The 273,881-nt window shown below is 55.9% G+C and overlaps 13 protein-coding genes and 1 long non-coding RNA gene across 50 annotated transcripts in view; 8 read left to right on the top strand and 6 right to left on the bottom strand.

The window, feature by feature from the left end:
- LOC147828729 (uncharacterized) overlaps positions 1-1,849 on the top strand; it is a 2,074-nt gene extending 225 nt beyond the window's left edge. The window contains exons 2-3 of the long non-coding RNA XR_015450166.1: positions 111-232; positions 1,371-1,849. This is a non-coding gene — a long non-coding RNA (uncharacterized LOC147828729). The remainder of the gene's footprint in view (positions 1-110; positions 233-1,370) is intronic.
- Positions 1,850-14,193: 12,344 nt separating this feature from the next.
- On the top strand, positions 14,194-71,932 carry Bahcc1 (BAH domain and coiled-coil containing 1). 5 transcript variants are annotated; one of them, XM_087208313.1, is made up of 28 exons: positions 14,194-14,399; positions 18,071-18,461; positions 39,466-39,645; positions 48,290-48,412; positions 51,644-52,867; positions 53,598-53,706; positions 53,995-54,185; positions 54,306-54,464; positions 54,695-54,951; positions 55,101-55,431; positions 56,362-57,171; positions 60,031-60,233; positions 60,355-60,491; positions 60,940-61,071; positions 63,006-63,123; positions 63,783-64,075; positions 64,725-64,903; positions 64,982-65,280; positions 65,479-65,586; positions 65,674-65,836; positions 65,927-66,041; positions 66,132-66,207; positions 66,294-66,402; positions 66,867-66,986; positions 67,146-67,322; positions 67,449-68,629; positions 68,995-69,231; positions 69,779-71,932. In XM_087208313.1, the coding sequence occupies exons 2-28, from the start codon at positions 18,287-18,289 to the stop codon at positions 69,983-69,985; spliced, it is 7,413 nt and encodes a 2,470-aa protein (XP_087064439.1). In that variant the 5' UTR covers positions 14,194-14,399; positions 18,071-18,286; the 3' UTR covers positions 69,986-71,932. The 5 variants fall into 5 exon arrangements, with proteins under 5 accessions (XP_087064439.1, XP_087064437.1, XP_087064438.1 ...); XM_087208311.1 differs by having other exon boundaries at positions 51,644-53,386; positions 60,034-60,233; XM_087208312.1 differs by having other exon boundaries at positions 51,644-53,386; positions 64,982-65,271.
- Positions 71,933-106,776: 34,844 nt separating this feature from the next.
- Positions 106,777-109,524, bottom strand: Actg1 (actin gamma 1). Of its 3 annotated transcripts, none has more exons than XM_021241118.2 (6): positions 109,393-109,524; positions 109,003-109,131; positions 108,678-108,917; positions 107,977-108,415; positions 107,716-107,897; positions 106,777-107,606 (listed from the first exon to the last, which is right to left on the bottom strand). In XM_021241118.2, exons 2-6 carry the CDS (start codon positions 109,123-109,125, stop codon positions 107,463-107,465), a joined length of 1,128 nt encoding a protein of 375 aa, XP_021096777.1. In that variant the 5' UTR covers positions 109,126-109,131; positions 109,393-109,524; the 3' UTR covers positions 106,777-107,462. The 3 variants fall into 3 exon arrangements, with proteins under 3 accessions (XP_021096777.1, XP_087064433.1, XP_012933617.1); XM_087208307.1 differs by having other exon boundaries at positions 109,003-109,226; positions 109,458-109,524; XM_013078163.3 differs by having other exon boundaries at positions 109,458-109,524.
- A 118-nt stretch (positions 109,525-109,642) lies between these two features.
- On the top strand, positions 109,643-127,440 carry Fscn2 (fascin actin-bundling protein 2, retinal). Its single transcript, XM_004860928.3, has 5 exons — positions 109,643-122,264; positions 125,933-126,089; positions 126,412-126,533; positions 126,917-127,084; positions 127,170-127,440. The coding sequence occupies exons 1-5, from the start codon at positions 121,439-121,441 to the stop codon at positions 127,373-127,375; spliced, it is 1,479 nt and encodes a 492-aa protein (XP_004860985.1). The 5' UTR covers positions 109,643-121,438; the 3' UTR covers positions 127,376-127,440.
- Positions 127,441-128,681: 1,241 nt separating this feature from the next.
- On the bottom strand, positions 128,682-138,312 carry Faap100 (FA core complex associated protein 100). Of its 10 annotated transcripts, none has more exons than XM_004860930.3 (10): positions 138,087-138,311; positions 137,863-137,981; positions 136,254-137,215; positions 134,920-135,076; positions 133,868-134,640; positions 132,886-133,022; positions 131,802-131,918; positions 129,793-129,936; positions 129,397-129,532; positions 128,682-129,184 (listed from the first exon to the last, which is right to left on the bottom strand). In XM_004860930.3, the coding sequence occupies exons 1-9, from the start codon at positions 138,249-138,251 to the stop codon at positions 129,401-129,403; spliced, it is 2,706 nt and encodes a 901-aa protein (XP_004860987.2). In that variant the 5' UTR covers positions 138,252-138,311; the 3' UTR covers positions 128,682-129,184; positions 129,397-129,400. The 10 variants fall into 10 exon arrangements, with proteins under 10 accessions (XP_004860987.2, XP_012933673.2, XP_012933674.2 ...); XM_013078219.3 differs by having other exon boundaries at positions 129,793-129,879; positions 138,087-138,310; XM_013078220.3 differs by having other exon boundaries at positions 129,793-129,879; positions 136,254-137,212; positions 138,087-138,310.
- Positions 138,313-140,881: 2,569 nt separating this feature from the next.
- Positions 140,882-198,717, bottom strand: Nploc4 (NPL4 homolog, ubiquitin recognition factor). 3 transcript variants are annotated; one of them, XM_004860934.3, is made up of 17 exons: positions 198,495-198,708; positions 192,964-193,044; positions 189,870-189,982; positions 182,757-182,933; positions 180,279-180,327; positions 179,342-179,436; positions 177,167-177,290; positions 176,201-176,380; positions 172,118-172,204; positions 169,983-170,054; positions 169,471-169,597; positions 164,224-164,384; positions 152,422-152,493; positions 149,508-149,603; positions 148,135-148,251; positions 146,231-146,333; positions 140,882-143,225 (listed from the first exon to the last, which is right to left on the bottom strand). In XM_004860934.3, exons 1-17 carry the CDS (start codon positions 198,507-198,509, stop codon positions 143,068-143,070), a joined length of 1,827 nt encoding a protein of 608 aa, XP_004860991.1. In that variant the 5' UTR covers positions 198,510-198,708; the 3' UTR covers positions 140,882-143,067. The 3 variants fall into 3 exon arrangements, with proteins under 3 accessions (XP_004860991.1, XP_021096991.1, XP_087064432.1); XM_021241332.2 differs by lacking the exon at positions 148,135-148,251 and having other exon boundaries at positions 198,495-198,717; XM_087208306.1 differs by lacking the exon at positions 169,983-170,054 and having other exon boundaries at positions 198,495-198,715.
- A 2,676-nt stretch (positions 198,718-201,393) lies between these two features.
- On the top strand, positions 201,394-207,277 carry Tspan10 (tetraspanin 10). Its single transcript, XM_004861078.3, has 3 exons — positions 201,394-201,561; positions 202,902-203,530; positions 205,717-207,277. Exons 1-3 carry the CDS (start codon positions 201,526-201,528, stop codon positions 206,042-206,044), a joined length of 993 nt encoding a protein of 330 aa, XP_004861135.1. The 5' UTR covers positions 201,394-201,525; the 3' UTR covers positions 206,045-207,277.
- Pde6g (phosphodiesterase 6G) lies at positions 207,267-213,102 on the bottom strand. 2 transcript variants are annotated; one of them, XM_021241254.2, is made up of 4 exons: positions 209,618-213,102; positions 209,093-209,304; positions 208,122-208,162; positions 207,267-207,778 (listed from the first exon to the last, which is right to left on the bottom strand). In XM_021241254.2, the coding sequence occupies exons 2-4, from the start codon at positions 209,236-209,238 to the stop codon at positions 207,702-207,704; spliced, it is 264 nt and encodes an 87-aa protein (XP_021096913.1). In that variant the 5' UTR covers positions 209,239-209,304; positions 209,618-213,102; the 3' UTR covers positions 207,267-207,701. The 2 variants fall into 2 exon arrangements, with proteins under 2 accessions (XP_021096913.1, XP_004860993.1); XM_004860936.4 differs by having other exon boundaries at positions 211,119-213,102.
- Positions 213,103-213,768: 666 nt separating this feature from the next.
- Oxld1 (oxidoreductase like domain containing 1) lies at positions 213,769-215,198 on the bottom strand. The gene is made up of 2 exons (XM_004860938.4): positions 215,044-215,198; positions 213,769-214,363 (listed from the first exon to the last, which is right to left on the bottom strand). The coding sequence occupies exons 1-2, from the start codon at positions 215,101-215,103 to the stop codon at positions 213,944-213,946; spliced, it is 480 nt and encodes a 159-aa protein (XP_004860995.2). The 5' UTR covers positions 215,104-215,198; the 3' UTR covers positions 213,769-213,943.
- Positions 215,199-215,220: 22 nt separating this feature from the next.
- On the top strand, positions 215,221-222,216 carry Ccdc137 (coiled-coil domain containing 137). Its single transcript, XM_004861079.4, is given in 7 exon segments — positions 215,221-215,419; positions 215,804-215,937; positions 218,106-218,328; positions 220,461-220,543; positions 220,768-220,847; positions 221,044-221,190; positions 221,192-222,216. Coding segments are annotated over 7 exon segments (930 nt in total). The 5' UTR covers positions 215,221-215,228; the 3' UTR covers positions 221,264-222,216.
- A 4,421-nt stretch (positions 222,217-226,637) lies between these two features.
- Arl16 (ARF like GTPase 16) lies at positions 226,638-229,962 on the bottom strand. Of its 6 annotated transcripts, none has more exons than XM_021241251.2 (5): positions 229,712-229,959; positions 229,533-229,591; positions 228,964-229,077; positions 228,108-228,253; positions 226,638-227,935 (listed from the first exon to the last, which is right to left on the bottom strand). In XM_021241251.2, the coding sequence occupies exons 1-5, from the start codon at positions 229,836-229,838 to the stop codon at positions 227,764-227,766; spliced, it is 618 nt and encodes a 205-aa protein (XP_021096910.1). In that variant the 5' UTR covers positions 229,839-229,959; the 3' UTR covers positions 226,638-227,763. The 6 variants fall into 6 exon arrangements, with proteins under 6 accessions (XP_021096910.1, XP_004861001.1, XP_087064423.1 ...); XM_004860944.4 differs by having other exon boundaries at positions 228,108-228,223; positions 229,712-229,949; XM_087208297.1 differs by lacking the exon at positions 228,964-229,077 and having other exon boundaries at positions 228,108-228,223; positions 229,712-229,962.
- Positions 229,949-243,920, top strand: Hgs (hepatocyte growth factor-regulated tyrosine kinase substrate). Of its 13 annotated transcripts, none has more exons than XM_087208291.1 (23): positions 229,949-230,128; positions 231,510-231,594; positions 231,903-231,978; positions 232,417-232,509; positions 234,001-234,124; positions 234,911-234,963; positions 235,533-235,601; positions 235,698-235,822; positions 237,295-237,373; positions 237,446-237,544; positions 237,677-237,772; positions 238,317-238,355; positions 238,431-238,574; positions 238,660-238,719; positions 239,134-239,347; positions 239,659-239,831; positions 239,909-240,049; positions 240,397-240,571; positions 242,692-242,825; positions 242,896-242,997; positions 243,062-243,167; positions 243,243-243,299; positions 243,395-243,920. In XM_087208291.1, exons 1-23 carry the CDS (start codon positions 230,092-230,094, stop codon positions 243,766-243,768), a joined length of 2,655 nt encoding a protein of 884 aa, XP_087064417.1. In that variant the 5' UTR covers positions 229,949-230,091; the 3' UTR covers positions 243,769-243,920. The 13 variants fall into 13 exon arrangements, with proteins under 13 accessions (XP_087064417.1, XP_087064420.1, XP_004860999.2 ...); XM_087208294.1 differs by having other exon boundaries at positions 243,081-243,167; positions 243,395-243,525; XM_087208295.1 differs by having other exon boundaries at positions 230,015-230,128; positions 239,137-239,347.
- Positions 243,921-244,861: 941 nt separating this feature from the next.
- On the top strand, positions 244,862-249,245 carry Mrpl12 (mitochondrial ribosomal protein L12). Its single transcript, XM_004860945.4, has 5 exons — positions 244,862-245,125; positions 245,603-245,789; positions 245,941-246,024; positions 248,566-248,703; positions 248,832-249,245. Exons 1-5 carry the CDS (start codon positions 244,947-244,949, stop codon positions 248,946-248,948), a joined length of 705 nt encoding a protein of 234 aa, XP_004861002.1. The 5' UTR covers positions 244,862-244,946; the 3' UTR covers positions 248,949-249,245.
- A 3,210-nt stretch (positions 249,246-252,455) lies between these two features.
- Positions 252,456-258,912, top strand: Slc25a10 (solute carrier family 25 member 10). 2 transcript variants are annotated; one of them, XM_021241145.2, is made up of 11 exons: positions 252,456-252,716; positions 254,726-254,845; positions 255,274-255,388; positions 255,469-255,517; positions 255,686-255,727; positions 256,301-256,344; positions 256,422-256,492; positions 256,741-256,833; positions 257,097-257,174; positions 257,805-257,955; positions 258,044-258,912. In XM_021241145.2, exons 1-11 carry the CDS (start codon positions 252,624-252,626, stop codon positions 258,160-258,162), a joined length of 975 nt encoding a protein of 324 aa, XP_021096804.1. In that variant the 5' UTR covers positions 252,456-252,623; the 3' UTR covers positions 258,163-258,912. The 2 variants fall into 2 exon arrangements, with proteins under 2 accessions (XP_021096804.1, XP_004861004.1); XM_004860947.3 differs by having other exon boundaries at positions 252,461-252,716; positions 257,899-257,955.
- Positions 258,913-273,881: the final 14,969 nt, after the last annotated feature.

Below are 273,881 nucleotides of genomic sequence, written 5' to 3'. Positions count from 1 at the left end.
GCTCTGCCTCCATCTTCATGTCTTCCTCCCTCCAAATCTCCCTCTGCGGGGCTGTGCCTCTGCTCCGAGTGCACGTCTACCCGGGTGTCTCGCTCCTTCTCATCTTGCAGGAGCCGAGAACCTCCAGGTTCCTCTGGAGACCGGTTGTGGCTCCTCCCAGACCCTGGCCATGAAGACAAAGGTGCTGGCGACAGGATGAGGGGTCTGCATGTGGAGAGAGGTCCCTGCCAAGGTCAGTTACCACTGTCGCCCAGCCCTGCTCCTGCCTGGGGGCCCTCTGGGTTCCCAAGGCTGGGGCTGGGGGGAGAGGAGAGGGGAGATGCGGAGAGGAAATCCAGAAGATGGGGCTGGGTCTCTGGAGGTGGAACCCTTGGTCAGACTCGGTCAGAAATTAAAAGGCTCTGGGGGATCTTTGGGCAACATCAGGGAGCCAGAAGGAACAAGAGGGGTTGAAGGATCCAGAGTGGGTCCTGGTGCAGGTGGGACAGGCCTCATATCCTGTTGGCAGAGGACTTCTTGGTGGAGACAGAAGGAAGGCAGGAGTTTGCACCCCCATTCACACCCAACAGTTGCCTGCCCACGTGACAGGCGAGCTCCCAGTGGGGGTGACATCCTGGGTCCCTTCTGCATGCAGCAGTGAGCCTGGTTGTTCCAGAAGGAGCAGAGGGCACTGCCTCCCCTCCTGGCTCCATTCAGCTGGGCACTGGTGCTGCTCAGGAGGGTGTGGATGAGTGGGAGGCAGGGTGGGAGAGATGAGCTCGGCGGGAGGAGAGACCTGGTGGCCAGGTCAGAAATGCCCCTTGTGGCACTTGGGTAGGGCGAAGAGGCTGGGACTCGGTCCTGGAGCCCAGTATGTGCAGCTGGCTGTGCCCTCACCCAGGTGACTGACAGCTGGATTTGAAAAAAGGAGGCAGAACAGTTAGGACAACGAAACCTGGTTGTCCTGTAGGGTTGTGGGAGGAGGGAAAAGTCACTCTACCCGTTTGGGCCCCAGGGAGGAGAGGCAATTACTCTACATCCCAATCTCTAGGCCAGCTGACAGCCCTGGGGAAGCTCTTAAGTGCACAGAAATGTTTTCGGGTGCAAGGGGAACCCCTGAATCCCTGGTTTTCCTCTGTTGAAGGAGGTGGCTCTGGGCTTTCCAGCCAGAGTGGCCCTAGAAGCGGTCATTCTGATTTCTGTCCTCTAAGAGCAAACTCTAGAGAGAACAAAGGAAAGATGCAGTCATGCCATCGCCGTTCAGCTAGGGAGGCAGCCAGGAAAGAGAGAAGTTGGTGATTTAGGGGCAAGGGAGGCTCAGGCGGCAGGCCAGGGTGAATTTGGCCAGTTCCTCATCCCTCTGAGCCTCAACACCCTTCTTTGTAACCCAGCAGGAGGGAAAGGGGCGCTTGGGAGAGCCCCCAGCCATCCCCCAGCCACCATGTTCACCCAGCCACAAGCCACCTGTGGGCTCAAGCGACGTGGCCTGTGGTGGCAGACCTGGCTGGCTCTCTGAGTCCCGGTGAGGCTCCCTGTGGGCCAGCTTCCTGTCCGCTCCAGATAAGAGAACAAATGTCTGCCTGAAGTCGGTTTGAACTGCTCCGGACAATCTCCTAATTCTCCTAGGGTTCAAGTCCTTCCTCCTCACCTTTCCGAGCAGGTCTTGGGGTCCTCATCTTTCCCTGACAGGTTGGTGGCGGTGCCCTCTGCAGAGTGAGGCTTTCCCTCTACCCCCCATCCTGTCCCCCTGGATCTTTTGGGGACATACACCCACACTTTCCACCTAAGGGAGGTCAGTGGCCTGGGGCTGTTGTAAGAAAGAACTACAAACTGGATGCTTAAAACAATAAAGTTTATTTTGTCAGAGTTCTGGAGAGCAGAATCTCAAGCCAAGCGGTCAGCACGACTGGGCCCACCCTAAATCCCGAGCGAACTCATCCTGCTTACCTCGGTATATCTGCAGAGACCCTTTGCCCTAATTAGCCACGTTCTCCTGTTCTAGCTGGACACCTCTTTTGGGTGGGTCACCGTTCAACCCACTATGGTGGGATTCCCAAATTGGGATGGTGCTGCTTGCAGCCGTGGAGTTCAGCTTGGGGTGTGAGGTCTTCGAGCCCAGGACAAGACATTGATGGCCTGGGAAGGAACCGGGGACCAGGTGACAGGGTGGGGGCTGGGCCAGGGCTCTGGGTAAAGAGGATGACTGTTCCTATCAAAAAAGGAAGTGCTGGGCCGGGATGTAGCTCAGTGGTGCTGTGCCTGCCACACAAACACAAGGTCCTGAGCTTGATTCCCAGTACCAAAAAAAAAAAAAGAAAAAGGGCCGGGGAGTTAGCTCAGTGGCACTGCGCCTGCCTTGCAAGCGTGAGGTCCTGAGTTCTATCCCTGGTAACACACACACAAAAAGAAAGGAAGTGCCAGGCAGAGAATGTCATGGGTGAGCCCAGGCCCCAGCCCAGGGCTTCTCTGTGCTGCCTGGGGCTGCCCCATCACCCCCGGATTGTCTGGAATGAGGGTGAGATGAGCTGATAGGCTGGACCACCTGCAGTGTTCCTGCCCCTGTGCAGAAGGACAGGAGGCAGCGATGGTACCTCTGCAGGTAAGGAGGGGATGGAGTGGCCCCCTGGAAGTGGGCTGCTCTGGAGAGGGCCTGGGAGTGGCCGCAGGCCTCATGGGGTGTGTGTGTGGGGGGGCTCTGGCTGTGGCCTGGACAGTGTGTGATAAGGGTCAGGGTCACAGGTACAGGGTGCCGTGTTTATGGGGCGACTTCCTCTCCACTCGGTGGCAGGCAGGTTTAGTGGAGGCCTAACCTGCCTGCCTCCTTGACCCAGCTGAGGGAGGAACCTTTGAACTTTGGATCTGTGGTTTTATTAATAACGAAAATTACTCAGTAGGAAGAAAGTGCAGGAATGGGGCCCAGCAGCACCCACCAGGAAGGTTCCCTGCCTGCCCCACCTGACCCCCACTTGTGCGGATGGACCCCACCGCCACCCCGTCCTTGTCAGGCACCGTCTCCTCCAGCTCAGCCCCTTCCCATGGGGCCCTTTCACCTCCACCTCCTGCTAGACAAGGTGAGCAGACCAGGAGCCCACGTCGATGGGCTACGAGGAGCCCCTTGGGCTCCCATTTTCATTTTGGGGGCGCTTCACGGCATGGGGGAACACATGGGCTCAGCCCAGGACTGGTCCCCAACACTGGGCAAAGTCCCCTCCTGGCTGCTCATATTTGGGTCAGTGCTGACCGCCCCGAACCAGTGACCACTGGGGCCTCTCTGAGGCATGACTCTCAACCCAAACCCCAAATTTCTCAGGGCTCTCAGCTGGGGCTGGAGCTGAATGGCCTGGCTTCATGCCTGGAGACCTTGCCAGTACAGAGGACTGCCTGGTGGCCAGTCCTTGCTCCCTCGTGTGCCCTGGGCCCACAATGGTCTCTTGCTCAGGCAGCTGCTCAAGAGCCATGCATGGCCACATCCTTCCCTTTGGCCAGCTGAGGGTAAGGCGCCCTCTGGGGTTGGCAAGGGGCCCCTGTGCCCCAAGTCTCTTGTCCTCCCCAGTGCTGGTTACCTCTTGGACTCTGGGCTGTCCTCCTCAGGGGCCAAGAACCCCATCTGGTTGAAGCACCTCCCTATGGGTGATCAGGAAACAACCACTTTGTCACTGGCTGCACTCCAGTTTCAAGGAGCAGGAAGGGCTTCTCCTTTGGGCCCCAACCTATAGCAGGCACCTGGAAGGCAGCTGATGCTTTCCCTGAGGGCCTGGGGGAGGAGGAGGGCAAGCTGAGGCATCCTAGTGCCTACAGTCACTCAAGGGGCCTCTGATGCAGGGATGGGCTGGGGGAGCAGGGTACCCCAAGTGCTTCCCAACATTGTGGCTGTGGCCCAGGACCCACCTTGGAGTCAGCTACTGACCCCTGGGCTTGCGGGTTTGTTTGGGATAGCGTTCATTGGTAGCTTTCTTTTGTTGCTGATTATAAAATGAATACATTTCAAAGGGGAAATCTGAGAAATATAGGATTATAAAGACAATAAAGCCTATCCATGACGCCATTCCCCAAGTGTACTTCCTCAGCCTCTGGATGCTGGCCTAGGAGGCGGAGTGGGCAGCACCAACTACTGAATTCTGAGTTCTCTAGCCACCCCCCACCGTTCTCCTCACCCCACTGCCACCCCTAACACCACGAAAGACCCCACTTCCTAGCCCAGACTCACTGCAGACATTCAAATCAAGGGGCCTACAGACATTCGTCCTGCCCCTTTCTGCCTCCAGGAAGCCTTCCGGGATTGAGCCACAGCACATCTTGCTCTGGAGTCGCTCCAAGGTCCTCCAGCTACAGCCTCACGCGTCCTCAGCCTAGGGTCACCAGGTTCCCTCTGTCTCCTGTCTGGGCAGAGACCTAGCAGGGCTGACAGATGGAGGCCCAGGGTAGGCTCCTCCTCTTCTGGATGACCATGAACTTCCAGGAAGGTCAGTCCATGTCCAAGCCAGACCAGGACTGGGGAGGTGCTCGGCTCCTATTGCAGCGGGGCCTGGGGTAGAGGCAGGAATCTAGGGGGAGGTAGGATAGAGGTCAGAACTACCGCCAGTATCTTGATCCCCTCACCTGGCCACCTCAATGCCTCCAATGGCTACAGGTATTTTAATACAAAAAAAGTTGAGTTTAACAAAGTTGTGTCAAACCTTAGACTTGAAACTGATTTTTACTTTCCCTTGAATGTCCCCCACCCCCGCCTCCCGGGTGGCAGGCACATGGCTGGGGAGACTGTGTATGCAACACCCTTTTAAGGGTTAACCAAGGCCCAAAAGCCAAAAAGCACACAGCTCTTGTTCTGAGGCCCGCTGATCCTCTGGTCCCGTGGTCACCACGGGGTGTGGGTGCGGACAAAGCCGTGTTCATGGAAGCCCTGGGCCTGATAACAGTGGCACAAGGACCCCTTTCTCTGCTGTCCCCAGCTGTGTCCCCTCCCCCAGCAGGCCTGACATCAGAGGTTCTGGGTCAGACATCCTGGGAGCACCCCCTGCCCAGGCTCAGCTGCTAAGGCTCTGGGAATTCACAAGGGGGCCTGCACTGGGGGAGGGTCCTGCCTGAATGGTCCGCACAGCTGCTGCTGGCTCATCCTGTCCCCAGTGGGAAGCTGGTTGCATTTTTACAACTGATTTTTGAACTTAAAAGTGGAGGTTCACATCCAGCCTGTTAAGTGTAATCTTGTTGGTTTAGGGCCAACCTGACCTTTTGGAATCTGGCTTCCAGATTCTTGCCATATCTGAGCAGTTCCTCCCAGCCGCAGTCAGAGTTCCTGGGACAGAGAAGTAGGCTGGCCGAGTAGGACCTCTGTGTGTGTGTATGGGGGGGGGGGGTGCACCAGGAGAACAGGGCCCTGGCCCATCCTTCTGTGAGTGCTGTGGTTCAAAACGCTTCTGGTCTTCAGGTGGAACCCTTGACTTACCCATGAGTCTTGGGCCATTCAGGAGTGGAAGGCCAGTTGTTCCTTATTTGAGTTTTGTAGAAGAACCCAAGGCCAAGTGCCTAGCCCCTGGGTGAGGACAGGCATTCACTCGGTATTAGTTCGCTGTAAAGTGGGCACCATCATCACCTGGGAGTGTCTAGGGGAGGACCTGGCATCCAGTTGCCCAGGCTAGAGAGGTGGAGGAATGAGCTGGCAAAGCTTCGCCTCTTGGAACCTCAGCTGCATAACCAAAGCTTTGTGGAGCCCCTGTGGCTGCCCTCTCAGGCCAGGTCACAGGGCAAACCAGGCCCCCTGCCTCTCTTACTTTTTGAGCACGTGGGGTCTGGAGATGGCCACTTCTTTTCTCCTAGCAGCCCTCAGGGGCTCCCTCCATCCCTCTCTGAGAAGCACATCCCCTGGTCCCCACTTAGTGAAAGCCCAGTCTTTGGCCAGCTGTGCACCCCAGCACAACACGTGTGAAAAGACTCAAGCCCTGAAGAGTCCAGGTAGCGCGTGGCTGGAGGCAGCTGAGGTGGTGGAGGTGGAGGGGTCTGGGTGGGGCAAGCGCCTGGTGCGGGAGGGGGGGGCGGGGGGCGGGGCAGTGTCCCTGCCCCCGCAGCGCGACCTTCCCTGTCGTGCGGACAAAGGCGGGCGGTGGCGGCCGGTGGTGTTTGGTTCCCGGATGTGGCGGGGCTGGTTCGGTGCCCGGAGGCGCCGGGCGCGCCCCCGGGGGAGCCGCCGGCGGTCTTCTCCCTTCTCCCGGTCTTCTCCCACTCGCGGCCGCGAGGCGATGCAGGGAAGCTGGCGGCCGAGGCCTTCCCCTCCCCCACGCCGGCGGAGGAGGTTCCGCGGGGCGGGGCGGGGCGGGGCGGGGCGGGGCGGGAGCCCCACCTGGGCCTGAAGCTGTGCAGCGGGGCTACTCGGCTGCCGTCCGAAACGCGGCCGAGTGGGCGGGCCGTGGAGGCCCCCAGGCGAGGGTCGCGGCCCCCACCTCACTCGCGGGTCTGGAGCTGGAATCCGGAGAAAGTGGCCTCCGGCGCGGGGCCCCGAGGCGCGTGGTTCGAGACAGCGACCAGTTTCTTCCTCGGGCCCCCAGCCCCCTCCCAGAAGGAACAGAAGAGCCAGCGTGCAGGGGAAAGATTAGATTTCGCTCCTCTCATCAATTTTCTGTTGAATGTCACCGGGCCCCATTGTGGGAGAGGGAAACACGTCACCTAGGCCATAAATTTACGATTATGGCGCCTCCGGCCGCCTTCTCGCTCCGCTCCCGGGGACAGGGCCGACTTGGCGAGCAGGTGGGGACCCGAGCCCAGGCCGCCCGACACCGCAGCCGCGGCTTCTCCCGACGCGGGTCCCCCACAATCAGCCCGCTCCCCGAGGCAGTATTTCCAAAGCCCTTTTGTTTCCGGCTCGGATGTGGGGGCTTTGATTTCTTACCACCTGTCTCAGGAGGGTTTTTGCATAGAAAAGTTCTGCCATTAAAAAAAGAAGAGCCAAGCGAATAATTCCGGTGGGAAGAAAATCGCCCATTCGTATGCACTGTTCCACCACCCAGGAGCAGGCCGCTGCCAGCCCTGAGAAAGGCAGCACAGGCCCCAGGTCAGGGTCCTCGGGCTAGAGCTGTTGACAGAGCTTCTGGGGAGTGTTCCTTTGGGGCCCTTGCTGGACCCCTCCCCCAAGAATTCATCCCCTGCGGGATTACTGATGCATCATGAATTGGGGTGGAATATGTATTTGTGCATGTCAAAAAATGGATCTCCTGAATGATTTTTAATTTAATGGATCAACTGTCCTGTTAACAAGAGGTGGTGGTTGTGCTACAGGCCAGACAGCAGTTGGAGGGGTGGGGTGGGGGGCAGGTGGTCCCGTGGCCAGGCCCCTACTGCTGTTCTTCAGATAGGGAAGACAGCGCTTTGCAGCGCATTCTGGCTGCTCTGTGGGAACTTTCTGGGAAAAATTTATTTTTGGTCTGTAAGTGCTAAAGGTAACCAGGCCAAGGACTCAGATCACCCCCCAGAAACAAGGGGAAGTGCGGGGAGTGTCTGTCTCCCAGGGAGGGAGCCCAGCAGGCACTGGGAGGAAAGTCTCAGCACCTAGCGAATTCCGTGTGGCCCATACCTGACAGCTGGGTCTGGGATGGACATGGGGAGCTCTGGAGACAGGACAGGAGGAGCTGTCCAGATGGACAGACAGCACCCTGTACAGTGGCCCTCTCTGGGGCAGAGGTGCTTGGGGAGTTGTCTGGCCTGGGCTGGGGTTTTCAAAGTGGGGAATCCTGGGGACCCAAAGAAATTCAAATGCAAGCTGGCTTCGGACGCCTGCCATCCGGGGTGACAGCGGAGGGGCAGGGTGCTGTTTGGCTAGCTGTGTGGGCTGTCAGTGATGCGAGAGAAACTGGGAGGGGCTGTAGCCCCCACAGCTCAGCTCTACCTGGTCCTATAATTCTGCTGCTGGCCCTGCTGATCAAACCTCGCACTCAGCCGCTCCCTGAGGCAGCTGAGGCCCGATTTAAACCAGCTGGGCATCATCTGAAGAGCCCTTGATACCTGGCCTGGATCCTCCTCCTGGGGCCCAGGTAGAGGCTGGGGCCTCTCCTAGCCCATCCACGGGTGTGAGGCCAGAATGGGCAGGTCTGGGTCCCAAGGCCCTGACTAGCTACCTTACACAGCTGGGACCCAGTGGGCCTGCAGCCATTGAGTCCTCAGCGCTTCTTCGGCATCTGGGTCCAATAAAGCAGATAGTCAAGGGGGGTGTCCTCCAGCCTCACTCTTCTTTGGAGGATGTGCTGGAAGGACCATATAGAAGGCCTTCTGGTCAGGCTCTGCTCAGGCACTTATCCCCAGCAGGGCAGCTTTAGCTATTCAGCCCTCACACCTAGTCCTGTCGGTCTGAGGTCTGATCACCTGGCTTCCCCTTCCGGCCAGGGGTCCAATCATGGGGTCCTTCCTCACTGCCAAGATGGCTTGGGTCAGCCTCCTGCCAGAAAAATTGATCACTCCTTATTCAGGGAGACCGAGAAAGGTTTCTCCCCCATACCCAGAGAACCTGTTTCTACCCCTAGGCCACCCCTAGACTTAGCCACAGGAGCCTGTGCAGAAGGAGCTGGCCTGGGTAGGTGGGTGGCCAGCACTGCACTACTGACACTGAGACTTCCAGGGGGCTCCTCACCGGAGGAGGGGACTGTGGGCAGGAGGCTGGAGGGGGGCAGGCCCGCAAGGGGTGGAGGATGGGGGAGCTGGGATCTTCCTCCTTAGCCCGGGGTCCTGCATCTTCCTGTCTCCCTGATCCTTGTGGTACCAGTAACAATCATACTGTCACTAATAAAAAGTCAGGGAGAAGCCGGGCCATGGATGCTTCTGGCCTTTATGAAAATCACTTTAATTTAACCCAGATGGGTCTCCTCGCTGATAACTTCATACAACGAGCACCCTGAATTATACTTTCTGTGTGAACACACTGGGTTATATTTAGCCACAAATTACCACTGTGTTTAACAAGCACTTTCCCCGCATGGGGAGGGGGATGGGCAGCTTCCCGACCTGGTTGAAGGAAACCAGGAACAACAGAAGTTAAACCTCCCTCTGAGGAGGCTGTCTGGGAAGCTGTTTATCTGACTTCAGAGTCCCCAGCTGCTCTTCTTGCTTTTTAAAACTTACAGCCAGGTCCTGCAGTCTTGGAGACTATGACCTGCAGTTACAACCTGTGCCTCAACCTGAGGTCCCTAGGCTCCAAGCAGGTATAGGCCTGGCCGGGCTTCTTGTTTAAGTCTGGAGCTGGGACTGTCCCGGGAATGAGCAGCCTCCGGAGTGAGACCCAGGAATCTCTTCCAGGGTTAGCTTCCTGCAACCCTTCCTCCTCCGGCAACCCTCCCTCCTGTCCTGCTTTTTGCCCTTTACCTTGGGACTCAGCTGGAAGGGAGCAGGCACCGAGGATGGAGGCTGTGACACACACTCCTACACAGCAGCCCCTTCCTGTCTCTGGGCTCACCCCAAGTAATAGAGGCTGTGACGGGAGGCTTCTCTTTGGGACTGGGGCACTCACTCTCCTCTCTCAAAGAGGCCTGGCCAAAACGGCTTAAGGCCCAAAGACAGATGACTGGCAAAGAAGTTGCCACTCCTGGTGCCCCACACTGCATGCGGCACCTCTGGACAACCCAAGGGCTTCCCAGTCTTGCCCAGGGGGCTCCCAGGAGTTAAATGCAAGAAAGGGGAGCTGGGCTTTCCTGCCACACTCTGACCTTCCCCCTACCCAGCAAAGACGAGAACCTCTTAGAGCTTTCAATAACAAAGAGCTGGCTGCTGCACGAGTGCCACAGGCTCAGATGAAAAGACTCCCCTCCGTGGTGGTGGAGGACCTCCTTCAGGGGAGGCAATGGGGGTGCTCAGGGTCTGCTTCCCCAATCAGGGAAGTCCCTTGGAATGGCCTGGTTTATCCCCCACCCCCTTATTGGAGAGAAAGAATGAAAATTCCTAATCCCCTGAGCTGAGCTGTTCTTTGAAACACTGATTGAGGGTGGGGTGGGGTTGGCCTACCTTGAAGGGAGGGTTCAGGGTGCTGTGGACCTTGCTAGGCCCCACCCCACCCTGGCCCTCTCCTCCAGTCCTGTCCAGCCCCCTGGGTCCAGTCGGCATCTGTCCTATTTGCATGCTGACCAAGTGCAAACCAGGATCCAGGGGCCCCCAGGGCACCCTCTCTCCCCCGCTTCTGCTCCAGATGCACGCTTCAGGCCTGGCCACTGGACCTGTCTCTGGGGGCTCTGGTGGGAAGAATTAAGAGTTAATTTTTGTCGTCAAGAAATTGTTTCTAATTTGCCCTTTGACTAATGGCCCAGGGAACAATGGAGAGACACCCAACACACAATTACCCAGCAGTGCTGCTCACTTGCTCTCTGGCCTGAGCAGGCATTTATTTGGAGCAGGGACTAATTCACAATTTGATGTAATTGGCCTGACACCCCCCCCTTGTATTAAAAAATGATTATTTATTTGATGATTTGAAACAGTGGGACCTCATGTAATCTGCTCCCAGTCTCAGGGAGTATGTTTGGGGGGCAGCTGGAGGATGGCAGCACCAGAATGGCAGGTCTTGGGGTTTTTTGGGGTGATAATGGCCACCATGCTGCGGCCAGGAAAGCAGATCTGGGGAATGCTTCTGCATAGGGCCCAGGTGTTAGTGTGTGCTTCTGAAGTGTCTTGTACACGTGTGTGATGTGTCATGTGAGTCACATGTGTGTGGGTATGATACGAGTTTATGTTTGTACACACCGGTAATGTCTGAGCACATGTGAATGTATACATGTAAATGGAGCACACACAACTGCATAGAAATGTTCACATATGTGCAACTGAGTGTGCAATGAAGGCATGTGTGAGTGGCCATGTTCAGGTGTCAAGGCACAGCTATGTGGGGTGGCCACTTATCTTCACCCAGGCTGAAAGGAACCCTGAAGAGTACCTGCCAGGCCTGCAGAAGTTGCCAGTGGCCCTGCTGGGGAGAAATGGGGCCGGGGCTCAAGGATGCTCCTTCAAGAGCTTCAAGCTGCTGAATGTGTGAGGCCCAGGCCCACTGAGAACCCACGCACTTCATCTGACTACAGAGACTGGACATTCCAGGGTCAAGGCTGACCTTGGGTTCATTATGCTTTCTCTTCTCTTTCTGTCCTTGAATCTGCAGATCCCCATACCATGTTCCTCTAAAATTAAAAACATTTGTTAGCTCGGGACAGTAGAAAGAATCAAGAAGGGAGCTAGGGAAGTTGCCTCTTCCTGAATGCTAAGCCCAGCCAAAGTGCTTGGGCCCTCCAGGCTAGGAGGCAGAATCTCGTGAGGGGAACTCGGGAGCTTATTTTGGTCCTGTGGAGGACAAGTGCGGGCACTGGGTGGCTGCCAGGGCCAGTGGGCAGCTATTTGCTGTAACAACTGTTTTGAAACAGTGCTGAGAGAGAAAGGGGTGGGGGAACCCACTAGATTTGTTTTAAGTGAAGGAGAAGAGGGCACCAGAGGCTGTGTGTAGGGGGCAGGGCGCTGCTGTCTGTGGCCAGCAGGGCACAGAGGTGTCCAGGTCTGCCCACGAGTACATGCCAGAGATGAGGACAGCACTCAGAGGGTTCTGAAACCAGTTCTCACTACTTAAAGTAGGAATGCAAGCTGCCAGAGGAGCTAAAGGCAGCTTGGAGAGAAGGGAGGAAGCAGCAATCCTGCATCTGCCCAACTGGAGCTAGAGTGGATATGTCCTTCAGCCAGGCTCTGGGACCCCCAGACCATCTCCTGCCCATGGGGGCTGGGGGGTTTGGGAGGCCTAGAGGTCTTTTCTGCTGGACTCCCAGGGTCTTCTGGGGGACTTGGGGGTTCAGAGGGCTCTAGAGACAAGCCTGGTTGCTAAAATATTCTCTGTTGGATCCGTGACTTTCTACATATGTGTGTATTTTCTCATTCATATACATATATGCACATATACACTCAGATATTAAATATATATTTCACACACATCAAGTATATATATTTTTTTACTTCAAATGGGACTCTACAAAATAACTCTAAAAGAGGAAAGAAAGGTTTCTGGATCCAAAAACAAGTTCAGTGGAGAAAGCCATGGGGAATTCGGCTTCCAAAAAAGCACAGGAAACGCGCCCTCTGCAAGGGGCGCCCTGTGCAGGCCGAGATTCTGGGGCGGGAGCTTCCAACCCACGGCTAACCCTCCGGCCGGTTTGCACGCGGATTCTCACCGGTTTCTCCAGAGCCAAGGTGGTCTCCTCCGTGTGCGCGGGAAGCGGGAGGCCTCCACGTGCGCCCGCCAGGCTGGAGCTAGAGCGACCCGGTTCCCCCGACACTTGCTAGGGCCACGGCTCGCCGTCTTGTCCTCCTGATGCCACCACGAACCGGTGGCCCGCGCCCCCCATCCGGTGCCTGAGCCCAGCCCGCGCTGCCCCCCGGCCCGCACCCAAGGTCCTAACTCAATTGTCCCGGCCTAATGAATAGGCGCACGCTAATCGGATCTCCAGCGCTCCACGGGGTTTACGCATCGCGCCCGGGGCCGAACGTTCGCCGAGCGGTGCTGCCGAGGGCGGCCCGGGACCGGCCGGGAGCCCGGGCTGCTGGCGTCCCGCAGAGCTGGAAGGCCGACCCGGCCAAGGCGGGCCCGCGCCTCGTCCTGAGTGAGCCCCTGGCCTGGCCCACGGAGCCCGACTTACCTGGCGCTCCTCCCCGCCGCGCTGCCCGAAGCGGGCGCGGAACGTGGCCTGGTCGCTGACGGGCGGGAAATCCCGGCATCCCGCCCGCGGCCCTTACCTCAGGTCAGCGCAGCCCGCGGGGGGCGAGGCCGGCCAGGATGTCCGCCCGCTTTCCTTTTCTCTGTGGATTCCTTTGATCCTCGGGCTCTCCGCTGCACCTCGGCTCCCGGGCTGTCCGGGTCGGCCCGCGGGGATCCTGGAAACGGTCCCCAGCTTATCTCCTTTCATCAAGCGGCCTTGGGCCGCCTTGAAACCGCGGAGGCAGTAATTGCTTTTTTCAGGAGGCCCAATGCGGACTGGACAACAGCCAATCAGCGCCTTGTTTACACTCAGTGATTGACAGCCTGCTGGCAGAGTGCCAACCAATCCCAGCGGTCCCGCGGAAGGGGGCAGGGGGGCGGAGACAGAATGGAAACAACAGACCTGAGGTTAACCCCTTCGCGTCCTCGCCGGAAGCGGGCGACAAAAAAATTCTAATGCCTGTGAATGTGTCGGTTGGCATCTAGTTTAAATATATCCTTTTTTCCACACAGAGAAAGAGTAAAAAATGATGTATTCCTCGTCACTAAGACATCACCTCGGATCCTCTAGAATCAATACCATTTGGATAGGAAACCAGATTCTAATCAAGATATTTGCTTGCAGAATATTTTTTAAAAGTGGTTTGATTCTGATTACGGTAAAGAGAATTGTTCCGCGGCTGTTTTCCACTGTAACGTGAACTCAGCAGACATGCAGGAGGGCGGCTCTGAGAAATGCAGCGCCCCTCCTCACACGGGGACAACTTGTCCCAAAATTATCAAATGAGAAAGTATTTTTAAAACCTAGGAGCCGATAGAGTCATCTTTGTCTTAGCAACAAACCCTCGATTTTCCTTTTGATTGTTGTGCTGTTGCAAAGTCCCGGGGCGGGAGATAAAAGTTGAGGGCCTGAAGCTGAAGGCGGGAGAGGACTCATCTCCCGGGTCTTGGGGCAGGAGGAGGTCAGAGCCAGAATCCCCGTCCTAAAGCTCGTGTGCCAACCGCGAGAGGTCACGCATTCCTGGGCTCGGGCCAGGGCGAGCGGGGCAGCCCGGCGAGGTCTCGGGCTCAGAGGTTGGGCTACAGGAGCCCAGGTTCCGCCGCCTACCAGACAGATACCAGGTATGCAAAAAGCACCTGCTTTGATGGGTGTTGTTTCTTCTCCTGGCATTCTGCGGACCGGAAGCCAAACGTTAGACCTGCTGGATTTAAAAAAAAAAAAAAAAAGCCTTTCCTGGGCTTGGACTCGTTCTCTCTCTCGCCCCTGCTCCTCCCGCCCAGCGCCAACAGATTCCCATTCAGCCGCGATGATCTGCGCAAAGGAGGTGCGCAGTCGCACGGCTTGAATTAGGCGCCATCGGGCTTGGTAGTAGCCCTGCTGCTCCCTGATTGGCAGCTCCCTGGCCCGGCGCCAGCCTATTGGGAGGCCTGTTTACGCGGAATGAGTGGCACGAGCTCCCGTCCGTAGAGAGCCGCGCGGCCAATCAGCGCGCGGGCTGCTCGGGGGTGAGTGGCACGAGCTTATTAGTATGCAGGGCCCGTGGCTGGCCGCGCCGGGCTGCAGGCTTGAGAGCCGCTCTGGATGGGCTCGCTAGAGTCGTTGTTGTGGAAGCGGTGCATTTACAGTGCAACAGTCAGCACATTGAAAATACCAATAGGAATACAAAACAAAGTCACATTTACTGATTTAATTGTATTGCATTCAATTGTATCCAGGAAACAGCCTCCAGTAAGTAACTGAAATTACTTTTATTTTTTGTATTTTTATTTTATTTTGGCTTTGGGGATTTACATTTTTTTTTTAAGCAAGAGAAATTCAAGATTGTGGTAAGAAATAATATATTTTCCCTTTTAAAAATCCGTTATAATGTTGAGAAGGCTTTTTTTTTTTTAAAGGATGGACTATATATGAGTGATTTTTTTTCCTCTCTGAAAAATCTTATCGATCGGTTTAAAATTCCCCCCGTAATACGTCCTTGCTTTGCTCTGAGCGCTTGTTGTCTCGATCGACATCCAGCATTAAAAGTAATCGAGACAGGACGGGGGCTACCGGGCAGCGTCCGGAGGGAACCCCGCGGTGGCTCCGGCTGGCCAGTGCGCGCCCAGCTCTGGAAGAACCACGAGGGAACCCCGATTTTTGCTCCCCCATCCTAGTCCCCCCCCCCCCCCGCAGTCCTGGATGGGCCCCGCCCGGTCGCTCCGCGGCTCGGGGAGCTGGCCGGTTCGCGGCGGCCACGGCCGCTGCCCAAAGGGGCTTTTCTGGTCGCGGCGAGGGGCCGAAGAGGGGAGGGAAAGGTTAAAACAAGGTTTTTGGGTTTCCCCTCCCAGAGCCTCGTTCATTTCTGAACATTTCAGAGAAAATCCTTTTCTGGAGGAGTAGGGTGGAGATGGGGGCCGAGGCACAGGGCGTCTTCACCGCGCGCGTTCGGGGAAGCTTGCGTGGATGTGGATGGGGTCCACGGGCGGCTGCGTCCCAGGGCGCAGAGCTCCGGCGCCACCCCAATTCCCGTTCCTCTCCGGCGGGGGTGGGGGGGGGGGCGGGCGCGGCCGTTTCGCAGGGAGCGGGTTCTGCAGCGGCGCCAGAGCCACCCGCGCCCGCTGTGCGCCTGGCCTGCGGGCCTCATGCCGACCTCGCACTCCGCAACCGGGGCCGGAGGGAAGCGGACGGGCGGGCAGGGGTCCGGGTCCCCAGCAGGACGCAAAAGCGAAGGAGTGGCTTTAGACGTAAAAGTTGAAAACAATGCAAACCTGTGGAACCCCGGGATCCCGGAGCGCGGGAACGGGAACGGCGGCTCCGGGGGGGTCACTTCTTACCGAAAGGCCCTTGTCGGCGATTCTCTGGCCTTCTCTGCCCGCCGCCACTTTCCCTGCGCTTGCTCCTCCGTTCAGCCCTGTTTTGGGGGCCTCCTCGGCGGCCTGTCCCAGGGTTGGGGAGAGGGTGGGCTCGGAGCCCCGGGACGCGGTGGGTGGCGGCGCCACAGCTCCAGGCCTCGGGACTGATTTGTAGCCTCGGCCGCGGTGGCCGCTCGCTTTCTGGCGGCTTGGGGTCCCGCGGCTGGCGGCACTTGAGGCTTGGCGGCTCCGCAGCAGCGGAGAGCACAAAGAAAAGCCCTTCCTAGTCCAGTAAGAATCGCGGAGGCACACATCGGCGACATAATCCACCTCCTGTTGGTGTAGAAAGTCTAGCGGGTGGGTCGGAAGGGGCAATTGAGCCTGCCATCCGCCCTCAGCGGGTGGAAGCGTAAAAGTTGCTGGCCGGTCGCAGAGCCCGCGTCCCGAGAATCTCGAGCAGCTCGCGCTTTCTCGGCAACTTTGGAATTTCTTAACGGAAAGAAGAGAGGGCAACCCCCCCCCAACAAAACAAAAGCCGAGCACATACGACTCCCCCGGGGCCGCTGAGAGCCTGGCACCCCCGCGCGCAGCCCCGACCCCTCTCCAGCCCTCGGCGCCTTTGAAGCCGCAGGCTCCTGACCTCCCTCCCCTTCCTGCTTTCCCTTTGTCTGGCCGGCGCCCTCCAGGACTCTGGAGGCGCCGGCCAGGGCCCGGGCGCGCGAGCCCCTCGCCCAGCCCCGCAGGCCCTCCTCTGACCCCGGCGCGAGCAGCCCCTTGGCCTGGTGCTCCCGGGCCCTTGCGGCCTGGCGCTGGCTCACAGGCCTGCGCGGCGGTAAGCCGAGTTATTTGTTGGACCGGGGGAAGAGTGTGGATCCCTTGAGGAAAGAGAGCCCCAAACCTCTTTGTATGCAGTTTTGAGACAAAGAGAACTCTTTGTGTAGTCCCGTTTATTTACAATGCAAAAGCTCCCCGAATAAATATTAAAAAAGCTTTATCAGCTGAACAAATATGTATTCACTTAATACATTATGTTTTCGGTTATAGATTAAATCAGACACAAAATAGTCTGCAAATAAGATGTTGTAGAGCTCGGAGCATAAAATATAGCAATTTAAAATGGTATTTACGAAATGGAAAACATCTTAATCGCTTTGTTGTCACGGTGGGTCGGCATAAGAAAAACACCACGAGGCCTCTCTGCAAACTTCACAATTAAGAATATCGAGCCTATCCATCTCCCTTATGTTGGAGGTGATACCAAATGTTAACACAATGCATGTTTAGGAAATAAGCAGAAATATGTAGAATGACAAGGGGCAAGAACCTTTGGTGGCACGTGCATGGTGGTGCAGTTTATAGCTCTTGATTGAGTCCACTCTGAAATTGTCCACAGTTTCGCCTGGGAGTGGGCTCCGGGGCGGGTGGGGGTGGCAGAGAAGGGGGGTGAGGGTCATTTTTGGGCAGCCCTGCCAGAGGTGGGGCAGTGGAGGTCCCAGATCTGCTGGGACCGGTGCACGAGTCAAGACTTCACTGGGCCGGGCCCACTCTCCTGGGCTGCAGGGCCGAGGGCTAGCGGCAGACCCCACATCCCTGGCCACCTGGCCACGCGGAACCCGGTCTTGGCTGTGCAGTCTCAGGCAGGCGCTGAATGGAGAGATGTCGAGGGCGATTTAGGAGGCTGAGAGAACAATTTCTGACTCTCAAAGCACCCCCTCAAAGCCCCCAGTCTGCAGAGGAAGATCCTGGGCGAATCTGATTGGGGGGCGGGGTGATTGTTCCGTCTCTTCAGGAAGCTCCAAGCTTGGGGACAGCAGGCTGGGCACTGCGGCGTGGCGGCCCAGGTGATGCCAGTGGCGGTCGCGGGGCACCCCGGAGCCGGCTGGGGGCCCTGGCACACTGCTAGCGGGCGGAGGCCGGTCCCATTGGGACTTGGGGGGGGGCGGCAGATTCAAAAGAATGGACTGAAAAGACGCATGGGGGGATGGGAGAGGGGAGAAAAGGAAGGTTATAAAAAAACTCTTGAGTTACAATCAATAAAATTACTCGCTTAATTAGCATGGTTATTCGGTTAAGCGGAATGCAGTAAAAGCTGGACCTCGGAATGACGGGCGAGAAAAAAAAAGCGTGGACCCTAGGCCTTTTCCTCCGAGACACCTTTGGGCAGCGGGGGAGGGGAGAGGGTGTGCATGAGTGTGTGTGTGTGTGTGTGTGCGCGTGCGAGTGTGCGTGATGGCTTCGCAGATTTGGGTTTTTATCACCCAGCGGAGCCAGCAGCCACTTCGACACAGTGCCCTCACTGTAGGGACCCGCGGGGACGCAAAGGGAAAGCGGCGCGCTACGTGGCTGGGTTACCCCCGGCTCCAGGCCGAGCGTAGCCGGGACGGTGCGTGTGCACGCGGAGACCAGGGCGCAGGGCGGCCCGGGTGGCCCAGCGCGCGCGTGTGCGGCAAGGAGACACCGACCACTCCCGGCCCTGGCCGCGGCTCCGACCCGCAGGGATGTGAGGGGGGGCGCTCCCCGGGACAGCCGAGCCCCCAGTCAACGAGTGTTTTCTGCTTGCTTCCGCAGACCATGGACCTGCACGGCGGCCACCGGCTTGGCGCTCGGCCGCCCGCGGAGAAGCCCTGTCCGCCGGCGTGCTGACTGGCACGCCGCCCCTGCCGCCAGTGACCCCGGACACCGCCTCCTCCGTGCCACTCGCGCGCCGCCCGCGCGCCCAGCCGCCCCCGGGCCCCGGCCACGCTGCTCCCGGGAGGTGGCGGCTGGCCGGGGCCGGGGCCGGGCATGGATGGCCGCGACTTTGCACCGCCGCCGCATCTGCTGTCGGAGCGCGGGAGCCTGGGCCATCGCGGCGCCGCGGCCGCGCGCCTCGCCCCGTCTGGTCCCGCCACGCAGCCGTCAGCGCACTTCCAGCCGGGGAAATACTTCCCATCGCCTCTGCCCATGGCTTCGCACACAGGTCAGTGCCCAGCGTGGGCGAGCGGGACAGGAGGCCCAGCCTGCAGTGGGGACATTTGGTGGGGATGTTTGATAATGGGACCGCCGCCCGCCCCTCCGCTCCCGGGAGCAGTTCTCAAGCTTTGGTTTCATTTCCCTGCCCTGCACTTACGGGCTTCGCTCCCTGACTGCGCGGGAGCTTAGTCCTAGTAGTGGTTTACAGCGGCTTTTCCTGGGGGCCCCCGGGGGTCTCGGGGACAGTTCGGCAGCCGGCTAAAAATAAAACCTTCCGTTCCTGGCCACCCACCCCCACCTATTCCGGCAGAACTGAATACCAAGGGAACCTCGTTTTTGCATCCTGCACTCACCTCCTTAGGATGCTCCGGGGCTAGGACTTCGAAGAGCTGTCCTCCGCGGGAACCAAAAGGCTGTGTGGCTGGGGGAGGGGGTCCGGGCGCCCGGCAGGCTCGGCGGATTAGGGCAGCGTGCACAGGGCGAGCGCTAATGGGGACTGCTGGTGTAAGACGAGAAAATCCTGTTTCTATATAAAGCCTTGAAGTGTCAGGGCGAGAATGGGTTTGCAGGGGATGCGTTTGCTTTAACAAGTGCCTCTGGTATCTTGCTAAAGCCGGACAAAGCGTGGCCAGAGTAAGGCCAGCAAGCAGCCCGCGCCTAGGGAGGGCAGCGCCGTGCCGCCTCGCTCCAGATTTCGGTGCAGGCGAGTGCGTGGTGAGTGTGCGCCCGAGAGGAGACAGTCTGGGGCAGCCCGCGGGCGCCCGACTTGCCGGCTCTGTGGGCCCGAAAGGTCTGCCCTTGGCAGAGCCCACCCAGGCCTACGGAGTAGCTCATTTGGGGCGTTGATCCTGGCGTTGGGGGAGGTCCGGGAGAAGGGCCACCTCTACACTCGTCTCCCCGGGAGGACTTCGGGGAAGCGCAAGAGTCTATGCGGGGACCTACTGGTCACCCCGCAGGTCGGGTTGCTTTTGTTTACTGTTTGTTATAAAGATCAGAAATGTGGTTTGCAGCTTTTCTTCTTTATATTTGCCAGTAACAGTTATTATTGGTAGCTTGATGAACTGTGAATACTAATAAAATTATATCTGCTTTAATGGGATTACAATTAGTGTGTGGATTAAAACGGATGGCAGAGACAGGGTTAGAAGGGAAAACGTAGGAAGGGAAGGCAGTCAAAAAAAAAAGCGTACATTTCCTTTTTTAAAAAATTCAAAATTGCTTAATTACTAAGGGGCTACCAGCATGTACGGCTCAAGGGGCTTTTGCACACTCACGCGGCTCGTGCTCCCTGCCGGGTCAGCTCCGCGCTGCCCATTCCTTTTCCAGCTGGAGCCTCTGGCCAGACTGCCCTGTTCTCTCCATATCTCTTCCTTTCTTCTTTTTCTCCCTTTCTCTTTTCCTCTAGATTTATAACTGGAAAGAGAAAAAGTACTTGCCTGAGCAATCTGTGACTTAAAAATATCCCTTCCCCTGTCTCTGCCTGCGGTTATTAAGTGTCTCTTTTCACCCTTGGGCTGAGATGCTGCCCACCAGAACAGGCCCCACTGGGCTGTGAGGGAGAGGGTCAGAGTGGCTACAGGGCGCAGTCCCCCAGCCCCTGCTTCTGGCTGCAGTCTTGTGGCCCCCTCTGGGGGCAGGGAGACCGAGCCTTCAGGGGCAGGGGGATGAGGAGAGAGCTGTCCTCCCCCTCCAGCATGCAGTGGCCTCTAACCTGGCAGGTCACAGTGCCAAGAGGGGAGGCCCCTGACATCAGTGCTTTCATGGAGGTGCCCAGGCGGGCTGGGGCCATCCCTGCTGGGGAGGGCAGGCCAGGCTGGACTCCCCATCCGCTCAGGGCACTGCCGACTCCAGACCCCATTCACTAACCCATGGCCGGGCCAGCTCCTGGTCAGTGGCCATTTCCCCTTTCCACCCTTGTTTCCAGAGCTAGGTAACACCCAGCCAGGTGGGAGCGTGGTGGGGTGGCCTGGACCTTTGTCTTGCTCATTCTAAGTTTGACCACGTGGTTCTTGGAGTGCAGACCATGGAGGGGTGTGAGGAATTACGCCGGGCTCTGGACTGGCCTGTGTGTGTCCTTCCTCCCTGTTACTTGACCCCAGACCCTCCCCACTACCTCCCCCTGCACTGAGGGCTCTAGAGGGCACTGGAGGCCCCCCCCTGGAGCCACTTGTTCCCTACTTCTGGAGGCCCAGTTTCCACCCCCCTGGGGACTGGAGAGACCTATTGTGCTTGGAGATGTCCCATCCTTCTGTGATGGGAAACCTTCCGAGGCCTGCAGGGGAGGCGGCTGCAGCTGGAAGCCTTTTGCAACTGCTGAGAGCCAGGATATCATATTAGTCTTTAAGATTTTACTACATGTATTTTTTAAAAGGAGTTACACCCTGGATCCCTTTCCCTTAGCCTGTGTCTATATAGGATGTAGTTTAGACAGAAATACGTGTAATGAAGCTAAACAATTTTTGTGTCTCACGAGTGGATTTCCGAATGGCCAGTTTGGACTTTCTTCCCCTTTCCGTGGATGCATTCGGTTGCAGGCCATCGTCACCGCAGCCCAGCCAGCCTTTCTAAGACAATTGCCCCAGTTTCTTGCCCATGTTGGGGTCCCGCTGGGGTGAAGGACCCAGCCTCCAGGCTGTACTGGCATCCCAGGAGCTGCCTCTCCTAGCCACTGTACCTGCCCGCTGGGTCTGGCGCCACTACCCAGGCAGGGCCGAGGGTCTCCCTGCCAGCTGCCTTCTCTGTTACCACCCAGCAGTTGCACAGCATTAGCCTGCAGGAGAGGAGGGTGAGGCCCCAAGGGGCCACGGGGGACTCCAGGCTTCTTCTCCCATTGTTTTTCCAGAAATGAAAGTGCTTTATGTTCGGCTGTAGGGTTTTAGGGTAAAGTGTTGTTCCAGTAACCTTGTCACCAAGAGGTGCAATTAAAATGTTTGGAACTATTATTTTTAGTGCAGTGTTAGATTTTGTCTCTAATACAGATGGTCTGGAGGCAAAGCTGTGAAATTGGGGGGGGCAAAAAAAAAAAAGGGAAAATCAACTAGAACCAGCTCAAGATTTCTCATCAGCGTTACTGCCTGGAGCGATTGGGGATCTTGCCTGTTGGAGAGGAGCCTTAATCAGGAGGGGCGGCCGCGGAGAAGCCTGAGTCGCGCCGTCCAGCCCCTCCCCCTTCTGCTGGGTCAGCTCTTGTCCTGTCCTCTGAATGCCCCCCTCAGGGCAGGGGCTCCACCGAGGGGCTATTTCATGGCTTGGTTTGAATAACCTCAGAGTCCCTTCCCCACCCCTTCCCTTGTCTTTGGGGTCTGAATTGTCCCTGCCTGGGTAGCTAGGTGCCTTGCACTGGGGTTGTTGTGGGACCCAAACCCCTCTGGCAGGGAATTGCAAACTTCCTTCCTCCTGAAAGTACTCAGCCGATCTGGAAAAGAAAATAAAAAGTAAAATAGCCCCCCAAAACCTCACCCAGCTCCGTAGGAAAAAAAAAAAAATTTCCCGGTGTGGAAAGACCCCATCCAGTTTCCCCCTCCCTCATCATGTGGGGGTGGTTTTTCTTGTAAAGGAAAAAAAAATACATTTTCGTAAATACCTCATTAACTCTATGACAGGATGGAGTGTCTCTGCAGCAGTTACCAACATTAAGTAGGTGTGAAAAGAGTTACTTTCCGAAGACTCTACCCATCCTGCTGCCGAAGTGACAGAGCTAGACATCAAAGCTGCCGCCGCCGTGCCCAGCCGAGCTGCGGGAATCCGGGAATCTGGCAGCCGCTTGCTCGCTCTTTCAGGGACTGGGCCGGCTGTAGCCGCACCCGCCCCACCAAAGCCGTTTTTGGAATGTGGGTTTTTTCCCTGTGGGGCTTGTGCTGCCACCGTGTCTGGTTATTCCTTTAAGGAGACACCGGATTTTCTATAGGAATATCCAGATCACGTGAGCAATAGGCAAATTAGCGATCGAGGCAGGGAACGGCATTGTGTGGATAGCACATCTCCCCTGGAAAACACGCGCACCCCCAAACACTCCCTGGTTATTCTTAGAAATCTCCCTCTTCTCCCCGCGAGACAGGGTTCAACAGCCACACAGACAGGACAGAACGCATAGGAGGTTGTTAGAATAACATGGATGAGGCTAAAAATACCCCTCAGAAACACACATAAAAAAGCCAAATCCAACAACAGAACGAGCTAAAAATATTTCAAGCTTTGGCAAAGAGCACAGAGTTAAATAAATTATACAAGAGCCATTCATGGGAGCAAGTTGACTTTCTCTCTTACGGGAACTTGGTTCAAGCTAATAAAAATAATAATTTACTGGCCACTGAGCTTTGCATGAGTTTAAATTTAATTGGTGGGGCTTCTGGCGTTTGTCACTTCTTGGCGATTAGTGGGCTTGCCCTGGCCTGGGGAGGCTTGGGGAGGAGTGCGGGGGGCCAGGGTCCTCAAGAGGCAGGGCCCAGCACTAGGCCCAGGTACCCAGGAGGCCAGGGGAGCAGGAGCAAGGCTGCCTGGGGTCCAGGAAGACAGAGAAGGAACAACCAAGGCACGACTATTTTAATTTGATAAATGATCGTACACCTTTAAGAGTGTGTTTTAACAATCAAGATACACTCCAGCAAGTTGATAGGATGTTCGCTGTCAACTTACATATGTCATCAGAGCGGGCTGTGAGCATAAATAATGTGCACTCGAGCACTCGGTGTGCCTGCAGCCTCTCCTGGAGGCCGAGGCCAGCAGGTAGCACCTGGTCCCCTCTTTCGTTGTCTGAAGACTGTAGCCAGAAGAGGACAGGAGTGAGGGGCACTGAATGCTTTTCTCAACTCTGGAGATTTTTGGTCTGGGTCGCTCATTCTGGGGAGTTCCTAGGTCTCCCCACCAAAATATGAGCACCAGGACTCCTTGCCCAGAGAAAAACACTTGTGGATATAATCTGAGGCTGGAGGCAGGCAGCAGATGTTGAAATAAAACTATTTCCCAGGAACCCTAAACCTCCACTCTGAGACTGAGGTCAGGATAGGCCCCTTTGCTCTCTGTTCTTCCTTGGCTGTTCCCTAACTAAACACTCATCCCAAACCTTCCCCCTGCTGGCCCTAACTCCCCAAGGACTACGTTTCCCAGAATGCCTTGGTCTAGCTCCAGGGTCCAGCCAGGGACCTTGCCTGTCCCAGCTCTGGGAATTCCCAGGCACAAATAGAGTAAAGCCAGTGCCACTGGGAATCGGTGCTTTCTGGCCAGCGGAAGGAGCTGTGGTCCTCACCCCATGTCCCGTTGCCCTTTCTCCTCAGAGGCCTCTGGCTGCCTGGCTTCCTTCCTACCCTAAATATCTGAGTACAGACCCCTGGAAAAGTGCAGCTGCCCCTCAGCACTGTCCCCTCCACCCTGTGTCATGGCCAGAGCCCCCAAGCCCAGCCTGTGGCACATGCCTTCTTTGGAAAAGCCTTGAAGGGGCGTGAAGGAGATGAAGAGGCCCAGTCTGCCTAGGGAGTCCCACTTTGGGGTGGCGACCCCCCACCTTGTCCTCCACATCCTCAGCTCACAGCAACACCCAGATTTAGAGACTTCCAGAGGGGAACCATCTCTGGGACAGAGCTGCCGCAGGCCCCTTTGGAAGAAGGCTGGCTGTCCTCACCTGCTGAGGAGGCGCTGAAGCTCCTGGAGGGGAGCTGGCCTGGCCTAAGCACTCCTTGGAAAGGCTCCAGGAAGTCTCCTTGGGTGTGTTGTCTCTTGTTGCTCTGCAGACACGCTGCAGGCGGCCTTCAGGATGCAAAGCACGTGCCCTGTCTGTTTGGCAAATAGGTCACTTGTTCTGCCCAGTGCCCACCCCCTCCCCGCCAGGGACCATTCCCCTGGGGTTCCCCTGGCCCCATTAACCTCTGGGACCTCATTTTTCCCCATCACAGACAGGTTGTAACAAGCAAAAAACAAAATCACAACCGGTAGGCAATATCCGAAAATCGCCCGAGGCGGCGGGTGCTGAGGAGCAGGGGCCCTCGAAGGCCTCCAGCTTGGGACGGAGCTGGGCTTTGGCTCCAACGCCCTGCCCGCTGACGTTTTTATGGGATAATATACCGTTTAGATCACGCAGGCCTATTTGTCAGTGGGCTGCCCCTGTTTGTCGTAATATATAATATCACTGCCTCCTGTGGCCTGGCAAGCAGCTGCCCCCGTAGATTCTGGGGACTGGTGGGTGCTGGGCAGGGGGCGCTCAGACCCTGCTTACAGGGTCCATGCTGGGTTTGCAGCCTCAGGCCTGGCAGGCCACACACTGCCCGAAGCTGGGAGGCAGCGGCTGGCATCCGTGGTTGCCGCTACAGCTGTCCTGCGATTAGGTTCCAGATTGGTCCGGCCAGGAAGCGTTTCCTTCATGCTGACTGGGGGGAGGAACAGGTGGGTTTGGCTTTTGCCTCCTCTTCCTTCCCCCTCCTCCCCCTCCCTGCAACAAAGAGACCTGTGTCTTGGGACACAGAGACTTTGAGGCTGGCTGGGGTGCTCCCTTCTCCCATGTTGGTGCAGGACCCACTGTGTGCCAGGGACCGGAAACGTGAAGCAGCCTCTGCCCCCCACCTTGGTGCAGGGACTTAGTTTTCCAGGCAAAAATTCCAGAAATTTGGGAGGGCACTGAGCATGGTGTGTCTCTGTTTGGGACCTCTGAGCAGTGGCCTGGGGTCCCTGAGAGGGTGATATGGGGGAGTGCTTTTCTGGGGCACCTTGCCCTCCAAATCCTTAAGCATATTAGATAAAAAGTACACCAGCCCACTGTTGCTTTCATGGACCAATCTGGAACCTAATCACGGGACAGCTGTAGCAGCAACCAGCAGATGCCAGCCTGCTGCCTCCCACTGGCTCCCTTTCCCTCCCCTGCCTGTCCTTCCATGGTGTCTAAGGGCTTTCTTTCCCTGTCCTGGGAGGTACCGTGGAGCCTCTACCCCAGAGCCAGGCTAGCAGGGCCCTCAGGGCCTGCATGCTGAGCAGAGCTGGAATGGGTGAATGGATTCAGGAGGGAGAGGCCAGCTAGGGTGAGCAGGTTGGGCACAGCTAGACAGGGAGTCTGCAGAACCCAAGCCCGGGGTGGGGATGCCGTGGTGGGCCGGGGAAGGAGCTGTACTTCTAGGCGGGTATCCCTCTGGGGCTGGCAGGGGTTTCCTGGTCCTGCAGAGAGCCCAGTTGTGTCTCCTTCCCAAGGCCTGCGCTGTAGATCCTGACAATGTCCCACTGGGCCCAACCACCACAGCCCTTGGTGGAGCCAGCAGTGGGCTAGTAGCTGACGTGTCCACTGCACACAGATGTGGCTGCTCACATCTGCCTTTCTCCAAGCTCACACTTACTAGGACTTCTGATGTTCCTCTCACAGTGGCCTTCGGGGAGCCGTATTCTAGCAGCCTGGCAGGAGCCAGCTGCCCAGTGATGGGACACGGCCTGTTCGTTCAGCATGTCCTCCTTGCCTGCTCTGTCCTTTGGCTCCTGGCAGCTGCTGGGCCACAGGTCCCCATTGACCTTCTGCTCCCCACGGGCACAGCCCCTCAATCCCTCATTATTTCCCCTCTGTATGTGCTGAGGATCCCCCCGCCGCCCCGCCCAGTCTTGAATTTTGCCTGCCTCCTTCCTGAGCTGCTTTGCGTGGAGATGTTCTCATGTTGGTTCCCCCAGAAGCTCTGAGCCAGCCTGCCCCCTGCTCCCTGCCCTGTCCCTGTGCCCACCCCAGACCCAGCCATTGGGTGTGGCTGTGCTTGTCCTGTCCCACAGGGTTCTTGACCCCTGTCCCCGGGTGAGCTCTGCTGTAGCTGCTGGCACCAGCCACCTCCTCACATCTCCTGCCCTTTTTAGCTTGCTGACCTGAGGGTGGTCTACTTTCAGTCGCCACGCACCCTGCCACCTGGGGCTGCCCCCTGCTGGCGCTTCACCTGGGCCCTACCCAGAGGTTCTGACCTGCAGGGGACCAGGGTTCTGATAGCCCTGATCATCCTTTCAGGGCCCAGGGGAGATTCTGATGCGTGTCCAGGCCTCCTGAGTCCAGACACGCCCGCAGCTGTCCACAGGGCCACCTCCCTCAGCCCCCGAGGCTCATATCCAGCCAGAGCTTTCCTGGGCAGTGGGACCTTCTGGGCCAGCCCCGTGTGCCTGCCCTGTGACCCTGAGGAGCATCTTCACTTGTCTGCGGAGGTTCTGAGGCTGCGTGCTCGGCACTTTCAAAGGTGTCAGCCGAGCAGGTTGGCACACTGACCTGTTGCCTCCTTACTAGAGCCTCTTGTTGAAGCTGAGATACGGGGTGTCCCCTCTGGGGAAGTTATCTCACCCTGCTGCTGTGAAGGAAGGACCTGGGGCACCAGGGCTGGTGGGGAAGTCAGTTCCTGTCTTGTGCTGGGACTCCCTAACCACCCCTGAGGGGTCTGCATGGTGGGGAACACGCCTGCGTCTGGAAGCAAAAGCCATTGACTTTGTTTTTTGGTTTTTTTGGTACCGGGGATCGAACTCGGGTCCTTGCGCTTGCACAGCAGGCGGCAAAACCACTGAGCTAAATCCCCAGCCCAAAAGCCATTGACATTGTTGGGGTCACAGGCCAGGGTACAAGGAGCAGGTGAGGAGGCCATGTGTGTGGCTACATACGGCAGGGGTGGGCACACGCGTGTCAGGAAGGAAGGGGAACCCTGTGTACATCTGTGGCCATCGCCCTGCAGGGGGACCGTCGGACCTGGGAGAGGAGGGATGCTGGACAGGGGCTGTGATCCTTCCCTGCCCCCATGTCTCCAGGCGCTGGGCCAGTGAAGGCGAATACCCGTGGCACATCAGGTCACAGTGCCACCACCTTGAGCCCCAAGAGCTCTCTCTCTCCTGGGCCTCAGGTGCCTGTGGGCCGGGTTTACTCGGTGCATCCTGGGCCCTGACGGTTGGGCTACCAGACCTTTGAGTCTCAGTCTTCTGCCTCTTGAGATGGGCTGCAGCTGTACCCCACTGGAGGGTTCTGAGGGCCTTGGGGCACAGTCCTGGCTTGGGTGCCCTCTCCCTGGTGGGCTCGCTTGCCTTCCCCGTCACCCGGGAGCTGGTCCCAGGAGCCCGCAGAGCTGGCCAGACCGACACAAGCAGCCTGTAACCTCTAAGCCCTGCAACCCAAAGGCCTGTGGTCGTGGGGCAGGTGGAGACTGGGAGCCCTTTGGCCAGCCCCTTCCTCGGAGTCCAGCTCCGGCTCTGCAGCCCTGAGGCCTCAGTCTAGCCTCGCAACCAGGACCCTCGGGCCCTTGGCGCGAGTACCCTGTACAAGTCTAGCCCTGTCACCACCCATCCTGCCCACACTGTGTCATGGCGAGTTTGATGTGGCTGGAGTAGGCCCACATGGCCCAGCCCTGGGACTCTGGGCCTGAGCAGGGGTGGCCTTCGGGCCCTGGAGCCCCAGGGAGTGCAGTGAGGAACCCCTGATCCACTAGGTGGAACGCGGGCCGTGGAGGAGCCCCTCATGGACCACCTGATCTGCTGTGCTCTGGGACGTCAGGGACCCCAGTCCCCCCACGGCAGCAAAGACAGGTGAGACCCCAGCAGGGCACCCAGACCAGGAAGCTGGGAGCCTCGGCACCCTTCTCCTCCACACTAGCTCTCAGGGTGGCTGACCCGGGCCCTTCCTTCAACCCCTCCTGATGGTGCAGACAGGCAGCAGTGGAGCCAGACCTTGTGTGTTGCTGGACTCCCACCCATGTCTGCAGAGGGTGACGAGACTGCTGCCCCGGCCTGTGAGGTGGCCCCCGGAATGCATGGCTCCTTGTCCTGCCTGGAAAGAGAAGCAGGTTGACTCCTCCGCGGCCCCTCTGCCCCATCCAGCCGGCTCCCCACGTCCCATGGTCACTACAGGGCACGAGGTCACCATGTGGGCAGTTTTCCTGGAAGCCGCTCCCTTTCCTGAGACATTTTGCATCCCTTTGGGTATCCTAAAAATAAGCTTTTAATTTGTTTTAAATTAATGTTAAAATTAAATCTGAATTAAATTATAATGCATCTTTAGGCTAACCCTGAAAAAACCCTTAATGCACGTGAATACAGATACAAATCAGAGAAAAGGAGGAAACCACCCAGAAGGCCACCCTCATCCTTTAGGACATGGTACACACTTGGTGGCAAATATTTAGTAAAAAACCCAAAATACCAAGTCCAAGGGCCTAAGGTGGAGAGGGCCAGGAAATGCTCAAGTGCCAGAGAGCAGGTGTGGTGGCCACACGTGCCCTGCACAGCCAGGGACTGCTTTTCCATCAAGGCCCTCAGGACCTGCTGGCCGGGCACCATTTCCCCGCAGAAGCAGGACTGTCCCCGGTGTTGCCCACGCCCTCCTGGGCCTTCCCTCACCTCCCCTGGAGGTTCCTTGTCTGTTCTGGAGGGCCCCCGCATTGTCCGGTCTCCGGGTATTAGGTTAGCTATTGCTGCGTATCAGTCTATCCCCGAATCCAGCAGCTGCGGTTGGCAGCTGCACACTCAGCTCACAGTGTACGTGTCAGGAATCAGAGGCACAGTGTTAGGCGGGCTGTGGGCATCTCAAAGTGTGACAGTAGGGTCACCCTTCCACGCTTGCCCTCTGGCTTCTCTAGCCTCTGGTCCGTGCTGGCTGCTGGCTGGAGATAGCTCCTTCTCACAGGCCACTTCACCAGGAAGCGCTTGCTGTGGCGGCCAGCTCCGCTTAGCAGGAGCGAGTGGAGCCAGTGCTCTTTCTGTAGCAGCCTCACCTCGGAGTGATGGGCCTTTGCTTTTGCCGTGTTCTATTTGTAGAAGCAAGTCTGAGTCCTGTGCTCACTCAGGAAGAAGGATGACACGAGCAAGTGGGTGGTGGGGGTCGCCCCACTCCTCCCGTGTCTGGGACTGCCCAGGCTGGATCTCCGAGGTCCTGACCTTACATGTCCCTCTGCCACTTTTCTCATCCTCCCTTCCCAAGTCCCACCAGTGCTGCAGGCCCTTGACCCCCAGCCAGAGCACTGCTCCGTACCACACCCGATGACGTCTGACCGTGCGGGCAGCCTGCTCCTAGTTGGACCACCAGCAGGTGGAGAGAGCTGGCCCTACAAGAGCCCAGAGGTCTGTGGAGGGCCAGCGTCACAGGACAGCGTAGGGTCACAGGACAGGCCAGGGTCACAGGTCACAGCTGCCTGCGGTGTCCTCAGATTCCAGGTTGGGCTGGGTGAGGGTGGGTGACTCTGGCATGGGGCAGCAGGCACTCGACCCATCTAATGAATGAGCCTGAGTCAGATTTCATTCTCTGGATGCTACCCAGAGCCTGCTCGGTGGCTTGGACAGTGAGGGTTTGTGCCCTCCGCTCTGGGGCAGCACTTTCTCCAGCCGTTCCTGGTCCTGCCGCCTGCCCCAGCAGAGCCAGTGGGTGCTCAGGCCCACTGTAGTGCTCCCCCAGCCCACCTTGGGCCAGACACTAGGCAGCCCCACCCTGCCCCGTCCCCACTTCCCTGGGGCAGCAAGCTGGGCCTGAGCCTGGTTGGCTGGACCAGGAGGTCTGAGAGTCATGTGGATTTGGGGGTCCGTCGTGGTCCCCAGGCCCTCTGAAGCTTGGGGGACCTCTCTGAGGACCTCCTGCCCCGGCAGCCCTAGTCCCGAGACTCTGGCCCCTCCCCACGATCAGCCTGTGCTCTCACTGCCCATGGGGCCAGGGAGCAGTCACTTGCCACTCCAGCCCCTGGAGCAGGTCCCACCTGGGTGGCACAGGCTACGTGAGGCCTTTTGCTTACCTGGTGGTGGTCACGACACCTGTACTGAAGAGGGAGCTCCTCCCACGCTGCCCCAGACTGTTGTGGCCGCTGCCGACCTGCCCTGCACTGCACTGGTGGGCCGAGGAGGAGACTAGATACCTGGGGCCTGGGTGTGCTGTTTGCTTCCCTGCTGGGTCTTCTCTCTGCCGGGTCTCCCGCTGGGGTCCAGGCTGCCCTCCTTAGCTGGCTGGCTCTGGCCCGGCCTGTATCCCCTCCTCCCTCCCTCCTGGGGGCCCCATTCAGTGGGAGTGGCATCCCTGCCCCAGGGACTCCCTTTGCCCTGCTCCCACAGCAAATTTCTACCTCAGGACATCGGGCGTTCCTTCTACTCCATTCCATTGCAACATTGTCCTTGGAGACAGAAGCCCCCTGGCTCTGTCCTTGGAGTTGACAGCATCCCTGGCCTCTGGTAGTAGAGAACAGCATAGAGCCAGAGAGCAGGGCACCTGGGGAGGACCCCTTCTCTTGGGGTGGGCAGGATTGAAGTTACCATGCTTCGGCTTCAGCCTTGCTGTGTGGCCTCACCCGCCCCAGCCTCTGTGCCTCTGTGTCCCCACTCAGAAGTCATGAAGGACACACTAGGGGCTCTGGGAGGGGATGTGGGCTTGTGTCATTCCAGGGGCCAAGTGGTCCCCACCTCTGCCTGACTCTCCAGCAGGGTGATGCGATCTTGCTGAGAAATAAGCAGCATTTCACACTACTGGGATCCTGTATTTTTCCTGCTTGCCTTGTCCCTACCCACCAGGCCCCGGGAGGTGCTTCAGGATCCCCATGTTCCCTCTACACACGCTCTCTGTGCACTCTCAGGAGTGCTGTGTCCTCCCTCAGGGTGGGCCCCATAACAGGCACCCAGGTGTGCACTCCCAGGAGGCTGGAGGCTGTCCCCAGGGAGGCAGCCTACACTGTCACAAGCTTCTCCCTCTTTCTCCTCCCTGCCCTGTGCATCTAGGGACTGACTCCCCCTCCCCCCAGGTTATCCTGGGCCCTGTACCTGGCACCAAGGCGTGGCAGGCGACAGATGTCTGGCTCTTGGACCCATGCTGCATGCTGAGCAGATGGGTCTCTCGGTGGTGAGGAATTCCAAGGAGGGAGACCTTCACTGTAGAGTGGGCTAGGTAGGGCTTTTTAGAGGAGGCCGGGCTAGGTGTGGTTGAAGAAGGACACAGTGAGTATCAGCGAAAGGGCGACACTGAAGTGCGAGTCTCAGAGTGGCTGGAGCCAGCAGTGCCTGAAGCAGTTGCTTGGGAAATGAGGACCAAAGGCTGTAGCGGCAGCACGCATCTGAAGAGACCCCTTGCCCCTGCAGGATTCTAGACCTCAGAGCTCCTCTTGACCACTCGCTCCGGGGTGCCGCACCCTAAACCACCCCATTCTGGGAGTCAGGATATTGGCGCCTGAACCGTTTTGGGAGCAAGACCTGGCCCGAGTCCTCGGAGTGGCCAGCAGAGCTCTCCCAGCCCCATGCAGCAGGTGGCTTCACAGCCGGAGGTGAGGACGACCCATGTGTGTGCCTGCCCCGCCCCCTTAAGCTGCCCATGTAGGCCAGTGCGCACCCTGCCTGGGCACGGGTGCCATGGGGGCCTGAGACCTGCTAGGTGGCATCCAAGGGGCCTCAGATCCCCAGGCCTGCCTACCTCTCAGCCTGTGGCTTGACTTGGGGACTCTGTGAGGTTGTCATCTGGGGGACACGGCTGGCAGCTTCCCCACCTCTGCTAGACACGGTGCTCTCTGCCTGCAGTCGCTGGGCCAAATACCTGCACATAGTTACTACGGCCCGGCCGTGACCAGGCGGCCGTGGTCGTACCAGCTCTGAGTGCCTGAAAGTGACCCCTGTGCCATGGCCTGGCACCCATGTGGGCAGCCTCCAGGTGGGGATGGGATGAGTGGCTGGAGAAGAGCTAACTGCGCCCTGGGTCTGGGGCCCCTGGTTACCCACAGAGCCATCACGGATGCCCAGGCTGGCCGGGAGCCTGGGGGCCAGGCCTGTGACCGCTCCGAAATCATGAGCCTCATGCCTGCGGGCAGGCCAGGAGAGGAATATGTCGGGGGGGGGACCCACGGGGACCCACGCTCAGGTGGCCCCTGACCTGCACCTGCCCCTGCCTTGCCTCCATGGAGGTGGGGGGCATCACAGGTCACACCAAGCAGCAGCTGGGCTGGTCCGCTGGGCTGGTAGGGAAGGCCTGCCCAGTGCAGGAGAGCTTTGTGCTGCCTACACCAGACCAGAGCCACCTGCCCTGTCTGTGGGGTCACCTTGCCCAGAATGTGGCGTGTGTGTACATGTGTGTGCATATTCACGGTTAGGGTCTGCGTGTGTGTGTGTGTGTGTGTGTGTGTGTGTGTGTGTGCGCGTTCTTGTATGTGAGTGCTCCTGACAGTGTGAGACCTGATGTCTTTACTGCCACCAGCCCTGAAGCTTATTTCAGGGTGGTGGAAGGAGAAGGGAAAGTCTGTGCTTTGGAGGAGATGCTCCTGCGTGCGAGGTGCTGGCCTGCCCAGTCACCTTCCCAGATCCTGGCCTCCAGTTCACTGTCCTGTGTGGCTTGCGGAAGACCTGGCCGCTTGCCTACCCGGAGCAGGAGTGGGGACACAGGGTACGTGTAGAGAGCGAGGAAGGAGGACAGGCGGCCCCCATCCCTGCCTGACTGCCCTTGGGACGCTTGAGTCACTCCTGGAGGAAGAGAGTCTAGGGCCAACCCAGTGGTGAGCCTCAGCCGCCCCGCCCCTCTGCCCTAGCCAAAGGGCTAAATTTACCCTTTTAATAAGAACCAGACTTATATCCGATTTTCCTTTTCTTTTATTAGTTCTGGGCTGTTGGTGGTTGGGCCTGTCCCTGTCATGGGTGTCTTTATCCGTCTCCTGTCTCCTGGATTGCCAGGCCGGGTGGCGTAGTAGTCACAGAGCTTTCCTATTATGCCCCAAGAGGGGCTTCCTTGGGGCTAGCAGGGACTTCCGGAAGGCTGAGGGGCTTCCCCGGTAACATGCTCATTCCAGGCCCACCCCGTGTCCCGGAGATGGGCTGAGCCCTCCGCCCACTGCTCTGCATTCTTGGCCTCCCCTCTGCCCCCTGTGGTCCCAGGCCGGGGTCCCAGGCCCTGCCTGCCTCCTCTCTCTTCCGGTGTTCCTCTCTCTCTGGGCCTGTGTCTACCACCTCTTCTCTGCCCACCGTGGAGCTGCAGATAGGGGCTGGGGTGGCATGGTGGCCCCCAGGGCTGTGCTGACCACAGAGGTGGCTTACAGCAGTCTGTTGTGGAGTGAGTAGGCTACACACGCTGACACCTGTTGCAGCAGCTCAGGTGGACGGGAGCTGCCCCAGATCTGGGCAGTTCCTAGGCTGGCAAAGGGTGGTCCTGCAGGAGCATCTGAGATTGGAGGGAGGAAGGCTGCATCCTGCTTCTTCATGGCCAAGTGGAGGTGGCCTGCCCATGTGGCTGCCTCCAGAATCCATGTCTGCTGGGGCAGGACTGGGGCCTTAGAGCTGCAGCCTGGTACAGACTAAAGCGGGAGACTGGAGTTCTGCTACTGGCAGGCCTTGATGTGCCCCCACCGGGGTGGAGGCGGTGTGGCACACCAGAGCAGGAGCCTTGCCAGGGTTCACTCAGGCAAGTGAAGGGTTGTATCCGATGGAGACCTGAGCTCTGGGAAGCAGCTCCTTGGAGAACTGGCCCAGCCTGTGTCCCCTTGTTCCTGAGAATGGAGTCTGGCTGTACACCCGCAGCCGTGGGGGCACGCCCATAGCCACAGACACACACCCAGAGGCATATGCACTGGTGGAGACACCCCGTGAGTGCGCATGGGCAGTCTCCCAGCCGCTCTGCCCACGCGCACAGCAGGCACTTCCCACATGGGCTGGTGCTGGGGCCCTTGCGGATTCCAGGGTCAGGAGAGCCTCCCTGGCTCTCAGAGGCGCGTACATAGTCACTGGGTAGCCTGTGGCCTGGCTCCAAGGCCCCTGCCCCAGAGCATCCAGTTTCCTAGTGGGCCTGGGTCCCCATCCCTGGCCCCTCCTCGTCCTCCTGGGCAGCCAGAGAGTCAGATGCCACCCCTGCCTCCAAGCCCACAGGACAGAGCTTTTCCCTAGGCACCCACAGCATCGCCTCCGCAGGAAGCCGGGTGGAAGTTCTCTGTCCTCTGTTTCCTGGAATGAGCGGAATGCAGGCGCGGCCAGGCTGTCCTTCCTTCCTCTTCTCCCCTGCTCCCTCTGGGGTGTGGCTTTGCGTGGGAGGAGCGCTTTGGCTCCCCCAGCCCGGCCACCCTGCGCTCCGGTCTCAGCCTCCCAGTGTCCCCTGTGGAGACAAGGGTTGGTTGCCCTGGGCCAGGCCTCCCCAGCATCTGGGCAGCCCTGTGAGGGGCTGGGGGAGGCAGAGCAGGAAGCCCGTGCTAAGGGGAGAGAGGAGCCTGAGTGGGTGTGAGCAGGAGGTGGGAGCTGGCCCGGGTGGCGGTTGCAGCCGCCAGACACAGAGCCAGAGAGGTCCATGCCAGCAGCCCGTCAGCTGGGCTTCCGGAAGCAGCAGGAGCACCGAGAGCCTGGGAAGGAACTTGCTTCTCAGGGGCTGCCGCCATCAGTGAGCCATGGTGGTTTTTTTTTTTTTTTTTTTTTTACAGCCCATTTCACAGTTTCCAGAAAAGAAAGAGGCTGTCTCAGTGGCTCACTTAACTCAAAACAAATGCTTCTCCCCTGGAGCTCTGTCCCCTCCTATTCTGCACCACTCAGGCTGCTGTCACGGGGCAGAGCTGGGATGGCCAGGCAGGAGAGCCCAACCGGTGGGGAGTGCAGCCAGCATCAGGCTGTCGGCCAGGCCCAGCCTCTGAGGTGCCAGGTCCTTGGGGGCCCTGGGATGGAGCATGCTCCGCCCACCCCACTTCTGTTGCCACCTTGCCCACAGCAGGTGGGCCTGGTCGCAGGTGGGCAAGAGGAAGGCCAAGCTGTGCAGGTCTGGCCTGGTCAGAGGGCTGCTCTGGGGGATGGACTCAGTTCGTGGGACAGCACTCCACATGGCTGGGGTGAGGCCGGGTGTGCTCAGAAGTCCTCGGGGTGCCTAGCTGGCCTCCCAGCCCTCCTGTGGCCGGCGGCCCTGGAGCAGCCCAGGTCCAGGTGTGCCCTGTCTCCCATGCAAGTCAGCTGGTCTTGGGGCATGGGTACAACCTGCCTCCCAGGGAGCAGGGGGCTGTGCCTGAGGCGCCAGGCAGCCCTCCCGGCGGCGTGCTGGCTTCCGGAGCGGTTTTCTCAGCCAGCCTGGGGCCCGGGGCTAGGCCTTCATGGTGTCCTCTGCAGAGCCGAGGTAGCCCTGGAGCTGGGACTACAGCCGGGCAGTGGGGTGGCCAGTGGGGGTAGATGTGCAGCTTGGACTTGCCTCTGTTCGTGGCCAGTGACACAGCTTTCAGATCCCTTTCCAGGGAAGAGCCCCAGTGTGCCCTGGCTCTGTGACAAGGCAGGGAGAACAGGCAGTGGCCCTGGGCAGGCTTTGCAGCAGGGTTGGGCCACCTTGACCATGCCCAGGGGCTGGCTAAGCAGCTTTGGAGCCAACAGATCCACTTCACTTGGCACACGAGGCAGTGTCGATTGCACCCTGTTCTTTCAGCAGTCTAGTGGTGAATGCAGGACCTGGGATCTAGGGTGTCATGTTGTGTGCCCCCCGTCAGGGTAGGTGCCAGTGTAGTCAATGCCAGGCAGGATCCAGATGCCTGGCCAGCATAGGCCTGGGTCAAGTGCCCTCCAGTGCTCTTCACTGTCCCCTTCTGGGCTGCTAACTGTAGTACCCAGTAGGCAAGGCCTTTGCCAAGAGGAAAGAACTTTAGCCCAGTTCCCGGCCGAACTTGGCCCATGGCTACGGCGCTGGCTGGGGCCCAGGCTACACCGGGATCCCAGGCAGCCACTGTGCTGACTTTGTCTGAGGTTGACTACTGGTTGGCAGCAGGGGGCTGGGGAGGTGGCAGCCAGGTCTCCCCATGGCTCTGCTGGCTGGGCACTGTGCCATTGCCCAAGTCTTCAGAGGTAGGGGGGACAGGAGTGCAGATGCTCTGTCCTGGGGTTTCCTAAGCTGTTCAGGAACCAGGTGGGCCGGGAAAGATCTCAAGGAGCCGGCAACCCACCCCCAGCCCTGGGACTCGCTGCCCACCTGGCAGGTCCTGCAGGTTCTACACCAGCTGTCCAGCCAGGCCTGAGATGGTGGGGGACAGAGTGGGGGCGCTGGTAGGGAGGGCCACAAGGCATGGGGTGCCCACCCAGGCCATCCTAGTGCTGCCTGCTGGCCAGAGAGTAAGCCCTGCAGCATCTGTGTTGTGGGCTGGACTTCCAGGAGGCATAGGCAGCATTGACTGACGTCAGGGTTCTCAGTCCCGAGGTGACCTTGCTGGAGTTGGGGTGCAGTGTTTGATCCTCTGTGACTCTGGAGAAGGGTGTACGCACCTGTGCCCAGAAGGGGCCCCCTGGAAGCCTCATGGCAATGATCCCAGGGGAGTTGGACCTTCTGCTTGTTCTCCTTTGCTTTACTGCATGGCCTCACCTTAGTGTGCAAGGACACAGAGCTCCAACCCTTGTTTTTAGCATGAAGGGAAGGGAGGACTGCAGGCCCCAGGGAATGGCTTAGCCAGCCACAGGAGGGACACTGGGGCCATGGGCAGCTGCCAGGGAAGCTGGCGGGTCAGAGGATGAGGGCGTGCAGGGCTGCCCAGTCTCACCCCCTCATTTCTCGGGTCTCTGCCTCAGTGGGCTCAGAGAAGCCTGCTGAAGAAGCATCTGAGGGATAGGCGATGTGGGGCCAGGAAGGCTGGAGCAGCTGGGCACAGGGCTCAGCCACAGCAGGGAGAGCAGCCTGTCCTCTGTGTTCGCTGCATGCAGAGCCAGGCTTGGGGGTGGCCAGGCTGGGGGTCTGCAGCGCTGCCCTAAGCAGTGGGCCCTCCTGGAATAGCATCAGAACAGTGGCAGCGGAGCCCCTCCCAGGGCCAGGATGGGTCTCCTGGGTGGGAACGTGGTAGCCTGAGAGCCCACTCTGGACTCCGGCCTGGGTCCACCTTGAGGGGATCTGAGGGGTTGATTAGCCAAGATTTTCTGCTGCCCTTAGGGAATTCTGTGGGGCCTGTTTGCCTGGAACCACAGGCTCTGTGGGATGCTGGCTGTGGGTTCTATCGCCCTGCCTGCCCTGTGTGGGAGAGCTCCAGGTGAAGGGTTCCCAGGCTGAGATGGAGAAAGTTTTTCTCCAGACCTGACTTTTGGACTCAGTTGTTTCCCACTGTCCTGGGGAGAAGGGGTGGGTGGGGCTTCCCTGGGAGGCAGGGAGGGTAGGATGGGAAGGCCTGGGGGACCTGGGGCTGGGCAGAAAGCTTACAGCTGGGGCAGCCACACTCATCCCACAGTCATGCCCCTCCGGAGTCCCCGGAGTGGGGGCGGGGAGGCTAACTTCCCTTCCTAGCCCAGAGTCCCCCGTCCCCGTCCCCCCAGCTGGATAAGCCTGTGGTCTGGCAGGGGCCCCTGGCAGCCTCAGCCCTGCGGTTCGGGAAGTCCCTGGCTCCCGGGCACCTTTGGCCTACTCTTCTCCCTGCAGATGGGCCCCTCGTAGACCCTTCCTCTCTGGCCATGCCTGGGAAAGACTCCCTCTGGCGGCACATGCCCCATCCTGTCTTCCCAGTAGGGGAAGGAGCTGCTTTCTGGTGCCCAGCCTGGGCTGGGAGCTGGCAGAACATAGCTTGGTTGCCAGGGTCTCAAGGGGGTGGCCCCTCTCCCCTGGCCTGGCCGCCTCTCTGCTGAGTCACCCCTTGTCTGGGAAGCTCCCAGAGCCCAGCCAGGCAGGATGAGGCATCACAAATTCATCCGTTCCCTTGCCTTCTGGTCGGGAAGCAGCTGCCCTGACTCACCTTGGGCTGCCTGCCACCTCCCAGGACCCAGAGCCCATGGAACCCCACCAGGCCCGACCCTGCACCCCATACCACACAGCCCTCAGATGGCCCCAAGCCAGGCTCACTGCCCAGGGATGGAGATGACAATGCACAAAGACACCTTGCCAGGGTGGGGGCCAGCAGTGCCGTCTACACCACCCAGAGTGACCCCATATGCGGAGAGCTTGTGGGCATATATGTCATGCGTGTGCAAGCACTGGTAGTCATGGCAACCAGGGAGACTCATTCAGCCTGGCCTTGGCCACTCACTCAGCAGGGAAAGGGCACGAGTGCCTGGAGCTAGGAGTGGAGGACGTGTGGGCTGGGGGCAGGAAGAGTGGGTGGGCAGGTTACAGAGCTGGCTCGGGGCCAGCAGCAGGTCACTGTCTCCCGGACTCCGCGGCCACCAGGGGAAATGCCAAGTGTGTACCAGGCTGAGGAAGCCTCTGGCCGCTGCTGCCTGAGCCCCGGATAAGTGGCTGCCTGCTCCTTGATGCCAGCCCCGTCAGCCTGACCCTGAGCAGTGTCCAGGGGACCTCAGCAGTTCATCGAGGATGTTCCTTCCTTTCTCTTTCTCTCCCGTTTCCATTTCCCTCTGACTGAGTTTCTCCCCTTGCTCACCTGGGACTGAGCACCCCTTTCTGTCCAGTCAGTTATCTGGGAATTGGACTGGGGACAGGGGAGAGTGGTAAAGACCTCACTTTGGAGAAGGGCCCATTCCACACTGCGCAGGCTGGGTCAGAGACCTTGGGACTCTGGCTGGGGCCCTGCAGACTGGCACATTTCAGGGAGGCATAGGCAGAACATTTGCCCAGGACCACCTGTCTCTGTGAGGCCTTGAGGTAACCACTGCAGCCCAAGAAGGCCCACGAGGTAGCTTGTTCCCCATGGACCCTCAGTGCTCCCTTGGCACCGTACCCAGCACCTGGCAGATGGTGCCGGTGCAGTTGTTGCTGGTGGCGGCCGGTCGGGGACTGTGGGGGGCAGAGGTGATGAGGTTGGTGGTGACGTCGACCGTAGTGATTATGGTTATTGTGGGCAGGCTGAGGCAGGGGCAGTGCGGCCGGTGCTGGTGCATTTGGTGGAGGTGTGGTCGGTTGTGATGGTGGCGACAGAGCAGGGAAGAAGTTTTTTGTGGTGGTTTTTTTTTTTTTTTACATACAGGTGTCTTTCTTGGTTTTGTAGTAACGGGATGGTGTCATCCTAAGGCACCTGAGGCACACAGAGGCCCCGGACACTGCCGCCATTGTCACACGTGCCTATGAGAGCAGATTTTCCTGGTGTGGGCTGCTTGGATCTTTAAAGACAAGGGCCCCTGGGGGCTTAGGGCCTGAGAGACATTCCTAGGGAGGTCCTGGGCGGTGGGTGTCGCCCCTAACCCAAGCTGTACCCTGACTCACGCTTGCCCTGCGTCCACAGCCAGCAGCCGCCTGATGGGAAATTCTCCAGCCTCCTCTTTTATGGGCAGCTTCCTCACCGGCAGCCTGGGCTCGGCAGCTTCCACGCACCCCAGCGGCCCCACCTCTGCCCCCTCTGAGCAGGCCTACCGAGGCTCCCACCCTGGCACCTCCCAGATCTGGTTCTCCCACTCCCATGAAGGTAAGCCAAGGTCCTAGGCTCCTCAGTGGCACTGTGGTGGCCACATGGCTGACCATGGTGAGCGCTGCCAAGCACGCTGGGGTGGGGGCCGCTCCCTGCTGAGGAAGCCCCTTGGGGGGGGGTAATTGATTGCAAACAGAGGATGGCCCTGCTAAGCACTGGTCCTGGCCAGATGTGTGCTCCAGATGGGCAGAGAGGGAGGAGGGGCGTTGGGCAGGGAGGTCTCTGGGGAGCTGAGGAAATGTGGAGCGCAGCTGGGTCAGCCAGGCTGGGCTGCACCCACCTCCCCAGACATGAGGAGGCGTGGGCTCCAGATGTGCCAGCTGAGGGGGAGAGACAGGGAGGGGAGCACTGTCACCAGGCACAGGCTGCCTCCCTGATGCCCTGTCCAGGACAGAGCCTCTAGGCCTGGCACCCAGTCAGTACCTAGTGAACGCCCATCACTCTCGGGTGTCATGGCCCCAGGAGTCCCCTGAGGCTCCGTTGGGACCCCAGGGTGTGGTGTGCCCTGCTCAGCTCTCTGGTGCTGCTACTTGAGCGCTGGCCCAAGGCCCCAGTGTCCCTGACCCCATAGCTATTGGCATCCGTGTGGCTGTGCCATCCCCGTGGTGTGGGAAGGGTTAAGCCCCCTGCTGGCTGGCACAAGGGAGGTAATTGCAGTTGGCAGCAGCCACACAGGGCGCTTACTCCTGGCACCGGCACCACCGTAACTCAATGACTGCTGCACTCACGTCGTGTTTACAGAGCTGTGGACCCACACACCGTGCCGCCGCCCGCCCATGTTCCAGGCAGGGAGATTAGCGCCCAGCACTTCTGGAAGCCAGAGAAACCTCTCTTTGTGCAACAAGAAAGGGGCTGTTTTCCAAACGGGACAGGTGACGAGTGAGGGACAGTTGTTAAAATAATCTGGGCTTTAGGCGCCGCTTGAAAAGCGCATGTTCGGCCGGCGATAAGGAGCAGCATTCTTCCCGGGTGGAGCCCAGGCCAGTAGGTGCTGAGCACCAAGTGGCCAGAGCGGGATCCTCGGCCTACTTCCCTGTGCCCCACGCCCTGCAGGCACTGCTCCTCCCTACTCTCCTTCGAGCCTTTAAATGGGTATCTGGCTGGCCAGGGCCTCTGGCCCTCCAGACGTCTGCAGGAGGAAGGAGGGTGCCAAGCAGGGAACCAGGCAGGGAAGGGACCTCAGCCCAAGCCAGAGTCCCTGCCCTTCCTGGCCTGGCAGAGGCACCCTAGCACACCTGGGCGGCTGACTTGGTTTCCCTTCCTTGCAGCTAACCAGGAACCCTCCTCAGGGCTCAGAAATGGGACAGCCCACCCTCAAGTTCTGCATCAGAGGCTCAAATTCCCACTTCCTCTCCATCCCACCCTGGGGACCCACCAGCAAGGAGGACGGTTTGCGGGTAGCACCACCTGCCCCAGAGTCCCATTCTGCCCTGGGTCTGCTCAGAGTGTGGGTGGGCGGTGGCCTGCAGACAGTGCCCACAACGGCCTTGCGAAGCTCACTTCCTCTTGTGCCAACGGCTGCCTGGTGGAGCTGCTCATAGACCCCCAGGCACCCATAACTCAGACCCACCATGAGGTGCAGCCCCGGCGGTTCCATCTTCCTCCAGGCCCTGGCAGCATCCATTTGGCTAGAGATGGTGCCCTGGGGAGGGTGGACCAGCCCCTGTGTTTGGCTGACACCCAGCCTTCCCCGTCCCCTGGTGGGCCTGATCTGGGAAGGCAGGAAGAGGGGCTGGCACCCACAGAGGCCTGTTTTCGAGACCAGCCTATGGCCAGTGGCCACCCTCTGCTCTGGGCACCCCAGCCCAGGTGTAAGGAGCCATTCCCATCATCAGTGTGCCTACAGCCTGATCAGGGAGGTGCACCCAGGTGGATGCAGGGGGTGGGACACGCCTCAGCCACTTCCAGCTCTAGAATACAGGGTGCTGCACAGGGTCCACTAGGGGATGGGCATGGGACCAGTGGTCCTGGGTGGGGGAGCCCATCCCCAACCTGCCAGGTCCCACCCGAGGGTGGCAGTGAGTCTACATCTGTCTGGGTGTCATTCGACTACATCCAACTTCTTGGTCTGTGCCTCAGTTTCCACTCAGTGTCCTGGTAAACTTCCCTCTTACTCGCTCAGGATCTCCTCCCTTCAGGGCATCCCCTGCCCTCTGCGCCTGCGGCTTCACTCCAGCGAGAGCCACATGGTGCCGGCCGGCTGTGAGCTCCCCGTGCCGGCAGAGGCCAGGGCGGGCGGGGCCGCAGCGAGTGGCAGGCTGGCTGGCTGCCCTGGCAGCGTGCCTGGCTGCTAGTTTGACTGGGTGCCAGCTGGCTCCCGCGTGCCAGGGCCTGTTCCTCAGCCGTGTGTATTCAGGAGGGTGGGGGGCAAGGCGGGGGGGCATGCGACATGGCCAGAGAGAGGGCTGGGCTTCACGGGGGGCTGCCTAGGCGGTCTCCTCTGAGGCCTGGCCTCATCCTTGTCCTGATTGCCTTCGTTGCCCCTGGGTCAGCAGAGAGGCAGGTGTCTCTCAGCTAGAGGCAAAGCTAGCTTGCCACCCTGGCCCTGGCCCTGAGAGCTGCTGTGTCAAGGGCGAGGAGGCCAGGGTGAGCTGGGCAGACCAGATCCCAGGTGGGAGTAAGCCCTGGATCCCCCACCCTGAGCGGGGCCTCCTAGCTGGCCGGAAGACCCCCCCACCTCACCATCTGCAAGGCAGCTGCTAGAGCGGGGCCAGGGCTTCCTCTGTCCCTGAACAGCTGGGGGTACAGGGAGGCACCCCGGAGCTGGAGGAGCCGCCCCAGAACATCTGGCCTGGGGCACGGCCTGTTTGTTCCACCCCGGGCCTCCTGACCAATGGGCTTCACCAGCAGTGGTGGCTTCAGGGCCCAGGGTGGGCTGGGCGGCGGAACTGGGGGAGCAGCAGGGAGCCACTGTCCAGCCAGCCTGTCCTGGGTGGGTCAGCGCGGGTGTGGGCGCAGCACAGCTGGGCCTATTGTCAGTGAGCCTGGCCCTCTCCCACCCCACCCCCAGCTGCCTGGCTGGGACCACCCACGGGGCCATGAAAGGGGTTCTGTTTCTGGGGGGCTTGGCTAGGGGGACTGGAGTTATGGAGCTCCCGCAGCCAGGCTCCTTGTGGTCTCTTGTGCCACCTGGAGGGGGAACCACGGGCACATGTGCCAGCACTGGCTGTCCGCCTGGCTGGCCTCTTTGTCAGAGCAGCCCTACCCCAGGGGCCACTTCTCCATGGGGCCTGGCCGGGATCCAGTGGGGGCAGGGCCGCCCACAGCAGCCACCACATGTACCCACGGCCTCCTGCCTACTGCCAGCTGCCCCCTCTGGTCCCTCCAAGGCCTGAGGACTTGCAAGGAATTCAGGAACCTGTCTGAGAGAGGGACAGAGGTCCTACTAGGTGCCCACTGCCTCGAAGGGTCAGAGGCTCTGGTGGCCCTCCAGCGCCGTCCCCTGTAACTGCCAGCTCTGCCAGCTGCCCTTGCTCCTGCCCCTTTCTGCAGACCCCAGAAGCTATCACCCTCTCTTGCACCTGTTTCCTAGGTGACAGAGATGCTCCCTCAACCTGCCCCCTGGGGCCCTGGCCTCCTGTCCCTCGCTCCCTCCCTTACCTCTACCTCGATGCAGGCCCGTGGCCCCTGTATGCTGTGGTCCTGGAGCCAGGGCCTTGGCCGGGCTCTGATCGGAGGCTGCTGTGGGCTCAGAAGGCTTGCACATGGCCCTGGCCACCCCCCGGGGAGCTGTGGATCCCAGGGCTGCAGTGGACAAGGCTGTGGGCTCTGCCCCTCCCAGAGCAGATCCAAGGGAAGTCTTCACAGCCCCAGCGCTGCATTGGCCTCCAGTCCACATGCCCAGCTGCCAGGCTCTGAGCCTCAGTTTCCCCATCCATAGACCACACTTAGCAGAACAGCTGTTGGGATGCAGGGGAAACCGGATGAGTACTGCAGGCTGGGCTGAGACCTGCCCCTTCTCCTCCGTGTTCTGCGCCACTGTAGGTGCTGGGGTGGCCCCTGGGATGGTGTCCTGGGGGGAGCAGAGCACATAGCTCCTCGGTGAGTAGGGTCCCAGGCACGATGCCCTCATGTGCCCGAGGTGTGCCTGCAGAGGGAGAGGAGGAAAGTGGAGTGGAGAGCTGCCGTCCAGATGTGCGTGAAGAGTTTAGAGGTCATGCCCAGGGTGCTTCTGGGCACAAGCTTAGAGGATTCTCAGTTGCCTTCTCCAGCCTGAAGCCTGCAGCAGGCCAGACTCCAGGCCACCCCAGCCCACCTGCCTGCAGCCAGCCTGGGGCTGGGGACTGTCCAGGGCTCGCCCAGGTCCTCTTATTCCAGAGGTGCCTGTGGGAGCCTGGCTCCTTCCATCTGTTCTTAGCTGCTCCTCTCACCGTGGGGATGGGTGGGGCCTGCCAGGCCCTAACCCTGGGGCAGCTGTGCATTAGCGTGTGAACACAGCGCCCCAGATCCGGCACCCCACGTTTCTGCGGAGGCCGCACTGGGCACACCAGGTTTTCCCACCACCAGAACCCAGGAGTTGGTGTCAGTCCCGGGGGCAGCACTTAGAAGTCATAGCCTAGAGATCCAGGTGACGGACTGCCTGGGTGGAGGGGGCTTATGAACAGAAACAGAGGTATCTGGCAGGGAAAACTTGGTGAGAGGGCTGTGGCGAGGTTGCTCCCTTCAGGCACTAAAGCAAGGGATGGCAGGTGTCCTCCAAACACACCGCCATGGCCCTGCGTGTACCCAGAGCCAGCCTCGCTGGTCAGGAGTGCTGCCTGTGAACACAGCCGCAGACCCTCCTTAACCAGCACCCCGGGTGCAGGCTGTCACCTGGGAAATGGCCAGCGCTGAGTTGGTGTTGAAGGTCAGCACGGGTAGCAGATGCCACATGGCAGGAACGTGCCAGGTCGCACAAAAAGCGGGGCCCATTCCCCGGCCTGTGTCTCCTAGAAGGTCTCCGTGGAGAGCTGAGCAGCAGCTGCCATGCCCACCTCCTCCTCCCGGATGGGCAGGAGGAGTCCCCACGCCGCCTGCCCGGTCCTCCCTCGGGCCTTTGCCTTCCCTGGTCCCCTCCCCTACATGATGCCCACAGAGGGCTGAGCCCTGAGCCGCTCCTCCTCTCCTCTGGGCCGCTCAAGTCCCAGGATTGGGCTCAGCTCTCCGGGCACCGGGGTCAGTAGTCAGGGCAGGAAGGGCAGGATGTCCTCAGTGAGACCTTCACAGCCCTCTCCAAGGCCTGTCCCCAAGTCAGCTGGGGGCTTCGCAGCAGTGGGCAGCCCCAAGTTTGCCGCCTGTCCTTTGGGGTGATTGTAGTGGCCCAAACTCAAGGTGCGAGGCTCCGGGGTAGGGTGGTGCCCCCGGCAGGGATGTGGGTTTGAGTCCCCCAGCCTGAGGGACTACAGCCACCCCCAGCCCTGACCCCAGCCGTGACCCTGTCCAGTGGGCCCTCTCTCCGCTGTCCTGGGGTTCCCCCCAGGGTTCACCACCCCCAGTCTCCTTGGCAGTGGCTTCCTCAAGGGACCCACGGCTCCCCTGACCGGCCACACCAGCCCCGGCTTCTGGTTCTGGTCTCACGGCAGCTGCTTTGATTCATATTTTATCTTCTTCTTCAGTTCAGAGAGTGCAGTTTTGGGAAAAAGAAAGGGGCTTTTCTGTTGCTGGGTGGGGAGGACGCCCTCCCCACTCCCAGCCCCCACCCCTGCTTTTCCCTCTTCCTGCTCTGCACCCCTTCCTCCACCCCTAGTTCCCCATCTGGGGCCTCAGAGGCGGGGGCCTGGAGCAGGATGGAGAGGAGCTGGCTGGGCCTTTGGGCTGGGCCCCCGGGGGGTTTCTGCCGCCGCTTCCTGGGCTGGACACCACCAGTCCAGGCTCAGAAGTGGAGGGACACCAAGGCCGTACACCCTCACACTGCCCCAGAGGGCAGCAGGCAGGAAGGGGCTGGCTCCTCAGCTGGCTACGCGCCTGCTGCCCCTGAGCGTGGGGGAGGCCCTGACCTCTTGAGAGACACAGAGGTGTGGGGGTCCACACTGCTCATCCTGGGAAACGCTGGAAAACGGAGTCTGGGAAGGAGGAATTTACAGACTTCTGTTTACGAAAATGAGGCCCGTAAAATATTTAACAGCAGCCAATTACAGGGGGACAGCTGTGGTGGTTTAACCAGCCCCCCTAGGCCTTGCCTGGTTTCCTAGGCCTTTGTCAAGTCTTCCAGGAGCTGAGTTTAATCTGGCCGACATCTGCTGCCGATGTGCCCCACACGCCAGGCCAGTTGGCCGAGCGCTCCAGCCTCAGCCCGTTCGTCAGCAGGAAGGGTCTGGGGGGACAGGGTCGGCGCAGCACGCTCCCCAGGGTGAGCCCTCCCCAGAGGGCAGGGTCAGCTCCCAAAGCAGGTTCTCCAGCCGCTTGGCAGCCCCTTCCAGACTCGGCTGGGGGCCAGGGCTCTGCAGGGGACAGTCCATGGCCTCATTTGCATGCGTTGAGCCAAAGAAGGTTCAGTGGTGGCATCAGAGCCTGAGCGGCGGCCTGCCGCTGCCACGTGTCCACTGGGATCGAGGTACCATGGATGTCACGGTCTGGCTGTGGGGTCCTGGAGTGTCCCCGTAGGCCACCCGAAGCACTTTCTCTTGTGCCCTCATCCTTTGGCTCCAAGCCAGGCCCAGGGACTATCCCTCAGTCACCCACTGACCCCGCTGCCCTGGCCTCGGCCTGCAGAGGGCTGCCTGCACCCCCAGTGCTCAGGGTAGGCACCAGGGCTACAGGCCTCATGCACCCACAGGGACCCTGGCCCTGAGCTGGAAGGAACACTGAGGTGATCATCCTCATCCCCGGGCCTGAGACAGATCATGGAGACGGAGATGGGCCTGGGGATCTATCCTGTTGCTCTGGATCTACTTCTTCAGCATTTGACTTCCAAAAAGGTGTTCTTCAGAGTAGATCCCTTGGAACACTTGGCCCATGCATTGTTAATAAGAGTCCCACACAAAAAAAGACACAGGGGTCCCATGAGAAAAGAAGTTTGGGAAACAATGTAAACCAAGGTAGCATGAACCTGTCAGCTGTGAGACCTGTCTGTGACTTCACTGAGACACTCGAGAGAGAGTCCTGGTACCTGGTTTCCTGGCGTGTGGCTCAGGACACCTTTTTATCAGGTGACAGCTCTGACAGGTGCCCAGACAGGCCCTTGGGAGGCCTCCCTGCCTGACCTGCTGTCCCCAGGGCCCTCTTCCCTCCCTTCCCTGTCCCTAGAGAAACCTGGCTGCTAGTTACCACCCAGAGCAGCCTGAGAAGTGAGACAGAGTCAGGAAGCTCTCAGGACAGTAGTAGAGTCCCCAAGAAAGACTCCTCTGGGGCCTAACCATTGTAGAGTGAGGCAGAGAGCCTGCCCTGCCCAGCCCAGCTGGTTCTGGTTTATTCTGTAGAATGAGAAAGGGCATCCTACAGGGGTATCACCAAGTGGGTGCTCCAGGCATCCTGCCTCAAACATTTGTCCCTTAGGGACAGAAGGGCAGAAGGCGGCCTCCTGGGCCCCAGGCTTTGAGGACATGCAGTCCACTGGCTGGACAGACCTCAGCTCAGCCCAGCTCCCCCTCAGGAAGCCACCTGCCCATCTAACAGATGGCATCCGAGTCTGACCATAAAGGACAGGTCTCAACTCCAAGTGACTGGGCTGCGGCTGGGGAGCTGAGTGGACACGAGTCTGGCAGTGCCAGTGGTCTAGGTCCCCATCTCCTGTCGGACCTTGTGAAGAAGGACCAGCCCCAAGAAGCCACGTTTCTGGTGGCTGATGGCGACCCGGCACCCAGACTGGTACTCAGTCCTGCCTGCCCTGCAAGCTAGGACTTCATAGGGGGTCCCAGGTGCCCAGGGCCAACAGTGGGACCAACTCAGGGCCACGGCTAGCATCCGTGCACTGGGCAAGTGACCACTCAGAACCTTGGCTGCCTTACGGGGACGAACACTTTCAGCTCTGAGAGGGGGCCCTCCTGGCATGAGCCGAAATCGCTAGGTAAAGGCTAGAGGCTATGGGCTTACACAGTGGCTTCTGGGGACAATGCTGCCACTGCTGGGACCGGCTCAGGACCAGCCGTGCTGCAGATGTCAGAGCATGAAGAGGCCAGGCCTCTGGCCTAGGTGGAGCGCTCCACCAGCAGTGACACCTGTGGCTTCCGGCTGACAGGAGCCTGCGGCACCCCAGAGGCATAGCCTGGTGTGGGTCACCCAGACCAGCTCACCACAGCACAGCTGGCCCGGGACCTCCTCCCTCCTGGTGGACGGTGGTACAGGTGGGAGTCAGGCTCTGGCCCTGGCAGGATGCCTGCCTGCCTGCGCCCCTCCTCCCAGAACCCCTCTCTAAGCTCCTTTGTGTCCACCTGGCAGCGTTCGAAACACCCAGCGCCGGGAGGGAATCAGGCGCCCCCTCCAGCCTCCCCTCTCTCCCAGCCCATAAGCAATTCAATTTGTGCTGCACCAGAGGGATGGTATTAGTCGAGTCAGAGTTAATATGATGTATTGATGGGCTGATTTCCCACCGGCGGGCTGCCTGCTGGGCTCCGCAGGGCGCCGCTCCTGGACCGCCTGCCAGCTTCTTGTCTTCCTGGGATCGGGGCGGTTTGGGCCAAGGACCCGGGACCTAATGCCACAGCCAGTCCCTTTGCTTCTCTAGCTCCGGCGTACCCCAGATTTTCGGGGAGTCTGGCATCCACTTTCCTACCCGTGAGCCACTTGGATCACCATGGAAACAGTAATGTTCTCTGCGGGCAGCATCGTTTCTATGGAACCCAAAAAGGCAAGTGCCACATGGGGGCTGGTGTGGGGTGCAGGGGTTGGCAGGGCAGGGAGCCCCTAGGGCACAGGTGAAGGCAGCCAGCCTGGTGGGCCTTGTCCACTAGGTCTCAACCCCAGCTGCACCCCTAAAACACAGCCTCACTGTCTCCAGCTCTTGGGGTTGGAGTCCATGTCCTCCTCCTGCCCTTGCCTTGTACCCCACAGTTCAGGGTCCCGGAGATGGGGTTCGGAAGGAATGTGGCAGGAGAGAGTCTCATAGGCCTGCACTCCTAGGCTTGGGCCTGGGAGAGACCCCCGGGCTCCAGGAACCCAGCTCCCTCCTGAGGTCTGGCAGTGGGGGTGGGGCAGAGCAGTGTCCTATGGACAGAGGAGGGGGCCGCTCATTCCACTAGCACCAGGGTCCCCAGAGAAGGGGCAGAGACTTTGGGTCTTTCCTGAGAAATAGCCGGTGGAGCCCTAGCAGGGGCTCCTGCGTGGGAACAGCCTGGGCATCAGGAGGCTACAGGAGGTGGCCTGAGGGGCTCAGAAGCCTTGGTCTCTGTTACAAGTTAAACTTTTTCCTGGGGTTGAGGGGATGGCTCATTTGAGTTTTAGAAATCCCTCCCTAGGGTGGTGCCCGGAGGCTGGGGAGGCATTGAAGTGTAGTGATCGTGTTTCGGGTGAACCCAGACATCATGTCCTAGGGGCTGGAATCAACACCTGTAATCCTAGTATTCTGGGAGACCAGGAGAGGAGGATGGCAAGTTGAACCCAGCCTGGGTTCAAACACAATACTGAAAAAAAAAAAAAAAGAATTTCACAAATTAAATTTTTTTTTGGTACCAGGGATCAAACTTGGGACCTTGTGCTTGCAAGACAGGTGGTGGAACCACTGAGCTAATTTCCCAGCCCAAAAAATTAAGTATGTTTTAAAAAATGCATCTTGGGGGGCCAGGGATGTAGCTCAGTGGTTCCGCCCCCTCCCTCGCAAGCTTAGGACCCAAGTTCAATCCCCGGTACCAAAAAAAAATGCATCTTGGGCCAGGCATGGTGGCAGACACCTGTCATCTCAGCACTGGGGAGGCTGAGACAAGAGGATCGCCGTGAGTTTGAGGCCAGCCTGGGCTACGTAGTGAGATCCTGTCTCAAAAAACAAACAGAATGCAGCTTGGGTCGGGGAAGGCGGGGGATCCCAGATGACCAGTCTGCTCTGGGCTGTGGGAGGGAGCACTTAGGTGAAGTCCCGAGGGGAGGGGTGAGTTCAGCTAGGTTGCAGAGGCTGGGGGCATCACCAAGAGGTGCAGGGTTGACCGGGCCACAAGTCCATGTGCAGAGGGTCACCCAGTGTGCAGCCGGTGAAGACTGGTTTCTTCACAACAGTCCTGGAGCCCCCGTGGGTTATGAGGACAGGCTCACAGGCAGACAGCAGGGCCTGGAGGTGGACAGGACACCCAGAGGTGCAGAGGAACCTGTGGCCAGTCCTCCTGCTGTCTCAGGCCAGGGACCTTGGTGTGTCCAGCATCTTTGGTCCTTTGAGCCCAAAAGAGCCCTGAGCTATTAAAGGAGGGCTTTGGCCTGGCTGGGACTGGCCAGCTGTGATGGGCGCAGGTCTTTGTGGGAGGGCCAGGGAGCTCGAGAGCCCACTCGGGATTTCCCACTGGTCCTGTACCAAACTGGATGCTCCCAGCAAACGCAGCCTGCTCCCCAAGTTCTGCTGCCTGGGGAAGAGCCTCCCTCGGGCCCCAGGGGATCCCCCCCAATCTACCAGTCAGCATGTCAGGCAAGTGCAGCTGTTTTGACATTTGTCAGGGGTGGGCAGGTGGCTGGTCCCGGCCCCAGAAACCTGACCGCGGAACGGAACTGGGGCCCAGGACTCCCTCCCTGGCAGTGGGCTGTGGGCCGTGGGCCGTGGGCCTGCTGGTGTCTGGGCTGTGCTGGCTGGGCCTCTCTGGCTGGGCCTCTGGGCTTTCACAATATTGTGGTGGAGCCTCATCCAAGAACATTATTTGGTTTTGGAAGTTGAGCTAATTAGGTTTCTCCTGGGCTACCCCTTTCAGCCCCTCTCCCCTCCTTTTTAATTAGCAGGAAATTGACAAGAAATTTACATGACTGAGGACAGTTTTACAAGTTCCCAACGTCTCTTTTGCCTTCCCCCTCTGCTCTCTCTGGGCCTCACCCTGCTGCCTGCCCACGAAGCTGGGTGAAAGGAGGAGAAGCCCCCAGGGTCCCAGAGAGGCATCGACCTGGCCCAGTAGTGGCCTTGGTATCCACCAGGGCCAGCCTAGACAGCAGGGAGCAGAGTCCTCTGAGGGCAGAAGGTTTGCCCAGTGGAGCCCTGGCTGCAGGCAGTCCTTGCAGATGGGTGCCCCGAGGGTGCCCAGGTTGGACAGTCCCACCGCTGTCCTCCCGGGAACATCTGCCTTCCTTTTATAACCCATCCCTGTCCCCGATCTGAGACACCTAGTTAGGATGTTGAGGGACTGGGCCTCCTCGGGTGTCCCAGATATGGGCCCCCCCAGGCCTCCACACCCAGCCCCTGACCATCCATAGCACAACCCCGGTGGTCCCCAGGCTGCAGGGCTGTCTGCAGTCCCCGAGCGCCTGGCCAGCAAGCTTTGAGGTGGTGCATGTGGGCAGCGCCCTGCCTTTGTAGTTCTCATGTGCATTCCTAAAGACCCCACTGAGATGTGCTCCCCCAAAGAGGAGCTCCCCAGAGGGAGCAAGGAAGGTGCTCCTGTCCCACGCCTCATGCTCTGAAAATATTTAGGGAACCTGGGCTGCCAAGACCTAGTGAGAGGCCATTGTCGCCTTGGAGTTCTGAGGCTATAGCTTGGTGTGTGGGGATAGTGTTTCATGGGAAGGAAGCTTCAGTTTAGGGAGTAGAAGAGTTCCAGTGGTGATGGTCATGCCTCATTGTGAATGTGGCTTAATTCCATCAAACCGTGTGTACATCTTGTACATCTTGTTATATATATTTTATTTAATAGTTTAAAAATGAACCAAAACCCTATAGTGCCAGCACTAGGGAAGTTGGGGCAAGAGGATCTCAGGTTTGAGGCCTGGGCTACAGTAGTGAGTTCAAAGCTATCCTGGACTACATAGCAAGGCCTTGTCTCCAGAAAACCCAGAAGCAAACACCTTCCCTAGACAGCTGGTGCCAGCTGGGGTTGGGGCAGGCACCTGGGCCCGGTGTTCTAGGGAGTCTGAGCCCCGCCCCAGGCTTCTTGTTGACCTTGGCTCTTTGGGCCCACAGATAACTTCTACCTGCGCAACCTGCCCCCGCAGCCCACGCTCCTGCCTGCCAACCACAACTTCCCTGGTGTGGCCCGGACTGCGCCTGCTCACCCCATCGGCTCCTGCAGCCGTGACCGGGCTGAGGCTGGGCCCTCTCAGAAAGGCCCCAAGGAGTTTGACGGCTTCCTCATGGGCAAAGAAATGGGCAAAGAGAAGGCCAGCAAGGTGGCAGAAGGCAGGGAGCGACCGGCAGCAGAGGAGGACAGCAGCAAGGAGCGGCCCAAGCTGGTGCCCATGCCAGCTGATGGGCCCTGCAAAGAGGGTGGCCCAGTGCCCCGGGGCTCCTGTGAGGGCCGCCCCAAACACCCCGCCTCCTGCCTCCTCAACGCCAAGGTGCTCAATGACGACCTGGGCAAGGCCCCACTGGCCAGCTGCACAGGGGCTGTGCTGGGCCGGCCTGGCGTCAGCGTGGCAGCCTCTGGACGCTGCGCCAAGGAGCCAGTGGGCCACACAGAGCCCGGGCCAGCCTTCAGCGAGTGCCTGGAGCGGCGACAGATGCTGCACCACACGGTCCCCTACACGGTGCCCTCTGGCCTGCCCACCGGGCCACCCCCGCCCCTCAGCACGGCCTCTGGCTCCTTCCCCTGCCTGCAGCTGCACGCGGGCCCAGATGGGCTCTGTCCACTGCAAGACAAGGTCCCCCGAGACCTCAAGGCCAGCAGGCCCACCTTTGTGCCTTCTGTGGGACACCTGGCCGATAAGAGCCGCCCCTTCCAGGCAGCTGAGGCCTGTGCTGTGGCAGGGGAGGGCAAGGACCGACACCTAGACGGGGCGATGGCCCCTGACCACGTTGTGCCCTATGGGGTCTCCTATGCCCACCTGAAGGCCGAGGGCAAGGTCGAGCGGCGACCTGGAGGCTTTGAGGCAGCCCTGAACCCCCGACTGAAGGGCCTGGAGTATCTCAGCACTGGCCCCGAGGCCCCCTTTCCTGGACTCCCCAAAGCCAGTCTGGATAAAAGTGGCTACTTCGAGTTGCCTGCCCCTTCCCAGGACTGTGCTCGGCCCCCTCACCAGGACCCACTGGGCGGGAAAGCCACCCAGGCCTGCTGCACTTTAGACAAAGCCGTCAACAAGGAGGCTCCCGCCGGTGCCCCCGGGGGCCAGAAGGTGGCCCGGATCCGGCATCAGCAGCACTTGGTGGCCCCTGAAGTTGAGCCAGGAGGCAGCGGGGCTGAGGCCAAGCGTAAGTCCCTGGAGCTGGCGTCTCTGGGCTATGGCGGGCCTCACTTGCCCCCCTGGAGCATCCAGGCGGGTCAGGCCACCACCATGGCCATCAGTGAGGAGCGCAAGGGCAGTGCCTACCTGGACCCCTTCGGCAGTGGCCTGCAGCAGGCAGCCCTCCTGCCCCAGGAGCTGCCTACCCCACCGGACGAGGTCTCCGCCATGAAGAACCTGCTTAAATATAGCAACCAGGCCCTCGTGGTGGGCCAGAAGGCTCCCTTCGTGGGTCTGGGTGGCCTCAAAGCCAGCTGTGTCCAGCAGGAATTGAAGTTCCCGGCCTCCAAGGGCCCAGGCTCGGTAGAGAGGCCTGACTGTGCCCGCAGCCGGGAGCACGACACCCCACACGGAGATGGGGAGGTGCGGCAGCCCCCTGTGGGCATCGCAGTGGCCTTGGCCCGGCAGAAAGACACAGCGAGCCGGCCCGAGACGGGCTATGGCACTAACAGTGGGCGGCAGGGCCGGGCAGCCACCGCCTTCAAAGGTACAGCCCCTCGCGGGCAGGAGCATGGGGTGATGTCCAGGGGACCCAGGGCCCGCTTTGTCCTACCCCGGGAGCTCGGTCAGCTCCCCTCACCTGCCCCTGAAGACGCTCCCGCGGCCCCAGGGCAGGGAGCCCTCTTCCATGCACAGCCCCCAGCTCGGGGGGCTCTGGCTGGCCCCAGAGTCACAATCTGTCCTCTTGGCCTGCGCAGCTGGTGGGGGCCCCCGAGCCACACATGCGCTGGACCTGGAGAGTGAGGAGGAGAAGACGAGGCTGTGTGATGAGCGCCTGGGCCTGGCCGGCCGTGAGCTGCTGCTACAGTAAGGAAGAGCCAGGCTTTGGCCCTGACGGGGCCGCACCCACTCCTAGCTCTCCTGGGAGAAGCGGAGGGTGGCCCTGGCTGGGACACCGGGCTCCGTGGCCTGTCGCGGGCAGGTTGCTTGCACATCCACCCTGGCACCTTCTCGGGAGCCCTCTGCTCACACACCCTCTGCCGTAGGCCCACGGTGGGGCCCTGCGCCTCTTTTCCCCTCCAGGTTGATGGGCCCGGGCTTGGGGGAGCAGGGCAGGGTCATCGGGTAGCAGGACTGACTCCAGTGATCTTACAGGGACAACAAAGACCTCGTGGAATTTGCCCGGATCCATCCCTCAAGCAGCTGCCCCGGAGACCTGGCCCCCCACCTCATGATGCAGGGGGGCCAGCTGGGCGGGGACCCAGCCTCCCACCCCCATCCTGCCCACCCCCCCTGGCTGCCACGAACCCGCAGCCCCTCCCTGTGGATGGGGGGACATTCCTATGGTCAGTCTCCCAGGACAGGCGGGTGGACCGGGCTGACGGGATCCTCGGGTCCTCTCCTGGCTGGGAGCCCCAGGAGCAGGGGGCCTGGATGACTGATGCTGCTGTGCCTGTGCTCCCCAGGCCTGGGGCACCCCGCCCTGCACCAGAACCTGCCCCCTGGCTTCCCTGCCTCTGTGCCCGGCTCCATGCCCTCTGTCTTCCCGCTCCCCCAAGACACCCCCACACAGCTCGTGATCTTGCCCTCGGAGCCCACACCCCACGCAGCCCCCCATGCGCTTGGTAAGGGCCTCTCAGGCCTCCTGGACCTCCCTCTTTGCACACGGGCCTCTGGCCAGGGGAGGGGACAGTCTGGGGAGTGGGAGGGTGGCGCAGGAGGCTGGCTAGGGGCTCGCAGTGTGAGGTGGTTCTGCTGGGACAGGACCGGGGAGGAGGGGCCTGGGGGACAGGGTGTGCAGCCTGGATAGGTCCTCTGTCCCTAGCTGAGCTGGCGCCCCTGGTCTGGCCTGCAGCTGATGTCATGGACCAGGCCTCGCTGTGGCCCCCGATGTACGGGGCCCGGGCGCCGGCCTCCCACATGCAGCACCCTGGCCAGCTCCCTGTTTACGCACGCTCTCAGCTGCTGCGACAGCAAGAGCTGTACGCCCTGCAGCAGCAACAGCAGCAGCAGCAGCACCAGCAGCAGCACCAGCACCAGCTGCAGCAGCAGCAGCAGCAGCAGCATCGGGCCGCCCAGGCCCTGGAGATGCACCGGGCCGCCCAGCTCCAGGTACCCTAGCCACACCCCGCTGGAGCCAGGGCACTTCTGTCCCGCCAGGCTCCAGCCCAGCCGGCCCCAGGTCCATCTGCATGCCTTCCTCCAGACCATGGGGCTCGGGCAGAGGGCCTGCGGGCTGAGCTTCTCCCCCCACCCCACAGCGGAAGTCCGAGGACAGCCACCTGGAGCTGGAGGAGCCCACCCGGGAAAAGGCCCTGACGTCCAGCCACAAGCCAGTTGCCTTAGCCCCCATGGCCAAGGGCGCCCCCTCGCCCATGGCTGCAGGCCCGGTCAAGCTCTCCCCCTGTTGCCACTCACCCGCCCTGAAGCCCCCGGCCAGCTGCCCCACACCACCTCCTCATCCCAGTGCCCCCTGCACTTTATCCATCTGCCCCGCCAGCAGCCCCGGGCCCAGCTCTAAGGTGCCCAGTGCTGAGGACGAGAATGGGCAGTGCCGGCAGGCCGGGGCCGACCTCACCACATTGGAACCAGGTGAGAGCGGGCGGCTGCCCTGCACACCCCGCCCCACCAGAGCCAGGCCGCTAACCAGCAGGGGCTGCCTCTCCGGCCTGGGCCCTCTGCTGGGGGCAGGGCCTTTCCACCCCCTCCTCTTCTGTCTTCAACCACCTGGGTGATCCATGGAGAAGCACGCGGTGTCCCAATGCAGGTGGCCACAGGCTAGGCCCTGTTGGCCACCACGGGGCGCCTGTGAAGGATGAGGTGCAGGTCTGTCTGGGATGGTGGCAAGGCTCCATGGGCACCAGACACAGGATCTTTCCTTGGCCACGAGCCTGGGCTCAGCAGAGCTGGGGACGGGGTATCGGGGCGTACCAGGGGCCCCGGCCCTGAGAAGGGGAGGGTTGGCCTGTGGGGGTCTTGGACGTGCTGCCCGCCAGCTCGCAGCAGCCCATGTGATTCTCACTGAATCCGAGCTTACTCTGGAAACCTGTGAGGCGAACATAAAACCCACCCCGGTTCCACAGTTAGGAGACTGAGCCAACAGAGGTTTCATGTGTATGTGTGTTTTAGTTTTTCTTTTCTTTTTTTTTTTTACTATTATTATTATTACAGTCAATGAGGCGTAATGCCTCTGACACACTGCTGACTTGTTCCGGTTCAGGGAAAACCCTGATTCAGGCATCACGTTTTAGAATCCCCTGTTTTGGTTAAGCCACACCGCACTGCGCCTGGGATGGCCCCTGAGGCTCCCAGCTGCCTGGAGACTGGCTCTAAGGTCTGGCCTCCTGCTGCCCCTTAATGTAATGTGTCCCCTGTCCCTACCTCTTTGTTCTGCCGTCAGAGGGTGGCCAGGGCCCCCCCGGTTATGAGTCTGAGGATTTGCAATGCTACCCCCCAAATACAGTAGGGGCTCACTTCCTCCTGCTGCTCCCAGCCCTCTCCTGACAGTCCTCTCCTTTGCAGACCTGCCTCCTGGACACCTGCACCCTATGGCGGGCATGGGCTTCTCCTCCCTGCCCTCATCTGAACTCTCGGGCCCCAAAACTATGCAAACCGCTGCCACAGGGCCCCAGCCTGAGCCTGCAAGGACGTTCCTGCCTGGGGAGCTGCCCCCACATAGCCCTGGGAGCCTGGAGGCACCTGGGCTTCTCTCAGGGGCCAGGGAGGCCACACCAGACCTTGCTGCCACTCCCCACCCTGCCAAGCAGGGACCCCAGGAGAAGGCAGAGAACCCCAGCCCACTTGAGGGGCTGCAAGAACTGAGATTTGGGGCCCTCCTCGAGGGAGGGGCCCCCAAGGCCACTGGCCAGGCTCATTCTACTCAGGGAGGGGCACAAGAGGAAAGCACCAGGGCGGAGGGGACACAGGGGTCCCCATTGGGGGTCTCCCCCCAAGCTCCAGAGCAGCAAGCAGGGAGCCTGGATGCCCTGGATGAGGACAAGGAAGATGTGCTGCAGGCCCCAGAGGAGGCCTCACTGCAGGAGGAGCCCCAGCTGGAGGAGGAGAACATGGGGGACTCGGAGGATGACTGGGGGGCTCCCAGCAGCAGCCACCCACTCAGGGCACTGCCAGGCCTGGATGCCTTGGTGGCTGCCACTGTGCACCTAGGGGACCTGCCTAGCGTCAACGTGCCGGATCCTCAGCCCTCGATGGCCTCTGGGCCCCGCAGCGAGGCCCCTCGGCCCCCCAGCTCAGGGATTCACGGGATTGCCCTGCTCAGCGAGCTGGCCGACCTGGAGATCCAGCGGCAGAGGAGTGAGCTGGCCACACAAGGTAAGCCCTGGGGGCCTTCCTCCCCGAGACCCTGGAGCTGACCCTCCCGCTGATTCAGGATCTCCCAGCCTGACCAGGGGCCTTTGGCCTCGCTCAGCTGTCCCTGAAATTAGGGGGATTCCAGGAAGAGTGTCCTCCATGCATGGCCCTGCTCCGTAGAAATAAGACACCAGTGCCCTGTGAGAGGATGCAGTCTAGCCCCAGCCATGCTGACTGGTCCTGAGCAGGACCTCAAGACCAGGGCTGCCTCTCCGTGGTGGTTTCAGGGGAGGGGCCTCGAGGCAGCACCCATGTGCTCTGTCTCCATTTCACAGAGATGTCACGGTGTGAAGAAGGGGCAAGAACTCCGGTGTCCTGTGCCTGGCCTTTAGCACTAGGCTCCGTGGCTCCTGGGCCTGGTGGAGCCAGCTCCAGAAACATCTGCCTCACCTTCCAGCCCAGGGAGGTGGCTCCCAGCCTGAGGTCTGGGGCCGGGGCCAGAGAAAGAGAGACCCAGGGCCCACCTCCCAGGCTGTAGCCACCCATAGGCCTGTCTCCACATGGCCAGCCCCACACAGTGGGGGACCCCAGAGGAGGCACCTTGCTGGGCAAGGACCATCTCCAGCTGGGCACTATGTGCCTGGATATTTAAGGAAAGAACCTAACGGAGTCCTCAGGGCTCAGCCCCTTGTTTTCCCGGTGCCCAGACCTTCCTGTGCCTGTGGTGCTGTGTGGAGCCAAAAGTGCAGATTCTTACGAAGTTAACTTCCCTCTTCGCCTCTGTTGCTCCTCCGCTAGGGGCTGCAGCGTGGCCTCAGGCTTTCCCTGGCAGGACATAGGTAGTCATTGCTGGGCAGGATACGCAGTGCCAAGGAGGGCCTTCCCTGGGACATACCCAGCAGCCTCCCAGAGCCCCCTGCTTCTGGGAGGGGCCGTGCAGAGGTGAGCAAGCCTGGGAGCCTCCATGGAGTGGCTCCCAGCCAGACCCCTGGGCAGGCCTTGCTTGGGCCTCCTGGCCACGTGTCAGGGTAAGGTGGGGTTGTCCAGCAACCCCATGTGGAGATGCCAGGTGCTGTAAGGGGACTGGCTCGGGTGTGGAGGTGCCAGGCGCCTATGGTATGGATGCGGCGGGACCCGATCCTGTTCATCGAATCCATCTGTGCAGATGGTGAAGGATGGGCGGCTGCATAAGCCAGCACGGGGCTGAACCGTCAGACCAGGCTGGGGTGTGTGGGAGAGGCAGCGAGCCTCACCCACCGTCCCCTGGGCACTGTCCCCACTTTGTGGCCACCTCGGCTGAAAGGGATGGATTGGCTTTATTCTGTACCAAGTCAGGATTCATAGGGCAGGCAGGTGGAGAAGCGCTGATTCGGAGGCCTGTGGGGTCCGAGGGACAGGATGCCCCCAGTCCTATTAGAGTGTCTGCGAGGCCACGTAGGGGCAACTCATCTGTGCTCTTGAGGAACTGGCAGATCACCGCGAGCTCAAAACTTGGGAGACGGCCTGGTGGCTGAAATGGGCCCGCAGATAGCGCTGCCCTGCGCAGATGAGAGGAGACGCCCAGCTCCCCTCTTCCTCTCAGGATCCGTGGAGCAGCTACTGGTCTCTAGGCTAGGGGTTCCCCATGTGGACGGCCTGGCCGTGGCCCAGAACTTGTGCCCAGAGGTTTGAGCATCCAGCAGCTGCCCCCTGGGCATTTGTCCGCGGGGTCTCAAGCCTCTCTGCATCCTGCCCTGCACTGGGCGCCCCTCATGCCGAGGCCAAGTGCTCCCCAGGCACCCATCAGTCCCTGGGAGGCTGTGACCTGCCCATCCCCTCCATGTTCACACTGTGCTGCCCTCTCTGGCTGCCGCTTGATGGCTGGAGGGCCCGGTGGGACCGCAGGGCACCCCTGTCTCCATGCTCACAGCCATGTGACACACGCATTGAGTCTTTCCAGCTGACCGTGGTCCCTTACTGTCCTGTCTGTTCTGGTGCCCGAGTTGCCCCGAGTTGGCTGCGGAGCCCTGCAGCAGCCTGTGTGTGCGCGAGATGTCCTGTCATTCTTGGAGTGCCGCCTCGCTTCCTTGTGCTGTCACATCATCCCCATACCCTGCACCCCTGGCTGGAGTCAGTCACATCTCCAGGAGCCCCGGTTCCTCTCAGTGGACACGTGTTAGGAGTTAGGGTTAGGGCGTGGGGTGCTCACTGTCGTTAGGGCACTGCTGTCCCAGGCCACCTTCTCTGTGACCCCACAGGCTCCCCACTTGCCACATCCCTCCTGGACGTCCATCTCTGGGGTTTCCACTGCTCTGGGCCTCTTGCCCCCTCCATTCGACACCACCCTCTGCCAGGTCACAGTCTGATCCCACCCCACCTCACCACAGGGCTCTGGTTCCTGCCGTTACTGTGAGGGTAGCTTGTGGCCCCTGCCCTGCCTCCAACTCTGAGGCCCAAGACCCTCCCTACACGTTCCTTCCCTGAGGTCAGCCGTGCCCTGCACTGCCCACCCCATAGCCAGGGCATGCTGGAATCGTCTCTGCCTGGCTGTGCGGTGGGCAGGGCCAGGAGCAGCCCAGCACCACCTGAGGCCCTGGAGGGGGTGCAGGGAAATGGGGCCGACAAGGAAGCTGGGGGACCTGGGTGGCCCTGTATGAAGATGGGTGACCAGAGGCAGTGCCTGGACCAAGGCAGTGACAGCAAGTTGCCTGTCCCAGCTTCCAGCAGCCAAAGCCAGGGAGGTCCTGCCCTGAGACCTGTGCCGTGTCCTGCTTCCTCTGCTGGGCAGAGCCTACCCACCTGCAGCAGGCCAGGGTCTGGGGCCGCACACACACATACACACTTGGCACCCTTGGATCTTTGTGTCCTGTGTGACCCTGCTCACCCTCCTGTCCCCCACAGCAGAAGACGAGGACGTGCTGGCCTTCAACCTGCAGCACCTAGCCACGCTGGCCACAGCCTGGTCCCTGGTGGAGGCCGCCAGCCTGGACAGCACAGTGGCTTCTACCCAGCCCCCAGCTGCCGACCTTCATGGTGGCCCCAGGCTCACACCCCGCATGCAGATCCTACAGCGCAAGGACACCTGGACCCCCAAGACCAAGCCCGTGAGTGGGTCCTGTTCCACATCCCTAGCACCATGACAGTGCAGGGTGACCCTGCACACCCAGGCTGCCATCCACCAGCCCGTCCTGGCTCTCAGACCCCTGCACCCCATCCCGCACGCAGGTCTGCCCCCTGAAGGCCGCCATCGACCGTCTGGACACCCAGGAGGTGGAGATGCGCGTACGGCTGGCAGAGCTGCAGCGGCGCTACAAGGAGAAGCAGCGGGAGCTGGGTCGCCTGCAGCGTAGACATGACCATGAGTACGTGGGGGGGCAGACCCGCGGCTGTCGCCCTGCCCCCCATGGCCACTGCTGGAGGCACTGCCCACTCCCTCGCGGGCAGAGGCCATTCCAGAATGGCTCGGAAGCTGGGATCGGGAAGCCTCTCAGAGGTGGGGTACTCAGGAGACCTGGAAGTGCGGCTTTTGGCTGGCCAGGAAACCAAGTAGAGGGGGCCAGGGAGTCAAGGGTAGAACCAGTCACCCCGAAGAGGCCAGGTCAGGAAGATGCTGCTCCACAGGTCGGGTGGGCTTAGCACCCAGAAAGGGTCTGCAGGCAGGGCTGCAGGGGACGGGCAGCAGGCTCCCGGCTGAGCTTTGAGAGTGCCTGTCTGCCCCCAGCGGCTTTCTGGGCAGTGTCTAGTCGTGGACGTGTCAGGGTGATGGGACGGGGGGCACTAAGCCTCTGACAGCACCCCTGGGATCCCCAGGAGAGAAGAAGGTTCCCGCAGCAGCCCGGCAAGGCGGGGTCCTGGCCGGCCGAGGAAGCGCAAACACTCCAGCTCGCTGCCTGCCTTGCGGCCTGGGGGCCAGCTCTCCAGGAGTGATGGCAAGAAAGCCAAGTGAGTCCTGCATGCAGGGGACGGCTGGACAGGGCCGGCCTAGGTGCGCTCCAGCTCCTCTCGGGCTTTTCCTGCTCCCTGGGCTGTGGCCCCTCCACAGCTGCTGAGGCAGTGTCCAGTGCAGAGCCCTGCTCGGGGGAGGCACCCCCAAGTGCAGACACCCCTGCTTGTGCCTAGCCCTCACACCGGTACCAGTCTTCAGGAAAGCCACAGCACCAGGTCTCGACCACGCCAGCTCTGAACCAGGCTGCGGCCAAGGCCTGGCCCCCTCACGTGCGAGGCGGCGTTGCGTAAAAGGCTCTTTATCTGCACTGTATAAAGTCGTTGGTCACGCTGTGCTGCCGCTCACGGCTGCCGCGAGATGTTATTATCCATTACCCGCCCGGCGCGGTCGTTGGCGCACTCCCGGGCCGGGTATAATTGTCCTTCTCGGCTACAAATTGCCTCTCCCGGCAGGCCCATTTGCATAAATCCTCCGAGCTCCTCCAAACACGATTGGCGCGCGTGCACACTGCATCAATCCTGATGATTTGGTAATAATAGTTAAATCGGCACTAAATGGTTCCTTCAATTAAGACAGAGGCAAAAAATTAATCTCAGGGCTTTATGTCACAAAACATTAGCAAATGCAGAGAAGGTTACAGGGCAGGGGAGTTTGTGTGGGCTGCAGGAAGGGATTCACCATATGGCTGGAGTGCCTCAGAGCTGTCCCTCCACCCAGGCCAGGTGTCACCCAAAGGGGGGCTCCAGGGATATCCCTTTGAGAACCCGCCAGTAGCGTGAGGGCTGGTGGGCAGAACAACACCACTGGAGGCCGGGGTCTTGGCCGGGGGCCTCGTGGGGGGTGCTCTGCACAGAGTTGGGGTGGGCCCTGGAGCAGCTGCCCTGTTGCTCTGGAGCCTCCATTCCCAAACCCCAGCCTGGAGGCTTGAACATAAGCCACTTTCCTGTGTGACCAGAGAAGCCAGGCCCTGGCTAGAGAACAGCGGCTTCAGGGTAGGGAAGGAAACCGAGTCCAGAGCCCTCCTTTCCTGCCGCCTCCCCCACCTTCAGCCCCTGTCCCTGCTCTCCACGTTGCTGGGCCCCGTGGCAGTAGGAGGCAGTTGGACCCAGGGGATAGGCTTTTTGCTGTGCAGGAAGTGGGAGGGTCATGTGGGGTGGCAGGAAGCTGGGGTCTAGGAGGCCCCCTGAGCTGCAGGGCTTCCTGCCTGGCCTCCTCAGCCAGAGGCCCAGCCTCCTTGCTGGCCAGGAAGGTGAAAAGGGGCATCCGGCCACACAAGGCTAAGGCCCCACTGGGCTCCCAGTGCCTGTGTGAAGCTCATTCTCATGAGTGCCCAGGCTCCCAGCCCCATTGGAAGTGGACCCTGTCCCTGGGAAGCTGTCCCTCCCTCCGTGCTCTTGGTTCCTGACTCTGGTAGGGTTGAGCCTTGGACACTTAACCAAGAGCCAGGCCTGGGCCTGTTCCCCACCCCAACCTCACCAACAGGGACCCATGCTACTGTGCCATTTACCAGATGAAAAGGCTGGGGCCACAGTTTCAGGCATACGGGCCAGGCGGTTACAGGGCCTGAACACTGGGCTGCCTCTCGAGGCCCAGGGCCCCTGCCAGTCCCCAGCCTCTCTCACTGGACACCACCCAAAAGGTATCCCTCCTAGGCAGGCGGGATAAACACAGTGTGGGAAAAGAGATACCCACTTCCAGCAGGGTCTAGCAGGAGACAGGCAGATACGGGGCCAGAACCACTGAGGGCTGGTGATTGGTGGGCAGAGAGGGCTAGCAGGTCCCCATGCTGGGCCAGTGCTGCCTCAGCTCCCCAGAACCCCAGAGTGCCAAGGCCTGCCCTGGCCACACAGCTTGGAGAGAACAAGGCTTGGGCACCCAGGCAGGCTCCCGGACCTGCGCTCACCTGTGCCCATGGCACTCTTGCCCCTAGGACAGTGCGGGCCAACTTGAGCCTGCTGTGTGCAGAGCTTCAAGGCAGCGAAGAGCCCATGAAGAAGCGGAGCAAGCTGGAGAAGAGCGTCTACTTGGGCCTGCAGACGGCCTCTGCGGTGAGCCACGGCTGCATCACCCCAGGGGGATGTCGGGATGGGGAGCAGGTGGCACACGTTCACCCAGCCCGGTACTAACACCTGGCAGGGATGCCCCTAGCTCAGACGAGCCAGCCCAGCCTCTGCAAGCTTTGGGTATCTCGGCAGTGGAGGTGGGGCTTCGGTGGGCTAGGGTGAGGGAGCCAGTCACTGCCTGTACACCCCACTGACCTTTTCCCACCTCGCCTCCTGTCATCCGAAGGGGACCTGCCCAGGGAGCAAGCATTCTGCCAATCGGAGGGCGGCCCTGACCCTTCTAGGCGTGGCTCTGAACCCCCTGTCCAGGGGCCTGCAGCCCACCCTTCTCTCCAGGGTCAGGAGCCAGACCTGTCCCTCTCAGATCAGGAGCTAATGACCAAACCCATGGCGCCCTGGTCCCTGGCCTCCCCTTGCCCAAAGGTTACCTGTGTGGGTGGGTAGAGTGGGCATTGTGGGGTAGGTGACAGTCATGAGCATCAGCCCCAGGGGCAGCCTGGTGACCCCAGGCCAGATGTCCTCTCAGCCTTTTGAGGGCAAGGCTTCAGGGCTCCTGTCTTCCGAGCCCTAAACTGATAGGGGGAGCCCCGGGACCTGTGGCTGGGGCAGGGGGAGGAGTGCAGCCGCGGCCTTCCTGTTCACAGGAGAAGATTCGGTGTAAGAAAAGCAGCAGCCAGGGCGAGCTGGCATCCTCGGTGGCCCACAGGGTGGCTCAGCTGAAGCCGAAAGTCAAGAGCAAGGGGCTGCCTACTGCCCTCAGCCCCTTCCCTCGGAAGGAAGCCGCCCCAGGTGGGCGCATCCGGAAGAAGCTGTCCCGAACCAAGAATGCCAAGGTGTCTGGGGCAGCCCAGCACGCGCAGCCTGATGGTGATGGTGTCAGGGAGATGCCCAGGTTCCCAGCCCAGCCAGCGGGAACTGTGGCACATGAGCCAGGCAAGTTGGTGTGAGCAGCTGCAGCCAGGACCTGCAGGCTCGGTCACCCGATGGCTGGGGATAGGTACACAGGGTGGAGGCCGCCACTAGAGGCAGCTTGGGGCACCTGTCACAGACAGGCGAGGAAGAAGCCCTGCCTCAGGACAGCTCAGTGTTCTCTGAGTGGGGAGGAAAGAAGCCCCTGGATGCATCCTGGAGAGCAGCAGGGTTAAAAATAGCCAATCAGCCCTCCAACTGCCCCTGCCGCCTCCTGCAGCATCCGCCATGCTGACCAGAGGTTATCTCTGCCCCCAGCAGACGTGTCCAGAAACAGGAGCCTGGAAAAACAGTCTTTTCCTCCCTTGGCCTTCCCCTGGGGTCAGAGGCCTGAGAAGGAACAAAGGCAGGCTGCTGAGGGGTGGCAGGGGCATTCCCGGCCAGTGGGTGGCAGGAGAGGAAGGAACTGCCCTGGGGAGAAGCCAGCCCTGCGAGGTGACGCTGTAAGAAGACCACTCCCATCCTCACTCCAGCTGCCCCCGCCAAAACCAGCCCCAAGGACGTGGCGGGGGGCTCCCCCTACAGTCCCCCCCGTGGACCTGGACGATAGGCCCTAGCCCCTTCCTGAATGGCCATGGTCAATGCCAAACCCAGCCCTCTCCGCTCCGTGCAGGCAGTGGCTCTGACAGCGAGGACTGCCAGGCGCTCCTGGGGACAGAGGCAGCCCCCAAGGACCCCAGGCTGGTGCTGCACCCTGGGGCTGGCGTGGCCGTCCTGGGACCCTCGCCCTCCTCTGTGGTCAAGATGGAAGCCAACCAGAAGGCCAAAAAGAAGAAAGAGAGGCAGGGCCTGCTAGGTAACCAGGAGCACGGGGCAGGCTGGGGCACAGGGCGCCAGCAGCAGGGGCCTCGCAACAGCCTGCCTCCTCCCCCAGGGGCCTGCCGCCTGTCCAGCCCCGAGAGCGAGGTCAAGATCAAGAGGCGGGCAGTGAAGGCCAAGGTGGGCGCCAAACTAGAGCGGGCCCCGGGGCGGCGGCCCCCAGGTGCACCGGGCAAGAAGAAAGCCAAGGGCAAGGCCAAAGGCGGCCTGAGGGCAGAGCCGGGGACTGGCGCCAGCAGGGACCCTCTCTTCAGCCCCACCCGGGCCTTCGCCTGCCGAGACGAAGGCAAATTGGCCAGTGAGCGCCTCAAGAGAGCCACACGGAAGAGCACCATGCTGCAGCCGGTACTTCGGGTGAGGCCAGCAGGGCAGTGGGCACTGAGACGGCCATGGGCATCCCAGGGGCCGAGCCCCAGGGAGGAGGGCGCAGGCAGGGACAGGCTTCCCAAGGCCCCCCATCTCCCGCCAGTGCTCCGAGCCTGGGCTGAGTCTGAGTCACAGCCTGGCCACTGCCACGCTCACCTCTGTCCTCTGCATCCACTCCGTGCACAGCGGAAGAACGGGGCTCTGTCCATCACGCTGTCAGCCCGCAACGCCAAGGCCATCCTGGGGAAGGGCAGGAAGCTGGGCAAGGTGAAGAGCAAGACCGTCAGCAAGCAGGTACCAGCGCCCCCAGCCTGGGAGCCCAGCCTCGGCCAGCCCTCCCACCTTGCCCTGGCCCCCTGCTGACCCCTGTGCCCCGCCTAGGGCCAAGGTCGTGCCGTGAGCCAACTGCTAGAGAGCTTTGCTGTGGAGGATGACTTCACCTTCGACCACGACAGCAGCTTCTCAGAGGAGGATGAGGAGCAAGAAGGGGAGGAGGAAGAGGCATCCAGGGGCTTGCTGAGCGTTGAGCAGAGCGCTGCTCTGGGTGAGCAGTCCAGGAGATGGGTGGCGTGGGCACAGGGTGGGAGTGGGGTGCATGCCCGGGCTCCAGTGACCCACCACCTCCACTCCACAGCACGCTCCTGCACCATCCACAAAGAAGACCTGCAGGATGGGCTGCCCGTGCTCATCCCCAAGGAGGACAGCCTGCTGTATGCCGGCAGCGTCAGGACCCTGCAGCCCCCTGACATGTATGTGAGCCCCGGCCTGGCAGGAAGGTGGGGGCTGTGCCTGGTGGGCACTGAGTCTCCACCGGCCCCTCACTGCCCCACTGCCTGTAGTTACAGCATTGTCATCGAGGGTGAGAGAGGCAACCGGCCCCGTATCTACTCACTGGAGCAGCTCCTGCAGGAGGCGGTGAGTGCATGGCTGGGGACTGCAGGTGGGTTTGCCTGGACCCTGGCCCTACCTACTCATGGGCCACCACTCCCTGCACCCTGCAGGTTCTTGATGTCCGGCCACAGTCCAGCCGGTACCTGCCACCGGGCACCCGAGTCTGCGCCTACTGGAGCCAGAAGTCTCGTTGCCTCTACCCAGGCAACGTGGTCCGAGGTGAGCATGACCCCCAGAGTGGCTGTGGAGACCCTTGGCCCACAGTGTCGCCAGCCCTGCAGACTAGAGTGTGCCAGATCTGAGACAGATGATCTAATCAGCTCCCCGGTGGCCACAGAAAAGCAAGCAAGCGGGTATGGGGACCAAGGGGGAGCCTCACATGTCCAGCTAGGCAGACGAGGTTGGCAAAGGACCCAGAGTGCCATGCCAGCATCACTGAGCTCATCACAGGCACCCAGCTGCCCCAGCGGAACTCCTGACCCCGTGGCGGGGCAGCTGGGAAGGCTTCTGGTGTTCTGGTGGGACAGGCGCGGGCTGCTCTTGGGGCTGCCGGGCAGCTCCAAGGCCAGGTGGGGTCAGGGAGCAGATGCAGGCCAGCTCAGCGCCCAGCGTCCTCCCACTTGCCCATCTCAGCACAGGCCCAGCAGGGCCAGCCACATGCTCAGGCCGCACCCCATCCACAGGTGCCTCCGGTGATGAGGAGGAAGACCTGGACTCCGTGCTGGTGGAGTTCGATGATGGAGACACGGGCCACATTGCCGTCTCTAACATCAGACTGCTTCCTCCAGACTTCAAGATCCAGTGTGAGCCCCGGAGAGCGCGGGTGGGGCCCCCTCCTGCCCCGTCGGTCCCTGTGTCCCACACCGAGGCCTCCACCGGCTCTGGACAGGCCTCCAAAGGGTGGGATGAGGGGTGAAGGTCACCCCTTGGACCTCCACTGAGCCCCTCTTCTTGCTGTGCAGGTACAGAGCCCTCTCCAGCCCTGCTGGTGTCCAGCAGCTGCCGGAGAACCAAGAAAGCATCCAGCGAAGGCCCCCCACCTAGTGAAGCCCCCACCCCCAGCCTGTCCCCCAAAGCGCAGGATAGTTCCGAAGCATCAAAGACTTCCGGGAAGAAATCTGTCGGCAAGGACAAAGCTGGTATTTGCAGGACTGAGGAGACCCTGGGGCAGGGGAGGGCCCCTCTGGGTGAGGGACTGGGCGGAGTGGGCGGAGGCAGCCTCTGGGCCCAGCCAGTCCCTCTGATTCTGCCCGGCTTCCCCCCAGGCAAAACTGACCTCCTCACCTCAGGTGCCAAATCCCCCTCGGGGGCCTCAGACCACTTCCTAGGCCGCCGGGGCAGCCCCCTGCTCAGCTGGTCAGCAGTGGCACAGACCAAGCGGAAGGCAGTGGCTGCAGCGGCCATGAGCGCCAAAGGCCCAGGGGTGCTGCAGAACCTCTTCCAGCTCAACGGCAGCACCAAGAAGCTGCGGGCCCGCGAGGCCCTGTTCCCTGTGCACAGCATGGCCGCACCTGTGTTCGGCAACGGTTTCCGGGCCGACTCCTTCAGCAGCCTGGCCAGGTCCTATGCACCCTTTGTTGGTGGGACTGGGTCAGGCCTGCCTGGGGGCAGCCACAAGCTTCTACGGGCCAAGAAGGCTGAGCGAGCGGAGGCTGAGAAGGCCGGGCGACGCCGGGTGGGCAGCGAGTTTCTAGTCAAACTGGACCACGAGGGAGTGACCTCCCCCAAGAACAAGAGCTGCAAGGCACTGCTTGTGGGCGACAAGGACTTCGGCCCCAAGCTGGGGCGGCCCTTGCCTAGCCCCAGTTACGCACATCCAGCCCTCGTGGGCAAGGACAAGAAAGGGCGGCCGCCCGTCCACCCGCTGCCCATGGGGCTGGCGCTGCGCAAGTACGCAGGCCAGGCCGAGTACCCCCTGGCCTGTGATAGTGACTGCCCCAGCTCCTACTCAGAGGAGGACGAGGATGGGCCGGAGCTGGCTGCCGGCGTGCCCTCCCGCTTCCTCACCCGGCTCTCCATGTCCTCCTCCTCCTCGGGCTCGTCCACTTCCTCCTCCTCGGGCTCTGTGTCCACCTCCAGCCTCTGCTCCTCAGACAACGAGGACTCCTCTGACAGCTCAGACGATGAGGACCCGGCCCTGCTGCTGCAGACCTGTCTCACCCACCCCGTGCCTGCCCTCCTGGCCCAGCCCGAGACCTTGCGCTCCAAGGGCGGCAGCCCCCATGCCCATGCCCAGCGCTGCTTCCTGTCCAGGGCCGCAGTGGCCAGTGCGGGCGCCGGCCCAAGTGTTGGCAAGTCCAAGCTCAAGCGCAAGGAGGCCCTGAGCTTCTCCAAAGCCAAAGAGCTTTCCCGGAGGCAGCGGCTGCCCTCCGTGGAGAACCGGCCAAAGATCTCGGCCTTCCTGCCTGCCCGGCAGCTGTGGAAGTGGTCCGGGAACCCCACACAGGTAGGTGGGCTGCCAGAGGCTCCCTGGCAGACCCACAGATGCCGCCTTGAGGTCTGCTATGTTCCCTGGGTAGACTTGGGTAGATGGGATTTTTACCCTGGTGAAAGGCACTGTGGTGGACAGCTCTGTACGTGTCTCTGCCCCCAGAGCCACGGTGCCTTTTGAGTCCACTGTAGTCCTTCTGTCCTGCCCCGGTGTGGGGGACAAATCCGGGCATGGCCTGCCTTGTCTTGGGTGGTGTTTGGGTGGCTTCCTCCAGTGGCTGTGTGGCTGCTCCCCACCCTTGCAGTGCCCTCTGCACACACACACTCATACACCCCACACACCCCTGGCCCTCAGCCGCTCTCCCCATGTCTCCCCTGCAGAGGCGGGGCATGAAGGGCAAGGCCAGGAAGCTGTTCTACAAGGCCATTGTCCGGGGCAAGGAGACACTGCGCGTCGGGGACTGTGCAGTGTTCCTGTCGGCTGGGCGGCCCAACCTTCCCTACATCGGCCGCATCGAGAGCATGTGGGAGTCCTGGGGCAGCAACATGGTAGTGAAGGTCAAGTGGTTCTACCACCCTGAGGAGACCAAGCTGGGGAAGCGGCAGAGTGATGGGAAGGTGAGGGCAGGGCAGGTTCAGCAGGGTCCAGCCCCTCCGTCGGGCCCTTCGGAGGCCGGCACCCACAGCCATTGCCACCCGCCATGCCAAGGGGAGTGGTCAGCTGGAGCCCTGCCCTCCCCACCTGGCCGGCCAGTACAGAGGCCCGGCTGCAGTGGGCTTCAGGCTTGGCGCGGGGGCTGTCACCCGCACACCCCAGCTGTGCTTCTGAGGCTCCCAGCAAGATCTAAAGCAATCACATCCCCTGGGGATCTGTTACTGAGCAGCCTTGGCTCTAAGCAGGTCTCGTTCACACCTAGGATTCAGAGCAGCCCCCCAAGGTGGGCTCTCTGCTCCCCGAGATAGAAAATGCCCCCACCCTGCCCTTCCCAGAGGAGAGCCAAGTTTCCTCCAAAGAAAGGAGTTTCCAGCTCTACTTTCTGAGGGTTCCCCCGCACAGACTCCTGGGTCTTCATCAGAGCCGCGCTGAGGTGCCCCCTTCTGAGCACTCAGTCTTCCTGGGTGTTGGGGGCACAGACCAAGGCCCTCCCTGACTCCTGCCCTGCAGAACGCGCTGTACCAGTCCTGCCACGAGGACGAGAACGACGTGCAGACCATCTCCCACAAGTGCCAGGTGGTGGGCCGCGAGCAGTATGAGCAGATGACCCGGGGCCGCAAGCACCAGGACCGGCAGGACCTCTACTACCTGGCAGGCACCTACGACCCCACCACTGGGCGCCTGGTGACGGCCGAAGGTGTGCCTGTGCTGTGCTGAGCCCACTGAGGCCTCCCGCCCTCCCCAGGCCCGCATGTGGAGGTCAGGCTGAGCCAGGGGTAAGTCTGAAAAAATATGCAACCCCACTGAGGCGACACCAGGCTTTTCCACGACTGTCCCTGGAAAGAGCACCCTTGGCGTGGACTCGGGTCCCATCCTGTCTGCCATGGAGGGTCAGGCCGGCCCTCGAGGCCCTGCTGCTCTGTTTTCCCACGTCACAGTTCTCAAGAGATTAGAACCCAAGCCATATACCCCTAGTACCTCCGACTGTCTCCCACCAGGGAAAGCAGAAATCAGGTGTGTTGTCTATTTATTTCTCTATGTAAATATTGTATTTCCATGGGGAAGTTTTATGGAAAAAAAGTGGAAAGGCTTTTTCCCCACCCGCGTGACATGGGTGTGCGTGTGTGTGTGTGTGTGTGTGTGTGTTTGCGTGCGCACGGCGGTTTTGTTCTGGAGTTACCTTTGGAAATGCACTGTTCTCCTCAGCCTAGCTGAGTCCCCCGGGGCTTAGGGGGCCTAGGCCATAGGATGGCTGGAGGGACCCTTGCTGCCCGGCAGCCTCTGGGGCCTGACTGTAAAGCGAAAGGCACGCTCGCCTTTGCTTCAGTACATCCTGTGTTGGGCTCGGGGATGGTGATCCGGGAGAAGGGATTCTGACAACAAGAAAAAAACCAGGATCAGCCTGTCCCCCACTCTGGGAAGGACTGCAGCCATGTGTATCTTACCTCTACTTAAGACAAAAACGAACAAATATTTTATTTATCAATAAGAAAAAGTGATGTTTTGGATTTATTTCCTAAGTATTCCAATTATTTCTGATTTCTGTTTCCTTGGCCAGTTTTCCCCAAGCAGAGCAATTGGGCCCCAGCCCCTGTGCCCCGTGCCCTGTGGCCCCGCCGGATTGCCCTTCACCCCCTTCCCTTTCCAGGGAGCAGCAGGGCTGCAGTGGTGGGGTGGCTGGACCAGGCCTTCTGGGCTGGGGCTGGACCGCAGTCCCCCACTCCTTCCACACCACAGGGCGGGCAGTGGCTGTGAAAGACACCCTTTCCCGCCTGACCCCTTCCCCTGCCTCGCTCTCACTGATGACCACGCTGGCCCTGGGAGGGGGCTGGCACCCTCAGACCCCCCTGCCCACCCCCTGGTGCTTTCTGGGCCTTCTCTGCAGCCACTTGCCAGCCCTGTCCCCAAGAGCCCAGGAGAGGCCGGCACCCTCCCGTCCCCCACAGAGAGCAGGCCAGTCCCACCACCTGGAGACCCCACCCACCCCACAAGGCCTCTGCCCTGCGGGAGCTGCAGGGAAGCCCCCGGGAGGCGAGAGGTGTGCAGGCACCCACTGGAGCCCCGGCCTCTATTCCCTGCTCTGGCCAGTCAGGAGCACCCCACCCTGGGGCCTTGTTTTCCCCAAAGCGCCACTCCTGGCGGCTCCACTGGAACCCAAGGGTGGGGAGGGGGACCCTACACCCACCCCAAGTCTGCCCTGTGTCCCGCTCGAGTGCAATATTTCATTCCTGGTGGTGCCTGGGGAGATGGCCCTCAGTGCCCCTCACAGCTGAGGAACCAGAAAGTCGTCACGTGGAGGCAAAGGCCCAGCTGCCAGCCTGGGATCTGCGCTGGTCTGGCCTGAGTGCAGGGACAGAGGCTGCTTTCCTGGCCACCTCTTTGCCTTCAGCCAGGCTTTCCCCTTCGTTTGTATTTTTCTTTTCTCTTTTCCCTCCCTGTCTGTGTGCGTGCGGGCAGTGTGACCCCCCCTTCTCCGTGGTTAAACGTGGCGGAAGCACGATTCTTGTACATGTGTAAACTAAGAGGATGGTTGGATTTTTTTTCAATGTAAACACTAAAAACACAAAGGTTTTATGAACAGCAAACTCTATGTAAAGGCATTTTAGTATTAAATTTTTTATTGATAACTTGCTTAAGAATAAATATATGGACTATTGTACAGGTTTTCGGTGGTCCGGATGGTGCCTCTGCCTGGCGTCCTGTGTGCCGGGTCCGCCGTGACTCCCTGAGAGCTGGGGCACAGCTCCTGGGCCTGGCCTGGGCCTCCCCTCCTGCCCCTGGTGGCAGACTGGAAAGGGAGAGGGCTGGCCTCCGCTTTGGAGACTCCCAGAGTGGGGTCCTCTTGAGCCCAGAAGCTCTCCCCTGTGGCAGGTCTGTCACCAGTCCAGTCCAGTCTGAACCCATCCACATGACCAGAAGAGGTTCTTTCAGAAGGGGGGCAAGGTGGGATCGAAGCGCACAGAGGCAGCTGGGCATGGTACCAGACACCCATGATCCCAGAACTCTAGGAGGCTGAGGCAGGAGGATCATAGGTTCAAGTCCATCTGGGCAACTTGGCAACTTAGCAAGACCCTGTCTCAAAATAAATGAAGAGGCTGGAGACCTAACAGTGTGAAGGGCATGGGTTCAATCCCCAGTGCCTCAAAAAAAAAAAAAAAAAAAGCATAACTGAAGGGGAAGGATGGCCTCCAAGGCCCACTCTGAGCACTATGCATGCCAGAAATGAATGCTCCGAACAGCAGATGCCCTCCCGGGAAGGGTAGGAATTGATTCATTCAACAAACATTTTCTCTGCTGACAACTGTGCAGGAGACAATAAATAAACGACAGTCCTGATTGTTAGATGGAAGATTGCATAGCCCTGAGAGGCGGCCTGAGGTCAGAGTATGTGTCAGGAATGGGGGTACAGTGCACCTCCTACCTGGACAGAGCCCACCCATGTGCTGCAGACCAGGAAGACCCTCACCAGCGAGGGGATGCTCCTTGCTCTCATCTCTAGCCTGCCCCTGTGTGTAAGGGGTTGCAGGACCGTATGCACACATGTGCACACTGGTGCAACTCCCCACCCCCGTGTTCCTCCAAGGGACAGACCGGTCCAACCCCACCCCAGGAGGCAGAAGGCCCGAGTGCCGCTGGCCCAGCCAGGACCTGTGACGTGCGGCCTGGGGACACTAGTCTCCACAAACTTCCTCAGCACTGCAGGGCCTGCCCAGTGGGGATCGGGATCACTTCCAGGGGTTCCTGACCCAAACGGTACAGACACTGCCCTCAGACCCTGAGGCCATGGCCTGGCGGCCCCTCCTGGTGCAGTGACTCGGGTCCGCCCCACTGGCGCCCAGAGCTGGCAACTTGGGGAGCCATGCCCAGGCCCACAGCTGCAGGGCAATACAGGGTGCCTGTGGCCGGGGCTTCTGACCTCGAGGCCCCTGGGGCAGAGGAGAGAGGGGTAGGGTAGGGCCAGACGCCTGTGGTCTTGGGAAACCCAGCTTTGGTAGCTCTGGCACTTGCTGTGTGGAATCCAGCCTGGGACAGAGCCAGGGTAGGAAGGAGGTCTGGTCACTACCTGAGATCCTGGGGTCCTGAGCAAGGAATTTAACATAGCCCCCTCCTCCTGCCCAGCTAGATCACCCAAGGAGGTCAGCGGCGAGGCAGGAGCTCTGCAGGAGAGCAGTGGGGCCAGGGTGGGAATGACAAGGCACAGGAAGGTGGACGACAGGCCTGGACACCAGCATTGGGCCTCCCGAGCTACCAGAGACAGCAAAGCAGACAAAACTGACTGTCCCTGGGGTGGTCCTAGCAGGCTTCCTGGAGGAGGTGCTGCCCAAGCTGAGTCTTGCAGGAACCCAGGGCAAGCAGAGGATGGACAAGGACCTCGCTGGTGGCCAAGAGGTGAGCTAGAATGTGGCAGAGGCCCGGTGACTGTGCCTCCCTCAGAACAGGAGGGGACCAGCGCCCTCCGCTGAGCAAGGGAACTCAGGCTGAAACTGTCCACGGTCAGGGCCACTCTCTCCATGGCCCGAGGGTCAGGAATGGAAGGGCCAGGCTGACCCAGGCTCTGGCCCCAAGAGAAGGGCTGGGATAGGGTATAGGAGCGCCGCACTGAGACCTGGAAACGGGGCTGGGGTGCTGACTGAAGTGTCACCAACTGGCCCAGGTTGTAGCCCCGGGACAGACATCCCCAGGGACAGGCCCCTAGGGCATAGCAGGCTTAGGTTAGCCCCCATGGAGGTCTAGCTTCCCTGAGGAGTTGTGCAGGGAGCAGAACACAGCCCAGCGCACCTTGACCCCTGCTCCCCAGGGGCATCCTTACCCCAGACAAGGTGGGCCCAGCCCTTCCTTGCTGCCCCAAGGAACAGGTTGGGGGCCAAGGGCAGGGTGTGGAGGGAAGGACACAGCCAGGTCGCCCCGGGGCTTAAACATGCAAGACTACACTTTGACCAAGACAAACGAGCCATTATGTGAAATGCTGGAGCAAGATAAATGATGGCACTGGGTGAGCAAGATCAATAAAAGTGATGTTTTATCAGGTAGAAATGACAACCCAGCTGATCGCAATTCGTTTTTAATACCACAAACGAATTGGGGATGAGGGGCCTTTAATTGCTGGTCCCCAGCCCAGGCAAGGTGGCCAGGGCTGGCCGGGCAGTGAGGCTCAGGCCAGGCCAGGCGTGGGGAGGCCACTCCAGCACTCAGCTGTCCAGGGCTTGCCCTGGCACTGGCCTAGCGAGAGGACATGGGCTCAGGCCCCTGGATGTTCTCCTGAGTCTGCAAGGGTGCAAGGACCAGGGAGGGAGCTGCCAGAGCCACCAGGTGCTGGCTAAAGGAAGGAGCAGGAGTGGTGTTCCAGGAGAACAGCCCAGAGCAGTTGCACATCCCCAGGAACGCAGAGGCCCTGTCCCCCGCCCCTGGCCACCCCATACCGTCCCCAGGGGCTCTGGTGAGCCAGCACCTTCCTGCTGTAGGAGCCGGAAGCCACGTGCTTTGTATCCTCAGTCCCCTGCCCAGACTTGGCCCCACACAGGACCCCCGCACCGAGTGGAGCCAGCAAGGAAGCCAAGAGGCTAAAGGGACCCAGGCCTACCGCTGCCACTGCTCCCAGGCAGAAGGAGGGGCAGTGTGAGGCAGGATCCTGCCTCCAAACCAGGCCTCCGAGGGCTGCCTGACTCTTCCCTAGTTCCTGTGTCCTCACCAGCAAATTCATACATACCTTGACTCTCTTGCCACTGTGCCCCCTGCCATGAAGCCAGGATTTCCAAGCCAACATGTGGGCAGGGCCCACCCAGTTCACAGCAGAGGGCTTCAGCCACACCCCCACCTCATTCGGCCGGCTCAGTACCCTCCTGGCTGCAGCAGCTGCGACTCCAAGGCCAGAGGACATACCAAGGCCTTGCCCCACATGGGAAGCTGGAGTCACCCTGCTGTTGGGTCAGGGGTCCCAGCTGTCCCACCCAGCAGCTCCTTGGGGCCCAGGTGACAGACAGTGGTGTGTCTGGCCGTGGCCCTGGGGTGGACTGTGGCCTTACATGGGGGCTGCACTCACTGCCATGGGAAGTGCCCTGCCTGTAGAGAGCATCTGGGACCTGCCTACTCCCTGGAACCCAGGACAGGGCAGCCCAAGCGGGGGGAGGGTGCCCGGAGGCTCTGAACTGCAGAGGAGCAGGAACTTGGAAAGCAGTGGGCTTCCAGCCAGGTGCACAGGCCAGCAGGGGGAGGTGACAGCAGAGCCCCCAGGGCACTGCCATTGCTGCTCCTGTGGCTATCCACGTCCCCAGCACCCAGCCCCTCCCAGGGGACAGTGCTCCCAACCTACGTGAGGCGCAGGGGTGGGGCGTGCTTGGGCCCTCATGAACCGCACTGGGACGCTCCTGTTCCACTCTCCTCACCAGAGCCCCAGACTAGCTCCTGTGGCAACAGAAACCCAGGTTGGTGACTTGGGACACAGAGCCCCACGCCTAAGCGGCCTGGACCCATCCTACTGTAACCCATCCCAGCACGCCATGCTGCTCAGATGCCTGACTCCACTTCCTGCTGCCTCGCACCTGCCCCAGGGGTCCTCTGATCCACACCCACACCCTGGGCATCCTTAGAGGGCTCAGCTCTCGCAGAAAGGGGGCAAGGCTGCCCTCCACACTGCCCTTCTGCATTTAGTCCAGCGTCACGGGCTCATGTCCATAGCCAGCCCTCTGGGGCACTGTGTCAGTTCTGAAGTCCATGCACATGTTCTGACTTCCGTCCAGGAGGAAGGGCAGGCAGGGCAGACAGACAGCTGCCACCACACAGACGGGGCTCTTAGTGAGCTGCACGAGCCTGTGCCACTTCGGGTCTGGGGAAAGCGTTTGTCACCTTAGGCTCCACGTTCCTCTGGCCACATCTGTCTCCTTCCCTCGCTTAGACTGGGGTCTCGGTCATGCTCTACCCCATGCCTCCTCAGCTGTGGAGTCCATGGCAACCAGACAGGTGCTAAGGCAGACAGACAGCACCTGTCTCATGGAAGAAAAGTTCCAGGACCAACACCAAACCTGAGCCTGCAGAACAGCACCTGCTGGCCAGGGCAAACATTTGCGAGTCCTGTCTCCCTGCCTCCCTCAAGAGAGTCCAGCAGGGCCCCCCGATGACACTCAGGCTGGTGCCTCCAGCCTATTCCAACATCCCAGAATTGGCCTGTGATCCCCCTGTACCGTCAGAGCAGGGGTCCGGGCACAGCAAGGCTCCTCAACCCCCCAGCGGGTGGGCATAACCTGTCCCCTCTCAGCCCTCCCCCTCCGTGCTCCAGGGCTAATCTAGAGGCCTCCCAAGCCCCAGCCCCCCCAGCAGCCCTCCCACAGCCATGGGATAGTCTAGAGGCCTCCCTACAATTTGGTTTACTGAAAGGGGAAAGTTAAAACCACCCTTTTTATCTGGGAACCTCTGAACAAGTTTATGATCTTGCCCTTACTCTGGTAATCTGCTTCCACTTACAAGAAGCAGGCTCGTGGCTATACTGAGCAGGGAGAGAGAAGGCTCCACACTGGCTCCTCATTATATTTCCTCCACAAGGCCCTTCAGTCAGCCCCTGCCCTGGATCCCCGAGAGCCCCGCAACGGCTCCCCTTTGGAAGTTGTGCCCACAGATGAGGACAGATTAGCACCACTCATGCCTGGGGCCCAAGATCTGTGGGGTGGACAGGGAATTCTAGGGAGACTGGTATGGAAACCACAGCACCTCCAGAGAGCCAAAGCCCTTAAAGGCCCCGCAAGGCCACTGCGCCAGGCCCCAGGAGCCTTCTGGCTTGGGAAGAGCTGCTTCTGCAGCTGCATCAACCTGCTGAGGAGACTCTACCTCCACATGGCTCTGAGGGCCACTCTGGTCACGTGACCTGGCTGGGCCAATCAGAGTCTCCACCCCATCCGCCAAAGCTGGGTAGTGCCAAGTGGAGCTGAGTAGGGTGTGCTCCTGGGACCCCGGGGAACACACACCTGTTGTGGGGAGCCAGGAAAGACGCCACAAACCTGGACCCCTAGAGGTCCCTCTTGCAGTACTTCCTCAAGCCTTCTGATTCCGCTGACTTGGTACTAGACCCTGGCAATGACCAAACCCCAGACTCCTGGGTAGGGTTGCGGAACAAAATATAGGACTTCCAGTTCATTTGAATTTCAAGGAAAGAACAAATCATTTGTACCATGAGGGTGTTCCATGCAATATTTGGGACACACTTAGATTAAAAGTTACTCATTCTTTCAGGCTGAGGATTTAGCTCAGTGGCACTGGGCCTGCCTCACAACTGCAAGGTGCTGAGTTCGATCCCTGGCACACACACACAAAAATTACTCATTCTTTCCCTGAAATTTCAATTTCACCTGACATCTTGTGTTTTATTTCAAGCTGTCCAACACAAAGTATTCCCCAGTTCAGCCGTCCACTGTGGGCCAGAAAGGCTATGTGCAGAAGAGACCGAGTAGGCGCTGAAGACAGGAGGCTGCTGGAGCCACAGTGCCACACTGACCACCCTCAGCACGAGCTCCTGGCCCCCGGGAGCTCCCATAACCTACTGACGGGGCGGCCACCAGGTTTGCAGACCGCTGCCTACGGGTGCAGCCCTGCCTCCCAGCACAGTCCTGCCAGGACCTGCAACAGTGAGCAGCCGCTTCAGTGTCCAAACCTAGCATCAACAGAGGCCCAGGCAGTGCCTGGCTATCAGCACCAGCAACCTGGAAAAAGCAGATGCCAGACAGGGAGGTGCTCGGGAGAAGAAGGGGAGACACCGTGGGCTGCACACACCCGTGCTGTCACCAGAGACATCGCATGGAGAGTTCTTGATGTCAGGGGGTCACGGGACCCTCCACAGCCAGCCTGAGGCCTCCTGGACAGGCAGGCAGGAAAGTCACACAGAGGACCCTGAGTGCAAGGGCCAGGAGCGACCAAGACCCGACCTCGAAGGCCAGCTTCGGCGCTGTGTAGCTGACAATGGCACGTGATCGCTCTCATCTTGGCACGGGCAGCCACTTGTCCTCACCGGAGTGGACGCCACCGGGATACCTAAGAACTAAATCTGGTCAGGGAAGTGTCCCCATCCAGCCCAGCTCCCGAGAAGCTCAATTCCGAGCCCAGTTACAGCAGGAATTTGTGGGAACCCCTCTTCCATCCCACCCCACCCCATCCCACGACCCAGCATCTGGGCTCAGCCTGGCACCCACAAATCAGCACAAACGGGGAGCCAGGAGGCGGGAGCCGGGAGGGGCTGGAGCCTCTCACTGTTGCGCCGGTGGCCGGGACTCTGCCTCCTGTCCTGCATCCAGCCGCACTGATCTGCAGTGTGAGACCCCAGGAAGTGGGCTGCCGTGCTGGCCTGCAGTGCACAAGGGACGTGGGTGGAACTGGGGACCTCAGGACCATTGCTCTGAGATGGGCTGGTGTGGTAATGGCAGACCTTGGCCACCCCAAGAGCACAAGGACCACAGGGGCCCTCGGGAATCAAGGTTGTGTCTCCCACCTAGGGAAAGACCCCCGCATTCAAGGCTCGGCTTAGGCCAGGGACAACATAACAAAGCAGGTCCTGGAGGGGCCGTGAATGCCCATGTTGGCTTCTGGAACAATGATGGTGCCCAGTGTACAGTCTCTGGCCTGGGACTGTGCTTATTTTTTTTTCAGTACTAGGAATTGAACCCAGGGCCTTCACACGGCTACATCCCCAGCCCTCAAACTTGCAATCTTCCCTCCCCAGCCTCCCGCAGTGCTGGGACTATAGGTGTGTCCATGTGCTTTTTATTTCCTCCTTTCCCTACTTCCCTCCCAGGGTATCAGCAAGCTTGGCAGTGGTGGTGGGTAGTTCCAGCATCTACATCCACTGATGCAGGTTCCCATAACCCCCTGGAGGTCGGGGAGACGGGAGTGCCCTGGAGTGTGGGCAGACATTACCCCCCATGCCGCAGCCGGGTGGCCTGGGTACACACCTGCAGCATTGTGCAGGAGCTGTGGGCGTGAGGTGAGGGTGAACATGTGGGCACCCTGCTCTGGCAGGAGTGGTCCTCCCCGGGCCACGTGGTTCCCAGGCCCAGACAGTCTTGTCCCCTCAGCCCAGGAAGCAAGGCCTTTCCTGGATGTGGGTGAGCAAGCCAGGATGAGGTGGCCTGGCCCCTCTGGGGGGAAACCCAGCCACAGCCGCGAAGAGGCAACATGCAGCAGGAGAGCAGGCCCTAGACAAACAGAGCTGGACACACAACCAGCCACAGGATGCTGACACAGATCCTTGGGGGTCTGGAGGCCAGTGACACCAAGGCCCCTCCAGTGGTGGCTTCCTTTCCAGCTGGGCATCCATCTAGATCAGGCGGTGCAGTGCACAGCCCTTGGCGGTCATGAGTTCCCGACACCTCCATTTCAAAGAGCAGCGACAGTTGCTCCAGCCATTGGTGATAGTCAGTACCCTGAATGTCTCTGGGCTCCAGGGTCCTGCAGATAACTCTGACATCAGGTAGGGCAGGTAGAGGAGGTGTGACCCAGTGTTCAATCAGACACTAGTGATAGCTCAGCTGCTGGAACCAGGGACAGGCAGACCGTGGCTGGGAACAAGGCAAGATGCTGAGCAAAATGTGAACCCAGACCCCTGCTTCGGGGGATGTGTGTGCACACATTACTTCTGGTGGACAGAAAACACCCAACCAGGTGTGGTGGTACATGCTGTAATCCCAGCTACTTGGGAGGCTGAGGCAGGAGGATCACAAGTTCGAGGCCAGCCTGGGCAACTTAGTAAGACCCTGTATCAAAACAATAAATAAAAAAAAAACTGGCTGCAGTGGTGCACACCTGTAATCCCAGCACTCGGGAGGCTGAAACAGGAGGATTGCTGGGAGTTTGAGGCCAGCTTGGGTTACATAGTGAGTTCAGGGCTGGGGATTTAGCTCAGTGGTTCTGCTGGCTGCCTCAAAAGCACAAGGTCCTGAGTTTGATCTCCAGTACCAAAAAAGAAAGAAAGAAAGAAAGAAAGAAAGAAAGAAAGAAAGAAAGAAAGAAAGAAAAAAAGAAAGAAAGAAAAAAAGAAAGAGAGAGAAAAACATAGTTCAGGGCCAGCCTGAACTAAAGGGAGACCCTGGCTCAAAAAATGAAAAAAACCAATAAATAAATTAATTAATTAATTAAAAATCTAAAAACTAAAACAAAGAGCTGGGGATGTAGCTCAGTGGAAGCAGCTGCCCACAGCCAGCCCGGGTCCTGTTGGCGTGGTGTTGGCAGGGCTCGGGAGCAGGACTTCACATTTCGGTTTGTTTTTCTGGTCTTGAACGTCTTGAACGCAAGCGATTCCCCTCCCTCAGCTTCCAGAGTAGCTGGACAGCAGCCCTGCACCATGCCCGCCAGGATTCACGTGTGACCTTACTGTTCTCCACAGAAGTGTCTGCTTCCGTTTTCACAAGTGTGTGCCCTTTGTAAATTTTGATGCGAATGGAAAGGCAGGGAGCCCGGAAAGAGTGAGGGCACCTCAGAGTGGGAGATGCAGGCTAGGGACCCAGTTCCTGTGCTGGGGAGCCCTGGGGCGAGAAGGGGAGAGGTCTGGAGCTGCACCTGCTCCCCGCTGAAGAAGTGGTAGCGGCGGCAGCTCTGATCACCAGAAGGATCACACTGGGGGAACTGAGGAGTGACGGTGGTGGCCGAGAGCCTGGGCTGGGAGCTGGGGGTGTTCTCAGCCTGCTCCCGGGAGGCGTGGCTTCCTTGTCTATGAAAATGAGGTGAAAAGCGACACGGGCAGGATGGGTCACTGGCGGAGACGTGGCTGAGCCCTGGTGGTGACACTGGAAGGACAGAGGCCTCCTGGCCATCTCTTGCTTGGGAGGGGTCCCCAGTACCCAGCCTCCCTCCCTCCTCGGTAGCGGATGCCCGGCACGTACCAGCCACCTGGCCATCCCGAGCGAACCTCGCCTTTCTCAGCTTCTTCACAGCTGTGTGTAGGCCCAGGACCAAGTTCTGGCCGAGAGGTGAACTGCGACGCCGCAGACAAGGGGAAGAGCCCCCCCCCAGGCTGTGCTCGCGGTCCCTTTCCGCTGGCTGGAATGCACAGGCACCGGCAGAGGTCAGGCGTGGTGGCACTTGCCTGTAGTCCCAGAACTCTAGGAGGCTGAGGAAGGAGGACCTAAAGTCTAAGCCCAGTCTGGGTAACTCAGTGACTTAGCAAGACCCTGTCTCAGCCTAAAAGAGAGTGGGGATGTAGCTCAGTGCAAAGCCCCTGGTTCAATTCCCAGTACTGGAAAAAAACCACAAAGCAATGGCTGGAGCACTAGCAGCCTTCTCAGGTCATGAGAAGGAAGCCTCACCTGGGGAGAGCAGGGGCAGGACAGGAGCTGGGCTCCTGGGGGAACCCTCGCCTGATCCCGATCGATGCGCTATGCGGCAGGGCAGTCCCTCCCCTCTCACCAGCCTGCCAGCCCACTGCTCCCACCCACGCCACCCTCATTCTGCCTCGCCCTTTGAGAGTCCCTGAGGCACTGTGGCCTTGGAGGCCATGGTTCCCTCCTAGCATAGTGCGCCTGCCGCTGCCCCAGGATTGTCATTAACACGAGGGCAGGGCCCCGTCTGAGTGTTTGCTGCGGTGGCCCCGGCAACCAGCTCATGGTCTGGGTAAGAGCAGGCGCCCAGTGATTTGGGAGAGTGAGGGTGGGTCTGGGCTGGTGCTGACCGAGATGCTCCCCGGCCCCTGCCCCAGCCCCTTTTGGCTCCACCCCATCCCTGCCTTGACACTGCCACTCCAAGCTGGGGTGACCCCAGGCCTTCTGCCTTGCCCCATGGGCTGACATAAAGACGCTGGAACTTCAATGTCTGCTGTGGGGAGGTGGGAAAGTCAGCTAATAGGCCCTCAGCGGGGCTCCCCATCCTCAGGGGCACTGGGAAAAGTCAAGGACTGAAGAGTACTGTCCTTCCGCCTGCCCTGGGTCCCCCATGGCCAATAGGAAGGGCCAGATAATCCCTAGTGCTGGGGCCAATGTGGGGCACCAGAAACACCACCCTACCCTGCTGGTGGGCTGGCAGTAGGACAACCACCTCGAGAGCCAGCAGCAGCACGCCCTCCAGCTGGAGGGCCCCAGCAATCCCACTACCCCCTGAGCCTAGAAGACGAGGAGATAACTGCGTCCACTAACAGGAGGGCAGTCACGGAATGGGACTCAGCATGGAGATAGACGCAGGATGCTGAGAGGGAGAGGTAACCTCAGGAGGTGGCCATGCGGGTCATCCACGGGGTCAGGTACAGTGCAATCCTGGACTGGAGGGTTCCTGGAGGTGGTGGTGTGTGCGTGGATGTAAAAGTCCATCTCTCTGTAAATTTAAGATTAGTGTGAGTACCATTTTCCCCCGTGGTACCAGGGATTGAACCCAGCCAGGGCCCTACATAAGCTAGACAAGCACTGTACCTCTGAGCTATACCCCAGAATTTTTGAAAATTTATTTATTTTTTGGGACAGGGTCTCACTAAATTGCCCAGGCTGGCCTCAAAATTTTGATCCTCCTCCCTCAGCCTCCTGAGCAGCTAGGAGAGTGATGGCAAAACTTTTAGAGCTTTCAATGATAACACACAGCCGGCTTGGGCACGTGTAACATAGGTTCCGCCACCACTGACAAGATAACAGGCATCGGCCACCGTGTCCAGCCCAAACTTTTAAGACTTTTTTATTTTGGTACTGGGGATCAAACTTGAGTCCTTGCGCTACTTTTAAGACTTTTTAAAATGAAGAGGCGGGTCTGTGGATGTAGTTCAGTTCAGTGGTGGGGCATTCGTCTGGCAGGAGCAAGGACCTGGGTTCAACTCTCAGCACTGAAAAAGAATAAAACAAAACAAACCAGGGCATCCTGGGAGGATGCAATCAGACCAGCACAGACAGACCTGGCTCCTTCCTGTCCCCTCCTTTTTCTCCTCTCCTTTTTTTTTTTTTTTCCACATCGGTATTGAACACAGGGCCTTTGTAATGAGCTGCATCCCACAGCCTTTTCTTGCTTTATTTTATTTTTCTTTTAAGACAAGTTCTAGCTCAGTTGTTCAAGCTGGATTCAAACAGGTGATCCTCTTGACTCAGCCTCCCAGAATGCTGGGATTACAGGTGTGTCCCACTGTGCTCACCGTCAAGGCTCAGTGCTCTGTCCCAGGGCCAAGCTCTTGTGCTCCTCTGGGCCATCTTCTGGCTGGGACCTTGACCAGGTTGCCCGTCTGCCCTCCCTGGCATGGCCGGGCTGCTCCAACAGCACAGGGCTCCTTCACAGCCTGAACCCCTGAGCCCGAGGCTGCTTCTCCTGCGCACCGGCTTCTGAGCCTCCCAGCTCCTCCCCAGGGCCACCCTCGTGGCAGAGCTGCCTGGGGAGCGTGCTGGGCACACGGGTGCTGCGGGACGTGGCTGGTGATGCTGGCCACATGTGACAGGGAAATGAGAGAAACTTCACTGTCCCCGAGGGGCATCCTGGCTCAGAACCCCATCCCCACAGGCAGCTCACGCCCTGCAAACCTCCCCAACCCAGGATGCTCATCCTAATGGTCAGGCTCATGTGTAGTCCTGCAGCCTGTAATTACCCAGGGCAAGATGAAGTGCGAAGCCCTCTCCTCCCTCCCTTCTCCAGCCTGCCAGGAGGGGAATCAAAGCAGGTGTGTGTGTGTGTGTGCCAGGGTCCTCGGACCTCTCCCGGAAGAGGCCAGCTGTGCACACAGCCTCCGAGCCCCTAATGTCACCTGCTCACCCCTGGCCTTTCCCCACTTTGTTCACCTCCTAATTCTGCCTGCCCCTTCAAAGCTACCTCAGGTGCCACCTCCTTCGCTTGTTCCCGTTCTGCAGTCTCCCCTTTGACCACCTCGTCTTGGACTTGGCATGGCCACTCTGCTGGACCATAAACTTCTCCAAGCCCAGACAGGATCCTGCCCTCCCTGAGCCCCCAGGTGCGGGAAGGCCTCCCCCACAGCCGTGGGGAGTGAATAATGCCCCCAACTGGAAGAAGCCCTTAGTTCAGACTTATGCAGAGAAACTCATTGTGCTGAGACAGAAAGCACCTAAGGAAAGTGGGGATATCCAGGAGGGCCCCAGGAAGAGGGTGCAGCATCCCGCTTTGCGATCCCACACTCAGCCGTATCTTCCCGTTGCAGAACTCTCCTGGGAAACCCTCTCGGTGCTGGGGGTGGGGTCTGCAGTCCTGCAGGAGGAAGGGGCTCAGCCTGGCTCCACCCACCCATAGGGAGCCCCCTTTACATAGGGTGCAGGTTGGCTCCACCTACACTGCATGTCACCAACCAGGAAACAGAAAACCAGCTCGCTTCCCCAGATGCTTCTGTTCACACTTCAGAACAGGTGCTGCACCCGCCCTGCCCGCTCCTTTGGGCCCAGAGGCTGACTGCAGGGAGGGCATCGCGGGCTTCCTTGGCCCCTGTCATCTGCCTAGATTCAGCCGCAGGGGAGTCCCAGAAGGCAAGAGAGAAGTGAGGCCCGTGGACGTCACCAGGCTTCTCCCTGCCAGGTCACAGCATCCCCTCTCCAAGGTCACAGTTCCCAAAGGGGCCTCTTCCTCGGCTGCAGCTGCCCTTCAGATCTGGGGTGGTGGCAGTGTCCCTCTGTCGCTGGCCCTGGGTACTGCACATCTCTCCTCTAATTCATATATTTTCCATTTATTTCACTCGCCTCAAATGCCCCGTCTGAGGGTGCCATAAAAATGTAAGCTCGTGTCAACTGCCCATATCAAAAACATTCTTGTATGTTCCACTTGGAGTCGTTGGGAGGGGAGACTAATGAAAACGAGGGGAGCCGGCCCTCCAGCCTCCGCAGGGGCCACTGCTGTTGGCGTCCCCAGGGCACCAGAGGAGGAGGTGGCAAAGACGGGCTACATCCATGAATAACCCGATGCCTCCAAGCCCAACACCCGGACGCCTCTTCCTTCCACCCTGCCGCTTCAGCCTCCCGGCCAAAACCAGGAGGCTCCGCTTGCTTCGTCGGGGACAGCAGCCACGCCGACCCGCCGTCTCCAGGCCAGGGGCACGGAGCTCCCGGGCGCTTGCGCTCGGAAGCCTCGGCGCCGCCCTCGGGGCCCTGGGGCTGCAGGGACGCGGACGGCGGCGCGAAGGTCCGGGCAGCGAGTCCCGAGAGTCCCGGTTCGTCCCCGCGCGCGCGCTGCCGCAGCCGAGGGCCGCGCCCCGCCCCTGCGCTAGCAGCGGTGCCGCCCCACGTGGGGCCTCAGGGCTCGCGGCCCGGGTGAGTGATTGGTCGCCATGGAGCCAATCAGAGGGTTCGGTTCGTGGCGGCAGCGGCGATTGGCCAGAGCTCGCCGGCGGGGCGGGGGCGGGGTGCCCTTTTGTTCTCGGCGCTCTCGCCCTGCGCCCACCCGGGCCGGGGTCCACCTGTTCGCCCCTCCTGGACCGCAGGCCTGGTCACACACTCGAGCCAGGGCCAGCGGCTCGCAGGGGTGACCTTGGACGAACCCTTGCATTCTCTGTCCCCAGTTCCCTTGCCCTGGTTTCTCCCTGTCTCCCGGAAACTGGGGCGAGGAGGAGCTAGCGAACGGTCTGGGGGTCTTTCTAGCACCTAGTATTCAGCAAGAGCAGGGTTCTGGGTTTTCCCCTGAGAGGGGCACGTGGGAGATTACCCAGCAGGAGAGACCCCGATCCCAGGCTTCAGGGTGAGCTCGTTCACCGCCTGAGGCTTCTTCCCCTGATGAGACGGGTGGGAATGGGCCAGAGCCCTCCTGCCTGACCAGCTGTGCAAACGCTCCCTGAATCATCCCTCTTCAATCGCTCTTTCAGTCAGTGGCAGTGGCCTCCCTCTGGGTGGCAAGTGGTGGCCCCACGAGCCAGGGGCCCTCCCAAGGAGAGGGCTTTGGGCTGGACTGGGAGTCAGGGGTTAGGTCTGAGGCTCCTGACCTCAGAGCTCACCATCTTCCCTGCAAGCTTCCTGAGAGCCCTTCCCAGCTGGACTGAGGCCCTCCTGGCGCCTGCTGCAGAGAGCCCAGTGCTGGTGGGTATGGATACAGGCACCGGGTTCCCCATCAGGTTCCTGCAGGCCCTGGGAATCCTTGCTCCCTCTCCGAAACATGGACTGACCTGAGAAAGCCCCCAAGCCCAGGGTGGTGAAGAGGCAGCCTGATCAGCAGCCCAGGGCCTGGGATGGCAGCTTGGCCAAAATGAAGGTCATATCCAAGTCACCTTCCAGACCCGGGAGCCTAAAAGAAGCTCATCCCCAGAGCAAGCCAGGTTTGGAGCTCATCTGCAACCTGGAGGCCTCTCTGAGCCTCCACCCTGGTGCTCAGCAACCCACTCCAGCTCCTTGAAAACAGTAGGGGTCCAGGCCTCCCCCACACCCTGGCACTGTGGCCCCTGGAAAGACTCCCAGCCCCAGGGCCTCAGCAGATGTTTTGGGGACCCCAGGGATGAGTGCCGGGAGGCTGGCATCTGCAGTGTTTTTACTGTTGAACAAACTGAACCAATTATATAGGCCCCGTTGGGGTGTCTGGGACAGGGAGGAAGAGGAGGCAGAGCTGGGGGCAGCATAGCCTGGTCCCTGAGCCTGTTGCCTGTTCCATGAGGACTCAGACACACTCCTTTCCTCCGCTCTGGGGCAGGAGACCCTCTGTGCTGACAAGAAGGAAGGCTAGTGACTGGAGGTGGCTGGCATGGGCGAAAACGGAGGAGGAGGCTGATGTCTGCCACCCCGACACACACTCTGGTCAGTTCCGTCCAAGGGGCAAGCACCTCTGGGTTTCTCAGCCTCCTGCCCTTTAACCCCTTGGGGCACTAGAACTCCCAAAACACCAGAGCCTCCTTCCAAAGGCATCTTATGGCTGTCGCAAGGAGGCCTCCGGAAGCTGGGAGGATCTGTCCCATGAGAGGAGGCGACCTGGGGAGTCTAGAGGAGGCAGTGGAGGAACAGGAAGTAGATTACAGGGATGATAGCCAGGGCCCAGGTCACCCACCTGGAGGGGAAGTCTCGCCATCGGGCAGACAAGAATGATTTAGCTGCTGACTGCTCTGTGACCCAGCTGGCTGGGGATGGCCATTGTCTGGGAGCCCAAGCAGCTGCACTATGTCCCTCCTCCCCCAGGCGCCACAGACGGCAAGGCCACTTTCTCAAACATCTTCCAAAGATTGGGCCAGGGCGTCTCCCCACACTCAGGGAGAGCAGAGCTTGTGAGGAGCAGGGGGAGCTGCCCACACACTGCCACTGAGAGTTGGCCACCAGAGTGCCTTCGCTCAGTAACATGCCAGGGTGTGCTCAGCCTTACCCAGAACAGCCAGACCACGTCTGTAACCATTCCTGGGGGCACCCGTGGGCAAGTTCCCAAAGACAGAGTGACCAGCAGGAACCTTCGCCGTCAGTCCTCAGGAGCCCTACCCAGGAGGCAGAATGGCCACTGGCCTTGATTGAGGTCAGGGCTGGCTCGGGGTCTGGGAACAAGCTGGGGCTGGAGAGCACAGCAGTCTGCCACTGGGAATGGGCATGGAAGAGCAGCTGCAGGTGCCCTACTGGTGGCCTCAGCCCTTAGTGGGTGCTGACCTCTTTCCCAGCCCCCAGGGATCTCCTGCAGAAGTGCAAAGAGGCCTGGAGAGAGTGACAGTGACCACGAGGACCCACCAGCCCCGCCTTTGGATAGAGTGTTAAGGTGAACAGGGTGGGGACGGAACACTGGAGGGGTGCTGTGTGCCCGGGCTGCCCCTAGACACCTGCAGGATGCAATCAGTCCATCTTGCCCATGGCTCCGGCTGCCCACAGAGAAGCTGGTCACCAAAACGGTCCACAGGTAGGCACGGAGGACTAGGACAAATGAACGGTGCTTATTTAGTCCACTGGACCTGCTCCATTTTCACTTCTACAGCCTTCCGCCCTGTCCCTCGGCTTAAAATGCTAGTGTGAACCAGAAGATCAACCTCAGTGCCCACCAAGGGGGTCCTCCCCCGGGAGCGGTGTCGGGTAGGAGCGGTGCAGCGGCGCCCTCCAGCGGCCATGTCTGGGACGGCGGCCTCTCAGGGCCCTGAGCTGGGGCAGAGGATGACGAAGGGAGGTCGGATGGTCTTGCAGGCCGGCCTTGGGACGCCCTGTGCTCCGGGTTGCATCGCAAGCAACTCGGGAACGAAAAAGGGCGCTACTCTGGTCTCCACTATAGTTCCGAAATGGTGGGACGGGCCAGGGTTACCTGGGCAGTTTGGAAGGCGCGGGGGCAGTGTCGCGTTAGGAGCAGCAGACAGGAGTGGGTCTGGTTCTGTCCTCATCGCCGGCAGATGTGTGTCCCAACTTCCAAGGGAGGCCTCCAGCCTGCAGCCTGCCTGTGCAACGGGCACACACCTCCGAGGCCCTGCTGCCCTTTCTCTTGGAGGCAAGCAGCCCCTGGCCCACCCAGAAGTACTCAAGGCTTCCGGGAACTGGTTTTTCCCACACCGGACGAGCTTCCTGCACGATGGCTGGAGTTTGTAACAGCTGTGTTGAGTTGTAACACACACCATGAAATGCACTCATTTAAAGCGGACGATTCAGTGGTCTGGGGATATTGGCTTCTTTTTTTTTTTTTGTACCGGGGATCGAACTCGGGTCTTTACGCTTGTGTAGCAGGCAGCGAAACCACTGAGCTAAAGCCCCAGCCCTATATTTATTGCCTTCTTTTTAAAATTGTGGCGATGGGGCCCGGGGCTTTAGCTCAGTGGTTTTGCCACCTGCTGCACAAGCGCAAGGACCCGAGTTCGATCCCCGGTACAAATAAAGAAAGAAAGAAATAATAAAATTGTGGTGCAATACATGTATAGAAATTTGCCATTTTAACCACTTTGAAGTGCATAATCCAGGGGCATCGAGTGCATGTGTGGTGCCGTGTAGTCCTCACCCCCACCCATCCGCAGGACTCTGCCTCACCTCAGGGCCTCTGCTCTGGGGCAACGACTTCCCATTCCTTCTCCCCCCAGCTGCCAGCAACCTCTAATCCACTTTTTTGTACTGGGTTTTGAACCCAGGGCCTTCATACTGAACTACATCCCCGGCAGTTTATGTTTTTCACTTCGCAGCAAGGGCTCTCTAAATTGCTAGGTCCCCCAGGCCCCTGGCGCCCGGGGCCGCTCTGCCTCAGGGGTAACCAGTGTGCACCGCCATGCCTAGCTTCGATCCGCTTCTGTGACATCTCCTATCCCAGGAGCTTCGCGGAAGCGGAATTAGGCAGTGCTTGTCCTTTGTGCCTGGCTTTACTCAGTATGGCGTCTCCAAAGCCCTCGTGTTCCACGTGTGTCAGAACGTCCCTGCATGCTAAAGCGGTCTCACGGTATGCACATTCTGTGTTTGTTTATTTCTCTGCGGCAGACGAGTGGGTCGCTCCCCCCTGTTTGCTGCTAGGAGTAATGCTGCTGTCAGCACTGGGAAAACCAGGCTCCATGGCGCTGATGGAGACTATGGATTAAAACTGCTGTCGTGCTGCTGGACACTTCCACTTTCGTTGTCACACAGCTTTAACTTTTTTTTTCCGGTACCGGGGATCGAACTGAAGATCATCATGCACCTACACGGCAGGCATGGCGCCACTGAACCAAATCCTCAGTCATACAGCTTTAATTTTAAACCAGTAATGTTTTCATTACCAACAACATATTCACTGAAGTAACATGAATTAGAAAATATGGAGAAGTGACCACTAATTTTGGTAACCTGGAAGGTGGGAGGGTACTGGAGATTGAACCCAGGGCCTTTGCACTGAGCTACATCCCCAGCCCTTTTTTATATTTTATTTTGAGACGGGTCTCGCTAAGTCGCCCAGGCTGGGATCGAATTGTCCATCCTCCCGCCTCAGCCTCCCGCAGTGCTGGAATGGCAGCCGTGCGTCATCGCATCTCTCGAGCCACATTGTTTTTTCCAAGCGTGAACTGGCTTGCTTTTCGGACCAGCAGTGGGGTGAGGGGAGAACTGAGAAGCCAGGGATGTCAGGGGATGCCGCGAGGCGCTCAGGGCAGGCCGAGACCAGGGGCGGAGGGGACCCACGTGGGCGCGGCGGTCCTCGTCAGGGCCTGTCTCGGCGACCGCGGGCTCACGAGACCCGCTCACCCTGAGGGTCCGGCCCTTTTCAGAGTGGCCGCGAGGACCCGGCGCGCGCCGCCTGCCCGCCCTCAGAACTCGCGCCAGCAGCCGTGCGCCTATTGGCCGAGAGCAGGCCGTTCGGGCCAATCACGGGGCGGCGGCGGACCGCCCAATGAGACCGCGGCAGGCGGGGGAGGGGCGTGCCCGCTGGGCCCGGAAACGCCCCACTCGCCCCGGTCGAGGTCCGAGCTACCGGTGCTGTCCCAGCCCCGGGTCCCCGGTTCCGCCCGCCGCCCGTCCCGGTCAGCTCCTGCACCTGACGCCGGGGGAGGCCCCGTCGCGCTCCCCAAGGTCCCGCAGCCCTGACCAGCTGGACCGCTTTGTTGGCCGCAGTGTGGCTTCAGTGCAGACGGCGCGCAGACTACGAGGCCCCGCCGGCAGGGTGCGCGACGGCGACGCCTCCGACCGCCCCTCCGCCGGGACGACGACCACACGCCTCCGAAGGCCCTGGGACCGCCGGGCCCCACGCCAGGATTTCGCCCCCGTCTCTGAGGGGTGCTCAGGCTCCTCGGCCGTCTCGCGGGGTGGCTAAGGACCTCCTGGCCGCCCCCGATGTCCGGGGCGGGCTCTGCGTGTGACCTGAGTCCCCTAGGCAGCTGCGCTCAGGCCTCTGGGAAGGAGGGCGCCACCCTGCGGCCCCTGCGGCCCCTGCTCCTCACCCGTGTGCTGCCCCTCCTGTGACCAGAGGACAGCAGGGACCCGGCCCGGCAGGGCCGCTGCTCCTATCAGCCGAAGGAGAGGCCGCCCCTGTGGTCCACCACCCTCTGCCCATTCCGGCTGGGGCCTCACGGGGCTGTTACACCGTCACTGGCCTGAACCTTGTCTGAGAGCCTGTGGACAGGTGGGTCAGAAACTCCCAGGCCTAGGGCCCAGGATGTAGCTCAGCAGCACCGCACCTGCCTGGCAAGCTCATGGTCCTGAGTTCGATTCCCGGTACCAAAAAAATGAAACCCCCAGCCCTGGAAGGGGGCCAGAGGCAGGCAGACCATGAGCCTGAGCCTGTGGACCCAGTGCTGGGCTGCAGCTTGTAGCTCTCCAGAGACAGCAGGCCTGCTCACCTCTGGGCACTGCTGTGCTGGAGAATGACAGCCTGCCCACCCAGCACCTGGACAGGACACCTGGGAACCCACGACCCCCACCCGAGCTGACCTCCTCCCTGGGCTGTACTCACCCCATTGTCCTCGAGGGTGGCTCGTGGATATGCCTTGCTCCACTCACCCCAGGGCTTTTGCACTGCCTGTGCTCCCATCTCTAAATCTTTGCTCAAGTATTGTCTTCACAGAGAACCTTCCCCTTTCCCTAGCACACTTTCGAACCCCCCCATCCTGCTGTCCTCTCTCTGGACCAGTCCCCCTCTTTGGTCTCCCAACTAGGTGCCTCTTCCTCAGTACACAGGTGACTTGTATACAACAGTCTGTTTCCTTTAGCTAGGTTCTTAATCCTTTCTCCCTTTTGTCTTCCCTGGTGTGTCACACGTGGCTCTGATAAGGCTCTCCAGATATTTGCTGACAGTGCCAGGCACGATGGCCCATAACTGTAATCCCAGCACTCTAGGAGGCTGAGACAGGAGGATTGCAATTTCAAGCCCAGCCTGAGCAGTAAGTGACTTAGCAAGAGCCTGTCTCAAAGGAGAAAATAAAGAGGGGTGAGGATGCAGCTCACTGTGAAGGCCCTTGGTTCAGTCCCTAGTGCTGAAAAATAAATGCTGACAACACAGCAGTAGATACAAATCAATTTTAAGATTTGACCTGAACATGTAGGTGACCTCTCAGGCCAGGGTCACTGCCAGCCCACACTAGGGCAGACCCGTGGGTGGCACTTCCATCGCTGACAGCACAGGGTCCTCATTCTTCAGCAGGGCCACCAGAGCCTCAGTTCCAAACAGACAAGGACACACATTTCATGGTCCCCCCCAAAGAAAATACTGCACCAGCCCTCCAAGACCAGAGCAGTGAACATTCCAGTGGCCTCAAGGTGTCATTTTTCACCTGCCGAACCAAGGAACATTCAACAGGGTGCCGATGCCAGTTGTTGGTGGGGGTGCTAAGAAGGTGCCCGAGGAGAGGGCACCATCCCCCTCTGGGCCGCCCTGAACTTCTGCTACAGGAGTAGTGAGAACATGGCCAGCGCCCTGCTCACCCTCCCAGGCCGGGCTAGGACTCAGACTGCGGCTCAGGCCAGGTGCTCTGGCCAGGGCTGGCCCCGTGAGATGCCAGGGCCGGAGTGGCCACCGGCTCCTGCCTGCTGTGCCTTCTTGCCCGTCTGCCCTGCCCACTGCAGTTAGTACCTGATGTTCTGAGACACAGCTGGGAGGAGCCTGGCTGGCAGGGGTGCCAAGTTGGGGCGGGCACCTGGACTCCAGCCTCTGAGGAGGGGCCCGCAGGCACCGTGCGCTCAGAAGCAGGCAGAAGCCAAGGGAGCCAGGGATGCATAGTAACCATCCCAGACATCTCAGCTCCATCTGCTGCTGGCCCCAGCCCTCCGTGTTGCTGCCTGGTGGTTTTCATATTGATGCATTTCATTTATCTCTAAAAATGAGCAAGATTATTTATTTGATTTCCTTGGAGGCTGTGTGAGGCAGGGAACTGACAAATGATCCCCTAATCTCTAAATGTCACAGGGGCCCCAAGCCGAGCTGCAGGCTGACGTCCCTGGCCCCAGGCAGTCTTGCACTGGCTCACTTGCTGCGGTCCTGTCGGTTCGGGAGGCCCCTTGTGTCCACTTCCATGCCATGACTTATGTTGACAGTGCTGGCCCTGCTCATTCCTTTGTCTCACGAAGACAGGCAAGATCTGAGAGCATCACAGAAAAAGATTTCTTTGCAGCAAATATGAGTATTCTGAGCAAAAGGAAATTGGGGGAAAGCATTCAATTCTTTATCTACACTGGAAGCCATCTGAGTTCATGGGGCCCAACAGGAAGGGGTCCCAAAGAGCCACATTCTGTTTCCTGAGTATGACCCTCACTCTGCTTGAGTAGGACTGAGGCATCTGGGTAACGAAACTGGCTAATAAGAGGTTAAAGCAAGCTACCCAGGCAGGCAGCCTGCAGAGAAATAGACTGGCTACCACGTAGGGTGCACAGCCTCTTGTGCCCATGCCCTGGGGCATTCCCTCCTGATGGCCAGGGCAGGCCTGTGGGGCTGGCAGAGCAGGGCAGAGGTGGTGTCTCTTCTAAGATTAGGTTCTAGAAGATACTGGAGCTTCTGTTTGAAAGTCTCTCTTGTTTCCCTTCCCCCTGTCTGTGGCCTTGGGAAAGCTTGGCAGTGGATCCTCCAGCCCTGATCTCTGCAGATGCTGCAGTCCCAGTGCCAACCTAACCACAGCCTCATGGGAGGCCCAGGTGTATTGGTCAGCTTTCCCTTCCCTGGACAACCAACACCTGATCCCACAACATAAAGGAGAAGTTTACTTTGGCTCAGGGATTCTGGAAGTTCAGACCATGGTCAGCTGGCTCCCTGGCAGGACCATCATGGGGAAGGGCGTGGTGGAACAAAGCTACCTAGTCCATGGTGGCAGTGAAGCAGAGCATGGAAACAATGCCGGAGAGGAAGGGGTGAGGGACCAGATACATCCCAAGGTCGCATCTCCAGGACCCTCCCAGACACACCCCAGATGTGCTCCCCCCGAACCCTGGGGTTTTCTAATCCAATCAAGGTGACACATCACAGCTGATAGCTGCACCAGCTAAGCCACTTGCCTACCCCAGGCACCGTGTGTGAGATGACAAGTGTTTGTTTTAACCCACCAAGGTGTGGGGTCATTTGCTGCAAGCAGTGAAGAGCCAAAAGGCTGTTGGTATTAGTCTGTCGTGACCACAGTGCAATACCTGAGGCAGGCTCATTTTATAAAGAAAATTTCAACTTAGCTCACGGTTCTGGAGGTGCAAGGGTGGGGCACTGGCAAATGCTCAGCTCCGGCGCGGTCCTCGTGTCACATCATAGCAGGAGTGTCAGGGAGAGGTCACGTGGCCCAGCAGGAGCCAGGGAGGCCCGGGTCTCAGAATTCCTTCATAGCACCCACTTCCACTAGGCGAGCCTCCTCCCACCCCACATGGAGGACCACAGCCCACCTAAGGACAGCTGGATGCAGCCGTGCACCCGACAGGAGCTGGTTATAAAAACCAGGCAGAGGGTGGAAGAGGAAACTCCACAGCTACAGGGCTTTCTTTTGCTGTGCGGGGTCAGGCCGTGGGGTGGACCCCCCACATCTCCCCAGCCCCAGCCTCGGCAGGTTCTCGACCCCAAGGGCTGCTGACTGGCACTGTCGCCGGCTCGCGCAGAGGTCCGCCGCCCTGTCTTCTCGCGGTCCACCGCATGGCGTGCTTGTTCCTCCTGCTGTCCGGAGAACTCGGGGCCTCCTGGGCACCCCAGGATGGTTCCGCCCGCGTGGGCACTTCCTCCAACACGCAGCAGGCGGTAACCAGGGCTCAGGGATCTGCCCACCCCCTGGGGCTACCCACAGACCCAGCACCGCCTGGCGCACCGTGGAGCTCCGCGCGTAACACGCTCCCCTCCCCGCTGAGGGCACCCAGGCCTCTGTGGTCTCAGCTCCCGAGCAGAAAGTGGGGGCGTGACAAAGGCTGTCTCACTGCCCCTGGGATGAGAGCCCCACCGCACAGACCGGGAAAACCTGGCCCAGCCAGGACGAGGCGGAGCCAGGATTCACAGCCTCGCGTTTGATGCTCCCCGAAAGTAAGCACCTGCCTGCTGGGGCTCCACGCCCGCCACCGCCCACCTTAGCTCAGAAGCCCCAGCCTGAGAAGCCAATCGCATCCGTGCTGCCGCCCTTGCAGCGTGGTTCGCCAGGCAAGCCAGGCTTTAGCCAATGAGAACACAGTTCTCCTGACCGCAGCTCTGCCGGGTGCTCAGGGCCTCGGGTTGCTCTGAGCAGCGGGGGAAAGGTGCTGTTCGGGGCCGTGGCCGTTGCGAGGGGAGCCAGCGCGAGCCCAGAGCGGATGGCTGGGGAGGGCAGAGGTGAGGAAACTGGAGAGAAACCCACCTTGAGCCCTGGACTGGAGACGTGGCTCAGTGGTAGACAGAGAGTGTGCACTGGGCCCTGGGTTCTCCAGCACTAGAACAAAATCAAAGTGGAGCCCAGATCAAACCGCGTCCCAGCCCGCTGCGTGTTAGCAAGACCAGGCCCCCCCACGTGACTCGCGGCGGTGACCGGAAAGGTCCAGCGACCTTAGGACCAGGAGCTGTTGTAGTGAGGGCTTCGGCCGCAGACAGCCCTGGTGGAGTGCCAGGGCAACGCCCCGCTGGGTACCCGGGGTGCAGGGTTCCCACTTCTTGGGCTCCTGCCTGCCTTGAGAAGGGCTCTCAGGGTCCCCGGGGCCTCAGTGGGCTGCTGACCTGTCCCCGAAACTGCCTTCCCTCCCCGCCCCCGGGGTTGGGTGCTGAACCCCGTGTGATGTAAGAGTGGAAACAGCTGAGCCTGCTCAGTCACTGCATGGCTCGTTCTTGGCCTCACCTGCAGAGGCGTGTCCAGTGCACCCAATGCAAATGGCACAAAACCCCAGTACCAGGAGATTCTAGTCCTGGGACCTATTGTTTTCAGAGAACCAGATCTCCCGAGGTGGGGACTGTCCCAGTCAAGGGCCTAGGTGCTTTCATCTTTCTGCTGCGACATCCCTAGCCCTAGAGGGCTTCTGTCCTCCTGGTTTGCAGGGTGGCTGCTGGAACTCCGGACATCACATACACCTCCACAGTCACAGCACACAGGACAAAGAGGCTGCTCCTGTCTCAAACCACTTGATGCCCTTGACCCTGGGACTTGGCCAGCAAGAAGGTATCACCAGAAGTGGCCCCAAGGCCTTGGACCAGAACTATGAAGCAAAATAAACCTGTTTACTACTACTACAGAGAGAGAGAGAGAGGGAGAGAGAGAGAGGTGAGGAGAGGGAGAAGAAACAAAGGAACATGGCTGGGCACATCTGCCTCCCTTTATGGGGAAAGAAAGACCCAGAAGCCAGGGAGGAAGATCCCCCAGCCCAACTGCCCACCCATGCTATGAGGAGTCTGGTAGCTTTAGCCAGCCTCAGTCTGTTCCTTTCAGCATGGAAGACCCAGCAAAAGTAGAGTCCTGAGGCCGGCACAGTGGCACACACAGCACTCCGGAGGCTGAGGCAGGAGGATCACTGTGAGTTTGAGGCCAGCCTGGGCTTCACAGTCAGACCCTGTCTCAAAAAAAAAGTTGGGAGACTCGACGTTGATTGGATATCAGTTATCTCATATTGAGTTGTAGATTTAATGTAATCCTAATCAAAATCCCAGGACACTTTCATTTTTAGAAAATGACAAGCCTTATATGGGACATGGAGTACTTAGAACAACTGCAAGAAGGTCCAGAAGTCTCAAACTGGGTGGCAGCGAGGCTCAATGGGAACACAGTGTGGTCTCAGTATAAGGATAAGAATTCAAGAAATGAGAAGAACAAAGAAGCCAGAAACAGACAGACCGGCAAGTACTTGGCTTTTTTTTTTTTTTTTGGTACCAGGGATTGAACTCGGGTCCTTGCGCTTGCGAGGCAGGCGGCAGAACCACTGAGCTAAATCCCCAGCCCTAGGGAAAGATTTTGAATGGATTCAGGACATGGTCGAGGTAGCCACAGAGGCACAACTAAAGACGCAAGAGAGGACTTGCAGAATTTGCTCAGAAAGTGGCAGCAATGAGGGGCTAAGTGTGTTCGAAGCGAGGGGGAGGATCTTGAGGGAGGATTCATGGTGATGTGTCTTTTTCTGTTGTACATTTTTAAAAACTGAAACATTCGCTGCATTTTGGATCACACCTCATACATGAGAGATTTATTATGGGAAGCAGCTCATGCATTATGGAGGCTGAAGGTCTCACCATCTGCCACCTGCAGCTGGGGTCCTGGAGCACGCGCAGGCGCCACAGCTCAGCAGTCAGAAGAGCTGAGTAGGAGCTGTATGAGTCTCGGACCCTGAAGTCCAAGGGAAGAAAGGACGGACCCCCAAGTTTACCCTCTCCCCTTCAGCAGACTGGGCAAGTACCGCCCACAGTGGCAAGGGCAAGCCTTCACTTGGTCTCCCCAGAAACACACAGGCACACCCAGAGACGACACCTCCCCAGCCAGCTGGGCCTCCCCAGCCCAGTCACAGTGACATGAAACTAACTATCACAGTGGCAAAAAACTGGGACAAATACCTCCCAAATGAAGATATCAAATAAGCCAATACACCCATAGAAGATACTCATTACCTTGTTTTTTTTGAGACAGGATCTTGCTTTGTAGCCCAGGCTGGCCTTGAACTCACAGTGATCTTCCTGCCTCGGACTCCTGAGTGCTGCATTACAGGCATGTGCCTCCACACCCGGCAATAACTTACATTTAAATAGACTGGGAGTATCAGGTGTTGGAAAGGATGTGGAGCTGCTGGAGGCCTCACACTCCTCAAGGTGAGTTAAAATAGTAGAACCACTTTGGAAAACCATCGGACAGCTAGGTACACTATTGTGCCCTTTTAATCCCAGTTGTTCCAAAGGCTGAGGCAGGAGGATCGCAAGTTTGAGCCCAGCCTGGGCAACTTAGTGAGACTCTGTCTCAAAATGAACTAAAAGGGCTGAGTGTGTAGCTCAGTGGCAGACCACTTACCTAGAGTGTGTGAGGCCCTGGGTTGAATTGCAAGTACTGCAAGAAATATAAGTAAAATAAGCCAGAAGGGATAGTGCACCCTTGTAAACCCAGCACAATGGGAGGCTGAGGCAGAAGGATCTCAGTTCAAGCCCAGCCTGGGTAACTTAGCAACTTAGTGAGACTTTGTTTCAAAATAAAAATTTACAAAAGGCTGGGGATGTGACTCAGTGGGAAGGCCTTGGACTCAATCCACAGCACATGGGGGGAGAAGAATCTGATTAGAAAGTACCCACTTAGCATGTGACCCAGCAATTCCACTCCTAAGTATTTACCCAGGTCAATACAATAAAGTGTACCTTCAAAGGTTATACATGAGGGGCCGGGGATTTAGCTCAGTGGTGCCGCCTGCCTTGCAGGCAAAAGGTCCTGAGTTCCATCACTGATACCAAAATGAAACAAAAAAGGGGACAGTCCTTGCAACACAACCTGGAAACGTTGGAAATACAAATTTAAAAAAACCAAACCCAGATGCAGAGCATATATCACACACAAAAAAACAGCTGAAATGGACTACAGGCTTAAATATAAAATGCAAAACTGAAACAAGCAGAGGAAAACAGGAAATCTATGTGGCCTTGGATTAGATTAAGAGTTTTTAGTTGCAACACTAAAATCATGATCCGTGAAAGGGAAAATTGAGTTGGACTTTAATAAAATTTAAAACTTTTGCTGGGGTCAAGAGGGCTGGGGATTTAGCTCAATGGCACTGTGCCTGCCTCACAAGCGCAAGGTCCTGAGTTCGATCCCTGGTACCACAAAAAAAAAAAAAAAACAACGCAGGAATCAGTCATAAACTTGGAGGAAAAAAATTTCTGAGACAGGGTCTTGCTATGCTGCCCAGCCTGGTCTCCAATTTCGGGGTTCAAGCAATTCTCCTGCCTCTGCCTCCCAAGTATCTGGGACTACTGGTACATGAAACCACCCCTAGCTTGGAGAAAATATTTAAATCAAATATCTGATAAAGAGTTTGTATCCCAAGCCAGGCGTAGTGACTCACACCTGTAATCCCAGCCTGCTGGGAGGCTGAGGCAGGACAATTGAAAGTTCGAGCTCACCGTGGGCATCTTAATAAGACTATGTGTCGAAATAAAATAAATAAAAATAATAAAATGGCTTGGGATACAGCTCAGAGGTAAGGCTCTGGGTTATTCCCAGTACTGCAAAACAAACAAATAAACAAACAAAACTTTCTTTTAGAAAGCAAGCATAAGGAGCCAGGGATGTAGCTCAGTGGTTCCGCTGCCTGCCTTGCAAGCGTTAAGGACCCAAGTTCAATCCCCAGTACCAAAAAAAAAAAAAAAAAGAAAGAAAGAAAGCAAAAGATCTAAACAGACCTTCATCAAAGAAAATATACAGATAATAAGAAAATAATACAGATAATAAGAAAACATATGGAAATGTGCTCAACGTACTTAGTCATTAGGACTTGCAAACTGAAGTGAAGTGACAACAAAATATAGCCAACTAGTATTAGAATAGCTGCATGTTTCAAAAAGTTGAAAATGACCCAGGTTTGGTGGCGCATGCCTGTGATCCCAACACTCAGGAGACTGAGGCAGGAGGATCACCATGATTTCAAGGCCAGCCTGGGCTACATTGTGTGTTCAAGGCCAGCCTGAACTACACAGAGAGACCCTGTCTCAAAAGAACTAAATAAATAAGTTGAAAATCGCTTTTACCAAATGATTCAGCTGTTCAAGAGGACTACAAATTCAAGCCTGGGCTGGGCAACTTAGTGAGACCCTGTCTCAAAAATAAATGAAATGCAGCTCGGTGGCAGACGCCTTGCCTAGCATTTGTGAGTCCCTGAGCCCAGCCCCAGCACCACAATCACACACACACACACACACACACACACACACACACACACACACACACGAAAGGGCAAATCCTGTCTGAGTCTATTGATATGAGGAACACAGAGTGGTCAGATTGACAGGAAGGAGGAGGAGCTGGCAACTGGTTGTCTGGTGGGCACAGCGTTTCAGTTCTGCAAAAGAGCTCTGGAGATGGTTGCACAACTGTGCCCTTAGCAGGCCTGAAGACAGCAAACGGAGGCTGAGGCAGGAGGATCACTGTGAGTTTGAGGCCAGCCTGGGCTACACAGTGAAAGACAGCAGATGTTTTGGTAAGTGTCTTCTACCACAGATTTTCAAAAGCCTGTGGGCCCCAATTGCTAGCAAATGGGTGAAGCCCCAGGAGCTCCCAGTCATTGCTGGCGGGCCCGGGAGCCAGCCTGGAACAAAATCTTACAAGACAAACACTTCTTTTTTTTTTTTTTTTTTGGTACCGGGGATCGAACTTGGGTCCTTCCACTTTCAAGGCAAACAGCAGAATCACTGAAGACAAACATCTTACCAGACAACCTGGAAGCCAGGCTCCTAAATGTCTTACGCAAGTGATTTGCAAACTTATGTCCACACAAAAGCCTCAGTGACAATGTTCATGCACCTCGAGACCGTAATGTTAAGTGAAATAAGTCACACGTGCTTCAATGTCACCTGGTTTCTCTTATGAAAAACCCAAATTCCAAGTAAAGAGCAAAATAAAAGACAGCGATAGAAAGTAGAAAGATAGATCTTTCTCAAATGGGAAGGGGGTCAAGAGATGAAGGAAGAGGGCTGGGGATTTAGCTCAGTGGTTCCGCTGCCTGCCTCACAAGCGCAAGGTCCCAAGTTCGATCCCCGGTACCAAAAAAAAAAAAGAGAGAGAGAGAGATGGAGGAAGAAAGGGGATGAAAAAGGAATGAAGGGGTCTTATGAACCAACTCCACACAAGGAAGTAGATATGGACTGCAAATGTGGACTGATTTAAAAAATGGAAGGTTGAAAACACAAAGCCATGCTCTTTTGTGTTTTTATGAAGTGTGATAAAAAATGAGGTGAGTGCTTTGAAAAAACCCGACACTGCGTCCTCATCCACCCTATTCACCGATCCACCTTGTGACTTCTGGCTCTTTCTGAAAGTGAAAATGACCTCGAAAGGTAAACGCTTTGAGTCAGCCTAGGATAGCAAGGCAGCCACAACAGTGCAACTAAAGATACTCACGAGGGGCCTGGGGTTTAGCTCAGTGGTTTCACCGCCTGCTGCGCAAGCACAAAGACCTGAGTTGGATCCCCGGTACCCCCTCAAAAATAAAATAAATAAAGACACTCATGAAAGAGGATGCCAGAGCTGCTTCAGAAAGTGGCAAGGATGATGAGTAATTGTGTTCAAAGCAAGGGGGAGTATTTTGAGGAGGATTAATGGCAATGTGTCTGTTACTGAATTTTTTTTTTTTTCAGTACCAGGGATCGAACTCAGGACCTTGCACTTGCGAGGCAGGCGGTGGAACCACTGAGCTAAATCCCTGGACCTTATGGTAATAATTTTCAAAAATTTAAACATTCACCAAGTTCTTTTTTTAAATTTTTATTTCTTTTGGCTTTTTTGAGACAAGGTCTTGCTGTGTAGTCCAGGCTGGCCTTGAACTCAAGGCAATCCTCCTGCTTCAGCCTCCCGATGCTGGGATCACAGACATGTACCATCATGCCCGCCTTATTCACTGTATTTCTCAATCCCATTTCATATGCACACAAGGCACATTAAGGTACACAGATGTGTCTCCTTCATGTCGCCTGAAAAGAACCACAGCTGGGACACGTGTGACCACACCATGTCCCCTGGCATGGTTGTTCCTGCCCAGAGCCTCCTCCACACCAGCCCCTGGCCATGGGCCCAGACAGCCTGAGTCCCTCCTCATTTGGGTTCTGAGTGTGGCTCCCTGGGGGGCTTTGTGGTGCTTCTGTGACATCAGGAAGAACTTCAGGTGTCTTCTGGGAGCTGCTGATTGAGGCCAGGAGCCCCGCCCTCAGTGGCTTGCTGCAGACCTCAGGAGGGCCAGTATTTAAAAAAAAGCAAATGGTGGCACTTGCCCACAATTCCAGCACTTGGGAGGCTGAGGCAGGAGGGTCCCAAGTTTGAGCACAGCCTGGACAATTTAGCAACTTAGCAAAACCCTGTCTCAAAATAAAAAATACAGAAAGGGCTGATATACAGCGCCCCCACAAGGACTGAGAGCGGGGACGGGCAGAAATTCTTGCACACATCGCTCACAGCCACTAAAGCTGGAAACACCAAAAGCATCTATCTGCACAAGTGGGTAAAAATGTGCAGTAAACAAATGCACTGCAAGCCTACAATCACGTTTTTGGGGTTTTTTGGTACCAGGGTTCGAACTCAGAACCTCAAGCTTGCCAGGCAGGCGGTGTGCCACTGAGCAAGATCCCTGGCCCTACGATCACGTATTTATGCTGTTTAACACAGAAGGAATTTCAGTTTGGGGAGATGGAGAGTTCTGAGAATGAACAGTGGTGAGAATGTAGCCAGTGCTGCTAGCTGTATACTTAAAATTGGTTAGAAAGGTAAATTTTATGTTATGTGTATTTCACCATGAATAAGAAGTGCACAGCAGCACAGGCATGGAAGTGGGGATGGGGCGCCCAGCGAGCGGCTGGGCTGCACAGGTAGTGCACTGCACAAGCCCAGGGGATGATAGGCAGGAGAGGCTCGGTTATGCTGCATAACAAGTGAGCCCACAACCTCTGATCCACAGCAGCTAGGGTCTCTTTCTCTCTCAAGCTAAATGAGTATCCTTGTTGGCTCTGGTAGCTTCTCTCTGGCCTTGGAGCTGATCCAGAAGATGCTTTCTGAACGCTGCAGTCCCAGGACTGAGGGAGGAGACAGCAGGACACTCCTACCCACACTTGCCCTGCGCCCCTTCCCTCTCGCTGGGCAGTTTGGAGCCAGCACACAGCCCAGCCTACTGCCAATGGGATGACAGGAAGTGTGGCCACCTCAAGAGGGCCAGAAAATATGTGGGATTCCAGGACCAGGCGTGGGCCCAAAGAGACCAGGGCCACCGTGGGTGGGGGCAGGGCTGCTGGCTCCACACAGCCCAGGGGTGGCCCCTCCACCCCAGGGGAGCTCCCTCTGGGCCCAGGTTTTGGGGTGTCAACTGCTACCCAGGTGGGGTCCGGAGCCATCCTCTCTCCTGGGGGCAGCACAGGCCAAGGGCCTTGCACTTTATGCTTCATCAAACGCACACTGTTCAACTCCTGAGGGGATGTGGGTTTCTGGGGTGGAGGCCCCTGGGTCCTTGGTGCAAACCCCATACCTCTGACCCCCACCAGGACCTGAGGAGCCTGGGGAAGGGGTGCTTTCGGGAATGTCCTGAATTGTCCAGCACAGGCAACACTGCGAGAGCTGCCACTGCCAAGCTGCACAGTGTCCCTGATATGGACTCCACTGGGAAGCCGACATCCGGTTGGGGCAGGAAGTGAACGAACTCAGAGCATCTTGGACCCATGGAGCAGACCTTCCGGTCCCTCCACACAGACTTTGGCCAGTGGACCAACAGGAGGACAGCAAGAGCCAGGAAAGACAAGGCACAGGGGCAGTGCTACAGAACCATCTTTTGGAAGATGTAAAGGAACTAGTTCATTCACCTAAAAACTGACAAACAGGGTTGGGAATGGTGGTGCTGTAATCCCAGCACTCTAGGAGGCTGAGGCAAGGGGATCACTAGTTTGAGCCCAGCCTAGGCAATTTAACGAGACTCTGTCTCAAAAATACATAAATAAAAGTAAAAAAGGGTCTGGGGATGTAGCTCAGTGTGAAAGCCCTGGGTTCAATCTCCAGTACTAGAAAAAGAAAAATAATGGAGAAGATTGAAGTATTAGTCCTGCCTGTGCCACAGGGTAACTGACTGGTAGAAGAGCGAGTCCTCTTCCAGGAAGTATCCAACTAACAAATGAAGAAGGAAGACGAGAAAAATCAAAGATTGCCATTTGCAGCCTAATGGGAGAGAGGTAGAGGTGGTTACCAGGGATGGCGGAGTGGGGAGGAGGAGGGAAGGGGGAGAGGGAGAGAGAGAGGGGGAGGAGAAGCTGTTCCCCAAAGCTTTAGGAACGCAGCAGCTCATAGATGCAGGAGAGCCGCAAGGCGGCCCACATCCTGGGTTCCGGAAGCTTCTACCCGGCCCTCGTCCGGGAGCGCAGGCTGGCTGTGATGCGCGACTCTCCCGCCGGCCGGGCTGGTGGCCGAGTATGCAGTGGGTGGCAGCAGATCCAGGAGTCTCTGTCCCTGTGGCGACACGTGTCCTTCCTCAGTGCACATACGACTCTGGAAAAGCAAAACTGAGCAGACACCTCTACGTGGTTGTTTCCTGTCGCCCGCAAACACACATGCAGGAGACTGGCAGGTCCCGCGACCCCGGCCGGCTCTGGGGGTCTCTGGCTGCCGCGGGCCTCAGGACGCTGACCACAGGGCGGCGGCGAGGCAGGTTGAGGGCCAGGCCAACATGGGCCGCCCGAGGGAGGACAGGAGGCGGGAGTGCTCCTCCCAGTGTGGGTGCGGTCTTCCATGGGAGTGGAACCCCCACCCCCGTCCTAGGGTAACTCCGTGTTTACCTTAGAGACCCCTGAATTGTTTTCCACCGAAACGCACAGGCGCCCTTGCTGGGCTGGGACTGCACCGGCCTCACTTCTCAGCACGTTCACTCTTCCCTAATGGTTAGTAGGTCCAGCCTCTTTCCATTTCCTCCTTGGCCATCTATAAATCCTCTGGGAAGAAATGGCAATTCAGGTACTTTGCCCCATTTTTACTTGGGTCTCTTTTTGCTTGTTTGTTTTGTTTTGTGCAGGGAATCGAACTCAGGACCTTGCGCTTGTGAGGCAGGCTGTGGAATCACTGAGCTAAATCCCCTGCCCTAGTTTGGTTTTTTTGACACAGGGTCTCACTTTGTAGTACAGGCTGACCTTGAATTTCCAACAATGCTCCTGCCTCAGCCTCCTGAGTGCTTGGATTACAGGTGTGTGCCACCATGCCTGGTATTAAGGGGTTTGGGGGCTGGGGATTTAGCTCAGTGGTTCCGGTGCCTGCCTCACAAGCGAGTTTGATCCCTGGTACCAAAATTTTAAAAAGGGGTTTGGTTTTTTGATACCAGGGATCGAACTCGGGAACTTGCACTTGCACAGCAGGCACCAGAACCACTGGGCTACATCCCTGCCCTAGGGGTTCTTTTTTAGATGAGGGTCTTGCTTCAAACTCCTGGGCTCATGCAATCTCCTGCCTGACTCTCCCAAGTGGGTACAGGTGTGCACCACCATGCCAGGTTCAGAGGTTCACGTGCTTGCCCTTTATTCCCAGAGCTCACCGTTCCCCACTTTGTTTAGCTCCACAGTGATGCCAAGGTGGGCTGTGCTCAGCCAGCCCTTGCTCACGGTTCCTGTCCACGTGTCACTCGGACAAGGCCTGTGCACCAGGGGAGGACTGGGCAGCTCCAGGATGGACTCAGTGTTTCCCTGGGAACTGGCACACGGGGCTCCGAGCTTACTGCAGGCTGGAGAGCTTGGGGTTGTCCCTGTGCCTGTCCCCACACCTCTGCCAACACTTAGCACTATCCCTCTTGTGTCTGCCAATCTGACAGGCACACTGGTGTCTAACATGCGTTTTGGATGACTGGGACTAGCACCATCTTACACCGTTAGCCCTCAAGCCTTCCAGCTTCTGTGGGTGGCCAGTGAATATGGTTTTCTCATTGTTCTATGTAATTTCCTGACTTCCTGTGGTTTTCGAGTCCTTGTGAGTCGCGTCGTTCCCTTGTTTCACGGTTTGAACATACTGCATCCCACCCCGGGCTGCTAATCCTGTGGAGATCCACTCCTGTTAGGTCACAGGTGGAAACCAGCCACCTCTTGCTGGAGCTGTCACTTGCAGCTTTGATGGAGCCCTTCCCCTTCCTCACTGAGCTCACAGAGCCACAGGGGTGGCCTCTCCCCTGCAGCCTGGGGGGACTCCCTAGATCTTCAGGGGGTCCCGTGGGCAGGGTCACTACCACAGGTCTCCTACTTGGCCTCCCTTTGACTGGTGCAGTCCTCTTTGGTTGAGAATAAATGAGATGTAGCTGGCCAGGGCCTTGGGCCAGGTCCCATGTGGTGGTGCATGCCTGTGATCCGGGCACCTGGGAGGCTGAGGCAGGAGGATCCCAAGTTGAAGTCCAACCTGGGTAACAGTGAAACTGCCTCCCCACCCCCCAAAAATCTTTTCACATATTCTGCTCTATTATCCACCAGTGATTGGATTTGACATTACTGTCCCCAGAGCTCCACATACAAAAAAGGGCAGTTGTGCAACATTTTGCTTCCCCTATTCCCCGAGGGGAACAGGAGGCAGGAGGGGGCAGCAGTGCAGAGGGGAGAGGCTTTGCTCACTGGGCCCAGTGCCAGAAGAGGGACTGGGAAGCCCTGAGCCACCTCTCCTTGCTCCATGCCCCAGCAGCAGACTGCCCACCCCCAATCTACTTGGCGCTGGTATCAGCAGGTGTTGATGGCTGTGCACATGGGAGGCAACAGAAGCAGAGGTGGGGGGGCCCACTCATCCTAGGAACCCACCACCCCAACTCCTGACCCAACTGGCAGGCCTCCCTACTACCACAATCATGGGGGAACAGCCACACCTCAGGTGTAATCTGCTTCCAGAGAAATCTCTCACCTTACCTTTTCCCCTTTCCAAATCCTCCAATTTGCTCCAACCAGAGCTGAGCTCCACACCCAGGAGCAGACTCAAAATCGTAAACTGCAGAAGGCCCATCACCTTCCCCAACCCCCAGTCCTTGGGGCTCAAGGGCAGGCTGGCACCCAGGAGCCTCAGACCAGTTCTGGGGACCTCCCACCCGTCTTAGTACTGGAGGCCTGAGCCCAGCTGGGCACACCAAGCTCAGGATAAACCCCAACACCAACTGCCACCAGGCCCACCCCAGATCTTCCCCAAATCAAGACCAGCCTTTGGTGTACTGCAGCACTTTTTATTTTTCCTTACACAATGACGTGTTGCTGGGGCCTAACGTTCTCACAGTAGAAAATCAAAATTTTGCCATCTTTAAGAGGTGAGTACAAAAAACCTTACATAAATTAAAAGGATGAATAAATTTACAGGTGTAAATGCAAGCTGTTTCCAACTCAAGGCAAGTAAACCACCCACTGTGTTCAGGCGGGAAAACATCAATGATGATGGAAACAGGGTCCTAAGGCTTGGACTTTCCCACCCTGTTAGACCAGCAAGGGAACAGAAGCGACAACTGGTGCACCAACTCCTGCCAGCCCGAGAAAACCTGGAACAGGCAGCTCTGACTCAATACCCCGCACAGATGGCTGTGCTTCGGCCACCCGGGTCGCCGAGCTGAGGGTTTCTCCACAAGTGACCGAGCCACACGGACTAGGGGATGAATCAAAGATATGCACAGGGTATTAAACATAGACCAAAGTAACAGTTAACTTGAATACAAGGTCAAAATCAGCAACAAATTCTACAATCCAGTGCTGATATCAGATACAAGCTTCAAGGACAAATTTCTTTCAAAGGCTTATTCCAGTTTCGTGAGGCTAGCATGAGGTGTTGTACATTTGCCAGGGCAAATTATACTTCGGGAATCAGCTCATGCAGCAGGTGCCTGGCACCTGCTCAGTCCATCTAGAAGCATTTGCGGTGCACAATGGAGGGGCCTGACTCGTCGTACTCCTGCTTACTGATCCACATCTGCTGGAAGGTGGACAGTGAGGCCAGGATGGAGCCACCGATCCACACAGAATACTTTCGCTCAGGGGGGGCGATGATCTGCAGAGGGAAAGGGCGCACCATCGTGAGAAGCCCAGGTGCCAGACCCCCCCCCACTGTGGGTCCTAGCCCCATGGGACCAGGCCTGCTCATGGTGGCAGCCACTCACCTTGATCTTCATGGTGCTGGGCGCCAGGGCTGTGATCTCCTTCTGCATCCTGTCGGCAATGCCTGGGTACATGGTGGTACCACCGGACAGCACTGTGTTGGCATACAGGTCCTTGCGGATGTCCACATCACACTTCATGATGGAGTTGAAGGTGGTCTCGTGGATGCCACAGGATTCCATGCCTAGGGAACAAAGCTCTTTTAGCAGCCAGATTCTGAATGACTCGTTCCTGCTGAGGGGAAGGCCCGTCGGGACACCTACCAAGGAAAGAAGGCTGGAAGAGCGCCTCTGGACAACGGAAGCGCTCGTTGCCGATAGTGATCACCTGGCCATCGGGCAGCTCGTAGCTCTTCTCCAGAGAAGAGGAGGATGCGGCAGTGGCCATCTCCTGCTCGAAGTCCAGGGCGACGTAGCACAGCTTCTCCTTGATGTCACGAACAATCTCCCTCTCGGCTGTGGTGGTGAAGCTGTAACCCCGCTCTGTCAGGATCTTCATGAGGTAGTCTGTCAGGTCCCGGCCAGCCAGGTCCAGACGAAGGATGGCGTGGGGGAGGGCGTAGCCCTCATAGATGGGCACCGTGTGGGTGACCCCATCGCCAGAGTCCATGACAATGCCGGTGGTGCGCCCAGAGGCGTACAGGGACAGCACAGCCTGGATAGCCACGTACATGGCTGGGGTGTTGAAGGTCTCAAACATAATCTGGAGAACAACGAGGACTCAGTCAGTGGAAGGAACTCAGAGCCACCCATGCCCAACACGCTACATGCTGCATGCCACAAATGTGATGTGTGAAGAAAAGAACAGAACACAGGCAGAAACGCAAACTAGAAACCTGGAGGCTTCAGGGAGGAAATGCCAGAAGAGGAACAGAACCCTGAAAATATCAAAGAAACACTTGAATGTCAGAAAAGGGAGCGTAGCAAAAATGACCTGTAAAACAGGGAGGCCAGGCACACCCTACCTGAGTCATCTTCTCTCGGTTGGCCTTGGGGTTCAGGGGGGCCTCTGTCAGCAGCACTGGGTGCTCCTCGGGGGCCACACGCAACTCGTTGTAGAAGGTGTGGTGCCAGATCTTCTCCATGTCGTCCCAGTTGGTGACAATGCCATGCTCGATAGGGTACTTCAGGGTCAGGATGCCTCGCTTGCTCTGGGCTTCATCGCCCACGTAGGAGTCCTTCTGGCCCATACCCACCATCACGCCCTGCAAAAGCAAACCATCAAGTTCCTGGCCCGACGCTCGACTGGAGACCGGGCGGAAACGGGAGGACCTGGAGGCCCCGCCTCACCTGGTGCCGGGGGCGGCCGACGATGGAGGGGAACACAGCCCGAGGAGCGTCATCACCAGCAAAGCCAGCTTTGCACATGCCGGAACCATTGTCAATGACGAGCGCGGCGATTTCTTCTTCCATTGCGATCTGCTCGGAGATGCGACTCACTCAGGGGGGCCCTTGCCCACAAAACGGCGCCGCCCCACTGCCGAAACTCCTCTTCCTCGTGGGACCAGCTCCTCCTTTGAGTCCCAGGGCCGGCCACAAAAAACCGTCTGCAACCGGCAGCGGCCTCGTCCGAGCCGGGCCGTGGGGACCCCGCACTGCGCCGGCCCCGCCCTGCCCCCCCCCCCAGCCGCGGCGCAGATCTGGGGCCACTTTGTTCCCGGGGACCGCGCGGCCGGGTACCTGGGCGGGGAGCAGAACTGGCCAGGGAGAGAGCAGAGCAGGGCGCGGGGGACCGGGCGGCTCACCTGCGGCGGTCGAGGTGCGAAGAAGCAGGACTACGTACAGCGCAGGCCGGTGGCGGCGACTGAGACCGAGCGCGGCCTCCCCCGCCGCTATTTAAGCGAGAGCGGGTCGCGCGCGCGAACGGCGGCGCGCGCGGCCCCAGAACATGTCCATATATGGCGATCTTTCCGAAAGCCGGGCGCCCATTGGCCCGCCCGCCCGGGCCACGTGGGGGCCCAGCCCGGCCCGGCCCCCCGCCCGCGTCGCCGCAACCGCCTCGCCCGCGCCTCCCCCGCGTGCCCGAGACCTGTGCGGGCCCGACCCGGCCTCAGGGGTCCGGCCGGGGCCTAGCGCCTGCCGGCCTCACCCCGGGATTTCGCGCCGTGGGGAGGGCCAGCTGCACCCCGAAACTGCAGGGCCCGGGGTGTACCGCGCCCCAAGCTGTTGTGAGTCCCCGCGGCTGCCGTCCCGCTGGGGGCTTTGTACCGCGGCCCCTCCGCCAGCTCTTTCTCCGGCCCCGCGGAGACTGGGCAGTGGTTGGGGGGCGGGGGAGCGGGCCTGGGGCGGGGGATCATCTGGACCGGGGCTCTTGAGGGGCCGCCCATCCCCCGGCGCCCGGAAGGGGCGCGCAGATGCAGGCCCAGCTTCTCATCCGAGAGGCGCAGTGCTTAAGGCCTTTGTCTCATGCCGGTCATCTCCGCGCAACCCAGGGAAGCTGAGACAGGAAAGAAATCTTGACTTTCCGTTCGGAAAAGCCTTTGGCAGGGTCCCAGGCACCTGCTGCGCGGCCTGGGGACCCGGGCTCCGTGGGCTCCGCGCGGTTATCCGCACGCTGGAATTGCGCAGGAGGGGTGACGGGGCGAAGGACTCGGCCAAGGTCGCTGCGGGCCCGGCTCCCCGCCGCTCCGGACAATGCCAGCTCGTGTCCCCGGTCACCCGGACCCCTGGCCCAGTGGGTAGGGGGCCGGGTCCCTGAGTCCCCCCAGCTGCTTGTCAGGTGCGTGCCCCACCCACGGGGGACGGGCCGGGCTCCAGGAGGCCCACCTGCCTCGTCTCCGGGCGGAGCAAGTCTGCCCGGCCGCCCGGTGCAGGCGTGCTCGGGTGGGGGACACGATGTCTCACACACACACACACGAAGGACCCGGGGAAGGTGGCAGGAACCGTGAGGCTGCTTCACCCTGCGTCGCCCCGTGTCCGGCCGCCGGACCCCCGCCCCTCCTCGGACCCGGCTTCTCAGACGCCTTTGTCTGAGCAAGTGCGGGCAGGGGCGGCCTCGGGGCCTGGGCCTCTGCCCACCGGCCGGGCGCTGCGGGCCAGGTGTGCAGGCGGGGGGGGGGCGGGGGCGGCGCGCCGCGCGGCCATATTTGGCGATGTGGGCCCGCGCCCCGCCTGCTGCCGGAGGCCGCCCTGAGTCACGGGGGCGGACGTAACGGACGGGGCTCCCGGCAGCGCTCCTCGCCTTATTTAGTCAAGCAGGCCGCCCATTGGCCGGCGGGACAAAAGGGGTTGGGGGGAGCTCGGCCGGGCGGACGTCCCCGGCCCCGCGCGCGCGGGCCCGAGACCCTCAGCTGAGCGCGAGGCCCGCGGGACGCGGCCTGGGGGGCGGGGAGCGGGGTGGGGGCGCTGCCGGCAGCGCGAGGCCTCCGGTGCACAGTGCGAGGAGGGAGGCTCCGTGTGCGTCCTGAGAGTTCTGTGTTGCAACGGGGCAGTGTGGGGCCTCTCCCAAGGGCACCGTCGCCGTTCGGATTGTGCTCTGGTGGCGGGTGGAGCACGGCTGCCCCACCCCTCCTGGAGCTGCAGCCTGAGAACCCCTAGGGAGGGGAGCCAAGGATGTGGCAGCCCCTGGATCCGGTGAGCTGGGAGGCCCCGGGCAGCAATTGCACTCGTGCCAGAAGTGGGTGTGTCCTCCCATTGTCAGGAGAAAGCCGGGCTCCAAGAAATGGTGCGATGTGTTTTTCTAATTCAGTGCTGGCTTTGGTGGTTTTTTGTTGTGACCTTGCTGTGCCTCATTCCATATTTGACCCACTTCATGGATGAGAGCACAGCCGGGCGTGATGGGGAACGCCTGTCCTCTCAGCCCTCGGGAGCCTGAGGCAGGAGGAGCACCCTGAGTTGGGTCGAAAACAGAATAAACACAGACCAAAACAAACCCCAGAACCGAAACGAAAAAACACCAAAAATGGAGTGTGGAGGGCGTGCAGAGCTGAGACTTGACCCGGGGGGTGTCCCTCCGCACTCCTCCTTCCCCTGTCTGCCGGTGACCTGTCAGGCAGACCAAACAGGGGACTTGGCAAGGAATCCCCACCCCAGCCTTTGCCTTGCGTCCACCCTTCAGAAACCCCTTCCTTCTCCATCCCAGCCCAAGTTGGGATTGTGGAGCAGGAGGAGCACCGGAACCCAAGGAGAGCCTGGAGTTAACAGTAAGTATGAGATTGTCCTCTCAGCTGTGACAGTCACACTGTACGGGCCTGTGAGATGGCAACGTTAAAGGACGCTGGGAGCGGAGTATACGGGAACCACCCTACTGTTTTTTGGAACGTCCCTGTAAATCTAAAATCCCATAATAGATTTTTAGAACTGCGAGGAAACCAAAGTTCACTTCCTCTCAGCTCACTTTCCAGCTTTCCTAGGTCTTTGCAGGAAGATCAAATGCAAGGTCCTTTTTCCTACAGCCCTTTCTGGGTTCCAGGCCTGCTCCTGTGGGGGCCAGCACAGCCGCAGAGCGGGCTCCAACAGTGGTCCCAGGGCCTCCTGGGCGGGGAGGCCAGCCTTCTGCAGCTTGGCCTCCCTGTGTGACTCGGCTCAAAGCATGACCCCGGGGTGGGTCGCGCCTGACCCGTGTCTGGTTCCCCTGCCAGCACAGTATTGGAAGAAAAGAGAATCCAGGGTACGTCACACCCTTGGAGGGGCTGTGTGGGCTCCCTACACAACGTTTGGGGGAGTGGGTGTTGGCCAAGGCCCTCCCACTGCTCCAGGACTCAGGACAATCGGAGACCTGCCGGAGTTTGCCCAAGGGTTCCCAATTCCCCACTGTGATGCAGCAGGAGCTGGAAGGCCTGGGAGGAACATTGAGCTGGGAATCGGATACCTGGGCTCCGGGTGGGTTCAGCCCTCTGCCTGCTGCATGGCCTCTCTAGATCCCATTTTCTGTTTAAAGGGGGTGGGGGCCCTGTAGCTGTAGCTCTGCAGCTGTAGCTCACCTAGCACATACAAGGTCCTGGGTTCAATTCCCCATCAGTGCAAAAAAGGGACCGCCAGGCAATGTGTATACTTGTAATCCCAGCACTCTGGGAGGCTGAGACAGGAGGATCAAATGTGTGAGTCAGCCTAGTCAATTTAGTGACTTATCAAGACCCTTCTCAGCCAGGTGTGGTCACCCACACCTAGAATCTCAGCATTTGGGAGGCTGAGGCGGGAGAATTGCTGAGTTTGAGGCCTGCCTGGGCTACATGGTGAGTTCAAAGCCAGCCTGAAATATCCAGCCAGATCTTGTCTCAAAGGGGGGGTTAGTTCAGTGGCACCAATGCCTGCCTGGCAAGTGCAAGGTCCTGAGTTTGATACCCCCCCCACACACTTCTGGAAAAAAAAAAGACCCTATCTCTTTTTTGAGACAGTTTCAATACGTAGACCAGGCTGGCTTCCAACTCACAGCAGTCCTCCTCCCTCAGCTTCCCAAGGGCTGGGATTATAGGCCTGTGCCACCATGTCCAACTCAAGACCCTGTCTCAAAATTTTAAAAAATAAAACTCTGGAGATGTAGCTCAATGTGAAGGTTCTGGGCTCAATCCCCCTTACAGTGTTGGAAGAAAAGAGATCGGGGATGGGCCAGTAACAGGAGGGTGTGTGGTTCCCCAAGGCCCCCCTCCCCCAGGTCACTGGCCCTGATGTCCCCAGGCGTTCCTTTTTTGGTTTTGGTGGGGTTTTTTGGTACGGGGATCAAACTCGGGTCCTTGTGCTTGCGCAGCAGGCGGCAAAACCACTGAGCTAAATCCCAGTTCCTTTTTTGATGAGTAAGAAACGGTACCTCTGCCTCAGACCCAGTCTTCCCGGCACACCCAGGCCAGCTGTGACCCCAGAAACGATGGCGCTCCCGGCCTCATTCCCTGCTGCGGCAGAGTAGCTCAGAGGTCGTGACCCCATGAGGACCCCGTGCCCAGGCCCCCACCTCACCCTCTGGAAGCTGCGGTCGTCCCTGGGCGTGCTTTTTACTCTCAAGGCCCTGACAGCAACGGGAGGGAGCAGGACTCAGCGCCAGCGCCAGCCTCCACGCACTTCACCCCAGTTCGTCCCTGAAGCCAGAACTGGGGCCAACGCTTCTCTGTCCTGCCCGCGCCTGCTCCCAGTCACTGTCCCACCCAGCGGGCTGGGCCTGCACCGGCCTCCTGCTTTCCACTATCGATTCCTGTGTTGCAAGTCAGGTCCCCGCTGGTCCTGGCCACCCACTGCTTGGGACAGAACCTGGGGCTCCACCGGGCTCCCCTCCCCGCCCTCTGCCCCGCGTTCTTCCCGGGACCGGCCCCTCTGTGCAGTCCCCTGACCACCCCAGAGGCTCCGGTTCCATCCAGCGCAATTCCCAGTGCAGCCAGGTCTCTCGCCTCGCCAGCCGGCGGAGGACACCAGCAGGAAGCCCGGGGGAGAGGACGGGGCCCCAGCCCAGGACTGAGAGCAGCCGCCGGCCCCGCCCCGCCCTAAAGTCCACCCAGGGGACACGGTGGGGCCTAGAGACAGCCGGTCCAGGCTTACTTCCTGGGACCCTCTTCCTGCGCTCACGCGGGCTGGACGTCCTGCTCTCCCGCCCCGGGCAGGCCCGGCAGCAGCTGCTCCTCTCCCGACGGGGTGGGGCTGCAGGGCACAGGCTGGAGGCACGCAGGAGGAAGGTCCCGGCTAGCTCGCACCTCCCACTCTGGCCTGGACCGGGAACTCCCTGGGTCAGCGCCCGGCCGATAGGTGTGCCGCCCAGGGCCCAGCGCAGAGGACCGGGCAGCGGGGCGGGAGTGGCAGGGAGCTGCCGCTGTGGTCCTCGGGCGGTGACCCGGGCTGCCTCTGGTGTGCGGGAGTCCGGGGGGGTCAGGCTGGGATCCAGGCGGGGCTCCTAAGGGGCGCCCTGGCCGTGGGCGCGCCCGCCCTCCTCACACGGGCACCAGGAAGCGGCCTGGCCTGGGTCGGACCCACGGCTCGGCGTGGCCCGGGGACACGGAGCGGGACGTTGGTGCTCGACGGGGAGGGCCGGACTGGGAGACCGGAGTCCGGGAGGGTGTGCCGGCCGGGGCAGGCCCTCTGCGCCCCTCCGCGCACTTTGGCGCGTCTCGGGCGGGGCGCCGAGCACCTGCCTGGGCCTCACCTCCGCTCCCCGGCCCGGCACCTGGGCCCGGCCGGGCAGGTGGCGCAGGGCCCGCCCCTCGGCGCCTGCGGGGAGCGGGACACTCCGAACTTGGCGGCCAGGGGCCAGCAGGTGGCGCCCTAGCGCGGGCTCTTCGGGACCCGGCAGGGACCGCTGGTGCGGTTCCCAGGCGGGCCGCCAGGTAGGTCCCGCTGACCGCCCTGGCTGCGGGCGGGCTCTCTCGCGTCCCGGCCCGAAAGGGCCCCGCAGCCTCGCCTGGGCTCGGGCGCGGCCCAGAATCACCGGGGCTGAGCACCGCCGCCCGTCTGACGGACCGGCTTCCGGGGGAGGGCATCGGCGGTGACCTCAGCAGTGCTGACGCGCGGGAGGAGGGAGGAGGCCGGCCAGCCCACCGGGTCGCTGACGGTTCCTGACAGACAGCCAGCGTCCCCAGGGGAGAGGAGAGCTCAGGCAGCCCGAGGGTTCGAACTCAGCCGGAAAAGATGGCCGGGACTGGAGCGGTGGGACTCCGCCCACCACACTCCGGCCCTTCTGCTGCTGCTGTGGGAAGCTTTATTTTTCCTTCTGCCTCTTTGTCTTTTCTGAGGGGAGGCTATAGGGTATTTCTTTAACTTCCAGGCCTTTGGTGGAATATTTCACTTTTTTTGTTTGGGTTTTGTTGTCGTTTTGAGACAGGGTATGTCTCACTATGTAGTTCAGGCTGATCTTGAACTCACTCTGTAACCCAGGCTGGCCCCAAACTCCAGTGACCCTCTGCCTCAGCCTCCTGAATGCTGGGATTACAGGTGTGAGCTACTACACTGATAGGAATTTTTCACTTTATAAAAGTTGTACACCTTTCTGTTTTGAGGTAATTTCAAACTTGCCTAATATTAAACATTTTTCAACACTTGTATATCGTTCTTTCTCTGTATTTCTAAGCCATTTGGGAGTGTTTCAGGTATGATACCCCTAGCACTTCAGTGTATTTTTTCTAAAGGATGCTATTTACTTTATTTTATTTTATAATATATGCAGTCCCAGGGATTGATCCCAGGGGCTTTGCACTGAACTTCGTTCTCAACTCCTTTTATTATTTTTTATTTTGAGACAAGGTCTTGCTAAATTGCCAGGCTGGGCTCGAAGGGACTGTCCTTCACAACTCCTGTGAGTGATGCAGCACTGGCAGTGTGGAATCGACAGTCCACGCCAGGAGGACCCTTGCCATCAGTGTTCTCTGCGGCACTGTTTCCTGCTTGCTCAGGGAAGGTTTGTCACACTCTCTGGTCCTAGACCTCCGTGTTTTTAATTCCCAAAGCCTCTCCCTCCTGTGGTTTACAGCACTAACTGCAGTCAGTGCGGCTTCTTCTGAGAGCAGAGTAGTGCATCTGGACACAGTGGGAGGCACTTTCCCCTGGGGACTGTGTGACTCCCTGCAGGTAACCGGGCTCAGGGGCTCATCCCCTGTGGTGAACCCCTGTGTCTGGAGTCAGAGATCCAGTTCATTCCTTTCCCATCCTCCCCAGTCTCCGCATGCACACCGAGGTACTTCAGTGCTGGGAGGCTGGGTGTGGGGGGTCTCGCCTTGTCATGGCCAGGCCTCTGCCAACAGATGTGAGGCTGTGCCTGGCACGCACGCACACACCTCTGCGTGTGGAGGCATGAGGGTGCACGGGGAGGGGACTGGGTAGTGGGCTCACGGCTGTCCACGTGGTGCTGACATCCGTGGCTGTGCACCAGTGGGTGTATAACCCCAGGGCGCAGTGAGCAGCCACTGTCTTCTGGGAGGCAATCTGGTCCCGCTTTGAGGAGATATTCTGTTGAATGTTGTCTGGGCCCAGGAGTGTGGAGAGCTGCTCCTGTGGTCAGGGGGCCCCTGGGCTTGCTGGCTGCCCTCAGGCCTGTCCTTGTGTGCCCTTTGGACTTGTCCCCACTGGGGGCTGGGCTTTCAGAGGCCGCCAGTCTCTGCTCCTACCTCTGAGCCTCAGTAGGTGCTCTTGCCCACCCCACCACCTTAGGGATCTACAAGAGACAACAGCCAGGAGACTCGGCTTTTGCCTGAAGGGGTGGGACAATCGTGGCCGCAGGTAGTCCGAAGCTATTTTGCAGGTGTGTGATATGGAAGTGCCGTGCCACTGAGCTACACCTCCAGCAGGAGTGGGACAGGGCACCCTGGCAGGCTGAGCCTGGGAGCCCCTCTGTGTGCTCTCCTTGGAGCTGTCACCCTAAACCAGGCCTTCAGGCTTCAGTAAACTGACCCAGGCCAGAGTAAGAAAAGGGGCCCCTTCATGGCCAGCCATGTAAGTGGAACTGGAGGGAACGGAGAGCTCAGCCATGAAAAAATCATGAGGCCGCCAAGCGTAGCCGTGCTCGGGGATGGGGAGCTGCTGAGCGGGACCCCAGGGAGAGAGGAAATCAGGGCCCTGGGCTGTCCCCAGTGGTGCCCTGGCCAGCAGGTGGTCCTTCCTCACTGCAGGGCCAGGGAGGGGTCAGAGGACTAAAAGGGACACCAGAAGCTGAGCAGGGGCTGGTCCAGGGCGTGGTGGGGAGATGCCCTCTCAGCCATCAGGGCCTGGGGGTGAGGCTCTGGGAAGTGGGTGAGACTCAGGGCTTCCTCCTCACCCCCTGCAGTGAGGGTATGAACTGTGACAAGCAGGTCACAGTGCTGGGGCTGCCCCGGCTCCACTTTCCTGTTTCCAGGGCTCCAGGCCAGTGGAGGAGGGAGCACTTCCCTCCCCACACACACCCACAAGCAGGCCAGCGCACACCACCACCATTGCCTTCCCCAGGCACCTAGCCTAGTGTGTGTGTTGGTTGCCATGGTAACGGGCAGCATGCCTACAAGCACCCAACCTGGGCTCTTTCGTCCTCGGCTTGCCTTCTAGACAAGGGGACCTGGCCCCTCCCCTGTGAGCCCCAGGAAGGCTGGCTGGGCCAGGAAAGTCGGGAGTGGCAGGACCAGCAGGGTCCAGGGCGGCCACTCCCCCAGCACCTGGAGAAAGGAGCCCTCCTGACAATTCCAGGGTGGCCCCAAGGCTCGCTCTGGCCCTGGGCCCCACTCGGGGCGGGGCACTGACAGCTGAGGCTGTCTGTGCTCCTGGACCCAGCTGTGCTCAGCAGGGCCCACCTACCATGCCCACCGAGCCCAGCTCCCCTCGACACAGATGCTGGGGGCACTGCCCACCCAAGTGGCCGGCCTTGCTGCCTATCCCAAAAACGTGCCCCTCCCACGAGACAAACATAGTCGAACTGGAGTCTCCGGCAGCCTTACCCATGCCCAGGCCTGGTACCGTTGCCGCAGATGGCCACGCACAGGACACACTGCCTCCTCCACCATGGGCTCCAAGGTTGGGGCAGGCCAGGGGAGCTCCCAGGGCAGCAGCGACTCTGATCAGTCCCACACAGCAGACACATTTGGCTACCACACATGGGAGAACACTCTGGGGAGGGGCTGGAGGACTCGGGCTGGCTGGAGGTTCTGGTGTGGAGTGGACATCTCGTGTGTGACCACTGCCCTTGAAAGAGGCTCTGTTGAGCAGTGCACAACCTGATGAACCTGCCGAGCAGACATGAGTGGACTCTGAGGCTATGGTAAGGTCAGCACCTCCATGGGCCAGGCTGACTTAGCAGGTGAACATGGCAGCTCAGCCTGGCCCGTCCATGTGCACCCTTGCTCCATCTCTCTGCAGAGGCTCAGCCCGTCACAAGAACCAGCGCTGGCCCGCCCTGGTGCCAAACTAGGCAGGGTGGCGCACACCTGTAATTCCAGCACTCTGGAAAGCTGAGGGCAAGTTCCACATCAACCTGGACATCTAGTCACTTAGTGAGAGCCTGTCTCAAAAATATAAATAAATAAATAAATAGAACCAGACCCCCCCACCAGTGATGGGCACTTCATAAATAACTGCTGTGCACTAGAAACCCTGCTGGGACCCAAGAGAAGGTGGTTCCCCAAAAGCAGCTGCACCAGGGCCCCAGGGGCTATGTGGAGCCCACAGTGGAGACCCAGGCAGCTTCAGGGCCCAGAACTGAGTGGCTGCTGCCACTCCTGGCTCTCTCACCAAGAAGCTGTGCAGAGCCAGGCCACTTAGTGCTTGGTGGCCAGGGTTCCTCCCGCTGGCACCTGATGCCCATGAGCGCCCTGCCAGTGCCACCAGACTAATGAGGCCTACACGCCAATCAAGGGACAGCACATCCTGGGTTCCTCTGCAGCCCAGCCGGGGGTCAAGACTGGAGAGGGGCAGCCGGTGTCCACACCACACACAGACACGCCTGTAGGACCTGATGGGGGACCTGTGCGTGGGCAGCATCGTCAGCTTGTGCCCCAAATCAGTGACACTTTCCAGCCTGCAAATTAGGTGTGGACATCACAGGGGCACTGTGCCAGGCACTCAGCCCTGACTCTGGGTAGGAGGTGCCACCCAGACTGCGTCACCCCAGGCAGCTCCTGGCTGTGGACAGTCGGTGCCTCTTAGATGTGTGTGGTCCACAGGGAGGGCCGAGGTCAGCAGGGACTGGCCCGAAGCTCTCTCCCGAGCCCCAGGCGCCCACTCCTTGCTATCTTCAGGGACCTGGCCATACAGGAAGGAGTCCGGCTCCTACACACGCATGTTCTTAGTGGTGCCCAACCCAGGGGTGTCGTCTCCTTGGCCACTCAAGGGAAGGAGGCCCCAGGAGGACGGGAGAGCACCTGGAGGCTGTGGCTGGCAGTGCCCCGTAGCCTGCTCCTGGTCCCAGGAAAGACTGAGGGTCACACACTGGGATGAGGGAGAGGACACCAAGGCTGGCCCTGGCCCAGGATGGGTGGCTGGGGTTTCCTTCCTTGGCTCCCAGCCCCCGAGGCCAGTGCTCATGACAGGCAGGCAGGGTGCGGCTGAGCAATCCCCTGTACCCCCTTCCAGGATGACCCTCAGGCCAAGGGCGGAGGGGGACAGCTGGCCAGCCCCAGGCTGAAAGTGAAACGGTCAGGTGCAGCCAGCTTCCGGTCTCCTGCCCCGGTCAGATTCCAAAGAGCACTTCCGGCAGTGTGGGTCAGACTTGACCCACATGGGCCCCTGGACCTGAGTCTGTAAAGACCCTAACGTCAGGCCAGTTGCCCGGGCAATTTTTATTTTTATTTTTTAGCAGTTGTGGGAATTGAACTCAGGGCCTCAGGCATGCTAGGGAAATGCTCTGCCACTGGACTACAACCTCAGGCTTTTTTAAATTTTTAATTTTTGGTACCAGGGATCGAACTTGGGACCTTGCACTTGGGAGGTAGGCAGCAGCATTCTCAGGCCCACCCCCCCTTTTTTTGGTTTTTTTGAGGTAGGGTCTCCCTTTGTAGTTTAGGCTGGCCCTGAACTCACTATGTAGTTCAGGCTGGCCTCAGAGTAGCAGTGATCCTCCTGCCTCAGCCTCCCAAGTGCTAGGATTACAGGTGTGTGCCACCACGCCCAGCTCTCTCCTTGGTTTTTCAATCTTATCTATGTATTTATTTTTTGGTACTGGGGATGGAACTCAGGTCCTTGCGCTTTCGAGCCAGGCGGTGGAAACACTGAGCTAAATCCCTGGCCCTCTCTGCCCTTTTTTAAAAGGCGAGGTCTTGCTAAACTGCCTAGATTGGCCTAGACTTTCACTCTTCCCACCTCGGCCTCCTGAATAGCTGGGGCCACAGGAGGGCCTGGCTTGCCCTGGTGGTCTGACAGGCCATTACGGGTTCCCCAGGGCCGCCTTTCGAGTCGCTGAAGGCCTCCTGAGTCTGGCATCACCCTGAGCTCACTCAGAGGAAGGAGCAGCCTCCTAGCCCACCCTATTTGCAGCGTGCAGGAGCTGGCCAGACCCTGGCCCTCTGGCCCAACAGCAGAACTTCTGCACGACAGCCCTCGAGGTGCCATTAGTCTCCCTTGCACACAAGACCACTGTTCCCAAACTGGGCTGTCCACAGAAGACCAGCGCAGCCAGCACTGGAGTCTCCACAGGCCATGCCTGCCCTGGTCAGGGCTCCGAGGTCCCCCATCCTGGCACCGTCACTGTACACATCCTGCACCTTCCCAGCCCATGGCTCAGGGCCACACCAGAGCAGGGCCGGGCCAGGGCTGCAGGGGTGGTGTGGCTAGAGGAGCAGCCCCAGGCTGCCAGGTGGGGGCCTCGCATGCTGCCCGCAGCGGGAATCAGAGAAGCAGTAACTGGATCCTGCAGAGGATCTGGCAGTGCTGAGGGTGGAGGGCTGTGATCAGGTTGCAGCCAGCCGTGCTGTGAGTTTTCCACTGGGTGGCTTTTTCTACCTTGGGGAAGAGCGGGGCCGGGCTGGGAGTCTGAACCGTGGGGCTGGGGGTGCCCAAGGTGAGGACTAAGGACCAAGTGCTGGGCCCGCGCAGCCACGCCGGGAGCGAGGTGATCAGCACTGCTCTCCAGTCCACAGGGCATCAGGCATGGCCGGTGCCTTCCAGGAGCAGCTGAAATCCAAGCTGGGGTTAATGAAAGGCAGCTGCAGCTCCTAAGCTGCACACCCCTGATCCGCCCTCCCACCCGCCCTCCGCTGCCCACTGGCCATGTAAGAGCTGCCTGGGTGGTGGAGGCCACTGGTCAGAGGGGGCAGAGAAGGCAGGAGGTCCATGACGCTGGTTGGCCCCAGGGCCCGTGGGGACCGTGATCACTGGATTGAGCTTTCCAGGCTCCTGAGGGTCCTAGCCAGCTCTGAAGATGCCGACCAACGGCCTGCACCAGGTGCTGAAGATTCAGTTTGGACTTGTTAATGACACTGACCGATACCTAACAGCTGAGAGCTTTGGCTTCCAGGTCAATGCCTCAGCTCCCAGCCTCAAGAGGAAGCAGATGTGGGTGCTGGAGCCCGACCCTGGGCAGGGCACAGCAGTGCTGTTCCGCAGCAGCCACCTGGGCCGCTACCTGTCGGCGGAGGAAGATGGGCGTGTGGCCTGTGAGGCAGAGCGGCCCAGCCGCGACTGCCGCTTCTTGGTCCTGCCACAACCAGACGGGCGCTGGGTGCTGCAATCAGAGCCGCACGGCCGCTTCTTCGGGGGCACCGAGGACCAGCTATCCTGCTTCGCCACGGCCATCTCCCCGGAGGAGCTGTGGACAGTGCACCTGGCCATCCACCCACAGGCGCACCTGCTGAGTGTCAGCCGGCGGCGCTACGTGCACCTGTGCCCACAGGAGGACGAGATGGCGGCAGATGGGGACATGCCATGGGGTGTGGACGCTCTGCTCACTCTCATCTTCCAGAGCCGGCAGTACTGCCTCAGGTCCTGTGACAGCCGCTACCTGCGCAGCGATGGCCGCCTGGTCCGGGAACCTGAGGCCCACGCGTGCTACACACTGGAGCTCAAGGCGGGCAAGCTCGCCTTCAAGGACTGTGATGGCCGATACCTGGCGCCCACGGGGCCTGCGGGCACACTCAAGGCCGGCCGCAACACACGGCCTGGCAAGGATGAGCTCTTCGATCTGGAGGAGAGTCACCCGCAGGTGGTGCTGGTGGCTGCCAACCACCGCTACGTTTCCGTGAGGCAAGGTAGGAGGTGCAGCAGGCCCAGGGCTGTGTGGGCCTGTGTCCACACGGGACCTGTGCGTGCACACACGGCAAGGCAGGGGCTGGGCTCGGGTCAGAGCAGGGGTCCTGGCCTCTCAGGACAGCTGGGAATCTCTCTGCCTGGGAGGTGGGACAGGTGAGAGCTGTGGCTGGCAGTGCCATACCCAGTGGGCAAGGCTCAGATCCACCCAGGTACTGGTTGGGGCAGGAGGCTGGCGAAGCTCCACCCCTTCTCTTTCACCACCACTCTCTGGATTTTGACGGACACCAGGGAGGGGCCAGACCAGAGCAGGGCAAAAAGATGGCGCCTCCATGTGTCCCACGGTGGGAGCCTCATGTGGACATGGGGGCAGGCAGCCTGGTCCAGGCCCTGGGCCCTTCAAGGGGAGGTGCCACCTCTGTCCCTGTGGTACACCCTGGATCTCCCCATTGCCCGGTTCTGATCACCTACAGGACAAACTCTGCAGTTTCCACTTCGCAATGAGGCAGCGAGGGTCTTCCCCTATGCTGCTGGGGATCAGGACAGCTGTCACAGGCATCGCCCACTGAGGCTCCCAGAATGGCCAGGCACCCCCCACTCAGGCCAGCACCCACCAGGCAAAGGGCAGCTCCCATGTGCTCACCACGCCCTGCCCGACCTGTGGGATGCCAAGCTGTCTTAGGATCTGGGCACCCACTTCCTGCTTCAGAGGGTGAAGGCCAGGCAGGAGCCCCCAGAGGGAGCCCAGTCATGCCCTGCGGCCTGCACCTTCAGGTGGGCGTCCTCAGGCCAGGGCAGCTCGGCCGCAGACATTAGTCACCATGAGCACATGTCCCAGGGCAGGCCAGGCACTGGGTTGATGGAGGACACAGGGACGTCCCTCCTTCCCATCATCCCCTGCGGTGCAGCCCACCACTTTCTGGCCTGGATGGAGGTTTCCATGCTTTCTGAGTTAAGTGGGGTGGGAGTGGCAGGGGAGCTTCCCGTGGGAGTCAGAGGAGCTGTTGGCCACCAAAGTGCTTGTAAACAATAGCCATGAGCTCCCGTGGGGCAGTGGTCCCGGTACGGTAAGGGTGTGGATGATCATGACGGGGGTGGTCGGCCGAGTGGGGGCGAGGGAAGCGGTGGCGGAGATGACCAGATGGTGTGGGGATGGCGGATGCGGCCGACGGAGGTGATGGTTGAGGGACGGGGTGGTAGTTGTGGTGCTGCTGCTGCCCCAGAGGCAGTGATGGGGACAGGACGACGGCTCTATGGACCACTGCCCTCTCCTGGTCACCTCGCGTCTGATGCGCCCCTGGATGGGAGAAGCCCCTGCTGAGGACAGAGGCCACCTCCTGCTTGGGAGTGGACAGAACCAGGCACTCACCTTCCTCAGCCCAAGGCTGAGGGTGCCTGGCCCGCCCCCAGACGGCCCGACTGGGGCAGAGTGAAGAAGCCAGCTGCGGCATCTGTCCTGGGGAGACCGACAGGGCGAGGGAGGTGCTGGGCCGGCCTAGACTCAAGAAGCCGAGCTGGGTTCTGTGGTGTCTTCTCCCAAATGTGTCCTGGAGTGGCAGCGCAGCAGTGCTTTGGTGTCACCCTTGGCCAGCACCCCTTAGACCTGGCTCCCTGCCCTGTGGGGGTTTGTGTCTGGATTTAGGTTAGCAGTTTTATTTTCTTTTGTTTTTTTTGGTACTGGGGATCAAACTTGGGTCCTTCTGCTTGCGAGGCAGGCGCTGGAACCACCCAGCTAAATCCCCGGGCCTTTCTTTTGGTTTTTTGAAACACAGACTCGCTATGTAGTTCAGGCTGGCATCCAACCTGCAGCGATCCTCCTGCCTCAGCCTCCTGAGTTCTGGGATTACAGATGTGCACCACTGTGGCTATTAACTTACTTTTGGCTCTGTCAGCCTCTGTCTGCCTGTTCCTACCCTTACTGCTATGGTAGTGAGAGCTGACAGGTGGGTAGCACAGTGGGCAGTGTTTGTGGCTGCCAGTAAGAGAAGACTGCCACAAACGGATTCAAACAATAAGGACATTAAAGAGTCGTGGTGGAACAGTCCTGTAATTCCAGCACCAGGGAGGATGAGGCAGGAGGATCACCTCCAGTTTGAAGCCAGCCTAGTGAGTTTAAGGGCAGCCTGAACTGCATACAAAGAACCTGTCTCAAAAAACAAAGTAAAACAACATGAGTTATCTCATGTAAATGGGAATCCAGCACCACTGCTTGCGCTGTGTGATCATCAGGGGTCTCCGTTCTCACTTCCTTGCTGAGCCACCGTCATGGGTCAGCTCTGACCTCAGGCTGACATTCTCACCCGGACAGGTCAGAATCCAGAGGAAAAAGGGTCGCTTTTTATGTCTACTTAGGAGTAAGAAAATATCTCCCTGGAACCCTAGCAGACACCCCTTGGCATTCTGTCCGGAATGAGCATCCTTTCTCCCTGGTCAGCCATCCCCGCTGGTGGGATGCAGTCCGCACTACCCAGGCCAGTCTGGACCCCATGCTCCTCCACTGCGAGGGCAGCTCCCTGGGCGCAGCTGGGCCCGGGAAGAGGAAGCCACTGACAGCATCCTGCCTGTCGGAGGTGTGGGTGACTGGAGGCAGAGCACTCGAGGCCTGGGAGCTGCAGCGGTGGCTGCAGGGCCATGTGACAGTGACAGCGGGCACAGCCAGCCACGGACCTCCACGGGCTCCCTGCAGGGAGGCTCTTGGTTTAAGAGTCACTGGCCCCATCTCCAAGTGATGGCTCCACCACAGGGTCGAAGCCTGCACCTTCGGTCTCTGCTCACCACGAGCTCTCGGGCAGGCGAAGGCAATGGGCTGGGGTCTGTTGGCTCAGACTGGAAGCTGCTCACCCGGTTCAGTATTTGCAGCACGGATGATGGGGCTGGGGACGGTAGTGAAGACCGGAGCTCCTACCACAGCACAAGCCAGCAGCTTCTCTGAGCTGGGGCGGGAGGCCAGGCCTCTGGGTGCTGGTGAAGGCAGCAGATCTCAGCCTCTTCTCTAGGCCGGGGCCCTCCTTAGGGGCACCACGGATTAGGACACAGGCCCCCCTCAGGCTATTTTGGGGCTCTGCTTCCTCCAGCCAGGGACCCCTGGACCCTGGACTCTGGACCCCAAGGGGCTCTGGAACTTGTCACACCACTCAGATGGCCAGTTGCCAGGGAAACAGGAATGTCCGTGGAGGGAAGATCCTGCGGAGCCAGTGGCTGCCTACCGCTCCCAGCCCTGGGGACCTGGGGCAGAGCCAGGTCCTCCCCTCAGTCTCCCCTAAAGACCACGCGGTGTGTGGGTGTGGGTGCCTGTCCCCAGGCTATCTTCCAAAAGGGAGGTCCACTGTGCCCACAGGAGCTTGGGTGGGAGTTATAATTAGAGGGTGGGTAATTCCAGGTCAGGAGAACAGAAGCAAGCAGATTACCCCAGATTAGCAGAGCGAGGATTTGCTGGCACGGAACCTCTGGCTCCAGCTGTGGGAAGAGCCAGACCAAGGGCCCCTCAGGCACCATGTGTGGGCTCGGCTGGGGCCCCCGGTCCTGATGCAGGTCCAAGACCCTCTGGGGAATGCCTTCCAAATCAAACCCAGATGGTTGAGATGAGACTCCCTCTGGCTTCAGGGGTCCCCGAAAGCATGTCTCCCCTCTCTGGAGAGGCGCGAAGGGCTTCCCCACGTCCTCCCTCCAGGCATCAATGTCTCAGCCAATCAGGATGAGGAGCTGGACCACGAGACCTTCCTGATGCAAATTGACCAGGAGACAAAGAAGTGCACTTTCTACTCCAGCACCGGGGGCTACTGGACCCTGGTCACCCACGGGGGGATTCAGGCCACAGCCACGCAAGTGTGAGTGTGCCTGCCCCTATGTCCACCAGCCCCAGCAGCACAGTCATCTCCGTCTCCACCATCCCCACCTCCACTCTCCGCTCCACCCCTGCCTCATACGCCATCGTTCAGCCATTACCATGGCCACTATCCTCAGCACCTCAGCTGCGAGGGCCACCAGTGCAGCTCAGCCGGGAGAACCATCACGGGCAGGGCAGCTCCTAACGGTGGTGGGTGTCGGTGGAGGGCAGGCTCCCGTCCCGGCTGCTGGAACTGAGGGGAGGGAGGCCAGACCCCACACCCCATCTCCTGCTGCTGAGGGGACCCTGCCCGTTCCCCTCAGCTCTGCCAACACCATGTTCGAGGTGGAATGGCGCGGGCGGCGGGTGGCACTCAAAGCCAGCAATGGGCGCTATGTGTGCATGAAGAAGAACGGGCAGCTGGCGGCCACCAGTGATTTCGTGGGTGAGCACTCTGCCTCCTAGAGGCTGGGGCGGGCTCTCCCCCAGGCAGGGCCTGCACAGGCCCCCTCTCTTCCCACTCCCAGAACTGCTGCTACTGTGACAGATCACACTTGCCAGGCTGGCCTGACAGTCTGCTGGGGGGCACGTCGGTCCCAGGGCGCCTGTCCTTCCCTCCACTGTAGCTCTGGGAACCATGGGGCCTGCTTACCTCCTCGCAGGCTTGGAGACCCCCAGGTTCACGGTGCCAGGCTCCTCAACAGGTCACACAGTGGACAAGGGCAGATCTGGGCCTGCACGCCCAAGGCCAGGCTTGCCCCATGGGCCACCTGCGCTGGGGAGTGGCAGCCGGGGTGCCCTCTATACCCACAGTGCCCTCCCGTACAGGCGAGGATGAGGAGTTCGTCCTCAAGCTCATCAACAGGCCCATCCTGGTGCTGCGGGGCCTGGACGGCTTCGTCTGCCACCGGCGCGGCTCCAACCAGCTGGACACCAACCGCTCAGTATACGACGTCTTCCACCTGAGCTTCAGCGACGGTGCCTATCAGATTCGAGGTGCGCGGGAAGGGAGCGTGGGCGGTGAGCCTGCGCACGGGAACTGGGCGCGTGGTGGCCCCCGCCGACCCCCGGCTCCCCCCAGGCCGCGGCGGCGGGTTCTGGTACACGGGTAGCCACGGAAGCGTGTCCAGCGACGGCGAGCGCGCCGAGGACTTCCTCTTTGAGTTTCGCGAACGTGGCCGCCTGGCCATCCGAGCCCGAAGCGGAAAGTATCTGCGTGGCGGGGCCTCGGGGCTGCTACGCGCCGACGCGGATGCGCCCGCCGGGGTGGCGCTCTGGGAGTACTGAGAGCAGCGGGGCGAGTACAGGACAATCGCGGGGTCCAGGGCCCATCAGCCCCGCATTAAACTAACTGTCGGCGCAGCTCTGCTCTTGGCACTGCTTGGGGTGCTGGGACCCCTCCCCACCCGGCCCCACAGGCTGCCTGGCCTAGGCACACAGCTCCTCCCGGAAATGGTGAAACCGCAGCTCCCTGCTCCGGCTGACCTGGGAAGCCCCTTACAAGCTTGAGTGTTGTCCCCTCCTGTAAGTCCCGCTGCCCAGGACAGGCAGCGCCCAGGGAAGGGCAGGAGTCCGGGGCTAGGATGGGGCCAGCCAAGCAAGCAAGAGGGGCTACAGAACCTGGAGCCGGGGTGGGGAAGAGGTACTTTCACCCTCATGAGGAAGGACCAGCCCTTCGCTTCTCCAGAGAGGCCAGTGACCCCAAGGGCCAAGTATCCAACAGGGCCCAGTTAACCTTGAAGGCTCGGAAACTAGGCTGTCCCAGGGCTCACAGCACCCCCTAGTGTTAGCGAAGTGCGGTGCAGGAAAGGGCTGGGGAGGTGTCTGGCCAGGAGGTGGGGCCAGGCCGGAACCACGTGACCCCTCCACTCCCGCTCTTAAGAGGAGGTGCCCTGGTGTATACCTAACCGGGCATCTACAGCCAGGCTGATGACTCGGCTCAGTCATCACTGCCAGCACTGGGGTGGGGTGGGGGATCTTGTTCCTGGAGAAGCTGGTGGGCACGGTGGACCCTTCGGACGTCTACTCTGCTCAGACCAGCTGGCACCTGCAGGGTCTGGGCATCGAGCCCTGCAGGGAGCCCATGTCTCTCAGCTCTGGGATCCTCACAGTCTGCAGTGGCCAGTGGGGGCACCAGGAGGTGCAGCAGCTAGCACAGGGCACCTTCTCCAAGGTAGGTGGATGCAGGCTCTGCCCGTCCTGTGTGCTGTCCTAGCTCCTACACCCTGCTTGGAGGTGCTTAGAGCCAGATGTGGGCAGGAGCACTAGGCAGTGGCTGGAGCCAGAGGCTCCCACTTGGGAGGTGACAGGAGAGTGGGCCTCAGGTGTGGACAGCGCCCTTAGGGAGAGCCTGTGGGCTCGTTCTCCCAGATCCTCAGCCCTGAACGGCCAGCAGCCCAGAGAGTAGCTGGGTGCTGCAAGGGGAGCCCTTGTTCAGAGGATCTCCAGAGGGCCTCCTCTTTCCCCAGGTGAGGAGGAAGCCAGGCAGGGCTCTACCACCCGGACACCTGGCGGGCAGGGGCCCGTGGAGCCTGTGAGGGGGCGGGTTGCCACCTGTCTGAGAGTAGGAAGGGGTTAAAAGACAGCCAAGGCCTAGAGTCAACCAAAAGGGTCACTTGTCAGCAGAGCACCTTACACATCACAGACGGCTCACAGCAGGAGCGGGCATGGAGCGCCACAAGGTCCAGATACACAGTCACCCCCAGTAGTAAAAACAGCACCAGGCCAAGGGCAGGCTGCAGTTGGGCCACAGCCCCACACCCAGGTGGCCCTGAAGAGAGCACAGGGCCGGGCTGAGGTTCTGGCTGCAGGCCACCACGGCCCCTCCACGGTGCAGCAGGCAGGGCTTTGTGCTTTGGTTGCAGGGAGCACCTTCCCTCCCAGTAGCCCCAGAGGGGCCTTGGTGCTCCTGGGGTGTGGTGGGAACAGCAGGGACCACAGTCACAAACCCCCAGTCCCGACCCCAGAATCCCTGTCTCCGTGGCCTGCCCACTGGGCCGGCAGTGGTCCCGATCGTGGTCTGCAGCGTCTGGTGGAGCGTCCTGTGCACAGCCGGCTCAGCAGGAAGAGCAGCTGCCGTGAGGAGTGGTCCAGCAGCTTCGGGAGGAAGGGAGGGGTGAGGGTGCAGAGCCCCTGGGTCCAGGTATCAACCAAATGTGCCGTCGGCCCCACCGCCTCCAGCCCGCCTCCCCGTGCCTTCTATGGCCCTGGCCCAGCCATGTGCCTCCTGAGCAAGGGGCCGAGGGAACATCCTTTGATTCTGCTTATCAGCGTGGGCCAAGGAAGGGAGGACGGAGGCCGGCACCCACCTGCTCACAGCAGGACGAGGCTTGGGCTGCGCAGCTGCTTGTACACCTGGAGGAGCCGCTGGGCTGTGGCGCAGGAGACGGCTTCATCCTCCGTGCACAGTCGGTCACGCAGGGTCTGCACCTCGCGCAGCAGCGCCTACAGGTAACACAGTTCAGACTCTACACCTCTTTCTGGAGCTGCCCCCACCCTTGGGAGAACCCTGGCTACGACCTGACACGTGGGACATGCAGCCTGGTGGGTATGGCGGGGGATCAGATAGGGCAAGAGCCAGGAAACAGCTGTGAGCCACCCACTGTGCCCCTGCCCAGGAGCCTCGTACTCCCGAGGCCTGGGCCAGCCTGCCTGGCTGAGTGTCCTCCAGGAACTGTCCACAGGGCCCACATGGGGACACTCACCTCATGGTTGGCATGGATCTGGCGGAGATACTGCACACGGAGGTCAGGTGGGCTGGAGCCCCGGGCAGCCTGCTCCATGACCATCGTCTGGGGGACATGGGTTGGGGGGATGCATCCTGAGGTGGGAGCCCGTGTCTGGAGGCCCTGTGCCCATGTGCAGAGCAGGTGACCCCTCCCATCTGCCCCAAGCTCTTCATCTGGGTCCCCACCAATGACTGCGTCCCACACCTCTGCCACCCGTCACTGTCCTGCTCAGGGGCCCACGGATGGTTACTTGTAAGGTAACCAACCCTTCTGCTAGCCCCACCCTTCCCCTGCTCACACCCAAGCCTCCCCACTGCCTGCTTTGTCCTCGGTGCAGACAAGCTGAAGGCCAGCCAGCCCAGCTGCTGGTCCACACAGCAGCCCCGTGAGGCGCCGGCCACTTGCTCCCACTTCCTCAAGGCAGCCCAGTTCACCGGATGGCCAGTAAGGCCCCCGTCAGCTTACCAGGGACGACAAGGCCCTCAGTAAAGCTGCCACCCAAGGACCACCTGGCAGTCTGGGACCCCAGAAGTGCTGGGTCAAGGTGGAAGTTGCCCATCTGAGCCGTGGGAACACAGTATATGTTGGTGTGACCACAGCTGTGCCAATTCCCAACCACGGAGCAGCTGCAGCATTTACACGTGGGAGACCTAATCTCAGTATCCCTAAATTCAACTATATTTGGAAATGGGGTCTCTGCAGATGGCCAACTTGAGGTCATTAGGGTGGCCCTACCACACATGAGGTTGTCCTTGCTAAGAAAGAAAAATCTGGCCAAGCATGGTGGTGCACGCCTCTAATCCCAGCGCCTGGGAGGCTGAGCCAGGAGGATCACTGGGAATTCGAGGCCAGCCTGGGCTACATAGTGAGTTCAGGGCCGGCCTGAACTACAAAGGGAGACCGTGCCTCAAAAAACCAAAAAATATGGGCGGGGGATGTAGCTCAGTGGTGCTGCCACCTGCCTTGCAAGCGTAAGGGTCCCAAGTTCGATCCCCAGTACCAAAAAAAAAAAGAAAAAAAGAAAAGAAAAATCTGGTCACAGGTGAACAGAACTTTCTAGGGGACTGGATGGCCCTGTAGGTGGAGCCACCTCCGGGACATGGCACCACTGCCCTGGACACCACCCTGCCAGCTCACAATGTCAGCACCAGACTCCTGTGCCCAGGGAAGAAATCAACGCTGTGCCATGAGCACTTCATAGAATGAGCTTCGGGTCCCACGGGGTCAGGGCACGGCATCAACCGGAATCACATGCTGGGAGTCACAGCTAGCTTTCTGAGCTCTGATGGGAGTAACCGCACCTGCCTGGCCTGGCCAGGGCCGCCATTCGTGAAGTGTGTTGGGACACTGTGGGGCCCAGCAGCCACCAGATCTGAGCAGTGAGAGTGCAGGGTGGCGAGCTCTAGGTAAAGCTGATGCAGGGCTGGAGGTGAAAGCCTAGTTCGACTGGCTGGAGTGGACCCCTTCCCAGGGGCCAAGGCGGTGCACAGCCTCAGTGGGTGGAGCAGTGGTCCCCCAGACTCCGGCAGAGGCTGCCCTGCTGTGGGCCCCAGCTTGACTGACGAGGAAGGCAGGAAGTTCCCAGACCCGGAAGCACTGGCTCCAGCAGGACTGAGGGACAGCAACAAAGTGGCTCCTGCCCTGGGAACCCCCAGGCCCAGTCACTGTGCTCAGAGCAGGCAGACAGACACCTCGTCAGGGATCTGCGGCCAGGCAAGTGATACCGCAGGCTGACTTGGAATAAGGAAGTGGAAATCCATCCACACATGGGCTTAAGCAGGCCTTGGACAGGGGAGATGGGGCAGGGGCACATCTGGAAGGTAACATCCTCCTGCTGGAGAGGACTCCCCATCACCTTGAAGCTGTCCAGATGGTGCTTCCTCCTGTGACCCCTTGCAGACCACGCTGCCTGCAGCTGAGAATCCTCAAAGCAGCCCACAACCCTCACAGTCTTTCTCCCACCCAGGCCACAACAGCTGCCATACCTGCATGCGCCCAACAATGGCGTGGTGTATCCTGCACATGTCAGCCAAAGAGGAGCTCTCCACCTGGATCTCCACAGCCTGGATGGGCCCTGCTAGGCAGAGGTCAGTCACGGCCACCTGCAACACACAGGAGTCCTCGCTGGCAGCCCCTGCCCCACCCCACAAGGGGGCCCCAACTCCTGGCCTGGGATGCCCCTCAATGTCTTGCAGGCAGGCAGGGCTTGGGGCAAAGGGCCCTGGCCTGGACACCCAGCCAAGAACCTATGGCAAGAAGCCTGCTGTCTGGACCCAGACCCAAAGGGAGGCCCTTGGGACAGAGCCAGGGAACCTCCTCTCAAGCTGTGACCAGGCCTCTGGACTGTCCACAGCCTTGAAGGCCGCCCCGCCCACCTGCGTGCCATGGCCCACGTGACAGCAGGTGTGAACTCAGCTCTGGAGCCATCAGAGGGCCAGCCACATGCCCTCCGGGAGCTCCTGACTGCACCCACTGACAGGCCAGGAGCCAAGAAGCCCTGGCCTGCTCTCCATGGTGGCTCTCCTACGGGCTGGCAAGCATCCCCTCCACCACCCAGAGCCACCGCCAGACCCAGCCTCAGAGCCCAGAGACGCTCCCACCAGAGCCGGCCTAGCCTCAGTCTGGCTAGAGGGCCATGCAGTGGGCAGCAGGGCCGAGGCACAATCCCAAGTGGACCCTGTGTCCACCATCCTTGGGGACAGTGGTCTCCTGGCAGCTGGACCATTGTGCAAGGCTCTAACAGTGGGACAAGAGAATCTGTCCCAGGAAGGGTGCATGTGAGGGACAAACACACTGGGAATGGCAGACCCACTTGAGCTCCTCTGAGGGCTGAGGGGGTCAACTGCTCCTAGGGCACAGGCAGCAGCTCAGCAGCATGGCAGCAGTGCACAAGGGAAGGGGACCCCGGCTGGGGAGGGGCAGGGACCATCCTCACAGGGTCCTGAGGTGCGGGGCCAGCCCTGCTCAGATTCCTCCAAAGCTGCCCAGCACCGCTGGTCCAGGGACGCCTCGGCACAGCTGGTGGGGAGGCCCACTTCCCTGTGGGTGGTGAACTGCGCCCCTGCTTGCCTCTTGGATGATGAGGTGGATGTCAGTGCCGTCGGGGGCCACGCCCTGAACGGAAGACAGTGCTTGGGCCCTCACGATGTCCAGGGCAGCATTTTCTGCGAGGAGCCACTGCAGGGTGGCACTGCAGAGGGGGACACCTGGTGGGGAGAGGGGCAGGAGCTTGGGCTGGCCTTACTCACCAGCATCAGGGTGGCCACCCTGACGTGTCCCCTCCGTTTCCCCTGAGGGCCCCAGCTGCCCTCGGCCCCACCCCAACAGGGAGCTGGGCGGGCTGGCCAAGAGGAAGGGACGGTGCTCCCAATGGGGCAGCAGGGAAGAACTGTGGCTGAGCACTCTGCAGGAGCCCCACCAGCGTGCAGGTGGTCAGTCCTGAGAGGCAGTTCCACTACAGCGGGAACCACAGGGGCGCTCTATGGGTGGCCGTGGACACCACCTGTGGACAAACCCAGAAACTGCCCAACATCCACTGACAGCAGAACAGTGACACGGACAAAAAGACACCATCCAGGCACAAGACCCCATGTCCTATGACACAAAGGGCCTCTCACACAGCAGGAGCATGAGCCAGACACAGCGGGCTCGGAGCTCAGAGAGGGTCCCAGTGGCGCTGTGGGCCTTGGGGCCTGGCTCCCCGGATGCTGGGCCTATAAAACTCACTAGGCTGTCCCCTGGTGACAAGTCTGCTTCTGCATCTAGGTCATGCTTCCACAGTCTGGTTTTTTTTTTGGCACCGGGGATCAAACTCAGGACCTTGTGCTTGTGAGGCAGGAGGCAGAACCACTGAGCTAAATCCCTGGGCCTCCACAGTTTTTAAGAAACACAACTTCAAAGAAAAACGTGGCAGGACAACGCAAGACAAGACTCCAACAGCGATCAGGGTGTGGCAGAGCTCGGGTGGGTGCAGGCCCACAGCTGCCCCAGGAACCACTGGGAGAAGGAGAAGCGACCTGAGTCTGCAGGCCTCAAGGCTGAAGCCACCAACCTGAGTGACTGTCCTCCAGGGCAGCCCTGAGCAGCTCTGCCGACACTCGGATGGAGGCTGTGGAAGGTGGGAGGTACTTAGCCCGCAGGGCTGCGGGGCCTGCCAGGTCACTGCTTGGAGCACGGCATGTTTCCAGGAAGGTGTCCACCAGGTCGGCGGCAGGGGCAAGTGGGCAGGCTACGTGCCCGTGGGGTGGGACCAGGCTGGGGAAACGCAGACACTGCAGCATGTCCACCGTGTGCCTGCTCAGGGGCAAGCAGATGCCCTCCTGCTCTGGAAGGAGGTCGAGGGGCTGCTCTTCCAGAAAGGGGTCCTCGAGGGGATCGGAGGGAGCCAGGGCCCCACCCACCACCTCCCGGAGGCTGTAGAAGAGCGTGCAGTTCACGGTCACAGGCAAGTCGAGCACCCCACTTTCACTAGGGCCCAGGGGCAGCGTCACTTCGCGCTGGCTGCCGGGGCTGAGCCTGTCCACAGGGATGGTGTAGGTGACAGCCGAGCCGGCAGAGTCCAGATCCAAGGCAGAAGAGCTGGTGAGCACCTGGATGCACAAGGTCCAGCCCTGGTCCAGGCTGAAGTCACTGCTGTTTTCCAGCAGGCAGGTGGCCATCAGCACGTCCTGCAGCTGCAGGCGGCTCCAGGCAGTGGTGGTGGTGCACGAGACTGGTGGGGGGCCCTCCCGGCTGGACAGCAGGGCGCAGCTCACGTTCATGGCCTCGTTGAGGCTCGTCAAGGCCTTGTTCCGTTGATTAACAGCCTTCTTCAAAAAGGACACTCTGCAAAGAGGAGATGTGGCACCCGGGGAAGGAAGGAGACCCAGTGGAGGGGCCTGGGGCGCAGTTAAGGAACCAGCATCTCCATCTCCGGTGCCCTCCCACCAGGGAAAAAGGATGGGGCCACACCCTTTTAGCTGAGAAGGGGCTCTCTTATCTTCTGGAGGCCCCTGATGCAGCCCTGTGGGCTCTCGGTGGAGCCAGAGGCAGAGTAATGGCCACATGGGCTGCTGCCGAGGATACTGCCACCTGCGACGCAGCAGAGCTGGAACCACCACTCACCTCTCAGAGACGTTGCCGATGCCAGAGAGAAGTTCCTTGATTTTCCGGCCTGCGTTTTCTGTGGTCATTCTGGTGGGACCAGGCCTCTCAGAGTTCAGGTCTAGCCGGCAGGTCATCAGGCAGCCTTTGGCCGACAGGGCCAGGAGCTCAGTGCCACCTGATGGACAACAAAGTCAGCAGGCAGGGGAGCAGCTGCTGTGACACTCAGCAGTCTGTCCCAGGCTGGGGGATTAACAGAGGCCCATGGCACTAAGGGAGGAAAAAAAGTTCCCCAGGAATGCTAGGACACCCCCGGGGACTGGACAGAGATGCTGCCCACTGGCTCCTCATCCTCTGAAGGGCCTCCCTGAGATGGAAGGAACTTTGATACAGTAGCAGGGGCACCATGGTGGCGTTTGGGCCCCACAGACAGGGACGGGTTGAAAGGGGGCCAAATGAGGATACTGTGTACCATTGCATCTGTTAGGCGTGGCCTGACCTTCACACAGAAGGCCACACAGAACAACACTACCTGAGCTCTTCCAAAGAACAGTGCCCCTGGGGTTCCAGTCCCGCCTACCCTCCCACCCTGTATCCTCACTGGGGAGTCTCTCGAAGGCTGGCTGTACCCATAATATCTGCCTGCTTCCTTCCCTGCTGCTGGGCTGCCAGGGAGCACCCAGAGACAAAGACTACTTCTGCTGACGGTCTGCCTGTGCCCAGCCACCGTAGTACTGCCTCGGCTGTGAACCCCAAACAGGTGGCCAAGCAGCTGAGGCCAGTCACCTCACAGGAGCTTCCATCTCTGGCCACATCCACTGTACCCTACCTCCCATCTGCCTGAGGGTCTCTCTCTTCAAACCATTTCTTTCACAGTGAGTATTCTCCATGGCAAGATTTATCAGTCCGCTCACAAACCTTCCCAAAGGGAAGAGGAGAGGCTGGTGGGCTTCCTCACATTCCAACACAGACATGCACACACACCCTGTCTGGTTTGACAGCGCCTTACACCATCTTCCTTTGGTACAGAGTGCCTCATAAGCAGCCACACAGTGGCTGAAGCGGGCGTGTCCCAACCCTCAGAGGACATGTAAAGGTTTGATCAGACCAATCTGAGACCTGCCAAGGCAGACACGCTTGTGCTGGTCACCAGGGGCAACACGCTGAGTGGCCAGTGAAACGAGGGGGCAGAGTCTACCCACGCAGAGTGCCACCCTTACACTGAGCCCAGGGGGCGCATGCACACTGTTGTTCCTTGACCTCGAGACAGGAGTGAGTGAAAACTAGGCTGTACCCAGTGTGGACAAACCTTCACCTTTTAGTTAGGAGAAATCAGAGGAAACCGGCAGACGTACCTGCAGGTGTCCCAGATAACACAGAGAGAGTAAGGACACTGCAGATGCTCAAGCTGGCTGGGCATAGCATGGGGGGCAGGCCTCCAGGGGCTCCACACTGTGGGTGCTGGGAGTTCAAGGGGGTGCCCTCGAGAGCCAGGTCTACCACACAGAGGTCTGAAGGGGTGCTGTGGTACATGCGGCTGCCTCCACCACAGGCAGCACAGAGCACAGGCCCTGGGAGGAGATACTCTCGAAGCTCTGGTACCAGATTCCCTGACTTGTTCCAGCTGGCTTTGACGGCCAATGTCCGTCCATGGTGACCAAGGGCCACCAAACAGTCTGAGTACACGTCCTCATAGGGTGGCATACTCTCCACAGCCTCCCCAGCCTGAGGCTCTGTCTTCAAGGCCCCAATGAAGACGATGGCCTCCTCTAGGTGATGGAGGATCTTGACAAGGGCCTTTGGGTCACCAGGGGCTGACCTAGAGGTGACCAAACCCTTCAAGACCACACAGCAGAGCTGCCCATCAGGGAGACCACAGAGGATCACAGGTGACTCCAAGAGGGTGGCATCTGCTCCAAAGAGTAGCCCAAAGAGAGCCTCCTCCAACATGAAGCCCCCACAGCCCTGGGGATGGCCGCTTGGCACCCCGGAGCCTGGTGGTGACACACAGCACAGCACTGGCAGGAAGCAGGGGGCTGTCAGCTTCCCTGGCACCCCAGCTGGCGGGGTGCAGGTGGATAACTCCACCTCACCAACCAGGCCTCCTGGCCAGCGGTCCTCCCCCGGACCAGGACGCTCAAACAGCTGCATCTTCCACTGGGCAGGGCCCTGGACCAGGGCCACGAGGATATCATCATGTACAGTGAACGCGCAGAGTGTGGTATCTGGGAGGACGCAGGCATCTGGGTCCACAGTGATCACTGGGGAAGGGAGTTCACCGTCCTCGTTGTCCTCATTTGTCTGGCTCGCAGACCTTCTGGAACAATGGAACTAAAGTCAGGACTAGGATGGACAGACTGCACATCTGTTCACAATAACCCGCCTCAGAGCAGGCTGCACAGGGGTCACCACAGAGAGTGCTCCACGAGATCGTCAGCTGCTTGGCAGACCAGCTGTGCATAAGATTTCCACCTGCCCTGTGGACTGCTCAGGACACAAAAGGATACAGGGGCTCGGATGGATGATTCTTCTCAGAGAAGGACTGCAGGCCTGGACTAGACTGTTGGCTTTGTTTTCAAGCTGCACACACCACCTCTCCACATCACAGACCAGAGCAGCAGTTACAGCTGCCACTACCAAGTGCAGCTCCCTCTCCAGGGGCTCGCCAGAGGGAACCTGACCATCAGGTCATGAGCAGGCCTGTTCCCCAGGTTCAGACGTGACCATCTGAGCCACACTTAAGAAAGACTCCTTGCCAGCAGGAGACTCTTCAAGAACACCTGGTACGTGTCAGGGAGTGCAGCCCTCCATCCCCAGTGGTGTGATGCAGGACCATAACTCCGAACCAATCCACGGGCAAACCACGTGCACATTTCAAGGGTTATGCTAAGAAATGGACGCTGGCCTCATGGAGGACAGGGCATCGGGTGGGCTGGGGACACGCGAGCCACGATCATCCCTCACCTTGTCGGAGGCTCCAATGACAGGCAGTAGATGCCTCTCCGGGCGCACAGAACGTAGAGCGCCCTGCGAAGGGCCAGGAGCTGCAGGTGCCACACCTGGTCGGGGAACTGGTACACAGCCTGGACGCCAGGAGAGCGGGGTCAGGCCAGTCGCTTGCGCAGCCCGAGGCCTTACTGCGGAGAGACCCCGCCCGCCCGCCCGCCCGCCCGCAGCCCGGCGCTCACGGTCAGCAGCCCGCCCTCCTGGTCGTACACGTAGACGAACTCGCTCCCCGTGGAAAGGAAAACCTCCGCCTCGTGGCACAGCACACGGGGCTTGCCCGCCGCCAAGCCTCCGAGCGGACAGGAGAAGCCCGCCAGATACTGCACGCGCGGTTCAGTGCCCGCCATCGTGAGGGGGAACCCAGCGGGGGCGGCACCGCCTCCGACGCTTTACGGCTTCCCACGGCGCGTGCGGCCCGGCCTCCGCCGTAAAGCGGCACTGCGGGGGTGGGGCCAGTCCGGGGGCGGGCCTGGTGCGGGGGCTGGTGCGTAGGCCGGCCAGTCAGGGGCGGGGCCGGCTCGGGTAGGGCGGGACCTGCCGGAACTAGGGGTGGGGTCTGGGCGGGGATGGGGCCTGGCCAAAGGCAGGCTTGGTGCGGAGGCTGAGGCTCAGGCGGGCCGGCCGGGGCGAGTCTGTGGTTTGTGCCCAGTGTGGTCGCAGCGCTGAAGCCGCTGTTCACCCGCGTAAAGGCCACATCGCTGCGACAGCGAATGGACACAGCGACACCTCACTCAAACTTGCAATCCCCCGGCCTCCTCAGTAGCTCAGATTACACGGGTGCACCACTGTGTCCATTAAAACTCCATCTTTTGGGCCGGCGATTTAGCTCAGTGGTTTCGCCGCCTGCTGCTCAAGCGTAAGGACCCCGAGTTCGATCCTGGTACTAAAAATCCCCAAAAAACAAAAAACTCCATCTTTTATATGGCTTGTTTGGGGGGGTTTTTGGTACCAGGGATCGAACTCAGGTCCTTGTGCTTGGGAGGCAGGCAGCAGAACCACTGAGCTAAATCCCCAGCCCAAAACTCCATCTTTTAAAAGGGGGAAAAGAATATATGTATTTGGAGAGTTCAGACGCCAGATACGCAGGAGTAAAGGAGGCATCTGAGACGTGGCCTAGTGTGAGGGGTCAGCTACAGGATTTCTCCTGGGTTTGGACATGGCCTAGCTCGTGTACCTGCCAAAACAACTAATTGCAGGTCCTTAACCCGATGTCGAGGCTTGGGTGAGCGACCCACTACCGTGCCAATCCTGGTGTTGACCAGTCAATGCCAGTGTGGCTCTTGGACTCACTCTACCCTGCTGGGCCACTCTCCAAGCGTTTTGGCTGGACATTCTGCCCCTGATGCAGAGGGCGGGAGAAGGGGGGATGGAGTCACCTGCCCCTCAGCAACATGTCACTATGGATGAATCCTCAGTTGAGCCACCTGAGCATCACCACTGTCCAGCCCTTGAGTCGCCCGTGCACACACAGTCCACCCGGGACATCTTCCAGTATGGTGGGAAACACACTAGGGCTATCCTTCAGCAAGTGCCCAGGTGGGGAGAAAGTACAGATAGGAGGCTGAGTGGGGCAGGCCTTGTTGTGGGTCACTCCTCTACCCACCTCAGCTCTGGTCCCCACCTAGCCTTTTACTAAGATTTGAGGATTCATGGTATAAATTTCCTCTAAGCAGGGAGGAGGTGAGCACTGGACACTTGGGGTGAATTGGACACAAAAAGGAAGGGCTCAAGGCTGTCCCCAGCTCAGGGTCTGTTGTGAGGAGGTGATGGGTCATAGGAGTAGAAGGTGCACACAGCGCTACCAGGGAGGTGGTGGGGCAGCAGAGTGCACCACGGCCAGTGACCCCTATGCCAGGCTGGGAGGCACTACAACCCCCCTAAGTAGTCCAGCATTTAAAGGTCAGCCTGGAAGGAAACTGTGGAGTGCGTGGTAAACTGTAGGCTACACCAGGGATGCAAAAGCCCAGCAGAAAAGAATACAGGGGACCGGGGATTTAGCTCAGTGGTTCCGTGGCCTGCCTCACAAGCGCAAGGCCCTGAGTTCGATCCCCAGTACCCCCCCACCCCCGCCAAAAAGCATACAGGGCAGGGGTAGAGACCTGGGGAATAGCAATCCCCAGTTCTACTTCCAAGCACCAGGATTTGAATGATTTCTCATGAAGAGTGCATGTCCCAGAACCTCATCACCCATAGCAGCCAGGACAAGGCAAAGTGCCACGGACTTCCAGTCCCTCTCACACAGGACAGTTTTCTTCACAAGCCCTGAGTGATAGGGCCAGCTGGTAGGTCAGGGCCCAGGTGCAGAAACACTACTTGGGCTTTGGGTGATGAGTCACCTGCACACACAGCCGCTGACAGATGGCCGTATCCCACTTCCTGCCAAGACTTGGCATGCAGGTGACCCTCAAGAGCCCACTGCCCCAAAGCCTAGGCCCATTTTGTTGCTAACCACTGGCTTGCCTCACCACAGGGGCCCTTTCAGACTCAAGCTGATGTTTTTCAGTGCTGTTCCAGGGAGCAGCGAGTCACCTGGTCAGAGTGCAAGGCTGGCACCAAGATCAAAGGGAGGGCCCTGGACAGAGCCCTGGCTCTCTATAGGGAAGGCAGCTCTGTGGCACCTGTGCCATCCGGGGGTGCTGGACTTGGATCTTTCACTTGCTGTTTGCCTGTGTGCACCTGAGTCAGATGCAGAGACCAGGGTGGGTGCTACACAGCCATCAGACTGGGAAAAGGCAGCAGAGGCACCTCAAGGGGGCCAGGCTGCTTTCCCCCACTCAGATGCCAGCCTGGAGTACAGTACCCAGGGTCCTGTGCACTCAGTGGAAAGCTGGGGTGCACCCTGACATGGCCAAAGCACATCACTGGGAGACAAGGACATCTTGGGGCATAGTTAACAAACTGCCCTCCAGAGAGCAGATGCCAGACACGACCTGCGGACATTGGTTCAGTGAACAGGAATGACACGCTGGGCGTGGGGCAGTCGCTTCAGGTGCTTTATTAGGTTCCACTGCAAGGCTGGGGTCAAAGTAATGCTAGTCCAGACCCAGCCAACACACACCTGTGAGCCCAAAGCAGAGCCGAAGCGGAGCACCTATGTCCCAGGAGCAGACTGTCGGAGGTGGGCTGGGTGGGCGGGGCCAGACCTCAGCAGCTGCTGTGTTCACCTGGACAGGTGTGCACTCAGGCACCCCTCTCTGGGCTATGGTACCTGCTGGCATGAGCAAGGGGATCCACAGGGGATGCAAGGTGGGGCCGGAGCCACTCCCGTGTAAGAGGTGAGCAGCCAGGCCTAACCCTTGGCAGGCTCACCCCAGCTGGTAGCATTTGCTTGACTCTCTTTGGACAATAAAATAAAGTGCATTACTGAACAAAGAGTAACTCAAAACCATAAGCAGAGAAATCACAACACTTTTTCTTTAGCTAAAAGACAAAAGAAAACATGAACTATGTGGATGCCAGAACTTTAGAGCAAGAAAAATATTGGTTGAAGAGGAAAGGAAATGAGCTTGGTGGATAATGACAAGAGTGAGTGGGAGAGGAGACCATGGTAGCAGTGGCAGCAAGGTTTCTGGAAGCCTGCACTGTCCACCGCCTGACCAAGCTGGGCAGCAGTGCTGGCATGAATGGCCTTGGACACAGTGAGCAACCAGCACAGCATTCAGTCTCACGGCTGACCTCAGGACGCAGGTGAGACAGAGGAGGACAAAGCCCCAGCCGAGACCGCTCCCAGAGGCAGGCCACACAGCCTGCCTTGGCACCCGCACACTGGCAGACAGGCTGCTGACCTGGCTATTTCCCACCTCCTCTGACCCCCAATGGCCCTGGCCTGACCTAATCCAAGAGGCTCATAGCCCCAGGAGCAAATGAAGCATCGGCCTTCATGAGATCCCACAGCAAGCGGACCTAGGGTGCCGATCAAAGCCCGACCATGGCACGGAAAGCAGGCCAGGTTTCCGTCCACAGGACCAAGGATGGGGAGGACTTTGTGGGCTTGCTACTCCAGGGTGACAGTTTCCCAACTGCCTGCCACTGTGCTGGCCTTTCCCAGGGCCAGCACAGCTGACTTGGCTCTCATTAAGGCAAAGAGGCATTAAGATGCTCACCGCTCGCCTGGGAAAGGGCCAAAGCCAGCCACACGGCATTCAAGACTGCTGGAACCTGTTCTGGGTTGCTGGACCTCACACAGTATCTATCACCTGCCCAGGTCCCACAGGTCCCACAAGGCGCTCTGTTCCAGGCCCATTTCAATGGCCACAGCACAGAGCCATGGGGAGAGGGACAACATTGGGGAGAGAGGAGCAAAGCCCCGGTGCTCACCCTCCCAGCTGTCTGGAGGGGCTGCCTGCCAGGTGAGAGCCACCACTACTCTTGCTCAGCCACCCACATCGCCAGCTGCCACACCTGTGTGGCTTGGTAGAAAAGTCTCAGGCACTGAGGTTTGTGAGGCGAACTGACGGGGGCCCCTGCCTACTCACCACCCCGAACACCCAGAGGGGCTGCACTGAAGGAGGGACAAAGAGGACACTAGCCTAGTCTGTCTCCCCTTTTGTGCAGTTTTATCTTAAAAACAATAAATAAAAGTCTTCTGGGGCACGAATTACTAATAACTGTTATTACAAGCAATGGAGACTTTAAAATCCCATCTGGTTGCTGGGTGAGAGAAGGGAAGGCAGCCGCTAATTTGCAGGTCAAGCCAAGGAGGCTGTGGCCCTCTTGGACAGGGGCCTCTATGCCAGAGCAACAGAAGACAGAGGCAGCCCAGAGCTGCCAACCAAACACACGGGTGGGGTGGGGTGGGGTGTAAAGAACAGAACAGAAAGCACTGAGAAGGGAAAGGGAAGCTGGTGGCAGGAGCCCCCTCCAGGTGAGAAAGTGGAGGTGCCTGGTCCTTCCACCATGGTGGGGCTGTGCACTGCACAAGGTGTGTGGGGTGCTCCTGGGCAGGGCTGCTTGGCATTTCCAGTTGGCTGTGTTCAGGCCCAGCATACCCGCCAGAGCCACCACTCCAGGATCAGAGCTGAGAAGCTTTGGTGGGTCCAAGGACACCAGGGCAGCTGGTTCTGCCCCTGCAGGGCTGCTGGCTTCAGCCATACAGGGGACACGTAACACTCCTGGCTTCAGAGGGCTGGGCTGGCCCAGTCCACCCAGCAGAGGGCTGGAGCTCTAGGTCCTAGGAAGGCTGCACATCTCACAGTGACCCGTGCCCGGCTGGTTCATGAAGGTGCAGTGCTGACAGGCCCACATGGCGGTGGTGGCAGCGCGTGTGGAGCCTCCGACGGCACCATACTCATGGAGGCCTGGGAGCTGCACACCAACAGTGCCTGTAGGAAAGGAAGAAAAGTGAGTTCTCAGCACTTCTGCAGCAGACACTTAACCTTGCCCGAGAGTGCTGCGGCACGGGCAGAGGCAGTGTAAGAATCCCCACTGCTCACAGCAAACCTGCTGTCTGAATCAACCATGACGGCCTCCAGCAGCAAGCGCACCTGCACAACCTCTCCCTGTTGCTGAGGAGCACTCCTCTGGCTGAGTTGTGACACCACTCTGGATGGACAATAGGTAGCTTCCCCAACAGCTTTTTGGGCTATTAGGACAAAGCTGCCAGGAACATTCTCACATAAGCTTTTTTGTTTTATTTTGTTTTTTGGTACCAGGGATCAAACTCAGGACCTTGCACTTGTGAGGCAGGCAGCAGAACCACTGAGCTAAATCCCTGGACCTTTTTGTTGTTTTTTGAGACAGGGTCTCACTATGTAGTCTAGACTGGTCTTGAACTCTTGTAGCCCAGGCTGGCCCTGAACTCATGGTAATCCTCCTGCCTCAGCCTCCTGAGTGTTGGGATTATCGGTTTGTGCCACCATGCCTGGCTCACATAAGCTTTTTGTGGGCCCATGTTTTTTCGCAGCCCACGCTCTGGTGAGAGCCCAGCAGTGGGATCACTGGACACAGGGTAAAGTGGTCAAGGTTCCTACAGAACTGTGGTAGCTGGTAGCTGTACCATTTTGCATCCTACCAGCAGGCTGTGGGTCCTGGCTGCCCCATGTTCAGGAGCACCTGGCCCTGCTGATGTGCATTTCCCTGAAGACTCATGATACCAAGCACTCCTGAATCCCCTTTCATGAAGTATCTAAGGCTTGCCTTTTGGGGGGGGTGTGTGTGTCTGTGTGTGTGTCTGTGTGTGTGTGTGTGTGCGCGCGCGCGTGCATGCAGTACGGGGGACTGAACCCAGGGAATTCACACTTTTTATTTTTATTTTTTTTTGAGACACAGGGCTGGAATTATAGGTGTGTTGACCATCCCCAGATGTTTTTTCCTTCCTTGCTATGTATGTAGTTTAGCTGGCCCTGAACTGACATTGTTCCCAGGGTTCCCTCAAACTCATAATTTTCCTGCCTCAGCTCCACAGTGCTGGGATAACAGTCATGCACCACCATACTCACAATCCTCTGCCTTGTTTTTACTTAATCTCTATTTGATTACTGACTGTCAATGTGCTCTGGATAGGGGGCCTATATAATATGTATGCACTGCACGTACTGTCTCCTTACCGGAGCCTTTTCAGGTTTCTAGCCGCACCCTTCAATGCACAAGAATGTTTCATTTTAAGTCAAATCCAGTTTACCAATATTTCTTTTTATTTTTGGAACTGGGGATCAAACTCAGGACCTTGTGCTTTCGAGGCAGGGAGTGGAACCACTGAGCTAAATTCCCACTTGTTTACCAATTTTTAAAACATTTTTTTATTTTAATTCTTTTTGTGTGGTACAAGGGATTAAACCCAGGGCCTTGTGCATGCTAAGCAAGCACTCTACTACTGGGCTACATCCCCAGCCATAAGTTTACCATTTTTTTTTTTTTGGTACCGGGGATTGAACTCGGGTCCTTGTGCTTTGGAGGCAGGCGGCAGAACCACCGAGCTAAATCCCCAGCCCAGTTTACCAATTTTTTAAAGAAAGTGTTTTTCTGTGTTCTCTCCCAAAGTCCTACATCCTGTCTAAAAATCTTTTCTACCCCAAGGGCCTGAAAATAGGCATGTACACCACACCCAGCAAGACACTGTTTTAGTTTTAGGCCTCATCATTTGGCCCACAAGCCCACCTGAGCTGGTCTCTGTAAACAACGCAGGTCACTGCTGAATTCCAGTTTCACTGGGTCCCCATGGACATCTAGCTGCCCCAACACATGTCCATATAAAGGCTGCCCTCTTTTCAGGTTCCTCCTGCCAGCGATGCCCCGCTCTGGTGTCCTTCATTGTTGCTCAACCTCACATGGCCCGAAGCACTAAGCATTGCAGCTTTGAGTTCAGCAGTGTAAGGTCTCCAGGTCCTGTGCTGTCTCTTAAGATTGTCTTCACTATTCTAGGCCCTCTGCCTCTAAATGAATTTTAGGACTTGTTGATTTTTATGAAAACAAAAAGAAAAAGCTGGGCATGGTGGTATACACCTGTAATCTTTTTTTCTTTTTTTTTGGTACGGGGGATCAAACTTGGGACCTTGAACTTGTGAGGCAGGCAGCGGAACCACTGAGCTAAATCCCTAGACCAGGGAGGGCTTGTCTCAAAACATTTTTTAAAAAGGTGAGGATGGGGGCTGGGGATTTAGCTCAGTGGTTCCGCCTCCTGCCTCATAAGCACAAGGTCCTGAGTTCGAATGCCCTATACAAAAAAAAAGTAAAAAGGCAAGGAAACTGACACCTTAAAGATATATTGACTCTTCCAGGCCAGAAAGATGGTATGTTTCCCATGTACTAGCTCTTCTGGCAACATACTAGCTTTCAACACAGAACTCTTGCCTGGCGCACTCAGGGTGCTCCCAGTGCCACATGTCTTGTGACACTGTCACAGACGGCACTGTACAGTAATTCCTATCAGAAGGGCTATGCATGAGGCTGGACAATCCGCTGCTGAATGAGTTAGAATGGTGAGCACTGAGGAACGCAAGGAGCTCTCAAGGACAAGCTGCTGCAGGTGACAGCTGGGTCCTGTCACCTGGTGCCATGGGAATTGGGGCTTTGCCCATTAAAGTATGGGTCAGCACCAAGTGTCTCACAGGGATGGCAAACACAGGCCCCTTTTCAGATGGGGGTCCCTGTGATGTGAGGATGCACATATCTGGCGTATTCATCTACACTCACCTCACAGAGCTGAGCACAGCCACACCCTGTGCACATCAGTGAGCAGGGCATGTGCCCAGCAGTGAGGTCCTGTCTGTGCTTTTCCCCTCAGCCCCAGCTCCCCTGGATGCACCAGTCAGAAGGCCAGGGTGTAAGGGGCTGCAGCTGCAGCCTGGGGCATGGGCCAGGGAAGGACGGATATGGACGGATGACTTACTGCACAGCTGCTCGATGGTGGCCCACTGCTCAGACTTCTTCCACGTCTGGGCCAGCTCCTCATTTCTGGTCCTCACTGCCTCCAGCAGCAGGCTGATGCTGTCCTGCAACAAGCCAAAAAGAAGGCTCCATCTTGCTCTGCTCTTGCCAACTTCTTTTTCTTCAATGTCAAGACATTTCACAGGGAATTTTAAAAATCGAACAGGCTGCTAGTGTGGTGCTGCACACCTGTAATCCCAGCACTTGGGAGGCTGAGGCAGGAGGACTGTCACAAGTTCAAGGCCAGCCTGGGCTACACAGCAACCTGTCTGTAAATCAATCGATCGATCAAATAGGCTGTCACTAGGTAACACAAAATGCCACAACTGGGGTCTGCAAACACAAATGTTAAGAGTGAGCTAAATTTAAATTCTTCCCAAGCAGGCCGGAGTGGGCATCTGCCTCTGTCATAGGCTGACGGAGGGCCCAACATCCCAGAGGTCAGAAGCTCACGTCCTTGGTCCTAGAGGAAGGGAAAGACAGACGGGAGACCAGACTGAGAGCCAGCCTCTTTCTCACACTTCCCTCTGCCTCCTTCTCTTCTCCATCATGTCTGGAAAGCACATTCTACATCCCAGGCCTCCAGAATCAACACAGAGAATTAGAATAGTGAGGGACTGATAAAGACTTCAAGAGCTCCTAATACATTTAATGGATATTTTCTTTCCTGTTTTGATAATGGGGACTGAACCCATGTCCTTTGTTGAGCTACAGGCCAGTTCTTTTTTTATTTCCTATTTTGAGACAGGGTCTCCTACATGGCTAAGCTGCCCAGGCTGGCTTGAATTTGTGATCCTTCTGGATGTTAGGATTACAGGTGTGCACCACCATACCAGGTCTGCCAAATGTTTTTTAAGGGTAACTGTAAAACTGTCACATTTACTAATAAGGCTGCCCTGACACAGAGGGAGCCTTGCCTGTCATTCCTGACCCTGGGTGGGAGGGCTGACCCTGAGACAGGAGGCACAGTTTCTGGGGGTAACTGAGGGAGGGACAGCGGGCAGCAAAGCCACAAGGTGCCTGAGGTCCAGTACCAGAGCAGGTAGTTTGGTGACAAAATAGCTACAAAATAAACCCAGAAGATGGAAGAACAGCTACAGACTGCCAGACACAAAAAAGCCCTAAGGGTTCTACTCTGTCTCCGTCGGGGAAGGTGCTGAGTGAGCACTATCAGGTTCAGAATGAGGCCTCCCTCCCTCCCTGGTGTTTCTGCGAGTCTTGGGAAGACAAGAAAGGGCCTCAGGAGGATGCCACCCCCTGGCACAGGCAGAAGCCTCCTGTGAGACCCACTGCCCTGCCACCCTGATGTCTCAGAGTACCTGCCCTCTACAAAGCCCTGGCCTTCTCCTTCCTCCTTGGCCTGCCTCCCAAATGCCAACTGTGCAGCTGTGCACGTGGGGCCTGGAAGCTGGCCAAGACTCTAGGCTGAGGCAAAAAAATAGCACTGACTTGGGAGGGAAGGAGAGGAGATGTCAGCAAAGAGCTCTTAAAACTGTCAGAGCAGAGACTGTCTACACTGGGGCCCCAGTTCTCCCAACTCACTCATCTTCTAGGAGATTATAACCAAGACGGTCCTTTGCCACAGAGGCCACGGTGGCAACATCCATCTCTCCATCACAGGCCACCTGAAAAGCTGCTGCCCCCACACACCCACACAGTCCACAGGGAGATGCCCTTTGACACCAGCTTCCAGCCAGCTTCCCACCACACTCTGGTTTGAGAAAAGAAAAGCAAATCAAGGGGTATCTTTTCTTTTTTTCTTTTTGGTACCGGAGATTGAACTCAGGACCTCACACTTGCCAGGCAGGTGCTATGCTTCTGAGCTAAATCCCTGGCAAGGGGCATCTTTTCTACCCTGAACCCTACCTGTAGAGGCATAACTTCATTGGTGACCAGAAACAGCAAGAGGTGGAAATCCGAGATGGTATCCAAGAACACAGATGAGGTATTCTGAGACAAATAGGTGGCCAAACTGTGGAAGTCCTGGAACCAAAGGGGCAGGAGAGAAGAAGAAACACTGACACCCTGTTATCTTACCACTTCCAAGCCCAGACCCTGGGGGAAGCTACCGCCTTCTAAGACAACATGTAATGCTAAGGGGCATCTCACCCTCTCTTCTTCTTCTTTTTTTTTTTTAAGTACTGGGGATTGAACTCGGGGGCTGCACTTGCGGGGCAGGCGGTGGAACCACTGACCTAAATCTCCAGCCCTCACCTTCTCTTCTTTAACCACTGAGAGGGTCCAAGAGGCACAAACTGCACAAGGTAAGCATGTGAGCCTCCTAGGCAGGGGAAGCGCTCAACACATCTGCCTGACAAGGTGTGAAAGGACCAAGGGATGTGAGGAACCAGGTGGGTAAGCCTACCCAGCATAAGATAGACAGACAGATGCAAATGCTTCTTTCCTTTGAAGTGGAGTGGGTGAGGAAATGGACCACTTCAGGGCAGAGTGCTCTTTCCTGTCTGGCTGCCCTTCTCAGCTAGGGCAGCAGAGTGTGGAGGTGGAACAGGGAGGGCAGCCATGGCCCAATGTGAACATGTCCAACAGCAATGAGCATGGGAGCTTCAAAAGGGCTCCCTTTGCCACAGGAGACAGGAGTGAGGAACCAAAGCACCAGAAAAGGCCTCACCCATAAACCACCACATTAGAAGACCTCACAACAGGAATTCCTCAGGTAAGCCCTGAAACATGGGCACCAAGCTGCCATCTAGGAGGTGGAGGAGCCCAGACTGCCTTTGTGCAAGGCAGTAACAGCAACCCTGGTCAGGCTTGACCTGGTGGTGAGAGCAGCCTGAGCCCACGAGCCCTAGGGTACTACACATCAGGCTACAACGAGGAGGCCTGACGGAGCCAAGGGGCCAAGAAATGCACATTTTTTTTTTTTCCCGGTATGGGGATCAAACTCAGGACCTTGTGCTTGCGAGGCATGTACAGGACCACTGAGCTAAATCCCCGGCCCAAATATACATTTATTAACAAACAAGCCATGGAAAGGTTAATGCTAGAAGGCACACAGTGACTAATAAATTCTGGAAAAATTAAGCAGTCGACTGAGAATGGTACTTCAGGCAAGACTGCAGGCCACGGACTTGCACTGCAGCCATCCATCACCTGGGCAGGAGAGGTCCCCATGTGATCAGCAGTGCCCCCAAAAAGGGCCTCATGGGGCTCGTCACAAGAAAAATGACGTTAGTTTCACAGTGTGGCAATTTCTGGGAAAACAAAATTGAAGAACTTACCTGCGTCTCACCCAGTACATCCCGGTTTTCAATAGGAAATGGATTTTGCGAAATAGAAAAAGTATAAACTGGATCCTTGGGGAAGGTTGTTGTGATCTAATGAAGGAAAACACAACCAAGATAAACTCTGCTGAAAACAATGTGGATATGCTCAGGCTCACTCAAGTAGTCCCAGCAAATGCCAGGGCGAGTCACACACACAAGGATTCTGAGAGTCCTACAAGCTCAATATTGAGAGTCAGTTAACTATTATTGTCGTCCCCAATGGAGCATTTGAAGCTGTGACACTGGGAGACAAGCGGCATGCTGGGGCTGTCTGAGAGTCTTGCAGCACCACACTCTGCCATGGACAGCAGAGAGCTGGCTTGCCTCTGCCCCAAGCCAAGAGCACGACTTGGAGGGAATGGAGGAGGGAGGAGGCCATCTCAGGAGGTACAAAGTTCTCTTCCCTGGGCGTGGAGGCCCGTGTGGAGTCAGCTGCGAAGCAGAGCAACTCCAACGGGCTGCTGGGAAGCTGCTCACGGAAGGGTGACCTGGAGTTGAAAGCTTCCATCAAAGGTGACCAAAGTCTTTCCTTTGGCTCCAACATCCTTTAGGAACAGCAGAGGGCATTTTAAATCCAACATGTGATCAGTAGAAGCTACGAGGACAATGGTGAATGTGAAGGAATCAATACAAACATAGGTTTTATTCCTCTCAGCAGATGCCTCAGCCCACAAAATCACCCAAGTGTGAGCTATCAACCACCTCTGTCGGACGTGGCTTTCCTCTGCATGTGACACTATCAGGGGCAGGTCACACCCCTTCAGATTTAGGGTAGCTATTGTGACGCCCGAGGGACTACTTCTAAAGAATGAAACATTGTCTAGTCTGTTTTCTGCATCAGCAAAGGCAGCGAGCTGTTTCTGCAGTCAGCTGTGCCAGTGTCAGCACTCTGGAAAGATGAGCTGAAGGGGCCCAGCTGGTCCCTCAGACAAGCCTGTGCAGACCAGCCTCACAGTAAGGACTTGGGCCACAGCGACCTGTGCTGGCTACATGGCCTCACTCTGCTCATCTGGGAGGCAGAGGTGACAGGAGTAGCTCTTTAAAGGGAGGTGCCCAGTGCAGGCCCGCCATGCATGGCACTCAGTCCTGGCTGCAGTTGTAGCTCTAAAGATAGGGGTGAGTGTGTGTGTGTCCATACTACAGAGACAAAATCCTAGACTGCTTGGGCTTTCCTTTTGGGAAGGCAGAGGCAGGAGTGGAGGTCCAATTGCAGAGCACACAACACCAAACAAACTAGTCAACCAAGAGAGGCATTTGCTGGTTCCTTAAGGGGCCCCTGGAGAATGACAGAATCAAAGTCCATAGGGACCCAAGTGACCACCCCAAAGGTCTAGCTCCTTCATCCTGTACCTAAGCTCTTTCCCTACCCAGTCTGTCTTGGGGCCATGAACTGGACCATGTCCCAATACCTCCACAAAAGCCCAGGAACACTGGTTTGTACTTTCCCTGCCTGAAATAGCCACCCTTATCTTTAGGTTCAAGAATAGCAGCCAGGCATAGTGGCGCACACCTGTAATTCCATCCGAGGCAGCAGGATCACAAGTTCAAGGCTAGTCTGGGCAAGTCACCAAGACCAGGTCTCAAAAATAAAATCTGAAAAAGGGCTGGGGATATAGTTCAGTGGTAGAGCACTTGCCTAGCAAAAGTAAGGTTCTGGGTTTCATCAAATACCACCCCTACCCCCAGCCCCACCAGCACAGCAGCTGGACCTGGCCTAGGTGGGCTAGGCCAGGAGCTGAACACACTCCTGTGGACTCTCCAGACCTCCCTTCCACAGGGACAGAGAACTTGGGGTCCAAGGGCAGAATCTGGACCCCCCCCAAGAAACAAAGCACTAAAGAGCACACTATGGCAAGAACTTCACTTCCTATAGAAAAAGGATTGGGGGGGGCCAGGAAGCAGCTAAATCATGCCAACTCCCCCTAAGTGTATATTCCATCAATCTGTTTTCATCTTAATTACACCCTCGGTAGTCTAAAAAACAGATGCCTTTATAGCCCAGGTAATAAATATGTTCTTGGGAGCTGTCAATTGGAATACAAGCATCAATGGGCTTGGCTCAGGGGATCCACTGCTCCAAATGCAATGATATTTTACTGCCTGAATCCATGCCTGTCCTGAGCTGAAATACAGCCTGAATGGATCCTGGCACAAGAGCAGTGTAAGAAATGAGCTACCTTTACCCCTGTGGACAGAGCTTGTGCAAGTAGCTGGTTGTACAAATAAGCCTAGCTGCTGCAAGCACACAGGTTTTGTCCTGCAGCACCTACTGCCCTGTGGCCAATGTGTCAGTCACATCTTTTTGACCATGAGATGCCTCCAGAAAGGCGAAGAGATTATGGGAAATGCAGCAGCAGAGCCACCCGTCTCGGCTCCTGGAGCTCCACCCAGGAAACCACGCTGACCCTCACTTTAAAGAACACCAAGTCCCAGGAGCACTATGGTTGTCACAGCCATGTTCTGGCTAGGACAGTATCTGTGCATGCCAGCCAGCAGGTGGCCCCAACTAAGCCAAGAGAGTGTGGAAGGTCTGCTGGGACACCCTCAGGACTCAGCCCCAAGCAATCCACACTTGCTGCCTTCCAGAGGCTGCTGGGCTGGGGGCAGGGTCCTGTGCACTTCAGTATGGGGAAACTGAATCCCCAGGTTGTTTTCAAGGATATAAAAACCTGAAACTGAAAGAAATAGTCCTTAAAACCATGAATGTTCTAGAACACTGGGGGCTCAGCGACAATACATCCCTTGGCAGCACATGTGGCTGACGTGCAGCACAAAGAGTACTGCCTTCCCTGAGTGGCCCCACCCAGCAGTCCACACCACCAAGGCACCTGAGGGGCAGCCTGTGCAGGGTGAGCATGGGGGCACTTACGTCTATGATCAGATACTCCACAGGTAGGGGCCGGGCCAGCTGGGTGATCTCGTTGCCAAACTTGTCTATATCCTGAAAATAATCAAAGATGAATGGCCACTGAGTGAAAGTGACTAGTGACATAATATTCCTTCTACAACACTTCACCTCTTTTTTTTTTTTTTTTGGTACCGGGGATTGAACTCGGGTCCTTGCACTTGCGCAGCAGGTGGCGAAACCACTGAGCTAAATCCCTGGCCCACACCTCTTTCTTTCTTATCTATCTATCTATCTATTTATTTATTTATTATTATTATTTTAGGCAGGTTCTCACTTTGTAGTACAGGCTTTCCTTGAACTCAAGGCAATCCTCTTGGTTCAGCCTCTCGAGTGCTGGGATTACAGTCATGCGCCACCACACCTGGTAATAGCTCACCTTTTAAATTAAAATCCTTGTTGAAGTGCATAAAAAGCAAAAAGGAAAATGTATATATTTTTGCAACCAACGCACTTGGCAACATTTCTTAGAGCTTAGAGGTCTTTAAGAGAGAAGAGCCATGGGCCGGGGATTTAGCTCAGTGGTTCCGCCACCTGCCTCGCAAGCTCAAGGTCCTGAGTTCAATACCCAGTACCAAAAAAAAAAAAAAGCAAAGAGCCATGTGTTTAGGCCACTGGGAGCCTCCACAGAGAAAGGTGCTCTGGCCCCACCCCCTCTGCACAGCACTTAGCCTGGCACCACACTGAGAGACCAAGGCCGCAGGGCCACACCCCCATTCGGGCTGGACCTGTGCCCTTCCATCTCTGCAGTCACTCCAAGTTCCACGTTTTGAATGTTAACTCTTATAAATGTTACTCAAGCCTCTGAAAACCCGACTACAGAAAGTAAGTACTTGTACGTTAGCAAAGACGTGCACAAATGAGTACACATATACACAAATACGCAGGCATGGAAAACCCCTGCCACCAATCTGTCAAAGTCTAAACTTGTTTTGCTTTGTCAGATGCACAGAACATAAAGTTTAATTATGGGGAAAAACAGCCAGCATATGTTCATTAATCATAAAATGACAATTAGATCTGATTTACGTCAAACATGCTGAGTTCCAACAGAGCTCTAGAAATAAATTCATCAGAACCAACATTTTTCATTAAAGATTCTACAGGAGGGGCCATATTTTCTATCTAAATCATCACTTAGCATTATATAAATCATTCATTGAGCCATATATAAATTACATATCCATAATTTCCAATTACAAGCCCTTACATAAAAGTTTTCGTTTACTGAACCTCCCAGACCTGAACTGGTTGCCAAGCACATGCCCCCAGTGTCCATGAGGCCACTCCTAGCACACCCACATCATCTGGGCCCAGAGCTGTGGTAACTTTTCAGGAGATCATCACAAGCCGCTCCAAAGTCCAACCCACTCCGTCACCCTAGTGGGACATCTCTGAGTCCAAGTGGTCCTGTTCCTTGTGCTAAATTTCTGGTCTGAAATATGTCTCTGTTTATCAGTCTCCTCTTTTTCTCTATTTGCCACCTTGAGCACCAGCAACAAGGATCGGCCCTTTCCTCCAAGTGGAAACAGTTCAAATATTGCTAACCAGCTGGATACACACGAAGCAACAGCTCTGACTCCACTTTCATGTCAAGTAGGCTGTGCCCTCCCTGGCAAATGCCACGTCCCTGCAAGCACAGACTATTGCTTGCCCCTCCTGAAGCTAAACAACTTTCTGCCCCACACAGTAAGGGTCATTTGTTCTTTGCCACACAGATGGCCATGCAGTCAGGACAGCCTTCGTGTCCTATGGCTCTGCCAGCTGGACGGAGTTCCCAAAGATGGGACCCTGCTAAGTGGGGTGCTGGGGCCTCAGAGGAGGCAGTTTCTTGATGAAGGAGATATGATAGAAGGCAGGAATCAACCCAATCAAACTAAATCACCATTTCCAAAAATACATGCTTGCCCCTACAAGAAATAACCTGCAACAGCTCACACATAATTAGCCCATCTGGAATTCATCTTCAAATCTAATTAAGCTCTAATATGCAGAAACATTTTTCTAGCACCTGTTCACTTTAATCTTCCCCTCTAGGGAATTTTCTTGTTAAATGCCCCTCTCTTTTTTGTGTGTCGTTCTAATCTCATTCAAATTTAACTACCCAACTGTACTTTCTCTGTTCCCCAAGAAAATAAAGGTGTTATATTCCCCTTTCTTCCCTGGGGGAAAAACAGGTAACTTCTATCTCTCCCCCATGCCTTCACTCAAATGTTTTAGCCAGCCAATCCCTACCCGTACATACCATTTTTAAAGGCAATTACTTTTTATGGGCTTTAGCAAATGTCAGATGGAATGTGCTAGGAGGAAGATGTCTTAATTCTAAGTCTGGCAGCCACCAAAGTGTCAGCAGTTTTATCTCTACCTGGAGTGAAACACCAGGAGAGCGAGAAACCACAGTCTTTCCTCCATGCCTCACTACCTGCCACAGGCCACACCTGGAAGCAGCCGCGCCATGGTCCTGACATCAAAGAAAAATGCAGGGACTGAAGTCTTTGTGAGCCCTGTGCCAATGGGCTTGTGGTAGGACAGCAGCAATTCTGATTGGCTGGTACCACCTTGCTTTAGAGATGGTGGGCAAAACTCTGAGTGTGTGGCTTCTTTGTTGAGAATTGCAGGAAGGGACAAGTCACAACAGCACTTCATCTGACAAGTTCTCAGAGCACACTGTAATTCATGAGCATGCACCGGGCCTGTTACGAGGCAAATGGAAGCAACACCTGGCATTTCTCAGGCAAGTGCTGTGCCTGGTCTAGGATGGACCCCCATGTGCAGGCCCACTTGGTCCTCCCAACTGAACACATCACAGGCACTGCTGTTGTGCCCAATGTTTGATGGGAAATGACAGCAGCTAGTAGATCCAAGAGAGCTACAGCGAGCTCATCCACATTGAGAGCTCAGATTCTGAACTACCCCACATTCTGCGGCTCACACCAGAGCTGGGCAGGAGGTAGGGCACACATATGGAAACCAAAGCCTTGGGCTCTAGCCCTGACAGCTCACCTGCCACCCCCACTGCAAGGGAAAAACAAAACTATGACTTCAGGAACCATGCTACTGCGTTAAAATATAAGGACACATGAATAGCTTGGTCTAGGATAAAAGTTGGACAAACATCTAAAATTAGATTCCTACCTTGCAGAGATAATAATATATAAAATGGTCAATGGATGTTAAAGTAAAATTACATCATAAAAGCACTACAACAGTATTTAGGTAAAGATACAGTTTGGGGGTAAAGAATTATTTTGAATATTTGATGACAAAGACAGAAATAATAATGAAAACAGATGAAAGTATCTTTGAAGTCAGAAAATAGTCTAGCTCTTCAATGTAAAAATTACAAAGAAGGCCCCAGGATGTAGCTCAGTGGCACCACACCTGCTTGGCAAGCACAAGGTCTTGAGTTCGATCCCTGGTACCGCAAAAAAAAAAACAAAAAAAAAACCCCATAAAAAACAAAGAGAAGGAAAACCTGGCATGTATTTGCCACATATGACAAAAAGCTAATAAAGACATTACCAATGAATGCAGAAAATGATGAATCATCTTACAAATAACTTTTTTTTTTGGTACTGGGGAATGAACTCAGGACCTTGCGCTTGCAAGGCAGACAGTGGCACCACTGAGCTAAATCCCTGGCCATCTTACAAATAACTAAGCACATGAAGAGGAGATTCACAAAGAAAATAATCAAAAGAGCCAGGCATGATGGCATAGGCTTGTAATCTCAGCACTCCGGGAGGATGAGACAGGAGGATCACAAATTTGAGCCCAGCCTTGCCAACTAAGTGATTTAGCAAAATCCTGTTTCAAAATAAAAAATGAAAAAGGGCTGGGAGTGTAGCTCCGAGCAAAGGCCCTGGCTTAAATTCTTAATATCTTTTTTTAAAAAAGAGACAGGGGCCAGGGATTTTTAGCTCAGTGGTTCTGCCACCTGCCTTGCAAGCACAAGGTCCTGTGTTTGCTCCCCGGTACCAAAGAGAGAGAGAGAGAGAGAGAGAGAGAGATACAGAAAGAGGAGGAGAAGGGGAAAGGAGGAGGAGGAGAAGAAGAAGAAAAGAAAAAGGAGGGTGGGGGAGAAAAGTCAAACACAGAGGACTCCCTGCGACAGAGCCAACAGAGAGCGAGGGCTGGTCTGCAAAATGTCTTCCTGGAGGAAATCTGGGCGAGCACGAAGCCCCTACCATATGTGGTGGCACTCAACAGAGTAATCCTGGTTCTGGAAATGTGCCCCAAGTAATTAGGAACACACAGGAAGAACTAGTTATAGGATAGTCCACCCAGTCCTTGTAGGATAGTCAGCTCCCCACCCTCAGGATGCCCTTTCTTCTCCAACAGCCAGCACCAATTGCTGCACTCTGACCCCCATTCTCCCAAGCACTCCCGGTCTCAGGGCCTCAGCACCATCCTCTCCTGCTGGGACATAACCTCTCCCCCCCGGCCCAAGGTGGCCCCTGCAAGGCAGTCTACAGGTCTGCCTGACCCACTTCAAAGCCCACCGTCTCCATAACGGAGACTCGGGGTTGGCCCATTATTCCCACTCCCTGACCATGTGGTCCAGGCCAGTGGCCTTAAGCACCAACACCACACGCTGCCTCCAACTCCACAGACACAGCCCCTCACTGTCCTGAGCAACACCCTCCACCAGCTCCAAAGAGGCAAGAGTCACGTGCCTCACACACTGCCAAGGCTCCCAGGCTTCCAATCTGAAAGTCAGTCTTGTGGTCCTCCTGCATCTTTTTATACTCATCCTGCACACTCAGGCACATTTCAGGAAATCCTGCCCTAACCTCCAGGATTTACCCAGACTTGGGCCATTTCCACCCCCCACCACTGGCCAGAGCCTGGCCTACTCCTAATGGTTACTATTGCTGTTGCTGCCCCTTCTTTTTTTTTTGGTGCCGGGGATCGAACGCGGGTCCTTGAGCCTGCGCAGCAGGTGGTGAAACCACTGAGCTAAATCCCCGGCCCATGCTGCCCCTTCTCTTTAGTCTACTCCCGGCCCAGGAGCTGGAGTGATCTGTTACACCCTAAGCCTGGATGCTGCAGAACGGTTTTGTCCATCCCACTCAGCGGTCTACGCTCTTACTTAACCCCTCTCCACTTCTGATCCAACAATAATAGTCTCTGGTTTGTCATTTTTGTGCTGGGAACAGGCTCCTGCCTCTGTTTGGAATAATCTCCACAAGAGCCAACACCTTCTCTACCCTATTAAAAACTCTACCCTTGACTTCATCCTGACCTCTCAGCCTGTCCTACTTAGCTTACCGTTGCCCCTCCCTGCGACAGCAGTCTCTACAGTGCAAACAACCTCACCTCCTCAGTGGCTCCCCAAACAGTGCCTCGTAGTCCCTGGGTACTTCTAACACAGATGAATGAACACCGAGAGGGCATTTACAAAGTAAGGCGGGTCAGTGTTGCTGAGCGCCACACAGTAACATGGCCTGAGGCCCAAGAGAAAGGCCTGCTTCACTGCTGTCTATGGAGCTGAACATCAGGGAACCACGACCCATGCTCCAGGGCTCTCCAGGGGGAGGCAAGGGGAGGCAGCCAGCTCAGCTACATGTGGTCAGCATGGAAGGTTCCATGCACACCACCTATACCATGCAGGGTTTGCACCTGCTGGAGTCCTACAGCCCTTGGAGGCCACAGTGCAGAGAGGGAGCCTGGGAAAGACACTGCACAGACCTGCAAAGTGACAGGCTTGACCTCTGGGCTGGATACCACCAGGCTCTTGGGGCTGCCAGTTTATCTCCACTGAAGCCAGAGATTATCACTTAAGGAAAAGGAAACAAACTTTTTTTTTTTTTTTTTTTGTACCAGGGATCGAACTGGGGACCTTGCGCTCGTGAGGCAGGCGATGGAACCACTGAACTAAATCCCTGGCACAGGAAACAAACATTTTAAAAAGTAAAAAAGTCACCAGCCATATTACATAAATAAAAGCCCCTGTTAAGGAAGTCTTACTGTCACATGTCCTTAGGTGGTCCTCTCAAGTCCATCAACTAGGGACCCCCCGCCAAGGCCTGGTGTGCTTTCTGCTCCAGCCCCCGGCAGGAGGCTGGAAACTGTGGGGAGGGAGTGGACTTCCTCCAGGAGTAGCACAGAGGCCACCCTCTCCCTGGGCCTGTGAAGCTCATGGAAAGCCTGCATGGGAAGGCAGTGTGCCCTCCCAGCAAAAAAACACAGCGCAATACCAAGGCACGGGTGTTCATGTTCCCAATGGACAACCATGACCTTATACCCCAGGAGCTGGAATAAAGCTCCAAAGGTTTCGGGTTCCCTGTGCACAGAAGGGTCTTTTATAACACCACCAGCACATGCACAAGCATCACAGGATGACATGACAGAACACTCGTACAGCAGACGTGCAGGAGGAACGTCTCAGACCTGCTCCAACACAGGTGAATGTGCTATGCACTGCATGGCTTCCCAAGACCACACTCCTGAAGTGCCCAAAAGCGGACACAAGGCAGGCTCCTCCATGCAAAGAACACATGGGACCCAGACCCCGTCACCAGGTGTATCTCTAACCATGCACGACAGCTACAGACCCAGCATAAGCTCCATGGGGGACAATTCTCTGGAACTGCAACTCGCAGGAGTCTCAGCTGAGGGCCCCCAGTGATTTCCATGGGTGGCGGTGCCCTAGCCAGGGTCGGAGCCACTGAAAGCAGTGAGATGGCATGACAGTTTGTGTGGTGCGGTATCTTAGCACACAGGGCCTTGAAGCAGAGGAACACAGGGTTCAAAGGGGAATGGTGAAGCTTTAGCCATGTTACACACATACACCTGAAATTTTAGGGTTTAGGGCATAGTGCTTATCGAGGACATTAGACTGAGTTTTCCCTTCAGTTACATGAAGTGGTTGGTTGACTGGCCTGGCTAAGGATCTAACTATATCATCCTTAAAGGAAAACACAAGAGCCAGCCGAATGCTGCACGCCAGGCTGTACAAGTCTGGTCTGAATGTGGACATGTGTCTGTGCCTGACAAGCTCACAGAAAGCCCTGGTCAGCCCCACACTGCCACCAGCAGACTGCGCCACAGTGGCGGCACCCTAATCCAAATATACACTGCAACCCCAGGAGGGTGTCTTCCCTGCCAGCACTGTTTGCCAAATCAAACCCGCTCACATGTGCCACCAGAGCAGCTATGTCACCACCATGTAACATACACACCTATGTATGCACTTAGAGCTGGAATCTATTTTACAGGATACCCCCCCCCCGCCAAAAGCACTCTTCAGCCCTTTGGCTAAGATTAACTGTACAAATATACTAAAAAATAATAATAATAAAAAATTTAAAAATCTATTAATATACAAACTAAGCTAGTAGTGGGATACACCTGTAATCCCAGCACTCAGAAGGCTGAACCAGGAGGAATGCAAGTTCAAAGCAAGCCTGGACAACTTCGTAAGATTCTGTCTCAAAAAAATAAACCGGGTGTGATGACGCACTCCTGTAAACCCAGCACTCAGAAGATGCAGAGGCAGGAGGATTGCTGTGAGTTTGAGGCCAGCCTGGGCTACACAGTGAGTTCATTGCCAGCCTAAATTATAAAGTGAGACCCTGTCTCAAAAAACAAAACAAAACAAAAATAAATAAAAAAAATAAAAGAACTGAGGGTATATAGCTCAGTAGCTCAAAGTCCCTGGGTTTAATCTTCAAAAAAGAAAAAACAAAAGAAAAGAAAAACAAAAAACAGAAGCTTCTTGCCTAGCAATTCTGCTTTGAGAATATGTGACCAGTTTCTAACAATAACCAGAAATAACTGAAGTAATCATCAACACACAACTAATTAAATACATTCTGATTTGGCTGTTTATCATTTTGCATAAAATTCCTTTTTTTAATTCAAAAGAACAGAAGCTGGTCATGGTGGCACACGCCTGTAATCCCAGCATTTGGGAGGCTGAGGCAGGAGGTTCACTACAAGTTTGAGGCCAGCCTGAACTACAGAGTGAGACCTTGTCTCAGCAGAACAGATCAGAACAGAACAGAACAGAACAGAAAAGAAATGAAAGAGACTATGATAAATGGAAATGGTGGTTATCATCAAATATGTCTTCCTATTTTTCTGCAGAGACCAAGTATCCATAATGACAATGCACAGCCAGTTCCCAATGGAAAGAGGGGCCTCAACAGAGGGAAAGCAGCATACAAAGACAGGAGCAGAAAGTCCCACCCTCCACCTGGGAGATAACTGGCAGTAGCCCTAATTCCTCAGGGAAGGCTCTTCCTCCACACCGGCCCCATGGACAAGCGCACTTCGAGAGCACACACGGTACAGCACACTCAGGCCTTCGTGCCCTTCTTCAGCACGTGGGCTTTCTGTGCCCACCACTCCTCCTCCCATGAGGCTCTTTCCTGCTTCTCTGGCTGCACAGGATGGAGAGCAGAGTTGTACACAGCACCCGCCTATACGTGCAGGCTTCCCACGCCCCTTCCACACGTGAATCCCAGTGGAAATGTGTGCACACATATACACACCTGCATATCTTCAATACACAAAATAAACTGAGGCTGCATACCAGGGGCCACTGTTAATTCATACTGTGAGCTAAGTACCTGGCTGACCAGGCCTTCAGTGATCACCCAGGACTGTCGTGAGATGCACAGTAATTTCACAACCCCTCTACAGGACTGCTCGATTGTCTCCAACTTTATGACCAGCAGATGACACCATGATGAACAACAGTCTCAGGTCCAATACTGGTGCAAGCCTTGTTTATAGGCATTGGGGGGGGGGGTACCGGGGATTGAATTCGGGACCTTGTGCTTGCAAGGCAGGCACTGGAACCACTGAGCTAAATCACCAGCCCCTATAGGCATATTTTAAATTCAACTGCAAAGTCCACAGGAAGACTAAAAGGATTACTTAAATATTTGTTTGCTTTTATAGCCCTTTTTGTTCAGACTGATTTTTTTTTGGTACCAGAGATCAAACTCGGGCCCTTGCGCTTTCGAGGCAGGCAGCGGAACCACTGAGCTACATCCCCAGCCCCCAGACTGATATTTTCCTGAAACACAATAAACAGTGTGTCAAATCCTAGACAGTTATAAACAATTTAGGAAGTGCTTCCTGGCTTCATTCACTAAGAGAATAGATAAGCACTCCATGAAAGCAACAGGATGACTATGGAAATACCATACATTTCATAACAAAGGGGTTCAATTCTTTTTTTTTGGGGGGTGTTCAATTCTTAAGTGTAAGAAATGTACAATGAGATAAAGGGTATTAAAAAAAAAAACAATTCATACTGCCAGGCATGGTGGCAGATGTGTGTGCCACCTCTGGGAGGCTGAGGCAGGAGAATCCTGAATTTGAGGCTAATTTAATAAGACTGTCTCAAAGTTAAAAAATAAATAAATAAATTTATGTACGTATATATGTATGTACGTATGCATAACAGGAGTTATAGGTAGTGTGCAGGCTCTAGGTTCAATCCCCAGAATCAATCAATCAATCTCTCTCTCACAAACACACACACACACACACACACACACACACACACACACACACACACAAAGTACCTAGGAATAATTTAACAAAGGACAAGGGGCAAGACTTTCATGGAGAAACCCTAAAGCCTTCTGGAAAATACAAGTGTAGTCCTTCACCACGTCCAAAGGGAGAGGACAGCCCTACAAAGGCCCAGTGAAACCCCAAGGAGACCCATCTGTTTTAGTGCAACCTGAAAGGCTGATTCTGAAACTCACATAGGCCAAGGATGGCTGGGCTGCTGCAGGGAAGCAAAGAGGGGCAGCAGAATAAGGTCTGCAGAGTAACCACAGAGCCAGCCATCAAGACAGGACAGTGCTGTCTGGCAGAGGAAAACTGGCCAGTGGAACACAACAGGGTCCATAGTCACAGTTGTGATACAGACACGTGAGGACAGAGAGATACCCAGACTGACAAGGAGAGGGCTTTTCCTCATAAGCAGTGCTCAGACAACTGATCTTCTGAATGGCAAAAAACTGGGGGAAGGCACTGGAAGGGACATAGTGTCCACCTGGTTTCCCCATAGGGCGCTGCTCACTCTGATGGTGAAGGTACAGGCAACAGGGCACAGCTCCAGCTCCTGTGATCTTGACGGGTCAGGTGAAAAGACTTTTGCAGAGGAAGGGGCCAGGAAAGAAGCCTATCTGAGGGGCGGGGGATCCAGTGATACTGAGACCAAAGCCCTCTCCTTCCTTGGGCAGGGACCTGCATGAAAAGAGGGCCCAGCAGATGCTGGGTCCACATGGGCTAAAGGAACAAGGCTGGAGACCCAGGGATTTTAAACACCCAGCCTATCTATGAGATTTCAGCAACACTTTAAAGTGCCCAAGGCAGGCAGCCCACCTACTTGAGCTCCATGAAGGAGGAGCCAAATCAAAAACTTCTGAAGACCAGACCATACCTCCCCGACTGCCTTTTCAGGCCAAGAAGACAAAGTCTTTGTGGGCTGCCCACCTTACAGAAACCTCCACAGCCTCTCAGTGGAAACCCTGGGAGGACCCCATTCCAGAGATGGGGAAAAGCAACGCAGACTGGCTATGTCTTGCTAAAAGACACATCAGGCTGAGTCATTTACTTGCTGCTCAGATGGATGTGGACTGCCACCACCACACTTCCCCACCAGAGCAAAAGAAAATTCAACCTGACAGAAGGGGCCCTGGAATCTCTGGCTTCTTAACATACAAGGAACACCACACAATAATCACCCTTGTGAAGAGGAAAGACAGGTCCACAGAACACACAGACATAAGCACCAGAGATTGGACACATGGACCAAAAGACAATCCAGAGTGTACAATGCGTACTTGACAAAGATCAGTCAACATCAGGTGACAGAATTTGTGGATAAATACAATGGAATAGTCATTCTAACTGTATCCTCTATGTCCAGAGAAATAAGTGGAAACATGGAAACATAAACGAAAACTACAGTAGCTGAGAAAGATGACAGTCTACATCAACAGCAGATCAGACAACGCAGACATAAAGATGAATAACTCTGAAGAAAAACAGAAATTATCCAAGGGGCCAGGGATTTAGCTCAGTGGTTTCGCCGCCTGCTGTACAAGCGCAAGGACCAGAGTTTGATCCCTGGTACCCCCCCAAAAAAGAAATTATCCAAAATGAAACAAAAAGGAAAAAAAACCTGACATAAAACAAATATAGTGAGTTGTGGGACAGCTTCAAGCAGCCAAATGTATGTGCAATGAGTTTCCAAAGGAGAAGGAACAACCAAAAAGAACTGCATGGCTGTGTGTGGGCAGAATTCTAAAGCAGTACCAGGCCAGGCGTGGTGGCCCACACCTGCAGTCTCAGCACTCAGGAGGCCGAGGAAGGAGGATTGCCATGAGTTTGAGGTACCAGCTTGGGTAACATAGTGAGTTCAAGCCAGACTGAACCATACAGTGAAACCCTGTCTCAAAAAATCAAAACCAAAAACAGTCCCAAACACCTCTCATAGGCTTCTCATCTTTAGAAAGTAAAAACTGCCTGATTACAGTGGCTAAATTTGGTATCATGTATCCCAAAGTGAGAACACTGAAGTTCCACTCCTAGTTGTAGAACCGAACACCACAGAAGTCTGAGTAGCTAATAACAAGTCCTAGAAAGGAGTCCGATGCATCGAGCCACACAGGGACTGAACCACCATGGCAGGCAGGCAGCTCATAGAGCCAGAATCCACCAAGATTAGGAGTCCAAGACAAGCTCTCACTGTTCTCTGTGGACTCAATTCTTTTCGTACCACCATATTTTTACCTTATAAAACACATCAGGCACGTACTGCTCGCTGCTGGATTCCTTGGCGTATCCAAGCTCAGGGGCATCCTTACATGGCAGCAGACATTCATCACGGACAAGCGCCATACACTGATTGGACACCTGGTACCCTTCAAAGTGGACCTGGTTGTCGGGACCACCTGCAAGAAAGAGAGACCTTCAAAGAGAATCTACCAAGGAACACTCAGAACTGGTCCATGTCTGTCACCCACCTTCTGACTAACAGGAAACAAACCCTCAAGAGTCTGCCTTGGGTAATCTGACAGGTGACTGGAGCACATGGCCTTGGATGTAAGCATCTGACTGCTGACCCTCCCTTCCACAGTCACCTGTGTCTGACACAGGTGTCACCCATTACATGTATGTCAGAGATGGGAATCCAGACGTCACAGATTCTCCAACACCAGGTGCAGCCATCAAGCATTCGGGATCTTCAATTTTACCATCACCTCGGTGTAAAGAACAGACAGCCCTGCGTTCCACAGGCTTTGGTGCCTGAGTAAACAGAGGATGTGGACAAGGATAAATTCACCTGGAGACTAGGAGGGGTACCAAGTGTGAGAGGAACAAGACACAAGCAATGTTCAGTAAAACAGTCCTGGCAGTCATATCTCACACATGACAGGTCTACCTCACAGAAACCTACATGATCACACCAGGTGTGGGCACACCTCACACACGAGGAGGTGTGGACACCGTGACAGAGCCAAGGTAACACGTGAGCCCCAGTGGGGACTCCTCACAGTCCCCGTGCTCATGCTTGTGCATCATCTTCCAGCACTTCCCTCTTCCTCGCCAAGCTCCACTCCATAAGAACCTTCAAGTTAGGGACTTGGGTAGTATAAACAGCAGCAAGTAGGAGCAATCTCACCAGTTATGCCACACCCCTAAATCAGGAGGGTACGCAAGGCCATGGCGCTGGGTGTGGAGCAGACATACACCACAGATGTGCCTCCAGAATCAAGGTTACACTACCACAACTCCAAGGTCCATTTTTATACCTCCAGAGAGTAAAAACCCCTCAATATCTCTCTTTTAGTTTGACAAAAACAGAGTAATTTACTGATCTGGGATCATAAGGTCAGTCCGTTTGGCTTTCAAACATGTACAAAAACCACACCTAATGACCAAGAAGCCAGAAAAAGCGACCAACAGGGGGTGAGCCAACCCTAACTGGGCAAACCAGGCTGCTGTCTGCTCTGCACTCAGGAAGCAGACTGCAGTTGGCTGCAAAATACTGAGTCAAACTGGCTCCAAAAGTTCCATCCACTGTGTTGAGTACTTTCTCTGTGTACCTAATTCAAGTGACCACTAACACCTCAGCAGCACACACAGGATTAGCACAGCAGTGTGGCCCAGAGCATGGACATCGCACCATGAGCTGACAGGTGAGGAGGAGGCTGGAGCTCACAGGCTGGAGGAGTCAGAAGAGCCACCATGAACACATCTGTTCATGTCTCACTCTGTGCATTGTAAACCCACATGATGTTAAGATCTATCATTAAGGTGTGATCAATGGTTACAGAAAGAAAAGCCTGGCCTTTGAGGACGAGAGAAAAATGAAATGTAGCATTTGTAAAATTGAAGACTGTTGAAAAAGCAGCATTCTTCCAGACAGGTAGTCTCCAAAAGCAATTAGCCAAAATGAACTGCAAAACCCTGGCCCACGTGGAGCAGCAAGAAGCACAATCCCCATTTGCGATTGCTCCCTGTGCAGACAGAGCAGCCTGTCCAGAACTGCCCAGGGGATGCACTACAGCACCAGGAAAGAGGCAGTGGCAGAAAACTGAGTTGCAGTTGAATTTGAGATCCATTTCTTGCTTTTGAAACCTGAACCTCAGTAAGGAGCTCGGTATGAGGACTGGCAAAGTCCCAGAGACACCAGCATCAGTATGAAGTTATGACTTGGGACTCTGTAATGTGCTGTCCTTCCACAAACTCCTTCCAGTTGACTCAAGCAAACCTCCACAGACCCCCAGAGGGATTGTGTGTAATTCCGGAAGCAGAAGACCCATAGGCAGAGGGCCTTTCTGGGCTCAGCCTATGGAACCTGAGCAGCAGAGGCTCTGGGTCCTGGAAGGCATCACAAACATGTAAGCTCAGGCTTTCCTGCCCAAAAAGGAACTCGGGGAAGGGATGGTAGCAAGTGCACTTTCTAGCAGCAATTTAGGGTCCCCACTTGTGTCCTGGCCAAAGGACTTTAACAAAGGGGAGAGGGCAAATTTCACTTGTAGTTAGGAAACCTATGTCCCAGCTACAGTGAGTAAAATCTCAGATCAGGATCTATTAGTGTGTTAGCCAGGCATGGTGGCACATGCCTGTAATCCTAGCACTCAGGAGGCTGAGGCAAGAGGATCACCATGAGTTCAGGGCCAGCCTGGGCTACACAGTCAGTTCAAGCCCAACCAAAACTACATAATGAGACCTTGTCTGAAAAAAAATTTTTTTTTTTTTTTCTGGTACCAGGGATCAAACTTGGGTCCTTGTGCTTGCACAGCAGGTGGTGAAACCACTGAGCTAAATCCCCGGCCCAGTGAAAAAATTTTTTTAAAAAATGATCTGTTAGTACTGTGGACAGCCACTCTTCAGCCAGTGTCCCCTTGAGAAAGTGTGACAATGACAAGACCAAGCACTGAGAGACCCACCCAGCATCCAGACATATAGGGATGCTAACTACAGATAGAATATAAATGAGGTCAGTCCCTGCCTCCAGTCCCAGAACTTTCTACTAAGTGACAGTTCCCAAGGCAGGGACTTCATGAGGAAGCCATATGATATCTAACTCTCAACAGGAGGTGTGACTCAGTAATTGAAGGTAGCAGTCCCAAGTTGGAAACTATTTATAATTTTAGAAATGTGCTAGTTCTTTTGGCCCATGGGATAATTTCCCCGTGGAGACAGTAATTAAAAGGGCTGGGTTTCCATGGGAGCCCAGAACAGCAGTTCTGGAAGTCTATGAAGATGTTTCTGGTTGTCTCAATGATGGGGGACTGCCAGCTTTCATAGGCGGAGCCAAATATGCCAGGCATCTTGCTAGGGGGAGGGGAGACTACAATCCCTTATTATGAATTTATGATGTCCGTAACACGTTATCTATAGCCATACACACGCCACTCACAAGAAGTGACCCGTATCCCATGTTATCTCCAACATCTCCTACCCACTTGATGCAGGCAAAAAACCCTGTTTAGGAGAATCAGAGTCATAATGCTCCTTTATGAACTGTGCCAGAACACATACACACAGTTCTGGCACCACTGACTCTTCTAGGACTACAAAAGTGTGTGAGCTGAAGGAGGGGCACACACCTCGGCTGGGCCGGAGCGAGAGCCAGGAGCATTTAGGAAGCCACAGCTTCAACGGCGAGGCCAGCAGGCTGCATCCACACAAGCAGCCCTATTCCCTACACTGTGCTCATTGATCAGACCCAGCAACTGCAACACAGACACAGTCGGCTCTCCCGTGTGCCTCTCCTCCCGGGCCCCTGGATGTGACAGTCGGGTTGTACTCTGCTTCCTTGTCAAAGCTTTGTGTACGCAGGGCTGGGGATTTAGCTCAGTGGTTCCTGTGCCTGCCTTGCAAGCGCAAGGTCCAGAATTCCGTCCTGGGTACCCAAAACACAAAAACAAAAACAAACAAACAAAAAGCTTTGTGTAAATAGCCAGTATGACTTTCATTATCAGAGGAAAGGATTTTCTCAGAGGAAAATATGTGAGAACAGTTGTTTTTTGTTTTTTTGGTACTGGGAACTGAACCCAGGGCTTTTGCACTGAGCTACATCCCTAGCATTTGGGAAGCTGAGCCAGGAGGATCACAAGTTTGAGGCCAGCTTGGGCAATTCAGGGAGACTCTGTCTCCAAAAAAATTTAAAAGGTGTGTGGGCCAGGGATTTAGCTCAGTGGTTCCACCACCTGCCCGACAAGTGCAAGGACCTGAGTTCAATCCCCATACCAAAAAAAAAAAAAAAGTGTCTGTCAATTCAAAAGGATCTTAATGACTTGCAAGCTTGCTAACATACAGCAAGGCTGAGAAATTCTGGCACTAGAAAGCTTAGTGATCAAGGGTTCTATGGCAATGAAAGTCAGATCCAGTTCCTCACAAACAGGCTTCTTATAATCTGGCATCTTACAGGAGTACTGCACAGAACTGGGAGAAGGGTACCAAGAAAACTGGAAAACTGATTGCTGTCTCTGTAAAGCTTAGGGGCTAGGGCTGCACATGATTAAGGTTAGTGCTTACTTTAAAATCTGATCGAATAGGGCTAGTGGCACAGCACTAGCTTGCGCTAACAAGTGCAAGACCCTGGGTTCAATCCCAGAACCAAAAACAAAGAAAAATACAAAATCTGACCATACAGTGCATTTATGAGTTGGTTCTCCAAATTTCAAATTCCTTTCCTTTTAATTCTTCAGTCATACATCTGGATCTTTCCTGTACAGTATCTCAGGTATATTATAAAAGATTTGGTGGTATGGTTTTATAGACCACAATCTCTTACATACAGTACTGTATCTTTAGCACATACATAATATATGAACACACTCTCAAAAGAGTTTTACAGAAATGGTTTCTTGAAACAACAGCCCTGTTCTTTTTGGGGGGGCAGGGGTGGGGGCTTGAGACAGGGTCTTGCTTATGTAGCTAGGCTGGCCTTGAACTCTCTATATAGCTCAAGCTGGCCTTAAACTCCAGGCAATCCTCCTGCTTCAGCCTCCTCAGGGTTATAGGCATGCGCCACCATGCCCAGTTAACAGTCCTATTCATAATGTCAAAAATGTGTGGGTTATGGAAACACTAAATCCCTCTCCTCGCACAGACAGCTGTCATCTCTGGTTGCAGGAAAAGGGCACAGTAGTAGCCCTGAGTCGGACCCAAAGTCAAGAGTTCGCTTGGATCTGTGATGCAAGCACTGGGCCACAGGAGAGCCACACTGAAGCCTTGTTATCAGGATGATGCTGGCAAGATCAAACTTTTTACTGTAGACAAAAGGAGAAAGCGGGCCAGGGATTTAGCTCAGTGGTTCCAGAGCCTGCTGTGCAAGTGCAAGGTCCCGAGTTTGATCCCCAGTACCCCCCAAAAAAAACCAAAAAAAAAAAAGGAGAAATCTATTCCCACAGTTTCATTAACAAAATCTATTATGACTAAGTTCAGATAAAAAGCTGCTGTAAAGAACAAAATCTATTAGCAGGGCAGAACTATTTACATTATTTCTGACTCTGTTTATACCTGTGGCCACTGCAGTAACAAACTTGGATCCGAAATGGCCATCAGGGGAGAGTCGACAGATGTTGGGGTGCTTGTTTTGGAAGTCTCCTGCAGTGATGCACTCTTCAGAACTCAGGAAATAGGTGTCCTATGATGAGACAGGCGGAACATCAGATTTTACGGTATCACATCAAATAGGCTTTTATTTCTTCTTTAGAAAACAGTAAAAGGTGAGCTACATCTCAGATACCTGTTGAAACAAATACATGTAATTCCTTGCCATTGTGAACTCCTCTAATACCACCCAGACCAGAAAGGCTAGAAGAACTGGGGACTCCCTCACCCTGGTCTGCACAGATGAAGGGGTTTTGCTCTATGGACAGAACCAAGACCCAGCCCTAATTTACCAAGAAGACCATCTTGAAAATAATTTGGTCTGGATGTCTGCATGAGCTCTGCAGCGCCCTGAGCCACAAGGCAGTGTGATTCGTGCCAGACATGGCACCGTGCCAGTATTCCTGTCTCAGCCTCACCTTATTTCGACTGTATCGGACTGTGCCCTTTCGGGTATCTTCTGAGATGAGATCTGTGAATATCCAGCCAACCTTAATGAAAAAGGAAAGCATCTTTTGAATCTCTCCCTAAAACAGATGGTGCTGATTCCTGGCTTCTGCCCAAGGAGCATGAGAAGAGTGTCCTGGCAGAGCGCCCTTCCTTCCTATGAGCCCCGTGAGCAGCTCCTCAGCAAAGCTGCCAGGCCACACCAGAGCTTCCAGAAGAAACTAGCCTCCTCCCTCGGGTGCTACTGGGCTGGGCAAATGCAGGGCCCATTGATCCATCAAAAAGGGTTCTGCTCAGCACAACTGTGCAGGGTACAGGGACAGCGTGAATGGGACCAGCAAGGTGTGGTGAAAGAGAGCTTATAACAAAGGAAGAGAGAAAAGAAGCAAACACTAAGGAGTTTCCAATGCTAGGTCTATCTGTACAAGGTTTTAAAAAATTCCCTGGGGAAAAGCACTTAAGCTTTTAAAGGATGACCTCACTCCGCTGGCTCAGAGCCCCAGTGCAGGGATGGGAAAAAAGGTCTGAGGTCACAGGACCTGAAGACCCATGCCCAGAGCACCTGAAGGGCCAGTCAGAGCTCAGGAGGGCGCCTGCTCTGCTGTGACCCAGGCCTGCATTGGCTCAAGTCAGAATTCCCGAGGCTGTCGAGCAGCACTAGAGGCCAGGCACAGCTGTCCACCTCTATCCTTGGGAATGACGATGGCTGGCCACAGCCCCCTCCAGCACACCCTGCTACTCTGCTCTTCAAACCACTGGGCACACGCAGGATTAGCCCTGTAGTCAGGTGCCCAGGCCAACACAGGCCCAGGAGGTCAGCAGAGAAGAAAGTGAGGCTGGGGGGTCAGGCTAAGCAGCCCGCAAGAGTAACTAGGCATACATCGAGCAGAGTCAAAGTGAGGCCCAGGTGAGGAACGGGCAGTTTATACAAGGCACTTAGATAACTTTGAGACTCTGTGTTATGTTCCCATGAACCGAAAGTTGTGATACACATAGGTCAAAACACTAGACCAGAGGGCCAGGGATTTAGCTCAGTGGTTCTGCCACCTGCCTCCCAAGCGCAAGGTCCTAAGTTCGATCCCCAGTACAAAAAAAACAACAAACCACTAGACCAGCTTCTCATTAAAAAGAACTTCAGAATCGAAACCAAACTGATGAGATGCTTACTTCCTGTTAAAAACTGTTAAGAGGGCCAGGGATTTTGCTCAGTGGTTCTGCCGCCTGCCTCACAAGCGTAAGGACCTGAGCTCGATCCCCAGTACCAAAAAAAAAAACCAAAAAAACCTGTTAAGATATTTTTTCCTTAATAGGATAAAATTGCATTATCTTTGCTTAGCACATTCCTGGGCTTTAAATCACATTTGTAGCCTCTCTCCCCATGCCACCCTTATCTGTAGAAGAATAAAATAATCCAGTCTATTTTTCAATTAGGAATGAAGGATAAAACTTACATAGTTACTAAAAACTGGACTTCTAAGATCAGTTCAAATTCAGTTCAGTTTGTCTATAAATATCAATCTAGAGCCAAGTGTGGTAGCGAATGGCTGTAATACTAGCAGTTTGGAGGCAGAGGCAGGAGGATCATGAGGATTTCAAGGTCAGCCTAGGCTTTACAGTGAATTCAAGGCCAGCCTGAACTACATATAGAGACCCTATCTCAACAAAACCGACCATAAAAAAAACAAACCCATCAGTGTAGGGTTTGAGACAAACCATATCAACGGACTCTGAAAGAAAATCTATTTTGGGGCCAGGGATTTAGCTCAGTGGCACCATGCCTGCCTCAAAAGCACAAGGTCCTGAGTTCAATCCCCAGTACCAAAAAAAAGAAGTGGTGTGGCTGACAGTTTTTAAAATGATGGGTCCTGGGCTGGGACCATATTTCATGCTTAATTAAGTAGTCCTATCTCACACTACATCAACAGACCATCAAAGCCACACAGGAGCATAAGGGAGGCTCCCTCCGTACGGGTCATGCCTGTGCTTGACCACATGTGGCTAAGGAGCTGGTGCCAGACGAAGCCTGGCCTCTCTGCCTGCCTCGACAGCCCAAGCACATGGCCCAGGTGGCCCCCAAAAGGTCCTAACTGATAAGACGACCTCATACCTTCCTTAGGCCAAGTTTGGCAGCAATCTCATCAACTACCTCGGCTTTTGGATCTTCTAGAAGCTCCAGGCTATTCTGTGTACCAATCTGTCAGGAATAAAAGGAAAAAAACAGAATCAGAGGACAGGCACTGAAGAGCAGTACCCACACCCCCTTTTCCCCTCCAGGGCCATAGCAACCCTTCCACTGGCAAAACAGCCCACACCCCTCTGGTCTTCCCTCCTTGGGCTGCAGAGCCCTTCAGGCTGGGTGTGCCACAATGCTGTGGATGAAGGAAGGGAAGGCTGTCTATGCCATCTGATTGAAAGGTTCCCACCCCAGGGAATGAGGCTGTTTTCAAAACTCCCTTGGACAGCAGCTCTGCTCCAGACAGGTTTTACAAACAAGCAAGACTGCAGATGTGAGGTAGCACTTGTCCCAGAATCAGCCTTGGAGCACTCGTGTGCCACGCTGCAGGGGCGATGCCTCACCCCACTACCAAGACAGAGTCAGAGAGACAGCCTGACCTGCACTTGCAACAACAGAAAGGCTATGCACACTGTAACTGGACTGCCAGGCAGACTCTGGCTGTGCCCACAGGACACCGGCTGCCTGGAGGGGACAAAGCTTGCCAACATCTTTTATCTTCATTTAAATGCAGCTTGTAGGTCATGAATAAGTATTACTCCATGCAGAAACCCCAGCCTCAGGGATAAGAAAGTGAAGGTTATCCCAAATTGAGTTATATTCACCAGGTACACTGTTGTTGCTTTTTTTTTCTTTCTTCCTTTCTCTCTCTCTCTTTTTTGTTTGTTTGTTTGTTTTTTGAGACAGGGTCTCGCTGCTATGTAGTTCAGGCTGCCCTTGAACTCACTATGTAGCCCAGGCTGGCCCTGAACTGGAAGCGATCCTCTTACCTCAGTCTCCCAAGTGCTGGGATTACAGCCGTGCACTACCACGCCTGGCCTCTTTCTTATAAATCAGTCAAATTTTGTCAAAACAGCAAAAAACTTTGTTTCCTGAGTACCACCCATGTGGAAGGCATGAATACCTCCAAGGTACAGGTCAAATCCCAAACTCAGCCCAAATCTAGGGAAGGTACTTGCTCAATGACCTGTGGCAGCAGTGCCTTTAAGTTCTGACAAACAGGAGGTTGCTGGAGGGGAACTGTTTCAACCTCCAGGATCCACAGGTCAGGATCTCTGATGCTGTTGCTGCCAGTATGGACACTAGAGGGTTTGTTTGTTTTGTAGGGCCTCCTATGCAAGTGCTCTACTGCTGAGCTACATCCCCGGCCCATTTCATTTATTTTTTAATCTTGGGACAGGGTCTCACTATGTGGTCCAGGCAAGCGTCAAATTTACAATCCTGCCTTAGCAAGTAGCCAGGATTACAGGCATGCACCACCATACAAAATTAGGTTTCTATTCCATTTTTTTTTCAATTATCCTTTTAACAGAACCTTTAAATTCTCCATAAAAGAGGCTTTCTACAAAACAGAATGTTCAAACTGGGGAAGGTGATGCACACCTGTAATCCCAGCACTCAGGAGGCTGAGGCAGGAGGATCACCATGAGTTCAAGGCCAGCCTAAGCCACACAGTGAGACCCTGTCCCAATCCCCCCAAACAGAACAACACAACTCTCAGCTTCCAGATTACAGCGCACACCAAGTAACCTGGGGCTAATGACCCGGGTCTCTGTGGTGGATCTCTGGTGCTATATGGTATCACTTTGTGAATGCACCATCATAAAAGACCTCACGAAAGCAACTCAACAACCCATGGAGATCTCAAGTGTCCACCAGGGCACCACACACTCGCAATCTGTACAACAACCAGAGAGGGCTCATCCACTTGTTAGGAGCCACACATAGCCCCGCACTCCAACGGCCACCCACCTGCAGGTGGCAGTCTCAGGTCCTGTGCGTGGGCCTGAAACAGGCACCCACCCTGTTTGGGTGTTCTGAGAGGTCAGCCACAGAGTGACCTCCAGAACAGAGGGAGAGAGGAAAGCACATGCAGGGCAATGCACACACAGAGAAGAGAGGGAACAGCTACACTGGACACCTGTGTATCTGCCTGGGCTGAAAATCACACTGTCAACATCAAGCCACAGAGGTTCCGAGCCACAGACAGGCAGGGAGCACCTGAAGTGGCATATGCCATGCCTGTAAACTGACTTTGCAACTATATAAATGTGGTTTTCTTCCCCATAAAATGGCAAACATACAGTAAAGTGTAAAGAATTTTACAGTGGGCTGGAGATTTAGCTCAGTGGCGCCATGCCTGACTCAAAAGTGCAAGGTCCTGAGTTCAATCCCCAGTATCACACACACAAAAAAGAATTTTACAGTGGACATCCATATCCTACCATCTAGATTCAGGCATAAACAAGTCTGTCCCTCTTTTCTTTAATTTTTTTTGAGACAGAGACACACTACGTAGCCCAGGCTGGCCTTGAGCTCTTCCTGCCTCAGCCTCTTGAGTGCTGGGATTACAGGTGTGCAGCACCATGCCCAATTTGTCTATCCCTCTTGTCACCACCAATCTAGTGTATTTTTCTGTTGGATTTTAAAGTAGATTGCAAATACTAGCACACGTCCCTCAAAATACATCACAGGTGGACCGGGGGTTTAACTCAGTGGTTCTGCCGCCTGCCTCACAAGTACAAGGTCCCAAGTTTGATCCCTGGTACCAAAAAAAAAAAAAAAAAAAAGAAAAGAAAAAGAAAAATAAATCATCACAGGTATATCATTAACTAGAATTCAACATTTGCTTAATTTTGCATTTGTTGTTGTTGTTGTTGAGATCCTGGGGACTGAACCCTGGGCCTTCACACTACATCCCTAGCCCTCTTTTTTTTTTTTTAATTTTTTTTTTTTGGTACTGGGGATCGAACTCGGGTCCTTGTGCTTGCAGGGCAGGTGGCGGAACCACTGAGCTAAATCCCCGGCCTGAGCCCTGTTTTTATTTTGAGACAGAATCTTGCTAAATTGTCCAGTCTGGACTCAAACTTGTGACTCTCCTGGCTCAGTCTCTAAGAGTGCTGGGATTATAGGTGTGCTCTACTATACCCAGTAGACTACTGTTTTTATAACAAAATTTATATAATGAAACACACCATACAAGTACTTTATGTAATTATAAAGCAGGTTAAAATTTATATAAGCTTACAGACACTAATTTTTACAAATTAAAAATAAAATGTGTCACTGACTGGTGGCATTATCACACAGAGGATCTTTCCTAGCCTTTTTCTTTTTTCTTAGTGAGACAGGGTCTCACTATGTAGTCCAGGCTGGCCTCAAACTCGAAGTGATCCTCCTGCCTCAACCTCCCCAATGCTGGGATTATAGGCATGTGCCACCACACTGGACCTTTCAGTAGCTTTAAAGCAGTAACTGTGACCCCTAGAAGGATATATCCTTGCCTCATTAAAACCTTTTACCGTGGGGGCCAGGGATTTAGCTCAGTGGTTCCACTGCCTGCCTTGCAAGCGCAAGGACCCAAGTTTGATCCCCGGTACTAACAACAACAAAAAAAACCACCAAAAAACCTTTTATTGTTTACAGCCCTATTTTGGTGGTAGTTTTAGCTATTTCTGTTATTCTGAGATTGGATGGTACATGGCTCAAGTCAAAGAATATGAGCCAATTTGTGGTACTCACATCCTAAGAGTCCTATGGCTCTAGAACAGCTGCCTCTCACACAATGGGAAACACAGAACTATGGAGTAGACCTGAAGCCACTGCTCCACAGTACTGGGCCCAAGTGCAGACCCAGAACTCGGACAGCAGCTGCAGGTGCTGAGTCAGAGCACGTTCCAACTCTTCAGGTCAGTAAATGTGCTAGCATGTCAGAGAGTATCTGTACTCTTAGGACTGAGATACTGGGGCTAGGATCTTACTCTCCAGTAATTCAGAAAACTAATACTGCATGAGTACATGTGGGTGTGTATGTGTGGGTGTTCATGTGTGTAGAAAGAGAAGGTACACAAATGATGACGCAAACAGGAGAAGATGCAATATGAAAAGTGCATCCCACACAGTCTTCAAAACAAGAGAACATAGCTTTCCATAAATGCAAATCCTCCACAGATGTACCTGAGGAGGTTCGTAAATTGCTGCCACCTCGGCCCTGATGCCAAGGGGAATGTCTTTGTGCTCCGTGTACCGTCCGTACAAGTACCCAAAATGCTGGTTCCCGGTCTTTCTCCAGAAGTCGAGGAAGCGGTCAGCAACAGTGTGATTCTCAAACATGATGTTGTCCACGTGTCTGTATTTCTGTAGAGTTAACAACAGTGGGCTGCATAAAAAGATTCCACTGAAAACACTGATTCATTTTTCTAAAACAAACCATTACAAAGTTTCTTTTATCTAGTTCTTTAGGGAATAAAAAATAGTTTTCACAATCTCTAGAGCAAAACACAGTTTTCAGGAAAGAGCAAATGAATAGGAGCAGGGAGGAATGGATACGTTTCCCTGCGTCTAGAAGGCCATGGTGCACTCTAAGGAGCTGGATGTGGCCAGGTGGCAGCAGAATGCTGGGGTGCACTGCTCTCTGAGAAGCACCAGTGAGGACTGACATCCTCCCCCCACAGCAAGAGGCTCAGAAAAGGCTCCATCATCGGCCTCCAGAAACAAGTTTATTTATTTTTGTGACTGGTGCTGTAGCTCAGTGCAAAGGCCCTGGGTTCAATACCCAGTACTGCCAACAAAAAGAGAGCAAAAAGGGCCAGGGATTTAGATCAGTGGTTCCAGCGCCTGCCTTGTAAGCACAAGGTCCCAAGTTTGATCCCTGGTACCAAAAAAAAAAAAAAGCAAAAATCACAACCTTGAGCATTTAAACAAATCATCAAGAAAATTCTGCCTCCACACAAACAGACAAAAAAAGGAACCAGAGTTCCTGCAACATACCAGCAAGAGCTAAAAACTTTACAAACTACATCTTCAGCGCCAACTGATGGATCAGAATTTATCTCGGACTCTGCACACATACCACTCTGCTGGAGGCAGGTCCTCTCCAAGGAAACACCCACCTCTCAGCAATGCCAAAGCCAGCTGTCTCACCTGTCTATTCAGCGTGATGGCACTGGGCTGGCACTTGGTGCAGATGCCGTTAGGCCATGGGAGGTGTCCCTCACATCCTGACTTAATTTTGCAGCTGATGTTCTCCAAGGCAACGAACTTCCCCCTGAGGGAGAAGAGAAGCAAGTGAGCACAACACATGGGACAGTGAGAAGGCTGGGAGGACATGAAGCGTGTGAAGCAGCTCACACACACGTGCCCCGGGCAGGTGTCAAGGTCCCTGCGTGGGGGAACCATGCTAAACCCACTGTGGCAGGACTCTACAGGCCAGCCTCTGTCCAGTGTGGACATGCACCTTGCTCCCCACAGGAACTCGGTCTCCACTTTCAGCTGTGCCGTACATCCGTGAGGTTTTCAAGAACATTGCTCAATACCTATTGACTGCCCTGTGCCACTCAGAGGAGGTTTTGGCAATTCATTAACAACTATGACATTAGCAGCCCAGTACTTATACATTAGTAAAAAAAAATTTCATTCTTCAGAAAAATCTGTTTAGGATACATAACAGTGATTATCTTCATTCTGCTCTCAGCTAAAAAACCAACCAACCAATCAAGCCAAAAAAACACACACAAAGAATACAAAACTCGTTAGAAGCTTGTAAGGAAGAAAGTCTTGGGCCCTGCTCTGAACTTGGGGTGAATTTGTACATGTGATATCAGTTTTCTCATTCTCAAAATGGTCTAATAATTCCACTTTATTTCTCTTTTTCCTTTTTTCCCCTCAGCCTCATTGAGGTATAGGTATAGGACAAATAATTATATGGATTTAAGGTGCACAGTGTAGTCTTCATTTTGAAAATAAAAACTGAACATATTTTTGGTGCTCATGATATTTTTTTTTTTTTTGGTACCTGGGATCGAACTCAGGTCCTTGCGCTTGCGCAGCAGACGGTGAAACCACTGAGCTAAATCCCCAGTGATATTTTATTTTTTGTTTGCAATACTAGGGATTGAACCTGAGGCCACAAACATGCTAGATAAGCACTCTACCACTGAGCTACACTTTCAGCCCTTTTTATCTGAAGACAAGATCTCAATAAATTGCCCAGGCTGGCCTTGAACTTGTGATCCTCCTGCCTCAGTTTCCCAAGGAGCTAGGATTACAGGTAGGTGTATGCCACAGCATCCAGCAGTTCTCAATGTTCTGTAATACATACACACTGCAGAACGGCCAACCTGAGCTAATAGGTACACACATGGCCTTACACATTGATCATTCTATTTTCACAAGCCAAAGGCACACTGGTCTCTGTGCACCTAAGAGGCAATGGCACTACTGTCAGGCGTGCACACTCCCCAGGACAGCCTCTATTCCTTGACTAGACTGACAAAAGCTGACCAGGCTCCTTTCACTGCACTACAACCCCCTCACTCCCTGGTCCAGAGCAACCTACAGCTTTTCCCACTGACAAGAATGACTAGGCTTCTGGTAGGGTTTTTTGGCAGGTCTAACATTTTTGAAAATTTATTTTAGAATGTCAGCAAGTTGTCAAAGAAAAGCTACAATCAGGAGAATATGATATTCTTCACAAAATGTTGCTGACTTGGGCTCAGCCGGTTTCCCCTTGTCATACTAACAGGATTTACAGAACTACAGCTGAGGTCTGTCACTCTGGTAAGGTGTACACAGAATGTGTGCAGAGACGAGCACCTGACGTGGGTTAAAGAAATCAAAATGCTCTCATTTAGCCCTTTCTGGCCACTGCTACCATCTATCCTCAGAAGCTGAGAGAAGGCTGCCTGCTTGCCTGTGGGACACAACCATGGTAGTAGCTGAAGTGCAGGCCTCTCCGTGGGCTTCACTCTAGTACTTCTGTGAAAACAAAACTGAAGGGCTCCCGAGGGCTGAAATGGCTGAGCTGGGAAAATCATAGGGCAGTGGTCTTTCTGCAAACCAGAGGAAGAGCTCAGACCCACAGATCCAACAGGCTAATATGAAGGGTGCTGAGCACATGGCAAGGGCAGTGGCAAGATCTACCTGGGCATCTGCCCCAGCTCTGGGCACTGTGGACATGCAACCAGGCTGACTCCCACGGATCCCCCACCCCATTTCTAACTCAGCAAAGTTTCATTGCTTTGTGTCTAGCTGTAAGCAACAAGTGCCACAGACAGAAAAAAAAGTTCCCATATGCAGAGGCCACTTGGAGCTGCTTACTTGTCAGCCCCTCCGGTCAGCTTCCGGATGTAGGCATGGAAGGACATGTGCTTCACAGGAGGCTCCAGGTGGTTCAGGTAGTCCTCATCGAATGGCTGCCAAAACACACAGAGAGCAAGCAGTCCTGTGTCTGCGGGGTGAGCAAGGCACAGGGACCCCACTGTGCAGGGGAACGCCCCAGGCAGTGCAGCCTCCAAGGTCAGGAGCAGGGGCAGCACACAAGATGGAATCCAGGTCCTAACCTAGCTCCCCTAGTTCTAAATCAGAATCGGGTTCTTCTCTGCTTCTCAGTTATCTTTTCAAGATTAAATGAACCTCTACTGAACACTGAACACTCAGAAAGCAAATTAAGTTCCAGGAAATTTTTGCAGAATGTCATGGCACAAAGTGGCTGGAGACAAAGCTCTTTGCCTAGCACAAGTGGGGCTCTGGGTTTGATCCCCAGGACCACCAAAAAAAAAGAGCAGAAGTGAGGCGAGAGGGGCTGCATGGAGAAGAAAATCAGGTTGGCCTTGCTGCCGTGAGCTCACTGTCCCCATGTTACCAGTCAGCATTATCACAGCAACTTCAATCTCTCCAGGACAAAGCAGCAGAGCAGACAGGATTCAGGGCACAGTAAATCAAAACAATGACGAGTACCAGCCAATAGGCCCTACTCTGTGTCAAAATTTTAAAGGATTGTCCAGGGAGCCCACTGTACATGCTCTCCTTTCATCACAGCAACACAAGCGCTTCAGTCATTCATAATCCACCCAGAAGGTCACTCCCATAAATAAAGGCTCAGCCTCTTTATGCCACTTACACTAGTGGGACTATGAGCCCCAGGGAAACAAATAGGTAGGTTTTTTTAACCATGACATTCATGTGCAGGGACTCAGAAAGTCCTTGGGCAGCTCTGTTATCAGTGGCCAACCCTGCTGGTCAACCGAGGACTCACCTCCAGCGGCACACAGTGCACACACTTTCCCAACGGGCCATGGCGGCATCTGAGAATACAGGCAAAGAAAGGCAGAGCAATACGTAGATTATTTTTCTGTTGCTGCCACCCAACATTTTTTTGTTTGTTTGTTTGTTTGTTGGTACGGGGGATCGAACTTGGGTCCTTGCCCTTGCAAGGTAGGCGGCAGAACCACTGAGCTAAATCCCCAGCCCTCAACATTTTTAATATTTATTTATTTTTGGTTTTTTGAGACAGGGTCTTGCTGTGTAGTTCACACTGGCCTTGAATTCACTATGTAGCCCAGGCTGGCCTTGAACTCACAGTGATCCTCTTGCCTCCGCCTCCGTGTGTACCACCATGCCTGGTCACATTTTTGATTTTTTTTTTTTGTACGGGGATCAAACCGGGTCCTTGCGCTTGCAAGGCAGGCGATGGAAACACTGGGCTAAATCCCCAGCCCCACATTTTTGATCTTTAAAATGTACTTCATACTTTAGAAAGTGCTTCCCTGCCCGTGAGAAATGATTTTAGATGGCACATGGGTAAATCTTTTTAATAGTTTAGTACTTAAAAGAAAAAAACTGACCAGCATATCAACTTGTGATTTCACGAATATTAACCTCCTAAAATGACACTGAAAGTAAAAGTAATGCTTATACCATGTGCAAGGCTCTGAGTTTAATCCCCAGCATCAAGGGGAAAAAACCCAGACAAATGAGATTTAAAGTTCATTTAAATAATAAAAATGTTAATTAAATAAGACACCTGGAAGTATATGGATACGGCAAAACCCCTAAGAGTGGTGCATGAAGGGCCGGGGATTTAGCCCAGTGGTTCCACCACCTGCTTTGCAAGTGCAAGGTCCCGAGTTCGATCCCCAATACCAAAAAATACAAAAATTAAAAAATTAAATTAAATTTAAAAAAAAGAAAGAGTGGTGCATGAATAACCTGAGTGTGAAAAATACCCATTTCATGCACATTTTGTTTCAAATTTTTTCAAATTTTTTTAGTATATGTGCTGCTGAAGGAAGCACCACTTCACGTCCATTTTAGGAAAATGGATAAAAGATACTTGCATGGGTTCCCAACATTTTCAGTTCAGGAAGCTTAACCTGCATGATAATATGGAGAGATGTGCTCAGTTTCTGAGGTGGTAGTGAGGCTGCTGGGAAAGTCAAGCTACGTCCCTCAGGGCTCTGTCATATCTCATTCTACATGGGGTCAGAATTCTCTAAGAACAGGAGTTTCACACCTCAGAGCAGACAGCCACTGTCTCCTACGGCTACCAGGTCAGAGTTAACAGAGACATGTACACACATGCACTAGAAGACTGCTACTGAAGCCATGAGGCCAGACTTTGTGAGGGAGCAGACACAGGGTCACCAGAAGGAAACACGAGTGAAGAGGCGTGCCAGTACAGCCACAAGCACCAAGTGGCTCCACACCGCGTGCAGCTGAGCAACATTTGTGGCTCTTTCCTCTAAGACATCAAAGTTGCTAATGCAGCATTTGGAATCCCACTACCTCAAGTCAGCACCCGTCACGTGCACAGAGCAATGCCTTTAAAAAGACTCTACTGCAGAGACAAATAGCCTTTGCTCAGACAATTTCACATCACTGAGGGTAAACTCAGATGTTTCTAATTGGTGTCTTTATTTTATTTTTTGAGACAGGGTCTCACTTTGTAGTTCAGGCTAGCCTCAAACTCGCAGTGATCCTCCTGCCTCAGCCTCTGAGTGCTGGGACTACAGGTGTGCGCCACCACATTGGGCTTTCTAATTGGTGTCTTTAAAAAGTACTCAAATTCTAAATAGTAGGGAAAAAAAAAAAAGCTGTAGTATGTACATGTACCCACTCCCCGAGATGACTATAAGCTGCATTTACTGCAAATATGTACTGTACAGTAAAATTTTAAAAGTGCAAACATAAAAAAATTATAAAATAAAAAGATGTACACATGCATCAGGATTTGAGCTAACTCCGACAGAGAGTGACTACTCAAAGGAGCAGTATCTTCCACAGGTGAGACGCTCGCTAGAGGCTGCAGCCGCGCCCACTACACAACACCAAAGCCATCCGCTGCTGAGAGGCCAGGAGCCTCTGCACCAGCAGACTCCCTGCCCTCGGTCCCTTCAAGCTCCTGGTTCTGCCCCCAGGGTCCACTATCTCAGGGCCATCAGGGTAGGGGTAGAGGCTTAGTTTAAGCCCCCAATGGCCCCTGGACACCTTCCAAATACCTTAATAGCCAAACACTTCAAAACATTTGATGTGGAACACTCTGAGGTCCCAACTGATAAAAAGCTAACAAAATAACATAAGGCGAAATTTAATCTAAAAATAGATGGTAAAACTCACAATTCCCACATCTTCATCAGATGCCCATTACAAGGGACATGTTATCAACTCAATACTTCCCTTCTAACCTGACCCACTGCAACCACCACAGGCTCAACCCAGACCCCCCAGAGCTTACAGTTGCGGGTCCCGGCTTCTGTAGATCTTCCCATCCTGCTTGCTGAGGTACTGATCAATCTCATCCTCCACCACATTGGGAGTGCCAAAGGCCTTTACCCCTACTGAGGTTGACGTTTCCATTTCAGAAGAAGGTCCAGCAAGGTTTGAGGGAAACAGGAACAACAAATCGCCATGCCTGTTCAAGGGACAAAAAGTCAATGCCATCCTATCTCCCGCCTAAGCTGCACAGATCAACCTGGCCATGTCAACTCTGACATCTGCAAAAGGTAAATGCTACCATCCTGAAGGTTTAAACAACAAGGTTTCCAATTCTGAGAGACCAGAATCCTGTTTCTTGGCACTATAAAGATTAGCAGCTTCTCTTATTTAATTCTCCTATATTTTATTTAAAAGCTGTAGAATACGGCCATGTGCCTGTCTGACTGCAGATATGAACCCAATCACCCCTGTGCTCACTTTGGGTTTCTTGTTTATTTACGTGGCCCCTCTACCCCCCTTTGGCTCCTGGCCCTCAGTTCAGCGCCCCACCTACTCTGATCAACCCAGCTTGGACACACATACTCACAGACAGAGACGGGGGAGGTGTGGGATCGCTGCTGTGCAAAAGGGCATCACTTTCTGCCCCATGTGTATGCATGTGCACACAAATGTACACACAGATAACTGCTCCAAACAAGGCATCATTCCTACCCAAGTCACACAAGTATGCAGACCCAGAATGGACAGGGTTCATTGCTTTACAAAAGGGCATCACAGTAGCTGCGCATCATGCCGCACACCTGTAATCCCAGCACTCTGGGAGGCAAGGCAGGAAGATAGCAAATTCAAGCCTGGGCAAATTAGTGATTCAGCAAGACCCTGTTTCAAAAAAATGGGAGGTTGGGGGGTGTGGCAGTTCAGTGTGAGGCGCTGGGTTCAGCCCCAGTACCACAAAAGGGGGTATCACTTCCTATCCAGTGCACACAAATATGCACAGACATAGGGCACTGCTTTACAGAAGGCGTGTCTTTCATCCAACACCCCTCACAAACACTCAGGTTCAACTTTCCGTGTGGAAGCGTCAATTTTTTTTTTGGTACCGGTGATCGAACTCGGGACCTTGCACTTGTGAGGCTGGAGACGGAACCACTGAGCCAAATCCCCGGCCCGCAAGCGTGACTTTTGATGGCGGTATACACTCTCCAGTAAGGCAGCCTCGTCCTGCAATGAAGGGCACACTGCTGGTTTCCGTCTTGTGAACAACACCTACACATGCTCACAGTGGGACCTAGGCACTTCTACTGGACAGATCCTCAGGAGCAGCCCTTTGTTTGTTTTGAGGTTGCTTACGTACTACTTTCTGAAGAGTTTGCTACAAATGTCCTTTCCAATGGCAGTACTTGGTGTGCTGTCACTTTCTGTGTAAAGGGTCATTAGCCCACACTACAACATCCAGGAGTGGACTGGCATGGCTAAGCAGTACTTCCACTCAGGAGCCACGCACAGAGCACTGAGGGCTGCGTGTGGGCAGAGGGCTCATGGCCTGGGGAGAAAGGCTACAGCGAACCTTCTGGGAAATATTTAACCACTGTCAGCAAGGTACAGAGGAAAGAAGACTGAAAGAACAGCAAAACCAAGAGAACCAGGAGAGGCCTCAAGTATAAATCCTCTAAGGACACAAAGACTTCAATAAGCGTGGCTGTAGAGCTTCAGGAAATCTGCCCTCACCTTTCTCCTCCAAATTCAGGGGTGATAAAACTGCCGAAATTGTGATCAGACTTCTCCTTCCAAGATAGCTATTTCTGAAATATCCTGCGACAACAAAATACTTGGCTCAAATGTTAGATCACAGAGGTCGCAAATACACTCTAAAACCACCACTGACCTCTAAGGAAAGTAAAGGAACTCTCGACGCCAAATGCCTGAAGTCTAGTCAGCAAGAGCAGAAGGAACGCGGCTCAGAGCTGCCTGGGGCCAACATCAGGATTGGAGCTTGAGGCTTAGGGCTCGTGACCCTTCACTGGGCGAAGGCAGGCAGGCCTCCAGCCTCTGTGCCTAGAGCAGGCTACTGAGCCCGAGACTCCCACACAAAGCCAGGTAACTGAAGGGCAGCTCAACAGCAGGGCGACTCCAAAGGCTGAAAAGGGGAACCAAGCAGAAATCCTGCCTGCCTCCACCCACTACATAGATGGGGGGACCCACCTCTGAGGCTGTAAACAGGGGCCTGCTCTGCCCTTTGTCTTAGGGGTGGCACCCAGAACGCTACAGGGAGAAGGACACCCAAAGACGTGAAGGAACTCAGAGGTATTTCAGCTCCACAGCACCCCCTTGTGCCCACAGAAGCAATGCCACTAAACCCAAATCCTTTAGAATTCCCGGGAATCAAGTTTAGTAAAACAGGTCCTCTCAAAAAGAAAATCCCAGGGTCAGGGATTTAGCTCAGTGGTGCCAGCCTGCCTGGCAAACGAGGTCCTGAGTTTGATCTCCAGTACCGGGGGGGGGGGGGGGGGGGGGGGGAAGAAGGGAAAGAAGGGGAGAAGGGAGAAGGGGAGAAGGGGAGAAGGGGAGAAGGGGGAGAAGGGGAGAAGGGAAGGGGAGAGGGAGGGGAGGGAAAGAGAGAGAGAAAGAGAGAAAGAGAGAAAGATACAAGGGAAACAAGCCACTATAAGCAGATGAACAAATTGAGACATAGGCTCAGGATTTGGGTGCTGAAATTCCAAGACACAAACTGAGGCGAGCACAACAGAAACCTGGGAAGGAGCAAGAGCAGCATGGCCTCTTGAGAGTGCTCAACATCAACAACCAGATTTGAAAAGAAATCAAACAATATCCAGAAGTGAAAAATGGCCAGGCCATGGTGGTGTATACCTGTAGCCAAAACCACTTGAGAGGATGAGGCAGGAGAACCACCTGAATCTAGTTTGGGGCCAGCTAAGCAACATGGCCCAACCTTGTTTCACTTTTTTTACAGAAGAAAAGGGATGTAGGGGTTGAAAAGCAGACACCCTGTGGCTCCTACCAAACAGCACACCATCCCTCCTGAGGGCTGGGCCCAGCCAAGTCCATCAGGCCTCTGCATCCAGTGTCTGGTAAGCAAGTTCTTAAATACATCTTAAAGAAAGGAACCTGGGCAGAGGGGAACACACTTGTAGTCCCAGAACTCCGGGAAGCTGAGGCAAGTCTGAGCCCAGCCTGGGCAATTAGCAACTTAGCAAGGCTCATACACAAGGCTGAGGATGTAGCTCAGTGTGAAGGTCTTGGGTTCAATACTCAGTAGTGCAAAGAGAGAGGGAGGAAGGAGGGAGGGAGGGAGAGACACACAGACGGACAGACGAAAAGAGAATGAGAAAGGAAAGGGATAGAAGGGGAAGCTGAAGAATGTTTTGCTTTGTTTTTTTAAAAGCAAGACCAGGCATATGGGGGCTGGGGATCTAGCTCAGTGGTTCCGCCGCCTGCCCTGCAAGCACGAAGTCCAGAGTTCAATCCCCAGTACCAAAAAAAAAAAGACCAGGCACATGGGACACACACCTGTACTCCCAGTTTCTCAGAAGGCTGAGGCAAAAAGGTCACAATTTAAGCCCAGCCTGGGCAACTTTTACTGAATCTCTCTCAAAATAAGAAAGGCTGGGAACATAGTTCAGCACTCCCTGGGTTCAATCCCCGGTACCACATATACACAAAAAAGACCAAATCATAGTGTCTGGGAACAGACAGTTGGATAATATCCTCACCTGCTTGCAACGGTGCACATGGGACAATACATCAAGACACACAATGCCCTCTCGGGCTTTAGTACCTGTTTTATTTTAAAATAAATAGAAGTGGGGGAAAAAGACTCAACAATGGGAGAAAATGGAGATGGACACCAGCAGAGGTGAGACAAGAAGGGCCATGACCTGACAGCCCCTCAAGCTGGGGCACAGGCTGTGAACACCTAGATTAATTCTGTTTACTCACACACATGTAAAGGGTTTCATATTGCAGGGTTGATCCCATAGAAGTTGAGAGTAGATTAGTGGTTACCAGACTGTGGGAAGTGCACCAAGGAGGAGAGATGGGGTAGGACTGGTCAATGAGTACCAAGTTACAGTCAGACTGGAGCAAGGAGTCCTGTGTGCTACTGGCCAGAAGGGCGACCACAGATAACCATAATCCACTGTGTAGTTCAAAAAGCTCAAAGGAAACTTGTTCAATATTTTCACAGTGAAGAAATGACATCTGAGGAGACAGAGATGCTTATCCTGATTTGAATATTACACAATGCATACACAACACATGGCACATCCCCAACTATGAACAATTTGGGGCAGGGGTGAAGCTCAGTGACTGAATACTTGCCTATCATGTAAGGCCCTGGATTCAATCTCTAGCACCACAAGGAAAACAAAAGGGAGTCAAATACAGTATTTAAAAGTGGAAAATGTATCCCCTGAAATGGTAACACAAATGGAGAAGAGACCCCATTTAAAAGATGATGGCAAGCACTGTGCAGAAGTGATGTGCACAGTTGATGTTCAAATTCTGCAGCTACAGGAAGCACGGCTCACATCAGGCAGGAACAATAACACCAACCTCAGCCCACGGCAGACAAACCAAGCAGAAACTCCAGGCAAGTCACACAGATCTTTCCTTTTTTTTGCTGTGGGGTCTTGAACTCTTTCGACCCTGCTGTCTCAGAATGATGGAGTTACAGGAGTGCACCACCACACCTAGCTCAGAACAGTTCCTAAAGACAGCTATGCTGGGCATGGTGGCGCACACCTGTAATCCCAGCACTCAAGAGAATCACCACGAGTTCAAAGCCAGCCTCAACTACATAATGAGAGTAGGTCTCAAAAAAATAAATAAATAAAATAATTTTAAAATGTGGTGCACACCTGTAATCTCAGGTCTCAGGAGGCTGAGGCAGGAGGATCGCTGCAAGTTTGAGGCCAGCCTGGGCTACATAGTGAGTTCAGGACCAGCATGAACTACTTAGGGAGACCCTGTCTCAAAAAAAACCCAAAATCAGGCTGGGGATTTAGCTCAGTGGTTCCGGTGCCTGCCTTGCAAGTGCAAGGTCCCAAGTTCGATCCCCAGTACCAAAAAACAAACAAACAAACAAACAAACAAAAACAAACCAAAATCAATCAATCAATCAATCACACTCCTGCTCATGTGGTGCAGGCACTGTGCACCCACCTGAAGGAGGCACTGCTCTCCTTCACAGACAAGGAAGGCAAGGTGAGTGAGGCAAAGTAAAGCCCCTAACCTCACAGCTAGCAAGTATAACCCCCAACTCGCCTAACATTCATGAGGATTGAGTCTCAAGATGACTCCATAAACTCGAAGGAAAGATGGTCTCAGGAACTCTGGAAATGGTCACAAACAATGAAAGGAATAACCTAACTTACAGAGGCAAGCAAATAATAGGTGTCCAATAAATCTCTGTAGGATAAACAAATGCTGTAATTATAAAATTTTTCCCTAAGTATCCTAGCATGTGGGCTAAAAGTGACCCAACTGCCAGAGCAGCCCCGTGTTCTTACTGGTAAACAGGCGCACAGCCAACTGCACACCATCCTGACCTAATCCCTCAGACAGTGGCCACCATGTGCTGCCTGCAGCCAAGGGCACCTGACGTCTACAGCCTGAGGACTGAGGGGCAGTAATGGGCTCTGCTTGCTGGTGTGTGACCAGGTGCCCAGGCAGTGCAGACAGTCAGAAAATGTCCTACAAAGGGGCAAAGACCAAATATTCTCGGGTCGGGGACTTAGCTCAGTGGCACTGCACCTGCCTCGCAAGTGCAAGGTCCTGAGTTCGATCCCTGGTACCAAAAAAACAAAAAAACAAAAACCAAATGTTCTCAGCTCCACAGGTCACATGGTCTATCACAATCACTCAACTCTGCCCTTGCAGCACTAAAACAGCCCTGGATGGGTGATGCGTTATACATACAGGCAGCAGGTTGAGGTCTCTGCAAGCTGGGAGCGTCATTAACCCAAGTAACCCACTCAAAGGAATGACGATGGGCCACTACCCTGCAGCTCTCCCTCCAAGCAAGCAGAGCTGACAAGGCAGGTCATTCTTACACATGGGTGCAATCAAGGTCCTTCCCTCCAGAGGAGGGGCTGAGTGTGCAGCTGCTCTGGATTCAACCTACATGTCCCCCAGTCTCCTGCGCTCAGAGGTGGGCTTTGGAAGGTGATCAGACCATAAGGGTGGTGTACTCATTAGTGGTTTCATCCTGATGGGCTCAGAGCTGACAGTGCTGTTAGGAGGTGGAGCCTGGCTGCAGGTGGCTCCCTGGGGCATGACCCGGAAGGCTGTGTTCCCCCTTCCAGACTGCCACAGGCTGAGGAGCTCTGCCACTTCTGTCCTGGAGTAAGCCAACCATGGACTGAACACTCTGAAACCTCTCCTCATTTAAACTGCCGCTATCAGGTATTTTGTCCCTGCAAAAGGAGAGCTGAATAACATAGCAGCTGACACCACTGCAGACACAAACCCACGTCCACAACCTTCTCCACAGTGACACACATTCAAGCAAACCTGCTCAACAAGCCGGGCATGGTGGCGTATGCCTGTAGTCCCTGCACCTGGGAGGCTGAGCCAGGAGGATTGCCACGAGTTCAAGGCCAATTAGTGCTACCTGGTGAGTTCAAGATCAACCTGAACTAACAGTGAGACTCTGCCTCAAAAAACACCCTGCTCGCCGGGGATTTAGCTCAGAGGTTCCGCTGCCTGCCTCACAAGTGCAAGGTCCCAAGTTCAATCCCCGGTACCAAAAAAAACACAAAACACAGGAATGAAGTACCATCTCCATTAAAAAAAAACACCTGCTCAAAAAAAACAACAACAAAAAACACCTGCTCGGGGCTGGGGATCTAGCTCAGTGGCACTGTGCCAGCCTCAAAAGTGCAAGGTCCTGAGTTCGATCCCTGGTACAAAAAACAAAAACCTGCTCAACAGTAACTGCAGACCTAGTATGACAGGGGCACACCTGCCGAGCAACACAGTCCCTGGATGGTGGGGTTTACAAGACCCTAATTAGTGGTATAAGGAGGAAATATGATGAATCCAGAGATCCTTACATGGGTTGTGGGGGTCGTGGTTCCTCCCCGTTTCTGAGGCCCTCCTGAGTGGCACTTACTTGATTTTCAGCAAGTGGAGGGATTTGCTGGATGATGCTGTTATCTCTCCAGTCTTGTTTCTATTGATGTAAACTGAGAAGCCATTGTTTTGGAAGCCAAACTCCTTTGCGACCTGCAACAAATCCCAAAACAGAAATTTAATGTAATACTCAGGTGTCACTAAATGTGCCACAGAATAAGACACAATGGAAAAATGCCCATGTAGCCCAGAAACTGTTCCTCATTCACCAAATTCCTCATTGTCTTGTACTCTCTTGACAAATCTGTACTGTTCATGAAAGTGTCAATTCAAATAAGAAAAGTATATGGAAAGCAAAGGTCCTGTGGAAAAATGATTAAACTGCAGACACATTTAAGAGTCTGAAGAATGAGGTGGGCATGGTGGTGCACACCTGCGTAATCCCAGCACTTGGGAGGCTGAGGCAGGAGGATCACCATGCGTTCAAGGTTAGCTTGGCTACATACTGAATTCAAGGCCAGCCTGGAATACACAGCAAGACCCTGGCTCAATAAACCAAAAAAAAAAAAAAAGTTTGAAAAAAGAATCAGAGCCACAAGTTAACAAGTTGAAGCCAGACATGGTGGCACACACCTGTAATTCCAGCACTCTGGAAGGCTAAGGCAGGAAGATTCTGAGTTTGACCCCAGCCAGGGCAACTTTGCAACCTGACCCTGTCTCAAAAAAGAAATTTTGGGCCAGGGATTTAGCTCAGTGGTTCCGTCACCTGCCTCGCAAGCACAAGGACCCAAGTTCAATCCCCAGTACCAAAAAAAAAAAAAAAAAAAAGAAAGAAAGAAATTTTTAGGGGGGGGCCAGGGACTTAGCTCAGTGGTTCCGGTGCCTGCCTCGAAACCAAGGTCCCGAGTTCGATCCCCAGTACCAAAAAAAAAAAGAAATTTTTTTTGGCCGGGGATTTAGCCCAGTGGTTCCGCCACCTGCCTTGAAAGCGCAAGGTCCTGAGTTTGATCCCTGCTACCAAAAAAATAAATAAATAATTTTTTAAGGGCTGAGAATGTAGCTCATTGGCAGCATATCCCTAGGTTCAATCCCCGGTATGGTCAAAAAAAGAAAAAATTTTATCTTAAAGGACTGGGGGTATAGCTCAGTGGTAGAGTATATGCTTAGCATATGAAGCCTTGGGTTCTATCCTCAGTACCACCCAGAAAAAAAATCATCTTAAAGACTCAGAAATTATCTTATCTACCAGGCATGGTGGCTCACACCTGTGATCCAAGCACTCTGGGAGGCTGAGGTAGGAGGATCACAAGTTCAAACCCAGGGAGGAATTTAGCAACTTAGTGAGATCCTGTCTCGAAATAAAAATAAAAACTAAAAGGACTAGGGATGTAGTTTAGGGTAAAAGCCTAAATTAAATCCCTAGTACTACCAAAAAAGAAAGAAAGAAAATAATCTGGCCTCTATTAAATCTATCTCCTTTTCCTTTTGTTGTTTTACTTATTTTTTGAAATAGGCCCTCACTATGTTACTAGATTGGTCTTGAACTGGTAGGCTCAAAGGATCCTTCTGCCTCAGCCTCCTGAACAGCTGAGAGCACAGGCACATATCACTGCTCCAGGTTTCATTTTAGTCTTACAAATATTGTTTCTTAAGCACGGGACTAGAATCGTGATAGCAAATGTCTTTTAGAAACGAAATTTCCAAAATAAATTGTGGCTTCACCTACAGATTACAGGCTTAGTGAGATCCACAGCAAACCTCTCCTTCAGCCTCAACTCTCTACGTTTGTGAAAAACAAAAAGGACTGAACTAAATGACACTGAAGATTCCCTCTTATTCTTGTATATATTAAATATTAAACATTATCTATAATTTGTTCTTGCTTTGAAATAAGAAAAGCAACACAGAGGCTGGGGATTTAGCTCAGTGGTTCTGCCGCCTGCCTCACTAGTGCAAGATCCCCAGTTTTATCCCTGGTACCAAAAAAAAAAAGAAAAGCAATACATTTTTATCATTACAAAGGTAGTAATGCCTTTGCTATTATAAAATATGTTAAATAGGAAATGCCAACCATTTTCTGTGTTGAGCATGGCAGTATTTCTGGCTTCACAGGTCATACCATTTCTACACAAACCATCACCTCTATGTGCTTGCAGCTCAAAAGCAGCCACAGGCAACACAAAAATCAACAAGCACAACTGGCTCCAATAAAACTTTACTTACAATCACAGGAGGCTAGCCCATGGACACAGTTTGCTGACCTGTGGAATGAAGTACAAAAGCCACTCCCCGTCCTTGGGCCTCTTATCCAGTGTTACCCACTGAGGGTCTGGCCTGTGCTCTTTCATATCACTCTCTGCGCCCACAGAGTGTGTGTGTGTGGCTTTCATTTTTTTAACTACAGTGGCATCATTCTATACATCTTTGTAACAATTCCCTTTTGATGGACAACTACAGTTTTCTTCAATTTTTTTTTTCCTGGTATAGTACTTGGAGATTGAACCCAGAGCCTCCACACTGAGTTACATCTCCAGCCCTACCACTGAGCTAAATCCCCGGCCCTTTATTTTTAATTTAGAGACAGGTTCTTGCTAAGTTGTTAAATTGTCCAGGCTGGACTTGAACTTTTTTTTTGGTATCAGGATCGAACTTGGGTCCTTGCATTTGTGCAGCAGGCGGTGAAACCACTGAGCTAAATCCCCGGCCCTGGACTTGAAATTTTAATACTCCTGCTTCAGCCTCCCAGAGTCCTGAGATTATAGATGCATGTCACCACACCCAGCTTAATTCTCTCCAAATTTTTACTCAGAAATATTACTCCTGCAAAATAACTTGACAACTACCATTGGCCTCTTGGTGCTCTAATTTTAAGCAGCATTCAGTCATGACAAACACCTGATCCAGCACTAATCCAACCCAACCATAGAAGAAAAGCCATGCAAGAGAAAACTTGGGAGCCAGGGATTTAGCTCAGTGGTATCAGCGCCTGCCTTGCAAGCACAAGGTCCCTGGTTTAATCCCCGGTACCAAGGAAAGAAAAAAAATAGAGAGACAACTTGGGAACATGAGCAAAAGAAAATGCACAATGGGAGTAAACAAGACCCCAAAAGTTAAAATGTCCACACCCCAGGTACCTTTTTCAAAAATGTTGCAGCTGTTTCTCTCTTTGTGGCTGTAATCCGCTTCACCCCATCTGGGGACTGGACACGAATTATCTGTTGTAAACAAAACGATACTTTACTGCACAGCCCAACACAGTCCTAATCTATTATTAAGATTTTTTTTTTTTTGGTACTGGGGATCAAACTGAGGACCTTGCATTTGCCAGGCAGGCACCAGAACCACTGAGCTAAATCCCCAGCCCTGTCTTGATCTGTTATTAAGGCTCACATCTGCAGGCATTTGTCATCAGGATCACTGTAACCAAAAGCCAAACCTCACCTTCCCCTTCAATACCCAGCTCAATCTTTCTAGTGGAGAAGTGAGGGTCAAGGTTCTTCAATGCATGGCTCAAAATCCTAACCGTTTCACAAAGGAAAATAAAACCGGTGATTAGTCACTGTTTATAAAGAGTATCTGAAATCCTTCCCCTCTCCTACTTCAAACTTACAGAAAAATATAACAAAACAGAAAACCCCATCATGAATCATGAGTGACTTGAGCCAGGGATTTAGCTCAGTGGTTCCACCACTTGCTTCGCAAGCACAAGGACCCGAGTTCGATCCCTGGTACCAAAAAAATAAAATAAAATAAAAAATGAATCGTGAGTGACTGGGTTCTTTTTTTTTTTGGACCAGGGATCGAACTCAGGACCTTGTGCTTGCAAGGCAGCTGGCAAAGTGACTGGGTTCTTTACAAAGCAATCTCAAGCCAGACAGGAGGCTGAGGCAGGAACATCGCTGAATTTGAGGCCTGCCTGGGCTTCTGAGACCTTATCTCAAAAAGCCAAAAATATGGGGCTGGGGATTTGCCTCAGTGGTTTCGCTGCCTGCTGTGCAAGCACAAGGACCTGAGTTCCATCCCCGGTACCAAAAAAAAAAGCCAAAAATAAAAAATCTAATTTTGTTCCACAATCTATACACAGACATTAAATTAGACTGACACAAAAGGATCACAGAAAATCTAATTTGTTCCTTCTTTTTTTTTTTGGTACTGGGGAATCAAACTCTGGAGGCAGGTGTGGCACCACTGAGCTAAGTCCCTGGCTAATTTGTTACTTTTAGTAGAAAGATTAAAACTATAAAGAAATAAAGGTCTTTAATATCATGGAATCTGTACTGGAGCTTAAAAAATTTTTTTTCTTTTTCTCTTTTTGGTACCAGGGGTCGAACTTGGGTCCTTGTACTTGTGCAGCAGGCGACAAAACCACTGAGCTAAATCCCCGGCCCCGAAATTTTTTTTTTCTTGCCAGCCCTGCAAGACTACTAGACAAGGTGCCCACTCTCTAGGGCCTGATTTTTACACTGCTGGAGCCCTTCTGAGGGTGTGCTACTATTCCAGCCACTGTACCAACTCTTCTGTAGTCAGGGACCAGGAACTAGCACCCCTGCTATAAACCAGTAAGCTACTGCCCAACCACCTGAAGAGTGTGAGGGAAGACACACAGGATTATGTCAGAAAACATTCATATTGTAGTTTCTCCTGATAGTGTGCTGTACTTGACACTATGAGATGGAAAAATGTCACAAGACATTGTTTTAAGAAAGATTTCTGAGGGCCGGGGATTTAGCTCAGTGGTTCCGCCGCCTGCAAGTGATTCCACTCACAAGTGCAAGGTCCCGAGTTCGATCCCAGGTACCCTTCCCAAAAAAAGATTTCTGGACTGGGGATTTAACTCAGTGGTTCTGCCACCTGCCTCGCAAGCCCAAGGACCCAAGTTTGATCCCTGGTACCAAAAAAAAAAAAATTTCTGGTGGGCATGGGGGCACACACATGTAAGTCCGCCATTCTGAGAGCCTGAGGCAGGAGGACTGTGAGTTTGAGCCCAATCTGGGCAATTTTACCCAGACCTTGTCTCAAAATAGGGGTAACAGTATACTTCAATGCCAAGTTCATGTACAGCAAAAAGAAAAAGATTATTGTCCACTGATACACCACAAAACACCACAGTGACATACAGCTACTGAATCTTGTCTACTTGGGTTTTTTTTGGTACCAGGGATTGAACTCGGGAACTTGCGTTTGGGAGGCAGGCAGCAGCACCACTGAGCTAAATCCCCAACCCAAGGAAGTACTTCCTAGAAATAATGAACTTTTTTTTTTCTTTTTGGTACCAGGGATCGAACTCGGGACCTTCTGCTTGGGAGGCAGGCGGTGGCACCACTGAGCTAAATCCCTGGGCCCCTTTTCTATTTTTAATAACCTACATTTTCCTAAAATTGCATGACTCTCATTTTCTAATAACTATCACTTGGCTCTGCCTCTTTTTTTCTCAGCTTTTAAAATTTTGTTCTGAATAATCCTTACGAATATCCCAATTTCAGGGTTTGGTTTGGTTTGGTTTGAGACTGGGTCTCACTGTGTAGTTCGGATGAGCCTTGAACTTATGTAGCCCAGGCTGGCATGGAATCCACAGTGATCCTCCTGCCTCTGCCTCCCAAATGCTGGGAGTGTGCCACCACACCTGGCCAAAATATCCCAATTTTTAAAGAATGTAACATACTGTATGACTTTTTCTCACTTTGCTCATTCTCATTCATACATGTTAAGTGGAAATACAAATTAATTCTTTTGACTTCTGATTTCTAGTGCTCTTTATTATGGAGTCAATACCTAGGAAAAATGTTTTCATAATACACAACATTAGGTAAATACTTCCATTTATTTTGTTCCAAAATCTGTCTGCAAAACTGAGGCATGTTAAAAAAAGTGAATGGCTCTGCATCTCTCTGGAAGGGACCTACTGCAAATGTGGCTGCCACTGACCACGAAAAACAGGAAAGGGTCATGGGCCACACTGCACAGTCCTGCAGCACAAGCCATCCTCTCCCACAGTGCACAGGAGTCAGGACTTAACAAAAGAGGAATGTAACTTGTACTAAGGAAAGTTCCAGCTTGGCTTTTAATATAGGCTACAAAATAAAATGTACCACTAGAGACAGACCTGTCCATATGGACACACAGCCTCTCAGTAATTTAAGTTTCCCTATTTATAAGAAAATTATATCCAAGCATGGTGGAACTTGCCTATTAATCCTAGCACTGAGGCAGGGAGTCTGAGGCAGGAGGATGGCAAATTGCTGAACAACTTAGCAATGTAGCAAGAGCCTATCTCAAAATTTAAAAAATTAAAAGGGCTAAGAATATATAGCTCAGTGAGAAAGCCCTGCTTCAACTCCCAGCACCAAAAATAAATAAGAAGAAAGTGAGGGGAAAAGAGAAGGAAGGAGTGAGGGAAGGACTGGGAGGGAGAGAAAGTTAAGTCAGGCACAGTGACACATGACTGTGGTCCCAGCTACTTGGAAGGCTGAAGCAGGAAGATTGCTTGAGCCCAGGAGTTCCAGGCCAGCCTTGGCAACACAGAAAGACCATATCTCAAAGAAAAGGAAAACCATAGAAAACTTCTTGACATGTTTTGGAGTTGAAGAACCGGAAAGATACAAACCATTATCCCCACATAAAACTTTTCTTCTCTTTTTTGTACTGAGGACTGAACCCAGGGCCTTGCACATGCTAGGCCAAAGCCTTCTACCACTAAGCTACACTCCCAGACCTTTTTTATTTTTTGAAACATTGTCTCACTAAATCCCTCCAGCTAGCCGGAACAGTGGTGCACATCTGTAATCCCCACCACTCAAGAGACTGAGGCAGGAGAATCACTTCAGTTCGAGGACAGCCTGGGCTACATAGTAAATTCAAGGCCAGCCTAGATTACATAGCAAGACCTGTCTCAATCAATCAATCACCCAGGCTGGTCTCAAACTTGTGATCCTCCTGCCTCAGCCTCTCAAATAATCAGGATTGAAAACATGAGCCCTAAACATGGCCCCCCAAAATTTTATTTATTTTTTTTTTGGTAGGGATTGAACTCAGGACCTTGAGGTTTCGAGCCAGGCAGTGGAACCACTGAGCTAAATCCCTGGCCCAAGTACACAAAGAATTTTTTAAAGAGAACTCTGTCTAAATTAAAAAATTTTTTTTCTTCTGAAATTTCAGGTCTGTTTTAATTTCTCACTAGAGAAACTTAACCACTCAGTGCAGTCCAGAAAAACCCAGCCCTATGCACACTAGTGAGAAACGGCCCTGTGAGGAAGGACTCACTTGTGTAAGGTTGCTTTAACTCAGCAAAAATTACTAAAGTAGGAGGGCCAGGGATTTAGCTCAGTGATTTCGCTGCCTGCTGCGCAAGCCCAAGGACCCAAGACCAGTCCCTGATACCAAAAAAAAATTACTAAAGTAGGAAATTGGTTTGGTTTTCTTTGAGAAAGGGTCTTGACATGTAGCCCAGGCTGGCCTTGAGCTCCCGAGATCCTCCAGCCTCAGCCTCCCCGAGTGCTGGGATTACAGACATGCACCACCACACCCAGATGAAGGCAGCTCTGAGGTGATTCCTTATCTATTTCTAGACAAGATTCTAATGATGAGCTTTCTCTTTCTTTCTTTTTTTTTTCTTTCTTTCTGAGACAGGATCTCCCTGGGTAGTCCAGGGTGTCCTTGAACTCACAGCAATCTTCCTGCCACAGTCTCCAGAGTGCTGGGATTACAGGTGTGCACTACCATGCTGGGCTAGTGACTTTTATTTTTAATAGGAGTCAACCCTCCTGAGGTTTCTCTTGAGGGCGTATTCATTCCACTCTCCTCCAGGCTGGGAAACAGAGACAGGACAGGAGGAACCCTGAAAGGAGCACTGAGGAAGGAGGGGAAGCCCTCAGAGAAAAGCCTTAAATGCGAGAGCTGGATTTTCCTGGAAACCCAAAGCACCCAGAAAGAAGCACCGAAGCAGTCCAGGACACTCGGCACAACTTAAGAGACCTGCCCTTGGCTTTCATATGCACATTACTCTTCACCTATTACTGCTTTGCTGCTCAAGAAATCTCAAATATTCCTCAACGTTGACCAAGTCTTCCGTCCAACCAGCCTGTCAGTTTTTCCTCCAGCCATATTTACTTTAGAGGGGAAACTCCGCAAGTGATTCTCTCTGATCTTTCCCTGATGCTTTGCACTGTGCGGGGGGAGAGTGTGACAATTCTACTGTCAGGTAAAAGTGACATCAACCTTGGTCACCATACTACTTCTAAAACAGGAAGTTTTCCCCGCAACAAGAGCCCAACCCCGCCAGGCTGATGTCTGCCCCCACCCCGTCCCGGCCGCTTCCTCGGAGGGAGAGGGTGTTCCCCAACGCTGCCCCGCGCCTCGACAGCTCTCCTGGAGTGACTCAGGACGAGGCCTTGCCGGGATGAGGGAGAAGACAGGAGCGGGCCCAAAGGGCAGGAGAGAAGGATGCCACCGACTCCGGGCCTCGGGGGAGCCCAGGGCCGGCAGATGGACGCGAAGGGGCTCCTCCCGCCTGTCCCCCTCGCGCGGTCAGGGCAGGGACCGACACGAGCGGAGGCCGAGCGCCGAGGAGCCGGCCGGTGTCGGGGACGTCGCGCGCGGCCCGCCCAGGTCGCCGGCAAATCTGCTGCCTCATCCCGGCGTCTCGCTCCCGCCAGGCCGCCGCACTCACGATGCTCTCGGCCATGGCGGCCGCTCCTGGCTCCGGACTCGGGCCCCGGGTCGCCGCCGCCGCCGCCTGTCGCCCCACGGGCCTCACAGCCCCGGCCCCGGCCTCAGCCCCAGCCTCCCGCCGTCGCCGCCACCGCCGCTCCAGCTTCGTCTCCCGGCTCCTCCAGCAGCCAACGTCCGGTGCGTCGCCCAACACGGTCCTCCGGCTGCGCAGCCCTGAAACCAGGTTCCGACCCAGCCAACGGCCACGAGCATGCGCACGCGGCGCCGCCGAGCGCGCCTCCGCCCGGTCCGGGAGCCGCCTCCGCACCGCCAGGCCCAGTGAAGCAGCGGGGTTTGTGGATTGAGGCTGTGCGGGACTAGAGGCAGCTCTTCTTCAACCCCGGGCCCTGCCAATAAACCCTCAGAAGAGACAAGCATCCGAAATTTCACCCCAAAATGCAGTTAGTTGGTGGATTCTGGGGAAAATAACATCCCCACGAGTTTAAACTGCATTTTGAATGACATACGTGCCTTAGGACCAGCTTCAGCGCCGTGCACCTGGCGCTGGGAAGGCCAGGGGCTGGCTCAAGGTGCTGCTCTCTTGACGCGCTCTAATATTCCACCAAAGAGCTCCGCCTTTCGCACAGGGCCCTGGGAGTTCTGTAAGCAGCTCACCTATGATTGTGAAAACAAAAGTTATGAAAATCTCCAGGAAACTAAAAGCTACCCAGTTTAACTTCGTAGTTCGATTTCAGATTACATTCATTTAAAAGTGAGGAAATTGTAATTTTTATTTCCTCCCCATCCCCACCTCTTAACTTTTTTTAAATTTTGTTGAATTGCTGTCACAGTGTCAGTTTGGGTAACACATGCTGTTTATAACCTACGCTTGAGCAGTTATTCAAATTTGGCTTATCTGCTCCATCAACAAAGATTTACCAACTGTTCACTTTGTGTGTGCCATGGCTCTTATACTGAGGATGAAGGAGAAGGGAGACAGAACTCTGCCCTCATGGAATTTACATCAACATGAAAAGATGTGATGGCAGGTCTTGTTAAGTGCTATCCAGGCAACCAAAGCAGGGAGAACTGTTTGAAAATTAGATACTCAGGACTGAGGTATAGCATTTGCTTGACGCCTTGGGTTGAATCCCTAGCGCACACACATAAAAAAGATGGTCAAGAAAGACCTCTCGGGAGGGGAGGTTGAAGCAGGGTCCTAGATGAAGTGATCTATTCGGTACCTGAAAAAGGAATGGTGTAAGATGAAGGAAATGCATGTACAAAGGTCCAGGAGTCTGAGACATACTTGGGTGATCCGGGGACAAGTGGCAAGTGAGGCTGGAATACAGTTGGGGTACTGTATCAGGAGGAGCCACATCTGCTACAGAAAGCCTTTGACTCTATTCTAGACACGGAGGGAAGCCTGTGGAGGCTGAGAGGAGAAATGGCTGAGATCCACGTTTGAAGGCTCCTTCTTGAGGCCAAATGGAGGACAGACAGACAGGAAGGCCAGTGGGATAGTCCAGAGAACAGGCAGCAGTGGCAGCAAAGGACCACAGGTCCCCAGGCCTCTCAAAGAATGATTTTGTTTTTTGGTACCAGGGATCGTACTCGGGTCCTTGTGCTTGCAAGGCAAGTGGCAGAACCACTGAGCTAAATCCCCGGCTCAAAGAATGATTTTGACCATACTTTAAAGGCCATCTCATTGAAGAAAATGGCCTCTCGTCTTTCTGCATCTCTCATATCCAAACATCCCTGATACACAAGGGCCAGGCTCTCTTTTTTGGGACGTCTCCTAGTGTGGTCTTGCTGTAGCCCTTGCACGGCAACACATACGCTATTATACCTTGCTTGCCTTTGAGTCTTTATGATCTCACTGTGGGTTTAAAAAATATTTTAAATTATGTTAGTGGTATCAGTTTGCTAGGGATGCCATAAAAATTACCACAGGGAAGCTGGGTATTGTGCCACAGACCTGTAGCCCAGCATTCAGGAGGCTGAGGCAAGAGAATCAAAAGTTTGAGGCCAGCCTGAGCAATTTAGTGACACCCTATTTCAAAAAATAAAATAAAAAGGACTGAAAAGTGTTCGTTGGTAGTGCACTTCTCTAGCTTGTGTGAAGCCCTGGGTTTGCTCCTAGCATTGCAAATATATATGTAAATTGTATGAAATTACATTATATACATATGCTCAACATCTCGTTTGCCCAGAGGACATGTCTGTTGACAATATATTCACATCTCACACGCATCCCACATGCAGCCAGCGAGGCCTGGGGAGGGGGTCTGTACAAGGCCACAGAGTTGATGGCAGGTGGGGACCCAGCACTGACAGCCGTGTGGCCTGGGTCCTTGCAGAATGAGGACCCAAGGTGACTGTGACGAACTTCTCAGAAGCTCAGAAGGGCAGGTGGGGGAGCCCCAAGCCTAGATACCAGGAAAGATGCGACCTGACAAGTAGATACTATGTTTCATTCTTTTTGGTACCGGGGATCGAACTCGGGTCCTTGACCTTGCACAGCAGGCAGTGATACCACTGAGCTAAATCCCCGGCCCCTATGTTTCATTCTTGCAGTGAAGAAACTGGGAGAATAACTCGGCCCTCAGGCTGCTGGTGCATTCTTAGGATTGTTATTGTGAACCAGCTGATGTGGGCCTGACTCTGAGGTGCTTGCTGGTGGAGCTGCTACTGAACCTTGCTACTGCAAGGCTGAGGCCCACGCTGTGGCCCTGCAGAGATGGCCATGGAGTGAGTACTGTCAGCCCTCCCCAAGGGGTGCATGTGCAGCACTTTGGAAAGTCCCAGGGCCAAGGCCAAAAGCGAGGGGCAGACAAGAAACTGTCTGCATCTCCACAAGCAGGGACCGCCTTAAACCCTAAAATGTGACTGCTCACATGACCCTACCGTGACTCTAGTGTGGGTAGCGCTTGCAGCTGCCCCCATCCTGAGCTGCACAGCTCACAGAGCAGGCCAGGGCCCGTAGCCCCAGCCAGAGAGAACCAGTCATTTTCCGGGCCTTTGCTGAGGGCTCCTCTTCCCATGAGAGGATGGAGGAGGGGGAATGGAGCCCCTTGCTGCCGAAGGTAAGCCAGGCTGGGTGGCCTCACCAGCTGGGAGATATTCCCCAGCCCTGAAGCCCCAGGGCAGGCCCTGGGCTGGGCTCTCACCCCACCCTAGCCCCACCCCAAGCCTTGCTCTGTGCTGGGGCTTTCCATTAGGTTGGTGTGGGTGCAATGGACAAGCTGCTAAGATTGGGGATTGAATCCAGGGTTTTACACAAATCTGCCACCACTGAGCCACACCCCAGCCCAGTGCCCTAGTGCTAGGGTGCAGGAAAGGGTGAAGGCTATGGACATCCATGGCCTCTGACAGTCCCAATCTGGCCATTTGGGCTTGGCAGCCTGTCCATTTGCTCCTGGTGATTTGTTTGGGCCAGGGGCTGATAGCCCTCCTGGCCTCTGCTCCAAATTTGGAGTAAAGAAGCCTCAATGCAGAGTCAGAGAGCCCCTGGCGGAAGGGGCACCATCTTCCGAGTGGAAAGGGGAGCCTTGCTTGAGCATTTGCCCCAGCTTCTTGGTTTTTTTTTTTTTTGGTACCGGGGATCGAACTTGGGTCCTTGCGCTTGCACAGCAGGCGGCGAAACCACTGAGCTAAATCCCCGCCCTGCCCCAGCTTCTGAACTCTCCCCCACATCACACTGTTTTGAGCAAACCGAGTACCTGTGGAGCTGCCCCTCTCTCTGCATCCCTCCTCCCCACACCTGCCTGCTCCAGATGGCCTTCCTGGTCTCCTGGTGCCCCCTCCAGTCCCTTCCTGCAACTTCCACTGCAGGGCCCAGCATGGTGTCTGCTCTCCTGAGGGCATGGCTAGTGGAGCTGTCTGGCTGGGTCCCAGAACATCAGACTGGTTTCAGAGGGGAGGCAGCCATACCTCCTGGGCTAGGTGAGGAGCCCCTCTGTAGCTACACGTGGTCACTGCCACTGCACTCGGGTCCTTACAGACTGACCCTAGCAGACCCGTTTGGGACAAGGACAAAGTGTCCTGCTTGCACTTTCCTGCGCTGCAGGAAGGCAAGACCACAGTGGGCCCTTCTACACCTCAGGGATGGAGGACAGGAGAGGAACATTTATCAAGCACTGCCTTCTCGGTTTTCATCACAGACCTTGCAGGGTGTGGTTATCATCCTGTTCTAAAGGAGGCTGGGGGCCCGGGATTTAGCTCAGTGGTTCCAGCGCCTGCCTCGAAAGTGCAAGGTCCCGAGTTCGATCCCTGGTACCAATAAATAAATAAATAAATAGATATATAGATAGATAAAATAAAGGAGGCTGGGCCCACACAGCAACGTCTGCAGGCCCTGATTGTCACAGGGTCTGAGTGACTAGGATCTCACTGGTGAGGTCTCTGATTCCCCTTCCCTCTGCAGGATGCTGTAGGCCAGGGGCCGCCCCTCTCCATGGACAGCCCAGCCACACCAAACCACTTAGGTCCAGCACCTGGGGGAGACAAGTTTGGGATCTGGATCTGCTGCTGCTGTGCTCCTGGAGCCAAGCACCAGGCCTGGAGGGAAGGCCCTGCTGCCTCCCTCCCCATGGGGACCAGCTGCATCAAGTGTCTGATCTTCCTCTCCAACTTCCTCTTCTCCCTGCTGGGCCTGCTGGCCCTGGCCGTAGGGCTCTGGGGCCTGGCTGTCAAAGGGTCTCTGGGAAGTAGTTTGGGAACAGTCCTGCCACCAGACCCCATGCTGGGGCTGGTGCTTGGTGGGCTAGTGGTCAGCATCGTGAGTCTGGCCGGCTGCCTGGGAGCCCTCTGTGAGAGCAGTAGCCTCCTTCGCTGCTTCTGCGGGGCCATCCTCGGCCTCCTGGTGCTTGAGGCGCTTGCAGGGGCCCTGTTAGTGGCCCTCTGGGGTTCCCTACAGGATGCCCTGGAGCACACCTTGCAAGTAGCCATCATCCACTACCAGGATGACCCAGACCTGCACTTCCTCCTTGACCAAGTCCAGCTGGGGCTGCAGTGCTGCGGGACAGTGTCCTACCAGGACTGGCAGCAGAACCTGTGAGTCTGGGGTGAGCAAGAAAAGGGGCAGCCCGGGAAGCCACATGTTCACTCACATGTGCACGCATGTGCAGATGTTAACAGGTGCCTGTGCACTTGCATGGACACACATGTGCCCACACTCACTGGTGAGTTTCATGAGTATGCATGCACATGCACACACAGAACAGTCTCATACTCAAGCATGCTCTCCTAGGGATACATTCACACACATACAGACATAGACACAACAGAGATGTGCACAGCCACCCATGAGGTGCTGGAGTACTTGCCTTTCCTTGCTCTGCAGGCTCAGGGGCTGGATCAAGGGCTGGTTGCCCTTTTGGGCAACTCTTGGGGCCAGGCTTTGCCCTCCTTCCAGCCAGACCCAAGGGAACACAGGGATGTTAATGGAGAAGCCAAGCCAGTGGATTTATAAAGTCACATTTTTTGCCAGGCATGGTGCCCCACACCTATAATCCCAGCAATGGAAAGGCAGAGACAGGAGGCCCGCCATGAGTTCAAGGCCAGCCTGAACCTTGTAGTGAGACCCTGTCTCAAAAACCAAAGCAAAAAAAAAAAAAAAAAGCAAACCAGCCAGGGATTTAGCTCAGTGGTTCCGCTGCCTGCCTTGCAAGTGCAAGGACCTGAGTTCAGTCCCTGGTACCAAAAACAAGCAAACAAACAAAAAAACAAGAAAAACCAAAAAACCAACATTGTCTATTTTTTTTAAAAAAACATTGTCTTAGGGCCTGGCATTTAGCTCAGTGGTGCCGCCGCCTGCCTCACAAGGGCAAGGACCTGAGTTCGATCCCTGGTACCAAAAAAGAAAAAAAACCACCAAACCTTTTATTTTTCATCAGCTAGGACATTTCAATGTCAAATAAAAATAAGTTAGGTTAGTTCAGGACATCATACTGAATTATGAACCACTGTTTTGCGTGAATGCATGTGTGCATGTGTGCGTTTAAACATTGTCTGGCCGAGGATTTAGCTCAGTGGTGCCACCGCCTGCCTTGCAAGTGCAAGGTTCCAAGTTCAATCCCCAGTACCAAAACCAAACAAAACAAAAAACAAAAAAACCCATTGTCTATTTGGGGACATAATTATTCTTTTTTCTTTTTTGTGATGCTGGGGATGGAACCCAGGGCCTCACACTCACTAGGCAAGTGCCCTTGCACTGAGCTGCCCCCACCAGCTCCTCAGTGCAGTACATGTTTGGCAATTTACTCTCCACACACAGACACCTGAGCAGCTTCTGTCCTTCCGGTGACACCTAGGACAAAAAATATGCTTCTTGCTGGGCATGGTGGTACATGCCTGCAATCCCAGCACCCAGGAGGCTGAGGCAGGAGGATTGCTGTGAGTTTGAGGCCAGCTTGGGCTACATAGTGAGTTCAAGGGCAGCCTGAGCTGCGTAGCGAAACCCTGTCTCATAAATAAATAAATAAATAAATAGCAAGCAGGCTTCTTTCCTGAAGCCTTCAAGCCCAGCTAGCCACAAGAGATGGAATCAGACGAGACTGGCCATTTGCTCCCAACTGTTGCTAAAATGTGCTGGCCCCTCCAGGTTCTAGGCACACAGTGGAGTGCACGGGGTGCTGCTGGAGACAGCAGCTGTGAGGGCAGCTTGGGACCTGCCTGCAGGTCTGCATCCCAGGGTCCAGAGAGACACACGCAGGGAGGGCCCTAGGCACCCACAGAAGGCCAAGGCCAGCTGAGGCCCCCGCAGTCAGGAAGGCCTGTGATGAGCAGAAGCAGAGCCCCTTACCCATCTAGGACTCCTCCCAGCCCCCTTGCCCTTTGTCGAGCTCAATGCTGCCTCTTCCCATGGCGACCCCCACCCCCTTCAGAAGCACCTGCCCGGCTGTCACCTTCTCCCAGCGCAGCTCTGCCTGCTCCAACAGACCCACGTCTGCAGAGTGAGGGCTTCCTACGGCCCTCATCAAACCCTCATCCCTCCTTCAGCCATCTCACTGCGTGCTTCCTACTTCCCTTGTGTCATGCACAAGCATGTGGGAAGCTCATGTATGTTCATGTGTATTTATGTCCTTGCCTGAGTGTGTACACCTCAGTGCACATGCAAATGTGGGCGTGAAAGTGTGGGTGTGCATGAGTGTGTGTATGTCTGTGTATGTGTAGCCATGAGTCTGCAGGTGGGTGAGACAGTGGCCTGCCCCAGAGCCTGAGCCTCATGTGCCCTGCAGGTACTTCAACTGCAGCTCTCCAGGGGTGCAGGCCTGCAGCCTTCCTGCCTCTTGCTGTATCAACCCTCAGGAAGATGGAGCCTCAGCGAACACCCAGTGCGGTTTCGGGGTACTACGCCTGGATCAGGTGGCAGCAGGGCAAGTCGTATACCTGGAGGGCTGCAGCCCCAGGCTGCAGCAGTGGATGCTTGGGAACATCCAGACCATGGGTGGCTGTGCCATTGGCATTGTGCTAGTCCAGGGGGCTGAGCTCCTGCTGGCCACCCTGCTGCTGAGGACCCTAGCTGCCCAAAAGGTAGCAGAGGACCCTGGCCCAGGCCCTCCCTGAGCATGGAGCTGCCTATGCTGCTTTCCCCACTGGGCAGGGCCAAGGGGGGAGAGGCCAAGGGGGGAGAGGCCAAGGTACAGGCGGGGCTCTGGGCTTCCCCTGGCTGGCCTGGCATGTGTGTGTAGAGTAGTCCAAGTAATTCATCCTGAGCCTTCTCCCCCTCCACCCTGTACCTGCTTCCTGCCCATTGTTCCCAAGCCCTACAATCCATTTTGCATCACTATCTGAGGTTACTCTGGCTTCCTTGAGCATCCACATAGCTCCCCCCTGCTCCTTGCAAAGGCCATCGTGGTCTGTGTCTGGCCGCATCTGCTTCCCATCTGGCTGGTGTGAAGAGCACAAGTCGGGGGTTCCTGGACGTGATCTGCCTCTGGTCAGCTCCCAGCCCCTCATTTCCTCACCTGTAGGGGCCCCTTCCCTCTCTGGGGCCACCTTCCCCTTCCCAGCCTGTGGTGGGGTTGAGGGTGAGGCCAATGCCTCTCTTGCCAGAATGGATTTTAGGGAGGAGGGTACATTGACCACCGGAGAATGGTACATTGTACCACTCCTGTGGTAAGCTGCCAACTTGGGGCCACGTGAGGAATCCTTACACTATGCTCAAGATGGGGAAGTCCCAGCCATCCAGGCTCCCCGTCCCAGAGGGCAGCCCCCCTCTGACTTCATCTCCAGGCTCAGTGTGGCCGTTTGTGATTGTCCGGTGAGCAGAACCAGAGGGCCCTTCCCAGAATCACCGATGGCTCCTATGGAAAGATGCGGCCACCCTGGTCAGGAGCACTTGGGCCCCCTAGTGCACCACCGGCAGAGCTTGCACGGGTGTGTGCAGGTGACTTGCTCCCGTGTGGTGTCAGGAATGGGGTCCCCAGGTCATGGTGGGCACACATTTGGCAGGAGCATGGGCTCCCTGACCTGACCTCTGTGCCTTAGTTTCCTTGCCTGGCACGTAGGGAGATGAGCTCCTACCCCATGGTATGAGGCCAGTCCCACCTTACCTGGCCGCCCACATGCACTCACTGCTGACTGTGGCCACTGGGAGATGGTGGGGTGTGGCCTAATTCATGTGCTGTATTGCCGAGGCTCTGTAACTGGGGTATGTGATCCATGGGTTTTGTGCCCCTTCCACCTGGCCAGCCCATCCTACCCCCACTGCCCACTGCCCTGCATCTTCCTCCGTGTGTCCTCACCTCAGGCCGGTACTCCCCAACATGCCTCAGACAAGCAAGGAGACACTAATTTATTTTGAAACAGGGACAGCAAGGTGGGCCATGTTAGAAGGTTTGGTGCGATGAGTGGAGGGAGCTCATCTCACCATATACACTGAGGACTCCGACCCACCATGTCCCACCCTGGGCCATCCAGCTGGGAGGGGCGGTCAGGGCACGGGAGTGTGGGGGACACTCCTGTGTGCCTTCCAGCCACAAAGAGTGGGGGAGCCCAGGACTGGGCCACCTGCAGACCTGAGGGGGTGGGCCAGGGTCTTTGGAAGGTGAGCAGGGTGACCTGGGGGAGGTTGTGGGCTCCTAGTAACTGGTGTCCAGGGCCTGAGCCATAGGACCCTGGAGACCAGATGTAAATAGGACTGGAGGCTCTGGACAGGAACCCTAAATGGGGCTCACAGGTGGGGCGGCTGGAGAGTCCGGGGCTCCAGGCAGCTGTCTGGTTAGATGATGCCATACTGGGCCAGCTCATGCAGCTCCAAGTGGTTGAAGGCCTCCCAAGGGCAGATGACTGTGATGTCTGCAGGAGGGTCGTGGTCAGAGAGGGGGCATGGCCCTGGGGCCACCCCACCTCCTGGTCCTGTTTTCCACATCTCAAGAGGAGGCCATTGACTTGCCCAGTAAGAGCACCTACCCTGGGTGCAGGCCCTCCCCAGGATATACCAGTCTGAGGGAGAAGCTGGGGAAGGAGGACCTTTCGACCAGGGCAGCAAGGGTTCCTCCTGGTCCTCATGCTGCTGGACCTACCCCATAGGACCCTCGCTCGTGGGGAGTGAGGATTGATGTTGGGGGAGAAACGGGCAGCACCCTGAGTAGTAAGCAGGGGAGGCTGGGAGCACAGGGGGGCTCCTCAGGATTCTTACCTGTTCCCAGGCCTTCCATTCCAGGGATGTCATCCCCAAACCTGCAGAGACAGAGGAGTGGTCAGGAGGGTGGTGAGGTCAGGACCGAGCCTTCCTGCTGCTGTGCTGGCTGAAGGGGTCTTTCCCCTGCACAGACACATGGTGGGGTGGCTGCCCAGAGAGTCAAGCCAAAGTGAGAGCCGAGGTGGTGGGCGGGTGTGAGGGAGAGCAGAGCGGGGGCTGTGGTGAGTGTGCCTGCTGAGGTGTAGGTGTGGTGTGTCCCTCGAAGGCCTGCGAGCGGGAGGCCCAGTCCCCAGTGCATCAGTACTGAGAGGTGGTGGAGCCGCAAGAGGGGCCCAGTGAAGGACAATTAGGCCACGCGGGCACATGGATCAATGGGGTTCTCGCAGGACCCGGTTATAATCCCATAAAGCACGCGTGAGCCTGGGCCCTGCCCACTCTCAGCTTCCTGTCTCACTGTGTGACCCATCTACCCCTCTGTGGGTGCCCCCACCATGAGGCCCTCCGCCAGTTGCAAGGTGGCCATGGGGCCTTCACCAAAGGTGAAACAGAGGGGCCTGCCCCACCTAGGACTTGCACCCTTACAGACTATGAGCTAATGAGCTTCTTTTCTGCATAAAGTACCCAGCCTCTGGTGCTTTGTCATAGAAGAGAAGCAAGGCCAGGCCTCTGGGTGTGCACATGGCTGTGCAGGCTTGTGTGTGCACAGGTGAGTGTGGACGGGGTGCACACACACACACCCCTGAGGTGAGGCAGAGGTTGAATCTCTGGGTGGCAGTGGGTTGCTTTCCAGACCTCCCTGGCAGAGGGACCTGGAGTGGGCGACAACCCCCTCCCCCAGCCCTCAGGAACCGCCTGGCCCTGGTCTGGAATGTGGCAAAGCCCCACCCCGGCCTCCACCTCCTCTTCCCGGGCAGCTTGGGGGACCACCTCTGCCCTTCCAGAGGCTCCCCTTCCCAGGTCCTGCTTACCCTTGGACGCCTTTCTTGGGGGGCTTGCTCTTGAACTGCCTGGTTTGCCGCTGCTTGAACTTGGGTGGCCCCTTCCTAGGGGTGACAGGTCCTCCTATCACCCTGGTGGCTGAGCGGATCTCGGCCTTGGGCAGCTCCAGGTTCATGGTGAGGATGGCAGCGACACTGCAGTGACCCTTGGCTGCCGGATGCCCTCAGGCTGGGCGGGACTCCTCATGTGGGCAGAGGGCAGACACGGTGGGGGGTGGGGTCCTGGTCAGCCCTCCTGCTCCAGACCTTGCCCCGTAGCAGAGGCTCAGCCCCACCATCCTTCAGTGGCCTCTGCCCCAGGGAAGCTCCTCTGGCTCCACATGGGTCCCCATCACTCTCATTGCCCTGCCAGGCCCAGCCACTTCCCTCACTGCTGCTGGCCATGCACAGCTCCAGGGGTCCCTGTACCCCGGTCTCCCTTGCCCGAATCTCAGCTCCCTTGCATCCGCACCAGACCCACCCTCGGTCATGATGGCCCAGACCAGGCCTTCTCACCACCTGTCCTGCAAGTGCCCGCTGAACCTCCACCCCTTCCTGTAGCCTTGGAGTCTGAATCCAGCTGTCACTGTTGAAAGCCTCTGGGGGCCCCTGCTAGGGCTGGGATGAGACCCCAGGGAGCCCTTCCTGGCCCAGCAGGTCGCCTCAGCAGCCTCAGCGACACCACCTGGACCTTCTCTTCTTGAGGTCAGCCTCGGGCTGTCTCACCCTCCCAGGGCCCTCTCAGAGGCCTTCTCTGACCCCACCCCACGGTCACTGTGCCCCTAGGTCCTCATTTATTTATTCATATCACAAATCAGCCCAAATTCCTAGTTTATCAGAATGCTTGTATGACTGTCTTTGCTCATATTTATGTGCTTATTATTCTGTTTATTGCCTGTCCTTCGGGGTAGGACAAAGTAGTGAGGATGAATAATGCCCCACAAAATGGGAGGCAGGGGCACTCTAGGGGAAGGGGCCCTGCTCAGGACCAGCTACCCGCTGAGCTGTGTAACCCTCGCCTTCCTGGGCCCAGTTCACAGAGTCAAGCTGAGGAGCAGGGAGGGGAAGGGAGGGCAGTGCTCTCCTGGGCTCCTGGTGTCCTCCCTCTGTCACTGCGCTTGGCGCCTGCTTTGAGTCAGTGTCACCTCCTGGCTCTGGCATGGCTGCTCTGCATGAGGCATTGTCCTTGCAGGCACCACTGAGGGTAACTGCCCCCCTCCCTGCAGCCTCTTCCAGATGCCCTAAGCCCTGGTGACCTTGGCTAAGGGCAGCTCAGCTTCCTCTAAGCCTATTAGACCAGAGAGAGACTCCTAATCTCCCTGGGACTACACAGAATGTCCTGCACACACTACCAGAATATTCTGATGCCATACACATGACGTGGGGGGGGGCACTGTCCCTGGCCTTAGATTCCCCAGGGAACACCTTTTGGGGTCCCTTCTCCTAAATGACTCCAGCCTTGGGCGACCATCAGCTGTTTGCTGGAACCCTGGGGCTGAGACTAACCAGATGAAGACAGGTGGCCCCTTCTGCCCCACATTCTGTCCCCGAGGTGCAGCCTCTGTCCTTGGGGCTGGCACCAGGCTGGGAGGAGCCCAGTCTCAGGAGCCTGGTGGTCCTGGCTGCTCAGCCCCAGGGGCCCCACCCCCTGCTTCCTGGCAGTGTAGGCTGAGGCAGACCTCCTCTCCGGGTCATGGGCTCTTGGTGGGAAGCTGGTGTCCTGATGGAGATCTAACTACTGGATATTGTAGCTATGGAAATCCCACAACTGGTGCCACCTGGTCACCTGAGGTTCCCAGACCATCACACTGCTGGCCCTGGGGACAGTGGCACACCCTCTGATACTGGGGCATGAAGGAGGCAGTTGGCAGTGTCCCCCCTGGAGGACGGCGGTGGCTGGACTCCTGAAGACCCCAGAGCCTAGCCGAGGTGGTAGAGGCCTGTGGGCTCCCCCACCCTGGGTGGATTGGGAGATGCGTGGTTGCCAGGAAAGGCAGCAGGGTGGGTCACTACTCACCAGACGCTGGACGGGTCTTGGGGGCCACAGGTGCCAGTGGTTGGATGTGGCTTAGCAGGGCACTGGCTCTGGCATTTATCCTGTTGCCAGCGAGTGGATTAAGGCTCCTCTCTGACGCCACACTAATGAGATTGTTGGGGCCCCAAGGATTCTAGGGTCAGGCAAAGGGCTGAAGTGGCCAGGGGCCTGAAGGAAGGGCCCTTGGCAGGTAGCTGAGATGAGGGAGGTGCGATCCCAAACAGCCCATGGGTGGGTCTCTCCCTCCAGACACCACACAACCATCTTACAGATGGCTCTGGCTGGTGACTTCCCCCTCTCCCCACTTTGGAGTCCTGATCTCTGAAGAGCTCCCCTCTGTGGCCCCTTAATGCCCTGAGTATCCCAGCCCCTCTCCATTTCTTTGGTCTCAGATTCAATCTCTGACTCTTGCTCTGACCCCAGGGCCTTTGCACCTGGTTCTCTGTGTGGTACAGTTCCTGTGCCCCACCTCTTTCCCCTAGTTCCCTCTTCCTGGATCTCCAGAGCTCTGCCCAGTGTTACTTCTTAGGGCAGCATATTGGGCTAAACCAAGATGTATTTTAGCTAGGACCTTTCTTCCTCACACTCATGGTGTTTGTATGTTTGGATGATTCCTGGGTTAACCTTTGTATCCTGCAATGGAGGAGCATGGGCTGGATAGATTTCTACTAGTCCCTATGTCCAGCCCTGGTAGTTCACAGGCACTCAGTAGGTAGCTGCAGAACAGATGACAACGAGATTCCAGCCAGTGTGGCAGAGCAGGTGAGCTTGGTGGCTCTACACCCAGAAGGTGGCTTTCCCTGCAGCAAGGGGCAAGGCCAGTGGCTTCTCCTGGGGGACATCTCACAGCTCACTGGCCTGTCCTTATTGTGGGATTCCACAATAAGACCAGTTTCACAGGGTCCAGTGAATAGAATATATGTAAACATACACACATGCACATAGAACACACAGAGCTCACCCTTTGCTGATATTCCTTTTTATTTTTTTATTTTGAGACAGGGTCTTGCTAAGTTGCTAAATTGCACAAGAGGGCTTGAACTTACAATCCTGCATTGGTAAAAAAAAAAAAAATCCTGCATTGCTGTCTATATTTCTCTCTCTTTTTTTTTTCTTTTTTTGCAGTATGGGGGAATTGAACCCAGGGCTTCACAAATGCCAAGGAAGCACTCTACCACTGAGATAAATCCTCAGTCCTTTTTTAACTTTCTTGCTTTGTAGTGCAGATTGGCCTTGAACTCACTCCTGCCTCAGCCTCCCAAAAGTGCTGGGATTACAGCCGTGTCCCACCACATGAGGCTTGCTTTTTAAAAATTATTATTTTATACTACTTTTTTTTTTTTGTACCAGGGATCGAACTCAGGACCTTGCACTTGTGAGGCACGAACTCAGGACCTTGCACTTGTGAGGCACGCACTGGAACCACTGAGCTAAATCCCGGGCTAAAATTATTATTATTTTAAAGACAGTCTCACTAGATTGCCCAGGTATCCTTGAATTTGTGATCCTCCTTCCTCAGGTTCCTGAGGAGCTGGAATTACAGGCATGCACCAACCAGCCTGACTCTGTTCTTTTTTTCTTTGAGAAATCCCTCATCATTGCCCACAAGTTCAGGAAGCCCTGAAACACACCAAGCCCCCCTGTGCTGCCGTTTCTGTGGAAAATCTTTCCAGGCATTTCACTCTGTGAGTGAGTTAGGGTTAGACTGTCTAGGTCTAATAGATATGGTCACATACTCACGCTTTTTGGGGCCCACCTGTGGTAGCTGTTTCCAGACCATGTACATCAGCCTTCAAGATGCCAGCCTGACCTAAGGGTGTCTTATGCCCATTAGTAAGGCACCCACCCACCTTATGGTCTCATGGTTTTGTTCTCACAGATCTACATAAAACAAGGTACACAGCAAGAGCCTGTGTGTCAGCTAAAATCCCTCATGAAATTTTGCAATCCTAACTTTTCCCTTAAATGAGACAAAATAGATACATATATATATATATATATATATATATGCTTAATCCAGGCCTGAACAGGCTATTTGCAACCTCAGCTTGGAACTGATCAGGGAAAGGGGTGGGATGGGAAAATTTCCGAGTCAGGGAGGGGGGTGGGCACTGAGGACCCTAAGATAAAGCCCTACCTTGGGTTACGGTGGCCAGGACTGCAGCCTGGAATTGGGCTGGTTTCTGGCAACTGGTTCTGGGATTGGTGCCCCTTGACTCCTGGTCCTTCCATGGCCAAAAGCTTGGGGAGCCTTGGCCAGGTAATTGGAAGAGCAGGTCTGGGCGGTATCCAGGCCCCTGTGGACTGACCACAGTATCTAGCTGATAGGGAGAGGGTCTCTCTAGGACCCCAATGGAGACTGAGGGCAGCTGGATGGATGGGGGTCCTTCCCAGAGTGCTTGCCAAGGGCTTTCCTCCGGGAGACCAGGTGACCCTCTCTCCCAGTTATAGGCAGAGCTGACCTTCAGTAGGACCTGGAGGGGCATCACTCAGACATTCAGGTAGATGGGGTCTTATTTCGTCCTCACAGACTTGTGAGGGCTGGAGCTGCTCGGCACATGTATAGTGCCAACTGGTACCCATTTTCTTTGACAAGGCACCCAGGCCTTATGGACAATACAAACGGCTCCTGTTTAACCACCATGGTGAATGTATTTATTTTCAGAAAAAGTTAATAAACAATTGCACCTATTGCTGGTGCAATAAACAATCAATAAACATAATCAAGTCAATAAACAATTGCACCTAATTGCTGCTTCCTGAGCAGGCGCTGCCAGGTTAGTGTCTCTGTCCAGGGTGAAGATGTCTCAGTCACCACCACGTGTGCGGAGCTGGATCTCCATCCTGAGGAAGGCCTTGAGGTTCTCATCTGTTACGTGCTCCTCCAGAGCAGCCAGGGCTCGCTTCCCACCATCCCTGTAGTGCTGCAGCAGTGCCTCTGCATATTCCACCCACACACAGTTAGGGCAGCCGCTCATACAGCAATTTGTCGGGGGCTGGAGCTCAGGTGGTAGAGGGTACAGGGGTTCTGAGGGGCCCCCACTGGGAAGGGAGATCTTGGGCTGCCTGGTGGTGCCCGCACCTGCTTGAGAGCCCCTCTCCAGGTGGTCCATCCCTGACTCTCTTCGGCTGTTACCAGCCCCCACTCGGCCATGGTGCCTGTGAGGAACACTGCCTCCTCCGGGAAGGCTGGGGCAGCAGTTCCAGCTGGAGAGCCAACGGGCCCCCTGAGGATGCAGATAAACACGATTCTTAGGGAAGACGGAAAGGCCTGGCCTGCCCCTGATTCTGAGAATCTTTCAGCCTTCCTGTTGCTGAAGGAAAGGTGACTCCATATCCTCAGCTTCTCCACTTTCACAGAATCTTAGACAAGTTAGCTCACCTCTCTAGACTCAGTTTCCCCCTGTAAGGTGAGCATCAAGATGAGGAAGACATGGCATGGACTCATGGGAGGTGCTAAGTTCAGGGCTAGGCGTTGGGTGTGCATTCAGCAGATGGGACCAGGAAAGGGGGCAATCCTGGGCTCTCGGCCTCAGGACTGCTTCTTCTGGTCTAGCTTTCGCGGATAAGCCCTGCCCATCCGCTGAGGGACCATTCTGAGGAATAGCATCACCTTTACCCTACTTCGCTGTCATATGAGAAGGCCAAGTCTTTCGGGTCTCAGACTCTAAGCCCAGCAGGCTCGGGTCTCCCCCGCCGCCGTACTCGCCCCAGCTACACGACCACCGGCTCCCTATGGACAGACCACTACTTTACGAGCTCCCTCGGGGCGCACAGCCCATCCCCTGGGTTGGAGGGCTCGCAAACAGCAGGCGCTCAGTAGAGGGGTTGGCTGGCCTTCCCGGATCTGGGGCAGATGCAGACAGACTCCACGTTCTCAACCCATCACCACCCTGCTAGTACTTGCCGAACCGCGGACTGCAGCGTCAGCTGCCCGGCCTGCCCCGGCGAAGCTCCTCGGTAGCATAGCAGACGCAAGGAGGCGGCGACTGCGGCCCTGGCCAATCCCAGCCACAGGAGAAGCCGCACCGATTCAATGCGCTTGGGGCTGGGCGCAGGAAGCGGAAGTAGTGTTTGTGGGCGGGGCCGCGCATGAGGGCGGAAGTGGTTTCCTTCTCAAAGCGCCTTGTGTGGCAGATGGCGGGCACTGGTAGGCGAGCGGTATCCCCGTCGGGGTCGGCGGGACCAGGAAGTCCGGGACGGCGGCAAGCGCGGCGGCGGGGGCAGCAGCAGCAGCTGCGAGGGCAGCAGAAGTGCTTGTCCCCACGGCCGGGGCAGCGCGGGTGGGTGACGACCCCGGAGGAGCGGACTGTCAGCGAGCTTTTCTGCACACACTTGGGGCGGACCCAGGGCCTCCTCAAGGGATGGTGCCGTGGCCCACTGTCCGCAAAGATCCGTTGAATGTGTGGAGACGTGAATGCATCTGGTTTTGCCTGTGCTCCGTCCCCAGTATGAGGCCAGCAGTGACAGGCTTCGCGGATTTTTGGAGCGCCTTTCGCTCCGGCATGCTTGGAGAAAGCAGTTCAAGGGACAGGTTGAGAGAAGCGGGCCTTCTCCCTGCCCGTCCCGTGGCCCCGCTGCTCCTCTTTCTAAGCTTGACCTCCTTTTCGAATTCGGCTTGTGTTTTGTTTGGGATGGGTCTCACCCCCGCGTGTTTTCTTTCCCAGCAAAGAAAAGAAGAAAGTGAATTGCAAGCCTAAGAATCAGGATGAACAGGAAATCCCTTTTCGGCTTCGAGAGATCATGAAGAGTCGTGAGGAGATGAAAAAATCCCTCAGTTTCAAGAAGAGGAAGAAGGAGGGTATGTGTGGGTCTTTGCTAGGTGGTAGCAGCTTTGCGCGTCTGACTCTCCCCAGTTGCCCAAATACTGTACTTCATAGCGTTCAGGCAGAGGAAACATGCCAAGACCCAGTGCTGAAGGAACAGGGCAAGGGAAGCAGGATCGAGGGAAGAGCGGTGGCGCCAAACCAAGGAGTGGTGGCAGTGTGGTTCCAGAGGAGACTAAATAAACGAGGAGCTCCTGGAGGGTGGGGGAACAGCTTAGGAGAACCACAGGGCTTCCCCCTCTAGGGGAAGAAGTGTTGATTTTTTTTAATCTCCCAGTGTAACGGAGATCCTCGGGGGTTTTAAGGGGGATGACCAGTTTAGATTTACTTCGAAGGCATCACCACACAATGAAGGGTGTTGGTGGATACGCTCACTGGTCAAGCTGTTACCAGTGAGAAGTGAGGATTCCTTGGACCAGGTGCTAAGTAACAGGCAGAGAGAAGTGGGTGGATTTGGAGATTTAAGGAGGAGAATTACCCCTTTGAAAAGCTTGCCTTTCTCATTCCCTACCCCAGTGTCTAGGTTGGGCCTCATGCCACTCTAGGTATCTTGGACAATGGTGTCAATGTGCTTGTACATTTTATATATATGCATATTTGCTTTTCCCAACTGATTTGACAGCAATACTGTTTTACGATTTTTTTTTTAAATAGCAAAACATTTATTGGTACATTTTAGGCATACGTAAATGGCAACACTCATCATAGGGAATTTGCACCCGTACCTGGTATACCCCACCCTTTTTTCCCATTCTCCGCCTCCCCCCCTTACTGTTTTATAGTTTATGTTTAAACTTTAGCCTTTCCACCAAAGAGATAGTGAAATTAAGAGGTAAGAAAGGGAGGTTAGGGCCGGGGATTTAGCTCAGTGGTTCTGGCGCCTGCCTCCCAAGCGCAAGGTCCCAAGTTCGATCCCCGGTACCAAAAAAAAAAAAAAAAAAATTTAAGAAAGGGAGGTTAGGCTGGGGATTTAGCTCAGTGGTTTTGCTGCCTGCTGTGCAAGTGCAAGGACCCGCGTTTGATCCCCGGTACCAAAAAAAAAAAAAAAAAAAGAAAGGGAAATTAGAAGAGATGCTGGCCCAAGCGGAGGACGGCATTTTTTTTTTCAGTGTTGGGGCTCTGCCCCAGGTCCTTGCATATGCTGGGCAAGTACTGTTCCACAGGGCTGTATTCCCTGACCAGGATGGCACATTTAGAATTGTGCTCCATTGAATGGGTATTTTTTTGGTTAAATTATTTTAAAAATATAAACTCAGGAGGCCGGGAATGTAGTTCCGTTGTAGAGTGCTTGGAGAGCATGCTCAGGGTCCTGAGTTGGATCACCAGCACTGGATAAAAGTGTGTGTGTGTCTGTGTATGTGTGCGTGCAAGCGTGCACACGTGCAGATGTGTACTCTTATACTTGGTAAAGTCTAACAGTTCTGAGTGGTATGAAGTAAAATGTGAGCCTCCCACCTATAAACATTGATCCTTCCCCTTGAAAGAAATCATTGTTTATTTTCTGTATAACCTTCCCTGGAGAGGTATTATTCATATTTTCATAACTTTATGATGTAAAACTTATATATTGTTCTATGGTCTATGTTCATTTATAGGATCTTTTCACATCCATATGTGTAGCTTTGGGGCCAGGGATTTAGCTCAGTGGTTCTGGCGCCTGCCTTGCAAGCGCAAGGTCCTGAGTTCGATCCCTGGTACCAAACAAAAAACAAAAAAAACCATATGTGTAGTTCTGTTGGTCTTGCTTTAGTAGCTGGGTAATGAAATTTGTGGATGAGCAGAAGGGAATTCATAGCTTTTCATTTGCCTTTTTCACTTGTGCTGCAGTGGATAACACAGACCAGAGGCTGTGAGGTCACATCTGTAAAGATGGCCTGAGCTGGGCATTTTAGATCCTCTTTGGCTGCTTGCACTTGAGTCTGGTCTTCTCTTCCTATGGTCTTGTGAAAGCCGGGGATTTAGCTCATTTGCCCCAAACCTGCCTCACAAGCACAAGGTCCTGAGTTCAATCCCCAGTACTGGAAAAAAAAAAAATCACCTATGGTCTTGTGAGGGGAAGTGAGCTTAGATCACTTGCCTGGCACCATCTATTCCTTCCTAACTTTCATGCCACACCTTCTCTGGGGTCCTCCTTTGTCCTTAGCCCAGGTGGCCTTCAGGAACACTCTGGAGAAGGAAGCAAAGGGAGTGGAGCCGGATATCATGGTTCCCAAGTTCAAGCAGGGAAAGAGGGAGTCCGATGGGGCTTACATCCAGCGCATGGAGCAGGAGACCCAGTATGTGCTGTTCCTCAGCAAGAACCAGACCAGCCGGCAGCCAGAGGTGCAAGCAGCTCCCAAGAAGGAGAAATCTGAGCGGAAAAAAGCGTGAGTCAGGGGCCAGACAGGTCAGGGTCTGCCTGGAGGCCCTGGGGAGGCAGGGCTGTGGGTTCTGCAGTGACAGTATTTTGTTGCCACATCAGCCCCCTGCTTACTCAATTCAGGAAAACCAAGGGAAGAAGTTAAAGTCCCGGTAAGGGCAGAGCTCAATGGGGAGAGGGGTCAGGTCATGCAAAGACCTTGCTTTGTTTTTTATTTTCTCTGGAAGAGCATGAGGGCTTCAGGGCCAGTTGTCCACCTTGGATTGGCTTCTAGATACTGGGATGTCCCTGAGGGAATCAGTACTATACAGGGATCTGAGTGAAGCTGACATGCAGCCCTGGCCTGGACCTGGGTTGGAGTTGTTTCCAGTGTTCTCCTTCCTGGTCCAAAAGAGATTCCGGAGCCTTTGGCCTGGTTGTTTGTACAAGGTCTATGATTGCTCAGATTGGTGTTCTCATCTGTAAATAATATCGAGATAATGTCACTGTCATAAGGTTTAGTTATGCTCCTTGTACAGTTGCTAAGGATGGTGTCCCCCCAATAGCAACCCTGCCCTCTCCCTCCTGCCTTGATCTCCCTCCTGGCCTGTGGGAGGGCAGGGAGGTGTTTTCAACACGCAGTGTTCTTTCCCTTTTTTTATTTTTTATTTTTTGGCAGTACCAAGGATTGAACTCAAGGCCCTTGCACTGAGCTACATCCCAAGCCCATTATTAAAATTTTTTACTTTGAGACAGGGTCTCACTGGTTGCTCAGGCTAGGTTTAAACTTGCCCTTCTCCTGCTTCAGTTTCCTAGAGTGCTGGGATTACAAGTGTGCACCACCACACCTGGCCAAGCAGTGAGATGCCTTAAGCACAACTTTCCAGATTAACCAACCCAAGGTTTTATCAAAGTTAGGATAAAAATTTCTGTATCTGCCAATTTTTCCTCTTGGTGAGCACAGGGAAGATGTATCTTTTTTTTCTTTGAGACAGGGTCTCACTATGTAGTCAGGCTGGCCTTCCAAACATGATCCTCCTGCCTCGGCCTCCCAAGTGCTGAGATTCCAGGTGTGCGCCACCACACCCAGCTAGGATGTGTCTTTTTGATTCTGTAAAATCTGCAGAGTAGATAGGTTGTAGAGTCTCCCTATTTCTGAGTCCTTGTAGTACTTGTAGTCACATTAAACAAGAGAATTACATCCTAGAAAACTTAATTCATATATAGCCTAAAGGGCTGGGGATTTAGCTCAGTGGTTCTCCTGCCTCCCTTGCAAGTGGAAGGTCCCAAGTTCAATCCCCAGTACCAAAAAAACCACAAAAAAGATATATATATATATACACACATATATATATATATATATATATATATATATATATATATATGCACATATATAGCCTAAAGCCGCAGTGGTCTCCAAGTTTATCTTAAGACCTTAGAATTTGGCTGCCATAACTTTCCACAATAGCCCATGCCATGTGTCCCAGACACAGCATGTACTTTTATCTTTGCTGTCTCCCTCTTTTTGTATTTACTTGGCCCAGGATTGCTTTGCAGAGCCAGTTTCTCTCCCACTCTTCATTTCTTCTTTCTCAAATAAACTTTGCTGCTGCTTTTTGCTCAACAACAAAAAAAAGACCTTAGAATTCAGTCATCATAAGGTGCTACAGCACATCTGTGGGACTTTGCTAGGCTGTTTGATTAAAGCAGCACAACCAGGGGCTGGGGATTTAGCTCAATGGTTCCGCCGCCTGCCTCGCAAGCACAAGGACCCGAGTTCGATCCCTGGTACCAAAAGAAAAAAAAAAAAGCACAATCAGCACTCTGGGCAGGATGGCTCTCTGCATTGTGGCTGTCCTGTGCATTAGAGTATTTGGCAGTGTTCCTCGCATGTCCAGTGTTATGGCCCAAGATGTCCACAGACATTATCAGATGTTTCTGGGCTGACAGCCACCAACTGGGAACCCTTCAAGGGCCTGGTGGCTGCAGAGCTCACTCTGGCGGATGGTTGTGGGTTTGAGGATGGTTCAGGGTGTGGGGACCGAGAGTGGCTGCCTGGGGTCAGGTCTCCTCTCTGACCTCGAGAGTGGGGTGGCCCCTGGCCTCTCTTGAATGGAGTGAGCGGTCAGGAATTTGGAAGGCATCGTGCTTTCTTCCCAGGTTCCAGAAACGGCGACTAGATAAAGCCCGGCAGAAAAAGGAGGAGAAGGCAGTGGAGAGGCTAGAGCAGGAGCTACTGCGAGGTAACCCTTCCCAAAGTGGCTCTGTCCCTTCAGACCGGGGTCTGCTCTTTCCACCAACCCCCTTATTTCCCCAAGTCCACAGCCAGCAGGCTAGCAGATGAGTTCATGTTCTGGGTCCTGGCCTTGGGGATGGGAGTGTGGGTGGACAAAGGTGGCAGGGGCTGTGGGCACCAGGGCCAAGGTGACACGTAGGCAGCAGCCCTTTGTCCACTCTGTTCCTCCAGACACAGTGAAGTTTGGAGAGGTTGTCCTGCAGCCCCCAGAGCTGACCGCTCAGCCCAGGAGGAGCACAAGCAGAAACCAGGTATGTAAAGACTAGGTGCGCAGGAGGTGGAGGAGTTATCAGTCTTGTCAGAGCTGCCAGGGAACCAGAGCTAAGCCCAGTGGTGTGTCTGCTGTGGGGTGTGCCCCAGCACCTCACTGGGCTGAGCTGTTAAGAGTCCCAGCCCTTGCCATCTCCCTCGGCCAGCCCATGTCTCAGCTTTCCCTCTCTTCCTCAGCCTGGCAGGAAGTCCCTGATGCTGAAGATGCTTTTGAGCTCTGGCTCTGTGTCCCAGCAGTGTCAGGCCACCTCACTGGCCCGGCAGCGGATTGTGGAGAAGGAGCGGGAGCGGGTTGTGCAGTCCTACCGCGCCCTGAAGAAGCTGAGAGCAGCAGGGGGTGCCACCACCACAGCCGCAGGGCCACACTTCCCAGAGGAAGCCTGAGGCTCACCTATGATGGAGACTTGGGAGTCTGGTACCCAGGGAAACTGGCCGGTTCAAAGTGCCACGTGCGCCCGCACCCCACGCAGCCAATGCTTCGGAGGCCAAGGGGTGGGCCCGCAAGTCCACACCCCCGGAGGAGGCAGGGCTGGGGCCTTAAAACAGCGGCGTGGGCATGGATTCTGCTGCCACGAAAGTATTCCCAGAGATCTCAGCAAATCCCAAGTCCGCCAGGAGCACGTCAAAGTGCTGGACTCTTGTATGATCTTTGTGTGTGTGTGTGATCTTTTAATCCCCTTCCCCAAATTTGCATTTTCCAGAGTGAAGTTTATTAAATTTTTGATATTTTTTTTTTGGTACCGGGGATCGAACTCAAGACCTTGTGCTTGCCAGGAAAGCGCTGGAACCACTGAACTAAATCCCCAGCCCCAAACTTTTGCTGTTTTTGAAATCAGATTGTTAGCCTCTGAAGTGGTTTCCTCTACCTTGTGACACAAACTGGTGGCTCACCCACCTGGGTGGGTGACTGGGATGGGCGTCGCCACTTTGAGTTCTACCTGGCAGCACTCAGGGCCTCTGGTCAATTAGAGAAGTGGAAGTTTGGACAACACTTGGCACCTGGGAAGTTTGAATCAGGAGCCGCTGTCGCTGATGGTGCAGGTGTCTACATGCAAGTGCTTCCATCCATTCCAGAGGCTGTGACCTGCATCTGAGGCGTGGGACGGACTACCTCTGTAGCCAACTGTGACTTGGATTAAGGGACTCTGTTTGCCTCTTCTGCTCCCTGTAAACCTTCCTGTCATGTGGATCTTTGCAGGCTCCTGTTCCTGACCCTCTCCGATGCATCTGTCCCCGCCCATCCTGTGCTTGATACAGCAAGACCATGCAGTACCTGGTGCTCCTTGCTCAGGGCCTTTTATTTTTTGATTAGTATATTTTAGTAATACAGAACAGATTGATCTTGGGAAATTGGTACATGCATTTAACATATCTTTAGCATTTTCAATCCCATACCCCTCAGGCCTTAGTCTTTGCAACTGTCCTGGGCCCTGGCACCTGGGCACTCTTGCTATGTTCCTGAGCCAGGCTGTGGCACTGGTGCTGTGCAGGGTCAGTACTGACTCTGGGTGCCTTGAGGTGTCCACATGGAAATCACACCTGGGCAGTGGAAGTAGGGTTCCCTATCTTCCCACAGAATGAGTGCCTTGCTCTCATGGTAACCCAGCCAGCTGCAGGCTTGAGTCCAGGCTGCATTCTTGAACATTCCCAGGCACTGACGGTGTTTACTTTGTTGCCCAAAACACTAAAATAACCTAGTATGGCCTTTAGGTTCCCCCAAAATGGGCCTTGCGTGGAGCCCCTGGTGTGCATTCTTTCCCTGGAACTGGATCTGAGGGCTTGCGGCACTTCCTTGTGGGAACTGTCCTGCTGCTGCTGTTGGGGTGATTCAAGGGCAGGTTCAGCAGGACAAAATGGTACTAGACTATTCTTTCATCTGGCTTCAGCCTCTCCTGTGGCATGATGTCTGCCAGGGTGTGAATGGAGCCTGTGCTGCTGCTGCTGGGGGAGCATGTGGGGCCTGCCTCCTAGCCTCCTCTGCTGGCCCTTCCCTTCCTGGGCATTCCTTCCCACTCTGACTCCCCAGCATGTAAGATGTCCCTGCTCCAATCCTAGGGAGGCACTGCATGGAGCCCGGCGCTGGGATAACAGCTGGGGTAGGCAAGGCCCTGGCTGACCACAGCCAGATGCAGCCAAGCCTGAATCTGCCCTTTCTCATCCCTGGCAGAGAAGAGGTCACACAAACTGGATAAGCACAAAATCTGGGACAGGGCACAAAACCAGGCTCCCAAAGGAGCTTCTTTACTTGCATGAGATGCACAGCCGAGGGCATTTTGGCTGCCTCCAGAGCCTCAGCTTGGTTCCTTCCCTTTCGTGCTTCCCTTCACTTCTAGCGTCTTCCTCTTGAGGAGGGAAGGCCAGGGAGGAGCCTCTGGGGCCTTCCGCCTCTCAGCATTGGGATGGTCTATTTCCATATAAAGGGAAAACTGAACTTGTATGTAATTTGGAGGTGGAGACAAAAGCAAAGAATCAGGTGGTCCTTCACTCCTGCACACAAGCCTTAGTACCCTGTTCTCTGTGCTCCCATGGGTGACTTCCCAAGTGAAGTTCCTCCAGGCAGCCAACTCAGAAGTTTATTAATGTTCTATGTTAACACTGCAGTAGTGGATGAGGTGATCCCTTGGTTAGGCTTGAGTTGATGGGCGCTCCAGACTGCCCACGGAACCCACAGACAAAGGCACACTCAGGACCCTGGCCTCACCAGCATCACCTCCCAAAGGCGCAGGACTGCATTTACTTGAGACATGAAGCTAGGACACAGGAATGTACACACTGTGACCACCAGGCTCCTGGACTCAGAACAGCCCCCAAAGCAGAAGGCCTCAAAGGTGGGGTCAGGCTCCCCTCTAGTGGGGAGCAAGGTCAAGAGAGCTGGTGCTGTGAGAGTGGTCACCCTCTAAACTTCCCTCACAAGATGCTCCAGTTGACAAGGTGTGCTGACTAGTTTGGGACCTGATGGCTTTTTTTTTTTTTTTTTTAAGAGTAGGAAAAATTTATTGAGAGAAGGAAAGCTTCTAAGAGACATAAGGGGGACTGGAAACTGGGTTGCTCACCCACCCCACTTTTCAAAGATGTTTTCTACAGCAAAGCCATGTGGTGAAGCAGAAGGACCTGATAGCTTTGTAAATGTGGCTGTCACTCATGGTGGCCTCCTCTAGCTCTGTGGCCATAGGGAGCACATGTGAAAGTCCATGGGCACTCTGCCCTTGAAAACCCTCAAAGGATTCTGAGGAGAGGTCCTGGCTCTGGCAAACATGTTTCCACCTGGGGCAGAGTCCCAAATTCACTGACAAAAGCAGTCAGTGGCCTCTGCTGCCTCTAAGATCCAGGAGTCTTGGCTCAAGTCTCTCCTTTGTCCAGCTCTGACTCTCCTGCTCTATGGCACAATCTAGGAATCTCAGGAATGATAGAAGCAGGGGAAGGTTCGATGTCAAGTGTGCTGTTTGAAGTAGAGCTTGGGGGAACTGGAGCCCTGGCTCACCTGGGCGTCTCACAGTGGCCATGGAGTGGAAGCGTGGGGTAGCCGGTCTGAGGGTGTCAACTGATGAAAACACTGAGGGTGGGGCTTCGGGGACAGGGGCCACTTGTAAGTGGCTGATAGGTATAGACAGCTGGAGCCCTGGTGGAGGAGGACGCTAAGCAGGGCTGAGGCTAGGACCTGCAAGGGCCTGTGCAGCCCAGCCCAGCAGTGCCAGCAGCTGTGGGGAACTGGCTAGAGAGTGCACACTTGGGCTCATCCCAGCCCACCAAGTTAGGAGTTCTGGGAGCAGGGCCCACGATCTGGAGATTTTGGTGCATTTTCCAGTTTGAGTCCCACTGAGCTAGAGAAGAGTGACACTGGATGTAAGGAGCTCCCAGGGGGGCTGAGTCTAAATGGAACCCCAGCATTCAGCTCAACTCTGTAAACAAAGTATTTGTGTGGCGTTTTTGCAGGGCATGGGGGACTAGCACCTTCATCAATTTCTTAGAAAGACCACAATCTCAAAATGATTTAAGAGCAGCAGCCTCGCTGGGCACAGTGGTACATTTCTGTAATTCCAGTTACTTAGGAGGCTGAGGCAGGAGGATAACAAGTTCCAGGTCAGCCTGGGCAACTTAGGCCTTATCTCAAGGAGAGAGGGGCGTTGGGGATGTAGCTCAGTGCTCCCTGGGTTCAATCCCCAGTACTGCAGACAACTCACAGCCTGAAACTGTCCACCTCAGCAGTCTCCCTTCCCAGCTGGCAGTGCCTCCCAAGTAGCCAGTAGTTCTTGCTGTGGCTCACCAAGAGTCCAGAGAAACAATCCAGATGTTACAGGAGTTGCTGTAGCCCTGGTACCATACAATGAGGCTCTGGCAGCCTAAAACTGGCTGCCAGCCAGAAGCACAGGCTCCTGAAACACAGGTTGCCTCTTCCTGTGGTTCCAGAAACCTGTTCTCGGACTCAGGGTCACTGTGTCCCATCCAGACTTCTCCAGGAAAGACACCGTGGCCAGACAAAGGAGCATTACTCCGGGTGATGTGACAGTGGGGTGCAGAATGTCACGCAGTGGCTCCAGCCTCTGCCTACAGGCTTAGTGACCTATCTGAACCTATCTTGTCTCCCCACTAGCCCGTACTCTCATACCCCATGGCAGAAATATGGTGAGGCAGAGGTCCCACTTCACCTTTCCAGTGATGCCCATGAGGCAGGCCAAGGCCGTCTGCTCAGGGCAGATTGTACTACTGGTGGTGACCCAAGCACCAAGCATGGGGTGGCCAGAGTCCCACTCCCCTTGGCCATGATAGGCAGGTTGTCCCTCTGTGCTAGACAATCAGATGCCTGAGCACCTGGGCTCAGGGGCCTTTCCAGAGCTTGATAGCCCTCCTAGCACCACCCTGTTTCTGAAATGCTGCTGTGAAACACACTACGTTAGGCCAAAGGGTGAGGTTGGGCATGGTTGTTAGGAGTCTGACGGGGCTGAAACGGGCTTCTGGCCAGCAAAAGCTCAGGAACTGCATGGGGGAGGGGCGGGGGCAACGACGACACATAATTAGTGCTCACCCTATGTCTGGGATCCTTGCACACTCAGAAGAATAGGATGGATTTCATTCTGAAGAGATTTTTCTAATACTTGGCAATTTTAATCAGGCTTTGCTTATGTCCTCTGAGATCAGGGGCCCTGAATGAGCTAATATTTTAGATCACATGCCAATCACTTTTTGTTGCAATAATAAATACCTGAAGCAGAAAAGGAGATTCATTTAGTTCACTATTTTGGAGGTTCGAGGGCATGATGCTCAGCTCAGCTGAGGCCCTCGTGGGGGTCCCACATTATGGCAGGTGGCAACGCTAAAGTGCACAAGAGCAAGTGACCACCCTTTAGCCACTTGGGGGTTAAAGCACACACACTGTTTGAAATGTCCTGCAAGGACCTACCATCAGGGATCAGAGAATGAAACCCAGAGGTATGGCACTTGTCATTCGTACTTTGAGCTGAAGACTGAAAAGGTCTCAGAAACAAGATTTCAGCTGGGCATGGAGGCTGAGGCAGAGGATCCCTGCAAGTTTAAGGCCATCTTGGGCTACAGAGTGAGTTCAAGGCCAACCTAAACCACATAAGGAGACTCTGTGTCAAAAAAACAAAAATAAATAGATGAAGCAGTCTCCCTGGCCTTCCCATGTCATCACTGCCCCCCATCCCACCCTGCATCCCACTCCAAAGTGAGTCACAGAAACCAGAATTCTTAGCTAAGGCAGGTCATAAGACGGCAAAGCCTCTGCCCCAAAAGGAAGTCACAAAATTTAGAAGTCATTCTCTTCCTTCTCCCTTGAAGACCTTTATTTTAGAGGGATCCCACCCATATACAAGAGAAGGAATGCCAGAGACTAAGAAGGATATCTGACCCCCCCCATCATTAGCATTAGAGAACACTCTACTGGTCAATTGCATTTCTTTTTCTTTTTTTCTTTTATTTGTTTTGTTTCTTTGTTTTTTGAGACAGGGCCTTGCTATTTAGTTCAGGCTGGCCTCAGACTGGCAGTGATCCTCCTGTCTCAGCTTCCCAAGTGCTGGGATTACAAACATGCACCACCACACTTGGCTCTTCTTTTGGATTTTTGAGACACAGGCTCACTGTGTAGTTGTTTTCATGTTTTTCTCTCACTATATAGTTTAGTTCAGGCTGGCTTCAAATTGCAGCAATCCCTCTGCCTCAGGTTCCTGAGTACTGGGATTATAGGTATGTGCCACCATGCCTGGCCCAGTGGGATTTCCACATAACTGTCCATCCTCACCAAACCTGAAGATTGTAAAAACTGTTATCCCTGGTTTCAGATCTTCATTGATGAAGGCTCTCATCCCATGTAAAACTTTGATTTAAAAACCCTATTATGGAGCCAGGGATTTAGCTCAGTGGTGCTGCCACCTGCCTTGCAAGCGCAAGGTACTGAGCACGATCCCCGGTACCAAAAAAAAAAAAAAAAAAAAGAAGCCTATTATGTTCTTCTTTTGTTAACATGTCTTTTGTTATATAGTGTTAGCTGTGATCATGCTTCCTGCCCCTGTAGTACCAATGGGACTGGAACCAAGACAGTCTATAACTGTGGGGTGACGTGATGATTTGCGTAGCACATCTAAGAAGGTGTTTCCTGGAAGGAGTCCCAGTAGCACCATTGTAGGATGACAACAGGACACCCAGCCACCTGCAGGTCTGTCCTCTCCCAGCCCTGGGAACAGTCTTTCTTTCAGAGGCCAGGCGTCAGCAGTCTGTACTCTGGGTATCTCAGTTTACCCTCTGATGCAGCTCAGCAAGGAACCCTATCATTTAGAGCTATGTTGGGTTGTTCTTCCCCTATCAGGACAAACCAGCAGGAGCCAAGCAATGCCATCCTCTGCCTCCTGGCCACCCAATGGGCCAGCCACACGTCTCCACTTGTCAGCCCCTGGTTCTATGCTGGTCTTGGAGCCAGTGTAGTACCCCAGCCAAGCCAGTGCCTTTCCGGGCGCTGATTTCTGCTATGGTGATGTTCTGCTTGGCACAAGCAACGATGTCTGGAAGCCTGAGTAATGACTGAATCTCCTCCATGGTCATGTAACAGGGTAGGTCACTGTAGTGAAGAAGTGTCATCAGAGTGGTGGCTGTCACAAACCTGCCCAATCACTGGCTGTACCCCCTCATTCTCAAGCCATGCACTTGGCTATACCCAAAAAAGCTCCTCCCTGGGATCCCCCAACCCCACCCTCTCAGCCACATGTTCCTCTTAGCCTATAGACCCATACATTTTATTGAAGAGAATCAGGACTGATGCTTTTGCAAGTTGTTCTGCAGAAAGGAGACCCAAGAGCTGCACACAGGATGCAGAGAGCTGGGTGGGGTTAGAGGCATCCATCATGAACTGGGGAAGGAGAAAAACGTCTGCAACACCCTGTGATGGAAGACAGTCCTGGCCAACCTCCTTCCCCGGGCATTTTATATCTCAGGAAGAGCACAATGACTTTTGCAGTACTGAGGATCAAACTTAGGGCCTCGAATGCTAGGCAAGCACTCTACCACTGAGCTACATCCCCAGCCCCCACAATGATTTTTAAACAAGGGGCTTTGGTTTCTGTTTTGTTGGTTATTTTTCTGGTACTGGGGATTGAACTCGGGACCTTGCCCTTGCGCGCAGGCACCAGAACCACTGAGCTGAATCCCCGGTCCAAACAAGGGGCTTTGGGATATGCAACCGCAGGGGAAGCAGCTGAATGGGGACTACCTGGTGTCACTTGTATTCAACTACATGGAAGTCTGTATTCTCTTGGCCATTGATTCTCCATCCTAGAATTTGGGGTAGGGGCTTGCCAGAATGGGACCAACCAGAAATGCAGAAATCAAACATAAATGTAGGGTACACCCAGAGGCCAAGCCCTAAAAGACAGACCACCCTCAGGAAGCCTACCCAGAGCTCTAACGGCTCAAATCACCAGAAATCAGATTGTTGCCCATCAGGAAGCAAGTCCAGCCAAGGCCCTGATTCCTCCACTAGTACAGTCACCACAGAGCCCAAATCCCATTCTAAGCACAGCAAGGTCCAAGACTTGACAGCACAGGGACACAGACTATATCCTAAAGGGAATTCAAAGGATTATGACCCACCAGAAGCGAATGACAGTTTCCATAGTAACTGGACCAGATGGGGCCCATGCACCCCCCGAGCTCCCGAATGGTTATCTTTCTTGGAGCCATGATGTCAGTAAGGTCGGTACCCACCTGTGGAAAAAGCCACGGTATAAAGAGAGCACAATGCCAGCGTGACCCTGAACTCCGGAGCAGCAGTGCACACACATTTTACTGTGACTTTAACCCTGGAAGACCCATTCTCCAAAGCCTCAGGCCTGAAGACAGGACCGACCACCAAGAAGGACAAAGGCAGCTTTCTGGGATCCCCGACCCACACCCACCAGGAGGATCTACAGTGGGAGAGACAGAGAAAGAGGAGGGGAGCGGAAAGTGCCCGCGGGAGGACGGTCCGGATGCCGCGCCAGGCTCTGCTCCGTCTAGCGGGAGGACTGCAGGTCTCGGAGATTACGCTCTCCGCTCCCGGAGGCTGTCCAGAACGCACCGACCCGGACCGGCGGCACCAGGGCTTCCCCTTGGTGGAGCCCGAGGCGCTTTGCAAGCCTCAAAGGTGCCCCTACTTCGACCCGCAAGAGGCAGAAACCTACCGTGGGCCGCGTAGGGGGAGGGTCCCCCAGGTCCCCCTCGCCATCCCGGGAGCACAGCTGTACCGGCAGTCAAGGACCTGAGCGCGGCACAGGACTGAGTTCTCGCGCCGGGAAACCCCCCAATACTCCCTCCCCGGCCCAAGATTCCCTCTCGCACGCCGTACGACGCGGAAGGATATTCTGCAAGCGTTTCACCAGCAGCGTCTTCCCAACACCTGAGGCGCCCAGCAGAAGACACATTCCACTCACCGCGCCACCGGGCACCCGTAGGTCAGTGTCGCGGCGGTCAAGGCCCGTCTTCTCCATGCTCTCATTGGATAGACGACCTCGCCTTCGGATTGCTCATCGCTTCTCTGAACTCATCGCCTCCCCGGGTGCGGCCCAATCAGGACTCAGCATCAGCCGGCAGGCGGAAGGCCTCGCCTCCTCGCGGCTCCCTGGAAGACGCAGCAAAGTGCGCGTGCGCACACTGTCATAGGAAGGCGGAAGCGGAAGTTGGGGGGGCGCGCCAGCTCGGATTGAGGGAGTGTTCGCTGCGTCTGTCCGGTCTGGGGTCATCATGGGGCGAGGCAGCGGCACCTTCGAGCGTCTCCTAGGTAACGCGCCCGCGGAAGGCCAGCAGTCTGTCAACTCACTTACCCTCCTGGCGCGGCCCCCGTGCCCGCGGGGAACAGTCTGGCCCTTCCACAGCTCCTCTGCCGCGGGCCTCCCGGACGCGCGGCGCCGACTCCTGGCCTCGGGTGTGGCCAGCTCGGCCTGACGCCGCGTCCCTGGGTGCTAGCGAGGGCGGCGCTGCCAGGGTGGGCGCGGGACCTGGCTCCGTCCCCTTCCGACAGCACCAGATCAGCTGGGCCCAAGTCCTGAGTCACGAAGTGGGTGACTCAGATTTGAACCTCACATAGGGACTCTAACTGAATGTTGATCGATGAGTGGAGCCGGTAGTGTCTTCCCTGGATCTTTTGAGCCCCTTGGAGGCTGCTTTCTGGGACCCAGGCCGCCCCGTGTGTTCTCTGGCTCTGGAAGTGCCCAGCTGTTTCGGATGGCCTTCTCTGTTGGAAATGCTGGCTGATCCTGTCTGAGCTTCCTGAAGACTGTACATTTTAGGACGAACAAGTCCATCACCTTAGTGAAAAGGTGGTATGTCTGGGGACAGGAGCCAGGTGTTGTTATGGTTTGCCTCGCTCTGCCTTTTCTGAAGTAAGGATTTTAAGGAGACCTTAGATGAGACACTTCCCTTGCTCTTGGGACATGTAGGCTGAGTATCTCAGCCTTATGACGTAGCTCAGCACTTTGAGGTTGAATCCAGAAGCTTTTGGAATTTGATCATTTGTACGTTTAGGAAAGCAGTGCAAGCCGAGTTCAGCAGTGCTCCCTCAGTCTGTCTGTTGGATGTGACAGGGACATGGAAAAAAGATGTATAGTGGGGGATCCTCGGAGATAAGTTCTTCCCCACACAAAACCTTGTAGAGGACTGGACTCTGTTATTTATCTCTCCAAGACTTGCCTAATGGAAGAGCCAAAGCATCTGAAAGATAGGGACTCAGAGAAGGCAGGTAACAACGAAAAAAGGTGCAGAGCCTAGTGTTTCAGAGTGAATCCTGGCTTTGTGTGTGGCAAGCTGTGACTTAGGGCAGTCACCTCACCTCTGCTTGCTTTCTTTATCTGCAGAACAGATGAAGATAGTACCTAGTTCGTCAGGTTGTGTGGGAATTGATGAAGTTAATTCAGTGTTTGGAATGGCACCTCATGTGTCACAAGCATGCAACAGACATTTTCTATGGTTTTCAATCCATTTTCTGTTTGTCTGGGGAGAATGGCACTTCCACAGCTGTCAGTGTGCATCTGGAGGATTTGCGTGTGGTTTTGCTTTCATTCAAATGTCTAAAAAGAAGGGGCTCTCTTCCCTGTTACCGAGAAGGGGGCAACCTAGGCAGACAGAGCAGAACAAGCCCTCTGAATGGCATGTCTTTCCTCCAGACAAAGCCACCAGCCAGCTGCTGCTAGAAACCGACTGGGAGTCCATCCTGCAGATCTGCGACCTGATCCGCCAGGGGGACACACAGTAAGTGAGGAGGACTTGTACTGCAAAGTGAAGGGGCAGCCTTGCACAGTGCTGGGGTCACTTGGTGCCCTCTGATTTCCGAGCCTTAGCTAAGCAGTGAGGCCCTCATGTGGGCAATCAGATGGTCCACATGCTGGAAATGGCAATATCTTGAAACATGTGGGGAATTTATCTGTGCTGCTTGGAGACAATGGTTATATTAATATTTGCTTAAGAGGGTCGAAACGACCAAGATGGCAGGGTTTCTTATCTTACTTGCTGGGACTGTTTTTCTTTCTCTGCTGTTGCCAGTGCTCTTCTTCTTTCAGAGCAAAATATGCTGTAAATTCCATCAAGAAGAAAGTCAACGACAAGAATCCACATGTGGCCTTGTATGCCCTGGAGGTAACTAGACCTCCATGCATGTTTTCTGGCCTCCAGCCTCAAGGGTCCCCCACCCCACCCCAATAGACAGCAGCCTTACCACCTTCCTGAGCACATAGCATCCAGTGGAGTTCCTTCTAGCCTGGAGTGGAGTTGTGAAGCATCCCACCGAGCTTGGTCCCCCTGAAGGTGGCAGGGGAGGAGGAGGTGGTGCAGCTTCACTGAGTATAGTCCACGTGGAAAGCTCTGAGGGCCAGCCCTCACTGCTCTTCTTGGCAGCAAGACATGCATTAGAGGGAACATGGTTTTAGGTTTCCGCCTGTTCTGAAGCTGCTGCTTGGGGTTCTCCACATGCTGGGTGGCCTGAGAAGCCTGCTAGAGGCCTGCCTTCTCACTAGGAGGAGGAGGGGCCCCTGCCCTGGCCATTGGGTCACTTCTTCTCTTTCTCGGGGTCCTCAGGTCATGGAGTCTGTGGTGAAGAACTGTGGCCAGACAGTCCACGATGAGGTGGCCAACAAGCAAACCATGGAGGAGCTGAAGGAGCTGCTGAAGGTAGGTGCCCACCAGAGCCATGGGAAGGTGGGGGCATGGGTAGTCACCACTGCTTTTCCAAGTGTTTACTGGGATCCTACAGCACAAACAGCACTGGGCATAGCATGGGTGTGAAGGGAGTGTCACTGCTCCCTGGCTGCCTGGGCTCAGGCCCAGGGAGAGATAGACCCTTGAGGTCCAGTCCAGCAAGGTTGGGGCTGTAACAAAAGTGGCCCAGGTGTTGCATCTGGGGCCCAGGGACAGACACCTATTCTTCTTGGAGGACCAGTGGAGACTTCCAGAAGGCAGGGCTTGGAGCTGAATCTTGAAGGGCAGTGGTGTTCCAGGTGGGCAGAGACGGTAGTGGTAGTTGCTGGGTGTATGAGCAGAAGAGTCCCAGAGAATGTCCCTAAGGATGGGAAGGATTTGAGCAGGGGAGGAGTCCGGCAGACCGCAGACCAAGAAGCTGCCTCAGGGAGGGTGGGTTTCATGCCCTCCCTCGAAGAAGGAAAAATCCTCTAGATCCCTGGGAGATTGTCCCAAAGCCACCTGCAGGGATTGTAATGTGGGCAGTGATGCAGGGCAGGGAGTGGTATGACCATTGCCTGGTGGAAAGGTGTCCCACAAAGGTGAAGCAATTTTCTATCTGCTGGGACCTAGGGCTAGACTGTGGTCACATAGTAGACCCATGCCTAGAGCCCACTTGCTGCCCAGAGCCCAAGTGGATAGGCTTTTCAGGGGCCCTCACTGGGACATTGGCCAGTGTCTCGTGCTGTCCTCACTGGAGCACTACTGTGATCTACGGCCACTCCACCCTGAACACACCCGATCTCGTCTGATCTTGGAAGCGAAGCAGGGTTGGGCCTGGTTAGTGCTTGGATGGAGGAGTGCTGTGTTCTCCTGCTGCAGGTCCTCTAGACCAATTTCCCCCTGATGGGGACAAGGCTATGACAGGGAGGGGCCACCAATGACCAGGTTGCGGAGGCCAGCTCAAAGTCTTGTTTCCTTGAAGCTGCTTTTGTCCCACCCTATCCTTGGCATTGGATGTCATGGCCTCCTGAAGGAGTACCAGACCTGGGAATGGGCTGCACCTGCTGGGGGTGGTGGCTGTGAGGATGAGGAGCCCCTCTGTGTGTGAAGCTTCTGACATAGCTGTCTGCCTGCCCCTTCCAGACTGTGTGGGCTCCACAGCTGCTGTGTCCTCAGCCCTGAGGTGATGCTTTATGCTGGGCCTGCCTGGTAGAGACTGAACAGAGCCAGGGGAGAAGTGACGGTTGTGGACCTGTGGGAGTCCATTACTGGTCACGGTGCAGTGGGGAAAGGGCAGTCGTACAGTCGTAGGCTCAGAGAAGAGCACAGCCCCGACTCACTGTTGATGTGTGAGGGTTTATTCACTCAGAGCCTGGGGACAGGTAGGTGCCTGGACACCATGTTCCACCCAGGGACCCTTCTCAAGCTATGACTGGCACCTCGAGTGTCCCATGGCCCTCCAACCTTCTCCCTCTTCTGCAGAGGCAAGTGGAAGTCAACGTCCGAAACAAGATCCTGTACCTGATCCAGGCCTGGGCACATGCCTTCAGGAACGAGCCCAAGTACAAGGTGGTCCAAGACACCTATCAGATCATGAAGGTGGAGGGTGAGTGGGGGCAGGGGACAGGGTCTGGTCTGAGGGAGGGAACTAGGCTATCAGGAGCTGCGGGGCCACTCTGCTGGGCAGTTAGGTCAGTGATGCAGGGCAGGGAGAACAGGCTGGACCTCACGAATGACTTGCAGTGGGAACCCATTGGGAGGGTGATGTTCTGGGAGGCTCAGAGGCCTCAGAGGGAGCCAAGCTCTGCTTGCTGTACCTCTCCCAGGGGTTGGGGGTAGATGGTGACAGCGGACAGTATGTGGTCAAAAGTTCACAGACAAGCACAGCTCAGAGTGATGTGGCCCCCGGGGCAGGCAGTGCAGGGGGAGCAGGCAAGGAAGGCCTCATGAGGAGGTGCCCTGTGTGCCGAGACCTGAACATAAGAGGGAAGCAGATAGGCCCTGACACCCTCTGCAGAGGGCTCTTGGGTTCAGAGGCCCTGGGACCAGAGCACAGTGGGGTGCTGCAGGGACCTAAAGGTAGCACGTGCCCAGAGGAGAACTGCATTGGGGTTTGGTGTACCCGTGGGTGGCAGGGAGTCACTGGTGGGTTTTAGGCCAGCTGCAGTAGCTGAGGTGCATTTTCTTGGCCTCCTGTATTCCTCATGGTGGTCCTGGAGACGTATGGGTTTGCGGCGAGAGGGACAGTAGGCTCAGGGTGTCTTTGGAGGTATTTGCTGGGGCTTGGGGCTTGGCAGACTCTGCATGGTTTTGGCTGAGGAGGCAGATGGCAGTCTTTAGGAAGCAGCTAACCCGGGTGGGGCCAGCAGTGACCACAGCCTCCTCTCTCCAGGACATGTCTTCCCAGAATTCAAGGAGAGCGATGCCATGTTTGCCGCAGAGAGAGTGAGTCTCGGTGGGCACCCATGAGGGGTTCTTGAATCTGGCAGTTATGAGGAAACAAAGAGGAAAGCCCTGGGGATTGCTTGTCTGGTGCTGGAGGGTGAGAGGTGTTTTGTCAGAGATGAGGATGTCCCTCATTGTTTCAGTGGTAAATGCACTTGTGGCTCTACAGGTCAAGACGGAGATGTGTTCACAGTGTCCTTGGGCTGTAGCTATTGGGTTCACAAGGTTCGAACAAATTCTCAAGTGCAGCTCAGTGATAGAGCACTTGTCTAGCACGTGTGAAGGCCTGGGTTTGATGCCCAGTGTCACCCCTCCTATACACACATCCTCAGACCTGGAGGAAGCGGCGGGGTCATGGAATCCCCCTGCAGGGGACCTTTTCCCTGTCTGAAGCAGCTTAGCCCTGGGCTCTGTGGCTTGGGCCGCTGTAGGCGGAGTGGGGCTGGCACAGTTTCTCCTGCCGTGTTGGGGTCTCAGGTCTCGTTCCTGTCTGGGGGTGTGGAGGATGCCTTGCACCTCTAGCTTACCAGGGGAGGGGACGTGTGGGCCTGATGCTGCTGCTCCCGTAGGCCCCTGACTGGGTGGACGCTGAGGAATGCCACCGGTGCCGAGTGCAGTTCGGGGTGGTGACCCGCAAGGTGAGTGCCCTGCCGCTTTGGGGGGCTGGGGCTCTGCCCTGCGGCTGGTGGGCCCGTCAGGCCCCTGTAACCAGCCCTGCCCTGCCCCTCTTACAGCACCACTGCCGAGCTTGTGGGCAGATCTTCTGCGGCAAGTGCTCCTCAAAGTACTCCACCATCCCCAAGTTCGGCATCGAGAAAGAGGTGCGGGTGTGTGAGCCCTGCTACGAGCAGCTGAACAAGTGAGTCCCTCGTAGGCTCCATGGGGCCTCTTCCTGTCCGGCCACAGCACCCTGGGACCGGGGACCTGGGAAGGCCCATGGGGTGCTGACCAGCAGGGGCAGGGTTGAGAGCAGGCTGGGGCAGCTGTGCCCTCCGGGCAGGAGGCTGGGGGATGCTGTGGCCCCAGGGCAATACGAGATGACCCCTGGAGACCAGTCGCTAATGTCTGATTTTGGTTAACTCTTGGCAGTAAAACCTGGTGAAAACTTGCCCGCATAATACAAAGAACACGGGTGCATGTGCCGTTTGCCCAGATTCCTCAGTTGTGGCCATTTTGCCACCTTGGTTAGCTTGTCCTCTCTTCCCTCGTTGGCACACTGGTGTGTGTGCGTGCCTATGTGTGTTCACACACATTCATGTTTTATTCTAAACATGCAAATGAGCTAGTGACCACACATCCTCTGAGACAGTCGCAGTGTCATTATCTCTCCAGGGAAAGACGGTGTGGTGGTGCCTGTTCCACTGTGGGGGTCCAGTGTCGCTGTTGTCCAGGAAGCTCCTTTGTGTCTTCCCTGACCCTGACAGGGCGCATCCAGGTCATCAGCATGCTGCTTTTTATTGTCACACCTCCCCAGCCTCTAGCCCGGCGCGTGTTCAGCCTGTCATTGGTGTGCAGTGCAGGCCGTTGTGCCATGTCCCTCCTTTGGGGCCTGTCTGAAGTTACCTTGTAGTCAGGTTCTGGGTCTGCACTTTTGGAGGGAATCCCAGCGTGAGGCTGTGCTCTCACTGGGAAGCTCCTCTGCTTCTGTGATGGGTCTGAGCTGCCCCTGAGGCTGAGCCCCTGAAGGTTCCCATTCTCGGGGCTCATGACTCAGTCATTCTGAGCACTGCTTTCCTGACTTATTTCCTGTGTGCAGGCCACTTGACTTTGCTCCTCCCTTCTCCAGTGTGTCCTGATTTAGGCTGCAGTTTTCTTGTAGAAAAGAGCTTAAGGTTCATTTTGAATGAGAGGTGTTAGCACATTTATGTTGAAATTCCAAGAGTGCTGTGAATGTTTGGCCCTCAGACACCACTTGCTAAGATCTGCATGATCTGGAGTGAACTCTAGAAAAGCCCTGGCCTGGCTTCAGCATCATAACAGATTTTGCTGCCCTTTCCAGCACCTTCTGGGGGTGAGGTTCACTGCGTCTCAGGGAGGACACGGGGCAGCATCCAGGTGCTTTAGGAAGTTGAGTTGTGCTCAGCTGGCCAGGCAGAGGATTTGAACCTGTTTCCAGCTTAGGCTCTGACCCATCCATTCTGTGCAGCTGGCTGAGGGACCCACGTCCTTGCTGTTCCCTGGAGTATAGTCATCAGGTTCCAAGTGCCTATGGCACTGGTGTCCTCACTTGATGGGACCGTGTGAGGGAAGAAGCGTGGCGGGTTGGTGGAGGACTTTGTTGGTGGCCGGCCTCAATGCATGGTCACCTGTAGCCTCCCACTCTGCCTCCAGGAAAGCGGAAGGAAAGGCCACCACCACTACTGACCTCCCCCCGGAGTACCTGACCAGCCCCCTGTCACAGCAGTCCCAGGTACGCTCCCTCCTCCCCCGAGTCCCCTGAGCACCTCTCCCGGGCCCTCCTCACCCTGCCTGCCGTCCTCAGCTGCCTCCCAAGAGGGATGAGACGGCTCTGCAGGAGGAGGAGGAGTTGCAGCTGGCCCTGGCCCTGTCGCAGTCCGAGGCTGAGGAGAAGGAGAGGCTGGTGAGGGGGGTCCTGGCCTCAAGGAGGGACCCGGGTTTCCTGGAGGTGCTGGGGCGGGGTTGTGTGGAGGCCCCAGCCCTACTCCTGTGCCACCTGTTTCCTGAGCGACACCTCCTCTCTGTTCCGCTTCAGAGACAGAAGTCAACCTACACAGCACACCCCAAGGCAGAGCCCACGCCCCTGGCGTCATCGGCGCCCCCCGCCAGCAGCCTGTACTCCTCACCTGTGGTGAGCGCACCGCCTGGCTCGGTGCCAGCTCTCCTGGCCCAGGCCTGAGGAGTCTGTTCCATGCCCGCTCTGTCAGTGGGAGAAGGTGTGGGCAGTTTAGGAAGTCACTGTTGACTCTCTGGGGCTGTGGTCTCCAGGCCACCGCTGGCCGAGGGGAGCCTCCTTCCTCCCTGGCTGGCTGTTGGCAGGGCCTCACAGCTGGGGCGAGGTCCAGGCCGGATGTCCTCATCAGAGGAGCCAGGCCCTATGCTGGGAGCCCCTGGGAAACCGGCCAGGTGCCACCCTCCGTAGTCCTGGAGTCCAGTGCCGTGCAGCCCTTCAGGGCCTTTTTAAGCTCTTACGCTTATGCTACTAGAGAGAGAAGGGAAGAGCACGCATAGATGCCCACCTCACGAGGAGCCCGAGAGCAGAGGGGTTGTGGCATTGGCCAGTGCTGGGCTCTCCTGTTCTTTGGCACTCTCTGGTCCCTGCCTGAGTGGCTGCTTCTGATTGCGTCACTGTTCCCTTCGGCTTGTGACCCCTCAGACGGTCCTTGTCTCCCCAGAACTCATCAGCACCTCTGGCTGAGGACATCGACCCTGAGGTAAGGACCCTAACAACAGGTACTGTCCCCTGGCCTCCTGGCCTCTGAGAATGACCCCCCTCTGTTGCTGTGTAGCTTGCGAGGTACCTCAACCGGAACTACTGGGAGAAGAAGCAGGAGGAAGCACGGAAGAGCCCCACGCCATCTGCACCTGCGCCCCTGACAGAGGTGGCTGCGCAGCCTGGGGAGGGCCACGTGGTGCCCGCCAGCTCGGTGGAGGTGCGGCCCTCTGCACTTCTGGTCCCTGCTCTAGGCGCAGAACCAGACCGGGCCAGAAGTCCACTCATCCTTTGCTCTCTACCAGGCTCCCCTCCCAGAGACGGACACTCAGCCCATAACCTCCTCCAGCACCCCCTTTAGTGAGGTAAGTGGGGTGAGGAAACGCTTGCGGGCTGGGCCAGAGAGAGGGTGGCTAGGCCCCTGCGGCTTCTCATGACAAAACCTGGCTGCATGGACTGTGGTCTGGGGTCCAGCCACTCTGTGGATAGGACTTAGGGCCAGACATTCCCAGCCAGAGGAATCCCACCTCTCCTGGGACTTCTGGGCATTGTCCCCGTCAGGCAGACTAGGCCTGTCTCCGGGCAGAGAGCTCTCAACCTGGTCCCTCCTGGCTGTCCCTGTGCCTGGGGATGAGAGCCTGACCTCTGGCCCTCATTTCTTTGTGTGTGGACTGGCTTGCTCCAGGCCCTGGGAAGAGCAGGCATGAAGACTGCTCAGGCCTGGCAGACAGGGCTCTCACTGCCCCAGGAGAGCCCTCAACACCCGCTTTGTGTCCCAGCAGCAGTACCAGAACGGGGAGTCGGAGGAAAGCCACGAGCAGTTCCTGAAGGCCCTGCAGAATGCTGTCACCACCTTTGTCAACCGCATGAAGAGCAACCACATGCGGGGCCGCAGCATCACCAACGACTCCGCTGTGCTCTCCCTCTTCCAGTCCATCAACAGCATGCACCCGCAGCTGCTCGAGCTGCTCAACCAGCTGGACGAGCGCAGGCGTGCGTGCATGGGGCCCCGGGTGCTGCAGATGGGGGCTCCATGAGCACCTTGGGGATCTGTCCCCAGGGACCTGGGTCGCCTTGCCTGCCCTTGCTGAGGCCACAGGTGCCTCCAGAGGGTCTCCGTGGGCTGTGGTCCCAGGTGCCAAGCACAGGTGTGCCTGCCCCCCAACCCACCCTAGGGCCAGGAAGCCCTGGGGAGAGGGCTGAGCCTCACTGATGGCTAGGGGCAGCTGACCACACAGGCCCAGCCCCGCCACCCCACCTGCTTGTACTGGAGTGGCCAAGGCCGCCCTGCTCTCTTCCCACAGTGTACTACGAGGGACTGCAGGACAAGTTGGCACAGATCCGGGATGCCCGGGGGGCACTGAGCGCCCTGCGTGAGGAGCACCGGGAGAAGCTGCGCCGGGCAGCTGAGGAGGCCGAGCGCCAGCGCCAGATCCAGCTGGCTCAGAAGCTGGAGATCATGCGGCAGAAGAAGCAGGTGCGGCCCCAGCCCGGCACACTAACCCTGTCTGTGCAGGTCATGCGGGCCACCTGACTACTCCTCGTCTGCCGCAGGAGTACCTGGAGGTGCAGAGGCAGCTGGCCATCCAGCGCCTGCAGGAGCAGGAGAAGGAGAGGCAGATGCGCCTGGAGCAGCAGAAGCAGACTGTCCAGATGCGCGCCCAGATGCCTGCCTTCCCTCTGCCCTACGCCCAGGCACGTGCTGCCCTCCCTACCCTCCCACTGCTACCTCTTGTCTATTCTGTGGCAGTACTCTTGAAACCACTGAGTGCGCTGCCACAGCTGCATCCCAAGCCACCCCTGCCCTTTTGTTTGTTTGAGGCAAGGTCTTGCTGTGCAGTTTAGCCTGGCGCCAGCCTCCTGAGTGCTGGGAGTACAGGTGTGCACCACCTCACCTGGCAACCCCTTTGTGCTTTGTTCTGGGGACAGGGTCCCCTGAATTTCAGTTGCACCAGTTGGCCTTGTTGCTGTCCCCTGGTGGAGCCACCAGGACCACAGGTGTGTGTCCCTGCGTCCACTCACCTGCTGTCTTCTCTCCTCAGCTCCAGGCCATGCCTGCGGCTGGGGCCGTGCTCTACCAGCCTTCAGGCCCGGCCAGCTTCCCCGGCACCTTCAGTCCAGCAGGCTCAGTGGAGGGCTCGCCTATGCACAGTGTGTACATGAGCCAGCCAGCCCCAGCCGCTGGCCCCTACCCCAGCATGGCTGGCACCGCAGCAGGTAACCTCAGGGCAGGGGCTGGGACCAGCTCAGATGACCTCAGACCACCGCTTTATCCTTCTGATTTCATTTTAGTCTAATTGTCAGGATTACAAAATGACACAAGTGCCAGGTATGGTGGTGCACACCTGTCAACCCAGCACTTGGGAGGCTGAGGCAGGAGGATCTCTGCCAATTTGAGGTAGACTAGGCTACATAGTGAGTTCAAGGCCAGCCTGAAGTACATAATGTGACCCTGTCTCAGAAAACCAAAAGAAACATTTTCCAGATCCCCTAAAGATGACATTTTCTCACACTTGCTGGCTCCATACTGCCCACGTGCACAGGCATTCGCTCACATGTGCACTCCCTTTCTCCTGAACTCCTTTGCAGTTCGGCCAGGGACTGCCCTGTGGCCCAGAATGCCTGTCCCGGAGCTGGTGCCCCTGGAGCAGGAGGGCCTGAGGGGCCACATCACCTCTGCCCTTTATGGCAGGACACTTTCCCTTAGTGGCCGGGCACAGGCTGCTCCTACCCGCCGACATCCTGGGGCTGTTCCATCACTGTTTCATCCTGTCACGAGGCTGGTGGGCTGGTGGGCTCCTGCCCTGAAGTTGCGGCCTGGGCCTGTCCCTGTCAGCTCTGGGTACCCTTTGGGAGTGGCTGAGGCTCTGCTGACACCTTGGTTCTTTTCAAACTTTCACCTCACTTTTCATCTAGCTGTAACATTTTCTTGCTAATTTTTTTTTTTTAATAAAAGAGAACCGTTTATTTGAAGATGGGGAAGGAGGAAGAGAGAGATGACAGAAAGCTACTCTGGATAAGTAGGGAGAATTCAAAAGTGAATTGCTCTTAGCTTGCCAAATTCTGCCTGAGTATTGTTGGTTTTTTTGAGACAAGGTGTCCCTGTGTTGGCCAAGCTGACCTTGAACTGTGGGGCTCAAGAGATCCTCTTGCGTCAGCCTCCTGACTAGATGGGACTACAAGCACGTACCACCATGCCCTGCTATTCCTTTATTGTCTTTGCTAAACAGTGCCTTTCTGATTTTGCCATTGTCTTCCCCCGGAAGAAGAGGCTTTTCCTTTTTTGCTTTTGTTGTTTATGTTGTTTGTGGGCTCGTGGGCTCTTTACTCAAAGGACAGTGCCTGGCTGGTGATGTAGGGGATTTTCATGTGATCCCTGCTGTGACTCGGGAGCTACAGGCAGCTTCTTGACCTTGGGCCGTCTGTCCTCTGTGAGTCAGCTGGGTCCCTGCTGGGCTTGTCCTAGTGTCTGTCACACCCAGGGCCCGAGTTCTGGCTGTGCTCGGGGCCTCCAGGTGCTGTCAGCAGGAGAGCTCAGCGTGTGTGTGTGTGTGTGTGTGTGTGTGTGTGTGTGTGTGTGTGTGAACACCTTCACAGAAGGTAAAGCTGAGCTGGCGGTGCAGTGCCTCCCGTTCCCATGGCTCCGGTTTCTCCCTGTGCCATCCTCAGTGCATGGACCTATGTACTCATTTTTAGCCTAAGCAGAATTTTCCTTGAGGAATGTTGAGCCAAGTCACTGGGACAGTGCCCCCGCCAGTGTGTGACGCGGGTCTGTAGCCTGTTTAGCCTAAGGTCAGGAGTCCACGTGTGGCTCAGGGAGTCTCCAGTCAGCTGCCCCTAGCCCCTTCAGTGACCATCAGTCATTTCAACAGTTTCGTTCCTCTGTTCTGATTCCATTCCGCCTACAATCCACTTCCCATTCTTGCCAGTTTTATTTTCCTTTTTGGTTTGTTTTTGTGTTTTTTTTCATACCGGGGATTGAACTCGGGTCCTTGCATTTGCAAGGCAGGCGACGGAACCACTGAGCTAAATCCCCGGCCCTTGGTTTGTTTGTTTCTAAGACAAGGTCTCACTTTGTGTTCAGGCTGGCCTCGAACTCTAGGCGATCCTGCCTCTGCCTCCCGAGTGCCGGGTTATTTTCCTTTTTGAATGTGAAACATGAACGAACTTGGTTCCAAGTCACAAAAAAGAAAACCTCAGAGAGGGGCCAGGGATTTAGCTCAGTGGTTCCGCAGCTTGCCTCGAAAGTGCAAGCCCTGGTACCAAAAAGAACCTCAGAGAGACACACCCTCTCCTGCCTCCCACTCCGGGGCTGAACAGGCTCTCCTTTGTTGCAGATCCCAGCATGGTGAGCGCCTACATGTACCCAGCAGGCGCCCCGGGCTCACAGGCCGCCTCCCAGGCCCCGGCCGGGCCCGCCCCCAGCTCCGCCTACTCATCCTACCAGCCCACCCCGGCTCCCGGCTACCAGGTAGGTGGCCCCCTCACCTCCTGCCCCGCCTCGCCCCACCCGCTGCCCATGTCACCATTTCCCTCCGCAGAATGTGGCTTCCCCGGCCATTTCCCAGCCTCCGCAGTCCGGAAGCATGGGCTACGTGGGCAGCCAGTCGGTGTCCCTGGGCTACCAGCCATACAGCATGCAGGTGAGGAGCCCGCTCACCCGGCCCTCCGGGGCGCTCCTGGACGCCACAGGGTTCTTGGGATCAGTCTTTCTTCCTCTCTGCAGAATCTCATGACCACCCTACCTGGCCAGGACGCATCTCTGCCGGCCCAGCAGCCCTACATGGCGGGGCAGCAGACCGTGTACCAGCAGGTGAGCCCTGCACGGACCGACAGCCCTGGGCGCCACGGGATAGGGTGGACTGCTGACTCCGGTGGGGCCTCTCAGGCGAGTTCCCTTCTCAGCAGACAGAACTAGGACATAGACACAAACACGTGTCCACACGTACGGATGGAACAAGTGACGTGGGAGCTCTCAGACAGCCCGGGTCTGCACCGTGGGGAGCAGGATGCTGACCGGTGTCCGCTTTCCTCCCGCAGATGGCGCCTTCTGGCGCCCCGCCCCAGCAGCAGCCCCCCGTGGCCCCGCAGCCGCCGGTGCAGGGGCCGCCAGCGCAGGCACAAGGCAGCGAGGCCCAGCTCATCTCATTCGACTGAGGCTGGGCTGGGAACGCCCTATCCAGAGTAACACTACCGGTCACCCGAACCCGCCTGTGTTAACTAGCCTCCCCTCCCCCTTCCCTGTAGTGTCCCCTCTGAGCCAGGAGTGGGGCCTTGCCCCAGCTCTCCTCCCATCAGCCTGCTGGCTCCTGTCACCGGCTCCCTGCTTTGGTCCTGACGTGGTCTGTGACTTGTCCCCAGGGCTGGGCCTTGGAGAGGGAAGCTGGCAGGGGAGCCCTGCGTGTCGGGCCTGAGAGGGAGGCCTGCTCTGTCCTCCTGGGAGCTGGCCGCAGCCCCTCCGCAGGGATCTCCCGGTTGTCCCTCCACAGCCGGGCCTCTAGCTTCTCTGCTTCTCGGCTGTCATCTCTCTGCAGAACAGCGATAATAAAATGTATGTCGAGCCGTATGAGTCTTTGTTGGGTCAGCCAGCCTAGCTTTGGGCCGCAGGGTGCGGTGTGTAGGTCCCCAGCCCAGTGCCTTGCACAATTGGGCAGTCTTGGTGCGTTTTCTGTTGGCATAAGAAGATGCCAGAGACCTTGTAATTTAAGAGAAAATAAACATTTATTAAGAGATCTGGAGACTAGGAGGCCCCGGGTCAAACGCCCTGGTCTATCGAAGCCTGTCTCGAGGCGGGAACTGTAGGTGCCATCAGGTTCAGAGCGCATCTCCGAGACAGTGTTAGGTGGGCTTGGCTTTTACCGCTGACCCACTCAGGATGACCCGTTATCCCATGAGTGGATCCTAACCACCCAACCTTCGCCTCGGTACTTCGCGATGGGGACTACGTTTCGGTGGCGACATTCGAGCGTTAGCGGGCGGTTCCTCCAGTCTCGGATGTCTCCACCCAGCTAAGCCAGTCCTCTCAACCAGGCCCCAGTGGACACTCAGGGGGGCCCCGCACTGCCCAGCCCACTGCCCTCTACCGAGTGGACCCCAGAGCCGGACTCCAGGCGTCTAGAATGAGATCTGACTCAGGGCGCATCTGAGTCCCACCCCAACCCTTATGGTTCGAGATTGGCTCTCGCTAAATTGGCCAAGACCAGGCTCGAACTTGAGATCTTCCTGACTCAACCACCATTGATTAGTGGGATTAGCCACCGCGCCTGGTAACCCCGAACTTCTTGGGGGGGGTCTCTGCCACAGTTCTTCGGTCAGGGACGGTTAGAAATCGCGGGCTGCTGCCCGAAGCCAGGAAGCTGAGTACTTCTGCGGGCCAGAAGCTCAACCCCGGAAACTGACGACCGGCGAGATCACTGGGGGACGCAACGTCCGCTCCCCCCAATCCCAATCACGCCTGCGTGTGCGCCTGCGCGGCGCTCGGGTTTGTGGGTAATCTCGGAAGTCAGAGGGAAAGTGCACAGGCGGCCGGTAGACAGTTCTCTACTTGTATGCACATCTGCCTAGGCGGCTAGAGTGGCCCGCCTCAGCTCGAATGCCTGGAGGTCTCGCGGCTAGAGCGGTCCACCTAGAACGCCAGCTTGCGGCTAGAGCGTCGCCTCCGCGCGAAGCCGCGTGTGACCTTCCCTCCCGCGGAGAGATGCTAACGGCGGGTGCCTGCCGCCTGTGGAGCCCGCGCCTTGGGCTCCGGGGCGCCGCGTTTTGCCTCGTCAGGTACCGCGGGGTCCTGGGCGCCAGAATGGGCCGTGGGGCTGGGGTAGATTAGAGGGGAGCCGGTGGCAGGCACACGGCCACCCTCCTGGGCCGGGCCTGCGAGACGCGGCAAGGCCTCTCGGCCTGGGCGACCTTGGCTATTCGGGTCCCACCAAGCCCCAGGCTCTTCTCCACAGAGTCCCACCCGTGCAGGCGGCAGCGCGGCCCAGGGTCCCCCTTTTGGGAAGTCGTCTGATGCATAATGCATACTGGTTTAATGAGTTCACTCTACCTGCGGTTTAGGGTAGCATTACTACACGTAATTATGTGGGCTCCTGAGGGTCTTTGAGGAATTTGATAGAGTAGCTTGGATGCCCTGCCTGGGCCCCGGAATGAGGTGGTTTCCCGCCTTGGCGGTGGTGGACCGGAGCGCTTGGACTCTCTAGGCCCTGCGCCCCCTCTCCTTTGCACGGTTGACGGCTATTTCTGGGGGACCAGGCAACAGGTGCCCGGTGTCTGTGCTGTGCGGCAGCTGAGGAGCAGCAGCCACCAAAGGGGTGAGGCGCTCGCTAGCGCGCCCCTGGATAATGCCCCCAAAGAGTACCCTCCTAAGATTCAACAGCTGGTCCAGGACATCGCTAGCCTCACGCTCCTGGAGATCTCAGACCTCAATGAACTCTTGAAGGTAATGGGGAGAGGTTGGCACAGACCAGGGACTGGCATGGGGCACGGGGCTTGCTGTGACTTCCCACGTGTGAAGATCAAGCCAGTCTTGACCCTCCATGAGTACATTTGCGGTCTGACAGCCATCTACTGAGACTTCTGTGTCCCCACAGAAAACGTTGAAGATCCAGGATGTCGGCCTCATGCCAATGGGTAACGTGATGCCTGGTGCTGTCCCTGCTGCAGCAGCCCCCGAGGTAACCCTGGCTGGGGTCCTGGGCAGAAAGGGGTGTTTCCGTGTGCCCACTTCAACTCTGGACCCAGTGATGTGGCCCATTTCTCCTGTTCTTTTCTTGGGTCCTACAGCTGCACATCTGCACCGTTCCCACTGTAGCCCCCCTACAGCCTCAGCAACCTTCTCCTTGCCAGGCATATGCAAAACATGTTTTCAAGAGAGGGAAGCAGACAGTAAGCTAAAGAACGATGAAAGTTGCATGAAACAATGTGATAAGTACAATGGAAAAAGTTGGAAATGAGTTTTAAGTTGGAGAGAGGGTTAGAATTTCAAGGAAAGCCTAAGGAGGTAGCATGTTGCAAGTTGAGGAAAGTAAGATGTCCTAGCAAGGGAGCTGACAGCCAGGAGGGCTCCCAGGCCACAGCTTCTCTTTCCATCTAGATGGGGCTGGAAGCAGCAAGGAGGAGGCGTGGGCTGCTCCATCTCCTGGCTGGCCGGGAGCAGGTTTGGGTGTCTAAAAAAGCCCCAGCCAGCTTGAAGTGCATGTTATGTTTGATTGTTGGCTTAGGGTTAAGTCTCTTGTGTGGGTCCCTGCTTCACCGCCTTTCCCTGCAGAGGAACCCAGTCCTGAGCACTCTGCACTGGGGGTGATGGGTAATGTTTCTAGGATCTAGGAAATAGCCTCTCCCTCCCTCCCTTCTGAAAATGGAAGGTTGTTGTTTGTTTGGGTTTTTGCTGTTAATGTTGTTTTGTTTGGGTTTTAGGGTTTTTTTGTTGTTTTGAGACAGGGTCTCACTATGTAGTTCAGAGTAGCCTTGGGCTCGGGTTTGGCTCAATGGTTTTGCTGCCTGCCTCACAAGCGCAGGGTCCCAAGTTTGATCCCCGGTACCAAAAAAAAAAAATCAGAGTGGCCTTGAACTTACTGTGTAGCCCAGGCTGGCCTTGAACTTGCACTGATCTTCCTGCCTCAGCCTCCTGGGTACTGAAATTACAGGCATGCACCACCATGCCCAGCTGGAAGGTTGTTTTAATGGCACACATGCCGCAGTGCCTGTTGTCATTGAAAGCTCTAAAAGATTCACCAACTCTGAGCTAGGGTGTATCTCAGTGGAGGAGTCCCTCCCTGCCTAGCACGAACCAGGCCCTTGGTTCCATCTCCAGCACCTCAAAACATGCTCATGCATATCCGAAGGCTATTAGGTTCCGGCTGGGCACTTGGCATTAGGGTAGGGATCACCGTATGACCTGTTCTCTAAAGTGGAATTGATGGAGTGCTGCTAATAACTAGCAGGAAGTTGGACGCACCTGTAATACCAACACTGGGGAAGCTGAGGCAGGGGAATTGTGAGTTCAAGCCCGGACTGGCTTACATAACAAAAAACAGAACATGGTGGCACAACCCTGTAATCCCAGCACTTGAGAGGGTGAGGCAGGAAGATTGCTGCAAATTCAAGGCCAACCTGGGCTATATAGTGAGTTCAAGACTAGCCTGAACTATGACGATAGACCCCCCCCCCAAAAAAAAAAACCCTCAAAACAGGGCCGGGGATTTAGCTGAGTGGTTCTGCCGCCTGCCTCTTGAAAGTACAAGGTTTTGAGTTCCAATCCCTGGTACCAAAAAAATAAAACCCAAAACAGTGGGGTGTGGTGGTGCATGCCTATAATCCTAGCATTTGGTTCTCTGTTTTTTTTGTTTTTGCTTTTTTGGAGTACCGGGGATCAAACTCATACTCAGGTCCTTGTGCTTACTCAGGAGGCAGTGAAACCACTGAGCTAAATCCCCGGCCCTATAATCCTAGCATTTGGGAGGCTGAGGCAGGAGGATAACCGTGAGTTCAAGACCAGCCTGAACTACAAAGTGAGACCCTGTCTCAAAAAAAAAAACAACAACCCCAAAACAACAACAGCAACAAAAAAGAAATAGGCATAACAAACTACCAGGCTGTGGGACATGCAGACCCTTCTGGAGGCACTGTGTCTCACTGCACAGTCATCTGTCAGCAATTGCTGGGTTGTCAGAAGCAGGGCACAGTGGTGCACACCTATAATCCTGGCACTGGGGAGGCAGAGGCAGGAGGATCTCTTGACCAACTTGCCACACAGGGCCCCTGTCTTAAAAAAAAAAAAAAGAGGGGCTGGGGATTTAGCTCAGTGGTTCCAGCGCCTGCCTCACAAGCACAAGGACCCAAGTTCAATCCCCAGTACCAAAAAAAATAAAAAGAGGTGGGGTGTCGATCACTGACATGTGTGCACTTATGCTTTTTGGGAATGAGCAGCACTGCTTTTCTATAACTTTTATCTACAAAGTGCTTTTGTATTGCTCCCCTCTGTCTCATAAGTTAACAGTTTTTAGGGGATGAGAGGAGTGGAATTGATGAGAGGGATGGGAGGTGCGTTTCTGAGCAGAAGGTGGGAAGGTGAAACAGCCCCGTCTGAACCCTGGCTAGTGCTGATAGGAGACACACACCACTAGGCCTCAGGATTGACCACGGGACCCACCTGGCCTTGCTGTGCGGCACAGCATCAAGTGTGTTGGCTTACCCTGTCCTTTCCTGCTCCCCAGGTGCCAGAGGAGGAGGACCTCCCCAAACAGAAGGAACAGACACATTTCACTGTCCGCCTGACAGAGGCGAAGCCTGTGGACAAAGTGAAGCTGATCAAGGAGATCAAGAACTACATCCAGGGCATCAACCTTGTCCAGGTGGGCGCCCGTGCTGCAGGGCCCCTCCCCACCAGCCCATGCTGACAGCTCTCGGGCACTGGTTGCTCACAGGGGAGCCTTGGTTGTGTCAGCCGAGGAGCCCCTTCTGATTTCACTTTCTCTGGCAGGCAAAGAAGCTGGTGGAGTCCCTACCCCAGGAAATCAAAGCCAATGTTGCCAAAGCTGAGGCTGAGAAGATCAAGGCGGCCCTGGAAGCAGTGGGTGGCACTGTGGTTCTAGAGTAGCCCCCAAGCGCTGAGGACTTATGGACTGGAGGCCTGGGATGGGGTGAGGCCCTGCCCACCCACACCGGCCCACTCGGCTCCCAGCACCAGGCTCCCAGACCGGGGGTTAGAGGGCTGCAGCGACTGGTGCTAGTGGCTGGATCCGCCTGGGAGGGGCAAGATGGACCTCCTGTGACGGGGAGGGATTGCGGGATTGCGGCCGCAGCTTGTACAGAGCACTGAGGCCACTCCGGAGCTCGCCAATCCACACATGCCCCTCTGGTGGCTGCTGAGGAAAATACACTGTTGAGGCTGGTGTGTCTGAGTCGGTTGCTCAGGGCAGTTCGTGTGAAGGGCCGCCTGTGGTGGTGTGGCCTGGGCCTTGCCAGGGTCAGCCCAGCCCCTTGAAACCCCTCCGTCTGGCCCGCTGAGGGTCTGCAGATGTTCATCAGTTCCCTGGGTGTAGGCCCCTGTCCTGGGTCCTGACAGCTGGTGGTGTCCCTAAAGACACAGCAGGACCTAGTATGAAGCAGCCAAGTGGAGAACTGCAGTTTGGATGGGAGATTTCCCTGTGTAGATACCAGCACTTTTTTGGGGGGGAGTACCGGGGATTGAAACCAGGGTCTTCTACTGAGCTACATCTGCAGGCCTATCTATCTATCTATCTATCTATCTATCTATCTATCTATCTATTTATTTATTTGAGATAGGGTTTCACTAAGTTTCCTGGACTAGGCTCAAACATGCAGTCCTGCCTCAGCCTCCCAGGGTCCTGGAATTACTGGTATGTGCCACCACACCTGGCCACTAGCATTTTCTTCCCCTCCTTGGAGGTACTGGCGTTTTTAAAGTAATATGCAGTGTGGCACTGATGGAACCACTGAGCTCAATGCGCCAACAGTGCAGCCATGGCTGGGGGCTGAGCCCCTGACCCCAGAATCCCTGCTGCAGGGTTGGGGGTTGTGCCACACTGGCCACTTGCAAGGTTGGTTGGGGGCAGGCTCGTAGGTGTGGGCCTGGCAGTGTCCCTGCCTAGCTTGAAGTGGAGTCAGCCCCACAGGTGAGCCAGCAGGTACTGAGTGCCCTCAGGGTGCAGATCCTGCCGTCCTGGCCCGCAACATGCAGCTGGCCTTGCTCTGAGAACCCTGAGCCCCTTTCACCTGGCAGAGCTTTTCCAGCACTGCCTGCCAGGGGGAATGTGGATTCTTCCTCAGCGGGCCTGGGCCAGGGCCCAACCTTCAGCCTGCCTTCAGGGCTGTGTGAGCAGGAAGCTGCAGTGTGCTGGAGCACCCCCTTTGGGGAACGTGATGCCTAGACAGGAGTCCTGGGGGCACACCCACTGGCCTCAGTTGCCCTGTTAGTAGAAGAACCTTCTGGGTCCCCTCTGAGTGGCCACAGGGAACACTGTCTCCGGGAGTGCTGTCCTCAGGGTGGGCCTCCTGGGGGAGCTGGTGGGCCCCAGTGTGGACAAACAGCACACACACCCCAGGCCCTCCTGAGGACCACTGGCTTCCCTGGCCTGCTGGTCTTGGCAGTTCCTTGAGTTGATGATTCTCCAGCACCACATCTCTGCACCTCCACCTCGGCAGAGGTATGCCATGCCAGGTGCCCTGTGGATCCCAGGAAAAGCAGTGAGCCTGGAGCTGGGTTGGGGGACAGCCCCAGCCCGGCCCACCCCTGCCTTAAGCCCCTTGGTCTCAGAGCCAGGGCCAGGTCTAATGGGATGATGGTTCCTGCCAGAAAGGTTTTCCATGCCCTCCTGGACTCGGGAGGGGGCTGCTCAACATGGGGGTGACTGACCTCGGGCCATGGGGTTGGCCTCACCCTCACCAGTAGGAGCTGTGCTCTGCCGCTGCTGCTCACACCTGTGACTTTGCTGGTGATAGGAGGGCACTCTTACGGCAAGGTGGAGACTCTGGCTCAGCTGGCAGGCTGCTTCCCACTCTCCTACACCAGCTTTTGTTCCTCCTCGGCCTGCCATCCTCACCTGGGCTGATCCTTGTTCTGTGAGCTGTGGACTTTGTCTTCCTACCAGCAGTGGGTTCCTGGTCCCCTCCACCCTTGGGCTCTCACAGACTTGGGGACGTTGTGCTGGGTCTTGATATTGTGTTATGTAGTTGAGGCTGACGTTGAACTCACTGTGTAGCTCAGGCTGGCCTTGAACCTGTGGCAGTCCTGCCCCAGCCTCCCAAGTGCTGGGATTATAGGAACATGCTGCCACACCCAGTTGTCACCTCCACTTTCATGACATTGTAATCTTGGACTTGGTGGACCTTTTGATTTTTCACCAGATGAGGCACAAACAGCCACAGGGACAGCCAAGTGCCCTGAGTGTGTTGGGTGGAGCCTGGGTGGCCCTGACTACAGAGGCCATCCCTCTTCCGCTCTCAGACATTTCCAGGACACAGCACTTCTTTGTCAGGCCGGTTCTGCCTCCTAGCCATTGGATCTGTTTGCTCCAGGTCTCTGAAGTCTGACCTCTTCAGTCTGCTGGGCATGTTTCTCTCCCCCACTTTGGGCTTCCTCCTGACCCTGTCCACCCAGCACTTTCCTCAGTCTCCAGGGAAGCATGGCTGGGTGACACTGCTGAGACACCAGACAAAGCATGGCCCGGGGCAGCTCTGGGCTCAGCCACCAACCCCGCAGCCCATACTTGTGGTTGATGACCTCAGGGCCAGAGCCACTTAGAGTTCTGGAAGATAGAGCTGCTTCTTTCTGAGTGGCTGTCAGGCAGATAACGCGGTGGATGTCTGCCTCTACACAGCTGCAGAACAGACAGACGCCGCTCCCCCGGGGGGCTCAGTGTTAAAGGCAGAACTCGGATGGGTCCCTGCCCAGCAGGTGCTCCCGCGAGCCAGGAGCATACCTGCCTTTCCGTCCTGTCTTTTGAGAAGGAGCAAAAGCTGGGGATGTAGCTCAGTGGCACCGTGCCTGCCTCGCAAGCACAAGGTCCTGAGTTTGATCCCCAGTACCGAAAAAGAAGTAGGAGCAGAGTGAGATGTGAGGGGCTTCCCCTGGGGCTGAGCATATTCTAGCGCCTCCCAGAAGCCTGAACCCGGGCGGCTGCCTGCAGAACTGAACTGCAGCTGGCCAGGCGCTCCCAGGGTGTGTGTGTGTGCGTGTGCGTGTGTGTGTGCTTGTGTTGCAACAAGTCTTAACTGGCTGCCTTTTGCCCCTAGTTTTTCTTTAATCGGCAAGCTGGCCCTAAGGAGGTTTTTTGTCCCTTCACAAGTGCCCCAATAGGGAGGTGGGGACCGCGGTCTACTACCGCAGCATGTGTGCCCCGCTGGCGGGACACCTGAACGTCGGGTGCAAGTTCAGGCCGCGGCTGGGACTAGGGTGCTGTGACCTCCGGGGAAGCGACCTAGGCTAGGATCTGGGGCGTGGAGATGGCCCGTCAGTCAGCTCCTGCGGCCAGGGTAGGGGTCCAGCTCCACACCCACGCCGCCGTTTTAAGGCACCTGCCCCGCCTCCTTCGGGGCGTGCCCTGCTGTGCCGCTGTTTCGGGGGGCGTGGACTCGCGGGCCCGCCCCTTGGCCGCGCGGACGCATTGGCTGCGCGGGGCGCGGGCGCACCGTGGCACTTTGAACCGGTCTCCCAGCGGCTGCTGCTAGGGTCTGGGTGGAGTCGGGTCGAGTGAGGCCGGGGCCGACTTCGGGCCGGGGTGAAGCGGCCCGGGCGTCCGCTCCTGGGGCCATGGCAGCCGAAGCGCGTGTGTCTCGCTGGTACTTCGGGGGGCTGGCCTCCTGCGGGGCCGCCTGCTGCACGCACCCGCTGGACCTGCTTAAGGTGAGGCCGGGCCCGGGGCCAGGACGGGGCCTGGACGAGGCCTGGACGAGGCCTGGACGGGGCCTGGCGCCGGCGGGACGCTGCTGCGCCGCGCCGGGATGTGCACCCCGTGATTAGCGCGGCCGCGGGTGCAGGCGCCGGCGACGCCCACGCCCGCCCCGACCGAGGTCGTCCTGCTGTGTCGCGAGGGCCTTGAGCCTGCGGCGCCTCTTGTGGCGCCCGCCGGGAGCCGCGGGCGGAGCCCGGTTCATTGTGCAGGTGACCTCCGCAGGTGGTGGCCGGCCGCGTGGGCTGCCCCGCTCCCCTGCTCCGGGCAGATGGCCGAGCTTTAATACTGTTTGAACTTGGCCCCTTTGAGCCATTGCCCCCTCCCTCGGTGTTGCACGGCACTCTGCCTGGTTAAAAGTGGTGGCCTGTCTGCGGGTGCATAGGTGTTGGTTCCCGGGGACCCCTGCGTGGTGGGGGGTGCCAGGACAGGCTGGGAGGAGAGGAAATGAGGGCCTGGCCTCCGCTCCCCCCCACTAACTGGAGTGGAAGTCGCACCCGGGAGGGATGTGGGGTCGGCACAGCCTCAGTGAGATGCCAGCAGACCCTGCGCGCTTGTGGCCCCAGGGAGGCACGCGTGCACTTTTAACTGTATTTCTTTGAGAAGAGTGTTCATGGGTCAAAATAAGACAGAGCGCTCCTTGTTCCCGAGGCCAGCCAAAGACCAAGGGACGTTTTCTGACCCTGCCTCACCACAGAGAACAAAGAAGGGCCTGAGGCTTTACCCAGTCTGCCAGGGGGCGCGCCCTGTGGTCACGCGGTGGCCCGTGGACGGACTCAGCTGGCCCGGACACCCATTCCCTCACCCCCACCCGGAGCTGCAGGGATCAGCACGTGTGGCCTGAGCTGTTGGTTGGCCCAGCTTTGGGGCGGCACCTGCAGCTGCTGAAAGGTGCAGGCCTATCCCTTGGTCTGGGACCTCTTTTTTAAAGGAGTGGATTTTCTAATTAGTAAAAGCACTGGCCCCCACGTACACATCGGGGACAGGGCTTCACCTGTCTTGGGAGAGGCCTGCTCAGGTCCAGCCGAGGGTCCTGGACGCTGCTCTGGCCACCAAAGAGGTGGAGTCAGTGAGCAGCAAGGTGTGGCTGGGTTTGGAGAGAGGGCAACGCTCTCCAGACTGTTTTTCCCAACTCTTCTGGCGCCGTGGCCTGCTGATGTCTCTGAGGGAACCCGGGCCCTCGCGGGGCCTGCAGCCTGTGACCTGGGGTGCTGCAGCTGACTTCTAAGGCCCTTTTGGGTGTCACTGCCTCCCCACCCAGCCAGATGCCGCCTGGCTGCAGAACAGAGTGGTCACGGAAGGTGGCCGCCCAGGTGTCCACCCTGTAAGGCAGACAGTGTGAGTGCCCAGCCTTGGGGAAGACCAGCCAGGGATTTTCTCTGAGGGCTGCTCACCATGGTCTCCCAGGTGACCCTTTAAAAACTTGTTTCAAGGCTCCTTGATCTGTCCCAGTGGCCCCAGGTCCTGGCTTCATCCTCCTGGCCACTCCTCGCCTGGACAGGGCTGCTGCCTATGTGGCCCCCCGGCCTGGGGCCCTGCATCTCTGTGCTACCCAGCTCACACAGTAGGAGGACACTCACATTGCTGAGCCTATGATCTCCGCTGTCCCCTGTCCCCCCCTTGCACGCAGAACCAGGGGTGGCCTGGGAAGAAGGCTGGGGTGGGGCGGTGCGCAGTGATTATCACTGTTATAAAACCAGGGTGGGAGCAGATTCCTGGCTGGACTCAGAGTCACCAGCCAGGGTCCCTGAGGAGCCCCTCCACCACCCTGCCTCAGTGTCCCCATCTCCAGGTGGCACTGAGCCCATAGGTGGTTGTGGGGGCCTCGATGAGGCTGGTTCTGGGGAAGCCTCAGCAGAGGGGCGTGGGGTTCCGGGCAGCGTCTGCTCCGCTCCTGGTCTCTGCTGGCCTGGCCCAGGCGGTGGGGCTGGCTCTGTGCAGAAGTGACCCGTCCCTGCCACAGGTGCATCTGCAGACGCAGCAGGAGGTGAAGCTGCGCATGACCGGCATGGCGCTGCAGGTGTTGCGCACTGATGGCATCCTGGCGCTCTACAACGGCCTGAGCGCCTCGCTGTGCAGACAGGTGTGCTGCCTGCCTGGGTGCCCTCAGGGCCCCCCATCCCATGGAGCTCTCCCCTTTCCTGCCTAGAAATGTCCCATCCCAGGGTCGTGCTCTGGATGGCAGCCCCTTGGCCTGCAGTGGGCACCCCAAGGAATACAGCTTCCTCCTCCTCCTTTTCCTTCTGGCGGGGCCATAACCCCAGTCTGGGTGTGGGGCAGGGTCCTGCGTTCCACGGCTGGGCCAAAACCTCCACTTATGGATGGGGAAACGGGTTGGGGGAGGTGGGAGAAAGAGGACCATGTAGCTCTGGGTTTGCAAGTTGGCCCAGCCCGTGCTGGCCTAGTGGCCTGGGGTAATCCCCCCGTGCGCCCGTTCCACAGGGTGATTGGTGATGGTGCTGAGGCTGGGGTGGGGCGTGCCCAGCCCTGAGTCAGGTCCCTTCTCCCCAGATGACCTATTCGCTGACGCGGTTCGCTATCTATGAGACCGTACGGGACCGCCTGACCAAGGGCAGCCAGGGGCCTGTGCCCTTCTACAGCAAGGTGCTACTAGGAGGCATCAGTGGTAAGCACTGGGGAGGCAGGGTGGGGCAGGGCAGGGCTGGGCACCGAGAGTCACTTAGGCCTGGCCCTTCTGCACCACAGGTTTAACCGGAGGCTTCGTGGGGACCCCTGCAGACTTGGTCAATGTCAGGTTTGTGTGGTCCCCCAGCCCCCAAGGTCAGGGGCTCCCTCAGCTTGCAAACAGGGCTGAGGTGACCGGGGTCTGCGGCATGTCCATCCTCGAACAGGCGTCCTGTCCAGCTCACCCACTGCCCTCAGTTTGTGAATAGTGTGTCCAGCAGCCACCCTTCTGTTTCAGGATGCAGAATGACATGAAGCTGCCTGTGAATCAGCGGCGCAAGTGAGCAGCGGGCTGCCCTGGGGGTGGGCAGGAGGGACCCCCGAGTGGCTCCGCTTTGATGTGACCAGGACCCCAACAGACCGTGTCACCCTTGGGCTCACATGGAATGGGGGTGGGGAGGCTGGTGGTTTTCAGGAACAAATGCTGATAGTGGCTGCCCCAGGGTCATCAGGGTGTCTCCCTTGGTCCCCCAGGACGACTTGGTCCTGGGCGTGTTTCTGGTGTTGGGGTGGGGGGGACCGGTGCTCAGAGACTGAGTGGGGCTGAGATAAACGTGCTCTTACCAAGACCAGGGTGGCAGCAGGGGAGTGACAGCAGCCACGCCTTTGTACACGTCTGGTGTTCTCCCCTTGGGACCCCCGGGCTGTTCCTGGTCTCTTCCCCTCACACCCTCCTTCCCAGGGGGCAGCGCCTCACCAAGCCTGGGGCTCTTTGGGGAGTGGGAGGGGTCTGCCTGCCCGAGGCCTCTGTCCCTGTGATGCTTCTGCAGAAACTGGAGGCCTGTGACGGGGGTGGACCCCTGGGGCTGTGGCCAGGGTGAGCCTCGTGTGACCCATCCCGTGTCCCTGGCAGCTATGCCCATGCCCTGGACGGCCTGTACCGCGTGGCTCGTGAAGGTGAGAAGAGCAGTTGCTTCTGGGAGCCCCGTCCCCACGGCGGGTGGGCTGGGTGCCGACTCCCTGTCTTCTTGCAGAGGGTCTGAGGAAGTTATTCTCTGGTGCAACCATGGCATCCAGCCGCGGGGCTCTTGTCACTGTGGGCCAGGTAGGGCTTCTCACAGGGCAGGGCTCAGAGCGAGGCAGTGGGCACGGGAGCCACCTGCTGTCCCTTGGGGAGGCACAGGTGGGTCAGGGCCATAGCCTGGGTCTGACCTTGGCCAGTCCACCCTGCGCCTGGCCTCCGGACTTGCCCACATGCAGGCATGGCAGTGATGGAGGACAGACGCCTGGGCCCTGCAGGGTGGTGTCTCGACCTCTGCCTGCTTCCCTCGAGCTGTCCCTGTCCACCTGCAGCTGTCCTGCTACGATCAGGCCAAGCAGCTGGTCCTCAACACTGGTTACCTGTCTGACAACATCTTCACTCACTTCATCGCCAGCTTCATTGCAGTGAGTGCTGGGCCTTGGGGAGCAAGGGCACCTGGGGCGAGGCGTGGGGATGAGGTAGTAGGAGGCTGGCAGGGGCCTGTAGCACCTCTCAGGGCCACAGAAGTGGACCCTGTGCACCCGGGCCGCGGCACGTCTGGTTCCCTCGTCCCCATGCCTTGGCCCGCAGCCTCGGGACACCTCCGAGGAGGGGGGCGGGGCTGGGAGCAGGGGTGGTGGGGTGCAGGGAGGGGCAGCAGGCCCTCTGTGACAAGGCCCCTCCTCAGGGCGGGTGTGCCACGTTCCTGTGCCAGCCCCTGGATGTGCTGAAGACCCGCCTGATGAACTCTAAGGGCGAGTACCAGGTGAGGCCGTGCTAGGTCCTGCTGCCCTCTGCCAGGGCCCTCACCCCGAGCCCTTGCGTCCTCATCCTGGCGACGAGGGCACTCCCCATGAGGATGTGGGACACCGGGATGGAGCTGTTTCCCATGACACCCTTCCCTTCTAGTTGTAGTCCTCAGGGGAGCCCTCTGGGGCTAGAGAGGGTTTTGCTTTCCCAAGGCCCATGCCTTGCTTTAAGCCCCTTTTCCTGCTGGGCAAGGTGGCACACGCCTGTAATCCCAGCACTTGGGAGGCTGAAGCAGGAGGATCACACAAGTTGGAGGCCAGCCTGGGCTACATAGTGAGACCGTGTCTCAAAAAGCCAAAAATAAATACAATGAATACACCGGATTTCCCTTGCACGTTGACCGGGTGCCCGGTGGAAGCCGCCTGGGCAGAGGAGCGCAGCCCTGCACCGGGCACGGGACCTTGGCTGCCCCACCTCCGTTCCCTGATCTCCTCTGTCCCCGCAGTGCCTGTGGCAATCCTTTGCTCCGCTCCCTGACCCTCCCCAGTCACCAGCTCTCAGCCCCTGGGGTGCACCACCAAGGCCCTGGCTGGCTGGCTGCAGGCGGGGTGGGCTCAGCACTGCGGGCCCCTATTGATGTCCTCAGGGCCACCACACCCAGCTGGTACCAAACAAGGAGGGTCCATCTGTCCCCCTGAGGAGGAGCCACTTCCTGTGCCTCTTCACTCTGTCTCCTTCAGGGGGTTTTTCACTGCGCCGTGGAGACGGCCAAGCTGGGACCACTGGCCTTTTACAAGGTATGGCGGGCGGCGGGCAGCTGGAGTCGGGGCTGGCGGGCTGTGCCCTCCTGGGCCCATCAATCTCCCTCTCCGGTTCCTTGCCCAGGGCCTCTTTCCCGCTGGCATTCGTCTGATCCCACACACTGTGCTCACCTTTGTGTTCCTGGAGCAGCTGCGGAAACACTTTGGCATCAGGGTGCCCACCTGAGGCCCCCACCAGGCTGAAGATGGGTGGGGGTGTGGCCTCCCCTCCGGGGGCTCCTCCCATCCCAGGCCCCGGCCCGGCTCCCCACCCTCCCTGGCGCCACTCCCTCTGCCCAGCAGGCAGTGGTGGAGCTGGGGGTGGCTGGCTGACCTGTGTCCGGCTCTGGCCGTGGTTTGCTCCTTTCAGGAGACAGTGCTGCAGAGGAAAGCACTGTCTGTGGCAGCCTCCACCAAGGACCAGGCAGGCAGCACGGGGCTTGGACCCTGCAGCTGCCCGCCACACTCGTGAGCATGCGCACTTTACTCTCACGAGAGGGACCACAGCTTTAGCATCCTCAGAGGTAGCGCCTCCCCCAGGCCCCAGTCCTGGGGGAGGGGGCAGGTGAGAGATCACCAGCCAGGGCCAGGGTGGCGGTCCCCACACACCTCTCTCCTCTCCGGGTGCAGCCCCAGATGCTTTAATGGTTTGCTTTGCCAGACAAAACCTCACTGCCCACAGCCTGCTGCTGTCCACCTGCCTGGTGCCGAGGCCCTCGATGCCTGCGTCCTCCCCTCCCTGGTGAAACAGGGCCACAGGCAGCTGTGGGCTGTGGTGTGTCCTCCAGGGCTCCCTGTCCGGTGTAGCCTGTGGTCACCCCACAAGAGCCCCTAGCTGCCAAAAACTGCTGCCACAGCAGCCTGTTGCCCTAAACAGGATTGGGTATCGTGTGGGCTCAAGCACTGTGCCCTGCAGCTCTGCATGGGTCCAATAAAGTATAGTGACCCAGGTGACCCGCTCTAGTCTGTCCCTCCACACCACCAGCTGCCTCATGGTGCAGGGGCAGTGGGGGCCCTCCACACCCCCAGAGAGGAGGGGAAGAAGGAGCTGAGGTCGGGCCTGTGGACAGAGGGAAGGGAAGGATGGGGCAAGGTGTGGAGAGCTCTGGGCCCACGGTGCCGCCCCTCCCAGCAAGGCCCTGGCACCGGGGACCCCAGGTCTGTGTGTCCTCCGGGCAGGCTGGTCTCCCTGGGCCCTTTCCGGGCTGTGGGAGGTGCCCTGGAGTCAGCCCCCCGGCTGTGGGGCTGTGGTGACACTGGCCAGTGTCCAGCCAGCGCTGCCTGGCCTGGGAGACCCTGGAACTGCAGAGCAAACAGGGTCAGAGGGCAGATGGGGCCCAGGGCCCGGCACAGAGGCCTGTGATGTGCACAGTGTCTTCAGTGCGAACCAAACAGTGTTGGATGGTGGAGCCAATACCACCGCTCTTCGAGTGTCTAAAGCTCCCGAATGGATAAGGCTCTTGGGGGTGGGGTCCCCGCAACACCTGTCCTAGCTTCAGCAGCAGCCTCTTGGCCCTGGACCTCAGTCCACCCTGGGAATTTGAAGCAGCTATCAGTCCTGTTGTGTATACATATCAAGAGTTAAATGCACTGGGTGAGGAGTACAGCCTGTGATCCCAGCACTGCGGGACCTGGAGCAGGACGATGGAAAATTCAAGCCAGGCCTGAGCAACTTAGCAAGACCTCGTCTCAAAAGAAGCGGGTAGGGAGGCGAGGGATGTAGCTCAGTGCTGATTCTCCAGGTTCTGTCCCCAGTACAGATCCCAGCTTTGTGAACACACCTGGGCCTGGGGAGTGGCTCAGTGGGGACCACTTGCCCAGCATGCCTGAGCCCCTGGGTTCCATCTGTAGCTCCACCAAAATAGTAATTTATACATATACATGTACCTTAAACCCAAATCACTATAACTGCAGTAGTAATTATCTACAGGTAAAAAAAATTGTAAGGCTGGGGATTTAGCTCAGCGGTTCACCTGCCGGCCTTTCAAGCTCAAGGTCCCGAGTTTGATCCCCGGTACAAAAAATAAAAACAATGGTGCCTCTTTCACCACCTCCAATCCCCATTTGGTGCTCAGGTTTCCCTGAGGGCAGGGGTGTGAGTTCTCCCGTGTTGAGTCCAGCAAGGGCTGCCCCTCCTCCACCCTACTTTTCTGGTCGATCTGGCCCAAGTCCACTTGGCATCTAACCCCAGCTGCCCACGTCAGGGTGGGCACAGGGCCTGACGGTCCAGAGTGGGCTGGCGGGACTGGGAGGGATGGCAGTGGGAAGTGTGGGGTGGGTGGGTCAGAAACCCCACTCTGGGGCCATGAGATTGCCGAAGAGCTGCCTCCCTCAGCTCATTGGTTGGGGGCAGTGGGTGGAATCTCTCAAGCCAGGCCGCCGGGCCACTTCCCCCAGCCTCCTCCCTGGAGGCAGAGCACCCAGTCCGGTTTGGCAAGATGGTTTGGCCCAGGGTGGGATGGGGGGGGGGGTAGGCAGGGCTGGCCAGGTCAGAGGGCAGCCGCTCCAGGGGGCAGGGCTTTCCCCAGTCATTCTCCGGTCCTTGTAAGTTTGTCACTCTTGGAAATTTACCGAGTAATCATTTACTGTCAGGAAATGTGAGCAGGGCTGCTGAGACAATCCCCGGGAGAAAGAACAGGCCAAGGCTGGACCCTCACCGCATGCCCCGGATGGCCACCAGGCTGTGCACAGGGCCCAGGGCCAACCCTGGAAGGGACAGGCAAAAGCAACATGAGACTCCCACTGCTGACTTGGGTGCCGCAGCAGGGCACACCACAGCCACTGCCATTTGCTGTGGGCAAGGGCTCCAGGGTGGGCAGGGAAGTGGGAGGTCAGCGAAGGGAAGGCAGGTGAGCCTGTCCCCGGCCAGAGGCGGAAGCCTGGGGGGCTAGGCTTCCTGTGGCTTCCAGTGGTTGCATCGGGGACAAAAAGTAGGGAAGCAGGCAGGTATTAGCCACGTGTGTTCAGGGCCACTGCTCCAGGGCTGTGACCTGCCCTCCTGGACTGGTTGGTGCAGACCTTGGGTCAGAGTTTTCCTCGGTGTGAAGCTGGAACAGAGCCCAGGGCCCAGGCAAGCCAAGCACACTTTGCACTGAGCTCCCCTCCCCAGCACCTCTTACTTTGTAAAGGAAATTGTTTTTGGAAACAGAGTCTTGCAATGGAGCCCAAGCTGGTCTTGAACCTGGGGTTCCTCTCCTGCTTCAGCCTGCTAAATGCTGGGATCATAGGCAGGTGCCACCTCACCTGGCTGCACCTCGTCAGAATTAAAGTGGCCCTGGGCCCTGCAGCTCTCCAGGGGCTTCCTGCAAGTCAGCACAGAAGCCACTGTGGGGACCCAAAAGAGGTCACCTCTTACAGTGCAGAAAAAAGTGGCTTTGCGGATTGTGGTGACTTCATGCTTTGGATCTAGGTTTGCTGCAGGTTTCTCTGTAGTGAAGCACTTGAGTCATAGAGGTGTTTTCCCCATTGTGGCAGGACAGGTTTATAATGCCAGCACTCACAAGGCTGAGGCAGGAGGATCTTCCTGAGTTCAAGGCCAGGCAGGGCCACATGGTGAGACAACAAAACACCCCACTATGAAGCCAGGCTTTATGGCGCCTATTGGTGTAAGGGCCCCTCCCAGCAGCCTTACTTTATTCTAGGATTAAAGCAGCTGACTTCCTCAATCCAGTCCCAGGCTCAAGCCCTGTCCCCTGCCTCAGGCTCAAAAGCCACTGCCCCCCCTCTTGGGGGTGGGCTAAAGCATCTACTTCCTGGAGTCCTGCTAATAAATCTCTGCCTCTATTGGCCGATTTGGGGATCTCACATCTGCCTGACCTTTGGTGCCAAAGCACAAGAGGCCTTTGGGAGGCCACTGAACCCTTCGGCCACCCTCTCCTGCTGTCCTTCCGCACAGCCGCCGTGCAGCTGTCCTGAGTGGGGGTTCTCTGGTCTCGGCCTGAGGACCTTGGTGTGTCTTCCTCATTGTCCCAAAATTCCGGCAGGGGAACTGGCCCTCTGGCCTGGTCCCTGAGCATGCGTGGGGCCCAGTGTCCTGCGGTCAACGTTCCAGTGAGGATCCTGGGAGACACAGGCTCTGGCTCTGTCCTCTTCCATCTGCTTAGGGTCTCACTACCTTATGGTGCCCACTGCAATCCAGCTCTCTGGTCCCCAGAGACACCTTAAATACCTTCTCTGTCCAGGAGAGGGAGACATCAGAACACCATTTAATAGATAATAATCAATAACCCAAACAAGGGACCTGCCACTCCCAGCCTTGACTTCACACATTTATCCAGTGCAGTGGCGTAGTCCCGAGTTCTTCACATGTGGGGTTTCTTTCACCTTCTCAGTCAGCTTTCCTAGATCCCGTACTGCTCTCCAAATTCTTCACCCTCAACCTCCTTGCCTCTAATTCTGTCCTGGAACCTGAATTCGATCTCGCAGGCCACACCCACACTGCCCTTCGCCCTCAGCTTTGGCCCCTTCCCCAGTTCCGCCCTTGGCGCCTCCTGCTCTGCCCAAACCGCATGTCCTCTCCCTCCCAGGTGCCCAGGCAGATGGCGTGGTCCACATCCACGTTCCCTGCTCCTCCTTTGTCATTTCCCAAATTAAAACTGCCTGGGTTTCAGGCCCCAGTTCACTCCTGTCTCCCTTATCAGAAAACCCCTTCTGGTCTCCGCTCCACGCTCTGATGCCCCTTCTGCCTTCTGACTCTGATGTAACTCTACACCATTAAAATAACAGAAATATTACAAGGGATCTCTTGTGGTTAACCTAAAAAAAACCACAAAAAACCCTTGGGAGCTAATTGTCTTACGTATCTGCTCTGTTCCTCTGCCTGTTTTTTGTTTGTCTTGGTTTTGTGTTTTTGAGACAGGGTCTGGCTATGTAATTCAGGCTGGCCTTGCACTCACTGTGTTGGCCTCAAATTACGGTGATCCTCCTGCCTCAGCCTCCCAAGTGCTGGGATTACAAGCATGTGCCACCACACCTGCCTGTTTATCTGCCTTTGGTCTGTTTATAATAATCAACGTTGGACATCAGGAACTGTTGGGCAAGGCTCCCTGCATGGCTGAAAAAACAGCTGGCTGAGCTAATTTACTTCAGCTTCCTCTACCGTGCATGACTTCTCTGGTTTTTCCCAGGGTCCCCAACCCCTGAGATGGGAGGAAAGATTATTATTTGTCACTAAACATGCAATTTAAAAAAAAGATCCCCATACAATCACAGAGGCCATGGCATAGCCCCAAACTCCAAGCCCAAAGCAAGGAAATGCAGGGAAAAACAAACAAAATAAAATGTCAATGCCAAGGAAAAACATTACCAAAAAGATAAAGATTTTTTAAAGAGTTTATCAGTTGGGCATGGTGGCCTAAGCCTGTGATCCCAGCGGAAGGCTGAGGCAGGAAGGTCACCATGAGTTCCAGGCCAGCCTGAGATGCTACTTAGCACTACCTGGGTTCAGAGTAGAGGAAAAACTGCATAAGTGAGAGAACCCAGATCAAGGCCTGGGTGGATCAGTGGCAGCATGCGGGCCCTGGGCCTTCCTTCTCTCCCCAGTCACCCCCAGAAAAATCCAGCCCAGGCTGGGCATGAGGCACACAGCTACTCAGGAGGCTGAGCTAGGAGGATTGCTTGAGGCCAGGAGTTCAGAACCAGCCTGGGCAACACAGATGCCATTTCAAACAAAAACCCAATTCACACAAAGAAGTAGAAGCAAACAAAAACAAAAATCCCTTTATCTCAGTCCGCCCCAGAAAAACAAGTATCGGTGACCACCAGCCTGCCAGGAAGTGTCTCGGACCCAGAGGAAGACTGGTAAGATGGTGGCATTGGCAAATGTGACAATTCATAATGCTAAAGAAAAGCATAGAACTTGGGGCCAGGGATGTACTCAGCAACATAGCACCTGTCTGGCAAGCACAAGGTCCTGAGGTCAATCCCCCATACCAAAAAAAAAGTATAGAACTCAGCCAGGTGTGGTGGGACACACCTGTAATCCCAGCACTAAGGAGGCTGAGGCAGGAGGGTTGCTGTGATTCCAGGCCAGCCTGGGCTCCATAGTGAGGTCAAGCCCAGCCTGTACTAACAGTGCAACACTGTCACAAACAACAAACAAAAAGTGTAGAACTCACTGATTTTTTTGGGGGGGAGACAGGGTATCACTAAGTAGTTTAAACTGGCCTTGAACTGACTATATAGCACAGGTTGGCCTCAGACTCGAAGTAATCCTCCTGCCTCAGCCTCCTGCGTGCTGGGATTACAGGTGTGTGCCACCATGCCTGGCTCATTAAATACTCTTGTGTCTGGTACTAGGGATTGAACCCAGGCAAAAAAGGTCTCCTTTAGTAGCTAAATTGCTGAGGCTGGGCTCAAACTCTTAATTCTGGGCCCGGGATTTATCCCCGGTACCAAAACAAAAAACAAAAAAACTCCTCTTAATTCTCCTGCCTCAGTCTCCCCAAATGCCAAGAACTTAGGTGCGCGGCACCATTCCCAATATATTTAACTTTAAAAAGAGAATTGGATGGGCCAGGGATTTAGCTCAGTGGTGCTGCACCTGCCTCGCAAGCTTGAGGTCCAGAATTTGACCCCCAGTACCAAAAAAAATTAAATAAATAAAAAGAATTTGAATTTCAGCACAGTGGCATTGTAAAATCTCTAGGCATGAATTTGTGATCATCCTGCCTCAGCTTCCCAAGCAGTTGGGATTAACAGTAGGACCACCAAACCTTAGTGTTTTTGTTTTGTTTTGTTTTGGTACTGGGGATCGAACTCAGGTCCTTGCGCTTGCGAGGCAGGTGCCGGAACCACTGAGCTAAATCCCTGGCTTGAAAACATTTTTTTAAAGGTAACAAGAGTTTACATTTATTATATGTGGAAAAATAAATATGCTCTGCAGAGTGAGTGTGGGCCAATTAAAGTAGGAAAATGTAGGTTTCTCTGCAGGGTGAGAGCAGATCAGCCTGAAAGGAAGAACACAGTGGCCACGGGTTAATGGCGGCTGTCTTTTGTGACCACTCCTTGGGCTGACATCAGGTTTAGACCTTCCTACCAGAAACCCTCATGAGAAGAAGCAAAGATACCACTCTCTGACTGGCCCCAACCACAGAGTTTGGGGGACTGTTTTCCCTTGCATGTGCCCTGGATCTCTGTGATTGACAGGTCTCACCCATTTTCCCAGCCAGTTTTCCATGCCCTAATCTCCTGCCTCCTTTCTCCTTGAGACACAAATCTCCATAATTCTTCATGGGGTGCAGAGGTAGTGGAGGTCTATGTCTTCATATGGCTACTTCCTGCTGAAAGGGGCTGCAGGCCCTACCTATGGGGGATTATGTGCTCTCAACTACCTTGGGTATTATGGCTCACTGAATGGGTTGAAAAGAATCCTGCTCCTGGCTGGCTTCACCAAAATATGTTATGGGGCTTTGGGGTTCTGGAGACTCCTTTAGAGGTACTTTCTAGGTTCTTTCTGTACTGAACAAAGAATTGGTCAAGACAAATGCAAAAGGTAGTAAAGTTTTACATTTATTAAAGTAGGAAAATAAACATGGTCTGAGAGCGAGTGTGGGCCAATTAGAGTAGAAAAAAGTATACTGTGTAGGGTGAGAGTGAATCACTGAAATAGAGAGCCGTGGCTGAAAGTTTTTATTTATTATTTTGGTACCAGGGATTGAACTCAGGACCTTGTGCTTGCCAGGCAGGTGGTGGCACCAAGCTAAATCCCCAGCCCCTGAAGTTTTTGGATAATTTTTTTTAGATAAATATTTTAAGCATTCTTTGAATTCTCTTAATTTGTTCCTCTCTCTTAGGATCAAATTCCTGTTTTCTCTCTCTCTCTTTCTTTGTTTCTGTTTTGGGTTTTTTTATTTTTTAAATTTTATTATTATTTTTTCTATTTTGGTTATTATTATTATTATTATTTTATTTATTTGTTTTTTTTGGTACTGGGGATCGAACTTGGGACCTTGCGCTTTCGAGGCAGGTGCCGGAACCACTGGGCTAAATCCTGGCCCCTTGATTATTTATTATTGAGACAGGGTCTCACTATGTAGTTCAGGCTGCCCTTGAACTCACTATTTAGCCCAGGCTGGCATGGAACTTGTGGCAGTCCTCCTGCCTCAGCCTCCTATGTGCTGGTATTACAGACGTGTGCCACCATGCCCAGCAAATTCCTGTTGTTTACTTTTTCAGTGAGGCCAATTTATGGACTTTCAATATTCCTGAGGAATTTTGGGTGTGATGGGTCCAGAAGGGAAGGAGCCTAAATGTAACTGAGGGAATGCTGATATAGGTCACTTTGGGTGACTTCAACTGGATCCTGGAAAGTTGCTTTTTATTTATTTATTTAATTTATGTATTTATTTTGCAGTACTGGGGCTTGGACTCAGGACCTTGTAGTTGCAAGACAGCTATGGTGCCACTGAGTTAAATCCCTGGCCCTATTTTTTAATTTTTTTTTTTTTTGAGACAGGGTCTCCCTGTGCAGCCCAGGTTGGCCTTGGATTCACTATGTAGCCCAGGGTGGCCTTGAATTCATGATGATCCTCCTGCCTCAGGATTACAGGTGTGTACTGCTATGCCCAGTGCTTGCAGACTTCTTAAAAGTACAATTTTTAGTTATGATTTCCTTGTCTCTTTTCTACCTATCTTTTCATTTCTTCTATCCTGCCTCAGGCCCACAATCTGCCCTGCCTAGGAAAGCCCCAGTCCCCCGTTGGGGAAACTTTCCATGTTAAATAACAATCACAGAACCAGGCAAAGCATCACAATGGCGCCACTCAGGCTAAAGCTGCAGTCACCGGCCTGCTCACAGAACCAGGTTAGAGAGAGCAGGCACATTCTGCATGAAGCCCAGAAGACCAAGGATGTGTCCCCAGCTGTCCCGGGACCACAGAGGAGGCCACAGATCAAAAGCCGGACCTTGTTCCAAAAACAAAAGTTCTGAAACTCCTGCCTGATGATCAGTCCTGACTGAGTCACTAAAATTCAAGCCCAAAGCAACCTCGCCGTGCTCCTGTCTGCCATGGGCAGTGTTCCCATGCTTGGGTGGGATTGCCAGCAGACAGATGCCAGGCTCCTGTGCACGGTGAGCAATGCACTGCAGAGTGCACCCAGCAGGGAAGGCACACAGCCTGCACGGTGCACAGGTGAATCAGCTGTGTGTGCAGTGTAGAGTGTGTGCCCAGCCTGGGTGCCTCACCGGGTCTTCAGGTGAGATTGGCAGAGATGGACTGACAGGGTGCTGACGCACTCCAGTCCCCGAATCCACGTTGATCTTGGCCACGTGCATGAGGTGGAGTGCACAGTCACAGACCCGGATTAGTACTGAGCAGGACAGAGGGCCGAGATCAGGCCAGGAGACCCAGCGCGTGTGCTCTCACCAGCTGGCCTCCGGGGGGTTTTTATTCTGTGATCCCCACTTCTCTTAGGACCATGGAAGGAGGCCGGGTGGGGTGCTGTCCAGACTGGACTGGGGGCAGGAGTGGTGTTCTGCCTGCAGTACACCTGCAGGTGCAGGGCCCCAGCCCAGGGCCATCCAGGAGTGGGCACCGGGCCTCCCCATGCCGGGCTCCTCCCTGAGAGAGGGGCAGGGCAGGGCAGGACGGCCCCACATTGTCCTCCATCGCCTCCAGCTCCCTTCCTTCCAGGGGTGAGAGACCTTCCTGGTCGCACAAGGATTCAGAGGTGGCCCCAGGGTTAGGGTAGGGACCTTAGGCCACCTGCAGGGGAATCCAGAAGTGACTCAGCAGGAAAGAGCCATCTGGTGGAGCCAGGACACTGGGGCAAAGGCAAAGCCAGAAACAGGAAGTGGGCAGCAGGGGCGAGGCCTGGAATGGATTCCCCGGGAGGCTGCTTGAGGGCCGGGCAGAGCTGGGAGGGCGTGGGTCCTCTCCCTGCGGGCCTTGTGCGGGGCGACAGGAGGGGCACAGAGAGGGCCTGGGAGGGCAAAGGCAAGGCCGAGGCTGTCCCTCCCTTCCTCCCTTGGGAATTAACTTCCCTGGTGCCAAAGGTTTTTCTGAAGACCAAAGCTTCCTCCCACCAGTTGTTTTTCTCTCCTTCTGTTGAATTTAAGTATCATCATAAAAACAGAACAGATTTTAACATGAATGTACGCATCATGGAAAATTCCCAGGAATGGGGCACTGGTTTCCTTGGAAAGGTGGAGGGATCATGACCTGGATTTGCTCCAGGAAAGCCCTTCAGTGCTTTGGGAACGGCACTGTGGTTGAGTTACTTACAAAATAAAACTAAGCTGGGCACAGGGGCACACACCTGCGATTCCACCGAGGCAGGAGAATCACAAGTTCTAGCCCAGCATGGACAATTCAGCAACTTAGTGAGACTCTGGTTCAGAATAGATAAATAAAAAATTTAAAAAGGGGGGCCAGGGATTTAGCTCAGTGGTTCTGGCACCTGCCTCACAAGCACAAGGACCTGAGTTCGATCCCCAGTACCAAAACAAAACAAAACAAAAACACTAAGGTTTGGTGGTCCTACTGTTAATCCCAACTGCTTGGGAAGCTGAAGCAGGATGATCACAAATTCATGCCTAGAGATTTTACAATGCCACTGTGCCGAAATTCAAATTCTCTTTTTATTTATTTAATTTTTAATGTCTCTTAAAGGCTAGTCCTGAAAATTATTTTTCTTGACAGGGCTCAGTGACTCTGCCATCCTATTCTACCGGTAGGCAGGGTTGGGTTCCTCATCTCCGCTCTGGGAACCTCCTGGACCCTGTCCGGTGACGGCCTCTCCTCCCTCCATTCCCTGCTTCCTTGCCTGGCCTCAGTGCCCCTCCTGTGACTTCCAGCCCACACTGTCCCTGCTGCCCCGCTGTGCCCCTGGCTCCACTGGCTGCCCAAGGCCACCCTCAGCTGTCTCAGCATTGTGTTCCCTGGAGGAGGCAGAGCTGAGAGGCCCAGGCTCGGGCAGCGGGGTTGGAGTCAGGGAATGGCTGGAAGAGCACCTGAGTCCTCCAGCAACAGCTTTGTTAGCTGAGGGTGGCGGTGCACGCCTGTAACCCTAGTACTCGGGAGGCTGAGGCAGGAGGATTGTGGTGAGTTCAAGGCCAGCCTGGACTACATAGGAAGACTGTTCAAAACATAAATAAATAAATAAAAAGCTTTATTGTGGCACAATTGGCATTGGCGTGCAATGAGTTGCACAGATTTGCTGTTTATCGGCCTTCCATACACACCGGTGCCTCACCTTGCCACGCCATGGGCTCCCCTTCCGCTGGAACACACCCACCGGTGCCCTTCAGTGTCACAGTGGTTTTCCTTCTCTGCACTTCTATATAGATGGGAGCACGGAGCACCTGCTTTCCTGGTCCGCCTCCACTGCCCAGCATGATCGGTTACAGTCACATCCACGTGGCCCGCCAGAGCTGGCTGCACCGTTCCACTGTGTGGACTGCTCCCGCAGTCACGACTGTCCACCCGTCCACCCGCTGATGGAAACTTCAGTTGTTTCCAACTTGGGGCAACTTCAAATAAAGGTGCTGTGTACAAGTGTCACTGCCCCATCTTAAACACGTAGGACCAGAATGGGTTTTTTTGTTTTGTTTTCTGAGACAGCGTGTTGCTGTCCAGTTTAGACTGGCTTTGAACTCACTATGTAGGTAGCCCAGGTCGGCCTTGAACTCGAGGCGATCCACCTGCCTCAGCCTCCCAAGAGAGGTATTTTTAAATGTTAGGCATGATGCTGCACACTTGTTATCCTTGTAATCCCAGGCACTTGGGAGGCCGAGACACGACTGCAACTGAGGGAGCCCTGTCTCAAAAGATAGAAAGGTCTGGTCTAGGGGAGGTAGCTCAGTGGTGGGGCATCCCTGGCTGTGTGGCCCCCAGGACTGCAAACAAAACAAAATAGTTCGCCCCTCAACTCAGGGGTAGCAGGCTTCTGTGGGGAGGTAGGAGGCAGAGGCTGCAGGCTGGGTAGGGTCTTCCTCAGGAAGGGCACGCACCCTAAGTGACCTCGGGAGATGAGTTGCTAAGATTAGCATTTTAAGTATGGGCCAGGCCCCTCTCTAGGTAAACTAGAATGCCAGGCAAGAAGGAGAGGAGGTTAAAACAAATGATCATGCTAGAACAACTTCCAGAGGTGCCGCACTGTTACACTCTGACCATTTTGAAGTGGGGTTGCTTTTGAAAATATCACCTCAACCAAAATGCATAACAGATACCATAAAATAGGAAGAAAATGTTCAAAGGGGAAGGAGAACTAAGGAGGGGGCCAGGGGAAAGGAAAGAAGGGGAAAAAATGAAAAAAGAAGGAAAAAATGGAAACTAAAGCTTATGTATTTTTTTTGTTTTGTTTTTTGGGTTTTTTTTGGTACCGGGGATCAAACTTGGGTCCTCGTGCTTGTGCAGCAGGCAGCAGGCGGCGGAACCACTGAGCTAAATCCCAGGCCCCAAAGCTTATGTAAATAGGGAGACATGGAGGGGTTGAAGGGAGGGAGGGAAGGGGAAAAAATAAGAACCAAGATATATCATGTACAGGTACAAATTCCCAATGATGAATGTGATCATAATGTACACCTAAAATGTACCAATAAACTTGATTTAAAAAAAGAAAGAAAAGGCCCGGGGATTTAGCCCAGTGGTTCCGACGCCTGCCTCGCAAGTGCAAGGTCCCGAGTTCGATCCCTGGGCACAAAAGAAAATATCACCTCAGTAGTCACACATGGTGGTGCACACCTGTAGTCCCAGTACTGTAGAGGCTGAGGCAAGAGGATCTCTTTGAGTTCAAGGCCAGCCTGAACAACATAGTGAGACCCTGTTTCAAAAATCCAAAAACAGGGGCCAGGGGTTTAGCTCAGTGGCGCCATGTCTGCCTCGCATGTGCACAGTGCTGAGTTCGGTCCCCGGTACCGGAAAAGCAAAACAAAAAAATCCCCAAACAAATAAATATATATGGCCTCAGCAAAGGTTTCGTTGTTGTTGTTTTGTTTTTTGGTGGTACTTGGGTTTTTTGTTGTTGTTGTTTTTGGTACCGGGGATCAAACTCGGGTCCTTGAGCTTGCTAGGCAGGCGGGGAAACCACTGAGCTAAATCCCCGGCTAGGCTTATTTTTTTATAGAGTCTCACCAAATCGCTAAATTGCCCATGCTGGGCTCAGGTTTGTGACCCTCCTGCCTTGGCCTCCCGGAGTGCTAGGGTGACAGGAATGTGCACTATACCCAGCTTTCTCTTCTCTCTCTTTTTTTTCCGGTACCGGGGATCGAACTCGTATTCTTGCGCTTATGAGGCAGGCGCTGGAACCACTGAGCTAAATCCCCGGCCCCTCTTTTCTTATTAAATAAAGGGTCTCGTTCCAATGCCCACCTGGCAAGGGCGAGGGCCCGAGTTCGATCTCTGGTACCAATAAATAAATAAAGGGTCTCATTATGTTGCTCGGGCCTCAAACTCTTGTTGCAGGCTAGTATGGGTCCTGGTTTCAGTAATAATGGAAACTGAAACTAAAGCACAGCGCACAGGAAAAGGGCTTTAATTAGAAAGAGAAAACGGTAGGGACTCTGCTTGGGAGCTGACGGCGGATCACGCTGGCTCCAAACAAGGGGCCTAAGGAAAACAGGGAGCGGTCCCATTTTGAGCCGCTGGGGGGCGCGCGAGGACGGGCTCCGGCCGGCCAGGGTTCGCCGGCCCTGATCGCGCTCTGACTTCCAGTTTCCAGGCTCTGGAAGCCTCGCGGTGGAAGGGCGGTATTTTTCCCATGAAAAGATGACGGTCTCTGCCCCTGAGGGTTTCAGGCTTGTGGGCTCCGCTTTTCTAGGCTGGGGACGTCTGGGCGGGGTGAATGACCCCTCAGGGCTCGCCAACCTGGCTCTGCCAGTTATTAGAGACTCCCTGCGTGGGTAGGGAGCGGGGAGGGGTCCGCCCCACGATTTGGTGCGACAACGACAAAGAACGCAAAGTGAAGGTCAGCTTTGCCCCACTTTTCTTTTTCTTTCTTTCTTTCTTTCTTTCTTTCTTTCTTTCTTTTTTTTGGTACCGGGGATCGAACTCAGGACCTCACGCTTGCAGGCAGGCGGTGGAACCACTGAGCTAAATCCCTGGCCCCTGGCTTTTGGTTTTTGAGACACGGTCTCACTTTGTAGTCCAGACTGGCCTAAAGCTCAGCGATCCTCCAGCCTCAGCCACTTGAGTACTGGGATTACAGGCATGAGCCACCATGTCAGACTGTTGCTGAGGACTGAACCCAGAGCCTGTAGCTAAGCATTCATTCTGCCACTGAGCTACACCCCAGCCCCTGTGTACATATTTGTTTATAGAACTGTGTGCTGTGCATTATTTAGTACACATTGTAGAGCCAGATGTGTATTTTCCTATGATTTGTAGGTTGTTAATTTTTTTTTTTTTTTTTTTTTTTTGGTACCAGGGATTGAACTCGGGTCCTTTCGCTTGTACAGCAGGCCACAAAACCACTGAGCTAAATCCCCGGGCCAAGGTTGTTAAATTTGCTCTGCATTTTTAAGGACACAAATTTCATGAGATCAAGAAATTCCTATTTTATTTGTAGGTTGCTAAGATCTTCTCACTGGAAATGAGTATTAAATTGTCCGACTACTTTTTTTTTTTTTTTTTTTTTTGGTACCAGGGATCGAACTCCTGACCTTGCACTTTCAAGGAAGGTGTCGGAACTACTGAGCTAAATCCCGGGCAGAAATGAGTCTGAAATTTTATCCAGTTTTCTCTCTCCCTCTCTCCCTCCCCCTTCCTCCCTCTTACGAAGTGTGTGTCCTTAAATATGAATACAAATAACAGACCGGAATATTTGCAAAGAAAAGTACAGTATATGATAAAGACTTAGTAATATACTAATTATGCCTAAGAAATAGTACTAAGGAAACAAAAGCTTCTTAGGAAAATGGGCTGAGATTATGAATCTTCTATGGAGCCGAGTGTAGCAGCTCCCACCTGTAATCGCAGCACCCTTGGAGGCTGAGACAGAAGGATCTCAAATTCAAAGCCAGTCTGGGCAATTTAGCATAGTAAAGAGTAAAATAAAAAGGGATAGGGAGGTAGCTCAGTAAGACGGCCCTAGGTTCAATCCTCAGATGTAAAAAAAAAAAAAAAGGAAACAAAGCACGGCCACCTGCCACCACGCAGGTGGACCTTGAAGGTGTCAAGTGCTACAGGACCCCACTTACAGGTGGCTCCCAGAGTGAGTTAATGCATGGGCAGGAGTGTCTCAGGGGTCACTGCGGCTGGGGAGGGGGCGGCGAAGACAGCTAAAGGGCAAGGCAGGGGTTCTTTCTGTGTGGTAAAATATTCTAAGGTCCCTGTGGCGATGGCTGCACAGCGCATTGCATGGCACACGTACACGACTAGCAATTCACGTCTCCAGGAGCCTCCGTCTCTCCTGGTCCCTGCCCTCGGGGGAGCCCCTACCCGCCCTGCCTCGGGGCTCGGGATGCCGAACCCCAACAGCTAGTCGGCCTCGAGGGGCTCAGGACAGCGCCGAAGTACAGGGACGTGGGGACCAGCGACTCCAGACTCCAGGCACAGGCCCGTCTGCAGGTGGGCCATAGTCGGAAGCTGACTTGTTTTCCCGGTGTCCCCCAGGACGGACTGCAACCCCGCAAAGGCCGAGCTGAGCCTCCCCGCCGTTGAGCTGCAGAGACTCCTGGGAGGAAGAACTAAGGCAAGAGAAGCGCCGGAGTCCGGCCGCTCAGCGCACCGCAAAGCCACGCCCGCCCACCCCACCCCCCGGTGGTTTAGGCCACGCCCACACCGCCCTCTCTGACACCCCCCCACTCGCGATCCATTCCAGCCACGCCCACACGGGGGTCCCGCTCAGACCACGCCCCCACCCCGTCCCGGAAGCCGCGTCCCTGCCCTGCCCAGAAAGGCTTGTGTTAAAGACCTGTGTGCGCAGGAGCTCGGGGCCAGGTGGCTGCTCCCGAGTCACATTCCGGAGAGGCCGACCACGGGGCC

The sequence above is a fragment of the Heterocephalus glaber genome, unplaced genomic scaffold (assembly GCF_053883595.1).
Source record: "Heterocephalus glaber isolate CG9 unplaced genomic scaffold, H.glaber_assembly_v1.0 deba00000937, whole genome shotgun sequence".
Lineage (NCBI taxonomy): Eukaryota > Metazoa > Chordata > Mammalia > Rodentia > Bathyergidae > Heterocephalus > Heterocephalus glaber.
This window is presented reverse-complemented; position numbering and strand designations above follow the sequence as displayed.

Coding starts and splice junctions, on each gene's coding strand:
- Bahcc1 (XM_087208308.1), top strand. CDS start 18,287: ATGGATGGCCGCGACTTTGCACCGCCGCCGCATCTGCTGTCGGAGCGC. Junction 55,432..56,361: donor CCTCACCACATTGGAACCAG/GTGAGAGCGGGC, acceptor TCTCCTTTGCAG/ACCTGCCTCCTGGACACCTG. Junction 69,232..69,778: donor AGCGGCAGAGTGATGGGAAG/GTGAGGGCAGGG, acceptor CCTGCCCTGCAG/AACGCGCTGTACCAGTCCTG.
- Actg1 (XM_021241118.2), bottom strand. CDS start 109,125: ATGGAAGAAGAAATCGCCGCGCTCGTCATTGACAATGGTTCCGGCATG. Junction 108,918..109,002: donor TCGGCCGCCCCCGGCACCAG/GTGAGGCGGGGC, acceptor TTGCTTTTGCAG/GGCGTGATGGTGGGTATGGG. Junction 108,416..108,677: donor ACCGAGAGAAGATGACTCAG/GTAGGGTGTGCC, acceptor GTTGTTCTCCAG/ATTATGTTTGAGACCTTCAA.
- Fscn2 (XM_004860928.3), top strand. CDS start 121,439: ATGCCGACCAACGGCCTGCACCAGGTGCTGAAGATTCAGTTTGGACTT. Junction 126,534..126,916: donor GGCCACCAGTGATTTCGTGG/GTGAGCACTCTG, acceptor CCTCCCGTACAG/GCGAGGATGAGGAGTTCGTC. Junction 127,085..127,169: donor CGGTGCCTATCAGATTCGAG/GTGCGCGGGAAG, acceptor GGCTCCCCCCAG/GCCGCGGCGGCGGGTTCTGG.
- Faap100 (XM_087208299.1), bottom strand. CDS start 138,251: ATGGCGGGCACTGAACCGCGCGTGCAGTATCTGGCGGGCTTCTCCTGT. Junction 137,216..137,862: donor TCATTGGAGCCTCCGACAAG/GTGAGGGATGAT, acceptor CCATTGTTCCAG/AAGGTCTGCGAGCCAGACAA. Junction 131,919..132,885: donor TCCACCTCATCATCCAAGAG/GCAAGCAGGGGC, acceptor TGTGTGTTGCAG/GTGGCCGTGACTGACCTCTG.
- Nploc4 (XM_004860934.3), bottom strand. Junction 180,328..182,756: donor AGAAGCCGGGACCCGCAACT/GTAAGCTCTGGG, acceptor CTGTATTCTCAG/ATGCCGCCATGGCCCGTTGG. Junction 177,291..179,341: donor CTGACCGGAGGGGCTGACAA/GTAAGCAGCTCC, acceptor CTTCTCCCTCAG/GGGGAAGTTCGTTGCCTTGG.
- Tspan10 (XM_004861078.3), top strand. CDS start 201,526: ATGGAGGAGGGGGAATGGAGCCCCTTGCTGCCGAAG. Junction 201,562..202,901: donor GGAGCCCCTTGCTGCCGAAG/GTAAGCCAGGCT, acceptor TTCCCTCTGCAG/GATGCTGTAGGCCAGGGGCC. Junction 203,531..205,716: donor CAGGACTGGCAGCAGAACCT/GTGAGTCTGGGG, acceptor TGTGCCCTGCAG/GTACTTCAACTGCAGCTCTC.
- Pde6g (XM_021241254.2), bottom strand. CDS start 209,238: ATGAACCTGGAGCTGCCCAAGGCCGAGATCCGCTCAGCCACCAGGGTG. Junction 208,163..209,092: donor CCCAAGAAAGGCGTCCAAGG/GTAAGCAGGACC, acceptor CTGTCTCTGCAG/GTTTGGGGATGACATCCCTG. Junction 207,779..208,121: donor AATGGAAGGCCTGGGAACAG/GTAAGAATCCTG, acceptor ACCCTCCTGCAG/ACATCACAGTCATCTGCCCT.
- Oxld1 (XM_004860938.4), bottom strand. CDS start 215,103: ATGCTACCGAGGAGCTTCGCCGGGGCAGGCCGGGCAGCTGACGCTGCA. Junction 214,364..215,043: donor ACGCTGCAGTCCGCGGTTCG/GCAAGTACTAGC, acceptor CTGCATCCTCAG/GGGGCCCGTTGGCTCTCCAG.
- Arl16 (XM_021241251.2), bottom strand. CDS start 229,838: ATGGAGAAGACGGGCCTTGACCGCCGCGACACTGACCTACGGGTGCCC. Junction 228,254..228,963: donor GAAACTGTCATTCGCTTCTG/GTGGGTCATAAT, acceptor CTTCCATCACAG/GGTGTTGCAGACGTTTTTCT. Junction 227,936..228,107: donor CTGATTCTCTTCAATAAAAT/GTATGGGTCTAT, acceptor TCTTCACTACAG/TGACCTACCCTGTTACATGA.
- Hgs (XM_087208289.1), top strand. CDS start 230,092: ATGGGGCGAGGCAGCGGCACCTTCGAGCGTCTCCTAG. Junction 231,979..232,416: donor TGGCCTTGTATGCCCTGGAG/GTAACTAGACCT, acceptor CGGGGTCCTCAG/GTCATGGAGTCTGTGGTGAA. Junction 235,823..237,294: donor TGCTACGAGCAGCTGAACAA/GTGAGTCCCTCG, acceptor CTCTGCCTCCAG/GAAAGCGGAAGGAAAGGCCA.
- Mrpl12 (XM_004860945.4), top strand. CDS start 244,947: ATGCCTGGAGGTCTCGCGGCTAGAGCGGTCCACCTAGAACGCCAGCTT. Junction 245,790..245,940: donor ACCTCAATGAACTCTTGAAG/GTAATGGGGAGA, acceptor GTGTCCCCACAG/AAAACGTTGAAGATCCAGGA. Junction 246,025..248,565: donor CTGCTGCAGCAGCCCCCGAG/GTAACCCTGGCT, acceptor CCTGCTCCCCAG/GTGCCAGAGGAGGAGGACCT.
- Slc25a10 (XM_021241145.2), top strand. CDS start 252,624: ATGGCAGCCGAAGCGCGTGTGTCTCGCTGGTACTTCGGGGGGCTGGCC. Junction 255,518..255,685: donor GCAGACTTGGTCAATGTCAG/GTTTGTGTGGTC, acceptor CTTCTGTTTCAG/GATGCAGAATGACATGAAGC. Junction 257,956..258,043: donor GACCACTGGCCTTTTACAAG/GTATGGCGGGCG, acceptor TTCCTTGCCCAG/GGCCTCTTTCCCGCTGGCAT.